Raw genomic sequence first — 273,680 nt, 5'->3', positions numbered from 1 at the left:
TCTGTGGTGGGATGTGACTCATTCTTTAGATCTTACCCTAATATGATCTCTCCAAATGGATGTACGCGTGGATACAAAACATAAATCATGGTGGGGCCCACAGAACTTAGTGACGTCACTTCAGTAGCATTCTCGCGGAGACGGATTGGCTACTGCCCCTGACACCAGCCCCGTGGCTGATGGTCGGTGCTCTGTGGGCCCCACCATGATGTATGTGTTTCATCCATTCCGTTCATTCATTTTTACAGAGAATTTTATGCTTGTTTTAAAAAATGATAGGGATAAAAATCTTAGGTGGACCATACCATAGGAAAAAAATAATGATTGGATATCCACCATTAAAATCCTCCTAAGACCCACTGTACTGTTTATTTGACATCTAATCTGTTGATTAGGTCGTAAATACCCAGATGAAGGGAAACAATAAATATCGGCTTGATCCAAAACTTTTATGGCCCCCAAAATGTTTTTAATGGTCAAAAGTCATTCAACACTGTTTCCTGTAACGTGGTCCACTTGAGATTGCGATATAACTCATTTTTTCTTTCATACGATAAAATGATCTATAAAAATATATGGACGGAATGGATGAAACATAAAAATCATGGTGGGGCCCACAGAGCACCGACCGCCAGCAAATGGCTGGTGGCTGGAGGAGTAGCCAATCCGTTTCCCAGTCTTGCTACTCAACCTGGCGAGATGACAGCGAAAATGAAATGGTCCCACTAATTATTATTATTATTATTATTATTAAATGGTAGGAGTAAGAGCACATCATCATGCAAGTAAGTTGAGAAATCATTCCAGGTTTGAGTACTACGTGCTTTTCGTGCCATTTCTTCATTGCTTGGGAGTCCTGGAACTCAGAAGTGCAGTGAAGGTGGTCTACATGTTTAATCCGGGCCGATCAAATTGCTGGCTAAGTCTAATAAACACAGTGATTGGACGGTCTGCAAGTTCTTTACATTTCATCTCCGCAGTTGAATTTGGACAGATGGCGGTCTTATTTTCAGCCGTCCATTTCTTGGATATCGTTTGGATGGTTACGATCCATAGGAAAGTGAGGCTACGATCTGGACAGTCTGGATTGACAGACATCCATGCCATCCATGTGATGGGCGAGTCCCCACCATTTAAGGAAATGGTGGAACGCACATGGCACATTTAGACTTTTCTTTAAAAAAGACTGCAGAAACCGTGGCAGGGAAAAAAAGATATAAGGAACAAAAACCATCGTCTGGCATAGTGGGATGGCCTAAAAGCCACGAAAGCACAAATCAATCAAGACCATCCAAGTTATGTCTCCCATGATAGATAACTAAGCACGACCCAAATTTTGTGAGGTGTGGATGATCTTAGCCGTCTTATCACAGTCCATCAAATGGATAGAGGAAAAGAAAAACAACCAGAATTCCAAGTTCAATAGGAAAATCTAACTCGCATAACCATCCTTTTAGTTCTACTATTGGGCCAGATCTATTCCATGATGGTGATCATAATTTTGATGGTCTGGATGGACGCAAGCATGCGGTCCACCTTACTGCCAAAATTCCATTCGCATATTATTCAACCATTACTTTAATCAGAATTCATATATTCATATTCTCGATACAAACTAGTCCATCATCAGCTGATAAATCAATGCCATATAAAATATTACGAGAAAACCAGCTTTGAAGTTGTCTTGCATTAAAAAAAGAAAGAGATGCATTGCACGAGAAAGTCAATGAAATCCCTTAGGAAGGATTCAACGTAGGGCGGATCACCCACGAAGCTTTGTAGATTAAGCTTAAACTATAGCACGATGTGGGTTGTCCACTGAGATGTGTGCATGACATTCGATCCGTCCACCATAATGGCCCCCTCGTGTTTTCCTTGGTGCCAAAAAATCATGCTGATCCTAAAGTCAGGTGGGCCACACCCTTTGGAATAGTTGAGATAGAGATCCACCTATCATTAAAACCTTTCAGATTATGTGGGGCTCACTGTATTTTGTACGTGTCATCCAATCCGCTCAGAAGACGGAGCAGAATGAATGGATACCCACAATCAAGCCATTTCAGAACTCAAGTTGGGCCACATATCACATGATTTTGAGCTTGAATTTGAATCATCTGCTTACCACGAATAGAAAATTCATGTTTTCCTGTATCATGATTAGTCCACGTCATCACTGATATTAATTCTCAACACCACTGTATTGAATGCAACTATGATGTTGTGGCCCAATCTAATTGTAATAAATAGAAATTCTGTTTAAGCAGAAGAAGTTCTGAATCCTTAGTTTTGGATCAGCTTGAGTTCGATATGCTGGCCGGGCCCAAATGAAAGATGTATTAAATGTTATGCACATGTGGGGCCTCGCATGTCACGTTGTAGGTTAAGCTTAACCTACAAAGCTTAGTATATTCATTGTCAAACATTGGCTTTATTTCATTAAATAATCATCTTTGAAACAATAATTTTCATAAAATAAAATAAAATTTAGTTGAAGCCAAACTAACTTTAAAGCCTTGATAGTTAATTAATTAAAAGCATACTAGACTTCCTCTTTTCCATATTTAAATAGGTGAAGAATCGGTAAAAATCAATATTCAAATATATTACTTTATGGAATTCAAATAACCCAGGGTCAACGCCGTAGTTTTACTTTCACACATTAGATGCTCTCGAAATTCAATATACTTGGAGCCATGCCCATACTTGGCATTGGTGAAAGCCATGCCCTCAGAGACCGTGGTCTTGGTAGCCTGGTCCCAGGATCCATGGCTCGATCAATGCCGGAAAACATGGGATTGTCAAGAAGCTTGATTTTTTCTAAGCATGTGCCTCTAATTTTTAAATTGATCGAGAACTTTGAACCTTCCTAAGTGGTGGCCAGATCAAGTTGATCACGTTATCTATTTTCATCATTAAACTATTTCACAACCTATAGTTCATCATCCACCTAAGGGCCTTTGGGCAGGTATATTAGGCTGTATTAAGGTGGATAGAATTGTAAAAGATGTAATAAATACATGTGTAAGGTATTGTCAATTAATTGAGACTATCACATTTCCTAACGTCGTGTTTGGAATTGAAATGAGTATATCTACTCCCATCAAATTGAACTCAAACTATGGGATTGCAAATGTATAAATCATTTCTATATATTTTTTGTGTCGCCATCGAGGTGGGCCCCATTTGGACAATCCAACTCGTTCACCACATAGGTCAACTCGAGTGGGTCTTATGGGCCCTCATTTGGACTGGTTTGGATGTTAGGGACCCTACAGAGGGCCTTTGAAGGTTTCAACAGCAGCAGTTCATTTCCCTCCGTGCGACCACTTGAAACTCGGATCTGCCTCATTTTTAGGCCCATGACCTAAAATGATCTAGAGAAATCGGTGTACGACATGGATATATCATATACATCAAGGCAAGGTCACGAGTGGGACACCCTACCCCACCCCGGCAAGCAGTGACATGAGTGGGTCTTCCCAACCCACCATCACCTGTAGTGTGGTCCACCTGATGGTTGGATCAACTTGATTTTTGGGTTTTAAGGCTAAAATGGAATGAAAAATCGGATGGACGGCTTGGATGAAACATATGCATCAAGTTGGGGCCCACGAGTGGAGGCCCCACCCTTCCCCTACAACACGTGGAGTGGGATTTGGAGAATCAACGAGGGATGGCGAAATCCCGCCCACAACCATAGTATTTGGGCACCAAACCCAAAATGATTGTCATCCTCCATTCCAAACATGCCAACAAGATGTATTAGATGGGATTATGAATATCATCTCATCTAATACCACCTAATGCACCTGGCCAAACTGGCCCTAAGTGTTTTTCCAGTAGGTTGGTTGTCTTAAAATTGTGACACAAAAATTACTATGGGTTTATTCACTCTTATGAGCCCATAAGACCTCATGTTTCACATGCTAACAATGCTCAAGTGTTAGTGGACTCCTGCATGGGTATTCTTGACATTTTTCTCTTGAAAGTATATTTTTTAGGATTGATTATATTGGGGTTAAGAGAGAAAGTTACGATTTTGGATTGTTTTTTAGTGTTTCAAGAGCCTTCAAGTAAGAGAAATGGGATTTTTTGTTGTAAGTTTTCTTCATCTCCTGTAATCTTCTATGAATAGTAGATTGATCGTCACTTTGTGTCGTGATTTTTTTCTACATGGGTTTTCCATGTAAAAAACTATGTTCTTTGTGTGGTTACTTGCATTTTTTTTTTTCATTTTCTTATTATTTCTTTCAATCCAGATTAAGGTGCTTTTGCAAGGTCAGTTCTCTAACAAGTGGGATCAGAGCGAGGTTAGTTTGTTAATTTGGATTTGAGATATGATGTCAAGGGGATTGAATATGAAGTTCGAGACAGAGAAATTTACAAGTAAAAACAACTTTGAACTATGGAGATTGAAGATGAAAGCTCTCTTAGTTCAACAAAGGTTGTAGTATACACTCTGTGGAAAAATGCATCATTCAAAATCACTGAAAGAAAAAGATTAAGATAAACTAAATTAAATGGCAATTAGTACAATTCAATTGTACTTGGCCGATGAAGTCGTTTACAATGTCATGGATGAAACGACTACTACAAATTTATTGGTAAAGTTTGAGAGTATTTAACGAAATCTCTCACCGATCATCTATTTCTGAAGATACAATTTTATACTCTAAAAATGATGGAATGGTCGAATTTATCTGAATATATTAACACGTTCAACAAATTGGTTTACAAGTTAACGAGTGTTGAGGTGAGGATCAATGAATAAGACAAAGCCTTGATTTTATCGGCATCTCTCCTCAAGTTGTTCGACTATCTGGTTGATACTCTTTGCTATGGTACGGATGCTTTGGATATCGAAACTATTATTACAACCCTTCAATTGAAGCAGTTGTGATAGCAGAGCGGCGATGAAGGTACCTTTACGAATGCATTGTTTGCTTGCGAAAGACTGTCTGAGCGAAAGAAGGGAAAATCGTGATCTATATCAAAGTCAAAAGGCAAAGGAAAGTTGAAGTGATGGAATTGTCAGAGGATTGGATACTTAAAAATTGTCTATCAGTTTCCCAAAGAATGAATAGATGAGATGTCAGATGATTCGTCAAAGGAAACTAATTCAGTTAAATCTGATAAAGGCTCAAATGGTTATGATGTATCGTCAGTGACCAAGGTCAGGAGTTTCTATCATGAGTGGATCTTGGATATAGGAGCATCATACCATATGTGTCCTCATCGGAGTTGATTTACCATATATAGCAAGTATAATGGTGAGCTAGTTCTTATAAGCAATGATCATGCCTACGAGATTATTAGAATCGGTTCAGTTTACATCAGGATATTTGATGGGGTGGAGTGTACTCTGACAAATATGAGGCACATTCCAGACTTAAAGAAGAATCTAATCTCTCTAGGAGTTCTAGTTGTAATTGGTTGTAAGTTTGTCGGTTATGGTGGCATCCTGAAAGTTTTAAAGGGAGCTCTTACGGTAACGAAGGCACAGTTAATTGGTAATGTTTATCGATTGATTGGAAATATTATATTTAGCGGAGCTACAACATCTGTAGCGGAATCCACATCGGTACTTTTGTGGCATGCGCGCCTAAGCCACATGAGCGCGAAAGTTATGAATGTATTTTTCGATCATAAGTTAATTTTTAATTTTAAAAGCTTTGATTTAGATGTATGTGAGCATTGCATATATGGAAAACATGCAAGGTTGTGTTTTAAAATCAAAAAATATGTCAGTAAAGGATAACTTGTTTACATGCATTCTCATGTGGGGGGGTCATCACCCATTGTTTTTAAAGGAGGATCATCTTACTTTGTCACATTTATAGATGACTTCTGTAGGAAAGTTTGGATTTATATTTTAAAATATAAATTCAATATGTTTGCCACTTTCAAGATATGGAAAAATAATTATTGAAAAATAGATAAGGCGAAAAGTAAAAGTTATGAGGACATATAATGACAGGGCATTTACTTTAAGAGAAGTTAATTGGTATTACAAAAATGTGGGAATATTTAGGCATGACTATCACACCCTAAATTTCACGAGTCGAGCACACCTTTGATCTCCGATATTTTGGGTGTGAACTTTTGCTTTACAGAAGCATGATTATTCTATACAGTTATATCGGCATCCAAACAATCGTAAGAGCTAAACTAAACATTGTATAAAAGTCCAAAAATAAGTATAGCCGAGTCAATAATTCAAAATATCAATACATCAACTCAATTAATGGAGTCCACGTAGCTAGGGATTCCAATATACATATCTAAAAATATACGGAAAAAAAAAAAATCTAATGTCTCAATACAAAAAAACTCTAAATGGGGTACATTCGGCGGAGGAAACCGGTAGTTGTAACATCCTTGATTTTCACTGTTTTAGATTTTCAAAAATCCATCAATTTTTATTTTTTATTTTATTTAATTAACTTATAACATCACTTAATGACCATTAGCACTCAATGATAGTTTAAACACGGGTGGAACTAGTAAAGAACCGCACCAGTCCGATTAATCAGCCGTAGAAAGCTAATGAAACTGCCCAATCACTTGAATATCAGGTGTAGTAGAACGTCCCACCCAACCAGAACAGTGTCCTGGGGCGTCCACGTAGGATTTGCCACAGGACTGTTCATTTAAGCAACTCATAACGAGGTATCACAAATAAATTAGACCAAGATTAACTCAATTGAATAGACCAGACGAGCCTTGATAGAACCTAGTGCGGGCCTCCAAGCCAGATGGCCGTTTACACTTAGCGACAGCCCGTGCGGGCTATACCGCGACATGGGAAGGTCAAAAAATTATAAAAATTCAAGGGAGCATAGATCTCACTAGGCTTGGGGACCATCGTGGACCACGGACCCAGTGGACACCCAGAAGTGGAATCTAGCACTTGCTAGATGCGCCCCACTAATGTCAAAATTGAAATCTGGCACATGTAAATAAAACTGAAATGTAAGACATTTTAGCCGTCAGATTTCTTTATAATTTACGATGAGGGTCTAATGTATTTTTTTACACCCGCCCACAAAAATCTGGGACCCGATCGTGAAACGGTGACCGTTGATCGCAAATCAGACCGTTGCGGTAAAATCCTGCATCCGTTTGCTCCCAAACTTTGCATGGCCCTTCATCGGGCCATGGAGCACCTATCATATTAGTTTCATGGCCAGAGGGCCACCAGAACTGCCTTGATTCTCCAAACAAGCTCTACACCGCTCGTTGGTGGGCCACTAGTTCCAAAACTATAGAATAATGTCCGTCTCACTGGGCTTGACGTCCATCGCGAGAGTCGGACCTGAGTACTGCCCAGAACCGGTCAACTTGAGCCAAAGGATGAGTGCATGAGAAGTGCAAATACCCTAAAGGAAGGAGTTGGAACTTAAGTGAATTGAGTCGTCCACTCTTATGCAAAGTTGAGAATTTCGGACCGTCGGTTTGTGACCAAACTTTACCCGTGGAGTAAGGATATTTCCCTGCTCATATCCGTATAGCCGCGGCCTCGATCGACCATTGGCGACCGTTGAACGGATTTCTAATCATATCTTTCGATCGGCGCATCCAAATGGCGGGCCGATCATATCTATACGTAGATCATCATTAAGGCTAACTATTTTACGGTGTATATCGACTTGTACACCCTATAGTGGGCCCTAGAGCTTAGAAAGACCCTCTCATAGGTCTATATAGTAAAAACCTAGCACTTGGGGCCATTTACACCAAATCTAGCATTATAAAAGGGCCTCATTTGGGGCACCCCTCTCCCCATACGAATTTGTCCTAGAGAAGGAAGGGGAGAAGAGAGAAAAGGGAGAAGAGAAAGAGGAGAAAGGAGGAGAAAGAGAGAGGAAGAAGAAAGGAAAGAAGTATGTGGTAGGAGGTGGGGCCAAAGGAAGCTCAACCTTGCAACTTTTTACCCATTCTCCAAGAAAACCTCCACCAAACCCACCCATGCCAAGAAGTAGAGGTAAGAATGGTATATTTCCCTTCAATAGAGCAACTTAGTGTAGATTTCTAGGCATTAATGTTGTCTTCCTTGATTTTGATTTAGGAAATGGTGGTTTTACCTAAATCCCCAAACCCTAAGATCTCAAGGAATGTAAATCTCTTCTCAAGGTGCGGACTATTATCCTTAGGTGGCTTAGCACCAATTATAGTTGGAGTTTAATGATTTTGTTTGCTTGGTATGTTGTGTGGAAGAATCTAGAGGAACCTAGGAATGGTATGTTGTTGGATTGTATGGAATGACATGTTTAGTTCTCCTTGATGTTAAATCTTGTCTCTCATGATCTAGTGTATGGATGATTACATGCTCACGTTTGTTTGATTTCCTTTTCTCTCATATGTGTTGCTTCTTAGTGTGTTGATTTATTGTTCTTGTGTAATTGATCCCTTGAGGTGTAGGAAGTGCTTAACTTCCTCACCAACCCACACCACACACATACACTTTATTCATGATATTAATAGTTTACTTGCTAGAAAAATTTGAATTGTATGTTGAGTAACATAAGAACATGGTGTTGAATATGTTTGATGTTACATTGGTAGTTGGCATGCTATGAGTCACTATTCCTACCCTTGGGTTGGTCAGGAACATGAGGAGAGCGATGGTGGTTCCGTTGGTAGGACCACCTTGAGGCTAAACACATGGGTTTGGACGAGTACGTGTGGGCGGCAGTAGTTAGGCTACATGGGTCGCTTGTACCCGATGTCGTTCCGCCACATACTTGCCTGGGCTCGTGCGGTTTAGTCCACTGGCTGACCCACCTGGTTTGTTAACCTTGTTTGCTCACATATGTATGGAAACTGAAACACTTTACCACCGTTGTAGCCCATCGATACTGGATGGAATATTGATCCACAGTCTCGTGAGCCGGGCATGGTGGAATAGGACACTGTGTCCGAGCTGTCGGCCAACGCTGGGGTGACGCGCCTCCCCGTAGTGACCCCGAGTGACCCCACATTCAGCACCTCTCATGTGCTCGAAGTCAAGGATGGGGAAAACCCGACGGGGTCAAGGATCGCGGGGTCTTGGCCTCACACATTGGGGGGTCTTGGCCTCGCAACTAGTTCAGGACATTTGATACGTGAGGTGTATCAGATTCTCAAATCTGCTAGATGAATGGACTTAACTAAGAACCCGGTTAACATCATCATTGCATGGCATTAGCTAGGTTAGCGACTCGGCAGTCGAGGTCGCACTGAGGGAGTGTTGGCATTGGCGATCGTTAGATGGTGTCGCACGAGGGAGTATTGTGGCGAGGGCATACATCATATCATCATGCATGCATGCGCATTAACAAGACTAGATAAATGTTTATGATTGATTGCTTTTCATTAAATTCTTATTATAATTGATGCTTGTTACAACTTAAGACTAATAGCACCCACTGAGTTGATCACTCACTCCCACTCTGAGACGGTGTTTTAAAACACCAACCAGACCCGTTCATAGATGCAGGTGATTCAGATTTCGTGGAGCTTGGTGATGCGAGCCTCGAGGAGGAGGATGAGTTCTCTTACTTTCAGCTGATGGATGGTTCCCCGTCGGCCTAGTAGACAGGATTTGGATCGCTGAGTTGTAGACTTAGCTCTATTCTTTGGGACATTATTCTTTTGTGGTTTTGTTGGGTGACACCATGTGCGACCCTTTATTATTTTTTCTTGGTCATGTATATGTGTGTGTATATATATATATGCTAGTTCTCTTTCATTTCAGTCGACAGGTGCATTTGTGCTTCATGTTCCAGGAACTCCAGGCTGCGCATTTAAACCCGATTAAATGCATATTAAGGAAAATCGATTATAAGTGACCCCGGGAACTCGGGAGTCGAGCATATGCACGACCCCTGATTTCCAGGGTGTTACAGTAGTAGCTTAGGGTTTTGTCAGAGGAAACTTGATAAGAGTAAGCACCAAGCACTCCTCTCTCTCATTCTCTTTCTCTTTCTCTCTCTTTTCCTCTTTTTTTTTCTTCTTGCAAGGGCAAATTCGTATGAGAGGAGGTGCCCAAAAGAGTGCCCTTTATAGGCTCAGATGGTGTTTATATAGCCCTAGAGTTAGGGTTATGTGATAGTTAACCCTATGGGGAGAGTTAATTCTAGATTGTGGGGACCACTATGAAGTGTACAGGTCAATATACACCGTAAGATGGTTGCTTTAAGTGGTAATCTACATAAGGCTTCGATCACCTCACAATTTGGACAAACCAATCGATGGTTATGATTAAGAGTCAGTTCAATGGTTATCAATCATTGATCAGGGTCGCGGCTATACAAATGTTTGTAGGATATTAATTTAGATTAATGCCCTTAATTTGATTGTGAACCAACGATCTGAAAGCTACAACCTTGGGTAAGTTCGAAGGTACAGGAATAACTTAACTTTCTATTTATTACTGGGGAAACTTATACATTTCATGCGCTCACCTTGCAAGCCTAAGCTGACAATTCGGTGTATAATCTCATCGGTTTGTTCCAGGAGGGACGATAAGCCCACCAAGATGAACATATTTCTATAATTTTGAGTTTAGTGGCCCACTAATGAGCGGTCTAGAGCTTATTTGGTTAATTTGGGTCTTTTTGGAATAAATTAGGTAGCGAAATTTATTAGGCATGATAGATAGGGTTGGAATTAGTTAAGTCCATAGTATGACCTATTCGTGGTTAGTAGAAATAGTGATTCAGCTTAAGTTACCCTACACTATTAATTTTAAGCTAAATAGGGAAAGTAATTGAATTTGTAAATTTTTTTTACAATGACACTTGCGTACATGTTAGGGTCAAGTATGAAAATTTTACGGGGTGTTACAACAATATAGTGAGACATACATTAGAGCATAATAGTGTGGCAAAACGTATGAAATAGACTCTTTTAGAAAGGGTTCGGAGTGTGTTGAGCAATTCTGGGTTGAGAAAAGAGTTCTGGGTTAAAGCTATTTCTACGACTTGTTATCTAGTGAATAGTAGAGCTGGGCATCGAACCGAGTCGAATTGGATTGGGTCCAACTCTATCCGATTCGAAATCTACATGAGCTGATCCGAACTCGATCCGATCCGGGATTGAGTCCAGGACACCTGCCTCAAACCGATCCGATACACAGTTGGCCTAACCTGAACTGAGTCCGACTCGGTCAGGGAAACCAAGTCGGATCGGTTTGGGTATGATTCGGATCCGGTTAGATCTGTGGGTCAAACTATGAGGTATGTGTTATATCCAAACCGTCCATCCATTTGTAGAATTCGTCTTAAGGCTTGAGCCGAAAAATAAGACAGATCTAAAGATCATTTGGCCCACATTGCAACAAACAGTGGGGATTGAACGTTTACCATTGAAATCCTTTTGGAGATCATAGAAGTTTCAAATTAATATGAAATTTATTTTTCCTCTTTATCCATGTATTTTTAACCTTAATAACAGATTAGATGGAAAATAAACGTTATGATGGGCCCTACCAATTTTTTAACGGTGAAAATCATTATTCTCGTTGCTCTTTGTGGTGTGGTCCAGTTGATCTTTGGATGTGATTCTTTATATATATATAATGCTACGAAATGATCTCGAAATATGGGTAAATGTTGTGGATATAATAAATACATAACTGTGGAGCCCATGTAACTTTGATCTCATCTGAGCCATTAGTACAACTCGGAGCTTGAAGCCTGTCTGTGCTCGTCTTTGCACGACACATATCTAAACCGGCCTCTTGACGTGTTGGGCACGAAATGGTGACAGGCTACGAGCTTGTAGACGCAGATTAGATACTAAAAGGTTGAGTTGGCGTCACCAAGTTCTGTGGGCCCCACTATGATGTATGTGTTATATCCACACCGTTCATCCATTTTTAGATATCATTTTAGGGTATGAACCAAAGAATGAGGTAAATAAAAATCTGTAGTGGACCACACTAAAGAAAACAGTGGGAAGAGTGATTTCCACCGTTGAAACTATCCTAAGGTCCATCATAATGTTTATTTGAAATCCAACCTGTTAAAAAAAAAATTAGAAAAAAACATGAAATAAGGGAAAACACAAATATCAGCTTGATCTAAAACTTTTGTGGCCTTTAGAAATTTTCAATGGTGGGCTTCACTGTCCCACTGTTTTCTGTACTAGGGTCCACTGGAGCTTTGGATTTAACTGTTTCTTTGGATATTGCCCTAAAATGATCTCTCTAAATGGATGGAAGGTGTGGATACAAAACATACATCATGGTGGGGCCCACGGAACTTGTTGACGTAACTTCAGTAGCTAGTCTCGCCACTCAACCTGTCACTGACGTGCTGTGTACGCAAGTGGTTGACATGCATAGCATGTCTCTTAGTAAACTCTGGTGGGGCCACCGTGAATGCTATGTAGTTTATCCACGCCGTCCATTCATTTTTCCAGATCATTTTAGTGGTTGAACCCAAAATTGATGCATATCCAAAGCTCAAATGGACCATACCATAGGAAAAAGTAGAAGTATTGATTTCCACTATTGAATCACTCCGGATCGGATCGAATCGGATCCATTCGGTTCGGATTTCGATTCGGATCGGTCCGAATTGACCATAATCCAAACTTGATCCAAAGAACGGTCAGATCTGATTGATCCAACTCGAACCGCACCGATCTAAGCCTTCGGTTCGGTTTGGATCGGGTCGGATCGGGTAGGATCGGGTTGGATCCACCGGATCGGATAAAAAATGCCCAGTTCTAGTGAATAGGTCTCCCTCTACAATTATTGATTGTAAAATTCATGAGGAAGTATGGAGTGGTCAGGCACTTGATTATTTGGGTTTCATGATTTTTTGTTGTGATACTTATTTTCATATACTATCTATTGAGACAAATAAGTTAGACCAAGGAGCAAAAAAGTGTAACTTTGTTGACTATGGTGATGGGGTGAAAGGTTACACATTGTTAGATCATACTTCACGGAAGATCATTATTATTCAGGACATCAAATTTAATTAGGGTTCTTTATTTAGGAAAGATGAGCAAAAGGAAATATAAAACTTAGTTGTTGATCTGGAATTAGACAAGCGTGAGACACTTGAGGAACTTGAGCAACAGCTTGAAGTACAAGAAAAGGTGGAGTCGCAACCTGTTAGGAGAAATCCACCGAAGGATCGCAGGTTATCTTTGAGATACAAGGATGACTTTAATGTTGCATTTGCTCTCATTATAAATGAGGGGGATCCATCTACTTTCCAAAAAGCTTTAGAAGATAAAGATATATAAAAGTGAATGTCAGCTATGCATGAAGAGATGAATTCTCTGTATAAAAATCAAATATAGGAGCTAGTTGAACTGCCCGTTGGGAGAAAGGTAATCAGGTGCAAGTGGATATTTCAGAAGAAACTAACTAGGTACAAAACTAGATTCGTAATGAAGAGATATGCTAAGAAGGAAAGTGTTAAGTTCAGTAAGATTTCCATGCTAGTAGTAAAGTATGTATTTATTATATTTATATTGGCTCTGATTGCCCTATATAATCTAGAATTAAAACAATTGGATGTTAAAACTGCATTTCTCCATGGGAAATTTAAAAAGTAAATTTACATGAAGCAATCAGAAGGGTTCAAGGTGCAAGAAAATAAGGATTTTGCTTGCAAGTTAAAGATGTCGATGTACAGCCTGAAATAGTCATCTAGGCAGTATTATAAGAAGTTTAATTCTTTCATGTTGAGTCATAGTTTTACTAGAAGTGAATTTGATCATTATATTTATTTTAGAGCACTGAATGGTATGAAATTCATCATTCTATGTTATATATTGATAATATGCTTATTATCAGCCATAATATGTCCAAAATCAACATGTTGAAGACTCGCTTATCTAAGACATTTGAAATGAAATATTTGGGAGTTGCAAATAGGATTCTTAGTATTGATATACACAGAGAAAGAGAGATGAGCATACTATGATTGTCTCAGGATGATTCTCTTGATAAGGTTCGAGTCAAGTTCGGACTAGAAAAGACGAAACCGATTAGCACCCCCCACACTACTCGCTTTTGACTTTCTTCAAAACTATGTCCTACGTTAAATAAAAAATGATATATGTCTCATGTACCCTATTCAAGCTCAATTGGTAGTCTTATGTATGTCATGGTTTGTACAAGACCTGATATTTCACATGCAGTTTGTGTTATGGGCAAATACATGTTAAGTCCCATAAAGAAATATTGAGAAGCCATAAAATGATTACTTCGATATATACGAGGTATCATGGACCACGTCTTGTGTTTTAGAGATTTTGCAAAGAGACTCGTTGGCTATGTTGATTCAGATTATGCAAGTAATGTGAACGATAGAATATTTACTTCTGGTTACTCGTTTCTGCTAGAGGGTGGAGCTATCAATTGGATGTCTAAGCTTCAGTCCATTGTTGCACTTTCCACTACCAAAGCTAAATACATAACAATGATGGAGGCACTCAAGGAAGTTGTTTGGTTGAAAGGGATGATTGATGAGTCGGGGCTTTAATAAGAAATGGTACTTGTGCATTATGACAATGAGAACATGATTAATTTGATGAAGAACTCGGTATATCACTCTCAGATTAGACACATTGATGTTTGTCATCACTTCATCCGACAGATGCTAAAAGAAGGAGATGTTACTCTTGAGAAGATTTACACCAGTGAGAATATGACAGATATGCTTACGGAAGTTGTTCACATAGAGAAGTTCGAGTTTTGCTCGACTTCTCTATACTTGACAAGAAATGAATATAAACGGAGTGTACACAAAGTGATGATGGTGATGCTTGAAGATTGACATGACAAAGAAATGATTTTGGTATCAAGGTGGAGATTGTTAAAATTGTTACACCAAAATCATTATGGGTTTATTCACTTTTATGAGACAATATGATCTAAGTTTCACATGCTAAAAAGCCCAAGTGTTAATGGACTCTTGGAGGGGTATTTTTAACATTTTCCTCTTGAAAATGGTAGCTTTTAGGGTTTGTTATGTTATGGTTAAAAGAGTCTGCAAGAGAGAGTTAAAGTTTTTTGCTATAAGTTCTCTTCATCTCTTTTCTAAATAATAGATTGTTCATCACATTGTGCCGTAGTTTTTTCATGCAAGAGTTTTTCACGTAAAAAATCATATGGTCTCTGAGTGGTTGCTAGAAATATATTTTATTTTTTTTTCATTTTCAGTTATTTGTTTTAATACATATCAAGATGCTTCCACAGGCCAATTCTCCAACTAGTTGGGCAATGTGGACTGATGATCCTCTTAACCATTACACAGGAACATTACACCATAAAACAGGTCATGGACAAGTTGCTCAGAACGACCCTTGCTATTTGATGCATGGACAGACGACCAGGCCACGTTCATGCCTTTTTTAGAAGGATTATTTTCTATTAAAAAATCACAACCATCCTATAGTGATCCTAACACTGATCAACATGGGTCAAACCGGAGAGTAATTTTAACTTCAATGGTTCGTGGCTAGAGATGGGTGAGGGTCTAATGCAATCCATGCTCTTTGGCATATTCCCTCTTTTAAGTTCTAAAACATGGATTTATTTTCATTTCTTTTTCTTTTTTTCCCTTTTAGGAATTATCTTATTACCCATGTCTAGATGAAGAAGTTTACTAATTGTACCATGCAAGTGTAAAGTTGTACGCATTCACATGCATGTACACAAGCAAATATTAAAAAATTTGTGAGATTTGAGCTTTTCATAAGGTCAGAAATAATGCTTAAATCAACTACCCTAAAAATTATTTAATTTCACTCTTAAGGTGAACCACAATATATAAAATAAATAGACAAGTAAAATTTTGTACCAATTCATTTATTTTAATATGATGTAGCTCATCCAAGGGGTGAAATGGATTTTATTTTTATAGAAAAGGTTACCAGGATAAAGGCAAGAAACCCCTCGTAAACATCAATGACAGAACTAGAAAGTTTGAACAACGGTTAACACAGATTGTAACTTATGATAGTTGTAACTTTGTGATCAGCCATCCCTTTTCTATATATAATATATTGTTAGGAAGCTATTGACAAACTTTCTATATTAGTTAATGTAGAATGATTTTTCAAATTAAGATTATTTTAAAATTAAAGTTAAGTTTTATTATTTGTAATATATTTTAGTGTTTAAATGAGCCCATTATCTTTAGAGTTTTTATTTGTGGTGGAGTTTGAGTTACTTTGAAGTCGTTAACCATGGTAAGACATTTTATCATTTTCAAAAAGTTTATATAAATCATATTAAAAGTTTTATAAACATGTTTTTTATCAACAAAAATATTAAATTTTCTATTATCTTTAAATTTTCCCTCTCGCAAACGGATATAAGGGCTATTTTTTAGGAAAAGACGGTGATTTTCTATTTCATACATTCACCTGCTACATCAGATCATCTAAACAATGTAGACGGAAAGCTCAAATATAACACGTGTGCCCCATTGTCACACATGTACGTACCTGTATGTAGATGTGTACGACTTTACACGTGTGTGAAATTAGGAAATAGTAGTTAAGATACACTCCCAATCAAACACTCTAAAAATTGTAGTCGCTGTGGGGCACACGTGCTACGGCTGATCTCGTAAATCCCCTCAGTCGGTGGGCCAACACGTTTGTGCCATGGCCTAAAAATCTGGCTTGTTATTAGAAAATACAATGTGCAAGCTCTAATTTCTAATACTTGTACGGTCTTAAGATGGGCCACACGTGTAAAAAAAAAAAAGGTTAAAAATAGAGAGATGAAATGATTAAAAATCAAGTGCACCTTTAAATGGAAGCAATCCTTCTCCTTCTGAAATAGATTAAAAATTCTCGTGGCTAAAGACGGAAGCACAATCTGGAACGCATCCTACAAATTGGAGCCGTTCAATCTACAAACACAATATCTCACTCATCTACAAGATCACCACCGTTTTCTGATGGGCCGTGGTTCAATAATCACATAAATCAGATGGTCGTAAGAGTCGTAATCCACACCATTTGTCTGTTGTGTGCCGCTATGGCTGGATTATGTCTCGAAATTCTCCGTGATCGGACGATCAAAACCGTCAGTTGTCTCCTGCGGATAGATGGTAAAAAGGCCGTCTGTCCGCTGCAGGACTTAACAGATCAATGGTCCTGATTACCGAATCATGGACCGCACGGAAGCGGATTGGCTGGTGTACCACACACCAGCAACCTAGCTGGTGCAGGTACGTGTCGTGCGAATACAAGCGCGGACGTTCCTCGAGCTCCGAGTTGTAATAACCGCAAGAAAATGAAAGTTACATGGGCGCCATAATGATGTATTTATCATATCTACACTGTTAATCCATTTTTTAAGATCATTTTAGTTCTTCATACCATAAATGATTAATTTCAAAGAATCAAATGGACCACACCACAAATAGCAGCGGGACAATGATTTTCACCGTTAAAAAATTCGTAGGGCTCACCGTAACGTTTCCTTTCAATCCAATATTTTCACGACATGGATGAAGAGAAAAAACAAATATCATGTTGATCCAAAATTTTTGTGACCCCCAAAGGGGTTTCAATAGCAGGCGTTCAATCCTCCGCTACTTTTTACAGTGTGGTCCACTTGAATTTTTGATCTGTCTTATTTTTCGGCTCAAGACTTACGACGAGCTCACCAAGTGGACGGACGGTTTGGATATAACTCATACTTCATTATGGGACCCACAGAACTTGGTGACGTCAACACACAGCCACATCGGTGGTTTGTGGTACACCAGCCGAAAATAGATGATACTGTGCAAATACGTAGGCCACGTATCATATCTACCCTCTAAAACATTCGAAGGAAGAATACATGAAGGGGGATTTGAACACGTGGCAATCAAATGGTTGGTCTTCTAGAGCGGGCCGATGTTGCAAACGTGTGGTGCATCAACGTCTGACATGGTTGCGTGTCATGTTGCCAACCTCGAAGTAAAAGAAGCTAGACATCGACTGTATCGAAGGCTGAAAAACCAAGACAAATTGTCCAGTGCTCTTGGACACTTATACAGCCCAATTGATTGATCTGAACGGTCCATTAAGTCCAGGACAAATTTCTTAATCTTCCATGCAAACATCGAACTGATGAGATGATCTAATCCATCCTTGATTTGGCCATATGGTTCTAAGGACATCCTTTTTCCAAGCACGGATGGCATGGTTAATTTTTTCTAAGAAAACAGAATCTTTATAATTATAATAAATCCATGATGAGACATGACGGATCAAATCAAATTGTTGATTGAATTTTAGGATAACAGATCATAACCGTTCATATTTAATACCATTAATTGAACGGTTAATAGTTATCAAATCAGTATAATCTCTCCATGGTAACCCATGATACGTGTGCTGGACCTAATGAACAGTCTAGATCAGCGGATTGGATCGTCTAGGTGTCCTTAATGTAAGCAGTATCAATATAACTCATGATGCTCCGACAGCACTGGAGCATTTCTCAATAACAAAAACGAGTCGTTGATGAGTTCCAAGTCGAGGAAAAGCTCTGACCTTGACTTTTGGACCTTTGTTCTGTATTCGTGTATCAGACGCGGTTGACAAGAACTTAAAGGGCTTCCTCGTTCGAGGCGGTGGAACCCATGTGGAGCCCATGCCTGCTGCCACGTTGCAATACTGCCGGCTCTCTTTTAGGTTGCTTCCGTTACACTTATTACATGTCCCATCACAGAAGAAGCGGGGTTCCTACAGAGGGTTCATGGAGAGCACAGTTATGCTGAAGCGGTGATTTATAAGACACTCAGGCATCACATGACACCTGATACACAGGCGCTCAGAAATGAGGACGCGGCTTATATTAGCTATAATATGAATCGACTGCCGTTAAGATACATACACGAATTTGCTTTGGATGAACAATTATAACTTCTAATTCGATACACTTGTTTACTGAAAGTGGACCATTGGATTTATTTATTTTTTTCATTTTTAACCATTGGATTAGCGTCTATTAATGAATAGTCAGCTTAATTTTCTTTTCGAGATGCACCAAAACATTAGCATAATTGGACGAAGTTTCGTACATGTAACATATGCAATTTCTACGTCCCTTTTAAGTGCCTACTTATCATCCATCGGTCCGCCAGAGTAGTAAAGTATTTCTCCTGCGGTATGAACTGGCAAACATCATATGTCAGAAGTAATGGTCATTTTTGTGTTTTTTAGTCGGGAGTGGAAAGTGAGATCGTATTGAAGTGGACCCTCCCTTCAGTGGAGACCGTTCGGCTGTAAATGGCATAGCTGTACGGCAATCAAGACGATCGGAACGGATGGCCCATCTATGAATGGAGCATATTCTAAAAATTGCTCTTAGAATGTAATATTAACTATGTTATTTTTCCGTTGGAATTTGGACGACTCACTGGTTTGATACTAAGCATCCATTTAATGGTTATTAATTAAATGGTTAAGATTTATTGATACACGTGATTTTAGAGGTAATGCTCCATCCACAATGTGACAACAATTTAGGTCTGGATAGCTGTACTTACAGCGCCTCATTTGAAGATTATTAATTGCTACCAATTTAAATTAGGAGTCCATCCTAATAAATAATACCAAGATATGGTGTATATTCTCACATATATTATGTATAAATACACATTGGGTCCATCTAGTGCATAAATACCAGCATCAGGCCCTATAGTGAAGATTATCTGGTAAAAAAAATCAATTTAATACTCTATCAGTTAGGCCACACCAGCTGCTCTCCAATATTTGAATGGTGTGACCCACGCCATGAGCAGAGAAGACTTATTTTTTACATCAGGTGTTGCGTGTACAAATAGCAGAAATGATCTAATAGGCTTTGTACAAAAACCTTTCCATCCATGTATAGTTGCATTTGGACGCGCCGGCATCACTATCACCTATCTGACCCTCCGTTAGTCCACCTCTCTTCGGCTAGTTTGCAGTTGGCCTAGAAATAATAGGAGGGGATAAATTAGAGATGGCAGTTGAGAGTTTGAATAGAAATGTATTTTTGACAAAAGTGACTTCTTGTGAAATAAATATACATTTTCTTTTAAAATTATAAACTCAATAATTTTGTTGTTCAAAATAATAACTAATAAAAATATATTTATAAACATATTTAATTTATTGGTGAAGGGGCCGGTATCATCAAACTGAATGGTTAGACCATCATGAAACATTTGTTTCCATTGAAAACTTGTCATTGTTTATTGCATATTGTTTGTGGGTGTGTTGTTTGCTTTTAGATGGTATATAAACTAAATGTCAATAAAGCTTTCCTACATTGGGACCTATATAAAGAAGTTTATATGATTGTTTCATTAGATTTTGCCAAAACAAATCACTCTATTTTCTGGAACAAGCACTTAATAATAATAATAATAATAATAATAATAAAACCCTATTTGATAAGTTTTTCTCTACCGTCAAAGAAGTTAGTAATTACCAATTCTCAGTAAATTGTTCACTTTTCACTTGTTCAAATAATCATATCTTCACTGCAATATTATTTATTTATGTGAATGATATGATTATCACCGAAAACAACCAATCTACCATCAATGCCTTGAGAAGAATTTCTACGTACCAAGTTTTATATTAAAGATCTTGGTCCTTTAAAAAGATTTTAAGCCTTGTCCCCACCTCTTTTTTGAAGTGAGACTAATCCCTGTGGATACATGAAAAATTTTAAGCATTGAGGTGGCCCACTCCTTAATAGAGATTTTGTTAAGTCAACTAACATTAAATTCTTGACATTCTTAAAGATAGTGATCAGTTCAGAGTTCAACCTACTACTTTTTCTATAGAACAAAATTTACTTTTAATCGATGACCAAGGTGATTTAGGAACCTTCTATGTATCAACTTGTTGGGTATTTCATCTACTCAATACTTACAAGACCATATATTCTTTATTCGGTCAACATTCATAGATAATTTGCGCGTGCATTAGCCTTATAAACCTCATTATGATAGTATTGTTCACGTGTTAAGATATCTCAAGTCTTCTCTTAATAAAGATATTTTTTATCATCGATCCGATAACTTTCTCCAACTATTTGCTTATTATGACTCTGACTGGGTCAATTATCCCTAGATATGGTATTCTTCGTGGTTTACCTAACGATACTTAGACATATTAAGTTTCATTTCTTAGGGGAAAAAAACAGTTCATTGTTTCATAGTTATTTACAGAGCTTGAGTACTATGCTACCTATAAACTCACTTGGTTCAAAAAAAAAAAAAAAAAAACGAAGATAATCAAGCCGCTTTTATATAGGTTGGCATCTATATAGCCAACCTATGTGTTTTTATTATGATAATCAACCAGCTTTTTACATTGTCATATTATAAACAATTCTATTTTTCATGAAAGGAACAAATATATTGAGATTGATTGTCATTTAATTCATTAAAAAAATATTTTAATTGTTTTTTGTATTTCATTTGCGCCTCCCAATCAATAACTTGTGAACATCTTCACAAAACCTCTTAATTATGAATGATTTGATTTTTTTTACTCAACAAATTGAACATTATAGGCTTTCACATACCAACTTGAGAGAAAGTACCAAAAAAGACTTCATTTACCATATGTATATTAAGAAATATTTTACTTTTATATATTTTTCTTCTTTTATCTATTCATTAGGGTATGATCAAATTTTTCTATTTATTGTATTATTCTATATTGGAATCATTTCTCGTATATAAGTTCAGGACCTCATCATTATTGAAATACAAGTAATCATTCAACATTTCAATATATATATATATATATATATATATATTCTATTTTTAATTTTATTCGCATGCTGATTTATCTTCTACAAATGATTCATCTCCATTTTTATGCTACTGAGTAGATGGTTTGATCATTAGATCAATATGATATTTTCAAATTAAGCAGCCAAAAAAAGGTTCTACTGGCCTAGCAGACAGGCTAGATAATTCAAATACAAATGGATAAAAGTTTTGAATGAGGTAAAAAGATCTCATACTGTCTCATTTTTGTGTGAGCAGGCAATTTGATAAATGGATATCTCTTACTTCCACATTTTTTTTGGGAACCAGCTCTGAAACATAAATACAAGGCATGCATCAGCAAAATCCTAACCACCCATCAGGTGGGTCACACAGTAGATTCCTTGCAAGCTGGTCCCCTCATGGTACCATTGACAAAAATGCAAAAATAAACATACGAACTCATCCTACATAGAAACGGCAATAAAGAAAAGTGGGGTTCATGGTCCCAAATTCTCTCATTCACCTACACGTTGGTTCCTAAAATATAGAGGAATATAGATGGTTTTCCCAAACGTGCTCCAGTGTCATCAAAATGTCCCACTTGAAAAAGACATGCACGCCGCGCATATAATCTCCAATGACCACCACCGCCACTTGCTTCGATGCGAGTCATAACTGAAAAAGCAAGGAACTATTCGACGCATGGTCCCTATCTGTACACTCGTTTTCAATTCTGGAAAGTAGAACCTATTTTATGTTAATCCAGACCATTGATATCTTATTTTCCATCCTGGATGGCTATAAATTAAATAATTTCTGGAAATAAAAAACTTATAGACTTCTGGCCTACCTCAATAATTTTATACATTCAAATCAAAATTATAATTTTTATCTTTCAATTTATGAAATATTTGTATCATACTCCATCAAGGATGGTATCCAAAGGAACAATGGTTTGGATCATCCAAACATACGCCTGACTTGTCAGAATGAAAGCCCATGTATACTGTAAAAAGATGAGGCCTGCCAATTCCACGAGAAGACCAGGCCTACTTGAATGCAAATTCCACGAGATGACTTCGCCTGTAGCGTGACAACTAGAGTTAATTCATCACTGTTTCTAAAATGGTGGTGACAGGATCATGATTCATTTGGCATGTGGGTAGAGAAATCTGAACCATCCAAATTGGGCCTCATTGTGGATGCTGAACATATAGAAAGTATCATCAGTTGGAAATTTTTTAAATGTCACAATTTCATTATTGAGTTTGGACCTTTGACCACAGTATTTCTAGCACTCCATTTTTTGACAGCCACCAATTGGATGGTCAAGATCATCCAATCTTGGGCTGCGCTATATTCTGAATGGACCGCACAACTTTTACAGATTGCATAAGCACATGCATGCCACGTGTATGGTGAGGCTCACCTTGATCTTTAGAATGATGATAAACTAGCACCTTAGTCTTCTAATCTTTTAAACGAAAGGAAGAAAATAAAAGCTGAATGTGGGACCAGCTAGCTTGGGCGCCAACTAAGGAAAAGAATAAAATGACCAAATACAGAAGCCGGAAGTTTCGAGTACCAAATACAGAACGAGGTACACGTGCATGCATGTGTCATCCACCTCCACGTGGCATACATGTATGTATCCAGAGCCATCCAAAATCATGGGTCCTGTTAGAGGTGGAATGTAGGCCAGAAAATATGCTGATAGGACCATCTTAACCGTACAAATTTTCCAGATGAATTTATACCTCTGACTGATTTACTGGTAGCCATCCATTTGATGGCCACCCACTAGGGACAGCTAGGAATCTACAGTGAGCGGAGTTTTCAGGGAACCCTCCATCCATGATGGCCCCATGATTTAGAACCTTTCACGGCTGGGATTTACCAACATGTAAGCGGGGCACATGGGTTTCACTCACCACCATTTAGAAAGTTGTGGTGGACACCAACCGTAGTGCAGTTATCTAAATGATTAGAAGTTGAGGTCTGCTTGATTTTGCCAAATGGGTCAACACAAATCCATTTTCCTTAGAACCTGACTAAATCTAAAAATCAAAATAATAAATGATCTCGTCCATTTTCCAATTTGAAAATAACGGTTCACTACTTGCGGGTCTTGTGCCCCTAGGGCTGTGCATCGAGCCTAGTCGAGTCAAGGTGGGCCAAGCTTGGCTTGGCTTGTCCGTGCTCTTCTCGAGCTCGAGCTTGAGCTCGGCATCGAGCTTACTATTGAAGCTTGACTTGTTTGCCAAAACTTTCGAGTCAAGCTCGAGACGAGCTAATGGATCGAGTCGAGGCGAGCTTACCTCGAGTCAAGTCGAGCTTGCTCCCAACCTGACCCAACCCGCAACCCACACCTGACTTAACCCAGCAACCCGATCCAACCAACCCAACCCCCAAATCAAATATTTAATTAATAATACACACACATATAATATTAGATAAAACCATAGATGGTACTTTGTTGTCGATACTGAGAGAGAGAGAGAGAGGAGAGCTTAAGTGAGTGTAGGCCGTACGATTGAGACAAGCCGGGTAGACGTTGAGTCAAGCTCATACGAGTGACCGAGTGGAGAGAGAGAGAGAGAGAGAGAGAGAGAGAGAGAGAGAGAGAGAGAGAGAGGAGCTAAGCGTGGCGGGTTAGGTAAGGAAAGGAAATAGTATAAGAGATACGGACAGGTACGATAGGGTTTATGTTTTATTTTTTTAATTTTTAAATATAATATAATATACATTAATATAATAATAATAATAATAATAATATATTCAAGTTGAGCCGAGCTCGAGCTCGAGCTCGAGCTTCGAGCTAAGTCGAGTTCGAGTCAAACCCTACTATGTTTGAACTTGGCTTGTTTTCAAAACGAACTGGGTCATATAAAGCTTGGCTCGCCTTGATTCATCGTTCGAGTCGAGTCAAGTCAAGCTAAATTGAGCCAAGCCGAGAGACCTTTTCGAGCTAGCTTGGCTTGTGTACAGCCCTATGTGCACCCAATGTTTGAAAATTCAGGGGGAAAGGCGGAGAGAAGGGATCTTGCGATTGTCTGGTGAGCGTGGGTAATTGATTTTCGACCGTTGATATAGGGTCCACTACACGGGGGCCGCAGATGGTTGTGTGGGAGTTTCAGTGCAGACGGCTTAATAAGTTCTCTTTTATTTATTTATTTATTATTTGTTAATTTGGTTGGCATATTAAGGTGGGACACTTTTCACGTATTTCTAATTATCGTAGCACATCGACATATATCGCAACGTAATTATATATATGGGTGTAAACGGATTGGAAGGTAATCTAAGGTATTCTAAGTTTTCTAAAAGAGTTCTAGGGTTTATAAAAAGGGGCTCTAGAAATTTAAGGGATGAGAAATGTGAGGTTTGAGGATTGCTCAAGCCGAGTAAGTACTCTATCTTTGTAATATCTTCTTTTATAATGAAATTTTGTCGCTTTGTGCTGTGGTTTTTTCTCAAAAGAGTTTTCCACGTTAAATCTTTGTGTTCTCTTGTGTTTGCTTGATACTCTTGGATTGCCTATCCTAAATCCATATTTGTGTAATTTCGCAGCACAAATCCTAACAAGTGGTATTAGAGCAATCATTGGGGCACAGATATGGATCTGTAGGATTAACATCAATGAGAAACACCAAGTTTGACATTAATAAGTACTTAAACAAAAATAATTTTGAGTTATGGAAGATTAAGATGATTAGTCTATTAACCAAGTAAGGCGAAACTAAGGCTCTTGAGGAGTGGAAATCGTCTATGAAAGATGAATAATGGAATACTTTTAATAGTAATGTTTTAGCCTCCATTCGTTTATGTCTCACAGATAAGGTTCTATATAATGTTTTGAGATAGAAAACTGCGGTTAAATTATGAGCAAAGTTAGAGGATATCTATGCGAAAAATCCTCTGAAAATCGTCTACACTTGAAGCTACAGTGATATAACTTTAAGATGGCAGAGGGTGGAGATCTAAAGGCCCACATCAACAACTTAAACAAGTTGATTTGCAAACTGTTGGATATGGAGGAAGTGATCAAATATGAGAAACAAGATTGTATGTTGTTGAATTTTCTTCCGACATCTTATGAGTCATTCAAGGACACAATGTGCACCGCAAATAAAACCCTAAGTGTCGACACTGTTATCTCAGCCCTTCAAGGGAAGGCCATGAGAAAGCTAAACGGTGGCATGGGGATATCTTTCGATGTACTGATTACGAGAGACAGGAATACTGATTGAGGTATAAGATCCTCAAGACTTAGATCCAAATCCAAGGGTAAGGGTAAAGGCAAAGAAAAACTAAAGTGTTGAAACTATTGGATGACTGGACACATGAAAAAGGATTGTACCAATCCTAAAGTGAAGAAGAAAAACTAAGAGGCTTCTTCTAAGGAGGCCAATGTTGTCACATCTGATAAACAGACAAGTGGTTGTGATGTTCTGTCTGTGTCTATGATTAGTCACTTGCACGACAATCACAAAGACATGACTCCTCATCGGAGTTGGTTCGTCAGTTACAAGAAATGCGATGATGGACAGGTCTTTATGGGCAATGACAATGCCTGTAATGTTGTGGCTATTGGTACGATAAGCATCAAGATATTTGATGGGATAGAGTGTACCCTAACTGATGTCAGGCACGTTCCTGATATGAAGAAAATTTTGATTTCTCTCGGTGCACTCGAGGCTATGGGGTGCAAGTTCACTAGTATCGATGATGTCCTTAAAGTTTCAAAGGGGCACTCGTGGTTATGAGAACACAAAGGTACGGAAACCTTTACAGGTTGATCGGGAGCACTTTAGCATGTGGAGCGGCAACAACTATTACAAATTCCACTTTTCTACGTATGTGGCATGCTCGTCTGGGCTACATGAGTGAGCGGGGTATAAAGGTACAATCTGATCGTTGTTTGATTCCGGCTTTAAAAAATTCCGATTTAAATATATGTGAGCATTGTATATATGGTAAACAATCTAGATTATCTTTTAAAACTAAAAAACATGTATGTAAGAGAGTGTTTGATTATGTGCACTCTGACGTATGGGGGTCATCACCAGAGGTTTCCATTGGAGGGTTGTCATGGTTTGTTTCATTCATTGACAACCACTCCAGGAAAGTTTGGGTTTACTTCATAAAACATAAATTCGAAGTTTTCACCATATTCAAATAATGGAATACAATTATGGAAAAATAGTCAGAGCGAAAAATAAAGGTTTTAAGGACTAACAATGGGGGAGAATTCACTTCCACTGAGTTTACTGAATATTGCAAGGATGAAGGGATCATTAGGTACAATATAGTGCACCACATGCTCGAAAAAAATGATCTGGCTGAGCGAATGAATCAGACTCTCTTAGAGAGGGCCTGATGCATGTTGAGTAATGCTGCGTTGGGCAAGGACTTATGGACTGAGGCCGTTAACACGGCATGCTATTTGGTGAACTGGTCTCCTTCTACGACAATTGAATGTAAAATCGCAAAGGAAGTATGGAGTAATCATAAGCTGGACTACTCAGATTTGCGCATATTTAGTTGTGAGGCTTACTCTCATATATCGTCAGTTGAGAGACATAAGTTATACCATAAAGTCAAAAAGTATACTTTTGTTGGCTATAGTGTTAGTGTGAAAGGTTACAGGTTATTTGACAAGGTCATCACTAGCCGGGACGTCAAATTCGATGAAAGCTCCCTATTCCACAAGAATGATCAAGATGAGCAAGAGGAATCAGAAATGTTGATCGTAGACGTCCAGATTAACACAGATGATACTCAGGCAAAGACAGATGCGCAGACAGAGGTATAGGATCAGGTGGAGCAGCCACCTGTGAGAAGAAACTCACCGCATGATCGCAGGTTACCAGCAAGATATAGAGACAACTCTAATATTGCATATGCCCTCGTTACAGATGAGGGAGACCCGTCTACTATTCAAGAGGCTCTCAGTGAGCCTGATACAGAAAAGTAGAATGTGGCTATGGACGATGAGATGAGCTCATTGCACAAAAATCACACATGGGAGCTGGTTGAGCTTTTAGTGGGCCGAAAAGTGATCGGATGTAAGTGATTATTCAAAAGGAAACATGATAGATATAAAGTAAGGTTGGTAGCGAAGGGTTATACTCAAAGAGAATGATCGACTTCACAGAGATATTCGCACCGATAGTAATTAAGCAGGTATCTATCAGATTCGTGTTGGCACTGGTTGCCCAATATGATCTCGAGCTTGAATAAATGGATGTCAAAACTGCATTCCTGCACGGGGAGTTGAAAGAGCAGATCTATATGAAGCAACTAGAGAGCTACGAAATTAAAGGGTAGAGAAAAAAGTTTTCAGGTTAATGAGGTCGTTGTATGGCCTGAAACAGTCGCCTATATAGTGGTATAAAAAATTTAATTTTTTCATATTGAGTCAGAAATTTACTCAGAGTGAATACGATCACTGTATCTATTACAAGACACTGAGTGATGACAAGTTCATCATCCCAGTATTGTATGTTGATGATATGTTGATCGTCTGTTATGATATGTTAGAAATCGACGTACTAAAGACTCAGTTATCAGGGACATTTCGAGATGAAAGATCTGAATGTTGCAAAAAAGGTTCTCGACATAAATATTTATAGAGACAGGAAGAGGAGCAGGCTTTGGTTATCATAGATAAAATACCTTGAAAATGTATTGATCAAGTATGGAATGGACTAGGCAAAGCCGGTGAGCGTTCCCTGCGCAACTCACTTCAAACTTTCCTTAAAACAATGTCCTAAATCAAATGAGGAAAAACAGGTTATATCTCATATGCCTTATTCCAATGCAGTTGACAGTTTAATGTATGTCATGGTCTGTACGAGATCAGATATTTCTCAGGCAGTTGGTGTTGTGCGCAGATACATGTCAAACCCCAGCAAGTAATATTGGGAAACAGTGAAATGACTACTTCAATACATTCGAGGTACAAAAGAATACGTCTTAACTTTTGAGAAGACATGGGCAAAGTTGGTAGGGTATGTTGATTTAGACTATGCAGGTAATGTGGATTCTAGAAAGTCAACTTCAAGATACTCGTTTGTACTAGCGGGTGGAGCAATTAGTTGGATGTCAAAACTTTAGTTTGTGGTGGCTCTTTCCATGACAGAAGCAAAGTATATGGCAGTGGCAGAAGCGTTTAAAGAAGGTGTCTGGTTAAAAGTCATGATAAATTAGTTGAGACTTCACCGGGAGGCCATGCCGGTTAACTGTGATAGCGAGAGCGCTATCGATTTGGCTAAAAATTCTGTTTATCACTCTCGTATTAAAGACATTGATGTTCATCACCATTTTATCTGATAGGTGCTTGAGGAAGGAGGTGTAACACTAGAGAAGATTCACACCAGCGTAAATCTAGCAGACATGCTCACCAAGGTTGTTCCTACAGAGAAATTCAAGTTCTGTGCAATTTCTCTAGGTTTGGCGATTGCTTAAAAGGAAGACGAAGTGTGCACGAGAAACATTGATAAAGCTATGATACGAGACAAAGATTGAAAAAAGAGGATAAGGAGCTACACGTTTGAAGATTGAAGACATGGTGGAGATTATTGTAGTTGATGTCTTAAATCTAATCAAATTCTGCGGAGATTTTTCACGCAACTGCGAAAGTGCAGGATTTGTTTCCGATTTTGTTTATGATTCTTTTCGATTTTGTTTGAGATTCTTCCTAAAACTATATATATAGGTGTAAACGGGATTGAGAGGTATTTTAAGTTTTTTAAAAGGGTTCTATGGTTTCTCAAAGGTGGCTCTAGGGTTTCAAGGGGTGAGAAAGGTGATGTTTGCGGATTGCTCAAGCCGGGTAAGTTCTCTATCTTTGTAATCTCTTCCTTCATAGTGGAATTTTGTCGCTTTGTGCCGTGGTTTTTTTCCGAAAGGGTTTTCCACGTTAAATCTTTGTGTTCTCTTATGTTTGCATGGTGCTCTTGGATTGCCTATCCTAGATCCATATCTATGTGATTCCGCAGCACAAATCCCAATAATCTTCTATCTTTTGGCATGGGTACCTGTGTTGTTCGGTTTGAATTGAGCCGCAAATTCAATTTGCATGCTCGCATTAATCACTTGACCCGAATTGTAAATCGAGCAACAATAATCTGAACCGTTCAAATTCTGGATTCTTACTCTACAGGTCATCCCAAAGAAAAATTCATTCAAATGATGATTGTGTATGATGATGAATTTGTAATACTGAAAATAAAATTTTAATGGCCCACATACGAATTTAAGAGTCAAATGTCGGGCTGAGTAGTGTGGCATGATTAATAGATATAACGTCTATAGGGCAGTAAAGATAACAATAACGGATCAGATAATCATCAAAGATGCAATTGGGTGCATCACGAATGGTGATGGGGTGGTGGCCCCACAGAGTTTACTTGGCAGGCTAGTTTACTAAACTACTTGGTACACAATCCGCGTCCGTTACCTATGACTCCGTTTCGGCGGTGACCGCTAGGGGTGTACATGAACCGTGCTAGCTCAGTTGGCTCACTCGACTCGACTCGAAAAAGCTCGACTCGACTCGGTCAAACCGAGTTGAGCTGATTTTTGGAGCTCGAAAATGAGTTCAAGCTTACCCCAACTCGACTTGACTCGACTCGGATCGAATCCAGCTTGAACTCGGCTTGACTCGGTGCAGGGGTATATATACCTTTAAAAAAAAAAAAACCCCCACTTACCTTTACTCCTTTTCCTTCACTCGGCCGCACGAACCCTAACCCCTTTGGTCCTTTCCCTTACTAGGCACCCCTAAACCCTAACCCGAGCTCGAGCTCCCCTCTTTTGGTCTTCCTTTCTCTCTCTCTCTCTCTCTCTGTAGTCTCTCCCTCCTCTCTTAGGCACTCACCTCAGTCTTCCTCCCTTTGATATTGATGTTGCTCACCAAGTGTTTGATGAAATGACCCAACGATGTGTGGCAGGTGGCAAGGAAGGTATGTATATGAAACTAATACACTTTTTTTCTTGATTTTTATATTGCTTAAAAAGTGTTTGATAAAGTACCTGTAAAACCATTGCTGCTGTCTCAAATACAGTCATATTTTGAAGGTATAGTTTAGGTGTTTGTGAAAATGCTGCATAGGTGAACTCGGCTCGATCATGGCTCGAACTCGGCTCAAATTGGCTCTAGCTGCTGATCAAACCAAGCTGAGCTGGCCAGTCAAGCTCGAGGATTGAGCTGAGCTAAGTTCGAGCCGAGGTCAGCTAGTGGCCGAGCCGAGAGCTCGACTCGGTTCGACTGTACGCCCCTACTGACTGCTCCATACCTAGCTTGTTGCTGGGAAAGCTCTGTGATACCATCACAATATATACATGTTTTATCCATGCCGTCCATCAACATTTCCAGATAATTTTACTGCATGATCCCGAAAATGAGACAGATCAAAATCTCTTGTAGACCACACCAGAGTAAAGAGTAGTGATTTAGCCTCACCATTAAAAACTCCCCGATGATGCCCGCTTAAATGTTTATTTACCATCCATCATATTGATCAGGTCACACAAACATGGATGAATGGAAAACTCAAATACCAGCTTAATCCAAAGCTTTTGTGCCACCAAGAAGTTTTTAATATCAGGCGTTCAATCACTACTATCTATTGTTGTGTGGTCCAATGAGATTTGGATCTGCCTTATTTTTCTGTATCGTAATATGAAATGAGCTGAACAAATGGATGGACGGCGTGGATGAAATAAATACGTCATGATGGGACCACAAATCAACGACTAGTACCGAGCTCGGTACTGGAAGGGTCACTACCGAAATCGAGTCCGTCCCGTATACGCTTCGAAAGCAAGCAAGATTTCAGACTTCGGAGAAAGAGATAAAAAAAGAAAAAAATAGAGAGACCAAGAGATCGTTTGACTATTAATAATAGCGATGTCGCACGTCACGAGGAAATGCCCAAAATCCAAACGAGCTTTGTTCTTTCCATTCACAAAATTTCCTATTTTCCCTCTTTTCTCTTTTCCATCTTCCAAAGGATTTGAAGAAGCAGTACAAGTAGGGAGAGAAAGCAGGAAAAGTAAAAGCTCCGCTTTTCGCTTTTCTACACTCTCCTTTCCGGAGAAAATGGTAGAAGAATGTCTTTTCTTCAACAAGGTTTCCATTCTTTCATCCCTCTTTCCTTTCCTTTGGATTTCTACTTGTTTTGAAAAAAAAAGGATTTTTTTGAAGAAATCTTTCTGGATATACATATTTTTCGTTTTCAGAACATTTTTGTACTTCTTTTTAAAATTTTTTTGGTTTGAAATGAAGAAACTCATACTGCATTTTCTTTTTCTGTTTCTTTTGGATTTTTGCTTTCTTCGTTTAGGTTGTTTGAATGTGAGATTTCGTTATTTTACTCATTTTTTAGAAAATATTTTTATTTTTAATGTTTTCATGTTCTGTTTTAATCACCTTTCGATTTCTGCATTGGCTTGATTGATTTTTGGAATCTTTTTTTTTTCTCTGCAAATCCGTTTGGTTGATTTGTGGAATCCTCGGAATTTTGATTGGAAGGTTCATGTCGCAGGATGCTTTAATTGTAAAACCGTTGAAGAAGTCTCCGACCGTGTTGAGAATGATTCTGCTAGTCTTCGCAATGTTCTGCAGCATTTACATTTGCTCGATCTGTCTAAAACAGATCGGAAACCATGTGAATTCTAAGTTCTCCATTGAATTTCCCGAACGCCCTTGTCATGGCAAAGGCATTCAACCGTGGGAGGATCCATATGCCCATTATCCAAAACCCAGAACTTATAGCAGGTAATTCAATTTCCTTGACTGGCGGTTTGAATTCATTTTGCTTGTACCGAACCTTGTTTTGGGTGTCTTGGCAGAGGAGATTGCGAATGCAATCCTGTCCGGTTCTTTGCAATTCTTTCAATGCAGAGGTCTGGGACCGGATGGTTCGAGACGTTGCTTAACAGCCACATCAATGTCAGCTCAAATGGGGAGATCTTCTCCCTTAAAGAAAGGAGGAGCAATTTCTCGGTGATTGAGAGGACGTTAGATGAAGTGTACAATCTGGATTGGTTGAGTAGCGCCTCGAAGAATGAGTGTTCAGCTGCTGTCGGATTCAAGTGGATGCTTAATCAGGTAAAATATAACTATTCCTTTGTTCCAAGAAAAAAAAGGTCTTTTAGATGACATGGGTCATGGCATCTATATTGAGTAACCTTTGTACTCTGTAAAGCTGTGGCTTGTTTCTTACTCTATTTAGCTGGTAATTCTTCTATTGATGCTTTTATATTGGTACAACCAAATGAAATTCAACCCCATTATTTTCCGCTGCACAATCAGTAATTTCTCTGTAAAGCTGTGGCTTGTTTCTTACTCTATTTAGCTGGTAATTCTTCTATTGATGCTTTTATATTGGTACAACCAAATGAAATTCAACCTCATTATTTTGCCGCTGCACAATCAGTAATTTCTCTGGCCAAACTAATAATATCATTGTCTTATCCTTTGGTATGTGAAAACCAGAATGCCTGAAGTTGGCCGAGATTCATTTTACCCACGTTGATGATCGGATGATGCCAATGGGCATGCCATATAAGGCCTAAAATTTAAGTGGGTCTGGATTTCTCTTCAAAAGCAATCATGATAAGAGATTGTAAGGGGGCAAGTTCCATCAGGTGACTAATGGTCAGGGTTACAGTTTATATAGTCATGTTAAAAATCGAAAGATTCTAAACCAATAAAAACCAGTGGAGGCTGATGCATTTTTTCCATTTCATGGTCACAAGAGGGAGCGGTCCACTATCCACAGTCGAAGACAGGGAAGCTCATCCGATGCTTAGTCAGGAGAGAGTAGTTTTTGCGCCTCCATTAGTATTCTTGATAATGTGCAATCCTAGGCAACTCTCTTCCTTCAGCTTATAAGCATTCTATTATTCTTTTCTTATGCCCCTATTCAACTTAGAAATTTCTTTGTCCATTCTTGCTCAATGCTCTTTGTCGTAGAAGTAAAATACTGTAGATGGACATGAAATAGATAGTAGATCGACCAAGGTTTTATCAACTAATCATTCTTGGAGGGTGAGCAAGTAGTTGCCTTATATCAGCTAATCATTTTCTAAAAGTCAAGTAGATGCATTTTCTTACACTTGCATCGGTTTCATTCTATATGACACTTGCCATGTTTTTGTGAGTGATTTTTGTGATTAAGAGATTAGACAAACTTGCTCTGAATAATGACAAGATTGTACACGATAATCATTTTAGTTGGACGGATTTGCCTATGATAGGTGAGCATTTTGATAAGGCTAGAATTCTTCAAAGAGCTACGTGAAGATTACTCACACATCTCCACCTGACTTTGTTTCAGATAGGATGAGATCATTCGTATCCAGATTGTGTTTAAAATCCATCTCATAGATCTATCAGAAGGAAAAACCTCTTTAAATCTATCATCGTTGTTTTCCTTAAGGAAAAGCACTAGTCTTAGCAAATTGAGCTGAAAACACTGGATGTTGGACTGCCCACTTGTGCTTTTTTGCCTGCCATGGCCCCTCTAATCCTATGTCTTCAAAGTTCTGCAAACTGCTGTGGAATTTGGATACCCACTCAGCGCCGAGCATCTCATGTCTGTCACAAAGGTTTTCATTCCCTTCTACTCTTGACAATTTCATACTTTGTCTAAGATTGCACTGCATGGTTCCATTCTTGTTTTTGATGTATCTGACCTTGGAGCATAAAACCCATTTCGGACATTTACTCTTGGTGGGTGCTTGATCAATTGGAATTGTAGGAACTAGTAGTCGCTGTGCAATTTTATGGAGTAGGTATCCTTTGTCACGCTCTCCCTTGTAGGAGAAATCTGTCGGATGCTGAAATATTAACAATTTATGTAGCTCTTGGGGTGGGTGCTTGATCAATTGGAATTGTAGGAACTAGTAGTTGCCGTACGATTTTATGGAGTAGGTATCCTTTGTCACACTCTCCCTTGTAGGAGAAATCTGTCGGATGCCGAAGTAGAACAATTTATGTAGCTCTTGGGGTAGGTGCTTGATCAATTGGAATTGTAGGAACTAGTAGTCGCTGTGTGATTTTATGGAGTAGGTATCCTTTGTCACGCTCTCCCTTGTAGGAGAAATCTGTCGGATGCTGAAGTAGAACAATTTATGTATCTCTTGGGGTAGGTGCTTGATCAATTGGAATTGTAGGAACTAGTAGTTGCCGTGCGATGGAGTAGGTATCCTTTGTCACGCTCTCCCTTGTAGGAGAAATCTGTCGGATGCCGAAGTAGAACAATTTATGTTGCTCTTGGGGCTACTTAAGGGTTTCTCACATTTTCTAGGGAAGAAAGACTCGATGGTTTGGACATTGGATAAGATTGGGTGATTCTCTATCCTCTCCTTTTATAGCTTGCTTGGAAGGTTTGTGTTGGTTGTTTGCGGTGACTTCTTGCCGTTCATGTGGTTTTATGGGGCCCCTCCCAAGATTGTGGCAGTCCCTTGGTTGGCAGGGAGGAATAGGGTCTTAACAATTGATAATATCCAGAAGAGATCTTTGGTGCTTCGTAACTGTTGCATGATGCGCATGTGGGACACAGAGACCTTGGATCATTTGTTTATTCACTGCTCCTTGCCAAAGGTGTGGGATAAAGTATGCCGGGGTCCATTGAAAGTTTCCTCCGTACTTTTTCTTTTTTTTGTAGGGGGGGATTCACTTTATTAGTTGTGATTAGTTGGGTTTCTTGTCAAAGGGACAACAGCCAAGAAGTTTTGCCTCTTCTCTCCCAGCTTTAGTTGTTTGTAATTCTTTGAGCCTTGGCTCCCATTTGAATAAAAGTTCTTCACCTTTCAGAAAAAAAGGAAAAGAAAAAAAGATATACATGTGAGCATGCTTTAAAAAATTGTCTCATATGACTTGATATCATCCCAGTTGTATCACCATATGGAAACAGGACTGAAACCAACCGAAATGGAATGATATGGGGCTAGTTGCAGTGGTTTTGGTCCCCTTGCACTCCAAAACCCCTACTTAATTCTGATGATCTTGAGTGCATCATCGAGAGGCTGATCTCCATTACAATTATTTGAAAAAAAAATGCATATTTGTATTAGGATCTTAAAAGGATATATGCATGGATCTTCCTCCATGAAAATCTTCTCTCATACAATGAAAATTTTGTTCCGTTTAAGGTTCAAATCAAGTTAAATTATTTTGGTTCACTAACAAAGGCTATTTCATAGAAGCCTGCTCGATATCTTGCGATTTCACATTCTACTCTATGATAATGAGATGCTTTGAAACAGATAATTTATCTGCTTTAAAGCCCTTTTTAATTCAATTTTGAGGTTAAATACTCCTTCTATATCCAATACTGTATATAGAATAGATTCTAGTCATGCATTGTAGCAATGAGAGTAACTATGCAGCGCTCGTTTTAGTTTTACAAGAGAGGATGAAGCCTGTTAAATTTGATTTTTCACTTAGAGGTCAAATAGAGATGTGAATTGTCACGATTGCATAAACTCGTATTGGTAAACAAATACGCTTTACATTGGTAGATTCAATCAACCACATTGAAATATGGGGTTAAGTAATGTTTGATATTGATCAGGTAATTTTGTGGGTAACTGCCATGATTGCCTTAAAATCTTTGGGCACTCTCATCCTTATTATTGCGTTGATTTTTCATTATCATTCCTTTCTAATATTTTTCTCGAATATGTACTCAAGTTGTAGGAATAATTTAGTTGTTTTATTCCCCATTTCATTAACGTTCCACATTATTATCCCAACACATAAAACATGAAATAAACAAAGATACCTAAGTAATGGCTCTATTGACAATGAGAAGGATCCACAAATAGAAAAGCGGTTGCAACTATGAATTTTGAAAAGCTATTGCTTTACATCTCAACAGTCGAGCTGTTTGGTGCTACTTAACATGATAATTTTGGTTCTACATCTCAATTCATGGTAGTTTCTGTATCTTGCAGCTCCAGTTGAAGTTGTGTCCCAATCATGGGGAAAACAGTAATAAGCATGAGAATTAATATGTTTAGGGATCTTTTAAAGGCATATGAAAGCTCCTAATACCCAATATGGATGGTTTGGAAACCTTCAAAGTGATTTTTGAAAACACTCAAACACAAGTCCAATGTGTAGAAGATCCCCTAAAGTGATTTTTGAACTGAATGTATCTTTACTAGGAAGGGGAATAAAGAAAAGCCAGGTATTCCTGTATACACTACTCCATTATTTAAAGCTATGTTTGGGTTCATATTGAATTGAATTGCAATGCCCAGATCAGCAGAAAGGAAATGACCAAAATGTGACAACGTGATGAGGTCGATCACTGTCTTCCTCAAGGATAACTACTCCGAATCCACGGAGCTTCTCTGGACTCCTCACAGAGACTTCTCGAATCCACAAGGAAAGAAAGCAAGAAAATAGAAATAAATTCTAATAAATTCGAAATTTAATTGATGAATGAAATAAACGAGTTCACAACCCTTTAAATAGGGATACCAAGCAATGAGAGAGAAATCAGAAACAAACTATAACTAAAACTCCCTAAAATTTGTAACTTACTATAAATAGTAAACTTACTTTTATAGTAAGTGTCCTATGTGGCTTAACCATGCTATTCTCCTAATTATTCTAAGCACTTTTCATGTTGGACACAACTCCTAAAGCCCAACGGATGAAGAGTCATAATCAAACTAAAACTTACTATTTATATTAAAAATGAAACTAAACATTGAATTCAGCTGTCGATATGATGGAATCTCACAAATTCGGTGTGGACAACCCGGCATAGCCGGGTTGGTTGGCTAAAGTATCTCGTCCTACCCTAAAATCATATATGGTATGTCGAGTAACTCATTTCGGTTTGCGAGATATGCCTATTTTAAGGTTCTGACGGTCTTGATGACTTCGGCCTCTAATCGGGCCTTCTCTGGTCCATCTTGGACATGAAAGTGTCCGTGACTTGCTCTACATCAGTCCACTCCACTTCAAAAGAACTCGTCCTTGAGTTCTTGTGCTGCTTCGGTTCATGATACTCCATCTGGTGCGTCGTAACGATACCCAGATCAAAAGTTATGATCAATTTACGGTCCACCTTCTTTTGGTCCAACCATGCTAGGAATGTATTTGTAACACTTTCTACATCTGATCCCTCCTCTTGGAAAAACTCGTCCTCGAGTTACTCAAGGGACTTGGTTCATGATTCTGAGATAACTTTTGATGCCGATATTTATTAGCCATTTTCTTGTAGTTGGCATTAGGCTCTTGAGTTGACATAACACATGTACTCATGTTCTCTTTGACTTGGCTAGTATGAGTCAGTTCCTTCACTTCTACCTTCAAGATCTCACATTCCTTCTGCTGATAATGTGGGCAATTAGGCAGACTTATCCACGTGACAAGATCAATGTGGTTTTGTATATCTCGTATGGGAGGCAATTTATTAGGGAGTTCATCGAGTACAATTGCCTTGAAATCCTGCAACACTGGTTTTAAATCCCCTGGGATGTTCACAGGCTCTATATATTCTTTCTTTTCAACTAATGTACAATTGCCTTGAACTCCTGCAACACTGGTTTTAAATCCCCTGGGATGTTCACAGGTTCTATATATTCTTTCTTTTCAACTAATGCACACACGCACACACACACATATATATAATCTTGTTTCCTCGGATTGTTTAATAAAAGTCTGTTCAGTTGTGAGAAACTGTTCCTCAACTTTAGAAGTCTTGGGTTGGTTCTCCGTTCCCATATAGACGAGGCCAATCTTTCTACCATCTTTAGTAAATATAAACGCGTTATCCCGACTTCTATGCGTAGTAATAGCATCAATATTATTTTGCCATGGTCGACCAAGTAACATATGCCAAACTTCCATGTCGACTACGTCACAAAGTTCTTGATCCTTATAATTTTTACCAATTGAAATTGAAGCAGTGTATTGTTCGGTTACTTTTGTTTTGTTGACCTCCTTGATCCATCCAATCGTGTATGGATATGGATGCTTTTATATTTTCAGTGCAGCTTTTCTATCATTATTTTCAACACGAGATTCTCACTAATCTTGACATCGATGATCACATTACAGACTTTTTGGCTTACAGTGCACCTCGTTCGAAAGATGTTGTCTTGCTGTAATTCTATTTTTACCTTTGACATGTATAATGGCTTCCTCACGATCAAAGTGGTGGCCTGTGATGGTCATCATTTGATGGTGCTTTGTAGAAATCAGGATTGTGTTGTACAGCGACCACGGGCGGTTGAGCATTACTTTGAGCTCAGGGTGGAATTAGCACATCCGCAATATGGTTGAGGGTTGCCTGCAACCCTTGCATGGTCAACTGCCTCTCCCGGTGGAAAGTTTCCATTCTTTCCGAAAGATAACGAATCCCTGGATCACCATTCACAAGATTTTTGTTCATACCTTCGTTGTTTGCTATCGGCCCGAGGGGAATCCTCACATTGATACCAATTGACGTAGGGATGAATGTGATGAGGTCGATCACCGTCTTCCTCAAGGATAACTACTCCGAATCCACGGAGCTTCTCTGGACTCCTCACAGAGACTTCTCGAATCTACGAGGAAAGCAAGAAAATAGAAATAAATTCTAATAAATTCGAAATTTAATTGATGAATGAAATAAACGAGTTCACAACCCTTTAAATAGGGATACCAAGCAATGAGAGAGAAATCAGAAGCAAACTATAACTAAAACTCTCTAAAATTCGTAACTTACTATAAATTTCGTAACTTACTATAAATAATAAATTTACTTTTATAGTAAGTGTCCTATGTGGTTTAACCACGTTATTCTCCTAATTATTCTAAGCACTTTTCATCTTGGACACAACTCCTAAAGCCCAATGGATGAAGAGTTATAATCAAACTAAAACTTACTATTTATATTAAAAACGGAACTAAATATGGAATTCGGCCGTCGATATGATGGAATCTCGCAAATTCGGCGTGGGCAACCCGGCATAGCCGGGTTGGTTGGCTAAAGTAGCTCGTCCTACCCCAAAATCATATATGGTATGTCGAGTAACTCATTCCGGTTTGCGAGATATGCCTGTTTTAAGGTTCTGACGGTCTTGATGACTTCTGCCTCTAATCGGGCCTTCTCTGGTTCGTCTTGGACATGAAAGTGTCCACGACCCGCTCTACATCAAAATGTAGTTCATTAGTATGCGCATTGAGGAAGTAGCAATCAATTTGCAGTTTCAAGTCCAACTTCTGAGAGTAACATAGCTGCCATTTGGAGCATATCCCCTCAAATATGAATAGTAGGGAAGGTTGATTGCAATTTGGTCATTTCCCCTTTATTGAACTGGTCATTGCAATTCAATTCAATTGCGCATCCAAACACAGTATGCCTTGATGTCTTCAATTGAAATTTGCAAAGTTCTGCTTGTAAATATACCTGTAAAAATAAAATTAATAAGACCTATAGAATGGTTCTGCAGCAGAAAATGTACAACTGCAATAGGTGTAAGTACATTTTTGTTGAGGCTGCAGAGCACAAAATGGTGCAGTGTCATTGCTTATAGGAAGTGCCCAACATTAGATCAAAGGGACAGAAGAGTTTCCCATATATATGGGCCCTTCTTCAAAGCTGTCTCAACTTGGGGAGTAATTTAGAGTAATTGGATTAACCATTTGAAAGGCAGGTGAAAATATATGCATGACACATTAAATATGACACTGACCAAAATACCCTCCTGATTTTCAGAAGGGTAAAATAGTAAAAAAAAGACAGTAGGAACTGCTCTATCAAACAAACATCTTTTAAAAGGGTTTGATATTGCAATGAGCTTGAAAATTTTCTTTTGGTATGAGTTTTCATGTGGGTATACATCTCCATGTAGGTAAATGCCCAAAATCAGTGCACTAAGTAAAATAAATAGATGCTTATTGTCTGTTGATTCACATTTGTATTTGGTTTGCTACATCTCATTTCACGTTTGTGGTAATCTATGATACATAATAGAGAATAGATGACTGCTAATTTGGAATCCATGCAAGTCTACTCCATATGTCACTTGCATTTCATGGGCAAAAGGTGCATTTAAAATTCATTTTTCATTGCTAATGCAGGGTCTCATGGTGTATCATGAAGAAATAGTCGAATATTTCAACCGAAGGGGTGTTTCTGTAATATTCCTATTCCGTAGGAATCTCTTGCGCAGGTTGATTTCAGACCTCGCAAATTCATATGATCGATACGCTAAGCTACTAAATGGGACCCACAAATCTCATGTGCATTCACCGGATGAGGTCCGATCTCATGCCTGCTTTTTCAGTCATATACACCCATGTGCAACATTAAAACGAAAACATGTGCTTGCAATCCCTTGATTATTTTGTACATGGTTATCAATTGCAGGCAAAGGTACTTGCTGAATACAGGCCCAATATCAACACAACGTTATTAATAAGTGGTCTGAAAATCATAGAGGAATCAACTGCCAAAGCGTTGGAGTACTTCAGGAGCACTCGCCACATTATTCTGTACTATGAGGATCTCATCAACAACCGCACTGTGAGCTCTCAAAGCCAGCATGCTTTTTTTTTTTTTGGGAGATGGCAGTGGACTGTCGAGCTCTGGGTCTGCGACTGGGCCATATTTCACCCAGTTTTTACCACTCTTATTGAGGCCAGACTAGAGCCAAAGTCCTGGCTGGTTTATATTATGGTTGCAACTTGGGTGGGTTGAGTTGAGGGTCAACCCCCGCTCAACCCGACCTCAAGAGGATCCAACCTGACCTGGGTTCCAAGCCAAGGTTGCCCAATCCGACACCAAACTGAATTCCTCTATGCTCGATCCAATCCAACCTGACCCGACCGAAATACATGTGACCGACTGAAATACATGTATTTACTCCCAACTTGACCTAACCTAACCCGAATTCCCTCAACTTGAACCCAACCTGATCTCAAGCGAGGTTAGCGTTTTCAAACCCAAACCTGACCGAGGATCTTGACAACCTGACCGAACTGGGGTGGGTCAATTGGGTATGGGGTGACCTGAACCATGTTGCAGCCCTAAGTTTAAATCTGTCAATGGCAGGGACTGGGTCCAAAATTCAGCTCGATAAATAAATGGGCCGAGTTCAGGCCTAAATTTCAGGTTGAGGTGTCATTCATTACTTGGCCTCACAGTGTCTACATTGAACTTGGGTTTTCAGTTTGTGCAAGTAGAGCCCTTTCTGTCATCTGAACCATTGATGTCATTGGCTCCAATCTTAATAACACATGCACCAAAACTCTCCTAAATGGGAACTCCTAACCATTCAATTAGAAAGTTAAGAAACATCCAACCTTAAAAATGCCAAAGCGTTGATGGCTAGGATCTTCCATTCTGGGGAATTTTGGGTGCATGGACCAACCATGGTGCGGCCATCATATCAATGGCTTGTATCACTGAAACATGGTCCGCCCTCACACATCCTGAAAACATGATCATAATATGCCCACCATGTCAATGCCTTCGATCACTGGATCATGGGCTCCATTGTACAAACTGACTGGAGTATACTTTAGTATCTGTCAGGGCATTGAATTCCACCTCTTTCAGGCTAAATGGCCAGCCTAAGCCTGACCATGCTCATTTCACCCCTAATCTTTTCTGGGCTCGTGTTTATTAATGTTTCTTCATCTTCTGCAGAAGTTGTTGGACGTTCAGGATTTCCTAAGGGTCCCACATAGGGATCTGGTGAGCCGTCAGGTAAAGATCCACACAAGACCCCTATCCAATCAGGTCATTAACTGGGATGACGTCTCCAATACACTCACGGGTACACAGTATGAAAACTTCCTCTATCCTGACTATCAAACCTAGAGAACTGATACTGTAAATAAGTCATTCCATTCATTTTTGTCATATAAGCTGGCAACAAGTCGTTGCTGGTCGTTCGAGTTTCTTCCTATTGTTTTGACCTTTTTTTTTGGCTGTTAGTACAGACGAGAAGAGGCTTCCATGGTGTTAATTTTCTGACCTGGACCTTCTCTCTTGTATATTTATTAAGTCAATCAATCAGAGCTGAAATCAGTTTTCAAGGTGAAATTTTCTTTTTTGGTAGCTTATGAATTTGTTCTACAGAAGCTGCAACTCAGGATTATTCAGTACGACTTACCCTGTGGGGCCCACATGAACGGATGGTTGGATGATTGGAACCCTTCTGTCTCATGGGTGCTGTTATCGTTCACAGGCCGTGATCCAATAAATCTCACTGAAAGGGTGATCCCGAACATTGATCGTTGCAGGTAAAAATCTTTCTTTCACCAGTTCATGATCACTCAAACACGAGTTTTGGCGCATGGCCATTATTGCCAATGGGATGGATATCTCTAATCATCTGACCAGCTCTTCACGTGGACTCAACAAAGTAATCCAGGTTGAATGTTGCCTGAATTGCAACTTGAACAGTGTTTTAGTGAAAACCAATGTTTCAAACAACCTTAATCGATTTGTGAGCCCATCAGGCTAACCTGTCAAACACCCACTGACCCATTTGGTCTCCGGAATCTCCTTAATCAGAAGATTAAGAACTGATTAACAAGTAACCTGTTGTTCACACTCTGTTTCAGCTTTGACAAGTGCATTTCCAATTTTTTAATTAATTACGAAATGAGTATTCTACTTAATTAAGCCATTTCTGCAATGACCTGCCTTTTCCGGTCCAAACCACTCCGATTTTTCGGTTCAGACTGGGTTTTGAAACATTGGTCAAAATACAGGTGTGCGGCCAATGAGTACCCACCAAATCAATGGTGGGCATGCATCAGAGATCAGACCAATGGTTGGATTGCTGAACCATCCACCCTCCACTTGTACAAACTAAAAACCTGAGGATTCTCAGGTCTATGGTTTCCTCTGTGAGTCATGCTCAAAGCTGACACCTGATTGAGCCGAGACTGTTAGGCTTTGAGCGACATGGGCTGCGCCGAAGCAATCTTCAGGTCTCTTGGGTTGGGCCTAAATTAGGGTTTTGTTGGACTAGGTTCAATTTGCACTATTCCATCATGGTCTGTTCCCAAGCTGTCCAGTCATGATACTAAAGTGCAAGTGGCTGTAAGTTTTGTGAATTGACAATCTCACTTATGGGCCATTCTATGATGGTCCATGGTACAAAGACTACTAGGATTGGGATACTAAACATTTGACTGAGACTTCTTTTGAATAGGAGCCTTTGAAACTCTCTTTTATTATTATTATTATTATTATTTTATTTTAAAATTTATTACTGGTGTCCACTAAAAGGCCACTAGTTGACAGAGATTGCAAATCGTTCTAGGGCTTGCCAATTGGACTGTGAGGATCACGGACCATGCAACCACTGTCCTTCAGAATCAGCGAAGGACCATCACTGATCCATTGGGCCTACCAGAGGCTGCAGTTAGCCTGTTATTGGTCCAGCCAACCAAAGGTATGTTGGCTGTGCTGAGACAAGCACCTCCAACACCATTGATTATGTGGGCCAATCAACGAATTTGGGCTGGCCCAAGTAAATGAATAATGCTTGGTCCAACCCTTCAGCTCTCCCACGTGACAATGTTGATCCAGCATGGAGCTTAAATTGTTCTTCACCATTGATTTGTCAACTCATGATCATGACCCTTGGAAGTCCTACATTTCAACCCATGTTGCATATATCCTGGAGGGCTGTGATTGTGAATGCTGGAAGAGTGTCCACCATTGTGGGTCCCACATAAAGAGTACTCTACTTGAGTGACTCCTTAACTCATCAATATTCTCCCCCTCTCCCCAATTAAAAGAAATGGAGGGCTACGATAATATTTAGGCTCCCCCCCATCTTTTTTTTTTTGATCCATCCTTTTGAAACTAGAAAATTTCTCATTTTATTTTCCAACACGTATTCGACGAATCCTTGTTGAGCCGCTTGCTAGCTGCTTGGTATTTTGGGTGTGCTTAGATTTTTGTTGAGCTTCTCTTGTATTTGTTGTTCGTATTTGAAGTTGGTTGTAACTTCTAGCTGAGCTGCTTGCTGACCGTTGGTATTTGGGATGTGTCTAGATCCTCACTTAGCCGCTTATTCTACCTACGACCAACCACTGTCTGCCTCGATTGAGTCGCTTATTGGGGCATCCAACTTTTATGGTTGTGGGGCGACCCTGATGGACAGGTTGGATGCCGTTAACACACGTGGGCCCCACAATAAGCTTACTCTACCAGAACTTGCAAAGGAACCGGTCTTATCAGTCATCACCAACTGATGGCAAATGTTTTCCCACTCTGCAAAACAAACAAGATCCTATTATTTTATTTTATTTTATTTTATTTATTATTATTATTATTTTTTTTTTTTAAACCCTTCCTTCTTGTCAATGTACCGAGTTTGGGCCGGGTCAGGTCAGGTCGAGCCCAACCAGATCATTAACAAGGCAAAAAAGTCAAGGCCCCATACATGCCCGTTGAGTGTTTGGGCCTGTGATGTCAAAGGGCCAAGGCAGCCCATTAACAACACATGTCTAGGCTGGCGATGGGCTGATCTCGGCCAGGTGTATTTATACTTGGGCCATTTTGGGTTGGGCTGGGGTTCTGCGACAAGGTCAAGGACCATACTTGGGCCTGAAGATTTAGCCCATCTTTTAATACGATATGGCTTGGCTATGAGGCTGCAGGCATGGCCATGCCTGGAGCCCCTTTCTCTTAATACATGTTATATCTCTACTATTTTAGAGACAATTTTTTCTGTTTTATTTTTTTTAAAATTTTTTTTAAAATTTTTTTAAATTTTTTATTTTTTTAAAAACATGTTACAGGGAAAAGGTACCATAAGATCGACCCAAATGGATCATCCCATAAGGTCCAATCTTTGTAGACCCCACCATGATATGTTGGACATCTGAACCATGCCTCTAGTGGGTCCCCTCTGTTATGGGATGTCCCAAAAATCAGTCATATCTGGAACTTAGGTGGGCCTCACCATAATGCATTGATCACATCCACTCTGACCATCTTGCATGGCGGGCTGAAAAATCAGGCCAAACCATGACTGACATGAGCCACACGATTAGGAAGATTTGAGATGGTATGCCTACTCTTGATTTTCGTAGAGAGCATTCTCATAGAGGGTCCATCATGTTGTGTATATGTCATCCAATCCCCTGATATGAAACATCTGTACCGTATGATAGCACGTATCAGGCCATTGTGAAGCTTGGTGAGGCCCAGCACAAAACAAAGGTGGGGGTCCACCAGGTTTAGGTTTGAACCCTTGAACATCGAACGAGCTGGGTCATTCCATACCCACGGACCTCATCCAACTTATATCCAGTCGAAGAGCCAGGTTGGACCCTGATCCAAATCTCGGGTTCGGATTTGTAATTGGGTCAGATCTTGTCTTTCTCCCATCCTAAATCCAATCCATTTACAACTCTAATCTGGGTCAGTTTGAATAAGTGGAGCCTATGAATCGGCGATCCAGACCGTTCGTTTGATGCAACCAACTGTAGATGGGATCATAATCCAAAAGTCGTTGTTGGGCCTTTTTCAAATGAATGTCGACTGTTGCCGTATCTCATCTTAACCATCCAATAAACTTTTCTTGTATTGAGATTCCCACAGCATAGTCCATTTATGTGGGGTCCCAACACACCAGTGGCCTACCCTAGATCAGGAGGTTGCCCCGCTAGTACAAACTGAAATCCCAGTATATACTGAGCATATCCTCGGTCGAGTAAAATACAAATCCTCCGATTTTCTGTGGGGCCCACTTATGATTTTGTCATGAATACCGCATTACCATCATCATGACATCTGAAAATACAATACTCCCTTCCATAACCTATGGAGCTTTAATAACCTCAATCTTTCACCTGACTGAGAGGAATCTATGCTTTTAGAGGTTAGTCCTTTGTAACTTATATTCAAATGGTAGCAACTGCAGAAAAGATACAGATTCCTCGATCTCATGGTTTTAGTTGGAAAAGGTAGGAATGTCGACCAAAAACAATATTAAGATTGAATACGGACCGTCCAAAAAAAGAGTGTATATATCAATGCACTTAAGTGGGAAGGACAAAGGAATCCCAATCTCTTTTGGTGCATGTGAATAGTGGAATGTGTGCCATGGGCCACCTTCCCAAGACCAACCTGTCCTTGTAGCCTCTTAGTTTGGAGTTAAAAATATATATATTTGAGACAATCCCAGCCTTACAATATATAAATCATAGAGTCTATACCAACCTTTGAGGTCATACAAAGGTCAGAGTAGACTGGTGGGCATGGTTATGGAAATGTACACATATAGGGATTGTGTATTTACTACCCATATGGGGCCCAGTGGTCTCATTGGTCAGATAATCCAACCCTTTTATCTGGTGGGCCTTGTTTTTCTGATGGGAGACTGAAGAGAGCCCAATGACGGGACAGTCCTGGAGGAATGCTAGCCCTTGAGAATTTTCTTTATTGACCATCCCTTTAAAGGACAATTAATAAGATAAAAACGATTCGCCAATCAATGTTAGGATTATATATTGGCCACATACTGCAGGGCCTATAAGATGAACGGTTCAGATCTTGTGTGTAAAAAACCATGAAGGCCCTACCATAGAGTGGAGGAGGAAATGATCTTCCATTGCAACCAAGAACAGTTAATTAGAATCTTCATATGGTAAGGCAGTAGAGTAAAATACACCCACTCGTGTGAAAGCACATTGGCATTGAATAGATTAATTGATAATTAACTGTAAGCTTAGGGAGAAATATAAATAAATGAAAGTATATATGATTTCTCTATTGTGAGGATGGTTCCTCTCTTCACGTGGGTGGACGACTTTATGACCATCCTTTAACAACTAGGATATGTCTTAAGCAACATCTATGAGATTTGTACAGATACCAAAAGTCCAAATAGAGGGAGGAGAAGAAAAGAGCAGTCCCATAGTGCATGCAAAATGAACAATATCTCAGTCAACCAAAGCTTGCCATCCATTTTCTTCTAGAGAGGGTCATCACACCGTCCAATTTCATATTTTTTATGCCATCTCCATAGTGGTGGGACCTTCATGCTAATCTCTCAACACCTTAAATACAAGAGGAATGAGAGGGATTGAATACAAGTGGTCTCTCTCTCTCTCATACATCTATAGCTTGGGTCTACTAATTAAGTTGCACTCAAGATCTAACTCCTAGCCTCTTACTCTCTCTTTCTCTCTCTCTCTCTCTCTCTCATATCCTAATGGCCAACACCAAGTCTACCCATGCATGTGTTTTTCTCCTTGTACTTCTTTTCAATGCAATTATCTCCTCTGAGGGAAGACATTTGAAGGTGGAGAAAAGAAAGGAGTGTAAGAAGTGTAAGGTGGATAGCAGCAACAATATTGCAGGAGAAACAAGGAAAGGTGGTGTAGAATCCCCAAGCGTACACCATTACGGCACTAATACAACCGATCATTACCAATCGAAGTCGGTTAGTAACATGGAAGATTTTCGACCTACGGCACCAGGCCACAGCCCTGGGGTGGGCCATTCCGTTAAGGACAAAGGCATTGATGTTAACGTATAGATATTCATATTAGATTAATTGTATGGCATCTAAGTTTTGTACATACGTATTTCCATCTGTTAATCTGCAGACTCGCTGCGTATATAAGTTTTCATTTAATAAAGTTGTAAGTTTTTGGAGCCGTGGAGTTCAAGATTAATGTATCCTCCACTCCAGCCTCCTTTGGTTGTATGCTTAAATGTGTGTAAATAAGGCATTGCCATCTTGAAAATTCTCTCTCTCTCTCTCTCTCTCTCTCTCCCTCCTTCCTAGGAGGGGCCTACATGCTGAAATGACCTGATGATTTGAACCGTCTATTCAATAAGCTAAGATACTATAATCAAACATCCATGATCCTGACGGTTGAGCTTCGAAGTTGAGTGTGAGCCATTGAAAATAATTTATATAATATTCTAAATTAATCATCTGCACATAGTGATGGTCAGAACCATCCATTCAGCATTAGTTTTTAACTTTTTATAGTAGCCCTAATATCATCGCAAAAATCACATGTTGACCATTGGACCATCTCAGCATGTGGGCCCCACTGGGGCAACACAAGCTGGATCCAGAGTTGCAATAGTGGCAAGACGAACACCACACATGGCGCACGCAAATACTCTGCCTGCTACATGGAGTCCTCATAGCTCCTTGGTTTATTAATCAAGAACTCTTCATTTAGTTTGCTCAATCCTCAGTGGGCCATGGTCTGAAAATCAAGTCAATATATGAACTACCTGTTCGAATGGTGTTGCATAGTATGTAGTGCATCAGGCATGGATTGATGAAAATAAATAAATAAATGCGCATCTGCATCGAAAGCTCCGAATCTCTCTTGATCGCACCTATTAATTTGTATTTTAACTGAAATGCAAAGACACCCATAGGTATGAAAATGGCTAAAATTCAATGGCCAAAAGACAATAGATTCAATCCACACCATTGATCCGTGTAGACCCAACAAATATGGAAAGAAATCCAACAATTAAAAGGTCCTTGAAAATGATATTCATATTTCTCTCAAGAAAAGAGAATATCAGAAGTTAAGATGATAATGGTTAGTCTGTGACTAGACCAGTTGGGAAAGAACGTAGACAGGGCAGACTAGATAGCAGTATGATGGTTAGTACTCCGAAGGTCACAGAGGACATCAATTCATCCACGATCCATATAAGTGTTTGGAGCTGTTTGGTAGTCACTTTTGGAAAAGAATTTTCTGAAGATATAAGTTTTATAAAAAATAAAATATGAAAACTTGGTTTCAGAAATCTACTTTGCTATATAAATAATGCTGTCTATTTGATCTATTTTTCTTATAATATTGTTTGGATGTTATGGTTGAGAGATTATTCTAGGAAATAATTTGACATAATACGTTATTAACTTGCTATTCTCTGGCATCAACTCATCTTCTCTGGCTTTCCTGACACTTCATCTCAAAAATGACAATTAAAGTTAAGCCCATCTTTGAGTATTGATCAAATAACTAAAATTATCTAATCAAAAGAGATGTGCAATCAAAGGTGGGACCAACCTTCCGATGTGGGTCATCCATCATGTGGGCCCATCTTTGATGTACACCATCCATCGTCCCACTTTTAATGTGGACCATCCATCATGTAGGCTTAGCTTTGTTGCCCACCAACCATCATGTGGGCTCATCATTGATTTGGGCCCACCTTCGATATGGCTCAGCCATCATGCGGGGCCTACCATAGATTTGGGCCTCATCATGTGGGACCTTGGATGTGGATTATCCATCAAGTTGGGCACCTTTGATGTGGACTATCCATGATACATGCGGAAACTTCGATGTGGGTCATGCATCATGTGGGGCCCAGCCCTATTGTGGACCATCCACTATGTGGGTTCCACATTGATTTAGATCGTCATCATTGGGACCCACCTTGTGGGGTCCACCTTTGATATCAACCTCCATCATGTAGGGGCCACCTTCAATATCCACTACCTTCTCACCTTTGATGTGGACCGTCCATTGCATCGGTCCCACCTTCAATATCCACCATCTTTCCACCTTTAATGTGGACCGTCCATTATATGGATCCCACCATCGAAGTGAGCAGGACAATCCTGTGAGGCCCACCATTGATGTGGGCCGTCCATCATGTTGAGCCCATCTTTGATGCAGACCATCTATCGTGTGTGAACCTTCCATTGTGTGGGCCCACCTTTAATTTGGACAGTCCATCATGCGGGGCCCACCTTCAATGTGGACGGTCTATCATGCTGGCCCCACAATGGGACCGGCTCAATGTGGCTGTCCATATGGAGGATGCGACTTTGATGTGGGCCAGCCATCATGCGTGGCCTACCTATGATGTCCATCGTCCATCATGTGGGGCCACCTCGCTGTTAACTATATACATCATCATGCGGTACTCACCTTGATTAATGTCGGCCTTCCATTATGCGGGGCCGCCTTTAATGTCCATCGTCATGATGTGGGGCCCACCATTGATACGTGCTGTCCATCATGTGGTGTCCACCTTTGTCGTGGGTTGTCCATCTGCAAGGCGCACCTTGATATGGATTGTCTATCATGTGGAGCCCATCTTGAATGTGGTCCGTCCATCATATGGGCTCATCTCAATTATCCACCGTTCATCATGTGAGGCCCACCTTCTATGTTCACCATCCATCATGTGGGGCCTATCATCGATGTGGATCGTTCATCGTGCAAGGCCCACATTCGATGTGAGCCGTTCATCACGCGGGTGCACTTTAATATGGACCGTCCATCATGCGGAGCCCACCTTGATGTTAGCCGTCCATCATGTGAGGACAACCTTAGATGTCCAATTGTCCATCATGTACCACCTTAGATGTGGACCATCCATCGTGCGGGTCCCACCTTTGATGTGGGTTATCGACTATATGGACCAACCTTTGATGTCCATCACCATCGTGTGGTGCCGCCTTTGACGCGGGTTGTCCATCATGTGGGACCCACCTTTGATGTGCACCGTCTATCAAGCGGTGCCCACTTTTAGTATGGGTGTTTCATTTAATGTGAGCTATCCATCGGGCACGACCCGCCTCTCACGTACACAACCTATATCACGTGGCGTTCGAGAAGTCTTCTCAACAGTAGTTCGTCTCTGAGGTCTTTTTTTATTATTAAAAAAAACTATTTTTAAACTTTAGAAAATACATATAATATAAAAAGTACCTATCAAATATAAGGGCGCGGATTAGACACTGACAAGGTCAGTAGCCAAATCGCTACTGAAGTGACGTCACCAAGCTCTGTGGACCCCACCATGATGCGTGTGTTGTATCCATACCGTCCGACCATTTGTAGAGATCGTTTTATGGCATGAGAAAAAGAATGAGATAGATCTAATATTCAAGTGGACCCATCACAGAAAACCGTGGGATCAGTCACACCCACCGTTGAAACATTTATAGGGCCCATCATGTTGTGTTTTTTAGATCCAACCTATTCATAAGTTAACATAGAGATAGATGATGAAAAAAAATATATATATAAGCTTGATCGGAACTTCTGTGGCTCCTAAGAAGTTTTGAACGGTGGATGTCACTATCCCCACTGTTTTCTATCGTGGGGTCCACTTGAACTTTAGATCCATCTCATTATTTTTCTCATGCCATAAAACGATCTCTCCAAATGGATGGACGGTATGGATACAACACACGCATCATGGTGGGGTCCACAGAGCTTGGTGACGTCACTTCAGTAGCGATTTGGCTACTGACCTTGTCAGTATCTAATCCGCGCCCCAAATATAACTAATTCAACTAAATCGTGAGTGAGAAAAACAATTTTTTATAAAGCTTAGTTTTTTGGGTGTCTGCCCAACCGAAGCGGATTGCGTCCTGCACTTGCCTGGACGGAAATCGGTCCAGGCACTGGATCTGTGGGGTCCACCGTGATGTACGGGTTTTATCCATTCCGTTCATCCATTTTTTCAGATCATTTTAGTGTACCAGACCAAAAATGAGGCAGATCCAATTTTAAAATGGACCACACCACATGAAGTAGCGGTGACAATGATGCCAACCATTGAAACGTTCATAGGGCCCACCGTGTTGTTTATTTGTCATCCACCCTGTTCATAAGGACAAATAGACCTGTATGAAGGAAAGGCACAAATACCAGCTTTGAATTTATTATAAAAGAATGTTTTCTCTATTGTGCGGATGGTTCCTGTCTTCTTCACGTGGGTGGACGACTTTGTGACCATCCTTTAACGTCTAGGATACGTCTCAAGCAACCTCCATGGGATTTTGTACAGATAACAAAAGTCCAAATAGAGGGAGGAGAAGAAAAGATAGAAAGAGTGGTTCCATAGTGCATGCAAAATGAAAAATATCTCTGGCAACCAAAGCTTGCCATCCATTTTCTTCTAGAGAGGGCCATCACACCATCCAATTTCATACTTTTTATGCCATCTCCATAGTGGTGGGACCTTCATGCTACTCTCTCAACACCTTAAATACAAGAGAAATGAGAGGGATTGAGTACCCAAGTGGCCTCTCTCTCTCTCTCTGTCTGTCTCTCCCTCCCTCTCCTCTCTCATATCCTAATGGCCAACACCAAGTTCACCCATGCATGTGTTTTTCTCCTTGTACTCATTCTTTTTAATGCAATTATCTCCTCTGAGGGAAGGCACTTGAAGGTGGAGAAAAGAAAGGAGTGTAAGAAATGTCAGGTGGATAGCAACAACAATATTGCAGGAGAAACAAGGAAAGGTGGTGTAGAATATCCAAGCGTCCACCATTACGGAACTAACACTACGGATCATTACAAAGAGAAGTCTCTTAGTAACATGGACGATTTTCGACCCACGGAGCCAGGCCACAGCCCCGGGGTTGGCCATTCTGTTAAGGACAGGCTTTGATGTTAACGTGTAGTTATTCATATGAGATTGTATGGCATGTATGTATTGTACATACGTATTTCTATCTGTTAATCTGCAGACTTGTTGCGTATATATGTTTTCATTTGATATAATTGTAAGCTTGTGGAATTGTGGAGTTCAAAATTGATGTATTCTCCACTCCTTACTCCTTTGGTCGTATACTTATGTGTGAATAAAGCATTGCTGTCTTGAAAACTCTCTCTGTCTCTCTCTCTCTCTCTCTCTCTCTCTCTCTCTCTCTCTCTCCCTCCCTCTGTCTCTCTCTCTCAAAGAGATAATTATAATTTGGTGAATTAATCCCACCAGGAGTACGTTAACATCTCTCTCACGGATAAGCACACGCAACAGAGTTCATCTTGCCTCTGTTGTGATTGAGATTGCCAGCATGTGTCGCCTAGGAGGGGCCTATGTGCTGATATGATACGATAATTTGAACCGTTTATTCAATAAGCATGATGATCCTAACCATTGAGCTTCGAAATTAGATGTGTGCAGGCCATTGAAAATCTTTTCTATAATCTTCTAAATTCATCTGCACATAATGACTATCCATTCAGCATAAGTTTTTATAGTGGCCCTAATAGCATATCATACAAAACATCTCAGCATGTTGGCCCCACTGGTGGAGATCCCTAGTCACAATAGCGGCATACTCTACCTTTATATAGGTTTGCCTTATTTAGCATTGATTGCTACATGGGGCCCTCAGAGTTCCATGGCTTGTTAATCAAGAACTCTGTTTTATCAATCCTGGTTGGGCCTTGGTCTGAAAATCAAGTCAATATATATATGAACTACCTGCGCTCCATCAAGCTGCAGAGGTCTCAAATTTTATTTACCATATCTATATGTGCTATGCAGTAGATCACGTAAAGTTACAAAAAATTGATAAAGTTATAGGGACAGGTCTAGAAATTAAGGATAAAGTCAGTCTTGTTTTCAAATGAAGCTAAAGATATATGCGAACATAAGCCCAGATCAAGGTATTCAAGGCATTGATGAAGGGTTCAAAAAACAGGAGAGATTCTGGTGGTGGTGAAGGTACTAAGAATGTGAAAGAAAAATAACAAAAGAAATGTGTTGCTTTCATTGCGGAAAAGAAATTTGTTTCTGCCCATTTGGGTAAAGCGTTCAAAGCAAGCAGGAGCAACTTACCACCAGTGGGATGCTCAAAGTAGGGTTTACAATTATCAAACACGCTCGCGATCTTCGTGACTTTACAAGGAATTGCAAGAGCTAGGTTCCAATTTTCATCCGATAGGTGTTGCAACTGTTAATTCGTATTTTAACCGAAATGCAATGACACCCACATACTATTGCCCATGGCTAAAATTCAATGGCCAAAAGGGGATAGATTCAATTCTCACCATTTGGTCCTTGTAGACCCAACATATAGGTAAAGAAATCCAACAATTCAAAGGTCCTTGGAGATGATATTCATATTTCTCTCATGAGAGAATATCAAAAGTCAAGATAATAATAGTTGTTCGGACATGGTCTGGTGCTACCAGTTTGGACAATGCTGATATAGTCATGTGATAGGTATAAAATCTTAGCTATGTACATTAAATATATGGATGACAACTCATTAATGATCAAGTTTTCCAGGAGCGCTTGGGTAACTTTTGCATAATAATATATACTATTAGGGCTACATCAGCATTGAAGCACGTTTTATAATCGACTATCGTGATAAGGATACATTTTATAAATGTAAGGCACGATCGAATAAAGTCAACAATTACATTACTGTTGACAATATACGACGTTGCCACGTAAGCAACGGTTACTCTCATGACGTCATTAAAAAGTTTATAAATAACAAAGGAGAATGCAAAGCAAAAGATTTTGAACAAAAATCATAGAATCAATCCAAAACAATTTAACTCTAATGCAATGTTGCTTATCCAATCATCGGAGACATTTATAATTCCTCCCACTCAGCAGCGTGGAACCCTTAGCTTTTAGAAGTAGTTCAACCCATCCCTACTCTACATCGAATTAACTTAGTAATAACCTATTGCTGTAGTTCTCTTCTATGTACGCTTGCGTATCAGATATGAAGGAAGATTGTGGTTTTAGGAATCGTCCACCTACGCTTATTCGTTGGGTCGACAATGGCTTATAGTCTTGACATTGTCCATTTTTTGCTCATCGGAGCGCTGCTCGATTACATACCTCGCTGCTAAGTCATGACAGTAATCCATCCCGTGTTAGTGATAAGTTTCTCTTTTTCGCCTCCATCGCTCATTTTGGTTTCACCAAACACTTGTTGTACCTTCTAAAGTTCTTAATTTCAAGACAAAAAAAAAATAAAAAAATTTCATTAAAGGAAAAGCTCAAACCTCTGCACTTGACAGTTAGCAGAATAGATGATTAATTGGTCTTCTAACCATTAGTGATTAGTGGGTCACCCATTATGTGAGCCCACCTTTAATGTCCACCATCCATCGATTCACTTTTAATGTGGACTGCCCATCATGTATCCCCACCTTTGAGTGGGTCATCCATCATGTGGGGTCACATTTGATGTGCACCCTCCATCATATGGGGCCCAAATAATCCATTGAGTGGGGTTCACCTTCAATTTGGGTCATCCATCATGCAGGCCCACCTTGGATATTGGCCGTCAGTCATGTGGGACCTTAGATGTGGATTGTCTATCAAGTGGGGCACCTCTGATGTGGACCTTTATGATTGTGGGGCCAAACTTCGATGTGGGTCATTGCATCATGTGAGGCCCACCTTCAATGTCGGTTGTTCATCTTATGGGGCCCCACTTACTTCAACGTCGGTTGTTCATCTTATGGGGCCCATTTTGATGTCGACCTCCATCATGTAGGACCCACCTTTACTGTCCACCTCCTTCCAACTTTGATGTCCACTGCCATCATGTAGAGCCCACCTTTACTGTCCACCACCTTCCCATTATTGACATGGACCGTCCATCATATGGGTCCCACCTTCTATGTCAACCTCTATTGTTTACGACCCACCTTCACTGTACACCACCTTCCACCTTCAATGTCCACCTCCATCATGTAGAGCCCACCGTCACTGTCCACCACTTTCCCACCATTGATGTGGACCGTCCATTGTATAGGTCCCACCTTCAAACTGGGCCAGCCATCCTGTGGGGCCCAATATTGATGTGGCTTGTCTATCATGTTGGGCCATCTTTGATGCGGACCATCTATTGTGCACGACCCACCTTTGATGTGGACCTTCTATTGTTTGGGTCCACCTTTGATTTGGACGGTCCATCATGTGGGGCCCATCTTTGATGTGGACAGTCCATCATGCGGGCCCTACATGGGGGCGGCTTTCATGTGGCTGTCCATCATGCAGGATGCAACTTTGATGTGGGTCATCCATCATTCATGGCATGTTAACTATCCATCACGCGGCTCCCACCATTGATGTGGCCCATCCGTTATAGGATTTACGACCCGCCTTCATGTGGACCGTCCATCATGCTGGGCCGACCTGACTATGGAACATCCATCATGCGGAACCCACCTTGATGTTAGCCGTCCATCATGTGAGCCCGATCTTAGATGTCCATCGTCCATCATGTGCTACCTTGGACGCACTCACATCCCCGACACCACACACACCCACGCACTCATGCAGTTGGATTTTGTACTAGAACTCGTGACCTCGTAATGAAACTCTTGTGAGTCCGTCACTCAGTCATAGGCATCAAACCTTTGATGTCCACCATCATCACGAAGTGCGCACCTTTGACGTAGGATGTCCCTCACGTGGACCCACCTTTTATGTGCACCATCCATCAAGCAGGGCCCACTTTTAGTATGGATGGCCCATCGTTTGATGCCCCCCATTTAATGTGATCTATCCATGGCGTAAGTACCCACGGATTGGCTGGTGTGATGTACACCAGTCAGTCCGCTTCCTGTCATGTACACCACTTAATGTATGGATCAACGATGTCAAAGTTCATTCGCTTGAGTATCTTTTAACCTTTGCGGGCGCGACTTGCCCCGGAGCCGGAACTGTCGGTGGAACCCTGACTCGAGGCTCATCTTGATATATCCATTACATATCTAGGCCGTTCATATGTTTTTATAACTCATTTTATGGCATGAGCCCAAAAACGAAGTAGATAAAAATAATAGGTGTGCCACACCACAGGAAATAATGGTGAATGACTATTAACAACTTTTTGTGGGCCACAAAAGTTTTGAATCAAGCTGATATATTTTTTTCCCTGGATGCATCCAGGTGTATCTAATCTTATCTAGAGGTTGGATGGAAAATAAACATTACAATGGGTCTTAGGAAGTTATTACTGGTGATCGTTCATTGACCACTGTTTCCTGTGGTGTGGTGCACCTGATATTTGAATCTGCTTCGTTGTTGGGGTCATGCCATAAAATGAGTTAGAAAAACGGACGGCCAGCGTTGATATAGAACACAAACATCCAAGCGGTCCATACGGTCAGAGTACCACCCACACCGCTGGTTCCATGGTCCCAGCCAAGTCGCGCCACACCTTTGCTAGCATATAAGTTCCGGTACCATGATGTCCCATGTGTATCGCAGTGGGTATGTCCTGGGAACACGAATACAGGGGCCTTATTCAAGTTGTGTGCAAGTGAATATGGGCCCGATCTCAACGGTTAGTTTGATTGGGCGATTCTTACCTCTTATTAATGAACATGATTTTGTTGAATTTGGACCACTTACTACTTTTCATCTTAGCTGTCCACTAATCAATCAGTTTCGATCAAACATAATTTGAACGCTTTGGATTGAGACAAATGAATCCCAAATATACATTAGCAAATCGCATGCGTACAATCATCACTCTCCCCGAAAGTAGGAAGTTTTCTCACTGGCCACGATGGCATTGGCAGCTCAGAGCTGAAGTGCTCATAGAAGGCCACTTAGTGGAGCCGTGGTAGGATGTACGCGTCGAACGTGTATGGTAATTCAGGCTCTTGATCTCGTGGCCCACCATCTAGCCCTACAATCATGGTGATTGGACAGGGCTAACCATTCAACTGCTGCCTAATTTCTAATCCAACGTCCACTTGCAGAACACTGATTGGATGTACGCGTGCAGCCGTTATAAGGTGTACGCGTCGAACGTCCACTTGCAGAACACTGTTTGGATGAGTAGATGATGGCATGCCAAATCAAAGATCCTGATCACTCTGCCTGTATTGCCACGTGTACGGTGGAATGTTTTAGTTAGATCGAAAATCGTACCTAATGGCAGGTCAAGCGCGTGGAAAGATCCTTTTCTCTTTCCGCCCTTCCGCCGTGCTGTGGGCAGTCCAACCTAGCTAGCACCAATTACAATGCTTATCTTACATTCCCTCTATCTAAATAAATGGAAAATGATATAAAGAGACGCCTTCCACCGTCCACGTGGAAAGGTGGGTAGTGGATCGGGATCATCCATCTAGGGGCATCGGGCGCGGATTGGGTACTACCCCCACCTGGACCTCGCTAGAGACGTACGGTCCTGTCAGGAGCTTTGTGGGACCCACTGTGATGTATATGTTTTATCCAAACCGTCCATCCATTTTGAAAGATCATTTCATGGCATGTCTAAGAAATTAAGGCATATTGACTACTCAAGTGGACCACACTACAGGAAGTAGTGGGATTCGAAAGCTTACCATTGAGAACTTCCCGAGGGGCACAAAAGTTTTGGATCAAGCTTATATTTATGTTTTCCCTTCGTAAAGGAATAAGTAACCTTACGAACAGGTTAGATGGCAAATAAACATCACGGTAGGCCTTAGGAAGTTTTCAATGGTAGGAATTCAATAACCACTATTTCCTATTGTGTGGTCCACTCGAGACTTCAATCTTACTGATTTTTGGTCTCATGCCCTAAAATGATCTATCAAAATGTATGGATGGCATAGATAAAACATATACAACAAGATTGGCCCCACAGATCACCTAACAGGACCGTCCGTCTCTAGCTAGGTCCTGGTGGGGAGGTGGCCATGGTTAAAAAACTGCACTAATAGGACAATCCCAACCACCCCTTTTAGCACCTTTTCTCCCCTCAATTTCCACCGTTGAACTCTGCTTTGCTTCTTACTGTCCATTTGTAGGCGTCCGATTGCATGCTTAGGACCATTCAATTTACGTAAGTTTTAATCCAGGGGCCATCTGTGGCGGGGTCCACTAGATGTACGGTCCATATGCACATTTCGCAGTCTACCATATGGACGATGAAAGGATGATTCTATCATATATCATTTCCTACAAATTTATATACTCCTCAACAAGAGGATCCACCAAAGCATCCTAAAATATGCTTATGGAATCTCTCTCCAACTAATAATGGAGAAATCCATGGCCACTTTCAGCTCATCATTGATTCATTTGTTTTGGTTCTTTCTTTCCTTTAAATAATATCCACTTTTAGATGACTGATAGGAGTGGGTGGGCCACTCGTGAGTGGCTCTTCACATGACACGTGGCACCCTGGGACTCGATTGGGAAAACATGAGAATCCTACAGTGGATGGTCCTCAATTTTTATTTAGGATGGGACTTTCCTTTTTCTAAACTACCAAGTGCAATACATTATAAGAAAACTCGATGAGTTGACCCGGGAATAACAACCGAGTCGGCCCAACCGTCCACACTATCTGATTAAACTCATTATCTTACAGAATTGGTTTCCTTTTTTCAAAGGAGGTTTTGATAGAATAATGGACCACATGACAGCTACCAAGAGGGGTCTGGTTCCCACGTGGGAAAGCCCAGTGGGAGAAGTACTGGGCCATTCACAAGACAGTTTGCACCAGTGAACATGCCATGTAGAAAAAGTATGATGGTACACTTATTGAGTAAACCACAAATGGGCATGGCATTTAGACTATTGGACACTTTTTCTAACCGTCCCTTTTTATTTTTATTTTTCAAATTTGACTTTACTACTTAGAAGACAAGCTTTATTATTATTATTTTTTTATTTAGGGCATGTTCACAATATAATCTATCATATGAACTATATGAACTGCTTGCATATCTGACATCAGCCATGACAAGAGAGATCAGGTGCGTTAATCCAGGCCCACTAAATCAATTGTGAATGGGATAGAATAAAATCATATTGACTGGATGATCCTAAGTTACTAACATGATCAAGAGAACCTGAAACTCGTCCAGGATCAGTTCAGTGCACTAGAAAGGGATAGTTCCTGGTTGGCAGGAATTCATCAGACTCTGGTGCTAGTTCCATGAGGTTCATATTTGTGGGATATTGATACACCGTTCTCTAATGGCTTGAGCTTTTAAAGCAAGTAGTTGTTTGGCATGGCATTAAAACAGATGATCAAGTATTCAAGTAAATATGTATTAGTTAATATATTCTTTCACCAATCCAGCCTATTTATGGTGTGAGTTGAGTGTTATACTCCACTCTTATCCAATATGTTCTCATGTTGAGTTCCATCCCGTGTGTATTGGGAAGTGTTGGAGTATTATATACATGATATGCATGTGTTAAACATACACCATCCTTGATAGTGGGAATCCCATTTCTGCTGGAGAGTAAAACTCCATTGCTTGGGGAATGCAGATGTGAACTTGTTTTGGGAGGCTTGTTGTGGTGGTTAGTTACCAGTTAGTTGTATCAATGCAAATAGGGTAATTATTAGGTCCTAATAGGGGATGCGGCTGAAACTTGATCTGACTCCTCATCCAAGTGGAACACACACAATGGATGGGCTGGATTTGTGAACCACATCTCGGTGGGATCAATAAATGATTATGAATGTTTTAATGGGAAGATAACTATTCTCAATTTTTGTATGTAGTGTGGCCCACCCAAGTCATGGATTGACTCAATTTTTAAGCCTGTGGCACACCATGGAATAATGCATCTGTCTGATGGGGTAGATGATCGACACACATCATGGTGGCGCCCACACAGTCCCATGAGGTCGACCTTGTAATACTATTTCCATGCGCGCGCGCGCACACACACACACATATATATATATATATATATATATATATATATATATATATATATATATATCGTTTCTTCTTCGGATAGAGTGATAAAAACAAGTGAAAGAAATAGAGAAAAAGAAGTTATATGATGCTCAGGCTGCATATAATACTTAGTACACAGGCACTCCAAGAATCCACTATTGCTAAACGACAGTCCCAACATCAGATGGGTTGATAAATCATGACCTCTGATCCATGGATACTTCGTCGGTGGAAATAAAACCACTGAAAGTTGACTTTTTTAACCATCACCAACCCCCCTCAACAAAAGTCATTGTCCATTAGGAGGTGAACCCTAATTTCTAACTTAAATTTGCATAGATAGTGAAATATCTGACAAGCATGTTTTCACAAGCAGCCAATCCACCATTGGACTTTATGGATGAACAGTTTGGATCATCACGTGGTACGCCCCATGTGGGAGAGCGAGCAACTTGGGTGTACCTATGGAGACGCGCATCCTTAGGTGTTCATCATGATTCAGAGGGTACCCCTGCCATGCATAGATCTTGCTTTACAGGTGTTATGTTATGAAGCCGCTGCAAGTCATTGTACAAAAGCTGTATTTATAGGTGCTGTACGTGGGACCCACTGGGATATTCTTATGACATCCAATCTGTCTATCATGGCCTTCCACCATGCAACTTGGACACCAGAAAATTAGGCCTATTAAACCATTACGTGGGCCACCATGTGATTTTTAAAGTTTTTTATGGTTATCTATCGTTTTTCATATTATCTGCCCATTTAATGATTTTATCAACCTGATTTTTTGGGCATCCAATTATTATAATGTGCCACACCTAATGTACGGGTTGGATGACATATAAAAAACACAGTGGCCCATACCAATGGACAACCATACAAAAACCTTTAACTACATGTGGTGACTAACAAAATAGTTGGATGGTCCTAATTGTTGAAGCGTCCAATTCTAATGGTGGAACCATCTTTCTGAACAGGTTAGATGCCATACTAACATTCCCATGTTCTCAGGCACAGCCTATGTAGAATAAGGTCATTTTACAAGTGCTTGCACATGAACCAGACACTGTTTTACATCTATATACTATGTGAGATACCTAAAAAAAGATGCACCTAACAGTTAATGGAATATGAAGCTGTGGTGTACGAAAAGACATTAAACTCAAGATTCTATCCACGTGCACTGAAAGTGGTGGTTCTGTAGAACTAAAGCGCCAATCAGGAGCCAAGATTCCTCTTGAAACTTTCCTAGTTTGTACATTAATATAATATAAACGCACACACAAGTGGACGGTCAAAGGCTGCCCAAAGGTTACTTTATACAGAGGCTCTTGTGGGAATGACTTTATCTGTGTAAGGACTAGAATCTTTGTCCCCTTGCTTTCGCTTAACTTATTAGGCCTTCGCTTTTTGTACACATGGAACGTGTATGACATGAGAACCGATGATCATGGTCCGCCCAGTTTCGATGGTCCATATCAGATTCTACAAGTGTTGTTACCATTTTGTTTTTAGATAGATACTGACGGTGCTCCGTGGGCCCAGCATGATTTATATATCCTATCCACGCCATCCATTCATTTCTTCGGACTATTTTATAGCATGAGCCCAAACTTGAGTCAGATCCAAATCTCATATGGACCACACCACAGGAAAAAGTGGTGATTGAACACTCACCATTAAAACCTTCTTAGTGGCCACAAGTTTTTTTATTAAGTCATCATTCAGGTGTGGGTGACCTAATCAACAGGTTGAATGACAAATAAACGTTACAGCGAGCCCTGGGAAGTTTTTAATGGTGGGCATTTAATCTCCACCATTTTCTTGGTGGGGTCCACTCGAGATTTGGATCACCCTCATTTTTGGGTTCATACTCTATAACTATCTGAAAAAACGGATGGATGGCGGGGATAAGATACATACACCATGGTGGGGACCACAGAGCACTGTCAGTAGCCGCCTCCATATTGACGCTCTCAGTACGCAATCCGCGTCCATGATACGCCTAGGTGACAGTCCCATGACAACATCCCAAATCCTCGCGTGACTTTCCCTGACGGGGACGGAATGAGTTCATGTGGATTAGATCCACCCCGTCCATCAGGTGTGCCACCCTGTATTTGGATCGGGCCCACAAAATCAGGACCATTTTAACACACAAGCCAGCTACACCTTAGGAAACAGTTGAGATGGGAAGTCCAATTCATGAGACAGTTGAGATGGGAAGTCCAATTCATGAGATGCACCACATGAATTTGGATTTTTCAAGCATGATTTAACACCGTTTCCTATGCCATGGCCACGAAGGTCTTAGATTGGACTGATTTTGAGGATCCATGGTGAAAATGAGGCGGTGCACCTGATGGATGGGGTAGATCCCTTCCACGTTTGTCCCACATAACGATTAGTTAGCACAAGTCAGACTATTTGCGCGTGCGTACTTGAGTCAGGGCAGCGCAGTCCTTCCGAGTTCACGGGGACTGCTCTCCCATCGAGTGTGATTCTCTTGGGAGTTTGTGGGATGCCTTTTTCTGCCAAGAACTGACTTCTGCTCTCCATACGAGAAATTCTAGATGATTCCCCCCCAGGAAAGAATCAAGATTTGATTCTCGCATGTGGATGAGTTCAGGTTCATTCATCAAGTTGGCGAGAGTAAGCGGCGGATTCCCTACTGACACTACCAGTATCAAGTGGTCGGTGCTCTGTGGACCTCACCATCATGTATGTGTACAGGCTGTCAATCTAAATTTTCAGATTATTTAATGACATGAGCACAAAAATAAGGCAGATCTAAATCTTAGTGGACCACACCACAGGAAACAGTGGTGCTTCAATACCCACCGTTAAAAACTTTGTAGGGTTTTTGAATCAGGCTGATAATATCTGTGTTTTACTTTCATCTGTCTGTGTGATCTAATCAACAGGTTGGATAGTAAATAAATATTACACTGATTCTTAAAATTTTTTTGATAGTGGGCGTTTAATCGTCATTGTTTTTGGTGGTCTGGAGTTGTCTCATTTTTTGGGTTTGTTTCCTAACATGATATGGAAAAATGGATGAAAGGCATAGAGACTGATCAAGTCTTACTGTAGGCCACATTTATAAATCAATGGGATGATTTTTTATTTTTATTTTTAATTATTATTTTTAATTTTCTAATAGTCCATTGTTCTTGCACCTGCATGGTATGCTTGATGAATTGGACCATCATAGTTATTTGTCCATGGCATGCTCTTGGTAACCCCACCTGATGAATAGCCTGGATATTGATGTGTGACATAGTGGTATATTGTGTGCTATGAATGCCGTCTTCAGTCCTGTAAGGAAAACCAAGTTCCGTGGGCCCTATTATGATGTATGTGTTATGTCCATGCTATTCATTCATTTTATGAGATCATTTTAGGCTATGACCCAAAAATAAAGTAGATCCAAAGGTCAAGTGAACCACACCATAGAAAGCAATGGGGATTGAATGTATACCATTTAAAACTTTGTGGGAGCCACAAAAGTTCAGGATCAATATGATATTTGTTTTTTCTCTTCATCTAGGTTTGCGTGACCATATGAATGTTGAAATTGGTGCCTTCAATTTGGTTCAATACAAGGGATTTCGATCGATCGAGGGCATCTTCAATTGAATCAAGAAATTTTTGAATTTCTTAAATTGCTCACTGTATAGATTTTGATGGTTTCGATCCAATCAACAATCTAGTTAATTCAATCGATGGCCCTTGATTGGAGTCAACTTGATCGAAGGTTCAATCAACAATTTGCACAACTTCTACATAAGTGCGCGACTTTGTTTCTAATTCTATACAGAGCCAGATATATGATTGTAATACGGGATTAGGGAATAAAAAATGAATGTGGGAGAGAGCTAAACACATTTTTAAGGTTTTGGAGAAGGGAAATTCGTGTTGAAGACAAGGGTTTCGAATATGTTAGTTGTCCATCTCTTGTAATTCTCTTTTCTGAGTGGATTGTTTGTCGCTTGGTGCCGTGAGCTTTTTTCTCGTAAGTACTTTTCCATGTAAAATCGTCATGTTATCTTTGTTTGATCGAATTTTTCGTTTCTCTTTCGCACGTTTGATTTGTTCTAAGGTTACTTCCGTGCTTAACACGTAGTGGCTGCGCACAAGTGATATCAAAGTTTAGGCTTTACATTGGGAGTTTAGATTGAATATAAGACATGGGTTCAAAGGGATCAAACGTGAAGTTTAAGATGGAAAAGTTTACATAAAAAATAACTTCGAATTATAAAGGTTAAAGATGAAAGCTTTCTTAATTCAACAAAGGATGTCACATGCTTTCCTTGGTGAAGCGAGACATCCTGAAACTATGAAGGAAGAGAATTGTGATGACCTATATTATATGGCAATTACCGCAAGTCAATTGCTCTTAGCCAATGGTGTCTTTTATAATGTTATTTCTTAGATGACTGCCTTAGGCTTATGGGCGAGGTTGGAGAGCCTATACATGATGAACTCGCTCTCCAATCACTTATATTTGAAGAGAAAGCTATACGCTTTGAAGATGCAGGAAGGGTCAGATCTCTCTGAAGAAATGAATGCCTTCAACAAACAAGTTTGCAAACTAACAAGTGTGGAGGAGAAGATCAATGAAGAAGTCAAATCCCTAATGTTGTTGACGTCCCTTCCAAATTCTTTTGAGAATATGGTGGATACTATATGCCATAGTGATGCAAGGAAGGACGTGTTGAGGTCGAGCATTGTCTTCCTCAGGGGGATAATTACTCTGAATCTACGGAGCTTCGTTGGACTCCTCATAAAGAGATACCTTGAATTCATGAGGGAAAATAAGAAAATAAAAATAAATTCTAGAAATTTCAAATTTTCATTAGTAGATAATAAAAATGAATTTACAATCCTTTAAATAATGATGCTAAACATTGGAAGAAGTTTCAGAATCAAATTCCCTAAAAATTTGTAACTTACTATAAATAGTAAATTTACTATATCAATAGCAAATTTACTATTTATAGTGTCTTATATGGATTAACCACTTTATTCTTCTAATTTTTCTAATTGCACTTTTCATGTTGGACACAACTCCTAAAGCTCAATGGATGAAGAGTTATAATCAAACTAATACTTACTATAAATAGTAAAAACAGAAATAAAATTGATTTTCGACCGTCGATATGATGGAATCTCACAAATTTAGCATGGGCAGGTTGGTTGGCTAAAGTAGCTTCTCCTACCCTAAAATCATATATAGTACGTCGAGTAACTCATTTCGGTATTCGAGATATGCCTGTTGCAAGGTTCTGATGGTCTAAATCACCTCCGTCTCCGATTAGGCCTTCTTTGGTCTATCTTGGACATGAAAGTGTCGGTGACCTGCTCTACATCATATAGTAGGGATACCTTAGACCTTGTTACTATTATCTCAATCTTTTAGTCGAAGCAAAAGAGAATGAATAACAGTTGGGAAGGTACTTCTATAGGAGCACTGTTTGAAAGGAGAAGACCATTTGAATAAGAAAATGATACATCGTGATTGAGGTTTAAGTCGAAGGGTAAAAGAAAGTTGAAGTATTCGAATTGTGGTAGGATAAGAAATGAAGAAGGATTGTAGAAATACCAAAACTTAGAAACATAAAAATTCAGATAATTCACCGAAGGAGGCCAATTATGCAGAATCCAGCGAGGAGATGAGTGGTTACGATGTATTATGTGTCTAAGGTTAGACACTCGTATAATAAGTAAATTTTGGATACGGGGGCATCATATCACATGTGTTCTCATCGGAGTTAGTTTGCCACTTACTATGAGTATGATGGTAACTTGATTCTTATGGGTAACGATCATACTTGTAAGATGATTAGAATTAGATCGGTTCATTTAAGAACATTCGATGGGGTGGAGCTTACTCTACTGGATGTGAGTCATGGTCCGGACTTGAGGAAGAATTTGATCTCTTAGAACTCTTGATATACTCAGATGCAAATTTGTCTGGTATGAAAGCGTCCTAAAAGTTTCTAAAAGAGCACTTACTGTTACGAAAGAACAAAGGAGAGGAAACCTTTATAGGTTGATCAGGAACACTGTAACGGGTGGAACTGCAGCGTTTGTAGTGAAATTCACGTCAATACGTGTGTGGCATATGCATCTGGGCCACATAAGTGAGCGTGGTATGAAGGTACTACTTGACCGTGATTTAATTTCTGTTTTTAAAATTTTTTATTTAAATGTATGTGAGCATTGCATATACGATAAACAATCAAAATTATCATTTAAAAACGAAAAGTATATTAGTAAAGGACAACGTAGCTATGTGCATTCTAATATGTGCGGGTCGTCACCTGTTGTTTCTGGAGGAGTGTCGTCATTCTTTATAATATTCATCAATGACTTCTCTATAAAGTGTGAGTTTATTTTCTAAAACACAAATCTGATGTGTTTGCCACTTTCAACTCATAGAAGGTTATGATTAAAAGATAATTATGGTGGAAATTGAAAGTTTTAAGGACCGATAATGGTGGAGAGTTTACTTCAAAGGAATTTAATCAGTATTGTAAGAATGAGGGGATTATGAGACATAACATTGTTAAGCATACACCAGAGTAGAATTGTGTGACAGAGTATATGAATCGAACTATTTTGAAATGAGCTTGAAGTATGTCGAGTAATGTTGGGTTTGGCTTAGGTAACGTTGTATGGGCTAATTAAGCCATTAATATGACTTGATATTTAGTGAATTGTTCCTTATTTATGTCGATTGATTATAAAATTACAGAAGAAGTATAGAGCGGTTAGGAAGTTAACTACATGTGGTTACAGATAGTTGGCTATGATACTTACTCTCATGTATCATCAATTGAGAGAGATAAACTAAACCAAATGGCTAAAAGTGTACCTTTGTCGGTTATGGTGATAGAGTGAAAGGATACATCTTGTATGAATAGATTTTATGAAAAATCATATTTAGTCATGACGTCAAATTCGATGAAGGTTCCTTATATCGGAAGCATCAGAATAAGGAAACTGAAAATTTAATTGTTAACATTGAAATAGAAAAGGCGAAACACCTGCAGAAGCTGAGCCACAGGAAGAGGTGGTGGCACCACCTATTAGGATGAATCCATTGAAAATTACAGATTACTGATGAGATATAGAGATGATTCAAATGTTGCATTTTCCCTTATTAAGGATGGGGCGATCCATATACCTTATAAGAAGTATTAGATGATTTAGATGCTGAGAAGTGGATGACAACAATGCATGATAAGATAGATTCCCTGTACAAGAATGAAACGTGAGAACTGGTGAAGCTAATCGCTGGAAGGAAAGTAATTTTTTTTTGTTAGCTTGTTAGTACACCCCACTGTTAGTTCACACTTCACTATTAGCCACCCCCACTAGGGAATCAATACCAAGACCTCAGTGTTGAAACAAGGTATTTTTCACTCAGTCTGCCACTTGAGCTAATCGTTGGAAGAAAAGCGATTGGGTGCAAGTGGTCTTTCGTATGAAACTGGATAAGTATAAGGCGATGTAAGTGGATCTTCCGTAAGAAAATGGAGAAGTACTAGGCGAGACTTGTTACGAACGACTATGCTTAGAAAGAAGTCATTGACTTCGGTGAGATATTCACACCAGTCGTGAAACATATATTTATCATATTCGTATTGGCATTGGTTGTCTAATACAATATAGAATTAGAACAGTTGAATATGAAGATAACTTTTCTACACAGAAAACTATAATAATAAATTTATATGAAGCAACCTGAAGGATGTGATGTACAGGGAGTAAGGAATAATGTTTATAGGTTGAAGAGACCATTGTATGGCTTTAAACAGTCACCTAAACATTGGTATAAGTAGTTTGATTATTTCATATTGACTCAACGGTTTATCATAAATGAGTTCGATCATTATGTCTACTTCATATCACTAAGTGATGACGAATTCACTATTTTAATATTATATATTAATGATATACTTTTCGTCATCCATAACATGTTTAAAATAAATACACTTAAGACTCAATTATCTTAGATATTCGATATGAAAGATTTAGGGGCTTAAAAAAGAATTTTTGGCATCGACTTACACAAAGACAGGAAAATGAGCATGCTATGGTTGTCTCAAGAAGAGCATCTTAAAAAGGTCTTGGTCAAGTTCGGACTTGATAAGGCTAAATCAGTTAGCACTCGCCATGGTGCTCACTTTTGATTTTTTTCGGAGTAATGTCCTGCATCTGATGAAGAAAAGCAGTATATGTTTTGTATGCCCTACTCGAGCATGATTGACAACAGTTTTATGTACGTCGTGGTTTATACGAGACTGGATATTTCACATGTAGTAGGTGTTGTGACCAGATATATGTCAAACCCCGGCAAGCAACATTGAGAGATAGTGAAATTACTACTTCATTATACACGAGGTATGATTGACTATGTCTTGACATTCAAAAAGTCTAAGGAAAAATTGCTAGGATATGTGGATTCAGATTATGCTGGTAACGTGGATCATAGAAGGTCAACTTCCGGTTACTCGTTTGTGCTAGCGGGTGGAGCAATTAGTTAGATGTTAAAGTTTCGATTTGGGTTACACTTTTCACAACCAAAGTTGAGAATATGGCGGTGACAAAAGCATTTAAGGAAGCAGTTTGATTGAGAGGAATGATGAATGAGTTGGAACTTCAGTAGGAAATCATGCCTGTGCATTGTGACAACGAAAATGTGATCAATTTGACAAAGAACTTGATGTATCATTCCTGGACTAAACATATTAATGTGCATCACCACTTTATCTTCAAAATGTTAGAGGAAGGGGGTCTTATTTTTGAAAAGGTTCACACCAGTGAAAATTCGATGAATATGCTTGTGAAAGTGGTTCTTGCAAAGTGGTTTAAGTTTTCCTCGATTTCTCTGGACTTGGCAAAGGATGAATGAAGACAGAGTGTGCACATAAAGTGATGATAAAGATTAGAGATGATCTTAGTAGTTTGGAACAATAGAAATATAAGATTAAAGCCATAATGGAGACTGTTGAAATTGGTGCTTTCAATCTAGTTTAATATAAGGAATCTTGATCAATCAAGAGCATCTTCGATCGAATTGAGAAAATCCCAAATATCACATATTGTTCACTGGATAGATTTTGATAGTTTCGATCCGATCAACCGTTTGGTTGATTTAATCGATGGCCCTCGATTGGAATTAATTCGATCAAGGTTCAATTGACAGTTTACACAACTTATGCGTAAGTGCGCCGTTTTGTTTCTAATTTTGTAAGGGCCTATATACATGGTTGTAATATGAAATTAGAGCATAAAAACGAATGTGGGAGTGATCCAAACATGTTCATTCATCTTTAGAGATGAGCGTTTTAAATCTATAAGGTGTCCATCTCTTATAATTCTCCTTTGTGGTGGATTGTTTGTTGCTTAGTGCTGTGTTTTTTTTCTATAAGTGTTTTTCTATATAAAATGGTTGTGTTATCTGTGTTTGCTTGAATTTTTCGTTTCTCTTTTGCTTGTTTGATTCATTTTAATGTTGCTTTTGCGCCTAATGTGTGTTGGCTATGCATAATAATGAACATGTTGGATGACAAATAAACATCATGTGGGTGATAACAAGATTTCAATTATAAGGATCATTATCCCTACTACTTTTTATGGTGTGGTCCACTTGAGCGTTGGATCTGCCTCATTTTGGGGCTTATGACCTAAAATGATCTTGTCAAATGGATGGACGATGTGGTTATAATACATACATCATGGTGGGGCCCATAGAACTTGGAGACATCAACATAGCACCAGGTCCGAGGGGTGTAGCAGACCACCAAATCCGCTTCCTATCTCTGAATGGCCTTAGCATTTCTTTGTACCTTGTGTATGATTGGTTTAATTAGCTGAGGAAAGATTAGTATCGACTCGTCCAAGATGCTTTGGGGCTTATTGACGTGCGATTGCAGGGAGGATGTTTACAAGTACAACATACACAAATCGAGTTAGCTCTCAACTTGACTCGGAATAGATCGATTGGACTCGAAATTGGGTTTGAGCCAAGTCAAGCTAATTTTTTGAGCTCGAAAAAATTTCAAGTTGAGTCTAAGCTACACTGAGCTCAACTCGTATCGGGTTCACTTAATATAAATATTTTGGAAATAATTATATATTTCAATAAATTATACACACACACACACACACACACACACACACACATACATACATACATAAACACACCCCCACACACTCACGCCGTAGTGGGATTTCACCACCTATGGATACTTGAACCCTTGACTGGGTGTTTTAACCTATACTTGAACTTAGCTAATAGGCTCAAACTCGAACTCGGCTGGAAAGATCGAGCTCAAGCTCAGCTCGAACTCGGCCCGAGCTGGTCAGTTAGGCTCGAGGACTGAGCCGAGCTGAGTTCGAGCTGGGGTAGTCTCTTGGCTCTTGGCCGAGCTGAGCCAAGCTTGACTCAATTCAGCTCATGTACAACTCTATGCGCAAGATTTAATCCATTCACTCGGGAGGAGACTCACTATCATCATTTCCCATCTCAAAATTAAGATTGGTACACTGGTCATGCAAATCACACTTGCATGAGCAAAAACAGTAAAAAAATGATCGGAAATTCCAATTAAAGGGATAAGTTTGGCTTACCTAATAATTCGAATGAGCCAATTATTGGGCCAGGGCATGGTAATAATGTGCCGTACTCAATGAATGGTTTAGATTATGCACATGTGAATGGCAGCCGATTGTCCATTTCAGTCATACAAGCTAACTTCGCATTTCTACACAGTGTGTGTGTGCGCGCGCGCGTGCCCTGTTTGATGTGAATAATTTTAGACATTTTCGCCTTAACCGTTAGTCTTTAAAAAAAAAGTTATTAGAGAATAAAACTGTTAGAAAAATATAATTACTTGGCATGGGTGACTGAAATGGACAATCGGCTTTATACATCGGTTGTGTTGGCTATTGTCGTAACAATTAAATGGACCCATAACTCAAGAGGGAAACAGTGAGGATGGCATGCCCACTTTTTTTCTCTGTGTACTTCTTACCTTTACTTCCGTATTTTTCTTCCTTTTCTCTCTCTATCCCTCCTCACATTGCAATGCATCCCATGTGCCACACTTCTATTTTATTTATAATCAAATGCCTAAAGAGTACAAGAGAGAGGTGGTTCCATAAACTCATATTGGTTCACCGAAACTAACCATCCAAAGCATCATTCATAGTTTGTGAATCCTGGATGTCCACCTAGCAGGCCCAACCGTTGATGGCTTGTGGTGATAAAACTGAAATGACTACGCAATCCCAGCCGTTCAATAAGTAGATTCCCCTTGGACTCTGGTACATAACCCTTGTCGATTCACAATCTAATTACCTGATGAGTGTGGTCTTCCTACTGAAAGCTATCTACAGTAGAAGCCAGCAGATGGATGACTAGGATTCACCGATTGAAAATTCAAACATACAACACTAAATGGAGATGAACCAAACTTGGTCCAGAAGCCAAGAGCCCTCAAGAAAAAGGCAAAGGCATGAAGGCAGAGTCGGAGGCGGATTGCGGACTGACACTCAGTAGCAACCTTGCTACTGGAGGGTTTTCTGTGGGCCTCACAATGATGTATGTGTTTTTATCCACGCCGTCCATCCATTTTGGATCATTATTCTAGGATACGAACCCAAAACTGAGGCAGATTCAGATCTCACGTGGATCACGCCACAGGAAAACAGTGGCAACTGAACGCTCACCATTGAAAACTTCCTAGGGCTTACTGTAAATTTTATTTGCCATCCAACCTGTTGATCAGGTCACAAGGACCTGGATGAAGGGAAAATAAAAATATCAGCTTGATCTAAAGCTTTTGTGGCCTCCGAAAAGTTTTTAATTGTGGGTGTTCAATGACCATCTTGTGGTGGGTCCGCCTGAGATTTTGATCAACTTTATTTTTGGGATCATTCCCTAAAATGATATGGAAAAATAGATGGACGGTGTGGATAAAACACGTAAATCATGGTGGGGCCTACATAGCACCGTCCAGTAGCTAGTCGCTATTGACAGTGAGCAGACCGCGTCCAGCAGAGTTGCATGGCTCATGCAAAAAGGTTTGAGTAACCCTATAAAGCTACGCTGGATTAATATTCATTTTTCTTGAGATGGGCCCCAAAAGTCTCAACATGTTTCCGTCCAAAATTAATATTTTATCGATGGTGGGGCCTCTCATTCCACCCCCCTCCACCTTAAATACCGAAGACATGAGAGGGATTGAGTACCAACTCCTCTCTCTCTCTCTCTCTCTCTCTTTCTCATAATGGCCGGGGTCAAGTTCACCTGTGCTTTCATCTTCATCCTTGTTCTGTTCTTCTCTCATGAACTTATCTCAGCTGAGGGAAGGATTTTCAAGTCTGAGAAGCAAAAAGAATGTGCAAAATGCATGAAAGATGGCCAAAGTACTGGCCCAGAAACGAAAAATGGTGTCGGGGTGCACCATTACCGTGTAAATGTAGCAGTCGATGTTGATGATTTTCGCCCCACTGCACCGGGCCACAGTCCCGGCATTGGCCACTCCCCCTAAAGACCACGACCCTGTTAGGCTGTTAGTAGACACCTCAAAACGAGTTCATCTTATTTTAGTTAACAATAATTCTGTATGAGAGATGCTGATTTTTAATACATAATGTTGCCACTAACTCATTATGTATTAGAGATTGCAGAATTATGTTTAACTAAAATGAGATGAACTCAGTTTTATGTGTCTACCAAACACAGCTTTACAGCATTGATATGAACGTTCATGTACTTATATGGGATTGTGTTGTCGTTAGTAAGTTGTTTACATTTGTATTTTTCATTTTATTTTATCTGCAAATTGCTTGGTATGTATTTTTATTTATTTGCTTGTAAGGTGTGGATTGCTTTGAATAAATTAATGTCTATTTTTCATGTCTCATAAATTAGAAACTAAAATGAGTTTATGAGTGTATTTCAGGTCAATGGGAATATAACATAGAATTGGAGACACTCGTAACACATGCATCATATTTATTTGATGACCGGGAGGTTGTTGGATGTCTTAAAATCAATTCAGCTACAGGGTCTGTCGATGCCATCAGCACTGCCATCGAAGCATAACTAATTGTATATATTTACTGGGTCTACCACAATCCAGACCATCCAAATCGTTGGTCCTACTGCTGAAGAGGAATATCCAAGATCATATCAATTGGACGGTACTTACCTCTGATGTATGGGTCTTTGGTTGAATTATGACCTTTGATTTTTTCCACTTGAAGAGCCCATTTGATGGCCACTATTGGATGGTGACGATCATTAGTTCTGTCTTTTAGGGTACGGCCTTTAAAGTGCGTCCCATTGGATTGTTTGAATTGAGGTACGTGTATGTCTTGAGTACACTAGCTGCGCTCATATATATAGCTGATCACACTCGATCATAGTTTGAGGGTTTTTTTTTTTTCAACTTCAACAAATATATATATATATATATATATATATATATATATATATATATATATATATATATATATATATATATATATATATATATATATATATATATGTAAAATTGATATATCTGTACAAATGCATTAATATATGTCAGAAGGTTAATAAATTATTAGAAATTTCAAGGTGGGGTCCACATGCAGCAAAAATTGGATGATCGGAATAGCCCATCAGTTGGTTATATAGGACTACATGGACCACCGTGCAACAGTCATTTAGACCATTTTATCCTCACTCGATTGGTATTTACAGGCGGCTGAAGACGAAAGTAGCGAAGGTCTACACCCATAAAGTCCACCTACCGACCGATGATCAGGATCATCAGATCAGCATGATTCTGGATTGGAGCCTGTCCAAAGTAGCACCCAGTAGCTGGACGGTTGTGATCACATGACCCTGTTTGGGGCATGGGCCACTGCCAGCGGTCAGTGCTTGTGGACCCTGCAATGCAGTGCAGGAGTAACGGATTCTTTTATTCCATTTTTATATGGATGGATGAGATCTAATGTTCAGCCTCCACCATGTATAGCATATGGGTACGATAATTCCAATTTCCAACCGTTAATTCATTCCAGACGACCATGATCGAGTCATGTACCAAAAATCACAGCGGTTTGGTGTATAAAAATTACTAAAAATCAAGTCAGTCGTTTCTCTGCACCTTACTTAATTTACATGGTCTCATTTATCCTATCACTATCATTTTTTGGTCCATGGTCCATCTATGAAGCGGTATGATAAATGTTCAGTTCAGATCATCACAATAAACAAATTCGACATGTAAGGCATAGAAAGTGGAGCACAGAAATTCTGGTACTCTTTGGACTACGCTAGGTCTCCTCCTTGCATGCTATCCAATTTGTTTTACCTCGGTGCGAGTCAGGATCCAGCTTGTGTTGCCATCCACTGGCCGACCTGCTTCCGTATTCCCACGATCTGAACAGTCCAATGTTTTCGTTACTACTATAAATAATCAATTTAGCCGTGATGCCTTCTACTAAAGAGCGACCCATATAAAATAAATGTTTATTGAAGCTAAGTAAATCTTAGTTTTGCACATGTCAGAGTTGAATGTAATAAGATTAGGTGTTCGACATACTAGAGTTGTGTTCAACTCGAATTAATTTGAACGCTTGTGATCTTAGGCACCGAATTAGCTAGCTGGTTTAAAGCTATATCGGTGAAATTTGACTTCACTATTCAAACATCAATTATTATAAATTTTAAGAGATTTAAGAAGGGGAGGATTAATAATTTTGAATGAGATATTTTTGCCCTAAAGATAATGATTTTTCTTTTAACAGTGATAGCTTAGACATTTTTCTCAACAAAACAATAACATTAGACAAATTAAAAATAAAGGTTGGATTGCCGATTTTATTGATTGGAGTATAAAGGAAGTACACTCAACGAAAGAAAAAGAGAAATAGGCAAAATATATTACGTACAACGGTTTACCTACAACGATATGTGCTAGTAAAAATAACCGTGGAAAATACGAAACGGTTGTGTGATGGTCACGATGTGAGGTCAGTAAGATATGACCGGATATATATCAAGTAAGAACTCATTAATTTAGGAATTGGACGTCTGGTTTATGAATATTTAAACTAATATACAAGCATATTACAATGGTGCATTAAGCAGTTGCAGAACTAGGGAAAAATAATAATAGCTTCGAACTTTCTATAATATGGCTGAATAGAAGTGAAGCAAATGAAGTTAAGAAACTAAATTAATATGTGTGTGTGAAGGATGGAAAGTGGATATATAAATAGCGTAGAGTTTAAGAGAGTATTGATTGATTTGTGCTGATGAGGGCTCCGAAATCATCTTCAAGTGTTGTTTTTTATTGACTTTGGAGAGGGGGTGGCCGTGTATAACATTAGGCAATGTGAGGGATCCCGTGCAACTCTCCTTGATCCTCCACGTAAATGTAATTTATTGTGTTTGGCTAAGTGTACAACAAACACCACATAAGTCTCTTGTTGTTCCAAGCAAGTAATGTGTATAATAAGCTTTCATGTCATTAGGTTCTTGCATTTGCATGGAGTTAAAATTCTAACATTTAATACTCACTAGAGAGTCACTTTGATGTAATTCTAATATTTAATACTTCTTACATATAAACAACTCTAGCTCATTTCCTTTATAATTTATATACAATACGTGTGGGGGCGGGGAAGTCGATTGCGCAGTAATTCATGGGGATTTTAGCTACTGAGTAAACTTTGTGATGTCCACTATGATTTATGTATTTTATCATCTCCGTCCATCCATTTTCTCATATAATTTTAGGGCTGGATTCCAAAAATGAAGCATATAAAATGTTCAAATGGACCACACTGTAAACAGTTGACTTAAACTTCTACCATTGAAAATTTCTTGGGGGCCATAAAAGTTTTGGATCAAGCTTATATTTGTGGTTTCCATTCATCCATGTGTGTATGATCTTATAAACATGTTGGATGACAAATAAACATCACTGTGGGGCCTAGCAAGGTTTCAACGGTGGAAATCATTATCCCCACTGTTTCCTGTGGTATGATCCACTTGATCTTTGTATATGCTTCAATTTTGGGCTCAACCCGTTAAAGTAGATGGAAAAATGGATGGACGGCGTGGATAGACGACATGCATTCCAGATGGGCCCAACCGAGTTTACTCAGTAAGATAAGAGAGTACAGAGTAACTCGGTAGGCAATCCGATTTCGTGGCCTAGTTGTCACATGGCATCTTTCGAGCCACTTGATTGGACCGCGATTGACAGGGTGTATACATCTTTGGTTTTCAGAGTGAAACAAGAGCTATTGAAAATCTTCTTTTCACCGTTCCAAATTCATTCATTGGCCTGTTCATTGTAATTTTCTCAATCTAGCCCGTATGGAATGAATTTCCCAACATAGATTGTTATGATCCTCTGACCACTTAGCACGTGGGCTACCGTGGGCGGCGACACATGCTGGATGATTGATCCTGAGCCGTAACAGAGGCAAAAGTACTCGCGGTTGGGATTGAAGGGTAGACGCATGGAAAGGGAAAGACGTCTTTCCACCTAACTCATGCAATGCACTACAGTCTAGCATACAGAGAAAGTTCCCTCACATGAGGAGATTGAGTGGGAAACAGAGCGTGCCAAAAAATTTGTATTCATCTGAAAAAAATAATAAATAAAAAATAAAAAAGGCAATGAAAGGTGGTGGCCCACTTTCAAGCTCTCTCAACATTGCCGCCTTAAATTTTGTTCTTCCTTGAAATTAAACAAATACCAACTTTTACTGACAAATGAGAGTTGATGGTCCTACTCTTCCTAGCTTTTAGGTGCGGTGATAACTACCACTAGAAGTGGCCGGGAGGGTTGGGATTAGCTCGAGGACAAACGTCAATATCGTGTCTTGATGTATGCTTTATATGATCAGCGGGGTCTATTGATTGGTCATTCAGACTGTTAATATAATGGGCCCCAGTTTAAATGGTGGAGAAAGAGGGATGGGAATCCTCTGAAATAGGAGGCTACAACACAATCTCTATTGATATAAGTTGGGTTGTAGACGATTTAATGGAGCGACAGGATCTTACCAAGTTGGATTGGAAGGGCTTGATTTGGCAAAGTTGGTATAAACACATGTTATAACTTTTCGGGCTCATAACTAAGAGACTAGTTATTGGATACACGGCTCTAATATATATATTGTTGGAGGGCTATTTACAAGCACTACAGCATGCCAACTGGAAGGATCGATGGATTAACCCTTAGAGAATTTTTTTTATTTTTTTATTTTTAAAATTTTAAAAGAAGACCTGTAAGTCAAAATCATGTTTTCAGTCAAAACGTGCTGCTTTTACCAAGTTCTATTTTTGTCATTTTCGGGAGTGGATTGTCTCCAGCGCCCGCCACTGCAGGGATATTGATGTGGCACAACGTGGCCCAAGTTCTATGGGGCCCACCATGATGTATATGTTTATCTACACCATCCATCTGTTTGCCAGCGAGACAGATCCAAAGCTCAAGCAAACGACACCGTAGAAAATAGTGAAGATTGAACACACAACGTTGAAAATTCTCAGGAACCATTTTAATGTTTTATTTGCCACCCAACCTGGTAATAAAGTTACAAAGGGCCGGATGAAGGGAAAACACAAATATAAGCCTGATCCAAAACTTCTATTACCCTTGAGAAGTTTTCAACTGTGGGTACTGATTAATCTCCACTGTTTTCTATGGTAGTCTTGGATGTGTATCGTTTTTTTAATTCATATCCTAAAATGAGTTGGAAAAACAGATGGGAGACGTAGATAAAAGCATATATCATGGCGGGCCTAGCAAAGCTTGGGCCATTTTTGTGCTGCAGAGATATTCTTGTGAGGGGTGCTGCATGCAATCTGCCTTCATTAATTTTATGATCTTAAGAGTCCAGTTATTATCTGAAGTCCTTATTTTAATTATCTAAAATTTGCTTATATGTTTGACTAGGCTTTGGGGTATGTTTATTTTTTATTATTTTAATAAAAACTTATTTTCAGCCATTGATCATTGAAATTTGATCTTTTTACCAATTTTCCTTAATTCAGATTGCTTAGTAAATTTAATTTATTAAGTGCTTAAATTAATTTTTACTGAAATTATGAGTCTATTTTTCAACTGAAGGCTTAATGCTGAAAATGGTGGTGCATTAAATTTTCTTTTTATTTTTAAATAAAATATTTCTAAAATTATTTCAAAATTATGGCTCAATACTTTAAGTTTCAGCATTTAAATTAGTTTTCAGAGTTTATTTTTCAGTTTATCAAATGGCACCTTAGCTAAATAAAAAAAATTAACAATTCATTTAGTTATATAAAACCACTTCTAGTGTTGAAAATATGGCTTTTTGTTAAAAATATCAATTTTATTCTACTTCTAAATATTCTGACAACTCAAGTGATTTTCTTGAAGTGATGTTGGTGATCTATTTTCTTCTACTTGAGCCGACTACGCCATTTATGGAGCCTACTGTGCAATGTTAGGCAGATTCTAACATCGCGAAGAGCTCACCTGATGGACGGAGTGGCTGTCACGCACACGATATATGGCCCACAGCTCTTGGAGCTGTAGCCGCTGGATGCTATTCACGTCTTGGTGCGTCGGGCCTCGATCTTTGTCAGCCGTCAAAGTACACTAAAAGTAAGACCGAAATACAAGAAAATGCTTCAATGGATTCGTCTCCATCTAACCTCCTGTACACACGTCAGAGGGGAACCATCTGCTCTACTTTGAGTGGGCCACAGTTCAAAAACAACCAATCACACGGTCATACTCAATTGATGTGCGATCCTTAAATGGTTGACAAAAATAGAACAATTAGTGGTCAATATTTAAAGGAGAAAAGTTGCAAAATGAATTACCAATGCATGTGGCACGTGAGTGTAGCACGTGACAAGCAGCACGCATTGCCGGATTGGCCCACAATCAGCAATATTCAGATGACCATGACTGACCGTATGCTGGAAACCAATTAGATGGATGGTGTGGTCCCAAATAGTGCAGATGAGATTGGGTGGTGACCCAACACCACCCTGGTGACCAGAACTGGATGGGGCTCACCGTGATGTATGTGTTTTGGAGGTAACTTAGCTCGGACACCACTGTTCTTGTTCAATCTGGATCCATGGCTACACATGTTTACACAACATGAATTCAGTGGTCAAACATCTGTGACTATAAGAATAGTCTAGGATGTGGTAGAGTGGTAATTGACTTGAATTTGTTGAATGCTTGTGACCCCAGGTGCTGAGCAAGCTGAATTGGGATCGGACTTGTGAAGGTTGATCCACCCACTGTTACAATGATAAGGTGATTTTAGAAGGAGAGGGTTATTCCATTAGAATAGGATCATTTTGTCTTGAATATAAGGATTTTTTTTTTTTTTTTCCGACAGTGATAGCGTATTAAGTTTCTTAGATAATCAATAGCAGATGAGCTAAATTAAAAATAAGGCTAGATCGTCGATTTTATTAATTTAATTATGAAAACAATTCAATCAACGAGAAGATAAATAAACTAAATAGAGAAGAAAATAAATACATATTGTTGCTTGTGATGGTAAAATGATTATAAAAAATACCAAACAGTTGTGAGATAGTCATAGTGTGAAGTTAACAGGTTGTGACTGGTGATCTACCAAGTAAAGACTTGATGAACAGAGTCCAATAACAATGGTCGTGAATATTTAACCTACTTTCAAGACATACTGCAACGATGACACTAGACAATAATGGATTTAAATTAAGGATTTCAAACTTGCTGTAAAATAATTGGATAAAAGTGGAATATCTAAGCTAGGAAGCTAAACTAATGATAAGCAGGTTTTGTGTCTTCATTCTTCAGCTTTTAAGCTCAATTGACTCATTGACACACAGACGCACGTGATTGATAAATAGATGCACAAATAAATGCACTAACAAACCCAATTAAATCGATTAAGATAAATCTTGATAGGGTGTTTGGAGAACCGTAATTCCCTACCCCACAAGTAGGATTAAGAAAAACTAGTTAATTTCAATTCAAATGAGTTAAGAGATTACAAAATTATGGGTTCCTCACCTAGTGATGTGATTCACTTTACTTGTCCTCGATCCGGACCCGAACGATTCAATTTGACGAAACTCGGACCTATAGGACCATATGCTATGATTAATTGACCAAATCAACCCCAATCAAGTTTAAGTCGGTTATAGCTTAGAAAAACTCACTGAGTTAACTCAGTTTGATTCTGTTCCGATGCGATCATTCCATTAGTTTGCTAATTAAGGTGTTAAACCTATTAAAGTGTTCTTGCGGAGATGATTTTTATTTTAATTTTCAAGTTGTATAGTTATCATCAACGAAATATCTTTTTTGACATCAATTTGCCTTCATATAGGCTTTATAATTTATCTTGCAAACCTTTTGTAGTTGTTTGATCAGATATGTTGAACAAAACTAAATCATCTAGAGTAAGAAGATCTACCTTGGCTAATTGATTTTTCTTCTCGAATGCCTCGCATTCTATCTCTATATGCTTCTTTTCTTTTCCTTGAATTCGTAATTGTGCATTCTTCACCAAAATCGTGTTCATCTTAAGTTTTCATAACACATAATTGAATATGTCAAACTTCAACACCTTGAATCTAGTAGAATTCGATCTATTTATTTAAAACACAATTGTAAAATAAATGCTAACACCGATCTCATGTTAAAAGGTTTCTTAGTCTTTGACTTTGATACTAATTGTTGCGAAAAAAAATGCATCTGCATGATCAATGTGTACAAGGTCAAAACATGAAAGAAAATGACCAAACAAAAGCCAAAAGGTTCAAACCAGAACAAGAAACGAGATATAAGGATTTACGTGATTTGAGAATATGCCTACTCGATGGACAATAACACAATTTTCTTCACTATAAATAAAGAGAAATAGAAATATAAAACATATATTTCTCTCATCCATGCAATGAATTCCATACTATGAAAAACCCTGAAAATAAATTAATGAAGTTATTATGCTCTAATTATGGCCCCTCATTTATAAAAGACACCATGTGAGAGAGCCTATGTCAAAATCTACAAAACTAGGCCTTCATAGGTCCGTACACTCGTATAAGAGGAGAGAGAGAGAGATCATTTTTCACTAAGAGACGTCTCATGTCTCCATCACCTTGGTAACTATAGCATTTAATATCCCCACATGTACAGGTCTCTATTTCCTCTCTTTAAATTAGTTTTTCTACACACGCATGGCAAGTCTACCACATGACATCTTTTAGACCATTTGATATGGTTGTGATTGGCTAGGTATAAACACCTGAAACCAGTGATGCAGTCAGACCTTGATTGTGGGCCACCTCAATGTATGAATTGTGGATCCATGTTGTTTATCCATTTTACTGCTTATTTCATAGCGTGGTACTAAAAATGAAACAAATACAAATCTCAGGTGTACCACGACACAAGAAATAATTGTCATTGAAAGCTCACCAACTAAAACTTTGTACACAATCCACTGACAACACCATCATTACCTTTAAATCCCATCCAATCCACCCTAATCCGTTCAAATTGGCCTGGGACGTGTTTGGTTCAAGGGATTGGAAGGGATGGAAAGGTTTAATCCCGGGATTGGCTGGGGGTTGCCTAACAAACTCGATATAGCAATCCGATGGATCTTAAGACAATCCACTGACAACACCATCATTACCTAGAAATCCATGCCATCCACCCTAATACCATTCAATCCCTTCCAATCCACCTGACCAAACGGGCCCTTAATGTGCCATCCAACCTGTTGATGATAATGCACTTTGGTAGGAAATAGTGAGGATTGAACGCCAACCGTTGAAGTTCTGGGAATTCACGGAAGTTTTGTATCAAGTTGATATTTGTATTTTCCCTTTATCAAGGCCTGCGTGACCTTATCAATGGGTTGGATGGCAAATAAACATCACGGTGGGCTCTAGGAACGTTTCAAAGGTGAACGTCAATATCCCAACTGTTTATTGTAGTATGTGGTCCACCTGAGCTTTGGATATGCTTCGATTTTGGGCTCAAACGCTAAAATGAGCTGGAAAAATTGGTGGACGGTGTTGATACAACATTTACATCACAGTGGGCCCCACAGAGTCCGAACAGCAGGGATATCGGTGGTGTTGGGGTCGCCACCTAATCCGCTTCCTTTCCCAAACATAGTAAACCATCAGTCAGGCGTTGGTTTTCAACCGTTCATTTGAATGCCATGAGTCAATCATCGGCATCATCAGTTTAGCAGTTTTATTGACCCAAGTCCATCAATAATAGTGCCCATTAGGTTAACGGTCCCTATCATGCACCTCCTCTGCAGGTAGGTCCAACCAGTCATACACTCCATCAGACCTCCCTTTTCTTGAGTTGTAGCATACCACATGTTGACTACGTAACCAAGATGCCAGCCATGGTAATGGAGTGTGGAGCTGTGTCGTACGGAAAGAATGCGAGCCTATGATGGTGCAAGGTGTAGAATCATAGCCTTTCAGACAACACGTGCAGAGAGCATGGTGGCTATATTAAACAAAGGCCGTCGGATCCAATTGTAGAAATTCAACGGTACTCGAATCTTCTCCATTTCTATTGTTTTGGAAAGGAAACGCTTGGGTGCCTCGCGCTTGGTGCTATCGAGGTTTCTTTCTCTGGATTGGGATTAAATACTCATCGTGAATTAAATCTACACCGTCCATAAGGTACATCACCACTTTTTTGGCCATGATCCAAAAAAATTCGCTGATTAAGCCCTTGGGGCTGAGCCACTCTTAAATTAAAAGGTCTAAATTGACACCGTATGGCCCAAATGAGTCTTTTAATTCTATGATCCTTGGGTAATTCCTTTATCCGGAGGAGGCACATCAACGAATGGATTGGATGGCATAAAAACACTACGGTGGTCCTACAGAGAACTAATGGTAGCGTTCCATGCCAACTCTTTCTATGCTGTGACTTAGATAGGTTTGGATTTTGCATTTTTTTTTTAGGTTCAACGGTTAAAATGATACAGCGTACGTGGTGGACGGCGTGGATCTCATAAAAGTTTCACTCACGTGGCTTTTGGGCTGCAAAAGAAACCCGAGGATACCTAGCAAGACGTACGCCAGCGCAGCTCTCTAGAAGCCGTAAGAAGGGAACAAACACTAGTGGGTGCAACCTCAAAAGTCAGAAAGGTGGGCCACCGTCAACTTGACCTCCTCTCTCTCTCTCAGTCTCAGGTCTCTCTGACTTTTGCAACTGCCAAGTGCCAACATTCAATGGCCAGAAGCTGTCTCCGAACTCACGTAGATACTTCAACTCGAACTCCTCTCTTCTAACTTTCGGTGCTGCCAAGTGTCCAAACTTCAACCACCAGACGCTTTCAACGGACTCAGGTCCAGCCTCTTTTACGAGAGTGGATTAGGTGTTACCCGGGTAACACCTTTGTGGGTGTTACCCTTACGGTGTGTGGCCGACATTTATGAATTTTTTGCCTATCCACGCCGTCCATGGGGACCACCTTGATGTATGTGTTGTATATGCAACCGTCCATCGGGTTTGTTTCTGCCGATTAGGTGTTATCTGAGTAACACGGTTGTGGGTGTTACCCTGACCATGGATCTACTTTGATGTGTGCTGTATATATCCTGGCCGTCCATCAGTTTTTTCAGCTCATTTTAGGGAATTTTCCAAAAAATGAAAAAAAAAAATCTAAATTTCAAGTGTACCGCACCATAGGACACAGAGGTCATTGAACGCCTACCATTAAAAACTTCCTAGGTCCACTGTAAATTTTATTTTCCATCCAACTGTTGATAAGGTCAAAAAGATTTGGATGGAAGGAAAACACGAGTATCAGCTTGATGCAAAACTTTGGTGGTCCACAACAAGTTTTTGATCGTCATTTACCACTGTTTCCTGTGGTGTGGTCCACTTGAGAATTGGATTCTAGTTCTTTTTTGAGGCCATCCACTAAAATGATCTTGGAAAACTGATGGACGGTGTGGATATAGAGAAGATATATCAAGGTGGGCCCCACAGTCAGGGAAACATACACTTCACTGTGACTTTTCGGAACCGACCATCGTTTTCGTATGCGTGGCAGCAGCTGATGAATTGACTGGCCTGATATGTCGTGAGTCCTGTTTGATTCATGGTTTGGATGACCAGCACACGGTTAAACGTATGAAATATATATCAGGGTTTAACGTCTAGCCTGTCAGGTAAAAGAGAGATGTAAATCAAGGGAGGAAACTGTTTCCTTTTACGTGGCTCACTAGAGTCAAAGTTACGGGTGTACATCGAGTCCAACCGACTCAAGTTGGCCTCAGCTCCACTCGGCTCGGCCACTGTCTAACCTCAGCTCGAACTCATCTCAGTCCTCGAGCTTGACTGGCCAGCTCGGCTCAGTTCAGTCAACAGCTCGGGCCAAGTTCGAGCCAAGATCGAGCCGAGTTCACCATTGAGGCATTTCCACAAACACCTGAACTGCAACTTCGAGATCGAGTTGAGTTCACTGTTTCTGCAACTGCAAAGGAGTCGCATGCGGTCACCGGCATCCTGAAAGGGTTACCGATACCGGGCAATAGCTTCCATGGTGAAATCCCACCTGAAATCAGCAAGCTCTTCTGAAATTTTCATTTGGTGAACAACAACCTGTTTGACTGCTATTGGATGGTGTACCATTCAGCTGCGAGAAAGAATCCCCAACAACTTGTCCAACTGCTCAAAAATCAGAACAACATCAATGGCTAAGTAACCGAGTCACTGAACTAGTTCGATCCGAGTTCGATTCAAGTTGGATTCGATCCGAGTCGAGTCGAGCTGAGGTCTGCTCGAACTCAGCTTCAAACCGAGTCGAATCGAGCTTTTTCGAGTTGAGTTGAGCGAGCTAACCGAGCTGGCTCAGTTCGTGTACACCCCTATCGAGCCCTAGGGTTTCTTGGGGTGCTTCGTCACATGGAGAGTTCAAAATTTAAGCCCACATCACACATGATGAGTTCTCAAAAAAATTCACACAAATTCCACACGAATTGGTGGTTTACACACACACACACACACACACACGAAAAAGGTTCTATGCAGTCGAGCTCATGGGAACTTCCCATGAGGCTGACTTGTGTGGGTCCACTGTGATGCATGTTGAACATCTACCCCATCAGTCAGATGCACCATTCCATGATGGGCCTCAAGCTTAAAAATCAAGTCAATCTATGACTTGTGTGATCCACACTATATACAAAAGTTGAGAGGGGTTTCCCTCCATTAAAACATTTATAATCATTTATTGGGCCCACCGAGATGTGGTTCACAAATCCAGCCCATCCATTATGTGTGTTCCACTTGGATGAGGGGTCAGACCAATTTTTAGACGCATCAAAAATTAAGGTGGGCCCAAACAAGTGCCTTTATATCTTTTAGGCATGTCTTCACATGATTTTAGATGGTATGGCCTACCTAAGTTCCCTATACGGCTGATTTTTGGGATATTCAATAATTTAAAGGGGACCCATCAAATGCACGGTATAGATGTTCGACATACATCATAGTGGGGCCCACACAGCTCGACCTCATGGGAGTGCGTGGGCTCCACCGTAATTTGCGCCAAACATCTACTGCATAAGTCATATATACCATTCCATGGCGGGCCACGACCTCAAAAATCAAGTAAATCCCTGACTTGGGTGAGCCACACCACATACAACCCTTGAGAGGGGTTGCCCTCCTATTAAAACACTCATAATTATTTATTGGGTCCACTGAGATGTGGTTCACAAATCCAGCGTGTGTGTAGGGCGTGTACTTCCGACCCACTTTGTTTCAACCATCCGTTTGCTGGCTGTGGTAGGGGCAATTGAATGATCCAATGGGAAATTGTTGCAAGATAGGGAATCCATAATGGGTCCGCAAGATTAACACTTGTAAAGGTGAGGCCCTCGAAGGATGGAGGCCGGCTAAAATTTCAGTAATCCCATGAGTTGACCTGACTTTTTCAGCAAAGTGGTATGGAGTGCATGAATATATATATATATATATATATATATATATATATATATATATATATATATATATATATATATATATATATATATATATATATATATATAAGTTTCTAATGGCTTACATCGCATTGATATATTTTTTTTCTCCATTAGAGATTTTATTTTCTTCGACGAATAATGGTGGGACCGGAATCCTTTACAATACCTGTTGCTGTACGCAGCTGGTAAAGCAACCAAGATCATGGGGCCCACCATGTTGTGCTTGTGACATCCAATCCGTCCATCAAGTGCCTCTTCTTATTCCACTTTCTAGACCAAAAATCAGCTTGATCAAAAACTCATCTGGGCCACTCCACCAGGAAAAATGTAAAAATCATGGCTAAAATCACTACCTCTGCGGCCTGCCTGAGTTATGGATCAGACAGATTTTGGATCGTCTGTGCATCCTGGTGATGCTCACCTGATGAACGGTTTGGATGGAAAGTGAAACCATGGTGGGCTCCACAAACAAACCTACAATTGGCGTCCCTCTCTCTCTCTCTCTCTCTCTCTCTGCAATAAGAGTTGCACGGCCATGAATATCTAAAGAATAAAACATCATACCGTCCAAATTCTTTCTTTTCATTTTTTATTTTTTGGTCTTCAGCATTTTAGTTCATTGAATCTGACTAATGGTGGGGACTCCATTCTACTCTCCCAACACTATAAATACCCATGCACATGAGATGGATTGAGTATCTAACTTGCCTCTCTCTCTCTCTCTCTCTCTCTCTCTCTCTCTCTCTCTCTCTCTCTCTCTCCATGGCCCATATCAAATTCGTAGGTGTTTGTGTTTTCATCCTCGCTCTGATCCTTTCTCAGGAAATTCTCTCTTCCGAGGGAAGGCATTTGATGCCACAAGAGAGAAAGGAATGTAAGAAATGCCTCGTGCATGGCAATATCAATGCAAGAGAAACTAGAATGGGCCATATGCACTCTCCTGCAGTGAACCATTACCACACTACAAGCAAGGTGAATGTAGAAGATTTCCGGCCCACCGTGCCTGGTCACAGCCCCGGTGTCGGCCACAAGGCAATCGACCCTAAAGTATAAATATTTATAGATATATGTATAATGTATGTATATGGTATGTCTCTATGTATGTATTTGCGTTTGTTTATCAGAAAACTGGTCAGGTGATCAAGTCGGCATGCATGTCAGACAATCCAGACCCTCTAAATAATGGGCTCATTATCAATGGGGCATAGCCTGAGACTCAAGCTGATTGATTGATCTTAAATAGTCATGGTTAATTAGGATTGTTCGAGCTGTGAGGTTTTCAGGCTTTGCTCTATCCACAATGAGTTCACTGTTTTGATGGTCCAGATCTCAATGCATGTATGGTACGTGGGCTATCGATGAGAACCACCACTTCAAAAATGGCGGTGAACTATTATAAAAGTCTCCTACGTCCCATTGTAAACTGTTAGTATTTCAATTCAAGAGTGTTGTATACGAATAATCCCGAAACTGAATCGGGTGTAATGTTGAATACATGAATTAATAAAGTGAGTACATGATTATGGCATCTTACGCTCGTTATTTCAATGAAAATACCAGCATTGTTTGCACTCTCTCTCTCTTACCAATGTTGTTTGCTCTCTCTCTCTCTCTCTCTCTCTCTCTCTCTCTCTCTCTCTCTCTCTCAAAGAAAGGTGGTGTACGCTCACGTTGCAATCTTAGCATAGATAGTTTTCCTAATTACGCCAGTCTTCTTATACCAGACTGTTCATCACACAGGTCCAATGGTGAATGCATTATAAACAGAACATATGACTTTTTTTTTTGGGAGATAGGAGCACACCACCTGTAATTTTATTGAGATGAAAAAGATGTCTTTACATCCATTCATGCCACTCGACACAAAACAACCAACCACACCTTACATCCATGTGTCGTGTATAAATTGACATTAAAAGAAAAAGGATTCTTTTCACATGCATCCAAATGCACGTTAAACTTCGTTCAAGCTGTGGGCCCATCTATAATGGTTTGGTGGAATCCAAACCGTGCATATGGTGTGCCACCTCATGTACAGCGTACAACTCAAGAATCATCCTGATCCAATATTCAGGTGCTACTTGGGAGCGATGTACAACCACGGGTAAAACCAATATATTCATGCGTGTGTACCGCACCTGCGTCCTTCAGTGGCCTGCACTTTGGTGTGTCTCTTCGATCTAATGGTTGGCCCCTGATGAATAGTTTGGATGGTATATGAAGAGCATCCATATGGAAGTTTCTAATGGGACTGTCACCTTCCACTGTAGCCTTCGGTGTGGCCAACTTGAGTTATGGACCATTGAAAAAAGTTCTATATTAGAAGGCCAGGATCGTCCAATAAGTACAATTTTTGTTTAGTGGCTAATCCATAGATGAACCCACTTGTGCAGGGACAATTATTTCTCACGCACTGAATCAGCTTCCATCCAGACATACGGTAGCGAATCACCTGTGAAGCTATGTGGGGCCACGGAGATTCCGCTGATAAATCCACTCCATCCATCAATTTCTCAAGATCAAAGTAAGACAGGAATCCAAAAATCATGCAGATCCAAAGCTCAGGTCGGACATACCACACGAAATAGTGAGGATTGAACGCTCATCATTGGAAACTTTGTGGGGTCTGCATAAGTTTTGTATCAGTATGATATTTGTACCTACAGTTTATCTGAGCGGTGATAACCCTATGAGCGGTTTGGATGGCATATAACATCATGGCTGGCTCCAGGAACGTTTCAGTGGTGGGTGTTTTGTTCTCATTGTTTCGTATCCTGTGGCCTACCTGAGTTTTGATCCGCCTGATTTTTGTACTTTGGTCTTAATGTGATCTTGTGAAACTAATGGACAGAGTGGATTTGTCACAGGAATCCCTGTGATCCCCACATAGCTTCCTACCAAGCATGGCGAAAGATCACTAAGATTGGACGATCCTAGCCATCAATGTTAATACATTTTTAAGTTGGACGTGAACAATTGTTGTATGTTTTTCTTAACAGCCTATCTAAAGCCAGCAAATGCAAATGCAAAAGTCAAGCTGTCCACTCAAGGAGATTTCTGAGGCATATTCCATCCATTGTCAACTCGTGGGCCCTTGCTTGTCATAATTCAAAACCCCTCTGCACTGCCCAAAGATATGGCCCACTGCCATATAAATTCTAATAACCCATCATCATGGTTACATGATAAATAATTGTAGTTAAGGGATTCATGCTAAAATAAAATGAAAATATTAGATACGGCACCCATCAATTCTACCATGTCATTGGTGGGACTTGATTTTTTGTGGTGCCCACCAAAATGCCTGTACAGCCATTTTCTGAAATCAATAGAGTTATAAGTGGTGTGTTCCTACCTTTTTGGAAAAAAAAAATGAAATGAGACTTGGAATTTCCACTAAGGTCCAGACCATTCTTCTTCAGCCACCATCATAACAATATGAAACTGAACCAATGTTGGCATTCTTTTAATGAGTGTGCATGATCTGATTCCAAGTTGTAGATTGGATGGATCATAATCTTCTGACCAAAGTATGATCCTTTATAATTTTAAACAATCCATCATGGTGCCCATGAAACGAATGGTTCAAATTGAATAAAAAATCTCAACCGTCCAATCTTTTCACTACTGATCAGGTGGCTCTACGCAGTATGGTTTTGCCTGGTGGCCCATGAAGCATGGACCAGACCTAATGGAAAACTCATATTGGCTGATTGGACTGTCAATGTATACCTATGCAACTATGAACCCTATTAACTAGACTGGAATCCTTTGCAAGTTTGTAGGCATACCATGTTGTTTGTATGACACACTCCGACCATCAGGTATGCTCCTCAATGCTAGTCCAATGTGGGTGGGATGCCAACTGCAAGTTTGTATGTGGGATCACCATGGTGTGTATCTTTCATCACACCCGTTCATCAAGTATGGTTCACCAGGACAAAGGAAAGATTAAAAAAAAAAATCAGTTTGATTCAAATCTTGCGCAGGCTTACAGTTTCAGTTGATGGAGTGGATTTACCGTATACAACATGCTGGCCCCACAAAACTTAAGCATTTAAAGCTATCCATGATATCATAGACCTTTCGGTCCCTATTAACTTATAGTGCTCTAGAGCCCTAGGCCCTTTCAGATGATAAAAAAGAAGGGTCATGATTTATGGAGCCGTCCCTCATGGTGGGGCTAGATTACATAACGGACAAATGATTGATTTACACATTGAAAACTATATACAAATACCCTCAAAGTATTATGAACTGATGCTTCACTAGGTAGAACGGCCTGCACTGGATTATATAAACGGTAAACCCAAGTAAAACCGCATTTCGGCCAACAGGAAAGAGACCTGCTGTACCCGGTGTCAATGAACGACGAATCCTGCTTGTCTATCAGAGATCTGGGCCATTCATCATGAGGGAGAGATTGAGAATTCGTCCTATGCAAAAAATCAGGTTATTTCACTTATCAAATGAGCCACATGTATATGTTGATTTTTACTGTTAGACCTTTTGTCTAACCAACCCTGTTTCTTAGAGCGCAGCCTCAACATGTAGATGTTTCTGCCAAATGAAAAAGGTGGGTCCATTCAGCTGGTGAACCATGATATTAGAAAACTTTGGCTGAATTTTTACAATCATACATTTATTCAATTAATTATCGTCCACCTAACTAAGTGAACTGTCCTGATTTTTGCGATGGGGTATTAAAATAATAATACTCTTATATTGGACGGCTTGGATATTTGCACATGTTAACAATGCTGACATATGTGATGGCGTGTGCATTGGCTGACTTGTACACGCGTGTGGCTTAGCAAAGCTCCTGGATGCCCATGGTGGGAGCGGGTTAGGTGAGACCCCGGATCCACCAGGGTGGGTGGGATCCTTCGCTGTGGGGCTCACAGTGATGTATTTTAATTAAATCCACACCGTCCAACCATTTTGAAAGATTAGTTTAGGGCATTATCCAAAAAATGAAGATGACTCAAATCCCACTTCATGGATACCACCGGAATGTCTATTTGCCATCCAACCTGTTGATAAGGTCACAAACACATAGATAAAGAGACCACAAAAATATCATCTTGATCGAAAGCTTTCGTGGCCCACAATAATCTTTTAATGGTCAATCACCACTGTTTTCTGTACTATGGTCCATCTGTGATTTGGAACTGCTTCATTTTTCGGATCATGGCCTAAAATGAGTTTTCAATACAGATGGACGGCGTGGATGTAGCCACATACATCAAAGTGGGCCCCACAGTCAGGGGTCCCACACACCTCGTTGGATCCGGCGTCTCACCGAATCCGCTCCCGCCCATGGTAAGAACGTGAGTTGCATCAACACTAACGTTGCCATAAGTCAACCTGTAGAAATGTCCTACCCCTCGGGTGGCTTGCAGTTAATTATCATACACGTGGCATACATACCTATCGTCCGTCAAAATGGTGGGCGGCCGCTGTGATGCAAGGGCCCTACGATAAAGTACTTTTTCTTTAAGACCATCAACGAATCTACATTTGACCATCCAAATGAATGTGACTGGTACGATAATAGGGACCGATCACTCGCCAAATAACAACGTGGTGCCTTTAATGGAGCCCATCGTTTGGACGGTTGGAATTGTTGAGATGGTCATCCACGGAAACATGAAATGATGATTTTTATTTTTTTTAAGAAAGTCCAATGTATGAGATTATTCCATCTCTTGGTACTTAGCTGACTAATAGAGATACATCCCCTAATGAGAAAAGATCCGGGGTTTGGAGCCAGCTTCCCTTGCTCACCATGCCATGAGTATTTCAATCCACATCCACACCTTCCAAATACCATTCTCACCTAATCCAACCATCAAATAGGCTACCATTTGAATTTCAATGTTTTTGGGTAGCTTTCCATTGTTATGTATCTTGTGGGCCACGTGATGATTGATTCAGAATAATTTCGGGCCATCCTATTTCCATGATGGGACAACATTATCTAATGGATTGGATGGATGCATGCACCACGTGGCTAGCCGAACTTAAAAAATAAAAAAATATTTTTTAATCTGCAACCACTTTCATGCGGGACGTTCCCTGTAGATGAATATTTATTTGTTGAATTTAGGCAGTTGACTACTGTTCATTTTACCCATCTATTTATTGGCCACCCATTGGACAGTTTTTAATCATCCATCAATATAATTATTGGGTCATTACCCATATATAAAATGAGCCACTAGTTGAATAGTTTGGATCCACTTATGAAGTTGCCAGCATGCAGACTTTGAAGCTTCCACATAGTATATGCTGAGTTTTTCTCTTTGTTTAATGCAAGAAGAGAAAGTTCCCCAAGCCGACCAAGCGTGCTATAGTATTTTGGAATAATCACTCCTACCAAATAGAGATCTTGGGCCACTTTCATGCTTTATCATTGCTGCTTTTGATTTGGGTTTTTTAAATAGGCGGTTTCAAATTAAAGCACAAGTTACCGTCCACCACCGGGGCATAATTTCCAATCTATCATTTGTGTGTGAGATCCATGCCTTCTAATAGGTTGATCCTTCCACAAGAATCAACTTGCGTAAAAATAATCCCCATCCACTAATCTACTTGGCCGCACCATAGAAAACAAAGCTTAGACACTGATAAATAAAAAAATTCAAATGCAGTCAACCTAATGGGTGGATGTGGCTGATTTTGGGATAAAGTAATCCTCGTGATGGGGACGATGTATTGGATGGGTTGGATGTTACACACAGATATAATAGGTATTAAGCTATTCAAAGGATGGATGGTACCTATGGTCCAACTAGTTGGACTTGAGACCTCTCCTTATATAATACCAATTTATATGTGACAAATAGGAGTGGATGGGTCCCCCGAATTTTGTTCGTTCATTCGATTGAACTCTGGAAATATTTTGAAATATTTACTAAGTAGCTGGACATGAATGTTCGTTATCTTTGACTGATGGCCCACTGGATGGCCTTTTGAAGCCATTTAAACAGTCCTCATACGTGAAAACAATAATCATGATTATGGACGTAAAAATATCGTCACTTAAGACTCACATTGCCTAATCGAGTTGAAAATAATGCTGTTTGGATGATATGAACGGTTAAGATGAAAATGGTCAGATGTCCAAGTTCAGCACTCTATATCCAATGGTTAAGATCATCCAATCTCTTAAGAAATGGTGAGATTGCATACTAGTCTAGAATCCCAGTGTAATATCAGCTATGGTGGGTAATGGAATATGTATCTTTGATGCGCATAAGGAAATCAAAAGGTATGATAATGGAAGACCGTGGAATCACAGGAATTGTGGGACCCACATTCATTGACGGTGGTGGCTATTTTTAATGAATGCCTCAAATGTTTAAAGAAAAATTCAACCTTACGAGATCTTCAGGCAACCAACAGAACTACCCAAAGTGGTTTTTGGTCAAAGATCCTTTTTTTTTTTTTTTTTTTCTTTTTCCCCTTTTTTCAGGTAGTTTTAAGAGAAAGGTCCAGTCTATACTCTCACTGGCAAACCTACTCGCAGACGTATCAGCTGACGTGGCTCTATGGGGGCCACCGTGATGTAAGTGATTTATCCACGCCGTTCACCGATTTTTTCAGATCATTTTACGTTTTGAACCTAAAAATGAGGCAGGTCCACAGCTCCAATGGACCACACCAAAGGAAGCTGCACTGATAATGACACCCACCGTTGAAACCTTTCTAAGGGCCAAAGTGATGTTTTTTTTTTTTGACCATCCAACCTATTCATAATGTCATGTAGACGTGGATGAAGTGAAAACACAAATATCAGCTTGATCCAAAACTTCTCCAGCTCCTAAGAAGTTTTTAATGGTGTACGTTCAATCCCAACTTTGTGGTCCACTTAAGCCTTGGACCTGAATCATTTTTTGTTTCATATGTTATAATGATCTGAGAAAAGTGTTGAACGGCGTGGATATAATACTTACATCACGGTGGGCCCCAGGGGTAGGACGCAATCCGCGTCCTATGTGTGATTGCCTTGTCTGGGAATAGGCCAGTCTGCGATCATGAGGTGGGCCAAACATGTGTACACTGAATAGTTGCATTCATTCACTTGGACAGTTCAATCAACCAATCTGAACGGTCTATTCACTCCCGATCAAATTTTCTGGACTACCATGCAAAAATCCACTGGTGAGATGATTCAATCCATCCTTGATTTTCTCTGGCAATCCTTTTCTAAGCCATGGATGGGATTGTTATGATTTCCTAACAGAAGTGATTCATTGAAATAGTCAGTATTTAATGACGGTCCTAACAAATATAAATGGATCAAATTGTCTATTAGACATTTTTGTATAAACAATCTTGGCCGTCCATATTAAAGTCAATCCATCAAATGGCTAATATTTATCGTATTGGAGTGATGTTTACATGTAGACAGTAAAAAATGCATTGGATATAATGGACGGTCTAGATCAATGTATCGGATTGCCTAAGTAATGCTCTGAGAGAATTGGAACATTTCTCATATTTTTAATCCTTTAATAGTAGTTTTTCTTTTTAACCTCTCTCTTACATGGACTAAGTATAATGGGCCTAAGCCCGACCCTAAAAAATAGTTGGACTGGTGCCTAACCAAGCCCAGCTCAACTGATCCACACATAAAAACAAATAAATTTAATGAGTTACATTCAACATACAATGGTGAACTGTGCCAACTCAGCTAAAATGACTTAAGCCGATGCCGGTCACAAAAAATTGATTGGGCCATGCTAGTTAGGCTTCAAACCCGGTACACAATCTAAGTTAATAGGTCCAAGCCTAGTCCAAAGCTAAATTACACTCACCGACAAACGCACATGAGAAATAAATAACACAAAATTAAAGCATCCAAATGGTGGGCCCCACTTTAAATGACCCATAAACCATAACTCAAATTAAATTGTCCAAGGCCTCACTTTAGATGCATGATAAACTAACATAAAATAGTGAAATGATATTTTAGTTGTTAGATTCATGAATACCTAATAAAGAGTATTTTTTTAATTATTATTGTTAATTTCAATTTCAGAATAACACTTTATTTTTAAAATAGAGTTCAAAAATTATTCTATATTAACATGTGTTTCATCTAAATGCGTAAAGTTTTTGTCTAGAACTAAATTTAACTATTACTTTTTTACTTAGCCTCATGGTTTTTATTTTTAATTTTTTACCATAAAGAAAATCTTGTTGTATCCAAACAATCTTTAGATATCACTTCCTCTTCTGTGATTGTTATTTTACCTTATATAATATGTCCAGATTTATTTATTTTTAATTTTTGGGTTAGCTTGTTAGTACACACTCCACTGTTAGCCACCCCCACTAGGGAATCGATACCAAGACTTCGGCGTTGAAACGAGGTATCTTCACTCAGTCTACCATAGTTTAATTGGTGCTCTAGCTTAGCATGATAACAGGCTCTACTGGTTTATTTCTCATGTAGCAGTAGCCTTAGCAGTTTCTCCCAATGTCTTCGTTCTGAAGCCTGACCAAGTCAACTCGACTCGATGAGATTTCGAGCGGAGTTCTTGGTAAAACTCAATTTGAATTCAACAAGACTCACCAAGTTAGCTCAAAAACTTGGTTGATTCAATATGACTTGTTTAGGCTCAAACTGAGTCACTCACCTGGTCAACTGAGTTTTTGCCATAAATAAAAATGCCACATCTGATTCTAACTTGAGACATATAGGTAGAAGCACAGGCCAGTTATCAGGATAGACACAAAAAGTCGAGTTGAGTAAAGACCTTTACGAGTTCTCAAGTCTTCACAACTCAGCTCGAAATCGAGTCGAGTTTCTAAGCTTTTGAACTATGACACGCCATGGTGGACTAGCTGCAACCGTTGTAGAATAAGCTTATTCTATGTGGACTGGGAAAGGAACCAGCCTCAGATATGACTAAATACCCATGGTATGCAGTGGGTCCACTGTGTATGGACCAACAACCCGAAAGTACGGTAATAACACAATGTTGACCGTTGGATATCCTGATGTAGATTTTGGACTGTTTGGCCATTTTCTTTTTGGAAACTGGAAAGTAACCCACGCATATAGGGCATTTCCAAACATGCAAATATGGATCTATGCTCTTGAGAGGCTGTCGAAGAGGCTTGTCTAAGCTTGGGTTGAGCTAAATACATTGGCCCAGCAAGAATCTAGGCCTAGGTTTGGCCCATGTTGCCGGTACATTGACCAAACGTGATAGGCTGTAGTCGCCTGGCCCTCTACAAAGTATACTCTTAGAGTTATCCACCCTGCAAGTGATGTTGTTTTGGCTGGTCCATCGTCCTATGTGTGGAAAAAAATAGGGGAGGAAATATTTCAAATAGGTCTTATCATTTTCACCTATAGAATGTTAAGTATATAGGTATTTTGAGAAAATGTAGAAGTAATTGTATATAATATTACAACTATTATACAAGGTGAGAAAGAAAACGCTTTAGAAAAAGAGTAAAACGTAGATAAAATAGAGTCCTAAATATTTGAGGACATTATAACATGTTGGGGGACCATTGAAGCATACATAGATGAATTAAAGAAAGTATTCCAAGAGCACAATTAAGCCTAATCACATAGACTCCAAATTTAACGTAGAAAAATTCTTGCAGCAAAAACCACGGCACAAAGTGACAAATATGCACTATAAAAGCATAAAATTACAAAGATAAAGGTTATTTGATTCTAACAAGTCTCGAATTACTCAAGCTACACCCTTGAAACCCTATGAACGAATTAGAAAGATTTGAGATACCCTACATTTGCAATTACACTCATATATCTATAGGCTCTAGGAGAATCACCGTCGAAATAGGAAACAAATCCCGCACTCACGCAATTCCGCATAATTCTGTGTAATTGTTCAATGGCACTTCGATGGTATTGGCAGACTGTTGATAGCATCAAACATCTTTGATGTTATCAAACAAAATACTAAAACGTTCTAGTGATAAAACATGGATTTTTTGAATTTTCTTGATAACACTTTGATGGGATTTCGATATTATTGATGGTTTGTTGATGCCATCGTATATCTTTCGATGGCATTAAGTAAGACACGTAAAGTGTCCAACAATAAATCATGAGATTTCTAGATTTTTCCGATGGCATCGAATGGTTGTTGATAGCATCGAACAACTCTCGATGTCATTAAATGGTCTATCAATGACATCCACGTACCTTGTCGTTGATGAAATTTGAGACATCAACCACATAATAATTACTAGCAATTAGTTTTTATAGGATAGAAACTTCTTTAATATTCAAAAGACATGAAAAGACATTTATAATAAACACGACTGATAGGAACTACATTGTCTGACAAATGGTTTAGATTTCATATGCAAAATGCTCAGAATGAATAAGATTTTTTCTGTATAACCTACCCTGGTGGTACCATTTAGGGTGTGCAGCCTACGATGATGACGGTATGAAATCTAATTTGTATATCTAATGTGTTAAGACATCAACCCAGAAATAAGGCGATTCTTAAACTTGTGGGCCATGACACCTGGTAATCAATATTCCGTCACTGAATATGTACCGGATTGGGCAATGCAGGTTTGATCAGTAGGAGCTGTGAACATAAGCTCCTTATCAATGGTGATAAAATTAAAATGAAACCCAGGTCAGCCCATGCACCTGATGGTGAGGCCTGAGGCCAGCCATGGCTGCCACTGAAAGGCCCAGGTCGAGGCGCCAGATGGAACTCAATGAAATGTTGTTAAATCTACACATAGGTCCAATCTGTTACTTTGTAAAGCCGGAATATCTGGCTCGATCCTGTTCTGTGGGCCTAAAACAAGGCCAGACCCAGCCATTGCGGGGGAAGAAGTAGAGTGAATGGGCCACTCGAGCCCATCTCAAGATCCACCTAATCCTGACCCATTAATTAATCAGATGAAATTCAGCCCAAGTTCGGCCCAACACATCTGGCTAGCCTAGAAAAAACAATCACAGCCTAGCACTGGTGGCTGCGCCTGTGAGGTAGCCCAGCTCATTTCCACTTTGCTAGTTAAGGCAACCCGAATTTACTTTTGTGGCCCATGTAGCCCAGATGAGTAAGGGTCACAATAGATGGTTCGGATTGGACCAGGTCATGCCTGACCCAGCCTGACACTTAAGGCTGAAACTCCAACGAGCCTTGGCTCAAGATCAGATTGGCCTAGCATGGTAGGCCTAAAACTGAGTTTGGAAAAGATTGTTGGGCCCTAATCAAGCTGGGCTTCTGACTTGAATGTTCAAAATCTATTTGATGATCATGTGGTCCACACATACATACAAAAATAGGCATCTAGATGAATAGAGGAATGAAGCCAACGTTCTACATTTAGTAATGGAGGGACATATCTGTAGGATATAACAAATGTGCATATGAATATGGGTTGGGCTTTCTGAGGCAGGCTAAAATGATTTGAGCCTTGGCGTTAAAATTGAGTGGGCTTTGCATGCCACGCCCATCTATCAAGCTAATAGGTCCAAGCCCAATCTAAAACTGGGCCGGGCTCTTTTTGGGCATGGATTAGGTGAGCCCGGGGTAAGAACTTAGTAAGTAAGTCCTTGACTGTGGGGCCCACTTTAATGTATGTGTTGTATATCCACTCCGTGCATCAGTTTTTCCAGCTCAGCTTAGAGTACATTCAAAAGAATGAAGCAGATCCAAATTTCAAGGGGACCACACCATAGGAAAGAGTGGTTCAATGACCACCCACCGTTAAAAAATTCCTAAGGCCCACCGTAGTGTTTATTTGCCATCCGACCTTTTGATAAGGTTATACAGAACTGGATGAAGGGAAAACACAAACATGAGATTGATCCAAAACTTTTGTGGTCCCCAAGGAGTTTTTAATGTTGGTCATTTAATCCACCGTGTTGTCCACTTGAAATTTAAATCTATTTCGTTGTTGGGACTACCCTAAAATAAGGTTTTTTTTTTTTTTAAATGAAAAAAAAGAAAAAAAAGAAAAAAAACTGATGGACGGACTGGATAGATAACATATAAATCAAGGTGAGCCCTAAAGTCAGAGACTCACTGGCTATGCCGCTAACAAGGACTCACTTTAGTCCGCGCCGCTCACTTTTAGGGTGAGGGCAGGACGGCCAGCTCGTTGCATGCGAGGGAAGCGGATTAGGTGCGCCCCGCCCGCCCCCCTCCCAAGACAGTGGGCGGATTGCGTCCTACCCCTGTGGTGGTTCCGTGGGTGCGCCCACCGTGATATATCTCCTTATCCGCGCCGTCCATCCCTTCTCTCAGATCATTTAAAGGTACATGCACAAAGATAAGAAAGATTTAATACTTAAGTGAGCCACACCAAAAACAAGCTTAGATTGCATTAAATGCAAGAGTCATATGTAGTGTGGTCCAATTAAGTGTTAGATCTACCTCATTTTTGTCAACATACCTTAAAATGATCTGAGAGAGGGGATGGATGGCATAGGTCAACAATACATCACCCGTCCATAGAACTGCCCGTTCATGGTGGGCAGGGGTAGGACCCAGTCCATGTCCAAGACAGCGGGGCACTTACCGTGGCCCACCTTGATGCATGTATTGTATATCCACACAGTCTATCCGATTTTCCAAATATTTGTTGTTTTCATTCATCCAAGCTTGTATAATCTTACCAACAAGTTGGATGGCAAATAAATGCTACTCTAAAAATATGATAGGCTGTAGGAAAATTTTAATCGTGTGATGTTCAATCAACACTGTTTCTTCTAGTATGGTATGCTCGAGATTTGAATCAGCTTCAATTTTGGGCTAATGATCTTGGAAAGCAGATGAATTGCATACATATATAATACATGCATCAAGATAGGCCTTGTTATGGGAAGATCTGAGCCCCTTCAATTCCAAGGTCCGATACCACATTAACCGGATTGGATACATAAGAGTAAAATTGGCCTGATTTGAAGGATGATGCTCGATTCGGCTTCAGTTGAGCTTTAGCACTGGGGTTGACGGTTCAGACCGAGGCGGTCGATGTGATGATTATACCAGAACCTACTTGCAAGATCTCGGACCGCCCCACTACTGCCCGACCAGAAACGAATCATCTGACCACTCACATCCGTGTCACCCGTTGCGGAGAAACTCGACTCAACGAGTTGAGTTCGCCGCCCACCTCGGAGCTCGGAGGGGAGATCTCCAGAATAATTGACCGACAAGTAAGGCCGGTTCCACCATAAACCCAGGCCGGAGCTCGGCTCGGACTCGGGACGCGGTCTTTGCTTAACGACTCAATGGCAAAAGCTCATGTGTGCTGGTGTAGGTCCGAGGCTCAGAGTCAGGACCTCTTTGGCTTAGGATCCCGAGCCGAGGCCAAGGCGAGATGTGAACGCACCACGCGCTAAACTAAGAAATTACTTTAAACAGACATGACCGATTGTCTCGCCCGCAAATGCGCATGATACGCTACACGATCCCCGGATTACGGATAATATCTCCACGATCATAGTATCTCATTGATTGAGCGTATCGTGCCAAGATTAACGGACCCAGACCGTCTGATAGGCAGATATAAATACAATGAGACTCCATTACTACAGGTACGCATCTTGCACTCTCCTACTACACTCGAACTTAAACCCAGATTTCCTTGACCTGACTTAGGCATCGGAGGGTCCCCTGCCTAGACCAGGGTCTCCTTTGCTCATTGCAAGTATGCAGGTTCGAGAAGCTAAAGTGGTTCGGAGTTTGCGAGTCGGGGTGGAGAGTCGTCCAGATTAGTCATCAACATTTTTGGCGCCGTCTGTGGGAAACTGATACAAAAGGTCAGGTTCCTATCTTTAAGCATTATGGCGAGGGGGAAGGAGAAGGTGGCCGTTGTGGAATCGGAGCAAAATGATCAGACCCGATCCTCTTCATTACTTCATGCCGAATCCGTCCCGGGGCCTTCCTAACGTTCTCGCAATCGGGCGAGCAAGTATCGAGCTATGCAAAGCGAGATACAAAGTCCTGCGCGATGAAATTAACCAGATGAAGCGGCGAAAGGAGCCGCAGCCACATCTTGCTCAAGAAAATCATGTTCCTGAACCGGTTAGCCTAGTTGTGGAAGCCCATTCCGCGCCAAGGAGTATGAGACCCGAGGGGCCTCAACGTCAACCCGCTCGGGCGCCAGCTTCGGTTTAGAACCCTCCCCCGACCCAAATCCGAGTTTCGGCTCGGAACACAGCGATTCGAGCCCCGACGAATGCCTCGGTCACCTCGGCCCTGATACCAACAGATCTCCACCACGAGTTGGACAGGAGGAGGGGAAGGAGAACTCCCAAAATAGAAAATACCTAAGAGATAGTAGCTGAAAATAAAAATCCTTGGGAGACACGATTCGCGGAGCTCAACAACAAAATTCTGACATTAGAAAAGAAGCAGCAACCGTTGTCAGTTCCCACCGCCATTCAGGCAATGATGGAAGAGAACGAGCCTTCCTTCACCTCAGCAATCATGAGCGAGGTGATGCCACAGAGGTTCCGGATACCTCCCGCCATCCAATACTTTGGGTTTGGTCACCCATCCGAGCACGTGGAGGCTTATCGTTCATGGATGTAAATCTAGATAGCGACGGACGCGATGATGTGCAGAGGGTTTTCAATCACACTCACAAGATCCGCTTGGAGTTGGTACCGCCAGCTCAAACCCAACTCCATTGGATTCTTTGCGGAGCTTAGCCGATCATTCCTTACCCAATTCATAAGCGGTAAGAAGAGTCAGAAACTAAACACCCATCTGTTCACCATCAAACAAGAGCCAAAGGAATCATTGAAAGGCTACATCACTCGTTTCAATGAAGAAGCATTACAGGTAGATGACTATGACGACAAGATGACGCTCTCTGCGGTGTTCAGTGGCTTAAAAGATGGGAAGTTCGCATTCTCCATCGGGAAAAATCCTCCGAAGACATTAGCCGACCTCATCACCGGAGCTCAAAAGTACATTAACGCTAAAGAATTCTCCAACGCCCGCAAGAATGTTCAAGTAACAAAGTCGACTGGCGAAGGGAAGAGGCCAAGGAACGAAAAACCTTAGACGCCCAGCAAAGGGCCGGATGACCGTGCTCCCCGCGATCGTCATCCAAGCAGGAAAATAGAGGATAAATTTCGTTCCTACCCCCCCTCAACACATCCATTGAACAGATTTTACTAGACATCCGAGGGTAGAAGCTTTTGAATTGGCCTATTTGTATGAAGGCCGACCCGGATCATCGAGACAAACGCAAGTATTGCCGTTTCCACCGAGATCACGGCCACAACACAGCCGACTGCGTGGACCTCAAGGATGAGATTGAGACCCCCATTTGTCACACCCCAAACTCGAAACTGGGCTCATAAAATTTCCGATCGCCGAATCCAGCACCGACAGCCTCCGCAGAACCCCATTCTCGGCTCCCGGCACCCATTCACCAGGTTCCGATCCTGGGATACTACAAGGAGGATTTATAATCATCAGTCTGATTCATAATGAGCATAACCAAAAGCATAACCCACGAACAATAAACACAAGAACACCATCACAAAATCCACTATAATAAAAAACTTTAAGTACAATGCGTCTGAAGGAAAATACAAGATAACAAAACTTCAAAGGGCTCGACCGCACACTCCTGCTGCTGCTATGTTATGGCTGCAACTTGGCGTCACCTGCACGCATCAATCGTGCATAAGCTTATAGAAAGCTTAGGGGGTGGTGTAAGTGTGTGCGCAATATAAGCGTGCTCAAAATGCAAGGTCAGAGTAATGCGAGATCATGCGGATGAACACATGTATGCAATCAGCCATAATAAGGCCATGCGGTGCAAATCATGAATACGATCGGCCACATCAAGGCCATGCGGTGCAAATCATGAATACGATCGGCCACATCAAGGCCATGCGTTGCAAAATGCAAGTCAAGCATGTCAATCATCATCCACATATCAATGCAGCTCCTCACTAGAACATCAAATCAGTGCGATTCTCAGTATGGATAATCACCGGGGTCAAGTACACTCTACGCCAGCTTGCCGCCCCTATCCGGACGCACAACTGGGAGGGTGGAAGAGACCTCACTATCCGCCTGCCAATATCGGGCCCGGCTCGTCGATAGGGGACCGATTCCTTAAGCTGGTCAAACTCAACCTAGAATTGCCCCCTCACTCAGGCGGGTAAGGTCACGCCCCTTTCCAACCGACCACGACACAGTGGGAGATGCGGCCTACTGGTATACGGCCCTCGCGCGCTCGTGTATCCACTCGGTCTCGACGTTGGAGTCATCCTCTGGTACCATCGGGTTTAGAGATTTTCACCTAGGGATATCTATGGTGCCCGTATGCTAGAACCAAATATTTTCGGTATCCAATTCTGCCATCCACGATGTGTCTGTGGAGGCTATGGCCCTGATGTCGCTAGGGCATACAGTAACTATAATCACACAAATGCATGTGCATGAGTCACACTATCAGTCATGCAACAGTCCTGCGTGTGTCACGCACTTATATGGGGTAACTCCGCCTATCAGGGAGCCTATAAACAGTCCGCCCAAAGGCATATGCTATGATCGATCACTCCTCACATCAGGCATACATATGATGCGAATGATCATGAATCATAGATCCATACTAAACATGTATAAAGAAATGGGCTCTGTGTATAATGGAGATGGGCCTAGACGGCCTACTTACTACATGTCACGCCCCAAACTCGGAAACCGGGCTCACAAAATTCCCGATCGCCGAATCCGGCGCCGACAGCCTCCGTAGAACCCCGTTCTCGGCTCCCAGCGCCCATTCGCCAGGTTCCGATCCTGGGATGCTACAAGGAGGATTTTTTTTTTTTTTTTTTTTTTAACATCAGTTTGATTCGTAACAAGCATAACCAAAGGCATAACCCACAAACAACAACCAAAAACTTCATCACATTTTCACTATAATCAAAAACTTTACAAGTACAATGAGCATAAGGGAAATACAATGATGATAGACCAAAAGCTCCAAAAAGATCAGCCACGCGCCCAAGCCTCAGCGCTGCTGCGATCCAACGTCACCTGCACGCAACGGTCGTGCATAAGCTTATAGAAAGCTTAGAGGGTGGTGAAAGTGCTGATGAATGCTAAGAATCCCATTAGCCGTACCAAGGCCATGCGGTGCAAAGGATGATGTCGGCCATACCAAGGCCATGCAATGCAAAATGCAAGTCAAGCATACAAATCCTCATCTAAGTCCACATGTCAATACGGCTCAAATCTGGAATATCACCGGGGTCTAGTACACTCCAAGCCAGATTGCCGCCCCATCGCGCGCAATAAGGTGAGTGGAAAAGACCTCACTATCCGCCTGCCAATATCGGGCTCGGCTCGTCGATAGCGGACCCATTCCTCGAGTTAGACTCAGCCTAGCATTGCCCCCTACTCTCGGGCGGGTAAGGCCGCACCCCCTTCCAACCGACCACGACACAGTGGAAAACGCAACCGTCTGGTAATCGGCAATCAGCGCTCATGCATCCACTCGGTCTAGACGTTGGAGCAACCTCCTGGTACCATAAGGGTTTAGGGACTTTCACCCAGGGATATCTATCGCACCCCATGTAGAATAGTATTTCCGGTATCCAATCCTGCCAACCACGATACGTCTGTGGAGGCTACGACCCTGATGCCGCTAGGGCGTATAGTAACCATATCACTCAATGCGAATGCATGAATCACACTATCCAGTCATGCAGCAATCCTGCGCGTATCGTGCGCTCATGTAGGGCAACACCCCTGTACAGGGCCCCTAGACAATTTGCCCGAAGGCATATGCTATGATCAGTCGTTTCTCATATCAAGCATACGTATGATGCATATGATCATGAATCGTGGAACTAAGCATGTTATATAGGATGGATGATAATCATAACAAAGATGGGCCTAGACGGCCTACACATCAGACGTATGAACCTAACAATGGGCCCTAAGAAAGTCATAATGCGGACATTTAACCGCACTATACTTGCAATGTGGACGTCAAACCACCATTGCTCCCAAGGCACAGCCCGATGTAAACATCATTACATAACCCATGTTGGGATCGTACATTGCAATGGACCTTAGGTACACCCCATTGGGCCTTAAATACGTCAAATGGGCCTTATCATATGGGCCTTATATTCATCAAGTGGGCCACATCATTGGGCCACACCAATGGGCCTTATGTGCGTTGCAATGGACCATGACCCGTGGGCTTTAGAACGTATCAGTGAGCCTAACCTTATGGGCCTTACATGTGTCAAATGGGCTTCGACAGTTGGGCCCCATATATGCATCAAATGGGCCTACTCACATGGGCCTTATATGTATCAAATGGGCCTCGCCAATTGGGCCCCATATGTGCATCAAATGGACCTAAACCCATTGGCCCCAAACACTTATTAATGGGCCATAACCCATGGGCCCCTAATACATCTATGGGCCTCGACCCATGGGCCTTACATCTACATCAGGGTGGGCCTCAATCACAGGCCACAACAACTAAGGTGGGCCTCTAAACATGATATAATATATATGATATTATATATAATATGATATTATATATATATCTAAATATATATATATATAATATTATATATAATATGATATTATATATATCTATATATATATATATATATATATATATATATATATATATATATAAATATACACACACACACATACACCACACACGCACGCACCCACCCATACACGCACGCACACACACACAGTGGGCTCCACCGTCCAGGCGGACGGTGGAGATAAAACACTTGCATCACTGTGGGCTCCATGTGGGGCCACCATAGTGTTTATATCCCATCCGGACCGTTGATAAGGTCCAGCAGACCTAGATGAAGGGTGATAAAAAGTTTCACCTTGATCCAAGATTTCTGTGGGCTCAAAAAGGGTTTCAAAGGTAAATGTTCAATCCCACGGTTTCATACGGTGTGGGCCACCTGCGTCTTGGATCAAGCTGATTTTTGGGGTGGGCCCACGTCAGGTAGGGGCCCACCATATGAACGGGTCCAAAGACTCCCCATGCCTCGCGACAGTCAAAACAAGCCCAATATTGGGCCTGTTTCAGCGTATAGAAGGGTTAGGAAAGGTTTCAATGGTGCAAACCCCCTTTTGCCACGGTATGGCCCACCCAGAGGTCTGAGTGGTCCCATATTTCGGCTCAACGTCTAAAATATGGTTGGGAAGGGAGTGGATGGTATGGATTGAAAACATGCATCAAGGTGGGGCCTACATGAGTGGTTACCCCAAAACTCATGAAGAAGTTGATATTTGTATTTTCCCTTTATCCAGCGTCCAGAGTCAGTGGACGATTTTGGGCTAGCACAAACGGTGAGGTGGGCCCTGCTCAAGTGGGCCACCACATGTTTAAGTTGTGTGGGTACCATTCATAAAAGGTGAGCTTCACTTGAACATGGTTGGGATGGAACCCATACCTTGTGGTGGGGTCCATTCAAGTGGGCCACACAACCTCACTATCATCACAACAACAAAGAAAAAAATAATAATAATAAAAATAAATAAAAAAAAAAAAAAAAAAAAGGGGAGAGAGATAGAGAGTGAGACCGCGTGATGGAGGGACCCCGGCACTATGGGCCCTCCCTTGCACTAAATCATACATCAAGTGGGTCCCGTTACATGTGGATCCATGAAATCGAAATCCAACGGCGAAGATCCCTTCTCCACTAAAATAAATGGTCTAGATGACCCTAAGCATGTAAAGAAATAAACATCATGATGGGGTCCATGGAGAATGGCCCCATCATGGAATGATCATGATGATCCAAATGGGCCATCGGCCACATCTTAGAGTCCAAAGTGAGATCCAAACCATTAATCGGTTGGCCTCACTTGGTCCATCTTAAAAATATGAAGATCTACCCTATTAAGACACCCACCACTTGATCTTCTTGCTCCCTAGGCTTCCTTGGTTCCTTGAGCTCCTCTTTGATGGAGGAAGATGGGAAATTGATGGTTGAGATGAGAGATGAAGGGGTAGGAAAGGTGGACCTCACAAATGAAGTTTTCTCACCATGGGGGACTCATGGTGCTCTCTCTTGGATTTTGGATTTTTTTTTGAAAAAAAAGAATAAGAGAGATAGTTGTAAAGGGAGGGAGAGAGAGAGAAAGAGATGGGTGATGGAGTGATGGGGGATGGTTTGGGTTGAAAATTGTGAAAAGAGGTGTGGTGAGGTGGAAAGAATGGTGGACTTTTGTAAAAGGTGGTGATGGGTTGTTGTACTTGAGGTATGGGATGCTTTAATGGTTGATTGATGGGACTAATTGTAGAGATTCCCTCGAAATCCGCAACGCGCGGTGTTTCTTCGGAATAAACGCTGATCGGCATCTTCTTGCCTGGATATCGGCGACGACGCGGTCGCTATGATATAACTTTCGGACCAAGCCGACGTCGGTGCGCGGGACCTGGCTTAGGATCGTGCGCAAATACCGAATACGGTGCGAAGGTTGCCGGAATTTGACCGGAAGGACCGCGGAAGCTAACGGAACAGTACGGATTAGGACACGGGTCTTACACTACAAGTATGGGCCTATCAGTGGGCCTTAGGAAGAGTTATAATGCGGACATTTAACCAATATTATCCATTCAATGTGGACGTCAAACTATCATTGCTCCCAAGGTATAACCCACTATAAAATCAATACATATACCATGGTGGAATCACACTACAATGGGCCTTATGTACGTCCTATTGGGCCTTGACCCATGGGCCTCCAGTACATCAAATGGGCCTCATACATGGGTCTCGTATGTACATATCAAGGTGGGCCTCAACAAGGACCACCAATACATCAAGATGTACGTTAAATTATCTCCAAAATGGTTGGACAGTTGGATGAAATACATGCATCATGATGAAGCCCACTCTAATGGAGGGTATGGTTTACAATACATACATAAGTGGGTCCCATGTGGGGCCTACCATAATGTTTATTTCCCATCCAACCCTTTGATAAGGTCATTTAGACCGGGGCCTACAGTAATGTTTATTTTCCAAGCAACCTAGGGCCCAACATAATGTTTATTTTCCAACCAACTATTCATAAGGTCACATGGTCCAGGATAGGGCCCACTGTAATATTTATTTATCATCCAATCTATTCATAAGGTCACATGGACCAGAGGAGGGCCCACTGGACTGGGGCCCACATTGATATTCATTTGCCATCCCAACTGTTCACGTGGACCATGGGCCACGGTAATGTTTATTGCCATCCAATCTATTCATGAGATCACGTGGACTAGGGCCCACCATGATGTGGTCCATAGATCCAGCCCACCCATTATGTGAGTCCCACTTGGCTGATCGTTCAAACCAAGTTTCAGCTGCATCCAAATTTCAGGTAGGCCCCACCAACTGATTTTATATGTTTAAGTATGTCTTCACATGATTTTAAATGGTGTGGCCCACCGGAGTTCCGTATACAGCTGATCTTTGGGGTGGTCACCTGGTCCGAGGGGACCCATCAAATGCATGGTGTTGATGGCCGAAACGCATCAAGGTGGGGCCCACGGCTGGGGCCGTGAGGCCTGCCTCGTCCGCCCGTCCGCCAGCGCCGCAGGCAGTGCCTGCGTGTGCTTCTGACAGAGCAGCTGCTGCTGTCTATGTTTTTTTTATATATATATATATTTTTCTGTGGTTTTTAGTAGATGGGGCCCACATCAGTAAGATCCACTCCAGCCATTGGTCCCTGTGGCTCGATACAAACTCATAGAGTCTAATATTGAGCTGTTTTTGATATACAGGAGCATCAGGGAGTAAATCGAAGGTAGGAACACTGTTTCCTATACCATGGCCTGCCAAAAAAATAGATCAACCTCATTTTTTGGTTCAACGCCTAAAATGATCTGAAGAAGGGGATAGACGGCTTGGATCAGTCCCATATATCAAGGTGGGGCCTGCATGCGTGGCCCATCCCAAAAGCCCCTTTTTCCTCTCCTTTTTTTGTTAGCTTGAAAGTACACACCATGTCGGTACATACACTCCATGTTAGCCAGCCACGCTGCCTCACGTCCAGCGTCCAGGGACGCTGGACGGCATGCATATACACAACATCATAGTGAGCCCCACATGCACGTGGCGCACATTTAGTCAAGGTGGATCCCACATAAACGTGGCCCACCTGATTTGGATCAATCTGATACTCGTGTCTTTCCTTCATCTTGGCCCGTTAATGGGTTGGATGGCGTAGATCCAACACATTCATCCAATGGGTCCCACATGAACTATGTGATTCATGGTGGGCCACACTTACCCCTTCATCATCATTACTATTCAGAGAGAGAGAGAGAGATACGGTGAGACAGAGGGACCCCGCCACTATGGGCCCCTCTTGATGAAATCACATACAACAAAATGGGTCCCACCAACAAGTGGGCCCTAAGATAAAAAGATAACGGTGGATCACCCACCTCGTTGGCCTCCTTCTTGATCCCTTGAACTCCTTTGCTCCCATGCTTGACTTTTAACGGTGGATGATGGACTTTTGATGGTGTGGATGAAAGATGAGAAGGTGGACCACACTTGTGGTTTGGGAGAGAGTTGGAGAGTCTTGGATGTGTGAGGCTTGAGTTGCTTGGGAGATTTGAGAAATGAGAGAGAGAAATGATGGGAGTGATATGGATGGGTGAGGTGTGATGGGTGTAATTAATGAAGTATGGGTTGGTTTGAAAAATGTGTAAAAGAGGGATGGTGAGGGAGAGAGAGGTTTGACTTATGGGAAAAGGAGGAGTGGGGTGGTTGTACTTGGATAAGGGATGCATTTATGGTTGATTGATGTAACTAATTGTAGAGATTCCCTCGAGATTTGCAACGTGCGGCGTTTCTTCGGAATAAACGCAGATCGACATCTTCTAGCCTGGGTATCGGGTCGATGCGCGAGTCGCGACGTTGGAACCGCGGCGACGGCGCGGTCGCCAAGATATAAGTTTTGGTTCGAGCCGACTTTGGCAAGCAGGACTTGGCTTAGGATCGCGTGTAATCGTCAGATACGGTGCAAAGGTTGCCGAAATTTGACCGGTAGGATTGCGGAAGAATACGGAACGATACGGATTAGGATACGGGTCTCACAGTTCATATCCAAAGCTACGGATAAATGCCTCCCCTTCTTTCAACAGTTGAAGCGTCATAAGAAGGTAGAATGGACGACGGAATGCGAACAGGCCCTTCAGCAGCTAAAATAGTACTTAGGTTCGCCACCCCTACTATCTAAGCCTGAAGAAGGCGAGCCCTTGTTCTTATATCTCGCTGTCTTAGCCTCAGCTGTCAGCTCGGCATTTATTAGAGAGGTAGGAGGCAAGCGGCATCCCGTTATTATGTGAGTAAGGCCATGGTGTCCGCTGATACGAGATATCCAGCTCTAGAGAAGTTAGCACTCTGTCTTGTCATCTCAGCTCGGACGTTGCGTCCGTACTTCCATACCCATTCCATCATCGTGTTGACCGATTCTCTCCTTAAACAAGTCCTCCAGAGGCCCAAAGTGTCAGGTCCGCTAACTAAGTGGGCCATCGAACTTGGAGAGTTTGACATCCAGTTCCGACCAAGGACAACAATTAAGGGTCAAGCCATGACCGACTTCATCACGGAATTCACCAACCCGAACGGAGGGATCAGCGCCGAAGTCGAGATGACTCCTTCGCCTGTTCCTCCAAATGATCAGAAAGCGGTATCAGAACTAGGATGGGTTCTCTATGTAGACGGGTCGTCTAATACAAAGTGTGCCGGAGTAGGAATTGTCCTGGTCTCGCCTGATTCTACATCCATCTAGTACACGATCAGACTCGGTTTCAAGGCATCTAACAATGAGGCGGAGTACAAGGCTCTACTGGCTGGACTCAGGCTGGTGGCTAGATTGGGGATCCAGTCTCTCCAAGTACGATGTGATTCTAAGCTAGTTGTGAATCATATCTCCACCAAATACGAGGCCAAGGAGGCTAGGATGATTGCTTACCTAGACGAGGCGAGAAAATTGATAGAAAGATTTTGGAGCTGCACTATCCGTCAGATTCTTAGAGCAGAAAATTCCTAGGCTGACGCCCTGACAAAGCTAGCATCAGCCATAGAAGGGAAGATCCCATGAATCATTCCCGTGGAATTCATAGAAAATCCGAGCATCGACCAGGCGGAGAAGAAAATGGTAAATCCAGTAGATAGTACTCTGAGCTAGATGGACCCGATTTACAACTACCTCACATTTGGTAATGTCCCTTCGGATAAATTGGAGGCAAGGTGCCTGAGAGTTAGAGCGGCACGCTACGTAATCCTAGACGAGATCTTGTATAAAAAAGACACTTACAACCCTATCTCAGGTGTCTCCGATCCGATAAGGCAGATTATATGATTCGAGAGATTTACGAAGGAATCTGTTGGAATCACTCTGGCGGTCGAGCCCTGGCTTTGAAAATACTCCAACAAGGATATTTTTGGCCAACCATAAGGGAAAACTCGAAAAACTACGTTCAAAGGTGCGACAAATGTCAACGATACGCGGCTGTGCCAAGACGACCCGCAGAAGAAATGACTCCCATGAGCGGTCCATGGCTGTTCGCTCAGTGAGGGATTGACATCATTGGGCCCCTGCCTATAAGGAAAGGGCAAGTCAAGTTCGCCATTGTCGCGGTCGACTATTTCAGTAAGTGGGCTGAGGCTGAGCCCGTTGCAAAGATCAGAGAGCAGAAGGTGATCAATTTTGTGTGGAAAAATATCATCTGCTGGTTTAGGATTCCACGGACCATTATGTCTGATAATGGCAGACAGTTTGATAACGACAAGTTCAGATGCATGTGTCAGGGGCTCAGCATCACAAACGCGTACTCTTCACCTCGGCACCCACAATCCAACGGATAGGTAGAAGCAGTTAACAAGGTCATCAAGCATCATCTCAAAATAAAATTAGAAAAAAAAAAGGTAATTGGGCGGAGGAGCTCCCATTCGTCCTCTAGGCTTACAGGACTACAGCTCAGTCCTCCACCGGGGAGACCCCATTCTCGCTTTCCTACGGTTCGGAAGCAATAGTGCCGGTTGAAATCGGTCTTCCTACAGCTCGGGTCAGAAACTACCAAGAGAACCAAAACGTCGAGCAAATCGCAGCTAACTTGGATCTACTTGAAGGGGCCAGAGACATCTTTAGGCTCACGGTCGCTGCTCGACATCAACAAGTGGCATGGTTCTATAATTCTAAAGTCAAGACCAGACGGTTCCATCTAGGGAACTTGGTCCTTCGTCGAGTCTTCCAAAACACCGCAGAACTGGGGGTTAGGGCACTCGGGCCTATTGGGAAGAGTCATATCATGTGGTCCGATCGACCAAACCTGACTCTTACCACTTAGAAGATCTCGAGGGCCGTCAGCTCCCTCACCCCTGGAACGCCGAGCACCTGAAAGTCTACTACCCTTGAGGTAATGGCTGTTGTTGGCCCCCAATAAATGTATGCCTCCGAACGACTAGCCTATAAGGCTTTCTATAAGATTCACATCTCTTTCTATCTACATGAACGAATTATCTACTAAGAAAAAGTTACCTCTCATGAGCAGGGACGGACTTAACGAACTAATTCCTTAAAGAAGGGGTTAGAGCGTTATCCCACGAAAATTCTACAAGGCATCCCCTCATAATTAGGGAAAAAAGTAATAGATGACCCGGCTCCCTGACAAAGGAGTCGGTTCATCGCTCGACTGACCGGTGTATTAAAAGTTACTTGCCAATCGTAGGAGAAGCCGATCCCCTAAGGGTCCAGACTTAATAATCGCAATACTACAAAACGCAAAGTTCTACGAAACGACATTGAAATGAGTTGACTCGTCAAGGAGTTGGCTCGACAATGCCCCGAAATGAATCAACTTGTCAACAAATCAGATCGGCAATTAACAATCATCATTTACACGCCCTCTCCAGAGGGTCAAAAAATATCATCCATCATCCACCAAAAGACAAGTTTAAAAAGTTATAAAAAAAAGAAGGGAGAGATGCTAAAAGATATTTTGTCGGAGCTGAAGAAGGAGGAGTTTGGGAACTAGGGGCCTGATCCGGGCTAGCATCTCCAGAGGGCTTCTCTCCTACATCTTCGGGCAACAGAGGCTCGAGGTTGAGGTTCGGATACAAATCTTTGACAGCATCGATGCAAGCGTCAAAGCCACAGTTGTAGAACTTGGTAGCTTCGGCTGCCCTCTCCTCTAAAGCCTTGAAGGCGGAAGCAGCAGCCACCGCGGAGGCCAGGGAGGCCTCATCCTCGACTTGAGCCTCCTTCGCCTGGGAGATGGCTCGACTCAGTTCTTCTGCCGCCTCAGCTCTGGTCTGCTCTAACACTTCCTCCAATCGGGCATTCTCCTGGGCAAGCGAGTCCGCATGAGCCCTAGCTTGGGACAGCTCAGCCACAACAGCACCGCATCGGGCTTTGAGATCACTCACGACTCCCTTTTACTGGAGCTCCCGAGCCCTCTCGTCCTCAAGCTGCTTACGTAGTTCCGTTTGCTCCATACGAAGAAAGGCAACCTCATCCCGTAGGATCCCAGCCTCGCCCCTGAGGGCTTCCACCTCGACATCTTTCTTTGCCAGTTCTCGCAGTCTCTCGCGAGTCAGAAGGAGCCTCGGGACGGACTGCACGAAAACAGCAGAATGAGCACATAGATGCAATAAAAGAAACTGGAGACAAGGTGTAAGTGCTATGGTTCCTTGCTCATTTGATTGTCAAATTTTGTAGTGCCAAAACCACAATCTGTGTCTTGTGTAGCACATTAATATATATGTTCAAGGCAATGCATCACATGTACAAGGACAATGCTTCAAGTCAAGAACAAAGATCTACTTCAAGAAATGTAAGATCAAGTACATTTTTTACTCCATTAAGCTTCAAAGGTCAATGTTTTAAAGCGACATCAAAAGACAAGTCAACTGTTTATACTCAAGACTCAAAGTGAAGTACAACTCAAGTACTACAAATTTAAGCTTCAAAACATCTCAAGCACAAGCTTCATCATGTGTCGAGATCTCAAGTTTCATGAACTTCAAAGATCATCTATCATATGAAAAAAAGAAGGTTCAATGTTCATATGTCATGGTTAAGGTATGAAAGACCTTAGATTAACCTTAGGGTAGGTCATTTTGAATACTGTTGAGACTCAAATATTGCATAATTTTCCCATTTATATCTTGGTTTTATGAACAAAAATCATCTTAATATTCTATTTTACTCATGTATGTGTTGCAAAGTGAATTTAAGAGCTTGTATTGAAAAAGGGTGCTAAAAAGTAAGAATTTGATGCTAAAAAATCACCAAGGCAAGGGATAGATCTTAGGAGATCAAGATTGAAGAATTCACATTCCAAAGATCCAAGAAAACTAAGCGAGGAATGAAAAGAATCGAAGATTTGAAGTGAAGAATCCTGAAATCGTCCTGAAAAAGTGTATTACAAAGCTGTGAAGTTTATTTTGAAAAACTGCGCAGCAGAAAGTCTGTTTTAAACGAACTATACAGCGAGAAGTCTATTTTGAGAAAATACGTATATTTGAGGTGTTTTCTAGGGTTTTCAACTTTGTACGAAAATTGGAGTTCCCTACTTATAAATAGGGTCTCCTAGGGCATTCTTAAACATCATTAGAAGCATTTAAGAGCAATATTTAGGGTTTTTAAAGAGTTTTTAGTTTTATTAAAGCTTTATAAGTTATTATTTTTTTTTTAGATCTTTTCTATTTGCATTTTTTTCTTCTTTTTTTCTTGTTGCTTTTTATTTCTGCAATTTAATTATGTTTTTCTAAGTTCCCTCTAGCCCAAGCTAGAAGGGAAGCACATGGGTTTAATATTTCTTTAAGATTATGATGATTGATTGTTTTAATGATGAGAAGAATGGTGTATGCATATTATCTATTATTTAGGTTTTGTTTTTTATCATCTTGTAAGATTCATACGTTTCCATCATATGAGATCCACATTAATAGATAGGCTTACCCTAAATCAATCAGATTTCCTAGATAGGAGATGTTCTCAACCTGTTATATTTCTTCGATATTCATTATCCTATAGATATTGAATACTTAAAATCACTGGCGCTTGAGAATATATGTCAATGGTGCAAATCCATTATTTTTTAATCTTTTATATCATTTATTAAAACATTTAAAATGTTTTATTTTTCGATTAGGCTGACCATAGTGTTCAGATCCTAGTTGTGTTATCCAAGTCATCATGATTTTGGAACATTAACCTATGTGTGGAACTTTGAAGCTTGGGTGTTATTTTATTCAGTTGAATTACATCCATTTAAAAATCTCAAAATCAAATCATCAGATTAATTTTTATTACTTAGTTTGTTTTGCATTTGATTTTTTTTTCTTCTCACAATTCATCTCCCTGTGGGATCGACCCTGTATTCATGGGATACTACTTACGAACCTCTGCACTTGGAGGCAAGCAATCAAGTTTTTAGCGCCGTTGCCGGGGAGAGACTGAGATAGATCAGATCTGTGCAAGATAGCTAAGGTAAGTTTTCTTCTAAACCCTCCAGATTTTCTATAGATTTATTTTATTTTATTTTTTCTTCTTTTCTTTTTCTTTGAAAATAAATTCAGTTGAGTCTTTCAAGCATTAACTATGACATAAGGTTGCCCTACTTGGGATTTTATTACCCAAGTGCTATGGTTGTCCTATAGTTGTTGTTTGATCATAAAGATCATCCGTTGAATCTATTTTTCAGATTAACATAGTTTAATTTATGCATTAGTTTTACTTTATTTATTTATTTATTTTTATTTTTTGTGGACTGAACCCTCACAGTTGGCCCTGCCACCTAGGTTGTTGATTTATTTTGCTTTGTGGACTGAACCCTCATGGTTGGCTCTGCCACCTGGGTTGTTGATTTATTTTACCTTATGGACTGAACCCTCATGGTCGGCTCTGCCACCTGGGTTGTTGATTTATTTTGCTTTGTGGACTGAACCCTCATGGTTAGCCCTGCCACCTGGGTTGTTAATTTATTTTTCTTTGTGGACTGAACCCTCATGGTTGACCCTGCCACCTGGGTTGTTGATTTAAGTTTTTATTTTTATTTTAAGTATCATACTTGCTATTTGAATTAGTGGTATTTGTTGTGTGGTGTGGATGGTTTATGTCCCGTTGGAGTAGGGATCAAAACAATCGACTCTCCTCTTAAGGGGGACTAGTTCCAGGCCTTGATCATTCACTTAGAAGAGGCACTCAACATCACTTGGATTCCATGGCAGACCCAGTTGATAATCCAAATCCAAATCTGCCAGATCCAACTATAAATCAAAATAATCCTCCTCTTGAGGATGAAAATGAAGTTCATAGGAATGTGTTAAACCAACCACGGACTTTACGTGAATATTTACACCCTGAAAGATCAACTTTACTATCTTACACAGGGAATATTGATTTTAAACTAGGTGTGATTCAATTAATTCCTAAATTTCATGGCTAAGATTCTGAAAGCCCCTACTTGCACATCAAGGACTTTAAGGAAGTAATTGCAACGTTACAAGTAAACAATGGCAATAGGGATGTACTTAAGCTTATGTTATTCTCATTTTCTCTAAAGGATCGGGCCAAAGCATGGCTCAACTCTCTAAGACCTAATACCATCACTTCATGGCAAGCCTTAAGTAGAGAATTTTTGAAAAAGTTCTTTCCCGAGCACAAAACAAATGCACTAAAACAAGAAATCATGTCATTCTCCCAAAAGGGGAATGAACTATTTTTTCAAGTTTGGGAGCGCTTCAAAGACATTCTAATTACTTGTCCACATCATGGTTATGAACCATGGCACGTGATTGATGCTTTCCGAAAGGAGGTCACCATAGATACCCGTCAGTTCATAGAGATGATGTGTGGTGGAACCTTTCTTGACAAAGATCATAATGAGGCTTGGGATTTTCTAGATATGTTAGCAGAGAATACTCATACATGGGATGTCTCTGCTAAATCAGACCAAACTAGACTCATTCCTAAAGAGAAAGCGGGAATGTATGTCCTAAGAGAGGAAGACGACCTTAATGCAAAATTCGCTGCATTGGCTAGAAAGGTCGAAGCCTTGGAAATTAGGAAGGTTGATATGGTTAAAGCAAACACTTCCTTACGTAATTTTTGTAACATTTGTGGTGGTACAGACCATGACACAAAGGATTGTCCAATAATCTCAGTTGTACAAAATATCACGCATGAGCATGATCAAGCAAATGCTATAAATAATTACCAAAGGTCAGTTATGCACCCATTGAGAAATACGTACAATCCAAATTGGCGTAACCATCCTAATCTTAATTGGAGGAATGGACCACAAATTAATATGCCCAATGCACCTCAAATGCCTCCACAAAATAACTTCTTTGGGGCACCTAACAATGCACCATATGTGCCCCCGCCAAAGCGATCATCTGTGCAGGATGCATTGACCACATTCATGAACTCTCAAGCTCAAATGAATCAGTCTATAATCCAATCAAATCAGGAATTAAAGACAGTTGTGGCTATGATTGAGACTCAACTAAATGCTAGGGAAAAAGGCACCCTTCTCAACCTGTGCCAAACCCTCGAAACACACATTTCATTGGAGACTCAAATCCAAGTGAGCTACATCATGAACAAGCTAAGGCCATCATTATCTTAAGAAGTGAAAAAGAGGTCGATAACAAGATAATACAACAGGTAGAAATACCGAAGGATGAGCCAAAATCTCAAGAAAATGATGAACTGGCTATGGTTCAAGAGTCGCAACAGCAAAAGGATAAAAAGACTAAGTCATATGAGCCTCCAGTTCCGTTCCCATCTAGACTTCGGAATCCAACTGTCCCCATGAAATATCAAGAGGTGTCGGATGTGCTCCAAAAGGTTACTGTCAATATTCCTCTACTTGATGCCATTAGACAAATTCCATCATATGCTAAATATCTCAAGGACTTGTGCACTGTAAAGAGGAAATTAAATGTGCACAAAAAGGCCTTCCTTATAGAGAAAGTGAGCGCTATCATTCAACAAAGGGTTGTACCCAAATATAAAGACCCGGGAAGTCCCACTATTCCTTGTATTATTGGAAATTTTCAAATTGAGCATGCTTTGCTAGATTTGGGTGCAAGTGTCAACTTAGTACCTTATTCAGTTTACAAACAAATGGGGTTAGGCGAGCTTAAACTAACCATGATTATACTCTAACTCACTGACTGTTTTATTAAGGTACCAAGGAAAATTTTAGAGGACGTGCTAGTCCAAGTGTAGAAATTCTACTTCCCCATGGATTTTATTGTACTAGACACTGAACCATGTGTAAATGCTAGCACTCAAGTTCCCATCATTTTAGGCCGCCCATTCCTAGTAACTTCAAATGCAATCATAAATTGCAGGAATAGAATGATGAACTTGTCTTTTGGTAGCATGACTCTAGAGCTAAATATTTTCAATCTATGTAAGCAGCCTATTGATAATAATGAGACCCATGAGTTGAATCTCATGGACTGCTTGATAGAAGAAGAGGAAGTAGAACCTAGTCTGACTGAGGAATTGATTCAAGTCATTGGAGACTTGAAAAATTCTGATTTAGAAAAAGTGCTTGCTGAAATTTCTGATGATAATGAGAGCACTACCACCCAGGACATTGGTATGTACCAATGGAGACCGCGCACTCAAATCCTATCTATCGAAGACTTGCGACCTCTGCCATCACCAACCAATGATCCAAAGCTTGATTTAAAACCATTACCAAATGAGCTTAAGTATGTATACTTAGGGAAAAATAAAACTTATCCTGTGGTGATCTCTTCATTTTTAGAGAAGGATCAAGAGATTAAATTGTTGAAAGTTCTAAGGGACCACAAAGGAGCCTTGAGCTGGACCATTTTTGACATTAAAGGTATAAGCCCTTCCATATGCACCCATCGGATCCACCTCGATGATGACGCCAAACCAATTAGACAACCTCAAAGGCGTCTCAATCCAAACATGATGGAAGTTATAAAAAATGAGGTGATCAAATTATTGGATGTGGGAATCATCTACCTAATATCCGATAGTGTTTCGGTGAGTCCAACTCAAGTAGTCCCAAAGAAATTTGGAATAACTATTGTGCAGAATTCTAATAATGAACTTATGCCAACACGTGTCACCACTGGTTGGCGTGTTTGTATTGACTATAGAAAATTGAACCAAGTCACAAAGAAGGACCATTTCCCTCTACCATTCATTGATCAAGTTTTAGAGAGGGTAGCAGGTCACTCATTTTATAGTTTTCTTGATGGATTTCTGGATATAACCAAATAGAGATAGCCTTGGAAGACCAAGAGAAAACCATGTTCACTTGTCCATTTGGCACGTTTGCTTTCAAATGGATGCCATTTGGATTGTGTAACGCCCCAGCAACTTTCCAACGGTGTATGTTAAGTATTTTTTCAAATATAGTTGAAAAGTTTCTTGAGGTTTTTATAGACGACTTCTCTGTATTTGGGAGTAGTTTTGAGGAATGCCTCAACAATTTATCTCTTGTCTTGTCTAGATGTGAAGAGAAACACCTTGTCTTAAATTGGGAGAAATGTCATTTTATGGTTCAAAAGGAAATTGTTTTGGGCCATGTTATCTCCAAAAATGGAATCGAGATAGATCGCTCAAAACTCGACATTATAGCAAATCTACCTATCCCCCAAACTGTTAGAGATATTAGATCACTTATAGGGCATGCTGGTTTTTATAGAAGATTCATCAAGGACTTTAGTGCCATTACTAGACCCTTGACTAATCTTCTTCAAAAGGATGTTCCATTTAAGTGGACAGATGAGTGTGCAAGTGCCTTTAATAAAATTAAATCATCCCTTACCACTGCACCTATCATGCGTCCACCAGATTGGACACTTCCTTTTAAACTAATGTGCAATGCAAGTGATTATGTCATAGGGGCTGTTTTGGGTCAAAGGAAAGATAAACGGCCCTATGTTATTTACTATGCGAGTAAAACTCTAAACTCGGCCCAAGTGAACTACTCAACAACTGAAAAAGAGTTACTTGCAGTAGTTTTTGCTTTAGATAAGTTTAGGTCCTACTTACTGGGATCCAAAGTGGTCATTTTCACGGACCACTCAGCTTTGAAATATTTGTTATCTAAGAAGGATGCAAAGCTGAGACTTTTGAGATGGATCCTCCTACTCCAAGAATTTGACTTAGAGATAAAAGATAAGAAATGAGTAGAAAACGTAGTGGCCGATCACCTTTCTAGATTGATGTTAGATGATTCCACTGAGGAGATACATATCCAGGACACTTTCCCTGATGAACAATTATTTGCGATCTCCAAATTGCCTTGGTATGCGGATATAGTGAACTATCTTGTAACGGAAAAAATGCCATATCATTGGAAGTCACATGATAGGAAACGTTTTGAAACCGAAGTTAGGAACTTCTTCTGGGATGACCTGTATTTATATAAATATGGGACTGATCAAATTTTTAGGCGTTGTGTCCAAGAGGATGAAGTTCAAAGTGTTATTTCTTTTTGTCACATGAAAGCATGTGGTGGCCATTTTTTTGCTAAGAAAACCACTACAAAAATCCTGCAGTATGGTTTTTACTGGCCCACCATATTTAAAGACACCCATGCTTTCTGTGTTGCTTGTGATAGATGTTAAATGTTGAGAAGAGTGTCCCGACGCAACATAATGCCTTTATCCCCAATTTTACCATTGGAGATTTTTTATTGTTGGGGTATTGATTTTATGGGTCCATTTCCATTTTCTTTTGGATTTCTTTATATATTGGTTGATGTGGACTATGTTTCAAAGTGGATTGAGGCAGTTCCAAGTAGGACCAGTGACAATAAAGTGGTCATGCGATTCCTTAAGAAAAATATTTTTGCTAGATTTGGAACTCCAAAGGCCATCATTAGTGATGGCGGGTCTCACTTTTGCAATAGAACATTTGAGGCTTTGATGAAGAAATATGACAACAAGCACAAAGTGAGCACCCCATACCACCCACAAACGAGTGGGCAAGCTGAGATTTCTAATCAGGAAATCAAATACATTTTAGAGAAAACTATAAGGCCAGATAGGAATGATTTGTCCCTCAGACTATCTGACGCTTTATGGGCTTACAGGACTGCTTATAAGACCCCGATTGGAATGTCTCCATACAGATTGGTGTATGGGAAGACTTGCCACTTACCTGTGGAATTGGAACACAGAGCCTATTGGGCAATAAAAAAATTAAACTTTGATATGGATCAAGCAAGTGGACAAAGGAAATTAGAGTTAAATGAATTAGAGGAGTTGAGAAGAGACTCTTATGAAAATTCTAAAATCTACAAAGAGAGGACCAAAGCTTTTCATGATAAAAATATCCCGAGGAAGAATTTTGAACCTCAGCAAAAGGTCCCATTGTACATTTCCCGTCTCCAGTTCTTTCTGAAAAAGTTAAGATGAAGATGGATAAGCCCCTTCATTGTGAAGAATGTTTATACTTATGGGGCTATTGAAATTGGGAATCCACGTAATGGCAATGTGTACAAGGTTAATGGTTAGAGATTGAAGCCTTATGTGAAAAACTTTCATGTGGGAGAGGAGTCCTTCCTTCTTCATGAGCCAGAATATTCAGATTGATGCTCCTGGTCTGACGGAGCATTTATATATGATTTATATCATATTCAATTTTTTTAGTGTCACATAGCAGGTGGGTTTTTCATGGCAGGTACTATCCACCCTTTCTTTTATTTTTATTATTTTCTACATTACATTATCATTACATTGGGGACAATGTAGATTTTAGGTTGGGGGGTGTGGATAGTCATCCATGTGAAAGTTTTTTTTTTTTTTTTTGGGGTTTCAAATTTTTTTTTAATTTTTAGGTTTCAGTTAGGTTTAAGTTTATTTTTTTTAGGTTTATGGGAAAAAAAATTTAACATTTTCAAAATAATATTTTTATATACAAGAATGTGAATATGATATTTTACGAATTCCAAAGGTAAAGTTAATACTTAGTCTAGGTTGATAGTAGTCAGAAATCTGACAACTGAAAATTATAAACTTGAGTTCAATTATCTAATCACTAGTTTAAAGTGAGTTGTAATTTGATGTACTGAATTCACAATACACCCTAGCTAACTAAGTGAGGAATATGATATGTGAACTAGAATAACAACTTTTGATTCAAACAAGGTTGAATGAATTAGTACCATTGATATATGTTTAAAAGAGAGAATATTGAAGGAAAAAAAAGAGTGATGGAAAAAAGAAATTTTTATTATAGAGCATGAATGCAATGACCATAACCATCGTGTCAGTAATCCGAAGTAAGGATACCTAAGTATCCTTTACTGTTACCATTACAAGTACGATATCTTAGGTTATGAAGCAAACTCGGTGAGAATCTTCATTTAATGATGGTCTATAATAATGAGGATGTGATGATAAAAGAAGAAATGTCATAAAAAAATGAGATAATTAGAGATTTCATATTCTTGGGATGATTGAAAGGAGTTAGGATAGAGAACATGTATATTTCTCAAAGTTAGACTAGTGTCACGAAGCACCTAAGGATATTGGGTTATAACTATTCTAAATTTTGATTAGGTCTTTGAACTCATGGATGTAATGGATTAGAAAATTGAGATTCTAACTAACTTTAGACTTAGGTTAAGTATTGTTTTGTTTTGGAATTCATATGATGAATGGAGGCATAATTGTATAAATTTTTTAGCGTTGAAATATTTTTCTTATTTTCAATGTTTGTGGGTAACATTTCTGGAAACCCTTACGAGACTATAACTCGTCCACTAGGGGAAACCTAGGGGTTTAAAGGCTTGTTGCATATGCTAAATGCAATCGAGATTACCTGCGAAAGTGATGTAGTTAGAATTTTTTTCATTTTAATTTTATTTTTAAAATTAATTTTTATTCTTATTTTTATTTTTCTTCGCTTATTTTGCTCGGAACTATCAAAATGCTGGTTGGGGGGTGTGTTGAGACTCAAATATTGCATAATTTTTCCATTTATATCTTGATTTTATGAACATAAATCATCTTAATATTCTATTTTACTCATGTATGTGTTGCAAGGTGAATTTAAGAGCTTGGATTGAAAAATAGTACTAAAAAGTAAGAATTTGATACTCAAAAATCACCAAGGCAAGAGATGGATCTTAGGAGATCAAGATTGAAGAATTCACATGCCAAAGATCCAAGAAAACCAAGCGAGGAATGAAGAAAATCGAAGATTTGAAGTGAAGAATCCTGAAATCGTCTTGAAAAAGTGTATTACGAAGTTGTGAAGTTTATTTTGAAAAACTGCGTAGCAGGAAGTCTGTTTTAAACGAACTATGCAGCGAGAAGTCTATTTTGGAAAAATACGTATATTTGAGGCATTTTCTAGGGTTTTCAACTTTGTACGAAAATTGGAGTTCCCTACTTATAAATAGGGCCTCCTAGGGCATTCTTAAACATCATTAGAAGCATTCAGGAGCAATATTTAGGGTTTTTAAAGAGTTTTTAGTTTTATTAAAGCTTTATAAGTTGTTGTTTTTTATTTTAGATCTTTTCTATTTGTATTTTTTTTTCTTTTTTTCTTGTTGCTTTTTATTTCTGCAATTTAATTATATTTTTCTAAGTTCCCTCTAGCCCAAGCTAGAAGGGAAGCACATGGGTTTAATATTTTTTTAAGATTATGATGATTAATTGTTTTAATGATGAGAAAAATGGTGTATGCATATTATCTATTATTTAGGTTTTATTTTTTATCATCTTGTAAGATTCATACGTTTTCATCATATGAGATCCACATTAATGGATAGGCTTACCCTAGATCAATCAGATTTCCTAGATAGGAGATGTTCTCAACCTGTTATATTTCTTCGATATTCATTATCCTATAAATATTGAATACTTAAAATCACTGGCGCTTGAGAATATATGTCAATGGTGAAAATTCATTATTTTCTAATCTTTTATATCATTTATTAAAATATTTAAAGTGTTTTATTTTTCGATTAGGCTGACCATAGTGTTTAGATCCTAGTTGTGTTATCTAAGTCATCATGATTTTGGAACATTAACCTATGTGTGGAACTTTGAAGCTTGGGTGTTATTTTATTCAATTGAATTACATCCATTCAAAAATTCCAAAATCAAATCATCAGATTAATTTTTATTATTTAGTTTGTTTTGCATTTGATTTTTTTTTCTTCTCACAATTCATCTCCCTGTGGGATCGACCCTGTATTCACGGGATACTACTTACGAACCTCTGAACTTGGAGGCAAGCAATCAAATACATAATTCAAATTGAATCATTTTATAAGTGTTTGGACTGTTCTTCGACTAGTCTTAGACTCTGTTCAACTAGTCCTAGCACTGGCTCGATTAGTCCAAGAAATTTCAAGACAGTCCTAAGTTTGTTGCAAAATTTTGAAATTTTTTGTTAAGCCACGACCAGTCCTGAAGACTGTTTGACCGGTCATGTGAACAGTGCATGACTCGTTCACGACCAGTCCTGCAGCCACGACTCAAACTCTAGTAACTGTTTCTGGCTCCACACGACCAGTCGTAAAGGTCCCACGACCAGTCGTGAAGGGCCTACGACCAGTCGTGGAGCAACTTTATCCGATCGCACTCAAAATTTCAAAAATCTGTTGGTCCTACGACCAGTCGTAGTGTCCACAGGACCAGTCATGAACGTGATTTCTTTACCTATAAATAGAGCACGATTTTCAGAGTATTTCATTCAATTCAAGTATAATCAAGACATTACTCTGAGAGATAAGTTTGTAAACTTCTTAAGTTATATTGTGCATATTTAATATTCTCTTTTATTAGCTTTTTATATTTGATTTTGTATTCTGCATTCCAATTTGATTTGAAAGAGGGATTAAAGTATTCCCACTTCTTGGAATCAAAATCAAATAGAGTTAGCCCAACTTGATTTAATTTAAAATTAATTTAGAACCTAGAACCATTTCATAAGTGAGTGTGGACATTGAACTTTTATATTCGAACTTCTACTCCGATTTTGTTCTTCCAGGTTCCAACAAAAGGAGAAATCCAGGTATTTTACATTATTGTAATTTCCCTTGTTTTGGTTTCTTTTGAGATTGAGTTAGAAAAATCTCATTCTTTTGGCTATGTGAGGAGATCCAGAAAACTCAGAGTGTGGAGTTTTTTGAATTGTGTAAGCCCACTTGAAAGACACAATTGTGAGGGTTTTAGGTGAACCTGGAAAAACCTATTTTCATAGTGAACACTAATATCCACTGTGTGAGGATATTAGGAGTGGAGTAGTGTGGCTGTTTTTTATCAGTTGGTGTATACACAAACGAACCACTATAATTCTTTGTGTTTTGTAGATGTGTGGTTTATTTTCTATATCTTTTATCATTCAAGTTTGTGGGATGTATTTGTGGATGTGAATGTTGTAATCTTTACATTTCAGCATTGTGGGGAATGTTGTAATAGCTTAAATTTCCTTTTTAGCTATTTCCTTCTTTCATTCCTCTTCAGTTTGAGTTCTTGATACACAAACCGTTCTAGTAAGGTTGTCCTGCCATAAACCCTTGGTTTTTATAGTATAAGGTTGTCCTTAGAATAACATTTGTATCAATCTCTCAATATTAAAATTTTGAGGTTGCTTTACATTTCCGTATTGTGGATTGTTTAAAGTGCTATCTTTCTTTTAATTATTTAAATTCCATTATTATCATTTTAATTTGGCATAGTCCTATTCACCCCCCCTCTAGGACATATAGCTCGGCCTTTTCACAAGGAAGGTTAGCAGAAATACCCGGTAGAAGACTGAAGCCATGTCATTAATGAAAGATTCGTTCGATTTGGTGAAAAGGCCGGCTATCTCCTCCTCCGGGGCATGTTTGACAGCCCACTGAACCAGGTAAGACATATGATAGCCCGGCTGGAACCTCTCTCTGCTCGTCCCCACCTGAACCGATCCTCTTGCTTCCTCAGCCCTAGTCCTACTGCCTGCTGAGGCCTAAGCCTCGATCCTGAGGTTATTCCTGACTTCAGAAGGGGAGAGCATGGCGACAGCCATCGAACAGCTTCCTCCTGCTTGGATGAAGAGGGGACAGCTATGCAGGCCTTAGGGGCCGGGGGAGGTGCTTCAGTAGGGGCGACGACAGGAGGAAGGGTTGGAGTTGGAGCATCGACAACAGTGGCCTCGGCCGCAACAGGTGCTGGAGCCGGAGCTGCAGCAACAGAAATTGAAGCTGCAGCTAGAGCTGCAACGATAGTAATTGGGGTCGAGGGACCCTCACTGCTGGAGCCACCTGCCTCCTCCGAACAGTCGTCCTTGTTTGGGGCTCGGCTCTCAGCATCTCATCGACAGTCGGTACAGCCTTCCTTCTCCTGGACTCAGCTGCTTCGGCCATGCCTGCGGGAGAAAGTAATGAATCAGCAACCAAGTCAAGAGGCTCAGTCCTTTCAAGGTAAGAAGCACAAGATAAACTCATTGAAGGAAGTGGGGAGAGGCTTGGACGTGCAAAATTCGGACCAATGAAGATTAGCGGCTTTGATCAAATCTGAGTAAGAGCAGAGGTCTCCTGAGCACGCCCTGGCCTTAGCAACCTGATTCTTCAGGTCCGAGGTAAGGAGAGGCGAACCCTTCGGAAAGTCTACAGAAATAAAAGAAGAGCTTTAGTCAAATCACAACAGAAGGAAAAGGGATACAAAAAATTTAAAAAAAGGTGTAAGGTCCGACCTGGGGTGTCAAATCGAGTGGGGACCTAAGTCATCAAGTTTCCAAGCTCCGCCGTCGGTGCCTCCCATTTACCTGAAGCCCAAAACCATTTGTTCTTCCAGTCCTTGTTAGATGACGAAAGATTCATGACCAGCCCCGACCCCTTGCTGCCTCAAGTTGCGAAGTAGTACCACGACTCTTGGCTGTCATGCTTGACCAAGTACAAGCTTACAAACTTCTCTAGTGTCAACTCTGGGTTCCCAACTTGACACCAAATGATGAAGGAAGAGATCCAAACCCTCCCAGCGTTGGGGGTGAGTTGGCAGGGAGCTAGTCCCAAGTAAGCAGTCAGGGCTCGGACAAAGGGGTGCATGGGGAGTCGGAGCCCACATTGCAACGCACAAAGAAAAATGACAACTTCCCCTTCAGCAGGTGCATCGAAGGTGTCGAGGGGCTCTGACGCCCTTATCTGCACGAAGTTTGGGATCTCAAACTCTGAGCGGATCCACCCCATTTGGGACTCCGTTAATATGGAGCTTCCCGGGATAACCTCCGAGGCCCGCCCGCTCGCAAGCATCTCGGCGATGCCTATAGTCAAGTCTCGAGGGGCTCGGGTGGCCCTCTTATTGCCCACTCGATGAGTCCTAGCCCCCGCCTCCTTGTTTCTTCGGGGCAGAGGGAACAGAGGCACTGCTTCTAAAGGGCCTTCGAATGCCCCTCTCCTGTCATCCGAGCTTGCCGGCTCGGAATTATCATAGTCTTCTCGGATCATATCCATATCAGACGACATTCCGTAGAAGCAAAGGAAAAAGAAGCGACGCTAAAGGAAGGGAGGAAAGGCTCAGTGGATGTCCACCGAGAATCACCTTCGTCAGAAACCCCTGATCGGTCGGAATCGCCTCGCCGAAAAATTCAAATCGGTCGGAATCGCCTTCACCAAAAATCACCTCCTTAGGAAACCAACAGCCACACAAATTTGGAATGCATAAGTGAGAAGCGTTTCCGAAATGCTAGGAATTATATAGCCTGGGAAGGATCTCTACATTAATGGCGAGGCATGATGGCCGCAACTGAATCGTCACAAGTCGACTCCAGGACATACGTGGCTGCAGATCACTGGTTCAAGCTCTGCCAGGCCACGTATTTCTGACATTGGATTACGAGCTCAGAGTAGCGGAAGCGGCGCTCGGGCAGGGGAAACGTCGCTCGAACGTCTCCCATGGCATACGTGGCAGTTAGCCATAGGTTCAACAATGATTCGAGATCTTAACCGTCACCACATGTCTGCTGGAGGTTGGCCGCGGATAAGAAGCCCCGAGGACGTATCTCTTTAAATATAGAAATTATAATTGCACTCGCACGTGTGGAAGATATGATAGGGAAAACGATTGATCTTTCGTATATGTTTACTCTTTGAGTCCGTGTCCGAACTTAGAAAGTAGGGGGCTTCTGTTATGGGAAGATCTGAGCCTCTTCAATTCCAAGGTCCGACGCCACATTAACCGGATCGAATACATAAGAGTAAAACTGGCCTGATCTGAAGGATGATGCTCGGTTCGGCCTCAGTTGAGCTTTAGCACTGGGGTTGACGGTTTAGACCGAGGCGATTGATGTGAAGATCATACCAGAACCTACTTGCAAGATCTCGGACCGCCCCACTACTGCCCGACCAGAGAGGAATCATCTGACCACTCACATCTGTGTCACCTGTTGCGGAGAAACTCGACTCAACGGGTTGAGTTCGCTGCTCACCTCGGAGCTCGGAGGGGAGATCTCCAGAATACTCGACTGACAAGTAAGGCCGGTTCCATCATAAAACCAGGCTGGAGCTCAGCTCGGACTCGGGACGCGGTCCTCGCTTAACAACTCAATGGCAAAAGCTCATGTGTGCTGGTCTAGGTCCAAGGCTCGGGGTCAAGGCCTCTTTGGCTTAGGATCCCGAGCTGAGGCCGAGACGAGATGTGGACGCACCATGCGCTAACCTAAGAAACTACCTTAAACGAACACGACCGATTGTCTCGCCCGCAGATATGCATGATACGCTACATGATCCCTGGATTACGGATAATATCTCTACGATCATAGTATCCCATTGATTAAGCATATCGTGTCGAGATTAACAGACCCAGACCGCTTGATAGGCAGGTATAAATACAATGAGACTCCATTGCTACAGGTATGCAACATCTTGCCCTCTATTACTACACTCGAATTTAGACCCAGATTCCCTTTACCTGACTTATGCATCGGAGGGTCCCCTGCCTAGACCAGGGTCTCCTTTGCTCATTGCAAGTGTGCAGGTTCGAGAAGCTAAAGCGGTTTGGAGTTCGCGAGTTGGAGTGGAGAGTCATCCAGATTTAGTCATCAACAGGCCCCATAGTAAGGGCTGCACCATCTTATGTGAGGTTGCGCACGTATTCTACTATAAGCGTGACCCTAATGTATGGGTTTATCCACATCATTCATACATTTTCTACCTTGTTGTAAGGTATAAGCTCAAAAATAAGATAAATCCAAAGCTTAAGTGCGCTGCAGAGTGAAGATTAAACTCTCACCATTAAAACTTTTTGAGAGCCATATAAGTTTTGGATCAAGCTTATTATAGTGTTTTGCCTTCATCTAAGTCCACATGATCTTATTAAGCGATTGAATGACAGATAAACATCATGGTGGGTCCTAAGAAGGTTTCAACAGTCACACTCATTAGCACCCACTGCTTCCTGTAGTGTGGTCTACTTTTAACTTTAGATTTGCCTCATTTTTCAACTTATACTCTAAAATGAGACGAAAGAATTGATGGATGGTGTGAATAAAAACCCATACAGCACAGTTAGCTCCTTGGAGCCCCTGTCTGTTACCAGCTTGGGTGGGGGCGTCGTGGTTCTACAATCCATGTGCTAGCCCAAAGATCGAGCCTGACCCGTCATGAAGTAGACTATTCGTGAGTGATTAAAATGGGTATTTTAAAAAGAAATTTGTTAATGGCTAACAAAACAACTTATTTATGTGGCCCTCTTAACGGCGAGATGATGTGATGAGTACGCACGTACGGACGCAGATAGGTTAGTTCCCAGCAAACACAGGCCTACTTCCGAATCATATAACCTGCTTAATAAAATCACGCACGTGATGCTAGAGGGAGGTCACGTTGATTGCCTACAAAGCCTTCGGTAGAATCTTCCCAGCAAGTAAAGCTAAGTGGGGCCACTTAATGTTTGTCAGAATTATATTCACCCATTTTAATTTTTCTTTTCAGATCATGCAAGGATATCAATACAACAGATGAGAGACGATCCAAAGCTCCTGTGGACTATAGTGAGTATTAAGGTCTGCTGTCAAACGAACCTTGGCCATATCAGTTTCTAGTCCTGCTAATATTTTTGTTTTTATTTTATTCCAGATATGAATATAATATAAACATCATGTGGGCCCAGTAAAGTTTTAAGATTAGACATTTCTAAATTAGACATTTCTCTACCTACTTTTTTTTTCTGTCTCAGCACTTGGCTTTTTAGGTCAGTTATGATTTTTGAACCCACTACCACTTTTTTTTTGTCTCACGGCCTACTTGGGTTTTGGATCTGTCCTATTTTTAGAACCACTGTTTGCATGATTTGGGATTGCGCTGTGCTCTTAACGTACTGAGTAAACTCAGCTAGGCCCAATGTGAATGTATTTTGTTTATCCATAACATCTATCCATTTTTCCAGGTCATTTTTTAGTAGTTGAGTTTGAAATTGAAAAATATCCAAAGCTCGAGTGGACCATACCATAGGAAACAGTGGAATGATGATTTCCACCATTGAAACCTTCCTATGGCCCACAATGATGTTTATTTGTTATACAACTTGTTCATAAGATCACAAGTACATGGATGAAGGGAAAACAGAAATATCAACTTGATCAAAAAATTCCATGGCCTTTAAGAATTTTTCAATGGCAGACGTCAAATTTATAATTCATACTTTTTCCTATGGTGTGGTCCACTTGAGCTTTTATATATGCTTCATTTTTTATATCATGCAACAAAATTATCTTTTAAAATGGGTTTATTCATCACATACTTTTAACCTTGGAGCCCCTATCCGTTACCAGCTTGGGTGGGGGCGTAGTGGGTCTACAATCCATGTGCTAGCCCAAAGATCAGGCGTGTCCCGTCATGAAGTAGGCTATTTGTGACTGATTAAAATGGGTAATTTAAAAAGAAATTTGTTTTGTGACTGATTAAAATGCGTAATTTAAAAAGAAATTTGTTAATGGCTAACAAAACTAACATATTTATTTGGCCCTCTTAATGACGAGATGATGTGATGAATGTTCGCATGTACGGACGTGGATAGGTTGGTTCCCAGCAAACACAGGCCTACTTCCAAATCTTATAACCTGCCTAGTAAAATCACTAACGTTATTTGTCTGCAAAGCCTTTAGTAGAATCTTCCCAGCAAGGAAAGCTAAGTGGGGCCACCTTAATGTTTGTCAGAATTATACTCACCCATATTATTATTATTATTATTATTATTATTGTTATTTCGGATCATATGAGGACATAAATACAAGAAATGAGACTGATCCAAAGCTCAAGTGGACTGTAGTGAGGATTAAGGTCTGATCCAAAGCTCAAGTAAACTGTTGTGAGGATTAAGGTCTGCTGTCAAACGTGCCTGGGCCACATAAGTTTCGAGTACTGATATTTTTGTTTTTATTTCATTCCAAATATGAATATAATATATATATCATGTAGGCCCAGTGATGTTTTAAAGTTAGACATTTCTTTACCTGCCTTCTTTTTTGTCTCACCGCTTCCTTGAGTTTTTAGGTCTATCATATTATTTGAACCCACTCTGTTTTTTCTGTCTCACGGCTTGAGATTTGGATCTGTCCTATTTTTATAACCACTGTTTGCATGATTTGGGATTGCATTGTGCTCTTAATGTACCGAGTAAACTCAGTTGGGCCCACTGTGAATATATTTTGTTTACCCACCCTGTCTATCCATAACATTTCGGTGGCCGAGTTTGAAATTGAAGAATATCCAAAGCTCACGTGGACCATATACCACAGGAAATTGTGAGAATAATAATTTCCACGTTGAAGCCTTCCTTTGGCCCACAGTAATGTTTATTTGTCATCACTATTTATTTATAATTCAACTTGTTGTGCATGAGATCACAAATATACGGATGAAGGGAAAACAGAAATATCAGCTTGATTCAAAACTTACGCGGCCTCTGTGAATTTTTAAATGGTAGACATCAAATTCATAATTCATACTTTTTCCTAGGGTGTGGTACACTTGAGCTTTTTATATACTTCATTTTCTATATCTATCATGCAATAAAATTAACCGTTTACATGGATGAACGGAGTAGATAAAATACATAAGCCACGGTGAGCCCCCGCATGTTTTTTTTTTTCTTTTTAGCCGACTGAGTTACTAAGGACGCAATCGCTTCCGATTTGGCAAAACTAATCAACAGGTGTATTCCTCACAAACACAACGGAAGGTCCCACCTAGCTTCCTTCATCTGGGCCTGTATGACCTAATCAACAGATTGGATGTCAAAGAAACAGTATAGTGGGCCTTAGGAGGATTTTAATGGTGGATATCCAATCACTATTGTTTTCATGTGGTGTGGTCCACCTGAGATTTATATACCTCTCATTTTTGGAATTAAGCATAAAATGATCTGTAAAAATGGATTAACGGAATGGATGAAACACATACATCATGGTGGGCCCCACAGGGCACCGACCACCAGCCACGGAGCTGTGTCAGGGGGAGTAGCCAATCCGTTTCCTCCTGCTAGAGGCTTTCCTGGCGATCCGCGTCCAGAGGGAAATCCGTGCTGCGAGGGGCAGTACCTAATCGGCCTTTCGCAAGGAAACGGATCTAAGCTAATGAACCGCGCATGTGTAACATTAGCACGTGAGAAGATATTAGCATAGTCGCCCCCCGTTAGCGATCTGCCACTGTACGGCTCTTTCCTAGTTCATGCTGAAACATGCGGACTGCAAAATCTAACAAGCGTTTGGTTAGAAGCACAAAACGAATTGGGCTGATGCATACTTGGCTATAAGATCAGTGAATAAATCCACACCGTCCGTCTGGTGCACCTTACTCAGGATTGTATATGTAATAGTTACAGTGACGAAAACACCTATACATAAAGATAAAAATCCATGGACTTTGGATATTCCCCCTATGAATCTGGACGGTTGGCCCTTTCTCATATTCATCTGTCCGCTTCATAAACTACGAATACTAGGACCCACAAGATGGACGACCCTAGATCAACCGATCTAACAACATACTGCACTGTACAAAAGCAACGAACCAAAACTAGTTCGTTGCGGGACGGACTAGAATCCGCCATCACTAAGTTAACATAATTGAAGTAGGAGTTTGCCACACGGTCTGGCGGTCAAACCGCGGATCGCCGACTCTCTCATCAACGGCTGAGAACGATATAGCCCATTTAAATCCAACGGCCCACAATAAATCTCCAATCATTCCAGGGCAGCTTCGACCCTTTCCGCTATTAATCCCTTCCAAAGCAATTTCAGCGACTCTCTTTCCGGCCTCGGTTCTGCTCTTCTCAGACCAGGCCCTCTCTCTCTCTCTCTCTCTCTCTCTCTCTAAAAAATCCTTCCCATAAATGCCCCTCTTTGTCTTCTAAATTACCATCACATCTACCGTTTCCAAAGACTCTCTTTGAAGCCGCATATGATGCAATCTGCCAACGGCTCAGATCCGCAGCAGCAGCAGCAGCAGTGGATGGCGATGCAGTACCCGTCTGCGGCGATGATGATGCAGCACCAGATGATGCCGCAGCACTATCAGCCGCAGCATTTCATGGCCTACCACCATCCCCACCATCCGCAGCAGCAGCCGCAATCGTCGTCGGCGGACGATAACAAGACGATCTGGGTCGGAGATCTTTATTACTGGATGGATGAGAATTACCTCCACAGCTGTTTCGGTCAGACGGGCGAGGTAAGCCTCCTTCCTTTTCTCTTTTGCTCCAGTCTGGTGGGATCTGTTGATCTTGACCATTGGTTTTTGTTCCGTCGTTGGTTAGGGTTTCATGAAGGATCTCTCTGCTTCTTGTAAGAAAAAAAAGAAGAAGAAGTAATTCTTCCTTTTTTTCTTGCCTTCCTTATCACATGTTATGGATTTCTATTGAAGTTTATTATTCTTTCCTTATGAATTAGATGACTTTGGTTTGGTCTTTTATTTTTAGATTGAGTAGACTTGTTTGGATGCACAAGTGACATAACTTGTGAAAGTTCAGTTCAATCAGGAGGTAGTGGAAAGAATTACGAATGTTTCAAGTGCTCCTAGTAAGGAATTAGATCTTGAATTGCAGTTATTTTCCTCTCAAGTCCAACTTGAAAGTGGTGTGACTGTCATTTGGAGCTCACACCACTGACGCCATGGGTAAGAAAGGACATTAGGATTAGGCCTTTCCACATCATTAGACAAATACTTGCAATTCAATTCATTACTGCAGCCAAAGAGCCACCCATAGAGTATTTGTTTTGGATAATTGTAAAATGTTGGCTGGTAGCGGCTAGGGGTGCAACTCAGGTGGGTTGGGTTGGGTTGGGTTGGTTTGTTGAGGATCAACCAAAGCCAGCCCAACCTCAAGAGTCAGCTCAAGGCCTGGACTACTTGATCCCTACCCGGGGCATTGAGCATTCAACCCTAATGCAACTTGGGTTGGGTCAGGTTAACACTTGCAACTAGTAATGTAACACATCAAATCCATTTCAAATTTCTAGATCCAATGCCATACAATCAATGCTGTCAAAGGGCATAAGTGATCTAGTGTGACGCAAGGGGGTTCTGCGCCTATTCCATGGCATAATCACAGATGTGATCGCACAGCTCTGTAAACATTTTCTTTTTAAAAAAAGGGAAATTCACAGAGAAATACAAAGAAATATGAAAAATTATGTAAAAATACTACAAGTGTAGGGAATTGTTTTTTGTAATTTTATAGACTATTAGACAATAATAAATCAACTAACAGTTACTCAAGTGAATGCATATACTGAAAAATGTAAACAAAAAAAAAAAAAAAAAACAAAGAAATTTGTTGATGTCAGTCAGAGAGAGAGAGAGATGCGAATTTTTTTTTTTTTTTTTTGGGGGGGGGGGGGGGGTGGTGGTGTTGTTGGTTCTATCGCATATGACAACATTGCATATGATCCTTTACACATACACTTTTCCCATATATATTTATGCATATAGTATATTATCGGTTTGGGTTTCATTGGTTTGCCTGAGGCCTCAAGCCAAGCTCAATTTGACCTGTGGTCGGGTTGAGGAATCCCAAGCCCAACCAACCCGTGATTGGGCAAGTCATTTTCAGGTTTAGAGTTTAGACTGACCCAATTGCACCCCTAGTAATGGCAGCTGCATAAATGTTGTGAAATGGGAGAAAGTTGCACTTATGAAGGGCCATACTTTGTCCTAGTGTTTATGCCTTTGTGCATGAGTTGTATTTGTATAAAAGCTATAAACATATGTATCATGATTACCATTGGTTGTGTGACAACTTGAGAATTTAGTGGATAATGGCCACATATTGGTTAAAGCAAACTCCCAAGGGTGAAATTGGGTGCATTGTTGAATTGAATTGTGATTACCAGTATAATGTAGCAGAAACAACCAAACCGTCATTTCCTTTACGTTTGTATTGAAGGTCTGAGCTCCAAATTGCATTTTCCTTGGTATTCAAATTGAAGTTCTGAGCTCCATATTGCAATTTACTTCTTTCCATTGTTATTGAAGGTCTGTGCTCTAAATTGCAAGTTTCTTAGCATGTGGTATTGAAGGTCTGAGCTCCGTTGGACTTAAAAGATGTGTAGCTGCAATTCGAAAACTACCTCCTCATTATTAGTAGCAGGAAATGGATTGGTTTTTGTGATTTCCTTTCATATAGTGCGTGCAACGGCTTTTCAGCCGTTGTGCGCTAGATTAATTTGAATGTTCAAATTTCTGCACCAGTTAGGAGTAGTGAGTTTTTAACTTGAAGGCTCTAAACAGGCATAGGGAAGGCCCAAAAGGACATGGGAGGAGGTAGTAAGAAAAGGCTTGAGGACCCTTGGTTTAACTGAGATATGGTCTGTTATAGAATGGAGTTGCATAACAAGATTTGTGTAGCTCTGATTCGCTGGTATTAGGCTTTGATGATGATGGTGAATTTGAATGTTCAAATTTAATTTACTTGAGCATCAAAATGCATAGGTTACCAATTCGCTAAGCAAGTACCAACCATTTCTTCAGTTATTAAAATAGATCTTAGCTCATGAGATGGAGGGATTGATTTTTGTGATTTCCTCTCATTCATTTGAAATTTCAAATTTAATTTGTTTGAGCATCAACATGCATAGATTACCAAGTAACTAAGCAATGTCTAATTATTTCCTCAATTATCAAAGTTGCTCTGCAAGGCCCATCTGTTTCTTTCAATTATTCAAATAGATCTTAGCACATGGGAGGTAGGGAAATCTAATATTTTGGATGAAATGTGAATGAATTGAAGACAAGCTGCCTATTCATATTCCACTAAATATTTCTTGGTTGTGACATTTTAGCACCATAATTTTATTCAGGTTGTCAGCATAAAAGTAATTCACAATGCTAGGCTATTCATATTCCAGTAAATATTTCTTGGTTGTGACATTTTAGCACCACAATTTGTGCAGGTTAACTCCATAAAAGTAATTCGCAATAAGCAGACTGGTCAGTCAGAAGGCTATGGATTTGTAGAATTTCTTTCACATGCAGCAGCGGAAAAAGTTCTGCAAAGCTACAGTGGCGCTACAATGCCTAACACAGACCAGCCCTTCCGGCTGAATTGGGCAACATTTAGCATGGGGGATAGGCGTTCCGATGCCAGCTCCGACCATTCCATATTTGTAGGTGATTTGGCTCCTGATGTTACGGATACCTTATTGCAGGAAACTTTTGCTAGTAAGTACCCATCCGTAAAAGGTGCAAAAGTTGTCATCGATACAAATACTGGTCGTTCCAAAGGTTATGGCTTTGTAAGATTTGGTGATGATAATGAGAGATCACGTGCTATGACCGAAATGAATGGTGCGTATTGTTCTAGTAGGCCCATGCGCATTGGTGCTGCAACTCCTAGGAAGTCATCGGGATTTCAGCAATCTTATTCTTCTCAAGGTATTCGATAATGACATTCCTTCCCACATGCATCTAGAACTTCAGAAACTTAAATTGTTTGATCTCTCGTTCTTCCTAATTGGTAATTTCTACTAGTTGTTACCTGTTAGCATTGTTTTGTTGATTGGACCTCAATAACATTTGGAACACCATGAGCTGGCCTGCAACCTATTCACTGGAAATTCAATCTCAAACTGGGAAAAAAAAAAAGAGAGATCAAAGTTTCAAATTGTTATACATTTGCTGAAGAAGTATCAACACATAATTTCTCATTTTGAAGAGCTCCCTTTCCACATTGACAAATTTCTTGTCATTTTTTGTTCCCTCTTGAAGCCTTGCATTCTTAATTAGTTGTGTTATTATTATTATTATTATTATTTTCTTGCTTTTGCTTAATATTGTTACTCACTGAATCTTTTTGATGCCTTATGAATGTGAGAATGCTAATAACAGAGGATCATAAGTTTGCATTAGCGGAAATACTCTATTTGCTATATCATCCTGATTTAGAAATTTGCTTTTTCGATGAAACCTTCTTTTGCTCTTGCAACAAGCTAACATGATTTTTTTATTTTTTTATTTTTCTTGGTTGAGCTGATAACAAAGATTTCATTAAATAAAGATCTGGATATCAATCACACAATACCGTATGCCAAGATAAGAAACAAGAGCCTGGAACATGCCCTGGTAATGCAGGGGCATTTTCACACCGGGCTCGAGTGGGGTAGCTTGTGGGATGCGGGGACACACTCGCCCGTGTGAAGCAGAACCCATGGAAGTGGGGCCCATAAGGAGGTTCGGCTGAGGTCCTAACCCATGCGATGTGGGGCCTGGGCTATGAGATAAATGGATTGATTCACCACTCTCTATCGGTTCGAGCTTTTAGAGCACGTGGTTAATTGTCCTGCATCACTTGGTCACATCTGTTGAATGAAATGTTAAACAATGGGGACCAACAAAGTACAACCTGACTATATTACACCAACATTCTCAATATTCGAGACTGGTTGCTCCTTGAATTTCTAAGACACTACTGCCCATTCGTTATCAACCCTCCAATTCTCTCTTTTAGAAAATCCAGTGATATCTATGCATCTTTAAAGATTCTATTATTTCTCTCTTTCAAAACTTCTCAACAAATAGCAAAAGGTACTAGGTTCCAAATATATATATATATATATATATATATATATATATATATATGGGGGGACTCCAATAACAGATGCATATTCCTTCACAACAATATGTTTTACTAGCACCATTCTATATAATATGGGAAAACGGCAAGAGGGCAGTTGTCAATCCATTCATCTTTCAAGGTGGATTCCCCACTGTTTACTATGAATCTATAATTCCTTGTTTAGAATCTTAAATGGTTTAGAGCTATCTACCTAACTAGACAACATTCTTCCAGATCTTGGATGCCTTGGTCCTTCGTCAAATGCCGGGGTCCCAGCTCCTATTTGCTGTGCCATATTTTTCAAATATAATTCTATGGAATAAAGTGTCCTTTCCTTTTCGAAATGCCACCACTATTTACATGGCAAGCTTGTACTCTTCTCCCGAATTTTCCTATTCTTAGGGCCCCTGTTTCCTTAGCCTTATGAACTTCTAGTTAACCGAGTTTAAACTCCTTTTGTCTGAAGCATATTTTTAACCTTTTTCGATCGGTTCCACCACCTCATGGGAAATTGTCTCTGAATATTCTCAAGTTGCTTTTAAGGACAATTCCATGGCATGCTATCCTTAGTAAAAGATGCTTATTTCTTCACAGTAACATATATTACCGACACTAGTCTATATATTCTAGGAAACCTAATAGCGAGAGAGTGGTTGTTGATCCACTCGTCTTTTGAAAACGATGTTGATTCTCCACTGTTTGCTAGAAATTTAAAGCCCTCGTTTATAATCTGACCCCATGGTTTACAGCAATCGCCCACTCTTACGACATTCTTCCAAATCTTGGATGCCTTCGTCCTCTATTGAATGCTAGGGTGCCAGCCCCTATTTGCGCTGCCATATGTTTCAAATATAGCTCTATGACATAAAGCGTCATTTTCCTTTCCAAAATGCTACCACCATTTACATAGCAAGCTTCTATTCTTCTCCCGAATGTTGCCTATTCTTAGGCCCCCTATTTCCTTAGCCTTATGAACTTCCACTTAACCAAGTTGAAACTCCTTTTGTCTCAAGCACCTCCTTACAGGAATTGTCTTTGAATCTTCTCAATTTTTGTTACTACAGATGAGGAGATTTTGAATAATGATAGGAAGTAAATTGGCATATTGGCAAGAGGTGATGATTTTATGAGTGTGTTTTCTCCATCCCTATTGATGTGGACACTAGGCCATTCAAAGTATATTAACGCAGGAGGTGTGTGTTACCTGTGTCAATGTGGTTAGATGACGGGTATGGGTCGGGTCTCTAGAAGGTGAAAACCTTACACATGTGTTCATGACAGGCATAAGTTTCTTAAAGGAGATATTTAGACCATTGGATCGCGAAGATGGTGTGATCGGATGTTGGATCGTCACGACCCACTTTCATTACGCTACCTTCATGACGCTATCATCGGGGCCCATTGGGTATCTTAAATTTGCATTTAGTTTATGAACATTTGATTTATTATAGTTTTGAGATGGTTTGCGCACAATTTTTGTGCGAATTTATTTTTTTTTAAAAACTTTTTTAGTAGGGGTATTTTGGTAATTTCATGTAATTACGAATTTATAACGGTTGCCTTAAACCTAAAGCATTTGATGTTATGTTTATAAAAGAAGAGAGCTTTTTGCTTCTGACGATTTCGTCTTCGACTTCCAGTGATTGGAAGAGGGTATGAGGCCCAGGGAAATGACTTCTCATCCTCTACTTCTTTCTCCTTTTTTCTTTTCTCAAGGTACTCTTTTCTTTAACCCTATTCTCTTCCTTTTCTCCTAAAATATTTAGATCTAGAAGCCGATCTTGTTTCTTTTTATCTAAATCATTAGATCTCAATAGATTTTCATCTCCACATAAAACCCATCACCCAAAGCCTAAATTTGAATAACCATCAATTCTTTTTCTGAATTTTCTAGATTTCCCAATCTAGAAAATTCATATTTTCTGGATTAGAAAATCCACTTGGATCGTTAGATGGACCTATTGTAAGATGAAAGGTCTATTTTTCACCGGATCCAACTAAATTCAGATTTTAAGATTCAATACTTCATGATTGTGATGGATGGCCATAATCAATGCTATATCAACCTTATTTATTTCTTGTGTTTATGATGTATAAGGCTGATATTTTATTTGTTTTTAAAGATTGCATAAATTTGTTCATTTCAAATACTATGCTCATTTAAGGTTGGATTAGGCCGTCCTACATCACCCACCTCCCAATGATAGCTATCTGTGTTTCTAGGAAGCTAATCTTTTCTCTATTCTTTTAATAACTGGGTCTCAGATAGAGGGGGAAAACCGCTCACCTGCAATGGTAGACCCAGGTATAAAACTGGAAATTCTTGTGTTTTGCAAATCCCCATCTCCATGGAGCCCTTGAGTATACTTTCCCTGATTTTGATCCCAGCTAGCATGCTTTGGCTTAGCTTAACTTTGAGCCCTGATACTGCCTCAAAGCATCTAAGAATGAGCTTAACATTTTGTACTCTAACCTCCTCATTTCAGAAAACCATCATATCAACTATGAACTGCAGGCGAGATAACGATTTTCCCCTACCTCGAAACCTTGAATCATGCCAAGCCACCATGACTTGACTCCACGAAGTCCTTTAACTCCATCAATGTCTACCACACGTTTTTCTCATTTTTAATGTCATACTGTTTTTTAGGCAATTAATTTCATTAAAAGAGAGAGCAAAGGACTATGATGATGACGGAGATGACGATGGTGATGAAACCAGGGAAGCTGGCTTGGAAACTCCTTTGCTGGGGGTTGGTTATGTTGATGATGTGAACATTTGAAACTGTGGTAACTGGCTTAATAATTCCTTTGTGGGGGTCATCTGACCATGTTAAACATGGCTAGACATGCAAGAAACTCAATCTTTTGAACTTGATCGCTCGAACTAAACTAGAAGCCAGTCCACGAGCACACCACAGCTTGGGAATACAACATTTTAGTGGCAATCAACCATGATGCAAATGCCAAAGACACATGAATAGAAGTGAAGAAACCATTATAGATCCATCCAGTTGCAGTAATGCTCGCGAGCCGACCTAATATGTGTAGATTAATCATCCACAGGGAACATGCCGAAGGGGGGCAATAGCCATGGGATTGTGACACAGTCATGGTGCTGGGAGAATCTGCGCAGAATTAGTCAACCAGGAATTCATGTTCTAGGCACGTGAGAAATAACCATTTCCCACGTAAAACAAAGACTAACAAGGTAAAGATGTGTCAAGCATAGCTTGCTTAAAAAAGGAGAAAAGGAAAGAAAAGAAAAAGATGTGTCAAGCATAGGGAGTGTTATGTTGGCAAAACATTTTCCACCGTTGGGTTCTTAATCTACCAAATGGTCAGCAGTTGGCTAAGCAGCTTCCAGTTGTTGAATACTGAAAGGCAAGGCATGCCAAATGGGCTAGGCACGTGAGAAATAACCATTTCCCACGTAAAACAAAGACTAACAAGGTAAAGATGTGTCAAGCTTATCTTGCTTAAAAAAGGAGAAGGAAAGAAAAGAAAAAGATGTGTCAAGCATAGGGAGTGCTATGTTTGACAAAACATTTTCCACAGATGGGTTCTTAATCTACCAAATGGTCAGCAGTTGGCTAAGCAGCTTCCAGTTGTTGAATACTGAAAGGCAAGGCATGCCAAATGGGCTAGGCACGTGAGAAATAACCATTTCCCACGTAAAACAAAGACTAACAAGGTAAAGATGTGTCAAGCATATCTTGCTTAAAAAAGGAGAAAAGGAAAGAAAAGAAAAGGACGTGTCAAGCATAGGGAGTGCTTTGTTGGCAAAACATTTTCCACCGATGGGTTCTTAATCTACCAAATGGTCAGCAGTTGGCTAAGCAGCTTCCAGTTGTTGAATACTGAAAGGCAAGGCATGCCAAGTGGTTACGTAACCGTTATGCATTACGGGGCTAAAATGGCCGTAATGGGCGTTACAGAAAAAAATGGCCCATAACGGCCAAAACATATTATTTCAAAAAGAAAAAAAGAAAAAAAGAGAGACCGCAACGGCTGTTATGGCCACCGTTACTATTATGGAATACCTTGTTGAAAGCATATTGACATCATTAAAAAGGAAGGGTCTTGTCTTTTGGCCATCATCTTTAGAGGGTCTCTATTACAACAGAAATCTGTAGGTGGGGATTCGATTAGGAGATAAAAGCTCCACGAATCCCTTGTAGAAACAAACTTCTAAAATCATGCAGGAGACAGTAGGTTATATTGGTGTGATTCGGATGTTGAACAGGAACAGAATTCAGTGGATATTCAACAAATGTTTTAGCAATTTTTCTCTTCTGATAGAGGCTTGATGATAATGTCTCTAATCTTGTTGTGCCTTTGGAAAGAATGACAGTCTTGTGAAAAAAATACTAATGTTCTGATGTCCTTAAGCAATTGAATTCTAACTTGTTTGTAGTTACCTCCAATCAAGGGAAAATTCATTTAAAGCAGACCTTATCTTGGAGGGAGGGATGGAGGGAGTTCATGCCTCTTGACAACTGTTAAGTTATTACCCTTCTTAGGAAAGTTTGGAATACCATCTTACCTTTTGAGCAATCATCCTCACTTTGAGATCCTTGTGGGCAGCACTGCCTCTGAAAAACACTATCACCATCCGGCAAACAAATTTTGAAATCAACATGAAGGGAAAACATATTTAAGATATTGAATATTGGGCCCACTTCTTATCTCATTGGCTGTATGCAAACAAATTCGAGTTTCCTGTTTTACCGTTCTCATTTAATACTGACATGGATATTGTTCACAATTTTATTGTTTGTGCTGGCTAATTAGATTGATATACAACAATGTTCTTTACTTTCTAATCATTATAGCTTTTAATTATATTATGAATTTCCTTCAAGTTTGTAGCTTGTGCTGAATTAGAATTCTGGTGGGTGGAAAAAGAAGAAGAGATTCTTCTATTCACTATTCTTTTCCTTGTGTTTGCATATTACTTTTGAAACGGGACTGCATACCACATCCTGATGTTGATGCTGGACTGGAAAGCCAGTTGAATCAGTACCTGTAATCTCGATGCTTAAAGAATAAAGAATTTCTTTTTATTTTCTTTAACCAGCTGTGGTATTAGTAGGTGGTTATGCATCAAATGGTGCTTCTGCCCAAGGTTTCCAATCTGATGGTGATTCGACTAATACGACAGTGAGTCCAGATCTTTCCTGCGGTATTGATGGTCAACCACTATTACTCTATTACCTTTGTTATTAACCCATTTCTTATGGTAGATATTTGTTGGAGGGCTTGGCCCGAATACCAGTGATGAGGATCTCAGACAAGCCTTTTCTCAATATGGTGAGATTATTTCTGTAAAGATTCCAATTGGGAAAGGATGCGGGTTCGTTCAGTTTGCTCAGCGGTATAGTTTCTGACCATGGTTCAATAGGAAACGTGATGGAATCCCCTTCACAGTATCTCTACAATTCTTGATGTTATTTTGAATTTTGCACTTTATTATTCTTGGCAGAAACCATGCTGAGGAGGCATTGCAGAGGTTGAACGGGACAGTCATTGGGAACCAGACGGTTCGTCTTTCATGGGGTCGCAATCCAGCAAACAAGCAGGTAAAATGGATCTTTAGAAGTTCATCTTATGAGCCATTTGTATTTTCACTTATTTTTGTCAGAGGCTGAATTCCCTATTCATTCGAAAGAGGGAACTTCCATGTTTGGAGCTTAGTTTGTAGATGTGGGGCTCATGGTTTGTCTATCCAAGCCATTGATCTGACAGCCCATCATGGATGGCCTTTCCCCCAAAATCTCCCAATTGGAAGATCCTAGCCATTGAAGCTTTGGTCTTTCCTCAATTGAATGTGGTTTTTTCATGTGTTTGTAACCAGGTATTCTCAATTTCGCATGCAAACTGCGGGAAGGTTAAGAGTTGACAAATTGAGAGGATATCCTGTGAAGAAACGCTATACTGTTGTGACGGCATCTCCTCCAAGTCCTGATAGTCTATGGTCCATTCATGATTGGGGTTGTCAGTTCAATGGCTTGGATTGACCAACCATTGGGCCTACATCTACAAACTAAGTTACCTGTTCAGAATGAATGGGGACCTCAGCCTCTTTCTGTGGAGGAATAATATGATCCACCCTTCTTTATAAGTGGATTCCACAGTTCTGTGATCTATACTGTTGATCTGATGGGCCTCAGCATGCATATCTGTTGCCTCAAAAGTCCCCCAGATTGAAAGATCCTAGGTGTCCAATCTCTGTCTCTTTCTTCAGTTGAATCTGAGCTGTTGCAACCTTTTTTTTTTCCCATTTACAATCTATTGCAATTCACGCATCATTATGGAGATCTTTGGTTGACATCAGATCAACAGTCTGAAATCTGGATTACCGAGTCATGGGTCCCACTTATAAGGACTCTAGAATCAAATGATATCCATATCTTGGGTTGAAGAATCATATGGTCCCTCTTTTTATGATGAGAAAGTATGTACAGCTTTTTTTTTTTTTTTTTGAAGCGATAATCAATTTTATTAGGAAAAGGCTGAAGCCAAAGAATGAAAAAAGAAAAAAGAAAACTGAAAAATACAACTAAAAATCCATTATAACTCTGATCAGCTATTCAGAAACTGATAAAAAAACTAAAATATTTACTGCTTGTGCCCATTCCTTAACACTCCTTTTCTCCTGGTTGAAAACTTCCGAGAGACAGCTCCTTTGATTTCTAAAACACCGATTGTTTCTTTCCAACTAAATGCACCATAACCCTTCTAGTAAGCACAAATACTATACCTGCTCCCAGCTTTTCCTTTGCCCCCTCCATTCCAAGCTAAGAAGAATTGATTAATTGAACTTGGAACAGCTCTTGAAACTCCAAACAAATTGAAAAAATTAAACCAAATCTTTAAGGCAAAAGGACAGTGAATAAAGAGATGGTCAACCGATTCCTCATCTTGAAAACACAATAAACGCACATTTGGAATAATCATATGACGCTTGCTCAAATTATCTACTGTGAGAACCTTGTTTCTTCCCTCTAACCAAGCAAAAGACGCAACCTTTGAAGGAGCACCATAATGCCACTCATGGGCTATATGATACTCGAGAATGTATGTGCTGCTAAACACTGATATTTATGATTTGGACTGCTCATTTGTTGGGCCTGCTGTGGATGAGGTGGAGTGGGTTATTTCTTGCCATAGGGATGGATTTTGTGTTTCATGGATTACCCCTTTCTCTGTTAGAAAAGAAAGATTAACAAAAGGTCAACATTCCATTGCAAAAGGCCAAGAATGGGTGCCATAAACATCTGACTGGTATATTTTTGGAGGCATTTTAGGATTAAAATAATAGGCAGTAGACCTAATCGTAAGGAACTGGAGTCTGAAGTAGGGTTCAACAGGTGAACAGTCTGGATTCATACATGTGAGTAAAGTGTGCCGTTGTGTTGATTGCTCGATAGTTAAATTAGATATTTGTGTTTCACAGTGGATCCATTCTCATGTTCAACAAAGTTTCTATTATGGAGTTCAAGATTGGGCAATCATTAATTTTAAATGAATTTAGATGTTTGCTTGAATACATCCCAATGTATTGCAATCATAGTTCAAGAACTCGACTTGACTTGATGTCTAGCCAAGTCAGGTCAACTTGAAGACTTGACTGAGTCTTTAATCGAGTGGACTCAATATTTTGATAATTAATCTTTATTATTTAATGCATTTAGAACTGTTGGAAACCAATAAAGTAGAAGAAATGCCAAAAGGATTCACAACTGTACATTGTAGTGCAGTGGTAGCACCTCATCTTTCACTCAGTCTGCCACTTGAGCTACGGATCAGGGTGTGGTAGCACCTCATCTCTTCCATAGATGAGGTTGCCTCTTTGAGTCTTGCACCAAGCAACTTTTAGTTTTTAAAACTAAACCTAGATGACTGGGCCAGTGACTCAGTCGAGTCATGCTGAGTTGTATCTAGTCAGCCGAGTTTTTGAGGTCATGCTGGTTTGTGTCTAGTTGGCCGTGTTCTGAAGCTGATTCCATGAGTTCTGTTGAGAGCTGACCGTGTCATGGCCACTCAGCGACTTTCCCTGGGGCTCGGATCAAAACCCCAGTGAGTAGACTTGGCCGATTTTCGAGTCGACTCGCCAAGTTTTGGAACGATGATTGTATTACAGTATGTCAGGACTTTAGCCTTTGAATCTGGGTTATCTTCCAATGGTTGGAGCCGTTTTTGTGACCAGTCTCACTTGTATGGTTGAAAAGTCAAATAAAAGCTGTGAAGTGGATTATTGCAACCCTTTTATAATTTGGCTCTTATGCTTTGAACATAAACAGTTACCATAACCTTTGTTTAATCAAACGGTTCGAATATTCAATCTGAGTTTTTTTGGGCATCCCTATCCAAGGGGATCCCTATCAAATGGTTTGAGTCATTTAAAAAAAATCCAAATCCAATGGCGCTAGTGTCCCAATGTGAATCTCATGAATTTAAAGTTGCAGTTCTCATTTGTGCTGATCTCTTTTTCTTTTTCCCTTGTCAATTTATTTACTCATTTATTTTTTGGGTTTTGGCAGCCGAGGGTAGATCCAGGTAATCAATGGAATGGAGCATACTATGCGGGACAGGTTTACGATGGATACGGGTATGGTGCGGCACCCCAGGATCCAAACATGTATGCTGCTGCTGCTGCTGCCGCATATGGGGCTTATCCTATGTATGGAAACCACCAACAGCAAGTAAGCTGAGGTTTTTGATTTGCGGAATCAACATAGGGTAGTCAGACATTATGAACACTAGATGGCCATAGTTGCAGTATGCGTAGTTTAGTCGTCGGGAATGTATCCTCTTGGTGAACTAGAACTGAAGCACCCCATTTCTCCAGAGATTCGATAACCTTTTAAATTTTGAGAGGTCGGAAAAAGAAAAGATAATTTATCTATGGTTCTAAATTTGTGTCCCACCATGATGGTGGGAGTTTTTTTGAACTTAGGTACAGCATTTCTATGATCTGGGCTGCCCAGATTCACTGATACCCCAATAGAGTATCAGTCAGCATGGTCATAACTGTCGCCATGTGCTTTTGGTTATACATGAAGCTGGATGCAGTGTCAATATTCAGTGTCTTGTTGTTTGTGATCATGAATTTCCTGATTAAGGGAGTTTTGGAAGTGTCCCCTATATTCAAGCTTGTAAGGGACAATATGAAATTGCGTGGACAATGGAATATGAGATTTTCATGGGGTCCTGATCATGGGTGGTTATTACTGATTTGAAACCCTTGGTAAGAGAGCATTGGGCATATATGCCTGACTTTGTAGTGCTAGTTTGATGCATGTGTTTATCGATGCCTATTACTTCCATCTTCTCACGTGCATGCCCAATCCAGCCCATTTGATAGATACTGTACTACATGTATGTATCATTTTCATGCGTCTATACCTCTGTTAGTTTATTTTGGGTTTTGGGAAGATGGAAGCACCCCTTGAAGGATGAGATGCGGGCGAGTGCCCTTTGGGGCAAAGTCAATCTGCCAAAATGAGATTCCTTGAAACATTCTTGGACGCTGATTGTGGACATGCTTGTTGAAATAGTACCATTGGATTTCCTAATTTAACTGTGTCTAGTAAATGTCCACAAATCATATATTCGGATAATTAAATAACTCTGATGTTTAGGCAATGATACATCTCAATTGTGACCCATAATTTGCACGAGTTTAATTTGAATTGCTTATATCCAAAGCATGCAGTTTCTAAGCGCTGGCATGTGTATCATTCATCACACTCTGCCAGAGTATCAAAGTTCTCTCACAATGGGAATCCGAAAGAGGGGGTTTAAACTATGCTCAAGAACAAAACCACACTCTAGAATCTTCCCTTATAGGAAGCATAGGGAAATTATTATTAGAACAAAACCATTCCCTGATAGGAAGCATAGGGAAATTATTATTAGAACAAAACCACACTGGAGAATCTTCCCTGACAGGAAGCATAGGGAAATTATTATTACAACACAATCAGGTGAAAGAACACGAGCGTTCCCTTATCAACAAGACATTCATGAAGAAGGGGGAAGGATCCCTTGAAGGAAAGAAGAGATCACGATCAATGCTCTTTGAGGCTGGTAGCTTGGGACCAAGTGCCCAGCTCCCCTTATTGTCACCAGTGCCAGTCCTTTGTACCCCACCACATATCCTCCCACCTGCCATCCATTCATCCATCAATCTTGGTCATTCCTTATTCTTATTTGGGCGTGTCCTTAGACAGGGCTAGCAAGCCTAGGAGTGCGAGTGGGCCATGGGAGGTGGATCTGGACCATCCATCTTGTGGGTCATTTCCATAAATGTCTCTTGGCTGAAAATTAAGCTGAACAGATGATCCTAACCATCAGTTTGTACTGTTGAATTCAGTTTCATCTGGCCACCCATCTAAAGGCCACAGACTGCATGTATAGGATCGTACATTCCATGTGATTCTGGATCATGTGCAATCTATGGACAGGATCCACAGTAAGGATGATCTGGATTCATCAACTCGCATGCCAAGTGATAGGAATTGTTGACTAAATTACCAATATGTGCGTGTAAGCACATACAACATAATTACCTCATTGTGGGAGTACCAAGGGCGCCAGGGAGTGTCCACAGTCACTCCAAGCTTGTTTATGAAGTATCTGGTCCCTGTAACAGGACACACACTGTCTGTGTCCCCACTGCAAAATAATTAATAAATAATAAATAATAAATAAAAGTCTTTATTTATCAGATGAAATAAACTTTCAGTGGGGCGTGTGCACGCATGCACGCACGTGTACGTAAGTGAGGGTGTGGAAACTTGCCTGTACAACCAGATTCTTATGCCACTTGCAATGAGTTGCTTCATGATGGGTAAAATGGTGCTCGGGGCATCTTTCCATGGCAAGTCCCTTCATCGCATATAAACATAATGTTGCAACGAAATGGAAGAGATTAAAAAAAAAAAAACAGAAGAAAAAAGTGAAGAGGAGTGGTCGAAATCCACTATATATATATATATATATATATATATATATATATATATATATATATATATATATATATATAGAGTCATGCTCCCCTGCGCACCTACGCACGTGCGCACCTTTGCACACGTGCCATGGGTGTCTAATCTGAACGGTCCATGTGATGTGGAATCCCATGAAACGCCATGTGACAAATTTTCACCTCGATCTAAAATTCTGGTGGGCCATAGCAAAGATAAATGCAAATCAAGGGAGGAAACTGTTTTCATTTTTCATGGCCCATCAAAGTTTTAGATCAAAGTAAAACATGGGCCCAGGAGGTTTCATGAGGTGCTGCTTCACATGAACGGTTCAGATTTTGGATCCACACCACGTATGATGGGTTCTCAAAAAAGTTCGTAGGTAGTACGTACGAACTGGTTCGCAGGTGAGCGTTTCCGTGTGTGTGTATATATATATATATATATATATATATATATATATATATATATATATATATAAGCTGAAAACTTTAAGCCCCAATTGGCATGTGTACGTCGTCCAAGGCATCCAAACAAATGCACACCACTGTGATGATGGGATGAATAGAAAATATGGTGGAACAAATCATTAGGTGGACCATACTATAAAAATTATTTACACCACCCAAAAACATCCAAATCTAATTGTAACCCGTCCAATGATTTGATAGGCCCATCTATCAAGGGACATTATGTAATTCTTTCTAAAAAGCAATTGCCCTGTTGAGAAATTTGATTCACTGTGGCATTATTGAATTTCCCGCGACACTATTTAACCCTAAATTCTATAGGGCCAATTGTGATGTGTATATGATGAACTCTGTCCAATTTTGCAGCTCATTCTAGGACATGAAATTCGGGTTTTAGGAAATTCATGTCCGAATTTCATGTCCGGCCTTACAAAGCTCAGGGATAATGCAGGTTTTAGGAAAGTCATGTCCCCACAAATGTTGAAGCTGAGCAACACAGGGCCATGTGGTGTTTATGACACCCAATCAGTTCAATCAGTGCACCTACCATGATAATTCGACAAAAAAAAAAGAAGAAGGCCAATCCAATAATCAAGTGAGCCGCATCATAGAAGAATCTTTACCACCCAAAATCCTCCTAAATCACATGTGGCCCACCTCATGATCAGATTTGCCTGATTTTTAGTTTATCTAAACACTGCAGTGAGTACACCTTTTGGATGGATTGGATATCATAAATACATTGTGTCGCCTCACCGTGCTCAACTTCACCACTTTCTACCAAAAAGAAGAAGAAAAAGACTAAGATTTCAGTCATTGCACACATGGTGTTAATAGACGGACTCTTCCGAGTTGACTCGGACTTAGTCAATCTGATCTGGTATGATACCTCGAGTCACCCCAGACTCAGTTGGTCCAACTCACCCTCATGGTGAATCACAATTCAACTTGAAACCGAACCCAGTTGGTCCAAGTTGCCGAGTCATTTAACCATGATTTCACCTCCATATCTAGGAGCACTTTTCTTGGCTTTTGAATTAATGGAGCCATTGTTTGGTAAAATAGAGATTCTTAAGGAATTTCAAGTTAAAAATATGTTCTTTCTTTGCATTACCTTCGTAGAGAAAGAAAGTGGAATTTACCCAAAGGGTTCTTTTTTTTTTTTTGGATTTGATGTGCCCAAAAGTTCTCTAATAAATATTAGTGACTATTTACACCACAAGAAATATATAAATGCATTAGGTGGGACCCAACCATGTAGATGCATTAGCCTCTTAGGCCACTCGATCATCATGTGGGGCCCACAAGTAAATTGAGTCTGGGACAGTTGTAGAGTTGGTTTAACTGGCCACTAGTTGGGTGTATGTATGGCCCACCTGATGATTATATTAATCTGACGTTTTTAATCCTCTTCTTATTTATGGGTGTGTTTGGTTGCACAAAATATCATGAAATATTTGGTGCAAACAAACGCACTCTACAGTAGCTATTTCATTCTAAGCAAGAAAAAGAGAGGATGATAAGTACTCGTTGCAGTCACTCCATTCGTACTGCAGCCCAGGAATGTTTGCATGAATAGCTTTCTGCACCTCAGCTGTATTCAAATAAGACAGCATGTAGAGTTCGGAGCAGGGATCGAAATTCATAATCTGGTTGGATCAGATCAAGAACATGTGAATCAAACCGCATCACCCCAATATTCATATTAGAAATAGAGCTATTTTACCTCTGCCAACGACTCAGGATCCAGGCACGTGTCACTCCGCTGGGGCCCTCATACTGAGATTATCAGATGATTGGGTGGATAATATTCTCTCCTGGCTAGCCCAAGAAACTCGGGCTAGATGAATTCAAAACATTAAAAATAAACTTATCAAAGATTATGATATGATTTTCACTGAAACATGGATGCATGGTTCAAATAGTCCCACCATCTCATCATGGGGCCCGCAATAGGGCGACGCATGTTTGCGATCCTGAATCGCGATGTAGGCAAAATGTACTCTCTTAGAACGACCTAACAAATACAATCTTACCGAACCAGTTGTTTGATTGTTGTTGTCTTCGCAGAGCGGAGCGTATACATTGTAGTTATTGATATCTTGGACAACTTCGCGGGCATCATTTTGGTAGATGGAACATAGTGTGGTTTTGTTGTCGTAGCAATTCGCCTGGATCATTGCATGGGTTTCGTCTGATACTAAGGCATGATTCCAGAGAAAATCAAACCTCCCCTTTGTATTCAATTCGTCATCAATATACGGATTACCGACCTGAAAAACATCCATTGTTCATCGATAAAGTTACTCAAAATTCATTTCATTTCTTCTCTCTCTCTCTCTCTCTCTCTCTCTCAGTTATGGAGATAAATGTTTGAGATTTATTTCAAAATGGTTAATCATGCATTAATCGCATCCACTTCCCTCTCTGTGATAATGTATCACATGGGTGCGAGAATATGGACCACCCATCATGTGGGCACCACTGTGTATCTGCCATGGCCTAGTTTAAGATGTATGGAAGGCGATCGAAAGCGAAAAAGACCAATGATTCAATTTTGATGCACACATGTGAACCACCTAATTTTGGGCCATGGAACATACACACCTGATGAACGGAGCGAGTAGCTACATCAGACTAATTACCGCGATGCCCTTGAGGTTGATGACTGTCTGGTTGGTGTTTTTGTTGTTGAGGAGGATTGTGTAGGCCAGCTGAGGCACGTAATGGCCGGAGTAGCTCTCACCAGTTAAAAAGAAATTGCGGTTCTTGTACTGAGGGAATCTCTCTAACCAGTTAACAAGAAATGTATAGGCATCTTCTGCTGTTCGTTTATCTCCCGATAAGTCATAATCGGATGTCGTGTTTGAATATGAAAAACCGACACCAGCTGGCGACTCCAAGAAGATCACGTTCGCCTCTGCAATGGTGGGAGCAACAACAACCAATAATAAGGTTGGAATAAGGAGGTTTATGTCGATGATTTGAGTAGAAATATCACTCACCATTATTCCATGCGTAGTCATTTTTGTAGAGCGTTTTCCCGTCGGGGTTGACTCTGAAGGGGCCCAATTCTATCATGGCTCCAATTAGGGAGGAGCATCCAGGACCTGCACATCCCACCATCACCATCTCCACCCAACAATTCTAACTTCACATATGCTTATGATTATGGCATGGTGATGTGCCAATGGTGGCGATAGTAACTATAGATGGTGAAAATAACATAGGAGATCATGACAACTATGAAGTTGTCAATTACATGTAGGCCGATATATGTTGTGTGTTCGTCGTATCAATCAATACTTGCCGCATGAATCAAAGAAAAATTACCAGAAAAAAGTTTAAAAAAAACATATTTTGTTATTTCCTTAATCCTTTAAGCTCATTTATCAGTATGTATAGGGATTTTTAATTGAATATATATCTATCTACACACACAAGAAAATGGTATTACATTATGTTTTGAGCACTAAAATTTCACATCAATGTGCCCTATAAATCAGTCATATAGGCCAATGCAATAAGTATCTTTCATGTGTCGGTGGTTACCGATGTGCATAGGTCCATGATAATTTGAACCTTGATCTTATGGCGTGAACTTGCTGATAGTTGATAACAATGAAGAAAACATTCATGCGTATGATGATTTTGACGACCACGGTGGCTGTGGTAGTAGTGATGGTCTTTTTATTACCTCCATTGAGCCACAAGACTAGAGGTTTGGTTGAAGGATCTTGTGGAGACTCTGCAAAATAATAGAAGAGTGCCCTTCCATTCTTAGGGTCCACCGTTACATATCCGGCGTATTGATCGAAATTTACTCCTGCAGGTTGTCCGGGCAAGGTGTCGATCTTGTCTGCCTGCATTAACCCGTCCTGTGCACCAATGTACACAGGCGAATAGGCCTTGCTTGCATCTAAGCCGGTCCATGATTCGACGTGTGGTTGTTGGGACAACTCGATTGATTTGATTAACCTATTTAGCTTAGTAATCTGATCGGCGTGATTGGTGGTGAGCCAAGCAAAGAAGCAGGTGATGAACATAAGCCATGTGAAGGGTGCAATCTTCATGTTGATCTTGATGAGGAGAACGTGATGGGGTTGAAGTCTATTAAATAGGCTATAGCGAGAGAACGTGAAGACGAACATTTCAAGTAGGGGCGTTGTCTCGAGCGTTTGGAGTTTTGGAATACTGATTCCTCCTTCAAAACAAACACATTGTCTTAAGGCGTTTGTTGTTTGGGAACCATAATTCCGATTCAAACCAACGTACAAACATTTGGCGTTGTAGAACCCTCCACTGGACGTAATTTCTATGCCATGCATAAAACATCTAGTTCTTTGTGGCCCACCATGTTGTATACGTGACATCCACTCTGTCTATCAGGTGATAAACCTTATGTTCACGGTACATATAAATGAGATCAGAAAAAAAAAAAAAAAAAAACATTCATATGGACGACACTAATTTAGTAAATTAAAAATCTAGTCTAAAACCTCTTAAATTCACGTGTTGTGGCCCGCCGGAGGTCTGGAGAAAGATGATGATGATGATGATTATTATTATTATTATTATTATTATAAATCTTTTCTTCATCATCATGGTGAGTCACATCTGATGAACATGTTTGATGAAAGATACACACCATGGTGGTGCCAGACCACAAGCCTATGGTTGGGGTCCCACTCCTACTGTTTCCTATGATGTGGTTCACATGAGTTGTGGATCTGGCTGACTTACGGGCCCAGGGCCTAGCACCGAGGAGGAGTGCAGCTGATGGGCGGGGTGGATGTCATGAATAAAATATCATTGACACCAAAAACCTGACTATTTATGTCTATTTCTATCCCCGTCGTGGATGACGGGCGATCCAAAATGCTGAGCTATTATCCGATTGAATTTTGACCAGGGAATATATATATATATATATATATATATATAGACCAATATATTCAATCCTCTGTTGGAAGGACGGGGATTGTCTGGAGACCAAGTTCTGTGGCGTCCATTGTATGTATTTGCCGGCTCATTTCAGGGCATAAGGACGGGGATTGTCTGGAGACCAAAGTTCTGTGGGGTCCATTGTATGTATTTGCCGGCTCATTTCAGGGCATGAGCCCAAAAATGAGGCTGATCCAAATCACAAATGAGAATTGAAAACCTACATTACAAATTCTCTTGGGAGCCACAAAAGTTTTGGATCAAACTGATATTTATGTTATCTGCTCGTTAAGGAATGCGTGACTTTATAAACAGTTTGGATGTCAAATAAAGGCCTTAGGAAATTTTCAACTGCATGCAGTCCACTTCAGCATTGGATCGGCCTCATTTTTAGGTTTATATCCTGGAATAAGCTGACATATTAGATAGATGGCCTAAATAAAAAAATATACATCAGTAGTATAGGCCCCACAGAGCTTGGTCTCCAAGGAATGTGGGTCCTCATGACAAATGCTCATAGTTCTTTTCATTGAGGCTGGATGGTTAGGTCCAATGTCCTGCTGGATGCAATCTGCATTCGCCAGACAACCACAGCGACGTTTGTGCATCTACCGCACAGCACATTATATGACACGAGCTCATGTTTCCATAACTAAAGTAGGTCAAATATATGAAAGAGTGTGGAAGGAAATTCAATTGTCAAATTCTTTGTGGGCCTACTGTGATGTTCACATAGCACCCAACACAATCATTTATATTAAATGATTGGCTAAAAAATATCATCCTAATTCAAAGCTTCTGCAGCTCTAGGAAGGTTTCAATAATGGCTGATCAATTTCCATTTTCTCTTAGGGCCCGTTTGCATTCGGGTATTAGGGTGTATTGTATTGTATTCGGGTACTGTTCATGTATACATTGAATGGTTTTCAGAATACATCCAAATCAACATGCCGTTAATCAATGTTTGGATAAGAGATATTGTTCGGGCAAGTATACAATATCTTGTACGAATCAATGTTTGGATATGACGTATTAAGCCTGTGTATTGTACAATCATTTTCCAGACATACAATAGCTTTTGTATGGATTATATATATATATATATATATATATATATATATATATATATATATATATATATATATATATATATATATATATATATATATATATATATATTCTCGTCCACTTCATGGGAGGTGGTGCCCACCGTCAATTGATATGATTCATCTGATCCATCCAACATGATTGTCATTGAAAAATCCTATCCATCCATCTATAGAATTCATGTTAACAATGGTATGGATCGCATCTAACATGGCCGATGTAGTAGGCGAAAACGAGGGTGAATTGGCTAAGCTCATGCTCTTCATGGAAGGTGGAGAAGGAGAATGAGTCAATGTTGGGATCGAGCTGGTCGAAGGTATATACTTTCTTGATGAGCTTAGATTGGAGAGCGCAGGTTATGTCTCCACTCTGGATCTCCTAAAGGACATGCAGCCATGAATCCCGGGTGGAAAGGAAGAAGCCAAGCTGGGAGAGGTCCAAATTCGGATTGGAGAAGGAGATGCAAGAGATGTTGAGCTCTAGGCGGCCCGTATTAGTGAATCCGAACTCATCGAAGGGGATGATGGATCGACCATTAGATCGGATCTCGGAGAAGCAGATCTCTGCTTTGGAGAGGGAGATGGAGAGGAGGAAGACGAGGAGGACAACGAAGAAATGGATTCGAGGCGAAGAGATCGCCATGGCGATTGCAGATCTTTTTCTCTCGATCTTGAGATCTGCACAGCTAGACTTTGGAGACTGAGAGGAAGGGGTTTTGGAGAGAAATGGATTTCTAAATTCTCTCGCAGTTGAATACAGTGCATTGATGAGAGAGTACTGATGGCAACAAAATTGCCTGACAACCGTTTACAGTCGCTTCAAAAATTTGGCTAGAGTATGTATTCGCGCGCATGATTTTCCACGCATATACACTCTAAACCAAACGCCACAAACGTTAAATTAAACCCTCTAATACCAAACAATATTGTCAAATCAAAAATATGGTGTAGTTCGCTTGAGTTTTGGATCCGCCGCATGTTTGACTCATGTCTTAAAATAAGTTAGTCAAACGAGTGGACAAATTGAATACACAAATATTATGGTGGGCACCCGTAGAGCTTGGGGAGTAGGGTTTTAGATATGATTAGGTGGGATAGAATTGTATTTGGTCTCATGCAAATTCCATTCAGCATTTGGGGAGGATTAGAAAGGTTAAGATTAGGTGGGATGAAATTGCATTTGGTTCCATGGAATTGGATGTGGTCCAATTTGGGATTTCCATCGATTTTGAAATCTACTACACATGTGGGCCCCACATTGATGCATGCGCTTTATTCATGACTTCCATCCATATACACTTTTTACACGTGACATTCTAGTTATACATGTGTATAAGTGAATGACATCCGTTGTGAATTTGGTCAATTAACAATTTCATAGTCCACCAAATAAGATTTTGTTTAATCCAGTATTTTACTGCGGTAATAATTTTATTCCAAATATAAGATTGAATGGCTAAAATACTATGTATTTCGAGACATGCAATCATTATGCAATAACATGTTAATATCATCTAATACAACTCAATACCATTTTATTCCACATACAGAACACGCCCTTCAAGTTGTGACAAGTAGCAATACATCTGGTCTAGCGACATGTGGTATCAATGAAATGAGGATCAAATCTAAAATATGATGCCTTCTGATTCTGACTGTGGTACTCACGGTGAAAAGGTTAAAATCAACGTGGGAATCTTTGCTTTTTCCACCGTAGGTCTCATGGTTGAGACGCCAACGTGGAACTTTTTCCACCGGACGGCCAGCTGTACGCAATCCGCATCGGTCAACTCCCGTCGGTTTTCACTGGCTGAGAACCAGAGGTATTGGAGATACACCGCGGTGGGTGGATCCCTGACTGTGGGGCCTATACCTTGATGTATTTTATTTACATCCACGCTGTCCATCAGTTTTGATGGCTCATTTTAGTGCATGATACCAAACTAAAGCAGATAAAAATCTCAGGTGGACCACAACACAGGAAATAGTGGTGATTAGCCATTAAAAATTTCTTATAGGCCACAAAAGTTTTGTATCAAGATAGATATTTGTATGGTCCCTCCATCCGGGTCTTTGTGACCTCATCAACAGGTTGGATGGCAAATAACCATTCCGATATCCCCAAAGATATTTTTAATGGTGGATATTCAATTACCACTGTTTCCTGTGGTGTGGTCCATCTGAGATTTGGATCTGCTTCATTTTTGCATTAATGCCCTAAACTGAGATTTTAAAATGGATGAACGGCGTGGATTTAAGTCACATACATCAAGGTGGGCCTCACAGTCAAGGATCCAGACTTTAATAAGGCCCATGGTGTTTTTATGTACAGCTAGGCATCGAGTGGAGTCAATCGAGTTAGGGCTAACCCAACTCTATCCGGTTTTAAAATTGACCTTACCCGAACTCGACCCGATTCCATACCAAGTCTGGCATGCTCGACCTGATCTTTGTCCGGGTTTGTCCTTAGACTAATCTGAACTGAGTTCGATGTGGTCACAAGTACTGAGTCAGGTCAAGTCCCCACCGAGTCAGGTCGGGTGCCATGGGTATTCATTGGCTGAAATCACAACTCAAAACCTAGGTAAACATGCCAGAACTGTAGCCTCTCCATCAGCTGCACAACATCTCATATATGAAACCTCAAATACAAGGTTTATATACATACACGCGAGTCAGGTTTTGGATCCAGTCAAGTGAGTACCAAGTTGGATTTTGAGTCGAGTTGAGTCAAGTTACTGGGTGAATTCGGATTAGACGAAGTCTACTCAGTTTAGATCAAGGCAGGTCTGAATAAGTCAGACGAGACAAGTTCATCCCTTGTCCCGCTCTATTTTTATGTATGCATCCACTCCGGCTGGGCAGGTGAGGATCATCAAATTTCCTGTACATCTTTATAAAAGACTCAAATGGGCTACCCCAAAGTGAATAATGTAAAGTTCAGTCTGGTTGAGTCTTTTGCAGTATTTTTAGTCCTAGTCAGTCACACTTGATGAATAGACGTACACACCATTGTGCGCTCCACCTACAATCTATCATTGGCCTCCCCTCTCTATTTTTCCCTTCTCATTTGTGGCTCGAGCTGGATATTTTGCCAGAAGCCTAAAATCGTATGTCCCGAGTGTATGTCACACATGACACGGTGGGCATCTAGTCCTCTACAATCGTCATATGGAGCTGAAGCATGTAAAACACCCAACCTCTGTGGGCCTCACCGTGTTTTCTGTGTGACATCCACTCAGTCTATTCTATGTGGCCCCTCAATTTCACAGTGTGGAAAAACAAACAGTTGGATCCAAAACTTAAAACAACCTAAAATCACTAGTACAAACTCAACTTGAAGCAGTGTGGTCGGCCTGAGTATTGAGCTAGACTGCTTTTTAGAGAGTCCTTTCATCATGAAGAGAAGCACCTGATGAACAGCATGGATGGGAATGAACAGCTATAAATAGAAGAGGAGCTTAATTTCCACTTTGCAAGATGCTCTACAGTTATATTGAGCCAGAGGCTAGGAAATCCTAACCATCTCAGTGAGACGCACCCTTATGAATTTTGGATTTGGGCATTTTTTAACCGCACAAATTAATTATTTGATGGAGCTCCATTGAATTGGGGATGACCTGGAAAATTCCGAGATGGAATAACTCAATCCACTTAAGGTGATCATTCATGCTCAAAACAAAAGGACCAAATCATCAAAGGGTTTAAATAATTTTAATAGGAGATTTTATTTGCTTTACTTCCACCGTGTGTGTGTGTGTAGGAGGTCTTGTCATATAAATCGATTAAATCATTGGAAGATGACCCAGATTCAAAAGCTATATTCTACGCGTATCTTATAGCAATTCGTTGAGATTGAACAAACCTCAACTCTCTATGCCTCTAGTCTCTCCCTCTTTCAACATAGAGGAGTTATTTGATACTCCGGCTAGTATGATAGCTGTTTCACACAAACACATTGAAAATGCACACAAGGCATATTCTAATTCGAATTGATTGTCATTAAGTCACGTTCCTGATATTAGATGTGTAACAATTTGGAATTTTTTTTTATGTGAGTATATCCGTACCTAAGGATGTATGATTACATTTGTTCAACTGTATACTAATAAATCCATTAATTTTAACAATTTATCTGTATTTTAGCTTAAATTTAAATATTATTGAGTACTTTTCATCTATAGATTAAGTTTGTTGGCCATTGATTTATAGGACGAATTATCAAATACTTTAGTATGCTCATATGTTCACCAAACCAACCATTAAATCGTCCATTTACTACTATAGATGAAGATATATAATCAACCACTTTGAATTTGGACCACCCAATCATATTAAATTAACTGCTTAATCTTCATATACGCTCGTACAAATATCAAATTAAAATTTTGATTCATTCACTTTATTTGTCACTTATGATTATACTTAACCTACCGCCAAAATTACCATATATATATAATGAACAAGTCTCTAGAATCAAACAGTGTACATTTCCAATATATACCACATCCAAAAATTACTTTATACATATCCATTTACAAAACCGATCGTATGATAACCCGTAAACAAGATTAATATCCTTACCATCCAATTACTTAAAATTTAGTCAATAATTTGTCCGTCTATTATTTTTGTATATGCCAAACGGACCATTTAAATATCAAAATAAATTATTCATTTGAAATATCATAAGTTATACTTCAAAAATACCGATTAGTTTTCACTTAAGATGTTGATACATGTTGTTTTGAATTATAGATATGCGTTAGCCATTAAAATGACGTCTTGGTTGTCTTTGGGAGATTGATGCCCAAACTTAATCTGTTTATGAGGTACGCAAAATAGTGGGCCATGATGAATTTCTGTCCTAAACGGATGGTGCAAGTGGGCCAAACATGCATATATATATATATATATATATATATATATATATATATATATATACACACACACACATATAAACATATATATTGGGGCCAATGAAAAGAAAGGTCGCTTGTTCAAGACTTCGTTGATTCTACTCGACTGTGATGCGTGTCAAACATTAACACCATGAATTTGATGGGTTCCCTTTAAATGATGGGTTATATGCCAAAAATCAGCCATACAAGGAACTCAGGTGGGCCATACCATCTAAAATAATGTGAAGATATGTCTAAAACATATAAAAGCACTTGGTGGGGCCCACCTAAAATTTGGATTCGTCTGAAACTTGGTCTGACCCCTCGTCCAAGTGGGACACACATAATAGATGGGCTGGATTTGTGAACCACACCTTGATGGGCCCAACAAATGATTATGAATGTTTTAATGGGAGGATAACCCTTCTCAACTTTTGTATGTAGTGTGCCCCACGGAAGTCATGGATTGACTTGATTTTTAAGCACGAGGCCCAACATGGAATGTTGTATCTGACTGATGGGGTAGATGTTCGACACACATCATGGTGGAGCCCACACAGCTCGACCTCATGGGAAGTTCCCATGAGCTCGACTGCATAGAACCATTTCGCTAAGATAAGATTGTTATATATATATATATATATATATATATATATATAAAGAAAGGGTATAAGATCCATTGCCCCAACTTATAACAGTGATCCATGTTGAGACTCAAATAATGCATAATTTTCTCCAATTATATCTTGGTTTTATGAACATGAATTAACTTAATGTTCTATTTTACTTGTGTATGTGTTGCAAGGTGAATTTAAAAGCTTATATTGAAAAAGGGTGCTAAAAGCATATATTTGATGCTCAAGAATCACTAAGGCAAGGGATGGATCTTAGGAGACCAAGATTGAAGAATTCACATGCCAAATATCCAAGAAAACCAAGTAAGAAATAAAAAGAGTCAAAGATTTGAAGTGAAGAATCCTGAAATCGTCTTGAAAAAGTGTATTCTGAAACTCTGAAGTCTTTTTTGAAAAACTGCGCAGAGTGAAATCTGTTTTAACAAACTGTGCAGCAAGAAGTCTATTTTGAGAAACTGCGTAAATTTGAGGCGGTTTCTAGAGTTTTCTAACTTTGTACAAAAATTAGAATTCCCCACTTATAAATAGGGCTTCCAAGGGCATTCCTAAGCATCATTCAAAACATTCAAGAGCAAGATTTAGGGTTTTTAGAGGGTTTTAAATTTTATTTAAGTTTTATAAATTATATTTTTTTTCTTTTAGCTCTTTTCTATTTGCATTTATTTCTTTCTTGTTACTTTCTTTTTCTATTCTAATTATATTTTTCTAAGTTCCTTCTAGCCCAAGTTAGAAGGGAAGCACATTGGTTTAATATTTTTATAATTATGATGATTAATTATTTTAATGATGAGAAGAATGGTGTCTGCATATTATCTATTGTTTAGGTTTAATTTTTTATCATAATATGAGATCCATATATTTCTATCATATTAGATCCACATTGATGAATAGGCTTATCTTAGATCAATTAGATTTCCTAGATAGGAAAGGTTCTCAACCTGCTATATTTATCTTATTGATATTGAATTTTTAAAATCACTGGCGCTTGAGAATATATATTAATGATGCAAATTCATGACTTTCTAATCTTTTATATTATTTATTAAAATATTTAAACTATTTAATTTTTCGATTAGGCTAACTATAGTACTCAGATCATAGTTGTGTTATCTAAGTCATGATTTTGAAACTTTAACCTATGTGTGGAACTTTGAAGCTTGGGTGTTATTTTAATTCAGTTGAATTACACTCATTCAAAAATCCCAAAATCAAATCATTAGTTTAGTTTTTATTATTTAGTTTGTTCTGTATTTGATTTTCTCCTTCTCGCAATTCATCTCCCTGTGGGATCGACCCTGTATTCACGGGATACTACTTACGAACCTCTGCACTTGGAGGCAAGCAATCAATCCACACCATTTAGTGTAAGACCCATTAAACTAAATTCTAAGATCTGGACTATTTATTTAACCATCCATCAAACCACAACTTTACGTCCAACACCCACTTGCTTTAAGCCTATCTAACACATGTATAATTCACTTAAGAGATTGAGTTTTTTTAACCATACAACTGATCAAGAACGTTAAATTCTCATTTCTACTTGACCATTTCAACTGGACCATCTTTTAAACTTCACATAACACACATGTACAAAACACATCGTACATCTGCCACATATGCTAAAAATAAAATTAAGGTGAGAAGTAAAGTAGTATAGACCATTGATACTTATAGACGTACACTATCTGAAACTCAACCACGTAAACCAACTCCACCTTATCTGGATTTCTTCCTTTTTAAATTCAAATTTCACTAAAGCTTCAACGGAAGGTGAGGGAGTTTCTATCATGATTGTATGCCTCAAAACAAAACTGTCCATTAGATAGCTTGTTATTCTCTCATCATGCATCCATTTAGCATCTAAACCCTAATGCTTTACGAGAAAAGAGAGAGAAAGAGAAGATTTTATGAGCTCAGATTTGGTACATAACATTTCTTTTTGTTTAATTTCTTTGTGCATTTAATATAATTTTGTCCGATCTGTGCAATGAACGGTGTGAATCGGCCACACGTTCATCACATTGATCTATAAGTAGATATGATGTAAAGATGATGGAAAGCTAAGATTCCATATGAAGTTTCTTGTCGTCGAGATTTATTTGTATGCATCTACTTGTGCTAAATTAAATCTGTATGGATCATATGATCCCTAAGGCCAAAATATATAAGGGCCCTAACTTCTAGATGGATTTGACCATTAGATGGGCCACATTAGTCAGATCTAATTGTAAATATTCATTTGTATATTTGATTCTAAGATGGATGATCAGACATATCAGATTTGATCTCGACCATTCATATATATCTTGGATCAAATATATCTTGACATCCAGATCTGTGGATGGATTTAATAGTTTGGTGGTCCACAACAATTGTAAGAATTGTTATTATTAACATGATCTTATGGAAAATGTGGATCTTAGATGGTATAAATCTCGATAGTTCATTAGATTTTCTTTAAATCGATCAAGTGGAAGCCAATAGATGGTCTGGATCTAATCCAAAGACGTAAATAACCCTTTAATATAAGAATAAAGGAGAAACTGATTGAATATTAAAATAATATTCAATCCGGAACTTATTAAGAATGTACAAATTGTTTAGGGTTTGTTGAATATTAGTTAGTCACCTAAGGTGATTAATCAAAGGTGTGCCCCATTGTGTGATGAAATTAGATCAAACAATAATGTAGTGTATATGATTGTTAGGATTTCTGAATTTCAATCAATCTGATAATCTTGTGGATTCTTCATTGCTAGACTCAGGTGAGCAATCCCATCGTATTTCGTATTCATTGGAATTAAAATAAATTCTTTGTAATGCTTTGATGGATTGATATACTGATTGGAGTGTTTTGTGTTGTTGATATAACTACTGTGAATGTATGTTACGATAAATCACATACTAATCTATGCCAAATTGCATGAATTATGATAATTGTATGTTAAATTCACATATGAATATTTTGATCAAGACAAGTATATATGATAGTTATGAAAAAGATACACTCATACATCATCCATCATACAAACACATTACATTGTCAATCATGGGAGATTTTCTCTATAAGAAACGTCAATCTTGGTAAATTATTACCAGATGCGGGTTATGCCCAAGCATTCCATAAGGTGGAAGCCTACCCAACAAATGGATGCGGGTTGATGATCTCCAACCCAAATAAATGGATGATCATCCTATTTGATGCATTCATACATTATTTGCATGCATATATATCATTGTGCATGTTTTGTTTCTATTATATATTAATTTCAAGAAGTATGAATTATGCTGGGTTTTCTCACTAAGCCTGATCAGCTTACATTTTTATTTATGAAAAAATCGTACAGATGAATAATTAGTTAATGAGTTAGTATAGGAACAAGAAGTTGTAGTTGAATTGGTGCACGACACATGTGAGATGTGGCCGTATTTATCATAAGAGGAACTGACTGTATTTGAACTGTTCCTAATTATTTAATTAGAATTTTACTTAGTATGGTCTGCTTTATATCTAATGAATAATAATATTGGTTGTAGGATTTTAAGTATTTGATTAGTTTTATTTAATGGAAATGTTCTAAGTCTGTATCAAGTATTCATTGGTAAACTATATTAACTAATGAATGATATTTAATTTATATTGATTGAATGTTTATGGATGATGGGAATGGATGAATTTTGGTGCTTAAATAATTTTGTATGAATGATTGTGATTGGACCTAATTCAAATGTAAAAATAATATTACGTTTGCCTCTGAATAATCATATAATGGAATAAGTTAAGCATACAGTATACGAGTTACGATTTGAAACTCGGATCTAAGGGTGTATATTCTGGACTCGAATTTTGGAGCATAATATATAAGATGGATGCAAATTAGCTACTGACAACTCTAGTAGTTATCTCGTTACGGAAGCAACGTTACCAAGTTATGTGCGTCTCACCATGATGTATTTGTTTTATCCACACCGCCCATCTATTTGGCAAGATCATTTTAGGGCATGAGCCTAAAATTGAAGCAAATCTAAAGCTTAGGTGGACCCATTAAGAAAATAATGGGGATAGTGACACCCATCATTGAAACGTTCCTAGGGCCCACCATAATGTTTATTTGAGATCCAACCGGTTCATAAGTTCACTCGGACATGGACAAAGGAAAAATACAAATATAAGCTTGAGCAAAAACTTTTATTGCCTCTAGAAGTTTTTAATGGTTGGTGTTCAATCCCCACTATTTTCTATGGTGGGGTCCACTTGAGCTGTAGATCTGCCTCATTCTTTGGCTAGTGCCTTAAAATGATCTCTCCAAATAGATGAACAATGTGGATACAACATATACATCATGGTGAGCCCTGTAGAACTTGATGACATCACTTCAACGGCGAGATAGCTACTCAAGCTCAGGCTATGGTTGGGTTTCCAATACGACTGTTGAAACTTAGGCACTAATAAATGGCCTAGAGATTTATGGAAATATGGGGCTATCCAGTATCATAGTGGAGATCGACTATCATGCATGTTTATTGCAGATTGCATCTCAAACCCATTAACTTCAAGCCCTTGGAACATTTGGTACAATTGTAAACATTCAGAGAAAGTGATGTTCCCTCAATTTCTAGTTTTCTGATGCCCCTTGTACCAGAGTCAAGCAAACCTAGCCTTATTACGGTCTCTATAGCCTTAGACAATGCAGGGGTAGGGATGGTAATTAGAAGGCTCTTTTGTTTTTTGGGCTATTTTGAGTTGGATTATTTTGTATATGGGCTCATATGATAGGTGGGGCCTTGGCATTTTTCTGGGGCCTGCCCGATTGTTTGATGATAGTTTTTCATTAATATAAATTTTATTTTAAAAAAGAAGAGAAAGCTACTGAAGTTGTCTGTAGCTAATCTGTGGCCATATTAGACTGGTTTAATGATCATAAATATTGATTCGTGGACACTTGCCTCTTGACGTAAGACCGTCAGATTTTTTACATTCTTAACCGTCCAATAAATTTCCAACCTCATAGTCAGGTAATCAAACAAGCATAATTTTTAGTTCTCATATGTTCGAGTGCTCATGTGACATGGTGTGTGAGTGTGTATAAAAAAAAAAAAACCAAGTGGCTAAACGTTGCCAAGGTTGGCCAATCATGGATTCGGACAACCGGGATACTATTACCAAAATGTGCCAATCATGGGTTCTTAGGGTTGATTCGGTTTGTTAAATTATATTAGACGCACACTGGTTTGTAGATTGGGCCATAGCCACGAGCTGGAAGTTGCTTTGGGGACGTCATCTTATCCAAAACTGATTTTTCAACCATTCAAATTGTGACACTTACTCTGACATTCATATTGAGTCGACAATCTACAGTCTTAGCCATCTGATTTCGCCCATTAAATTTCAATTACAAAATTTTCTGTTTAACAGTTCATTCTTGTCACTTATTACAAGTCTACGATTATCCAGTCTGCGCAATTCAAGGGCCATCCACAATGAGCATTTGGATGATCTGGATGAGTATGCATGTATGCGAGGTGTACAATTGATGATTTGCTGGACCTGACTGAGGGTGCGGTTGCCTGATTTAGCCTCAGGCCTTTGGTTTTCTTTTTTTTTTTTTCAAGGTGGTAGCATGCCACCAGAAGTATATTAAGAAAACAGGGGATTTATAGCCATTCAGGTGGGCCCCAACAAAAAGATCTGGGCCTCATCTATCATATGCTAAACTCCTATTACAGGCGTTTGTTTACTATCCAATAAAAATACCAAAATGAGGGGTTTAAAGCATACTGTAGCAGAGAATCAGGCAATGCTGGATGGCTTGGAGAGTTGTGATAGTTTGGGGCTGTCCGATATTGTAGTAGAGGCCAACTCGCATGTTATCGTGGAGGCAGTATCTAATCCCCTAGCTTTATGTCCGTGGAATATTTGGTATCGGGTGGGGAACATTCTGCAGAAGCAGAGGCCTCTTAATTTCAAGTTTACCCCTACTCTCCATGAAGGAAATTCGGTAGTGGGCGGATTAGCGAAGCTAGCTAGCGATGGGAGCCTGAATAGAATTTATAATTGTAGTTGAGCGGAGTGTTGGAGTCCCTCATGTTGAGTGGGACCCACAGTGTGGGCTTAAGTAGCTTTTAGTGCCACGTGTGTGAATGGTATTTTGGCCAAGCAACTATAATGAGAGAAAAAACTAGCTCTTTTATTGTTAAACTTTAAATTTTTTTTTTTTTTTTTTAAGAGGAGACTGCATATATAGAAAAGAAGATTGATATGCTTCTACTATTGAAATCTTCACATTCGGGGTCGTGATGATTTACCCATAACGATGGTTTCTTTGATTGTCTTCTCCAAGGATTGTGTTGGGAATTTTCTACCATCCCTAGTCGGTGATAGATTCATTTCTTTTATATTGCTTGTAATCGTGATGTAGTTGGGATATTCAAGAGAAGTCTCTTGATGATAGTACTCTTATTATTTTGATTATAGTGGGTTTGTGCTGGATTAGGTCCCATGTTTTTTTTTTTTTTTTTTGGATCATTGCTCTTGCACGGGTGGTAGACTCTCGGGAGTTCCAACAACCGGTCAAGGGTTCGAGTATCCATAGGTGGTGTAAGCCCACTACGGCGTGAGTGTGTGGGGGTGTGTGTGCGTGTGTAAAAAAAAAAAAAAAAGTCCCATGTTTTTTTTTTTCCTTCGCATTGGAAGATTTTAAATGTAAAAATTCTTGGTACTTCTTGCATTCTACATGTTTCATGATTTGCTTGTTTGTGTTAGAAGTGATTTTCATCCACTAAATCTTTTATATTATTAATCCTATTAATTTGTACATAGAGGGAAAAATTGTATGGTTTCCTAACACAGTGCTCCCAAGGATGATCAGGGCCTTAAATTTGTAAAGTGAAGGGCTAGAGAAGGTGAGAAGAAAAACGAATGGTGGAAAGGGAGACTGATGCTGGTTGGTCTTCATTCTTTTTATGTTCCATATATCATATTGGGTTGGGTTCTTTTATACATGGTCTAATATGATAGGTGGTTCCCTATCTTTTTTGTGTGGGCTCCACTCAAAGATATGAATATAATCTTCTTCAATAAAATTTTATATTGAAAAGGGAGAAAAAAAAAAAAAAAAAAAGCATACTCAAGAAGAATGCTATGGGATAAGAATGAGAATATTTAATGATGGTTTTTGTTTTTTGTTTTAAACGAAAGGTGAGAGCACACCACCTGAAAATTTATTGACTTAAAATGAGAATCTTTCATGACAAAAGCATGAGAACATTATTAAGAGAAGAAGAAAATCAGGCGATACATGAGCATTCAGACACTTATGCAGGAGGAAGAACCCCTTGAAGGAAGGATGAGATCATTGTCAGTGATCTTTGAGGCTGGTAGCTTGGAACCAAGTGCCCAGCTCCCCTTACTGTCACCAATGTCAATCCTTCATACCCCTCCACATATCCTCCTACCTGCCATTCATTCATCCATCAATCATCAACATTCCTGATTCCTATGTGGGCATATAATAATAATAATAATAATAAACAGAAGAACAAGAAAAAAAATAAAATTAAAGGAAACCTAACAGTGAAACTGGGCCTATGGGAGGTGGAACTGGATCATCCATATAGTGGGTCATCTCCATAAATGGGCCTTGTTCGAAAATCATACTGAACAGATGATTCTAACCAGCATGTGACCATCCATCTGAAGGAGGCAGTCTGCATGGATGGGATTGTTCACTCCGTGTGATTTTAAATTATGTGCAATTAATGAACAAGATCCACAGTGTAGACGATTGGAATTTACCACCCCACCTGCCAAGGGTTAGGTATTGGGAGTGTTCACAGGATCCACAGGATCCCAAATATGTGTGTGCCCAGGCCCAACGAATTACCTCATTGTTGGAGTACCAAGGGCGCCAAGGAGTGTCCACATTTACTCCAAGCTTGTTTATGAAGTATCTGGTCGCTGTAACAGGACACGCAGCGTCCATGTCCCCACTGCCAAATTCAAAAAAGAAAAGAATAAGGGAAAAAAAAAAGAAGGGAAAAGAAAAGAGGCCTTTAAAGCTACAATCATGAAATGAAATATCAGAGGTGAGAGCGTAAATGTGTCAGGTTTGAAACTTGCCTGTACATCCAGACTCTTATGCCACTGGCCATGAGTTGTTGCATGGTGGGTAAAATGGTCAATGGGCTATCATTCCAATCCAAGCCGCTTCATCATATAAACGCATGGTTAGAACGAAATGAAAAAAAAAGAAAAAAGGGAAGTAGTCAGTAACACGGTAGAAATGTTAAATCCTCCTTTTTTCCTCGTCTCTCCAAACTTTTGTTTCTTCTTTCATTGTATTGCTTTCTTTGGAAAAAAAAAGAAAAAAAAGAAAAACTCTTGAATTTATGTGCCGAAAAATTGGTTAAAGATAATAATGCATACATAGAAACAAACATATATATATATATATATATATATATATATATATATATATATATATATATATATATGAACCATTGATGGTAAAGAAAGTTTAGTTTTTGTAGAATAGGAGCAGTTAGTGTTTAAACAACTTGCCACAGTTTGTCAGGCCTTTTAATTTTCCTACACGAATCCCAAAAAGGTAGATTAACTTGTCCTTGTATTAGGGCGCGGATTTGGTGAGTCCAGGGGTCCCTGACCATGGGGCCCACCTCAATGTATGTGTACATGCCGTCCATCCGTTTTGCCAGCTAGCTTGTTTTAAGGCATGATAAAAAATCTCAGGTTGATCGACATATTCTGCATGTTGTGTAGACAATTCTTTAACTACATATTCTATATGTTTCAATGTACCACAAATGCTTCCATATAACTTCAAGCGCCGCAGATATGTAATCTAACTTTCAAGTTCCCTGTATTAGATTGCCGCACGTGATCAGGTTTTTGTCCTCCAGCTCTTGATAAGAGGGGAGCTCCTCCTCGACCAAGCAGGCCTGGGAATGATCAGGGAAGATTAGAGTCATTTTGCACAGTTATTTCATAGTTTATGATCAGAGGGGAGCTCCTCCTCGACCAATGCAAGACAGCTAAGCCACTGCAACGACTTGTTCTTGGTAAGCATGACCTAGATGGCTCGTCTGTGACAAAACTTTGGTTACAGCCAAACAGCCCAAAATAAAAGTTGGTGATCAGGGCAAAAACTTATCGACCGCAGAGATGATTGTACCTGCCTGACTTGTCTAACTGGAGACATTTCACTCAAAGAAAGCAAAACGATGATAATTAGTACCTGCAACTACTCCATTCATAGTCCAACCCAGTAACGTTTGCATGAATAGCCTTTTGCACCTCGGCCACATTCATATAAGAGATGACATAGTCTTCAGAGCAGGGATCAAAGTTCGTAATCTGGTTTGATAAGATCCAGCATGCATGATCAGACCACAACGCCCCATGTGAACATTAAAAATGACCCAAAAGTATTCCGAGCAGGGATCTTACCGAACCAGTTGAGACAGTTGTTTGGTTGTTGTCATCGTTGCAGAGCGGAGCGTATATGTTGTAGGCATCGATATATCCAATTTGGCGGTAGGCATCATTTAGGGCATTCAAGCATTCGTCGGTGTAGTTGGCCGAGAAGTCACATTTCGCATGGATCAGTGCATTGGTTTCATCTGAGTTCATGGCATGAGTCCAAAAATAATCATAAGTCCCCATTTCATTGGTGATGTAGTCGACCCATCCATTGCCAACCTACAAGATATCCATCGTCCATCAATACAGTACTCATGAAGAAATTTTTTCTTGATCTTTTATTTTTGCTTGTTGTGAGAAAAACATCTGAGATTTGGGGTGCGTTTGGTTGCACAAAATATAATGACATTTCTTCATATTTTGCACCATATTAGACTGCTTAATTATGAAATATTATGACATTAAATATCCTGACATCATATTTGGTGCAATCGAATGCACTATTAGTATTGAAAATGATAATAATGTATTCTATAGAAGAAATACCATCAATGATCACTTCCTCACTGAGTAATTTTCCACATTTGACCTACACAAGCAACCCACCTGACTCTGGGCCACAAGAGATACATGGTGGAGCCTATACGATGAATGGGAGCAAGCAGAAATAGAAGACTTACAGCGATGCCTTTGAGGTTGATGATAGTCTGGTTGGTGTTATTGTTGTTGACGAGGATGGTGTAGGCCAACTGAGGCACATAATGGCCCGCATAGCTTTCTCCAGTGATGAAGAAATCGCGTGTTTTGTACTGAGGAAATCTCTCTAACCAGTTTACAAGAAATGTATAGGCATCATCGGCTGTTCTCTTGTCTCCGCTTACCTTGTAATCTGAGGTCGTATTTGAATATGAGAATCCTACGCCGGCCGGCGATTCCAAGAAAATCACGTTCGCCACTGCCATTGTTGAAGCAAGAATGATCAATTATTGAGGTGTCAATTAAAGGCTCTTTGTCAATGATTCGAGTAATTAATTATTGGTTATTTTTTGAAGTTTTATGAAGTATAGATTCACTCACCATTATTCCATGCATAGTCATTTTTAAAGAGAGTCTTTCCATCGGAGTTAACTCTGAAGGGGCCTTGTTCCATCATGGCTCCAATTAAGGAGGAGCATCCAGGACCTGCATATCCCAAATTCATCATGGTCACCCAAGGATAGTAAGAGATAACATTATATATATGAGAATGATCATCAAATGCTGCTATGTCAACCATATCGATGATGATGTTCATGGCCTTGATGACATTGATGGTGAAAAACTCCATGGTTAGATTGCTAGTGGTGCCATTAAGGCTCAACCTAAAAGCCCACCTGTTGGCTAATGACATGAGGTTGCTGAAGAAACTAACAGATATCGTGCCACAACTCACTTATTTGACCTGACGATCTCAGTTGATGGTTAGCAGGCTAGGTTGGGCATGGGCCTGGACCGTTAGCTACGGAATGGAGCTGGGAACTGATCTAAACCATATACTGGGCTTCGACAAATGATGCTTGACCCAGTTCAACATGAGTCATTGCCATTTCCTCCATATCAGTGTGTCTCTTTTTAAAAATGCAGTAAAAAACATAGTGACTGTAAGTTATGTAAATCTTGGTTTTCTCATAAAAAGTTGATTTTACCCTCAGGGAAGGGGCATATGGAGAATTTAATCTCAGTGGGGTCCATTGACATTGTTGATGAGATATTGACCGTCCATTTCTTTTCCCTGATCATTTTAGGACGTGAGAAACATAATAAATTAGAATTGAAGCTCAAGTGGACCACACCACAGCAGCATTGGGAACTGAGTGCCTAACGTTGAATACTTCCCCGAGGCCATTGAAGTTTTGGATCAAGCTGATATTTTTGTTTTCTCTTTATCTAGATTTTTGTGACCTAATCAACAGGTTTGATGTCAAATAAACATCATGATGGCCCCAAAGAAGTCTTTAATGGTGGTCATTTGATAAGCATTGTTCCCTATCACCTGGTCCACCTGAGATCTAGATCAGCCTTATTTTTGGGCTCATGCTTTAACATGAGTTGGAAAAATGGACGGACGGAGTGGATTTCTCACAAACATCTGGATGGGTTCATTCAAATGTCCGTCATGCCTGTGTTGTGGCCTTTTTATGAACCATTTTCATTGCATGTAAACACCGGTTGGCGGCCCGTTTTCATTGTTTCCAGTAATGTATCCCACTTGAGTTTGGTATGTATATGCCTATTTATTTATTTATTTATTTATTTTCTCACACCTTAACATGAGTTTCCAAAATGGACGGATGGACATGGTAAATTTCTCCTAAACATCACGGTGGGACCCACCTGTAGTAGAGGTTACGTTTTTGTGGAGTAATTCACACCTTGGTGTGCGTGCAACGATTAGGCAGAGGGGGTGGTGTCCAAAGGGGGTTGGAAGCAAGGCGGGGCTACCCATGTATTTGTGATAAATCTACTATCAATATGGTTTGCAAGCATATTTTATATGGCATGTGGTTGAGAAAGTTGTGGTCTAAATGGGTGTGGCACCCAAACCTCCTGCCAAAAGCCTCCCTTCTCTTATGAAAAATTATTTTCAATGCCGTGCCAGTTGATTCCAATATCCAAGCTAAGGGTATCGCTATGCCATCTAAATGTGAATGTTGCCTTCCTCCCCTTTGGCCCGGTATCGAGATGACAGATCATATTTTTTGCCTCAAACACTTTAGCTAGAAAGGTGTGGGACTACTTTGAGGTCCCCCTTAAAGCCCCCCTCACGCTTCAGCAAGCAGGGCCTCGCCATGGTGGGTAGCAGCCTCTTCGTCTGATCATGTCAGATCCCTTTGGGGCCTCGCACCATACCTAATTTTTTGGGAGCTGTGGAAAACTAGAAATGCAGCTAGCTGAGAAGGTGCTGCTCCTTATGCTATGAAGGTCATATCCAACGTCAAGCGATGGTTCAGACTCCTAGCCCCACACCTTCCTCCTTCGAAACCCTTTCATCGAGCCATGACCAGCATCCTCAATGCTTTGGGGCTGGCTGGTGGGACGTCGCCTGTCAGAATGTTCCAGACAGTTAGGTGGTTGCGACATGCTGCCGACTGGTTGAAGGTTAATGTCGATGGCTCTGCCCTTGACAACCCAGGCCCATCGGAGGGTGGTGGGATTGGTAGGACCCACTCCGGGGACCTATTCTTTGCCTTTTCATCAGGTTATGGCTTTGGTTCTACCGGCAGAGCTGAAATCAGGGCCATCTAGGAAGGCTTAACCTGCTGCGTGGGCCTTGATTACACCAAGATTGAGCTTGTTAGTGACTTCAAATCTGTGGTTGACTCCTTCAACAACAAGGCTGCCCCAACTTGGTCTATGTGGTACTGTTATATGAGGATAAGGTCCTTTCTGAATGGCACGGATGTGATCATCTCCCACTCCCCTAAGGAGTCAAATGCGGTGGCTGACAGTCTTACTCGTAGAGGTAGCAGTGGCCATGTCCATTGCTTTTACTGGTCCATGTCTGATCTCCCTCCCGTTATCAGAGGCTTGATTTTCCTGGATCGCGTGGGATTAGGTTACTTGAGAGATTCCTAAGGCTCTCAAGCTACTTTTCTTTTTTGGTTTTGTTTTCGGTGGGCCTGTTTCCCTTTTTTGCTAACAGGCCCTCCCGGCTCTTCTACAGTCCTTCATAAATATAATACTTCTTTAGAAAAAAAAAAAATGAAAAAAAAAAGACAGAAAAGGAAAAAAAAAAGAGCACATTTTATGGCATAAGCTCAAAATTGAGGCAGATCTAGATCTCAGTTGGACAGACCGCAAGAAAAGACTGTTAACTGAACGCCCACTGTTACAAAATTTCTAAGCCCATTTATTTGCCATCCACTAGTTGATTAGGTCACTTAGACATGGATGAAGAGAAAACACAAATATCAGCTTGATCCAAAATTTCTATGGCCCCATAAAGTTTTCAAAGGTAGGCTTTCAATCCCCATTTTTCAATGGTGTAGTCCACTTGATTCTTCTACTTACTTTATTTTTGTGCTCATGCTGTAAAACTAGTCGGTAAAAATGGATGGACGGTGTAGATAAAATATACATTATGGTGAAGCCCACAAAGCATCATCCGTTGGTCAGGGAGGCGGATTGCGTCCTACCCCGCCCAGACATTAATCCGTCCGGGCAGGGCTCTGTGAGGCCCACCGTGATGTAAATGCTTTATCCACGCCGTTCATCGCTTTTCTAAGATCATTTTAAGATATGATCCTAAAAATGAAGCAGGTACACAGTTCCATGGACCACACCAAGGGAAGATACAGTGATAATGACACCAACCGTTGAAACCTTTATAAGGGCCACCGTGATGTTGTTTTACCATCCAACATATTCATAAGGTCATGTAGACGTGGATGAAGTGAAAAAAAACAAATATCAGCTTGATATGAAACTTCTCCAGCTCCCAAGAATTTTTTAATGGTGGACGTTCAATCCTAAATTTGTGGTCTACTTAAGGCCTGTACCAGCCTCATTTTTTGTCTTATGTATTAAAATGATATGAGAAAAGCAATTAAAGGCGTGGATAAAACACTTACATCACGGTGGGCCCCACAGAGCCCTGCCCGGACGGATTACCGTACGGGCAGGGGTAGGGTTGGTCAGAGGGAGGGCAAAGACTTGGAATGCAGTGGGTGTTGTGGCATAGTGACAAATCTTGCCATTTAAAAAATAAAAATAAAAATCCTTCCTTGTAACTATCGAAAAGAGAGAATCGTCGATATGAATAGTCCAAAAGTAGGGAACCGGATGACAATAACCCTTTCAATGTTGGTGATGACTGTGATATTCATGTCAATGACCAAGTCGATAGTGAAGACGTTAAATATCACAATATGGCAAGGGTAGCATTACATACAAAACATTCGTAAGCATGTTGATATAGATGATTATGATGGAAGTGTCAGTGATGGTTTTCCATTACCTCCGTTGAGCCACAGGACTAGAGGTTTGGTTGAAGGATCTTCCGGACTCTCAGTGAAGTAATAGAAGAGCGCCCTTCCATTCTTAGGATCCACCGTTACATATCCCGCGTACTGACTGAAATTCGCTCCATTTTCTCCGTTGGGTTGTCCAGGCAACGCCTCAATCTTGTCCTCCTCCATCAATCCATCCTGTGGACTGATGTAAATGGGCGAATAGTCGTTGCTCGCATCTATTGGGGCCCATGATTCGACATGTGGTGGCTGGGATGACTTGAGTGATTTGATCAACCTATTTAAACTGGTGATCTGATTGGCGTGATTGGTGGTGGGCCAAACAAAGAAGCAGCTGAAGAGCAGCAACCATGTGAAGGGTGCAATCTTCATCTTCTTGTTAATGATGAAAATGGCATGCCGTTGAGGCTCTTAAATAGGCAAGTGAGGAGGCATAGGACGAAGATTCCAAGATAGTGTTTGTTTTAAGTTGTTTGGAGTTTTGAAATTCTAATTCCTTTCCGAATCAACACCCCAACATTTCTTATTTTTCGTTGGCGTTGAAAGTAAAGTTGGCCTGCTTCATTGTTTTCCTAGCCTGTCCTAACTCTCTTTAGACACCAGGGTGCGTTTGCCATAGTTCATTCAGTTCAAATAACGGATCAACCATGAGTTTTTTACACATGCGTGTCAACCAGTGGCTCAAATTCTTGTACCATTACGTGGGGCAAGATGATTTAAATTGTCTGATTTAGGGATTTTGACCGTACTGGAGGTAGTTATCTTGTAGGTCTTAAAATGTTTTTTCAAATCAAATTGCCGTTATCCTTGTATCATTAGTTGTATTGTTTTTTTAGTGAATTACTAAGAAGTTAAGTCCTATTCAATCCCGATAAAGTGACGCAAGGGAAGCCCTTTTTAGGCGTGCGGAAGGCCTAACTCATGGGGCCCACATTGATGTGTGTGTATAATCTATGCTGCCCATTGTTGAGGGTCAAATATTGCATATCAGACCCTGTATTGCCTGGTTTTTCAAACATGATACTGTTTAATAGCCCGATTTAAATCGTGTTTGTGTTGCAGGGCGTATTTACAAGCCTGGACTGAAAAGGGTACTAAAAGCATGGATTTAATGCTCAGAATCCACCAGGTAAGGGAAGGACTCCATGGGACCAAGATCAATGGGATTACACGCCAGGGATTCACGAAAATCGAGAAACTGAAGCTCAAGCGGCCTGAAAGTCAGCCAGAATGCAAGATCACGAGGTTCCCACCATCCGTTCAGCTCAAAACTTCATACATGGCCAAGGGCCCACAAGTTAACCATACATGTCGAAGTTCAACCCTCAGATCCCTCCGGAAGTGGCCCAACGGATAGATCAGCCCCTAAAATCTTGATTTGGGACCCGCCTGATATCTGGATATACTTAAATTTCATTATTGACGCCTTAAAGTGGATGAGAGAAAGGATGGACGGAACGGATTTCTCACAAAAATCCCAGTGGACCCCACTTAAGAGAGTGCATGTGCACAATGTGCACGTACTCGCCGTGCACCGCGATTGTCCCAATCGGTCAGCGTTACGCTGACCGATATCTTCTCAAAACTTCAAAAACAGCTCCAGCGTCTTCACACTGCAGCTGCGGTTTTGGCCAGTGGGCCTCATCAGACGCCTGGAGTGATGATCAGAGCCGTCCATTTGTTCCACGAGTTAGCCAAAACCCCCGCCTAGGTTTCCTTTCTCCTTCATGCAAGCATACGGGTGAAGATCTTAACCGCACGCAAGATGAACGGTAGCATAGAAGATCGTATGGGCCACACCGATTCCAGTTCAAAAATAGTCCTCTTCGAATGGTTTTTCGAAGGCATTCCAATGAATGGATTGGATTGTCCTAAAAACCTTGATCATAGGCCCACCGATCATCAAAACAGAGTTCCGGAAGCTCTGTTTCGCAACGGAGCTTGCGAAAAATCATGATGGGCCACCCTCTGAATTGATCAGGACGATCCAAGCCGTCCATTCGTTCCATAAGGTCGAACCGACCGTACAAAAGGAGTTCCTCCAAACCCATGCACGCACACTCAGAAAAGTCATGGTCAAACGCAGTTCGGACGGTAGAACAATATTCCTGATGGGCCACACTAAATGCGACCCGAACAACATCAATTCCGACCGTTTTTGCGAGACCAATCCAATGGTCGGAATGGATTCATTGCCTGATGATCGGTCCTAGGCCACACAAAGCATTAGCGCAAGCAATTGGCAACGACTGCGTAAACATAGTCCGAGACCCGGTTGATCCGGGCCATTCAGGGACCATCGACAGGATCGGTCCGACTACTTTTACTGTCCAAATCCAACCCAGGGGACCACCGATCAAGTTTAAGAAGCCTGGATGGCTTGGATCTAGCGTATGAGGCGTCCATGGGCCAAACGCAACGCTCTTACGGTTGCTGCGTAAAAGAAGCGGGCATGCACATGCGAGCTTGCACACCGACTCCAGCAGGCCTCTCTGACTGCTAGCTGACTATATAAGCAAGGAAAGAAGGAGAAGAAAAGGGCATTCTTGGAGGCTGGAACGGGGACGTGAGGAGCAGGGCTTGGACGATTGCAAGGGGAAACAACGGAGATTGGCAGCGTGTGGAGGTGGCGGTCTTGGCTTTGAAGAAAGAGGAGATCAGCGTGTGGAGGTTGGCTGCTGCTGCACGTCAGGGAGAGTGAAAGAGAGACGGAGGGGAGCTGAGGAGGCAGTGAGGACTTGAGCCTGGTTTTCTTCTTTCTCCTTTATATCTCTTTTATTTCTTAAGGTTAACCGCATCATGACGGGCTAAACCTCTTAGCTAGGGCTAAGAGGTGAAGCCTGTAGCGAGATGGGAGATTCTACTTTGTACCTTTAAAATTCATAAACTGAATTTGATTTAGTTGATTATTAAAAGAATATTTTTCTTAGTCTTTAATGGTCTGTTGTGACTGAAATTACAATGGGTTTGCTATGGCTTTGAATATTTCTTTCCCCTTTTTACGTTTATGAAGTTAGGAAGCCCTGTTGTTCATCATTGTTCCATGGGCATGGTAGGATGACAGTACCCTCCCTGATTTTCATACATTGTTGGTTAGTTGGTAATTAGTTTAATTCTGTTGGTTACTTTGTCTCCTGGGCATGGTTTGGTGATGGAATCTATTCTAATTCATATACCTTTCATCTCTTGAAAACCAGATCAAGTAAGTTCAGTTTGAATTTCATAATCCTTGATGCAGGCATAAGATCTCCCTGATCTCTACAAGTGGATCCTCTGAAACCCTAGTTTCCCTTCCTCTGAATTTTTAAGTTTTAGATAATTATTCTATAATTATTCCTTAAATTCTATTTGATTTAGATTGCATCTTAGGCTAGTTCTATTTCTACCTAGTTTCAGGAAACGTATAAGTTTCAGTCCCTGTGGATTCGACCTCGGTCTTACCGAGTTTATTACTACATCACAACCCTATACTTGGGGAGTGAACAAGTTTTTGGCGCCGTTGCCGGGGACTAACGGCTACGTTTTTCTGAAATTAATTAGTTTTAGAATTACTTTAGGATGAAAGTTTTTATTTTATTTTATTCTATTGTTTTTAGAACTTAACTTGTTTTCCTGTTTTGTAGGATCCTGACATAAGTTCTTAAATTGGTAATTCCTTCCTAATTTCTCTACTTTTTCTGTTTTTAGAATTAAGGTTTAAATCTTAGAAATTTTCTAACCCTAGTATTTCTCTGTTTGTAGGAAATAGTTTATTTTTAGAAACTTTCCTCTTTTGTTTTTTTTGAAACTAGGTTAGTTATTTCCCTTTTTAGAGATTAACCTTCTATTCTTGTTCTCTAGTAACTTTCTAATTCTAACTCTCTTAGAATCTAATTTGGTTTCTAATATATTTTTAGAATTTTTGTTTAGAAACTAACCTTCCTATTTTGTAGGCCTTTAAGATAGAAATTTCTAATTCGGTAAGCTCCTTTCCTACTTTCTATTTTTCAGTTCTCTTTTAGTAATTTACTTTCTAGTTTAGGACTTTCCTAATTTATTTTAGAAGTTTCCACTTTCTTTTAGAAATCAGTTTACTGCTACCTTTCTTTTAAAATGATTGTTCCTCTTCTTTTTTAAAATCTAACTTATTTTGTTTTATGTTGCAGATCCTTAACTTAGGAACTTCAATTTGGTAATTCCTTTCCAACTCTCCCTCTCTTTCTTTTTAGATTTTCTTTTCCTTTCTTAGGATTAGGCTTTAAATTTGATTGAGGGCTGCGAGTGTTTCATGCCCAAGTGGGCCCGTGACAACACTCGACGTTTCTTGACTGAAGGAGGATTGGTTGAGGGGTTAACTATCCATCGCAGGATTACACACCACTCGAAATCCCCTAAGTTAAGTAAAGTTATGGCTGAAGACCAACCTCCTCTACTTCCACCCAGGGTGGAGGATACCCAAGATGAAAATGAGGTGCAACAGGCACCCCCGCCTCGTACTTTACGAGATTATCTACAACCGGCGGGAGTGAGTACGCCCTCATGCATGATTTTTCCTGAAAACACAGGACAAATGGACATCAAGCCAGGAGTTATCCAACTCCTTCCCAAATTCCATGGACTTGAATCAGAAAGCCCATATTTACATTTGAAAGAGTTCGATGAGATTATAGCTACATTATGTTTTCCTAATGTATCTGAGGATACAATTAGGCTGAAACTCTTTCCTTTTTTTCTTAAAAGAGAAAGCTAAGACGTGGTTGCATTCACTGCGTCCTAGATCCATTGGCACATGGAACGACATGCAAAGGGAATTCATAAAAAAATTCTTCCCACATCATAAAACGATTACCCTTAGAAAAGCGATCATGAACTTTGCCCAAAAGGAAGATGAAACATTCTTCCAATGTTGGGAAAGGTTTAAAGATTTGGTCAGTTCATGCCCACAACACGGATTTGAAACGTGGCGCATTACAAATTTTTTCTACGATGGACTGACATCTTCCATGCGCCAAATGGTCGAGACAATGTGTAATGGAGAGTTCATTAATAAAGATGTCGACAAGGTATGGGACTACCTCAACAGTCTGGCTGAAAAAACACAATCTTGGGACTATTACCCAAAGTCGAACACCACGTCTAGGCCGACTCAATTAAAGGAGAAATGTGGATTATATCTCTTGAAAGAAGAGGATGATCTCAAGTGTAAAGTGACTACGCTCATAAGGAAAGTTGAGGCCATGGAAGGAAAGAAGGATAAGGTCAATGAAATTGTTTGCGGCATCTGTGATTGCAACATTCACACAACTGAAAACTGTCCTACAATACCCGCCTTTCGAGGAGTGTTGAATGAACAAGCCAATGCCGTAAACAACTATCAAAGACCTTTTACTGGACCTAACTCCAATACATACAATCCTGGCTGGAAAAATCATCCAAACTTTAGTTGGAGGAATGGACAAACGGCGACTCCTCCAGGTTTCTTCAATCAAAATCCAAATCAAGTGAAACCTCAAGAGGAACCGGTTCAAAATCCCATACAAGAGCTGGCTCAGGCAATGCGGGGAATTACAGATTTTATGCAAAAGATAGATTCTCGTATGACGGTTATAGAAAAGGGGATGCTTCCTGCACAACCTCTCCCCAATCCTAAACCGCAGTACGAGATTAATGATCCCAGCTCTTTAAATCAGATGGGGCATGCTAAATCCATCACCACTCTTAGGAGTGGGAAGATCATTGATAAAACTCTTTCGGTTAGGCCCGAAAAACCTCAAGAACCAGAAGAGGACAAAAATGATGGATTTAGTGATGCCCCACAAAAATTAGAACCGGAACTTCTAGAGAAGCCAGTTACTCCGTTCCCCCAACGGTTGGTGTCACCAAAACCTCTCTCTAACTCTCAGGATATCTTAGAGGTGTTGAAACAAGTGAAAGTCAACATTCCTCTACTTGATGTCGTGAAACAGATTCCTTCATATGCCAAATTTCTGAAAGACTTATGCACGACCAAAAGATGGAAAATTATTCAAAAGAAAATCTTCTTGACTGAGAAAGTGAGTGCCATCCTGAAGCAAGATGTGCCGCAGAAATTCAAGGATCCCGGTAGCCCAACCATATCATGTGTAATCGGGAACCATCGAATTGATCACGCACTTCTTAACTTAGGAGCGAGCGTAAATCTGATTCCCTACTCGGTATACAAACAGTTAGGTTTGGGTGAATTAAAACCCACCCTAACCACACTACAACTTGCTGATCGCTCTGTTCGTGTACCAAGAGGGATAATCGAGGATGTGTTGGTCTAAGTTGATAGATTTTACTACCCTGTAGATTTTATCATCCTGGACACCGAACCCATCAATAACATAAGCACTCAGATTCCCGTCATTCTTGGCTGCCCATTCCTTGCCACTTCAAATGCAATTATCAATTGCAAGAATGGTGTCATGACTATGTCTTTTGAAAATTTGACATTGGAGTCAAACATTTTTTTCAATAACGGCAGCAACTCAGAGGATGATGACGATTTCCACGACATTAACATGATTGACTCTTTCGTGGAAGATACGACACCTCTGACCTTATCCTCCGACCATCTAGAGACATGCCTGGCCCACTCCCATGATTTTGATGATGACATGCTTAGGGAGACGTGTGCCTTGCTTGATACTGCACCGGTACTTGAAGTTAACCGGTGGAGGCCACAATTTGAAGAATTACCACAAACCGATATAGTGCCTCTACCGTCTAACCTCAAGCCACCGAAGCTTGACCTAAAACCTTTGCCCTCTGATTTGAAATATGCCTATTTAGGTTAAGATGAGACATACCCGGTGGTGATCTCTGCCCACCTGGAGAAAGAACAGGAGAGTATACTCATATCTACTCTCATTGAGCATAAAGGAGCCCTGGGATGGACGATAGCGGACCTCAAGGGAATCGATCCCTCGATTTGTACTCACCGCATATATCTTGAGGATAATGCAAAAATCGCTCGGCAACCACAACGTAGACTAAATCCAAACATGAAGGAAGTGGTTAAGGCCGAGGTTCTTAAACTATTGGACGTGGGTATTATATACCCTATATCTGATAGTCAATGGGTGAGTCTAACTCAAGTGGTCCCTAAGAAGTCCGGAATCACCATCGTAGCTAATGCTAATAATGAACTCGTGCCAACTAGAGTCTCTACTGGTTGGAGAATGTGCATTGACTACAGGAAGTTGAATACCGTCACGAGGAAAGACCACTTTCCTTTACCATTCATTGATCAGATCCTGGAAAGGTTAGCTGGTCATTCCTATTACAGATTTCTTGACGGGTATTTGGGCTACAACCAGATAGAGATAGCCCCTGAAGATCAGGAAAAGATCACATTTACATGTCCCTATGGCACCTTTGCCTACCGAAGGATGCCATTCGGACTATGTAACGCCCTTGCCACCTTTCAGCGATGTATGCTTAGTATCTTTTCTGATATGGTGGGACAATATCTAGAGGTCTTCATGGACGATTTCTCTGTTTACGGTCCATCTTTCAGCAAGTGCTTGGAAAGTCTTAAATGTGTGCTGAAAAGATGTGAAGAAAAGAACTTGGTACTTAATTGGGAGGAGTGCCATTTCATGGTTCAGAAGGGAATCGTCCTTGGGCATATCATCTCGTCCAAAGGAATCGAGGTAGATAAGGTAAAAATCGATCTTATCTCTAACCTACCTCCACCCAAGAACATCAGAGACGTGCGATCCTTCTTAGGACACGCAGGATTTTACAGGCGATTCATAAAGGACTTTAGTCTCCTTTCTCGTCCTTTATGTACTCTTCTTCAAAAGGATGCTCCGTACGAGTGGACTGAGCAATGCCAGGAAGCTTTCACCAAGCTTAAGGGCACGTTAACTACTGCACCTATCATGCAGCCACCCGACTGGAGCCTTCCTTTTGAGCTTATGTGCGACGCTTCTGATTATGCTCTTGGGGCGGTCCTAGGCCAGAGAAAAGATAAGAGGCCTTACGTCATTCATTACGCAAGTAGAACTTTAAATTCTGCCCAGGTGAACTACTCAACTACGGAAAAGAAACTCTTAGCTGTAGTGTTCGCCTTGGACAAATTTAGGTCCTACTTGATCGGATCCAAAATCATTATCTACACAGATCATGCGGCACTTAAGTATCTTCTTTCTAAGAATGATTCTAAGCCCCGTTTGATACGATGGATCTTTCTACTCCAAGAATTTGATTTGGAAATTAAAGATAAAAAGGGAGTAGAGAACGTAGTGGCCGATCACCTTTCTCGCCTTAATACCTCTGAGTCTCTTGAGACGACTCATATCAATGACATGTTCCCTGATGAACAACTGTTCAAAGTCTCCCATTTACCTTGGTTTGCTGATATTGCTAATTATCTTGCTACAGGAGCCATACCGACACAGTGGACTACGCAAGATAAGAAGAAATTTTTCACCGAGGTGCGCAACTTTTTCTGGGATGATCCTTATTTATTTAAATATTGCCCAGACCAAATCCTAAGGAGATGTGTACGACGAAATATTACCCACCCCCTTGTCACTCACAGGCCTGTGGTGGTCACTTTTCTGCTAAAAAGACCATGGCCAAGATTCTGCAGTGTGGCTTTTACTAGCCCACTATGTTTAGGGACACTCATGAGTTTTGCAAAGCTTGTGACCGTTGTCAGAAATTGGGAGCATTGTCCCGTCGAAATATGATGCCTTTGAATCCCATCATTATCATTGAAGCATTTGATTGCTGGGGCATCGATTTCATAGGACCATTCCCCTAATCGTTTGGAAATCTGTACATTTTGCTCGCCGTGGATTATGTCACTAAATGGGTTGAAGCGATTCCGTGTCGAACTAACGACCATCGCACGGTCATTAAATTCCTAAAAGAAAACATCCTTTCTCGATTCGGAACGCCTCGAGCCATCATTAGTGACGGGGGCTCACACTTTTGTAATAGACCATTCGAGAGCTTAATGAAGAAATACGGTATCTCGTATAAAGTAAGCACCCCGTACCACCCACAGACAAGTGGGCAAGCTGAGATTTCTAATAGGGAAATTAAACACATCTTGGAGAAGACGGTCAACCCTGATCGTAAGGATTGGTCAAATCGATTAACCGATGCCTTATGGGCATACCGTACTGCATTTAAAACTCCTATTGGGATGTCTCCCTTTAGACTTGTCTATGGGAAAGCTTGTCACTTGCCCGTGGAGCTGGAACATAAAGCGTACTGGGCGATCAAAAATCTTAATTTTAATCTGGACAACGCTGGCTCACTACGCAAACTTCAATTGAATGAACTGGAGGAAATCTGGAATGATGCGTACGATAATTCGAGAATTTACAAGGACAAGATGAAAGCATTTCATGACCAACACATTTTGCGAAAATCATTCACGCCTGGTCAGAAGGTCCTTTTATACAGTTCTCGATTACATCTCTTTCCGGGTAAGCTTCAATCTCGTTGGACCGGCCCTTACATTGTTGTCACTGTTTTTCCGCATGGGGCCGTTGAGATAAGAGATCTCGACAATGGCAAGGAATTTAAAGTCAATGGACATTGATTGAAACCATTTGTCGAGAAATTTGATTCAGAGGACATGTCCATGCCTCTGACTGATCCTGTTTACCAGGTTGATCTCCTAGTCTGATGGAGGTATCGGTAGGTTTATCGCTTTCATAGGACTAGAGCTGTTGCTTTATTTGTCTGGCTGAAGACGGTAAACTTAGCGCTTCTGGGAGGCAACCCAGCTCATCACTTCATTTTGTTAGTTAGTTCAATGTTTGTGGGTAACATTACTGCAAACCCTCACGAGACTACAACTCGTCCACTAGGGGTAACCTAGGGGTTTAAAGGCTTGTTGCATATGCTAAATGCAATCGAGAGCACCTGCGAAAGTGGTACGGGTAGGGTTTTATTTTTGTCATTTTTGTGTTATTTTCTCTCTCGTGCTGACTGACGCCCATGCTGCGATCTCTTGGAAAGTATCTCTCGATTCATCAGCCAGGTACTATCTTCCCATCACTTCATATTCACTTTTCGTTGTCTTAAGTGCATTGCACGCTCATATCTTTTACATTGAGGACAATGTAGATTTTTGGTTTGGGGGTGGGAGATTAGGTTTCCTAATCAGTGTTTTTCTTAGTCTTGAGCAGAAATTATGAAAATTTTTAATTTTTCAGGCTTTCTGATGAATTCGAAGTGATTTTGACGGCCATCTAGGGCACTTAGAATTTCAAGATGCGTAATTTTGGTACTTTATGACTCTTGGATTCAGTTATCTATTAAATTTCACAGCCAAGTTTGAATTGTTAATCCATTACTAGAATTTGTAAACATTGATTGAGACATGAATTCGCAGGACACATCTTACGTGTATATTAAGGTTTCAGTTCGATATTGAAGGATTAACTTGGTAATCACTAAACATGAAAGGAACCAACTTGGAAAATTGAATGGATTGGGCGAACAATCTTCACCATAGGTTTACTCCCTATAGGTGAGGATTCGATTCCTCATGGATGATATTTGAAAAAGAGTTGGGTGTACAGTCTTTACTTTAGGTTTGCTCCCTATAGGTAAGGATTTGATCCCTGAGGATTTGATCCCTCTTCTTGGCGTTACTTCTAATGTAAAAGTCAAAAATTAAAAGAATAAAAAGATAATGTGTGAGGCAAGTTCTGGTTATCGTGAATTCTCTTATTGGTTACCAAGGATATCCTTAAATAGAGAAGTGAATTTTAATGTTGATAATTCGAGAGTAGACTATGCATCCATGGAATTCAATGTTTAGAATTGTTCAAATTGATGGACTAATATTTTGAACTTAATTATGAAGTTACCGTGAGTTTGATTCTAGGAGAAAGTAATGCCAACATTCATGAATCTTAGAATTCGAATATCTGAATTGTTTTTCATAAATCTCTCGAGTTTATAGAAATTGTCCTGTAATTCTCAATTTATTTTTCGCATACCTTGCTCGGGACTAACAAGATGCTGGTTGGGGGTTGTGTTGAGGGTCAAATATTGCATATCAGACCCTGTATTGCCTGGTTTTTCAAACATGATACTGTTTAACGGCCCGATTTAAATCGTGTTTGTGTTGCAGGGCGTATTTACAAGCCTGGACTGAAAAGGGTACTAAAAGCATGGATTTAATGCTCAGAATCCACCAAGGCAAGGGACAGACTCCATGGGACCAAGATCAATGGGATTACACGCCAGGGATCCACGAAAATCGAGAAACTGAAGCTCAAGTGGCCTGAAAGTCAGCCAGAATGCAAGATCACGAGGTTCCCACCATTCGTTCAACTCAAAACTTCATACATGGCTAAGGGCCCACAAGTTAACCGTACATGTCGAACTTCAACCCTTAGATCCCTCCGGAAGTGGCCCAACGGATAGATCAGCCCCTAAAATCTTGATTTGGGACCCGCCTGATATCTGGATATACTTAAATTTCATTATCGACGCCTTAAAGTGGATGAGGGAAAGGATGGACGGAACGGATTTCTCACAAAAATCCCAGTGGACCCCACTCAAGAGAGTGCATGTGCACAATGTGCACGTACTCGCCGTGCACCGCGATTGTCCCAATCGGTCAGTGTTACACTGACCGATATCTTCTCAAAACTTCAAAAACAGCTCCGGCGTCTTCACACTGCAGCTGCGGTTTTGGCCAGTGGGCCTCATCAGACGCCTGGAGTGATGATCAGAGCCGTCCATTCGTTCCACGGGTTATCTAAAACCCCCGCCTAGGTTTCCTTTCTCCTTCATGCAAGCATACGGGTGAAGATCTTAACCGCACGTAAGATGAACGGTAGCATAGAAGATCGTATGGGCCACACCGATTCCAGTTCAAAAATAGTCCTCTTAGAATGGTTTTTCGAGGGCATTCCAATGAATGGATTGGATTGTCCTGAAAACCTTGATCATAGGCCCACCGATCATCAAAACAGAGTTCCGGAAGCTCTGTTTCGCAACGGAGCTTGCGAAAAATCATGATGGGCCACCCTCTGAATTGATCAGGATGATCCAAGCCGTCCATTCGTTCCATAAGGTCGAACCGACCGTACAAAAGGAGTTCCTCCAAACCCATGCACGCACACTCAGAAAAGTCATGGTCAAACGCAGTTCAGACGGTAGAACAATATTCCTGATGGGCCACACTAAATGTGACCCGAACAACATCAATTCCGACCGTTTTTGCGAGACCAATCCAATGGTCGGAATGGATTCATTGCCTAATAATCGGTCCTAGGCCACACAAAGCATCAGCGCAAGCAATTGGCAACGACTGCGTAAACATAGTCCGAGACCCGGTTGATCCGGGCCATTCAGGGACCATCGACAGGATCGGTCCGACTACTTTTACTGTCCAAATCCAACCCAGGGGACCACTGATCAAGTTCAAGAAGCCTTGATGGCTTGGATCTAGTGTATGAGGCGTCCATGGGCCAAACGCAACGCTCTTACGGTTGCTGCATAAAAGAAGCGGGCATGCACATGCGAGCTTGCACACCGACTCCAGCAGGCCTCTCCGACTGTTAGCTGACTATATAGGCAAAGAAAGAAGGAGAAGAAAAGGGCATTCTTGGAGGCTGGAACGGGGACGTGAGGAGCAGGGCTTGGACGATTGCAAGGGGAAACAACGGAGATTGGCAGCGTGTGGAGGTGGCGGTCTTGGCTTTGAAGAAAGAGGAGATCAGCGTGTGGAGGTTGGCTGCTGCTGCACGTCAGGGAGAGTGAAAGAGAGACGGAGGGGAGCTGAGGAGGCAGTGTTCACACCCCAAGTGCAGGGTTGTGATGTAGTAATAAACTCGGTAAGACCGAGGTCGAATCCATAGGGACTGATACCTGTACGTTATCTGAAACCAAGTAGAACTAGAACTAGACTAAGATGTGATCTAAACCAAATAGAGTTTAAGGAATAATTGTGTAATAATTATCTAAAACTTTAAGGAATTTAGAGGAAGAAACTAGGGATTCAGAGGATCCACTTGTAGAGATCAGGGAGAAATTATGCCTGCTTCAGAAATCATGGAATTTAACTAGACTTCCTTTGATATAGTTTTCAAGAGATGAAAGGTATATGAATTACAATGGATACCATCACCAAACCATGCCCAGGAGACAAAGTCAACAACAGAATTAAACTAATTACCAACCAATCAGATGATTATGAAGGTTAGGAAGGGTACCGACATCCGACCATGCCCAGGAGACGATGGCGAACAACAGGGCTTCCTGACGTCATAATCAAAATAAGGAAAACGAAATACTCAAAGCCATTGCAAACCCATTGTAATTTCAGTCACAACAGGCCATTAAAAACTAAAAATATTCCCATAATAAAATTAAATAAAAAACCCCTTCAATCTAAACAAAAGGCACAAGCAACAAGTTCTCCCATCACGCTACAAGCTTCACCTCTTAGCCCTAGCTAAGAGGTTTAGCCCAACATGGTTGAGCTTGATCTCTCAACTAATAAATAAATAAAAATAATAATAAAAATTAAAACTTAAAAAAAATAAAAAAACAAACTCTCTATGCAGACGTCCAGCCCCAAGCCTTCGATCCCTGCCAAAATTGCCTCTCTCTCCCTCACCCTCTCTTCTTTTTATAGCCTACGTGAGGCGGTCGGCTGGGAGAGTGCATAACAAGCTAGAACAGGCGTGCGGAGCTGAGAGTCGGTGGAGTTACGCACTCCTTTCGCAATGAAAAAGCACAATAAGCTACCCTCGGCGGAATCGGGAGAACCCAGTATCATATTTTTTTCTGACTTGACTCCATAGTGGGTTTCGGTCTTGACCTGGCACCCATCTGGTTGGTGTGGATCGGTCATCCGATCATCCGTAGTGGGCCGCAATTCTCCAGAGTGTCCGGTTCTTCCAGACTGCGCGTAAACAGAGACAGAAGTCTCTATTTCTGCGTTGCTTGGTGGGCCACAGTTGAGATTTTCAGATGAATCCAATCCGTCCATTGGATGTGGCAAGGAAAACCACTTAGACATGAAAGGTTTTGGATTGGGTTTGGCGTGGTCCACAACATTTTTCTTACTGCTGTCCATCCTTTGTTTTACAACAATCCATGTGCAAGGTTTGCATGTGGCCAAACAGACATCTTTTCTAGGGTCTTTTGGGCCTCCTTCTTTGAATGAATGGTCCTGATCATCCTTTTGATCAAATTTAGTGGGCCACAACGCATCACAACATCCCAACGTGCGAAGCTTTACGCAAGGGCTACACTGATGCTTGGTGGGGCCCACTTTCTTCGGTGTTTTGAGAAATCCACGCCATCCATAATATTCTTCACGAAATTTCGGTTGGGAAGGGACGGTTTTGGATCAGATTCAGCGTGACCCACGGAAGAAATCAGTTGCAATAGTTGTAGGGTAGTCCATTTGTGACCATTGAAACCAACACGTGTGCATGCATGAGTGCATAAAGTCAACATGGGTTTGGCTAAATCGAGCCCCTCTGCATGATGGACGGCTCAGATTGAGTATTTGGACCATGATGATGGCCCACTGAGATTATCCGCGGTCTCTGTTTCATACCAGAAGCAGAGTTCTGTTTTTGAGAGAGACGTCCCTGTGTTGCCATGCACTCTTAGTGCAAAAAGTGTACTATGTACACTGTATGATGATTATGAGAAATCCACACCATCCATCTTGTTCCCCATTTCATTTGAGCCGTGGGGGCCGAAGTTAAAGCGTATCTGGACAGCGGGTGGGCCCCAAATCAGGATTTTATGGACTGATCTGTTAGTTCAGCCACTTTCACGAGGATCCAATGGCTGAAATTTGACGTGTACGGTTAGTTTTTGGTCCTCGAGCCATGTATAAAGTTTCGAGCCAAACAGATGGTGGAAACCCAGTGATCTTGCATTCTGGCTGACTTTCAGGCCGCTTGAGCTTCAGTTTCTCAATTTTCGCGGATCCCTGGCATGTAATTCTGTCGATCTTGGTCCCCTGGAGTCCGTCCCTTGCCTTGGTGCATTCTGAACGTTAAATCCGTGCTTTTAGCATCCCGATCCAGTCTCAGCTCGCAATTCCACCTTGCAAAACAAACATGATTAAAATGGGCTATTCAACGGTACCATGTTCAAAAATCCAGGCAATAACTGGGTCTGATATGCAATATTTGACCCTCAACAGGCAGCGAGGACTTGAGCCTGGTTTTCTTCTTTCTCCTTTATATCTCTTTTATTTCTTAAGGTTAACCGCATCATGACGGGCTAAACCTCTTAGCTAGGGCTAAGAGGTGAAGCCTGTAGCGAGATTGGAGATTCTACTTTGTACCTTTAAAATTCATAAACTGAATTTGATTTAGTTGATTATTAAAAGAATATTTTTCTTAGTCTTTAATGGTCTGTTGGGACTGAAATTACAATGGGTTTGCTATGGCTTTGAATATTTCTTTCCCCTTTTTACGTTTATGAAGTTAGGAAGCCCTGTTGTTCATCATTGTTCCATGGGCATGGTAGGATGACAGTACCCTTCCTGATCTTCATACATTGTTGGTTGGTTGGTAATTAGTTTAATTCTGTTGGTTACTTTGTCTCTTGGGCATGGTTTGGTGATGGAATCTATTCTAATTCATATACCTTTCATCTCTTGAAAACCAGATCAAGTAAGTTCAGTTTGAATTTCATAATCCTTGATGCAGGCATAAGATCTCCCTGATCTCTACAAGTGGATCCTCTGAAACCCTAGTTTCCCTTCCTCTGAATTCCTTAAGTTTTAGATAATTATTCCATAATTATTTCTTAAATTCTATTTGATTTAGATTACATCTTAGGCTAGTTCTATTTCTACCCAGTTTCAGGAAACGTATAAGTTTCAGTCCTTGTGGATTCGACCTTGGTCTTACCGAGTTTATTACTACATCACAACCCTATACTTGGGGAGTGAACACCCATCCTTTTTCCTGTGTCATTTTAGGGCTAGGGCGCAAATATCAGCTTGATTTAAGGCTATGGGCCATATAATAGAAAACAATGGTGATAGTGTCACCCACTATTGAAACTTTTCAGGGTTAGTGTTATGTTTGTTGGAAGTGGACAATGCCCAAGTTAATACTTCTTGGAATCACGACGAGTTGACCGATAAGGTGGACGGAACAAATCACCCCATAGTGGGCCTTAGGATTTGGTACAAATGGCTAGCCTTTCATTTGGTAGTAAATGAAGTAAACATATCATGACAACCATGAACCTTAACACATCACAACCTAGACCTTTAACACATCACAACCCTGACCTTCCTAACACCGACCCTTAACACATGATAATCCTGACCCTTAATATATGATAACCTTGATCTTCCCAACCCTACCCTTAACACATGATAACCTCGACCCTCACAACCTCGAACCTTAACACATGACAACCTACCGGTATTTAAACAGAAATTGATTGCGGTGATGTGAATGGTGATTGTGTGGTGATGTATTATGTCTACATCATCCATCCATTTTACAAAATCATTTTAGGGGCATTGTCCCAAAATTGAGGCAGATCCAATGCTCAAGTAGACCAAACCACAAAAAGCTATGTAACACCCTAATTCTCATAACCCGAGGATGATCGCTCGAGTACGAGAACTCGAGGGTTATGTCATAAAATAAAATAAAACTATCATTCATCTAATTACCAACACGTTTCATAACATCGAAATATAACCGCTATATAAACTAATAAAAGAAGTTCAATATCCATGAATAGAAGTAAAAAAGTCAAGCAAGATCCCACAACAGGGGATTTTTAATTACAATTTTCAAACTAAGCAAAATGAAGATAATATCTGAAAACATGAAAATAAATAGGTCATATATCCATATTTGAGCTCCAAAGGCTCAACTGTATCAGCATACTATCCTTCCCCTCCATACTCCTCATCAGCTGCGCCAAGGGTCCCGTCATAGGCGCCACCTTCCTCCATCATACTTGTATCTATTTGGTGCAACAACACTATTGGGTGTGTAAAAACTCAGTGAAAATTTTCTGCAAGGATTCATGCATATCTTATCATCAGCTGGGAAGAAATCGAGTTAAACGACGATGCCATCTATTGAGCTGGGGTTCAACCAAATTGAGATTTAGTCCGACTCCAAATTGGTGGTGTCAGTGGTGAACGGCTTGTCTCGGCCGAGCTGGCAATGGAAGTACTGGGTGCTGAGGATCTAGAGGCTTCGATTGATGACTGACGTGTCCATCGGCCATATTTTCAGGGAAGGGAACAGGCCGGCGGACAGGATGGCCCGCAGAGGCTCGGAAGCCTAAGGGTACTTTTTCTCTTCCTCGTCGAGCGACCTCCCCCACGAGGTCAGGGGTCTTTTATTCCTAGATAGGGTTAGATTAGGTAATGTTCGGGAGGCCGATTCCCGTGGTCGTTGTAGATAGGGGGTCTTTATTGTAAGTAATATGATAGGCTTGTTGTTCGGGTCCTTTTTTTCCCGAGCAGGCCTAAAGAGTGGGTGTGTTGTAATGCTCATTCCCGAGATGAATATATTTTGACCTTCATAAAAAAAAAGTGATTACTCTTACACTCCAAAAAAAAAAGAAAAAAGAAGCTCCTGTTCGCATTTTGGATCATAAGGAGCAGATCCTGCCCACCAAAACCATTCCGTCAGTGAAGTTCCTTTGGTCGCGACATGGAGTCGAGGAAGCAACGTGGGAGCGCCAAGCTAAGATGCGAGAAAAATACCCACACCTCTTTGACGTCATCACTCAGGTATAATTTCAAGGATTTTTTTTTTTTTTTTAATTTAGGGGGGGAGATTGTAACAACTCCCGTTTTGGTCTTAAGATTTTGAGATTAAATAGCTAAACTCACTAAACATTTTGCGATCAGATTAGTCCACCTAAAACCCAAATTATTGTCATAAGCTTCAATTCAAATGGGATAAACCACCCCACTTAAAACCAACAGACCAATTAAAATAATCGACACTAAATCTCCTAGTGCAAGCCTTTACAAGAGTGGAAATGGGCTAATCTTCAGTCTAGGACGATTTGTAAACCCCGTTAGAGAACCTGACGGCTTGGATCTCATCCACAAGGAAATTGAGAGTTTCCAAAACAGTAACTATGGGTGCATAGTGATTCCCCAAGGCCATTGGTCGGTGCTGATCACCCTAGATCCGGTCGTGGAGCCCACTTTTGATGGATGCGTGAGCACAGATTGTGCACTCACGCCGTGGACGAGACTCACCATCGGGTCAAACGATTGTTGACCCGATGAAAGCCAGGAATTTTTAAAGTTCAAATGAGAAAAACTCCCGCCCGTCGCTAACTTAAAACTCGCCAACCGTTTGACGGTGCAAATGACCACTTTCCGAATACATTAGCCAAATCCACACCGTCCATCTGATTTGTGGAATCCTACCGACCATAATTATGAGGAGATTTCAAATTGAAAACCGTCCCTGCCGCCTCTGTTCGCAACCCAGCGAGCAACGTAAGAGGATGACGCTGACAGGGACGATATATCCTGGTCCGCCACACCTCTGACCAATCCGACCGTTGGAATCCATCGGACAGAGGCCAAGTACGCGGAGAACTCCTAGTCAGACCTACTTTTTTTCAAAAACGCACCCCTACTCGTCGGAAAGCGGAAAGAATCTTTCCCTATTGGGGAAGACAAATCCCAGTCGATCGTTGACTTCTGGAGGTTTCTTTCGATCTGATCTGGGTTTCCCGCGTTAGGGCAGTTTAAAATCTCGTAGTAACGCGGAGATTTTGACAAGATGCCGCGTAGACACGAAACATCGCCTCTCTCGGATCAATGTTGTAATCACTGGCTATTACACACCGTTGGGTGGGCTACGTAGACCTCCTGGACACCATCCAACCCTTATAGACGCATCAGATCAATGGATAACTCGACCATGACAAAAATGCCATGATCAGTGAGTCACCTTCCTCGATCCGACCGTGAACCCACACCCAACACAGGTGGCCCGTTCACGCATCCAATCCGTTCATTGGGTGGCCCATCCCACCCATTTTTCATTAGGGACAAACGCCTGAACCCATGCGTAAGGATTGATGCCTTAAGAAATCTGTTCGATTAGCTATGCTTGATTAACTAAAATCTCTCCACAACTAATCCTTGTGAATAGTCATCGAACCCTCCAGAATCGGAAAGGCTATAAGTAGCCTGATTTTAGGGCGAATCCCAAGGAGAATTAAAGAAAGAAATAGAAAGAGAAAGAGAGGGGGAGAGTTTGAACGCCGTTTGAGCGAGTTGCTGGTTTGGTAACAACTCGGCTCGGCCCGAGTCGTTCTGGTATCGTAAAGAGAACAGAGAGAGGAAAGTGATGGTGAGAGGTGAGATTTAGAGGGAAGGAGAAGGAATAGAGAGAAGATAGAAAGAGAGAAATCAGGCGAGTTTGAGAGAGGAAGCAGCAACTGGAACGAGTTTCTAGTCGCTGTCCAACACAGAAGCTTTTAACGACAACCAGAATCAGGTCTGGTGGCGAGTTTTCTGATTCCGACAGGCTCGGAGAGATGCACGCCTCATCTAGACCCCTTTTCTGCATCCAACATCGACCCTGGTCAGGTAATCTCGTCTGTTTCCTCTGCATTTGATGGCTTCCACCCACCTGACCAACCGTTTCCACAGACGGCTCAACTCGGTCACGGGTGGGGTGACTCTGATCAACGTCCGGAGTGCAAAAACCCAATGTACATTAGCAGATATGATCGGTCTGCCTTGCACAATGATCAGCACAGCAAACCGATCATTGATACGTTCATCTGGTTGCATGTTACTAATCAAAGGATGACTCGGCTGAGTCGAATCGGCCGTGAGTCAGTGACTCAGGGCCGTTTCATGATTAGAGGGCTTGATTCAGTTGGGTCTAGTAAGAAACTCGCCTAGTTGAACCTGGAGCCAGCTAAGGGCGTTCCAGATCTGCCCAGTTTGGGGCTGACCCGACCGTTTTACCCCACTGAGTCAACTTAATACTCATAGTCGACCTGACTTGGTCGGTTTTCTGGTTGAGTAAAGCTGACTCCAACCTGTTGTGCATGATTCTGTGAAGCATTGGGTTCAATAGACCTTCAATTTAACCCTGAGGCTAACAAAACCCTTGAATCGGATTCAACTAGTTATTAGTTGAGAACCCCATCCGAGTCAACTCGGTACTGACTCATTGGAAATCTATAATATCTTATTCAGGGGCTGTTTACAACTGATACACTTGAAAGACACCTTCCTTCAATCAATCCCAAATCTGGTAAGTGAGGGCTATCTCAACTTACCTATAGTCCATACACAAATTGGAATAGAAATTGATTCACATTACTTTGATTTAGGAGCTCATAGACTCACCTCATAGGAAGATTCAAATTAAGAGAAACTCTCAATCAAGGTGAGGAATATCCCAATGGTTTCCTCATTTTATTGATTTCTAAATTAGCTTAAGCTTAAAAGTATGAAGAAGGTATAATTATGTGAATCTTAATGTTGCTTCCTTAAATCCTAGATTGATATTGATAATCATGTAAGATTGTCTTGAATCTAGTTGTTTTAATCCATCTTATGAGAATTGTATCACACTCTTTATGCCATATTTTGAATTACCTTGTTATATGTACACTTTCACCAACTATATTAAGTAAAAAAAAAAAAAAAAATCTTGTCTCCATTTGAATGATAAGTTTACTCCATATCTCATTTTATATGCTAATGTCATTTTAATCTGAATCTATGGTGTATAAAGTCTTAGAACAGTACACTATGTCTTTCAATTCTAATTAGTTATGTTGAATTGAGTAATATGCTAATGCTTAATTACCCAAGTCCTATATAATAATTAGGTGATTAGGACGTAGTGGTGCATGCTTTAAGTTATTTTAGTAATTGTAAATGTTGAGGCATAGTTCTACTAGTAACTACAAGTATGATGATACTTTAATTTATTCTCAAGTCATATAACGAACCGTAGGTGAGGAATGTCACCCATTGTGAGATGTAGAATAAACTTCTCTCAAATTTAAATTCTTGATATGCCACATTTATGGGCTCCCTTTTTGACTTAGCGGAAGTAAAATAATTATACTGAGCTCTTGTTGAATGTTTGATTTCCTATTAAAAAACCACAAGCCTTGACCATAATTATGAGAATAATCTTATGCATGAGTATCATGGTGCATGACATCCACATATGACATGTGAGCTTTTCCGAGTGCTCACTGTAAGCCACACGCTGTTTGAATTTCTGAAGGTATTATCCTTTCAGTTTTACTCACAGGTCGTGTGCATTAGGGTCACTTTGGGCGCTCTTTCTTTTCATGAGGCTTTTTCAGGATTAGACACTCTTCGGGCGTACCCCGCGTATTTTTTCAGGAGATATCCTTGGGCGCACTTACCTGCATAGTCTTTTCTGTGTGGCTAGTTCTCCTTGGGCGTACCTTTGAGTATTTTTCCGGGTGACTAGTTCTCCTTGGGTGATCCCTTTATTTTGACAGCTGGATGTGCATCCCCGACCTGTATCTTGAGCATACATTCATACATTCATACATTTACATTAAGTTCATATTATCCGCAATATGATTGATTACTTTTGGCTTAAACTGTTTTGGAATTATATGAATGTATGAATCCTTGCGGGAAATTCCCACTAAGTTTTCACTCACCCAATAGTGTGGTTGCACTAAATAAATACAAGTATGATGGAGGAAGGTGGCGCCTATGATGGGACCCTTGGCGCAGCTGATGAGGAGTATGAAGGGAAATGACAGTATGCTGATACGGTTGAGCCATTGGAGCTCAACTGAGGATATCGGACCTATTTACTTTCATGTTTTCAGGCATTATCTTCATTTTGCTTAGTTTGAGAATTGTAATTAAAAATCCCTTGCTGTGGGATCTTGCTTGTCTTCTTTACTTTTATTCACGCATGTTGAACTCCTCTTATTAGTTTATATATTGGTTATATTTCGATGTTATGAAATGTGTTGGTAATTAGATGAATGATAGTTTTATTTTATTTTATAACATAACCCTCGGGTTCTCGTACTCGAGCGATCGTCCTCGGGTTATGAGAATCAGGGTGTTACAAGCTATCATGATTGAATGTCTATCATTGAAAGCTTCTTAAGGCTGTAGAAGTTTTGGATTGGATCAATTTCATACTTTTTTTTTTTGTTTTTTTTGTTTTTTCCTTCATCCAAGTCTGTGTTACTTCATAAACAGGTTGGATGACAAGTAAACATCATAGTGGGCCTTAAGAAGGTTTCAACAGTAAGAACCATTGTCCTCACTACATTTTGTGGTGTGGTCTACTTGAGCTTTGGATCTGCCTCATTTTTGGGCTCATGACTTAAAATGATATTTTCAAATGTCTGGTCGGTGTGGATATAACACATGCATCATGCTAGGTCGTACGGAACTTGATGACATCAACAAACCATCGAAGTCGTGGTGTGGACGCGGATTTCCTGCATATGGCTTTCGCAGGATCGGGAAGCTAGTGGGGCCCATCGTGTTGTTTGTGAATCCACTTCTTCCATCTATTCTTTCATATTATATTAGCACATGGTCTCAAAACTAACATAAATCCAAAACTCAAATGAGCCACACAGCAGAGGATTGAACATGCACCATTGAAAGGTGCATGGACCACATAAATTTTGAATCAGGCCAATTTTTATGATTTCAGTTCATCCTAGTAAGAATGACCTTATGAACAGTATGGATGGTATATAAACATCACAGTGGACCCCAGGGAAGTTTCAACTGTAAAAATTTACCTACACACGTTTTAGGTACGACATAATTAAATTTTGGGTTTAGTCTTTTAGATAATTTTTTAGCCCATCCCTAAAATAATCCTGCAAACCTGATGATCATGATAGATTTTCCATAAATATCATAGTGGGCCCCACCTAGCGGGAATCCCCGTATGTGGCACACCCCACAATCCGGGAGTGGATTGCGTCCAGAGAGGATGTGGATTGTGTCCAACTCCCTCCCGTCTCTAGCTAGGAACGAGCAAGAGCTTTGAGTGGCCAATGTGATGTATGAGTTTTATCCACACTGTCCATCCATTTTTCCTTATCATTTCAGGGCATTATCCCAAAACTGAGGCAAATCCAAAGCTCAAGTGGACCAAACTACAGGAAGCAGCGGTGATAATGATTCTCACCGTCGAAACTCTTTTATCACCCACCGTGATGTTTATTTTCCATCCAATCCATTCATAAAGTTAAATGGACCTGGATTAAGACAAATCATAAATATCAGCTTGATCTAAAACTTCTGTGGCACCCAAGAAGTTATCAATGGTAAGAGTTTAATACCCATTGTGAAGTCTATGTGTGTCTTGTATTTTCCTAATTTTTTGGATTATATCTCGAAATGATACGAAAAAATGTATGGACAGTGTGGATATAACCCATGCATCACAGTTACCACTCAAAGCTCCTGCCTGTTCCTAGCTAGAGACGGGTAAGACATAATCCGTGTTCGTCCGGAGAAACCAGGAGCGGACTGTGTACAGATAGCGCATGTAGAGACATGGCTAGTAGGATGCTATCTGAGGTCCATCATGATGTTTGTGAGAAATTCACCCGGTCCATCTATTTTTGCAAGATCATTTTAAAACATACGACCAAAAATGGGGTGGATTCAAAACTCAAGTGGGCCATACAAGATGTAAAAATGGGAAATGACTATCCTACCATTGAAACTCTTGGGCTCCATGTTAATGTTTATATGCCATCCAAACCATTTATAAGGTCATTAATAATGAGATGAAGTAAAATCGCAAAAAATTTAGCTTGATAACAAGATTTTGTGGTTGAATAAATGTTTCAATGGTAGTCACTGAATCCCCGTTGTTTCCTCTCATGTAGCGCACTTGAGTTTTGGATCCACTCCATTTTTGGTTTAATGTACTAAAATGATATCACAAATAAGATGGACGAGGTGGATATAATACATCACCACGCAATCACCATTCACATCACCGCAATCAATTTCCTTTTTAGAGTGGAGTCAAGGAGGGAAAGCGAGAGAGATACCAGTAAATTCGGCAATTTAATTGGAGAAGAGCGGAGTTTTACTTAGTGTTTTGAGGTATGCCTGTGAAATGTTTTTTTAATCTCAATTGTCTGTCAGATCTAACGACTGATGTCGAGGTGCAAATGAAACTAACAACAAACCGGTGCGCAGGTGATCATTCCTCTCTTTATATATATATATAGTCATGCTCCCCTGCGCACCTACGCACGTGCTCATCTTTGTCCATGTGTCATGGTTGTCTAATCTGAACAGTCCATGTGATGTGGAATCCCATGAAACCCCCTGTGACAAATTTTCACCCTGATCTAAAATTCTGGTGGGCCATAGAAAAGAGAAATGCAAATCAAGTGAGGAAACTGTTTTCATTTTTCATGGCCCATCAAAGTTTTAGATCAAAGTAAAACTTGGTCCCGAGGGGTTTCACGAGGTGCTGCTTCACATGAACGGTTCAGAATTTGTATCCACATCACGTATGATGGGTTCTGTGATATTCGGGGGTTCGTGTGCATGCGTGTGTGGGTGTGTTCGTGTGTGTATATATATATATATATATATATATATATATATATATATATATATATATATATATGGGAATAGTACTATGAGGTCGACCTCATGGAACTTCCCATGAGGTGGAGCTATGTGGGCCCTTCCATGATTTGCGTCGAAAATCTACCCCATTTGTCAGATGCACCATTCCATGGTGGGCCACAAACTTGAAAATCAAGTCAATCCATGACTTGGGTGGGCCACACCACATACAATAGTTGAGAGGGGTTACCCTCCCATTAAAACATTTATAATCATTTATTATGCCCACTAAGATGTGGTTAACAAATCCAGCCCATCCATTGTGTGCGTCCCACTTGGATAAGGGGTTATACCAAGTTTCAACCGCATCCAATACTCAGGTGGGCCCCACCAAGTGCTTTTATATGTGTTAGGCACGTCTTCACATGGTTTTAGATGGTATGACCCACTTGAGTTCCATATATGATTGATTTTTGAGATATCCTATAACCTACAGGGGAACTATCAAATTAACAATATTGATTTTCGACACACATCATGGTGGGGCCCACACAGGTTGACCAACCTCATAGTACCATATATATATATATATATATATATATATATATATATATATATATGTATATATATGGAAAATCATCTTTACCGCATCAAAGTAAGTGATCCCGATGTGTTTCACCTCAATTAAGTTAAAATAGTTGGATTGTCTGATAAGTTGTATATTTACCTTGATGTACTTGCCATGTATTCTTTCTTGATTTGGATGAACATGTAATTTTTATATTAAATAATGATATAATTTGATTAATGCGTTAATATAATAAATGATTTGATTTACTATATTGATGCAACCTATATGTTGAATTACTAATTGGACATGAATTGAATGATATACTGATATTACTGGATAGTATGGGACTGTGTTGATTCGAATTTGAAAATCAGAATGATCTATACAATACATGATTCACAACTACTTGATATACTTCTGCATCTATCATTTGCATGCACAACATGTGCTGAATTTTTGAGAAACCTCATCAGATGGTATAACTGGTAGAATCGTTACCAGAAGCCCATTATGCTAATGAAAGTCTACTCAAGGAGTAGATGTGGGCAGTGCCTATGACTACTAAATGGTATAAGCCTGCCAATGGACAGATGCGGGTTGATGGGTTTAGAACTTAAGTAAGTGGACAGATTCCTCATTTAATGCCTTTACGCATTGTATAACATTTGCATTTTCTTTCTGAACTTATATTGTGTATGATTGTTGTTATTCTATTCTAATTTGATGTGAAGAACTATGTTAGGACTTCTCACTAGGCCTGACCAGCTTACCCTGTATTGATGTAAAACTGTACAGATGTGATTAAGGGTGAGCCAATGGAACATAAGAATGTGGTCGAGCTAGAAAATGACCTAGGAGACACGCGACACTACTTAACGGAGAAAGAAGTTGTTATCCTATACCAACCATGATTATCATTTTAATTTTATTTAATGTTCTTGGATTATTAATTATTTCTTTCAAGTTATATTGGATAAAATTTTATCTATCGACCGAGCAGGATTTAAGGAGGAAATTTGGGGGTCCAGGTTCTCTAGTTAGGGTGAATGCTAGTCCTAGGGTGATTAAATGGGAGAAACCCCCTTTGGGATGGGTTAAAATAAATCTAGATGGCTTTGCTAGAGGTAACCCAGGTTTGGCTGGCGGAGGTGGTATTTATAAAGGCCCGAATGGAGAATTCTTCTTTGCTTTTGCGTCTAAGTATGGGGTGGGGTCGAATACCCAAGCAGAGGTTCATGCCGTCCATGACGGAATCCAATTTGGGTTGCAATGGGGTTTTCCCCACATTATCATTGAGTCCGATTTGAGGACGGTTGTAGATATGCTCAACGGGTTGGCTTGGCCTGGTTGGAAATGGAAAATGTGGGTGTATAGGATGCATGAGTTGATGCAAAGAAGTCGGATTGTTTTTAGACACGTCATGAAGGAAGGCAACTCGGCAGCAAATTTTATGGTTTGTCTGGGTAGCGGCTCTTAAAGTTCCAGTTGGTGGGAGAGGAGAGTCGAGCTCCCTCAAGAGGTAAGGGGCTTGATTTTCCTATACAAGGTGGGTTTGGGTTTGATTAAGGTTGGGAGGGATGGATGATTTTGTGCAGTTTTTTCTCTCTTCTTCTTTTCCATGATAAGCCCCAATTATTTTGGTTAGTGGGCCTGAATGTAAATTTTGATCAGAAATGAAGAATCGTTCCTTAACATATATATATATATATATATATTGGATAAATTTATTTTATTGCATAAGACCCCGAATCGAAGGATCCTTTTCTATATTAATAACTAATGATTGAGATTGATAGTTGGTTTCTTATTCATGAGATGTGGTTGAGTATGAATGAAATTTAGATCTATAGTAGTACTATTAGTTAGGTGAATTTGTGTTAGTATATCAAATAGTTTAAGAACACAGTGTACAAATCATGATGTGGATCTCGGGTCTGAAGTATACGCCAAGTAGTGAAAATCTAGATCGTGACAATTTTAGTTTAATTATGTTATCTTATATTATGCTATATATGAATCATGTTGAGTTCACTTACTAGCTTGACTAGCAAATGTTGTGGATTGACAACCATATAGACATAAATGAGACAAAAAATCTAAGTCAAGTGCCGACAAATGAGGCTGGGTCGGTAGATAATACCCAAGATCAATGATTGTATTTGGCAAAGGACAAGATCACTGCACTAGATGGCTGATGCATTTTTGTTACTGATTTATTAAGATGTTTACTTTCCATTCTTTATATACATTACTATATGGATTAAATTGAGAATTGTTCATTGTATGATATAGTTGAGTTATGCTTGATTACTTTAGTTCAATAAAGTCCCAAATAGGTGGATTTAGACCTCTTTTGATTATTTATTTTATAAATGTGAATGTTATGGACAAAGTATTAACAAAAGAAGTGAATACAATTGGATGTATGAATGATAATGCGGTGATGATATAGAATGCATTTAAATTATGTCCTTTTTTTTTTTTTCTTTTTTCTTTTTTTTGTGCGAGCCACAATCTAGCTTCCCTTGCATAAATTTTGGGTTAGTCTAACCCTGATAATCTAACAAGCCATACATATAGATTAAATATTTGTCCATCCATTTCGTTAGCATACATTCGGCTCACTTGGTTTTGCAATCAACTTGATTCTTGAACCTAGGCATAAGTTTTGGGTGAGGTTCGCTAGGCCCACACATGGGTGGAGCCTTGCACAACCACATGTAGACACATGTGCCAATATGGCATAACACGTAAGAATAACGCTTTCTATTAAGTGGGCCACACTGTTTGAAACTTTTGGCCTAAAAGTGAAGTTTTTTTTAAAGGATCAGTTGCATTCATTAAACTAAGAGGCAACTGTACAGACGACATACATTTCGGGCTAGACATCCAGGATAAAAGATGAGGAGGCAACCTAACGTATTCTAGAATGAAACTGAGCAGAACGTTACTATGATTTCCTAATCATTCCTGGGCCCGCTCGGTCCAGAAGGAGCTCCCCTTGGGTCAGGAGTAGAAGTCCAAAAGCTGATTGAAGTCCTTATTCGTTTGGCCATCGCTACCCAGATGAGCCAGGCCATCTGCCACTCTGTTTGCTTCCCTCGGAATGTGTTGAATAGATATGGTGGCTTTCCCCTGAAGAGTTTCAATCATCTTCTTCCAGTAGTAGATGCTCCATGGAATATGACTTATATTAGAGAATAAGCTCACAGCTGCTTCTGAGTCACTTTTCACTTCAATCAAATTAAAACCTTTCTCCAAGCAGAGATTCAGCCAATCCAACATTGCTTTTACTTCAGCCTGGAAGTTCGTTCTAATACCACACCTCAAGTAGACATGTTTTCAAAACAAATGGATGTCTTCTAAAATTTGTATTACCTAATTGTGCCGCATTAGGAGTGAAACAACCTTTTTTTGCGCAAGAAGCTTTAATCACTATTGTCCACCCATTGGAAAACTCGGTTAAAACAGTTTCTATGGAAATCCATTTGTTTCGTACATAGGTTCACCTTTTCGTTCACCTGAGGTATGAAATAACTAGACTACTTGTAGGCCAAAAGTTCTAAACAACGTTGCCCACTTGATATTAGGGTTCCCGAGCTCTGTTGTCTTTCTCCTTCTGGACCAACTCTCTTGAAGGTAGGGCTTGGAACTGCAACGGGAGAAGATGGGCCACACCAACGTCTGGAACTCTCATCCAAAGAACTATTGCCCTGGATCTCATGCTTGCTGGGTCTACGGAAACCGCATGGGTTGATTAGGAACTATGGGCTTATGTGCTGCAGGCAGTGCTTCCACAGCAATGCCAAGGAAATTGACTTCATCAAGTATCGCTATAAGTGAATCACTCGGGATGCAGCATGCAATGGAGGAAGAGGAGTCGCATTTGCTTTTATATTTTCCTTCTTTGTTTGATTACAGAGTGTCTCTGAGATAGGTAGGGATAGGAACATTGGGTGTTTGCTTTTACTGTTGTGCTACCAATCTTAAACCAAATTTCTGGTTGTTTTTTAAAGACATGATTAGCATGATTCCTCCACTTCCCTGAATGCTTATTGTCATACATTCAGTCACCTTGTTCATCTAAAAAAAAGAAAAACACAACGTTGCCCACTTGATGGAAAGCTCATCTCTCACCCTTATGCTATATTGGTAGAATGGTACATGTAGGCTAAAATTATGCCTCTTAATAACTATATAATGGGTGAATTTATGTACACTTAGTGTACGAGTTATAGACCATAACTCGAGTATGAGCGTGCACACTCTGTATCTGAAGTGCAGGGCATGACGTCCAAGAGACCTACCACACCGTAGTCCTCTAACGGATTCATCAAGCATAAAGAAGTGACAAAAATATAAAACCTGCAAACACCACGCTCCCAGCAATTTCAGCACATGAACTGCAACCCTCCTGGATGGGCCTGCAACCAGACAGAGCTGCCCCTAGCACCGATCGAATTATATGAACCCGACCAGCAACTCCGCACCAGACCACATCCAGCAGCTTGACTCATCCAGCAACTCCCCAGCAAACATAGCCATAAAAAAACAGCCATGGCCAGGCAGAGCCACCTTCGAGACATTAGCATCCAGCAAGGAGCAGAGGAAGATTTTCTCCGGAGATAAACGTTATTAAGAGAAGTAAATCAGGTGATACATAAGCACATCCATTCCGAAACGTGGGGTGTTTAAACCATACTCAAGAAAAATATTATGGGATAAGAAACTTTAATGATTTTTTTAACGAAAGGTGAGAGCACACCACCTGAAATTTTATTGACTTAAGATGAGAATCTTTCATGACAGGAAGCATGAGAAAATTATTAAGAGAAGAAGAAATTCAGGTGATATATTAGCTTTCAGGCACTTATGCAGAAGGAGGAAGAACCCCTTGAAGGAAGGATGAGATCATGGTCAATGAACTTTGAGACTGGTAGCTTGGAACCATGTGCCCAGCTCCCCTTACTGTCACTAGTACCAGTCCCTCGTACCCCTCCACATATCCTCCCACCTGCCATATATACATGCATCCATCAATAATCATTATCATTCATTATTCCTATTTGGGTATAGAATTTTATTTTATTTTTTTTAAAGGAAGCCTAAGAGTGAAAGTGGGCCTCAAATTTGCCTTCTCAAAAGGGTATGACACGGGAAGAGTTTTCAGGTGGAGATGAAGGCAGTTATAGATGGCCTCAAAATTTGCAAGAATATGGGCCTCTCCTACGTCAAGGTGGAAAGCAACCGCCTGGCTGTGGTTGGCCTTTTCTCTACAACAGGGAACCCTCCTTGGAATGCTTATTATTGGAAAAATCAGCTTCAAGCTCTTAGAGCGTTGCTGACAATTTCAATCAAGCATATCCCCAGAAAAGTTAACTCCGTTGCGGACTGCCTAGCCCGATGGGGTAGCTCTACTCAACAGACTAGGTTCTTCAATTCGGCGTTTGACGGAGCTGGTCCTAGATAGGACAAGTTTAGGGGCGGTCCTAATCTCCTAACTTTTTCCTGTTATTTTTTCATTATATGATAGGAGGGCCTTTGGGATGGGCCTCCTGAATGTGAATTCCTGTACAGGAGGGGGTCTTAGGCCCTTCTATGGCCTGAGCCCCCGCTCAGTTCTCTATATCAATGAAATTTGAGAATCTTTTTGAAAAAAAAAAAAAGAGTGAAACTGGGCCTGTGGGAGGTGGAACTGGATCATCCATAAAGTGGATCATCTCCATAAATGGGCCTTGGTCGAAAATCATGCTGAACATATGATTCTAACCAGCATGTGACCATCCATCTGACGGAGGCGTATTTCTGCATGGATGGGATTGTTCACTCCGTGTGATTTTAAATCATGTGCAATTAATGGACAAGATCCACAGTATAGACGATTGGAATTTACCGCCCGGCCTGCCAAGTGTTAGGTAATGGGAGTGTTCACAGGATCCACAGGATCCCAAATATGTGTATGCCCAGGCCCAACGAATTACCTCATTAATGTTGGAGTACCAAGGGCGCCAAGGAGTGTCCACATTTACTCCAAGCTTGTTTATGAATAATCTGGTCGCTGTAACAGGACACACAGAGTCCATGTCCCCACTGCAAAATCAAAAGTAGAAAATAAGAAAAAAAAAAAAAAAAAAAAGAAAAAAGGGAAAAAGAAAAGAGAGGTCTTTTAAGCTACAATCATGAAATGAAATGTCAGAGGCGAGAGCGTATATGTGTTGGGTGAGAAACTTGCCTGTACATCCAGACGCTTATGCCACTGGCAATGAGTTGCTGCATGGTGGGTAAAATGGTCCTTGGGCTATCATTCCAGTCCAAGCCACTTCAACATATAAACAGATGGTTAGAACGAAATGAAAAAGACGAAGTAGTCAGTTATATGGGAGAAATGTTAAATCCTCATCCTCCTTTTTTCCCTCTCTCCAAATTCTTGTTTTTTTTTTTTTTTTTTTTTTTTTTAAAGGATTGATCTTTATATATATCTGCCAAAATTTACACCCATCCCTGGGGACAAAAAAACATGGACTGAAACTGAGAACCAACAAAAGAACATAGACAAACTCTCTCCAAACTCTTGTTTCTTCTTTCATTGTATATCTTTCTTCGAAAAGAAAAGAGAAAATTAAGAAAAAAAAAACATTTGAATTTATGTGCCCAAAAGTTCGTTAAAGATAATAATGCATGCATAGAAACCGGAAAATAATAATAATAAATAAATAAATCATGTCTTCATCTTCTTCCTAGGAGCCATTGATTGTAAAGAAAGTTTAGTTTTTTAGAATAGGAGCAGCTAGTGTTTAAACAACTTGCCACAGCTTGTCAAGCCTTTTAATTTTTAATTTTTTTCATGAATCCCAAAAAGGGAGATTAACAGGTCTTTGGGCGCGGATTTGGTGAGTCTAGGTTGGCAAGCTTTAAGGATGGCCTACGATGAACGGATTATAATGACCATCACTAAGTGCAAACGGATTCAGAACATTAAAATACGACTTTCCACGGCTCACATTCAACACTAAAGCAATATTATTAAGGAAAATAGCTTATTTATGAGAGTATGGACGGTTCAAATTATTCGATCATTCGATCCTCAGTCAGGAACACATGCAAAACGAATCAAAGTACCTTAATTTCTCCCAAGGTGGCTAATTCTACCTGCCATTCTTTACTCACCCACTAACACACATGTGCTCCACCCAAACCATGCAACATGTGTGCTCTAGCCTTCTAGATGCTTTAGATAAAAAATCCGGCAAGGACAACCTTCGACTGGACCACAAGTAAACTGAATTTCGGCAGTTGGAGAATTTTCTTTAACTGTACATTATTTGGCTGTATGTATGGCCTACCTAATGAATGTACCAGCCCAACTTGACTAACCGGATCGAGACATTTCACTCAAAGCAAGCAAAAAGGTGATAGTTAGTACCTGCAGCTACTCCATACATAGTTCAACCCAGTAACGTTTGCATGAATAGCCTTTTGCACCTCGGCCGCATTCATATAAGAGTGGACATAGTCTCCCGAGCAGGGATCAAAGTTCGTAATCTGGTTTGATAAGATCCAGCATGCATGATCAGACCGCAATGCCCCATGTGAACGTTAAAAATGACCCAAAAGTATTCCGAGCAGGGATCTTACCGAACCAGTTGAGCCAAACGAACCAGTTGAGCCAGTAGTTTGGTTGTAATCGATATCTTTGCAGAGCGGAGCGTATATGTTGTATGGATCAATAATTCCTTTTTGAACGTCGGCTTCTTGCAGGGCCTTCTCGCATTCTATGGTGTAGTTATTGAAGTCACAATTCGCATGGATCTGTGCAATGGCTTCATCTGAGTTCAAGGCATGAGTCCAATAATATTCATAGGTCCCCATTTCATTGGTGTCGTGGTCGATCCATGCATTGCCAACCTACAAGACATCCATCGTCCATCAATACAGTTATTAAGATTTTTTTTTTTCTTGATCTTTTACTTTTGCTTGTTGTGAGAAAAACATCTGAGATTCCGGGTGCGTTTGGCTGCACAAAATATAATGACATTTCTTCATACTTTGCACCATATTAGACTGATTAATTATGAAATATTACGATATTTAAGTATCATAACATGATATTTGGTGCAACCAAACGACCTATTAGTATTGAAAACGATAATAATGTATTCTATAGAAGAAATGCCATCAGTGATCACTTCCTCACCGACTAATTGTCCACATTTGAGCTACACAAGCGACCCACCTGACTCTGGGCCACAGGAGATACATGGTGGAGCCTATCCCATGAATGGGAGCAAGCAGAAATAGAAGACTTTTTTTTTTTGGAAAAAGGTGTTTTTCATTAAACAGCAAATTTACAGCCATTCGTGCGGGTCCCTACAAAAAGCTAGAGGACCACATCTATCCATAGAAATAGAAGACTTACAGCGATGCCTTTGAGGTTGATGATAGTCTGGTTGGTGTTTTTGTTGTTGACGAGGATGGTGTGGGCCAACTGTGGCACGTAATGGCCCGCGTAGCTTTCTCCAGTGATGAAGAAATCGCGTGTTTTGTATTGAGGAAATCTCTCTAACCAGTTTACAAGAAATGTATAGGCATCGTCGGCTGTTCTCTTGTCTCCGACTATATCGTAATCTGAGGTTGTATTTGAATATGAGAAACCTACGCCAGCCGGCGATTCCAAGAAGATCACGTTTGCCACTGCCATCAATTATTGAGGTGTCAATTAAAAGATCTTCGTCAATGATTCAGTGTAATTAATTAATTATTGGTTAGTTTTTAAAGTTTTATGAAGTATAGATTCACTCACCATTATTCCATGCATAGTCATTTTTAAAGAGAGTCTTCCCATCGGAGTTAACTCTGAAGGGGCCTTGTTCCATCATGGCTCCAATTAGGGAGGAGCATCCAGGACCTGCATATCCCAACTTCATCATGGTCACCCAAGGATCATAAGAGATAACTTATATATAAATATGACAATGATAATCAGATGCTGCCATGTATCCATCGATGATGATGTTCATGGCCTTGCTGACATTGATGGCGAAAAACTCCATGGTTAGAGTGCGAGTGGTGCCATTAAGGCTCAACCTAGAAGCCCACCTGTTGGCTAATGACATGAGGTTGCTGAAGAAACCGATAGATACCTGGCCCAACTCACTTATTTGACCCGGCGGCCTCAGTTCATGGTTAGCAGGCTAGGTTGGGCATGGGCCTGGATGGTTAGCTACTCGGTGGAGCAGGGACCTGATCTAAGCCATGCATTGGGCCTCGACAAGTAATGCCTTTACCTCGCCCAATTCAACGTGAGTCATTGCCATCCGCCCGCGAAACTTTTGCGTCATTAATAAATATGTGCATGCTTTTAGGCTTCTTTTTTTTTTTTTTTTTTCATATCAGTGTCTTTCTTTTAAAAAATGCAGTAAAAAATAAATAAATTGCCTAGTTGACTTTTTTAAGTGTAAAGGGGCATATTGTGGATTTAATTTCAGTGGGGTCTATTGACACCGTTGATGAGATCTTGACCATCCATCCATTTTTCCTGCTCATTTTAAGACGTGAGAAACAAAATAAATTACAATTGAAGCTCAAGTTGACCACACCACAGAAGCAGTGAGAACCGAGTGCCTACTGTTGAACACTTCGTCAGGGCCATTGAAGTTTTGGATCAAGCTGATATTTGTGTTTTCTTTTCGTCTTGGTTTATGTGACATAATCAATAGGTTTGGTGGCAAATAAACATCACGATGGCCCGAAGAAATGTTGAATGGTGGCCATTTGATAAGCATTGTTCCCTGTGGTGTGGTAAACCAGAGATCTAGATCAGCCTCATTTTCAGGATCATCCCCAAACATGAGCTGGTAAAATGGGTGGACGGGGTGGATTTCTTACAAACATCTCCGTGGCGTCATTCAAATGTCGCATCAGGCCTGTGATTGCCAAGAGGTGTTGTTAGGGCTTATTGGGGTCCCAAGCTTGGTGGGGCCACCATAGTGTTTATGAAAATCCACACCATCCATCCGTTTTGACAAATTATTCTAGACCATCACCCCAAAAATTAGGCATATCCAATACTCACGTGGATCACGTGACAAAAAACAGTTGAGATTATAGGCCCACCCACTGTTGAAACATTCATGGCCCATAAAAGCTTTGAATCTAGCTAATTTTTTTTGTTCTTTTAGTTCGTCCCACTGGAAATCACCTTAAAAAAGTTGGGCTGCTTTATAAATGGTTTGGATTGCCTATAAGCATAGTGATTTAAGTTAGAAGGGTTTAACGGTAGGCAGCTCCTTTCCACTCTTTCCAGCCGTGTGGGACACTTTCTGATGAGTCTGAATTTTTGTCTCATGCCCTAACAAGAGCTTTCAAGACAGATTAACTGGGTGGATTTTTACAAACATCACAGTAGGCCCCACCTACAATGGGGTCCGCACTATTGGGGCCATTCAAGCGTCAGGTCAGGCATGAGATTGTGGGAGAGTTGTCAGTGTGTCCTGATCCTGGACCTAGGTCTGGCCCACCATGGTGTTTGTAGAAAATTCACGCCGTCTCTTCATTTTGTCAAATTACACAAAAAATGTGGCATACTTAATGCTCGCTTAGGCCACAACAGGGGTGGGATCAGGTTTATGTTTTGTAGGCGTACTGTTGAAAATTCATGTGATGCCGCAGAAGCTTTGGATCAGGTTTATGTTTTTGTTTCTACCATTGAAACATACATGGGACTACACAATTTTTAAATCAGGCTAATTTTTATTTTTTTCAGTTCATCCTAGTATGAATGATCTTGTGACCGGTATGGATAGTATATAAACATTAGGGTAGACCTAGAGAGGTTTCAACGGTAGGAATTTACCTGCACACTTTTTTTTTTTTTTCTAACACACGGACTACTTTAGTTTTGGATTGAGATCATTTTTTAGCACATTGTCTAAAATGATCTCGTAAAACTGATGCACGTAGTGGATTTTCCATAAATATCACGGCGAAAACCTTTGGTAGGAACTTTATGCTGTGGGATGCTAGGTGAGGTCCACTGTATAGTTTATGATAAATCCACTCTTTCCATCCGTTTTTTCCAGATAATTTTAAAACTTGGACTAAAAGATGATGCAAATCCAAAACTCAAGTGGGCCACAAAATAGGAGATTGAACTTCTACTGTTAAAACGTGCTTGGGACCACAAAATTTTTGAATCATGCTAATTTTTAGTTTTTTAGTTCATCCTAGTAGGAATGATCTTATGAATGGTATGGATGGTATATAAACATCGAGTTGACCTAGGGAGGTTTCAACAGTAGAAATTTACCTACACACTTTTTTTTTTCAAACATACAGACTCCTTTAATTTTGGATTGAGATCAGTTTTTGGCCCATTGCCTAAAATGATCTTGCTAAACTGATGGACGTGGTGGATTTCCCATAAATATCACGGTGGCTTTCGGGTAAATATTATGGTGGGAAGCTAGGTCGGGTCCACCATATTGTTTTTGAGAAATCCACCCCTTCCATCCGTTTTTCCAGCTAATTTTACAAAATGGTTCAAAAAATGATGCAAATCCAAAACTCATGTGGACCACAAAACAGGAGATTGAATTTCTACCTTTGAAATATAAGTGTGACCACAAAATTTTTGAATCAAGCTAATTTTTACTTTTTCAGATCCAGATCTCAGTGGGACAGACCACAAGAAAGAGTGTTAACTGAACGCCCACTATCACAAACTTTCTAAGGCCATTTATTTGCCATCCTACCTGTTGATTAGGTCACTTGGACCTGGATGAAGGGAAAACGCAAATATCAGCTTGATTCAAAACATTTATGGCCCCATGAAACTTTTCAACGGTAGGCATTCAATCCCCATTTTCCAATAGTGTGGTCCACTTGATCTTCGTATGTACGATATTTTTGTGCTCATGCCCTCAAACCAGTTGGCAAAATGGATGGACGGTGTAGATAAAATATACATCATGGTGGGGTTCACAAAGCATCATCCGTTGGTACTCAGAGTGGGCAAAGTTAGAATGCAGTGATGTCGTTAAATAGGGTCATTCTTGCCATTTAAAAATAAAAATATGCTGCCTTATACATATCGAAAAGAGAGCCAAATGACTACGTAAAATTAGAGGCAATGACATGAAAATGAGTCCGGATCCTCTGCCTCCGGGAGGCAGAGAGTCTCTGCCTCCCGCAATCTCATTGGTCCACCTCACCGCTCCTGCCACGTAGGACTAGCCCATCTGTTTCCGTTTCATATTTTATTTTATTTTAAAAAAAAAAGAAAAAACGAAAATCTCTCTGCCGTCTTCCCTAGCGGCAATGGCACCACTAACGGCACTTTCCATTTCCGGTTCCGAAGATTTTTCAGAGATTTCTTCTTCTCTCATTTCTAATTTCAAATTCTTTCCTTTTACAGATGGATCTCATCAAAGTGGAAGAAAAAGAGGGGTTTTTCCTTTTGACGATCGGAGGCCCTCTTTCCCCAATCTCTCACAATCTCTTCGATCGGAGTTGCGCCCAACGAAATAGTCGATTTCTACTATTTCGTCTATTCATCCATCGAAGATCCACCCCACTTCACAGGTATTTTAATTTTTAATTTTTTTTTTTTACAGATTTTTTTTTATTTATATTTGATTGTTTTAATCCCTTTTTTTAGGACCATTTGGTTTAAAAATTTATCCCTTATCCATCTTTGTGGCTGGAGCATCTAATGAATTGACAGCCTGATTTTTCCCAACCAGGTCATCTTTGTGGCTGGAGCATCAGGTGCACTTCCCTGATGTCTCCCATGGTGCAAAACAGCAGAATGTCTTAGTAGCCCATCTAATGAATTGACAGCCTGATTTTTCCCAACCAGGTCATCTTTGTGGCTGGAGCATCAGGTGCACTTCCCAGATGTCTCCCATGGTGCAAAACAGCAGAATGTCTTAGTAGATTCTGAAAACTGACTGTTCCCGGTCATGGCCTACTTCCAGCTTCGAAGGCATGAGCTTAATAATCTTCCCAGACACTTCCATGGAGAATCGTATGGAACATAACTGCCACATGTCTTGAGCTTTGTTTTCCTCTAAACAAAGGTGACATCTCTTTATTTATGTTATGCTTCGGTGCAATGGGATTTGCTTATTAGAAGTAGTTCTGGAACTATCAAATTAAGCATTTTTTTATTTTTATTTTTCTCCTGTTTTCTTTTGAATGCCTAAGCTTGTACTCCTTGCTTTCATATAGGTCTTAGCAAATGAAGTAAACATCGGGTATGAGGATATGGGCAATCAGCAGGCAAGTGATCTCTCTTGCTCCCTACTGAATTTTGATGTCTCCATCCAGGGCAGTATATGATATATCATTACTTACAATCTACAGGTTCTGAAGTTTAATGGGACTCGGATCAGAAATATATGGCACCTAGCACATCTTGTTGACTGTAAGCACTCTGCTGACCGTTATTTGTCCTGGAACTATATGGTCCTGGGCCTCAGCGATTGTACTGTTTGCTCTGGCTCACAATTGTGAATGTGGGGCCCATGGTTTGGTGATCAGATTCCAGACCATTGATCTGATGGGCCAAAGCATGGATGAGGGATCCAAAAGGTTTTCCAGATTTGAAGATCCTGCTCTTAGATCTTTGGCCCCATTGAATGTGGACCATTGCCATAATTCTTTTCCCAACCATCTCTGTGGGCCCACTGCTTGAAAGTTTAGGACCAAATGGAGCCTAAGTCCCTTTTCAAACATATTAGATTCATTTGGTCGTCACAAGCCAAATGGAGCCTAAACCCCTTTTTAACTCTGCCAATGCAATTCCTTGCATTGCCGGTTCCAAGCCCGGGTAAAGGAGGAGGGAGAATGGGCATCAAGATGAGTTGTGTACCATTCATTCATTTGTATGATTGAAGCAGGTATTTTGAAGAAATTGTTTTGATTGATTCAGTTCTGTTTTTCATTGCAGTTTGTGGTGTGTTTGCCATACATTCCATTCATAAGTTCACCCATATCCAGAAAATCAGACCATTCCAAAACACAGGCAGTTCACACGACACCCAATGATTGGGATGGGAAGCTCGCCATGCTAGAAATGCAATTGGACGAGATGCAGCTTCAATTCAAAGAAACTGAAAAGATGATAGTGAAGGAACAAGAGGCTATGAAGGAAGCAACAAACCTAATTCCTGTCATACATGAGGTCTCAGTCATTGAAAGTGTGCTGTTGGATAAACTCATGACCTTTGAAAATGACATACTGAAGGCGGGATTGCCATCTCAAGGAGTTTTGTGATGATTAACATAACATTTCAAATTAGTTTGCCTAAATTCCATGGGTGAACATGCATTTGCATTTCTAGCTACTTGCGATATTTATGTTACTCACCATTAATTTATCGTAGGCCATGCTGAGCTCACTGGAAAAGAAGTTAGATGAAAGTGAAAGAAAGTGTGAAGAAACACAGAGGCTTAGTGAAGAAAGGCTTTGTATGGGGTACTATTAATTATTTGTATGGGGCCCCAATGAAAAGGATCCTGTTGTTATTTGATAGATGTTGGCATGTCCACAGTTGGTTTCCATTGCACTATATACTCATTTGGTATCAATGTGTAGTATCTGAATATTTTACGAAATGTTGTCCAACTACAGATCATGTGCAAGATTCCCTTACAATGGGATTGTGGGTGTGTGAAATGTCTATAGAAATTGGATATCCTTGAACTCAAAATCAATCTGTAATCATGACCTTAAGTCCTCTAATGTCATAAGGATTAATCAGGTTTAGTGCAACCTCAAGGAGTAATCAGCTACGGATCTAATCTGTAGCTAAATATATATTGCTACGGATTTTATCCGTAGCTTTTTCCTCTTTCTGGTACTGTATATTTTGAATTTTCTTCACATATTTATTTTATCAAATTTCAACTAAAGAAGCCTCATCTCCAAGATTACTCCGGTTAACACCTGAATGATTAGATTTTCTTTTCAATTTAATTGGCAACCCCTTCACTTTATCTAATAAACCCCGTCACTTTATCCAGTAATCCAGTCACTATCTAGCATTGTTGTGTTTATTTCACCCATATCCAAATAATAACTAGCTAGCATGCAAATACATGTCCGGCAACCCATCACTTTTTTCAACAATCTTATGATAAGGACTTAGATAGCATGTTTGGCTTTATTGAGGCATATGTGGTCTGTCCAAAGACTATCAATAAGCCCTTTCTACCCTATCGAGACAAGAATCATACTCTCATCTTTCCAACCGAGGAATTTGTTGGAGTGTACTTTGTCTATTGAACCCCGTCACTTTGTCCGACAACCCATCACTTTTTTCAACAATCTAATGGTTGGGTTGGATTGCAACATCGTCACTGTTTCTAGTGAACCCCGTCACTTTGCACTGCAACTTCGTCACTTTATCTATTGAACCCCGTCACTTTGCACTGCAACTTCGTCATTTGGTCTATTGAACCCCGTCACTTTGCACTGCAACTTCGTCACTTTGTCTATTGAACTCCGTCACTTTGCACTGCAACTTCGTTACTTTGTCTATTGAACTAATGGTTGGGTTGGATTGCAACATCGTCACTGTTTCTAGTGAACCCCGTCACTTTGCACTACAACCCCGTTACTTTGTCTATTGAACCCCGTTACTTTGCACTACAATTTTGTCACTTTGTCTATTGAACCCCATCACTTTGTTCGGCAACCCGTCACTTTTTTCAACAATCTAATGGTTGGGTTGGATTGCAACATCGTCACTATTTCTAGTGAACCCCGTCACTTTGTATATGTGAACCCCGTCATTTTGCACTACAACCCCGTCACTTTGTCTATTGAACCCCGTCAACTTCGTCACTTTGTCTATTGAACCCCGTCACTTTGCACTGCAATTTCGTCACTTTGTCTATTGAACCCCATCACTTTGTTCGGCAACCTGTCACCTTTTTCAACAATCTAATGGTTGGGTTGGATTGCAACATCGTCACTATTTCTAGTGAACCCCGTCACTTTGTATAAGTGAACCCCGTCACTTTGCACTACAACCCCGTCACTTTGTCTATTGAACCCCGTCATTTTCCACTGCAACTTCGTCACTTTGTCTATTGAACCCCGTCATTTTCCACTGCAACTTCGTCACTTTGTCTATTGAACCCCGTCACTTTGCACTGAAACTTCGTCACTTTGTTTATTGAACCCCATCACTTTGTTCGGCAACCCGTCACTTTTTTCAACAATCTAATGGTTGGGTTGGATTGCAACATCGTCACTTTTTCTAGTGAACCCCGTCACTTTGTATAAGTGAACCCCGTCACTTTGCACTGCAACTTCGTTACTTTGTCTATTGAACTCCGTCACTTTGCACTGCAACTTCGTTACTTTGTCTATTGAACTCCGTCACTTTGCACTGCAATTTTGTCACTTCGTCTATTAAACCCCATCACTTTGTTCAGCAATCCATCACTTTTTTCAACAATCTAATGGTTGGGTTGGATTGCAACATCGTCACTATTTCTAGTGAACCCCGTCACTTTGCACTACAACCCCGTTACTTTGTCTATTGAACCCCGTTACTTTGCACTACAATTTTGTCACTTTGTCTATTGAACCCCATCACTTTGTTCGGCAACCCGTCACTTTTTTCAACAATCTAATAGTTGGGTTGGATTGCAACATCGTCACTATTTCTAGTGAACCCCGTCACTTTGTATATGTGAACCCCGTCATTTTGCACTACAACCCCGTCACTTTGTCTATTGAACCCCGTCAACTTCGTCACTTTGTCTATTGAACCCCGTCACTTTGCACTGCAATTTCGTCACTTTGTCTATTGAACCCCATCACTTTGTTCAGCAACCCGTCACTTTTTTCAACAATCTAATGGTTGGGTTGGATTGCAACATCGTCACTATTTCTAGTGAACCCCGTCACTTTGTATAAGTGAACCCCGTCACTTTGCACTACAACCCCGTCACTTTGTCTATTGAACCCCGTCATTTTCCACTGCAACTTCGTCACTTTGTCTATTGAACCCCGTCACTTTGCACTGAAACTTCGTCACTTTGTTTATTGAACCCCATCACTTTGTTCGGCAACCCGTCACTTTTTTCAACAAATTAATGGTTGGGTTGGATTGCAACATCGTCACTGTTTCTAGTGAACCCCGTCACTTTGTATAAGTGAACCCCGTCACTTTGCACTGCAACTTCGTTACTTTGTCTATTGAACTCCGTCACTTTGCACTGCAACTTCGTTACTTTGTCTATTGAACTCCGTCACTTTGCACTGCAATTTTGTCACTTCGTCTATTAAACCCCATCACTTTGTTCGGCAATCCATCACTTTTTTCAACAATCTAATGGTTGGGTTGGATTGCAACATCGTCACTATTTCTAGTGAACCCCGTCACTTTGCACTACAACCCCGTTACTTTGTCTATTGAACCCCGTTACTTTGCACTACAATTTTGTCACTTTGTCTATTGAACCCCATCACTTTGTTCGGCAACCCGTCACTTTTTTCAACAATCTAATAGTTGGGTTGGATTGCAACATCGTCACTATTTCTAGTGAACCCCGTCACTTTGTATATGTGAACCCCGTCATTTTGCACTACAACCCCGTCACTTTGTCTATTGAACCCCGTCAACTTCGTCACTTTGTCTATTGAACCCCGTCACTTTGCACTGCAATTTCGTCACTTTGTCTATTGAACCCCATCACTTTGTTCGGCAACCCGTCACTTTTTTCAACAATCTAATGGTTGGGTTGGATTGCAACATCGTCACTATTTCTAGTGAACCCCGTCACTTTGTATAAGTGAACCCCGTCACTTTGCACTACAACCCCGTCACTTTGTCTATTGAACCCCGTCATTTTCCACTGCAACTTCGTCACTTTGTCTATGAACCCCGTCACTTTGCACTGAAACTTCGTCACTTTGTTTATTGAACCCCATCACTTTGTTCGGCAACCCGTCACTTTTTTCAACAAATTAATGGTTGGGTTGGATTGCAACATCGTCACTGTTTCTAGTGAACCCCGTCACTTTGTATAAGTGAACCCCGTCACTTTGCACTGCAACTTCGTTACTTTGTCTATTGAACTCCGTCACTTTGCACTGCAACTTCGTTACTTTGTCTATTGAACTCCGTCACTTTGCACTGCAATTTTGTCACTTCGTCTATTAAACCCCATCACTTTGTTCGGCAATCCATCACTTTTTTCAACAATCTAATGGTTGGGTTGGATTGCAACATCGTCACTATTTCTAGTGAACCCCGTCACTTTGCACTACAACCCCATCACTTTGTCTATTGAACCCCGTCACTTTATACTGCAACTTCGTCACTTTGTCTATTGAACCCCGTCACTTTGTCTGGCAACCCGTCACTTTTTTCAACAATCTAATGGTTGAGTTGGATTGTAACATCGTCACTATTTCTAGTGAACCCCGTCACTTTGTATAAGTGAACCATGTCACTTTGCACTACAACCCCGTCACTTTGTCTATTGAACCCCGTCACTTTGCACTGCAACTTTGTCACTTTGTCTATTGAACCCCGTCACTTTGCAATGCAATTTCGTCACTTTATCTATTGAACCCCGTCACTTTGTCCGACAACCCGTCACTTTTTTCAACAATCTAATGGTTGAGTTGGATTGCAACATCGTCACTATTTCTAGTGAACCCCGTCACTTTGTATAAGTGAACCCCGTCACTTTGCACTACAACCCCGTCACTTTGTCTATTGAACCCCGTCACTTTGCACTGCAACTTCGTCACTTTGTCTATTGAACCCCGTCACTTTGAACTGCAATTTTGTCACTTTGTCTATTGAACCCCATCACTTTGTTCGGCAATCCGTCACTTTTTTCAACAATCTAATGGTTGGGTTGGATTGCAACATCGTCACTGTTTCTAGTGAACCCCGTCACTTTGCACTGCAACTTCGTCATTTGGTTTATTGAACCTTGTCACTTTGCACTGCAACTTTGTCACTTTGTCTATTGAACCCCGTTACTTTGTTCGGCAACCTGTCACTTTTTTCAACAAATTAATGGTTGGGTTGGATTGCAACATCGTCACTGTTTCTAGTGAACCCCGTCACTTTGTATAATTGAATCCCGTCACTTTGCACTACAACCCCGTTACTTTGTCTATTGAACCCCATCACTTTGCACTGCAATTTCGTCACTTTGTTTGGCAACCCGTCACTTTTTTTAACAATCTAATGGTTGGGTTGGATTGCAACATCGTCACTATTTCTAGTGAACCCCGTCACTTTGCACTGCAACCCCGTCACTTTGTCTATTGAACCCCGTCACTTTGCACTGCAACCCCGTCACTTTACACTGCAACCTCGTCCTTTGCACTGCAACCTCGTCACTTTGTCTAGTGAACCCCGTCAATATAACCTCGTCAATTCATTAAGTAGAACCAGGTCACTTTGTCCGGCAACCTGTGACTTTTTTCAACAATCTATTGGGTAAAAATGAAGCAGGTCCGAAGATCCAGTGGACCACACCGAAGGAAGCTGTAGTGATAATGACACCCACCGTTGAAACCTTTCTAAGGGCTATCGTGATTTTTTTTTTTTTACCATCCAACCTATTCATAAGGTCATGTAGACATGGATGAAGTGGAAAAAAAATATGTGATATTTGATCCGAAACTTATCCAGCTCCCAAGAAGTTTGTAATGGTGGACGTTAAATCCCCACTTTGTGGTCCACTTAAGCCCTTTACCCGTCTCATTTTTTTGGTTCATACTTTAAAATGATCTAAGATAAGCGATGGACGGCGTGGATAAAACACTTACATCACCCTGCCGTCGAGTCCCCGTACCCTTCTTATGCCCTGAAGATTTCTATAAATAACGAAATGGCCTTGACATTCATATTTTATACTTTGGCAGAGTTGGAAGCTTGATACACAGGCACTCAGGAAATTTACTCAGGTCTTATGTTCAAAGTCTAAACATTTTAATGGTGAAAGTCATGTTTCTCAGTCACGATCTCAAAGATCAGATTTGTTGAGAAATCCTAACCGCGGATTGATGGAAGCTTAATTTTTGTTTCCTGATGCATCTAAACCGGGTCCCGACAGTTTAATTTGAATTAATTTTAAGCCATGTGTGCATTTTTTAATAATTTCTAAGCGCATGCATATCACCCATCACACACGGTCAGAGTATCTATTCTCTTCTATTTACAACTTTATATGTTTGCTACAATACATGCGGATGCACTGAAATTTTTGCCTAGCATCAGTTGCGTAACCAGGATAATCACTGCTATCGCTGATGTATGAATCCTGTGCACAGTTCTGCAGTTATAATATGGGCCTGAAGTATCCAAAGTTGACATTTCAAGCCTGCCTGGTAGATAACTAATTAATATTAATGTGGGTCTGACCCTACAAACCAAATTTGTTGATTTTAATACCACAGGGCTTCCTACTTTAAAGCAAGAATGAAACTTGATAGTTCAATTCATACAATTCAAATCAAAACTTGTAGACTCCAATTGAACAATTTGAATTGTCCATTAAATCCAAAACACATTTAACAGGCCACCACACAAAAAAGAAAAAAGAAAAAAACAGAAGCCTTTATCAATCCTTGATTTGGCCCTATTGCACCTGTTGCCTGATTTGGTTTTATTGTATTGATAGGATGATCCAATCCATAACTTGGATACTCTAATTGAACAATCTAAACTGTTAACAGGCTACCATGCAACAATTGCATTCATTGGACCTAAAAAAAAAAAAAAAAAAAAACTCCTGAGAAGATCATCCCCAACCACATTTGAGCAGAAAGAGCTCCATATAGCTGTTATACTCCTTGCGAATTGTTATCAACCGACAAGCCTGTCAAAAAAAAAAAAAATGAAAGAAATGAAAGAACTTAGAAACCTGCTTATGAAATGATTTATTTTGCACATGATTTTCTTCCTGCTTATGAAATGATTTATATTGCACATGATTTTCTTCCTGCTTAAAAATGATCATCAACCATAATTCAAGATACAAAATTGATGATTAAGATGATCTAATCCTAATGCACACAATCAATGAAAGCAATAGTTTTCAAACATCCACCTAGCAGGACCTACCATGGTAAAAACTAATTAATCTTAAAAATGTTCTATGCACTACAATCTAGCCTTCGTGAATGATTCACTAACAACCTTCAATATCAGCTTGGAGCCATGAACATAGATTCTCCCTCTTACAGTACCTGTAAGATAGCAATCATATGACAGGCAGCCCCAATGCTTTCACTGATAAAGGAGAATTTTGGCCTGAATTCCATCCACAACAAGACCCATCATGAATACAAGCAAAGCATATTTGCATCCCGCAACAACTATGATAATAATAAAAAATAAAATCAAAGCACATACCTTCCATTAAAAAGAGCAACATGATTGTAAGTATGTTTCATACCTTTACATGTCACATTACTGTGGTGTAATCATTTTGCCCAGCATCAGTTGTGCAACCAACTTTTTTCATTCAAAATTCATTGGCCCCTGATGATGAAAGTGGATCGTAAGTATGTTTCATAAATTTTGTATAAGAAAAAGGAAAAAAAAAAAGAAAATTTACCGAGTTGAAATCAAATATATCTCCACGGGAAAGACATTTCATAAATTTCATTAAGTAGACACCACAATCAACCCTGCTAATACCATACAAAGATAGATAAATATCATTAAATAAGAGTAAATTCATATTTTAAATGGAAAATGACTTACGAATTTGGTTGCTGGGGGCATTCTTGGTCTATAGAGACAGTAAATCCATCACATTCTATTTCACAATTTTTTAATAAATGGATCTTCAAACGTGAAACCTACATTTATAATGAAGAAGTATTAAGTACTTTCACAATCACAATTTTTTAAGTTGAATGTTCTTCCATTGAACAAAGTAATATACATACCATCGTATTGAACATCCAATTCAACAGTCCGTTCTTAAGGATATGGTTCTAACCATTGTTATGAACATCCAATTCAACAGTCCGTTCTTAAGGAAGCAGGCTAGCATGCTTTTATCCAGTAGGAATAAGATTTTCTAGTCTGTTTATGCTTGCTTTTTCATTTCCTTGATAAATCGGCATAACTCAATTCTTTCCAGATCATGTTACCATGTTTAAAACATTTCCATGCAATTTTGTTGTCTGCATTTAATATGGATAATGAGCTAACTAGTTTAGAGAATTAAGGGCAAGCATGTTACTCACACCTGCCAATTTCTTCTCCTTGAAGACTATTTATGAGCTAACAGTTACTACTATTAGATCATGTTCATACGAAGAAAAAAAACAACATTATCTCATAAAATCTATTTATGGAAGATCAAAAAATTGTATGTAGACATGCAGGGATTTGTAGATTTTATCCATTTCTCTTAGTCTGAATGAGTAATTAGTTTCTGAAATGGTTAACAGCAAGTTTTCTGTTATGAAGGAGGAGGAAATTTACACTAGAATCTTTCTGTTAGTATGCAATCTTCACATATACTACAAAGAAATATGTACGAAATTCACTCTTTTTTTTTTTCTTACTTTGGATTGTTATCCTCTCATTGCAGCTTATGACCATTCTAAAGGAAATGCAGAAGCAAATGACAGATCGAGCATCTGGAGGTTCAAGATTTAGCAAAACCAAGATTGTGATAGAACAATAAGAATTATAAGATAGAAATTTGAAGGAAGGATTTAGCATCTGGAGGTTTAAGATCGAGCAAAACTAAGACATTGTGATGATATCTTATGATGGAAAATGGATTCACTTGAAAGGGGTTGGAAGCGTACCAGTTAAAAGAGCTCAATCCACCTTTGATTGCTTTAAATTGCTAAGAACTTTATTTAAATGGATAATCTTTTGTATTTTCCAAAGTTCCATGTAAGTAACTATATATATATAGCCTTGTTTACGATCCTCCTTAAATTACATTGGAACCAAGGCATAATTCCTATTGGCCAATATATGGTCCTTACTAATTCAACTCAAATAACTGTATTAAGGTTTTCATATCAGAAAAAAGAGAATGGAAACCAAATAAGATTCAATCACACTCAATCACTAAAATTCAGGATCTTCTACACATCTGAATGCCAAAAATGCGAAACTGTGTATTGTGTACCATCCTATAAGTTGCTGGCTGGACTTGTATGTGTTGTAGATTCAGAAAATGAAGAGCCATCCATGTTTCTTGTCTGTGCTGTAGATTCAACTTCAAAGACTCCTATGCCAACTCACATTACCACTAGCACCATTGATCTTGTGGTCTTTTGGTGGGTAAGATTCTGTACCTGTCATTTCATTTACCCCTTCTTCCGGAAAACTTAATCCTCTGGTTATCAATCTTGTGAGATCCAGGGCTCAGTGTCCCCTCTGTATTGGGAATTACCTTCCTCTCCTTTAGCTTAATGAATTATCATCATCCTTCCAAAAAATTAAAAAAAAGAAGAATAAAAAAAGATTCTGTACCTGTCATTAATCTCTAACGAAAGAACTTTTTCTTTTTCTTTCTGAGAATTAGTGAAGGGTTTTTCATGGTAAGACAACTAGTACAAAATAGGGAAAGAGTTGCCATTACAGAGCAGATCATCAACATGTGCTGTGGCTGAGGTATTGGCCATGACATTACCTTTTCCTTTTCATTTGGGTAAACTAAATGTTCAGCCTATAAATGGTAAATCTTCTCAAACATAACAGATGGCGGCAAAAGGCTCCAATTGGTTGTGGGAAGACGTTTCATTTCTAGAATCACTCCTTTTCAATGGGCATTTACCCCCATCTCCAAGAAATCCCCCATTCTCATTGGCCCGGATAACATCAAAAAATTGAGCATTTATCATCATTCACCTCCAAGGACTCCATGTGCAAACAATCAAAATTCACTCCAACCATGATGAGCTTCCATATTTAAGATTTTCCTTCATTTTCTTCGGAATAAATCATGATCCTTGTTAGCAATACTCAAGTTTAAAATCCTTATTTTAATTTAATTTTATTTTTTTAAGCGTAAATTGACTAAATGTTTAAAACTCTGTATTTTTAGCAAGATAGGCATTAATAAATAAATATTTGGACAAACCAAATTAAAACTCCATATTTTAAAGAAGATGGGCAGATAGTGAAGATTTCAGAAGAAACGGATCAATTTATATGGGGAATACTTCCAAAGGAAGGATTTAACAGAGGCAAAAGATAATATTAACCCACTATTCGATTACCTTTATAATAATTGCTTATACATTAAGAAATTTTAACCGTTTTAATTGAAATATTCACCCTTAACCTAATTTTAAATATAACAAACCCATATGCATATATAGCTGGCTTTTTGTTTTTTTTTTTTTTAATTTTTTTTTTTGTTTTTTTTCCATTTTATTGAATTGGAACCATGTTAAACCCAAACTTTTCATTCTCCGTATTTCTGGGTTTTTACTTTCTTTCTTCTACCAAACTTTGACTAAAATTTTAATGATAGAGACCTATTTAAACCTGAACATTTCCCCCTACTATTCTTTTGACGTCTTGTGTTTGCTAAATATGGTCTTGAGTAACTAAGCATAGCCCATGTTAGATGGAGCCACCTCACAGAATTCGTGTATAATGAGGTCTTGTTTTATCATATAAATATTGTTAGCGCCTCTCAAAATTCCTGTCGGGGAGAAAAATCAATGTTCTAATGTTATCTGCCTATCCTACTCATTCTTCAGATTGATTTGCAAGCGATTCTATCAGTTCTTCCTCTTCCTCTGAGTCAAGGAGTCCTGCTATCCCTTCTCCAACAACTAGCATGCGATATTGGAAACAATACCTCCCAGAAGCTAGATTGGATGGTAGACGTTGTTGTTGCTATAGATCCAGTGGACCCAACAATTGCGGCGCACGGGCGGCCAATATTTGAACAGGTTCATCAAACATTAGACCACCAGCGGGTGCTCCCGACCACCACCACAGCTGAAAGAAGCAGCATCCGCCTCATAATGTGTGCAATCAATTCAGTATTGAAGACCTGCAAATGACATTTCTCTTTCTCATTTGTACACAAACTGTTCAGGCCTTTTGGCTGTTGCAGAAGGACGTACAGAAAACAAGGAAGAGGGTGTGTGTGTGTGTAAAGAATAGGAGAGTTTGAGAAAAGTTGGGGCTCGTTTGGCACCTTTTTAATTGGAATGCATTGGGATCCAATTCATGATTACAATGGAATCCATGTGAATCAGAATCCTTGGTTGAATTTGGCAGCTTGTAATTGAAATGCGCTTTAATCCCAAAAAAAAATTGTATTTAGATGTCCGTCATGAATGTGTTGGAACTCTTTAGTATATTCATAGGAACCTTAATTTGATTAGTTAAATCTGCTTTAATATCGCAAATTAGTGTATATATATGATGTTTGACAGAATGATCGTAGTAAGCCTATTGAAATATATATTTTCACCTAAAATGAGGAAATTCCGAGCCTCTAGTAGGCCGAAAACCTAGGGATCACAAACGAGTGACTTGTCAATGTTTTTTAACTGTGCATTTAAATTACCTATGTCTGGACAGTTTCGATCATTCAATTGGTGTGATTTAAGTGATGCAATTGCTGAATGAATTGTTTCGGGGTATCATTAGCATGCCAAGTGTATGGTATATTAGTAGCCTAATAACACCTTTGTTACTCGTGCAACTCTCTTACTTTTAAAAGAGGGGCAAGATAGCCATTTCACACCAATTAGCTTGAATTCACGACAAAATAAAATGATCTCAAAACACTCCAAAATATGTGTTTTCATTTACCTTTAAATCCAAGGCAGTAAAAACACCATTTTGGTGCATTTACCTCCAATTGCCTCTAATAACACCCAATTCTAGGGTGCTTAACAGGCTATGAGTATTATTCCTCTCTTTTTACTCTGAAAAACTCTCTATTTTTTTATTTTTTTTTGCAGCAGTGTGATTTTTTAATGGTCGCTTATACCAGTAAGTAAAAAGGAGCAGTAATGCAAAGGAAGAGAACTCCCAATACACAATGAAGGGCAATGCATGCCCCCTTTAGCTGATCATCAGCCAAATCATTCACCTCTTGACCAATACGGGCAAACGATATGTATAGCAGGTAGGCCAAAAGGCAGATTTCATCAAACACATTAGATACTTTCTGATGATTTGAGGAAGCTCCTTGGGCCCACATGATAACTTTCTTTAGTCACCTTCTCCAATGTGTGTAAGTAATACTTCTCCCTCAGATCCATGCATTGCCTGAATCCTGAATTCAGGTTTTGATGACCCACCATTTAGAACTTTTCACATGCACTAGTTGAAAATAAGATTTCCACAATGAGGGTAAACAAACAAGACATACTTAGAACGTACATGTGCCATAGAAATCAATCTATCATCATCAATATAAAACCATATAAAATAAAAACCAAAGAAATCTATCACCAACCACGTTACCTATCTTTATATCACATTAAACAATGCATGAGTGGAAACAAATTAAAACATAAAAAATTCGCATTCGCCATAGGAAGAATCCCGAAAATCTCCTATTAGTCTACATGCACATAGGCATTTCAAAAACACCATCCAATGTTCCCCATTTAATAGTCTGCATTAGAAAGAAAAAAAAAAGAAGAAGATATACCACAGCCATTGGAGGCAGATCATAAATAATCTGTAAAAAATTAAAAAAAATTAAAATACCTGTGAGGTGGGGTGGATCTTCGATGGATGAATAGACGAAATAGTAGAAATCGACTATCGGCTGCTCGGTGGAAAATGGGCGAAAGGAATTCTGAGAGATTGGGGAAAGAGGGCCTCCGATCGTCAAAAGGAAAAACCCCTCTTTTTCTTCCGCTTTGATGAGATCCATCTGTAAAAGGAAAGAAATTGAAATTAGAAACGAGAGAAGAAGAAATCTCTGAAAAATCTCCTGAACCGAAAATGGAAAGTGCCATTAGTGGTGCCATTGCCGTTAGGGAAGACGGCAAAGAGATTTTCGTTTTTTCTTTTTTCTTTTTTCTTTTTTTAAATATGAAACGGAAACTGATGGGCTAGTCCTACGTGGCAGGAGCGGTGAGGTGGACCAATGAGATTGCGGGAGGCAGAGACTCTCTGCCTCCCGGAGGCAGAGGATCCGGACTCCATGAAAATATTCCAAAAGTAGATATTAATTTGTACATAGTTCGAAAGTGGGTTGTCGGATGACAATAACCACTTCAACATTGGCGATGACTGTGATATTAGTTTCAATGGCCAAGTCGATAGTGAAGATGTTGAATATCACAGAGATGGCAATGATAGCATTACATACAAAACATTCGTAAGCATGTTGATATAGATAATTATGATGGAATTGGCAGTGATGGTTTTCCATTACCTCCATTGAGCCATAAGACTAGAGGTTTGGTCGAAGGATCTTCGGGAGACTCGGTGAAATAATAGAAGAGAGCCCTTCCATTCTTAGGATCCACCGTTACATATCCCGCGTACTGATCGAAATTCGCTCCATTTTCTCCTTTTGGTTGTCCAGGCAAGGCCTCAATCTTGTCACCCTCCATCAATCCATTCTGTGGACCGATGTAAATGGGCGAATAAGCAGTGCTCGCATCTATTGGGGGCCATGATTCGACATGTGGTGGCTGGGATGACCTGAGTCATTTGATCAACCTATTCAAATTGGTGATCTGATTGGCGTGATTAGTGGTGGCCCAAGCAAAGAAGCAGCTGAAGAGCAGCAAACATGTGAAGGGTGCAATCTTCATCTTGTTGTTGATGATGAAAATGGCATGACGTTGAGGTTCTTAAATAGGTAAATGAGGGAATGGTTGGACGAGGATTTCAAGATAGGGTGTTTGTTTGGATTTTTAAAATTCTAATTCCTTTCGAATCAACGCACCAACATTTCTTATTTTTCGTTGGCTTTGAAAGTAAAGTTGGCCCGCTTCATTGTTTTCCTAGCCTTTCCTAACTCTCTCTCTCTCTCTTTAGACTCCAGGGTGCGTTTGCCACAGTTCATTCAGTTCAGATAACTGATCATCCGTGAGTTTTTACACATGCGTGTAAACCTGTGGCCCAAATTCTTGTACCGTTGTCTGGGGCAAGATGATCTAAATTGTCCGATTTATCCCAGTGAATCTTGACCACTGAACTTTTAATTTCTTTCTAAAGATATGTTTTGTCATCATTAATGGGGAAGTAAAACGATGATGAAAATATTGAATTGTAATAGTGGGCATGTTTGTTAATGCTGAATTTTTGCACTTAACGCGAAAGTGGGAAAATGTTCCGTGTTTAGTGGTGTTTGTTAATGCGTGGTTAACGTGGAAGGAGGAAAGCACTAAGTGGTTTTTCACTGAATTCTTTCCGTGATATGAGTCCGGGTTAATGGTGAATGCGGAATGCCCTCAATGAATTTTTCATTAAATAAAAATTTTTACTTCCAAAATTACTCCTTTTCAAGTTACTACGGTAATTTTTCTCCTTAAATTGTTTGCGCATTACAAGATCAACTTTTAACATGTGAAACTTCTTTATGCCCCACCATGATGTATGTGTTTCATCCATTTCATTCATCCATTTTTAAAGATCGTTTTAGAGTTTGATACCAAAAATTAGAGGAATATAAATCTCAGGTGGACTATACCATAGGAAAACAATAGTGATTAGATATCCACCATTAAAATTCTCCTAAGGCCCAATGTACTGTTTATTTGACATCCAATCTATTGATTAGGTCATATAAATCTAGATGAATGGAAAAAACAAAGATTAGCTTGATCCAAAACTTTTATGGCCGCCCCCAAAAAGTTTTTAATGGTCGACGTTCATTTAACACTGTTTTCCTGCAATGTCATCCACTTGAGATTGGGATATACCTCATTTTTGGTCTCATACCATAAAATGATCTAGAAACATAGATGGACGGCATCGATGAAACACATACATCATGTTGGGGCCCACATAACACCGACCATCAGCCATTAGCTGGTGGCAGGGGAGTAGCCAGTCTGTTTCCGCAGATGCGGATTGGATACTGACAAGTTGAGTAGCGAGACTTACTATTGAAGTTACGTCACCAAGTTATGTGGGGCCCATCATGATGTATGTTTTGTATCCACGCTATCCATCTATTTGGTAATATAATTTTAGATAAAGATCTAGAGAATGAGTCAAATCCAAATCTCCAATGGACCTCACCATAGAAAACAGTGGGGAGAGTGACACCTACCATTAAAAACTTAAATAGGCCACAAAAGTTTTTGATCAAGCTGATATTTATTTTTACCCTTCTTTCATGTCTGTGTTAACTTGTGAGCCGGTTGGATTTCAAATAAAAATCACAGTGAACCTTAGGAAGGTTCAACAGTAGGCATCAATCTTGCGTCTGTTTTTTGTGGTGGGGTCAACTACATATTTGGATTTGCCTCATTCTTTAACGCATGCTCTAAAATTAAATCTCCAAATAGATGGACGGTGTAGATAAAACACATACATCAGAGTGGACCCACAAACATCATAGTGGCTCTTGGAACTTGATGACATCACTTCAGTAGCGAATCTCGCTATTCAACCTGTCAGTAGCCAATCCGTGTCCAAGTAGGATGCGGATTGGTTGGTGTACCTCACACCAGCAGTTGTATTGCCGTCAGCGGGTTCTGTGGGTCCCATCACGAGGTATGTGTTATATCCAAACCATCCATCTGTTTGGTGAGCTCATATTAAAGCTTGAGACGAAAAATAAGCTGCAGAAAACAATAGGGGATTGAACGTCTACCATTGAAATCCTTTTTGGGGTCACAAAAGTTTTCGATCAATATGATTTTTATTTTTATTTTCCTCTTCATACAGGTATTTGTGACCTTATGAATACGTTGGATGAAAAATAAACTTAAATAGGCCACAGAAGTTTTGGATCAATATGTTTTCACTTCATCCAATTGGGAATGACCTTATAAACGGTTTGGATAGCATATAAATATAAGGTGGGCCTTATTTGAAGGTTTTATTGCTACTTGTGTTCAATCCTATATAACATAGTGAAAATCTCCCAGTTAAGAGAAATTGAGGGCCTTATGATGATATTTTAGTTTTTTATTAAGTATTTTAGTTTATTTGAGTTAAATATAATAGTTTTATTTTCATTTAATAAAAAATAATTTCTTTACAATGTAAAACATTTTCAAACGAGAGATAGGGGCAAATGTGTCAAATTAACATATTTCAGACATTTAAGATATGTTTGTTAACAAATAATTTATTTCAAATCTAGTACCTAACTTTTAGACTTCAGTTATAATTATCAAACAAGTTTTTTTACTTCAGATTTCAGATTTAGGCTTCAGATTTCGAATTCGATCTTTAGACTACAGATTTAACAAACAGGGCCTTAGTCATCATCTATGGGTTTTACTTATGCGACATATGTGTACAGTAGATGAGTTACCTCAAATTAATGAGATGAGATGTTGCAAATGATCATTTTCGATTACGGAATAAATCTTTTTAGAATACGGATCTTAAGGCTAATAATATTTGTTGTTGGAAAGTGAAAGTAGACAATACAAGTACTGTTTTTTCGAGATGAGCCGTTGATTGCTATGGCTGTCCTCGTAATTATCGGATTTCTAATAACAATCTTTCACACGTGCCATGAAGAAGCACGTGGTTCTTCATTTGTGAGTCCCACCTGTAGTTTCTGTGCCCAAGAAAATCAGGACCTACGGTTTACCCGGGTACGCAGGCTGCATACCGATCGTTACTCGTTCCTTCTAACTGTCATTTTAGTTTGCATGTCTAGCCCAATTGATGTGATCAAAGGGTGGGGTGCGCTATATGAACGTCGGTGATGAGCCAGATCGGAACGTACGTGTTGGGAGAATAAGACTAGCCACCCCATGCCCACTTCAGTTATAACAATAAAGTCAAATTTAATTGTCGACTTGACAAGTCTGACCATGTCCCAGAACACAACGTCATCCGGACTGGAATCCCCAGTACCGCCATCCGGCCAGCGAGTTGATGTTGAGGGAGCTGGGGATGCCGGACCCGAGTCCGTTAAGAGTAGAAAACCAGATAGTATGGTGGACAAAGCCGACATTTGGGTGGGCTAAACTGAACATAGATGGGTTGGCCCGAGGGAACCAGGTCTGTCAGGAAGAGGTGGAATTTGCAGAAGTGACGTAGGGAACTTCTTATTTGCTTTCTCGGTAGGGTATGGGATGAGAACAAACAACAGAGTAGAGCTGACAGAGGTTTGGGACAGGCTCATTTTTTGCTGGAACCAAGGGCTGACTAAGATAGCGGTGGAGTCAGACTCAAAGATGATGGTGGACCTGCTCATCGGAAATTCTCGTCCGGCCTAGATCTGGAGGCACTGTTCCAACAGGATTAGTAAGCTGAAATAAAGAGGGCAGTTTTCTTTAGCCACGTCTTGCGAGAAGGGAACGCTCGGGCAGATGGTTTGGCCCGCCTGGGAAGTGAGCGGCAGATACTCCTTTTTCCGTCAGGACTCAGTCCTCCTGCCCCAGATCCGGGGTTTGATTTTGCTAGATAAGGTGGGCTTGAGGTCCATTAGGAAATCCAGGAAGGGTTCCTGAAGTTTGTGTCATAGGTAGGTGGCCGTTTTAAGGCATTATGATAGGCTCCCCCCTGATCTTGGTCTGGGGAGGCCCGAAATGTCCAGGTTTTTGTAAAGCAATATATGTTAAATGAATTTATTTATTTATTTTTATTTTATTATTATTTTAAAAAAAAAAAAAAATGTTGTATGTACCGGTACAACACCTGACCACCATGGGGTCGAATGTGTTATTTATGCAGAAATCCACTCCGTCCACGAAGTGCGTGGAATCATATAAGAAGTTAGTGAGCTCTAAAACTCAGGTCGACAAAAACACAGGTGAACAATTTAAAATCACACCTATAATCTCAAGTTCACGTGATGCGGCCGGCGTGAGTTCTCTATCAGGATGTCTATTATAGACAGTGCCCTTTTATCCTAGTGAGTCGCATCTGATTAACGGATTGGATAGAATATACACACCCAGGTGGGCTCCTCACACAAACATGTTGTTTGCATCCTCTTCGCTATTTCCTGTGGTTCGGCCCACCTGAGCTGCACAAAGGGATGTTTTTTTCTTTTTTCTTTTTTTATAAAAAGCCTAAGATGGAGGGGCACACCTGATAGACGGAGTGGATTTCATGCAAGCAGCAGGATTAGCGCGCAGGTGTTGTCAAGGCTGGTTTAATAGCTTGTATTTGGAATATATTGTAATACAAAACACAATTACACTGCAATCAATGTGGTTCTCTATCTTCATTGTGTTGGATTATTACTTTTACTACAGGTTGTCACGCGAAGGGAGCGTTTATTCATTGGCACCAGACCATTTGAGACACGGGAGTGGATTGGGTTCTGAACACTTCAGTAGCCAATACGCTGCTGAAGTGACGTGGTGAAATACAATTGGTTGAATGCTAATAGCATGGTCCCTTACAATTAATGATCTTTTCCTTGGAGTTCGGTTAGACGTATCTCTCCGTTTGCCGGTGCACGCACTCGACCATAAACTTTATTTTCAAGTCATTGTATTTTCTTTACTCCCCTGTTGAAGTGACCTCACCACTTTTCTTGGGCGCCACCATAATGTATGTATTGTATCCACACCGTTCATCCATTTCGCGAGGCATAATTCAAAGAGTGAGAAAGATCCAAATTTCAAGTGCACCCCACTGTAGAAAACAATGGAGATTGAACGCCCACCATTAAAACCTCTCTGGGCTATAAAAGCTTTTGATCAAGTTAATATTTATGCTTTATCTTATTCCATGTCTTTTTTAACTTATAAAAAGGTTGGATCTCAAATAAACATCATAGTTAGCTCCAGGAAGGTTTCGACGGTGGCCGTCACCTCCCACTGTTTTCTGTGGTGGGGTCCACTTAAACTTTGGATCTGCCTAATTCTTTTGCTTGCTCCCTAAAATGATCTCTTCAAATGGATGGATGGTGTGGATACAACACAAACATCATGGTAGGCCCAAAGAACTTGGTGACGTAACATCCGTCTGGTTCAGAAGCCAACCCGCTTTCGTTTCCAGTTCGTTTCCAATTGCGGCCAAAGCCGTCCGCATGAACTTCCTTCGACGGCGAGCTAGGTGGGGCACACAATGATATTTGTGAGAAATCCACTCGGTCCATCATTTTTTTCATATCATCTGATAACCCTAAAAAAAATGAGCCAGATCTAAAACTCATGTGGGCCGTACGGTTTGGAAACAATAAGTGGGGAAATTCCTGTGGTTGGAAATTTCCTGGGTCCACCATGATTTATATATGTCATCCATATGGCTCATGAGGTCATTCTTACTGGGATGAACTGAAATTATAAAAACATTAACATAATCCAAAACTTTTGTGGCCACTTGAATATTTCAATGGCTGAAGTTTAATACTCACCTTTTCCTATCGTGTGGCCCACTACAAGTTTGGATCAATATCATTGCTAGGTTTATGTTGTAACATAATCTAGAAAAACTGATGGCCGGGATAGATTTATCAAAAACATTACGGTGGGTGCCACTTACACATGTTACTACTTTTAATACTCATGTGACCGCATTTTCGTAATTTGCAGGGAATGGGACTTTTAATTCTTTAAATTAAATAGAGTTGGGACGCCGGTTGGCTACTGAACCAGACGGTAACTAGTCTTGCCACCGATGATCTCTCCAAAAGGATGGATGGTGTGGATATAACACATACATCATGGTGGCCCACCATGATGTATGTGTTATATCCACACCATCCATCCATTTGGAGAGATCATTTTAGGGAGTGAGCAAAATAATTAGGCGGATCCAAAGTTCAAGTGGACCCCACCACAGAAAATAGTAGAAGCTAACGGCTACCGTTGAAACCTTTCTAGGGCCGACCATGATGTTTATTTGAGATCCAACCTTTTTATAAGTTAAAAAAGACATGGAATAAGGTAAATTAACCATAAATATTAGCCTGATTGAAAGCTTCTATGGCCCAAAGAGGTTTTAATGGTAGACATTCAATTTCTATTGTTTTCTATGGTGGGGTGCACTTGAAATTTGGATCCTTCTCAGTCTTTGCATTATGCCCTAAAATGATATCACGGAATGGATGGACGGTGTGGATACAATTCATACATCATGGTGGCGCCCATGAAAAGTGGTGATTTCACTTCACTGGGGGGAGCGAAGAAAAGAAATGAGTTGAAAATAACGTTTACCCCTTATTTGCTCGAGACGTCTAACAGAACTCCAAAGAAAGATCATTAATTGTGAGGGAACACGCTCATGGCATTCAACCAATTGAATTTCACCACGTCACTTCAGTAGCGTTTTGGCTACTGAAGCGTTCAGTATCCAATCCGCTCCCGTGAGACACAATCCACATCTGCAACTCCCAGCAGTATTCACATGGTAAGGCTGGAAACACAGCCGGTGTAACACTGGATTTCTGTAGCGCCCATCATGTTCTTATGTATAAATCTACTCCATCTGGACAGGTGTTCAGAATTATCAAATTTACCATACATCTTGAGCCAGGTACACACACGCTTGAGAGTTCTATGTTTACTCCGTGCACGTGAGTAGTTTGACTCAGGATTTTGCAGCATATTTCACTCTAGCTAGTCGGGCACGCTTGATGAATGGATTTGATGAAACACACATCTCGTGTATAAAACACCCAACATTTGTGGGCTTTTGTTTTGTGTGTGACATCGACTCCGTTGGTACGTGTGCCCTCATGTTCACCTTGTAGATAAACAAACAGGAATCCAAAACTTAGGGAGGCCATACACCATGGGTATTTAACAACTTAAAATCACTCATGAAAAAAAAAAGGTAGTGTGGTCGGCTTCTGTCTTGGGCTAGGCTGCCTTTTAGAGAGTTCTTTTATCTCGATGAGAAGCATCTGATAAACGGCTAGGATGGAAATGAACAGCTATATACAGAAGAATGGAAAAGCTTTCCACTTTGGAAGCCGCTTTAAAATGATATGAACCAGAGCCTAGAAAATCCTAAACGTCTCAGTGAGACACACCCCTATGATAGGAGATGCCCAGTACAACTCTCGTATCAAATATAAAAAAGGTAACGATTGGTCATTCATGACTAAAGTAAAAGCGTCAACTTTTCAAAAGATCGAAATGGTTTAAATAAGAGGGGTTTCCATTGCGTTCAAGTGTAACTGCTGCTCTTCTAACCTCCATGCCCCGAATCGAATTCATAGACCACATTTTCCTCTCGTCGCGGGGGGGGGGGGGGGAACGGGCCTGCCCCTACTTCAACTGTTGGACCAATGCCTCCTCTACGTGCCAGAGATTGCCCCTTAAGGGCCTCATCCCATCTTTCATCTTTTGGGAACTTTGGAGGGCCAGAAACGCTGTCCGGTTTGAAGGTTCCGATAATCTGGTTGTCAGGATTATCTCCAACATCCAACGCTGGCTCAACCAAATTGGCCTGCTCCGGCCTCTGCCTAAATCTATTAATGTTTCCATATCAGCTACTCTCAAAGCCATTGGCACGCCACTCACATTGCTAAAGCGGGCAGATGACATCCATCACTAATGCAGTGACTGATCACAGCGAGACATACTTGATCCTGTTCTCCGACAATCACAATAATGAGATCTGTGAGGCAGTGCTCGTAAGCAGCCGTCAGAAAGACTGCGCGAACGTCATACCTGACCGGGAGCGCGCCCATGTGTTCCTCAGCCGCAACAATGGCATCGTGTCTGACTTCGGTGAGCCAACAACTTGGGCTTCCAAAAGAACACTGACGTAGGGGAGGACGTGAGGTCGAGCATCGTCTTCCTCAAGAAGATAACTATTCTGAATCCACGGAACTTCTCTGGACTCCTCACAGAGACTTCTCGGGGGGGGGGGGGAGGGGAGAAGGCAAGGGAACGGGCCTGCCCCTACTTCAACTGTTGGACCAATGCCTCCTCTACGTGCCAGAGATTGCCCCTTAAGGGCCTCATCCCATCTTTCATCTTTTGGGAACTTTGGAGGGCCAGAAACGCTGTCCGATTTGAAGGTTCCGATATTCTGGTTGTCAGGATTATCTCCAACATCCAACGCTGGCTCAACCAAATTGGCCCGCTCCGGCCTCTGCCTAAATCTATTAATGTTTCCATATCAGCTACTCTCAAAGCCATTGGCACGCCACTCACATCGCTTGTGCTAAAGCAGGCAGATGACATCCATCACTAATGCAGTGACTGATCACAGCGAGACATACTTGATCCTGTTCTCCGACAATCACAATAATGAGATCTGTGAGGCAGTGCTCGTAAGCAGCCGTCAGAAAGACTGCGCGAACGTCATGCCTGACCGGGAGCGCGCCCATGTGTTCCTCAGCCGCAACAATGGCATCGTGTCTGACTTCGGTGAGCCAACAACTTGGGCTTCCAAAAGAACACTGACGCAAGGGAGGACGTGAGGTCGAGCACCGTCTTCCTCAAGAAGATAACTATTCTGAATCCACGGAACTTCTCTGGACTCCTCACAGAGACTTCTCGAATCCACGAGGAAAGAAAGTAGAAAATAGAAATAAATTCTAATAAAATCGAAATTGATTGATGATTCCTTAAAAACGAGTTCACAACCCTTTAAATAAGGATACCAAGCAATGGGAAAGAAATTAGAATCAAACTACGACTCAAATTCCTAGAATCCGCGACTTACTATAAATAGTAAACTTACTATTTATAGACAGTCGTGATGTCTACTAGTGCGCAAGGTTTTCGGCCAAAAATAGTAAGTGTCCTATTTGGCTTCACCAAACCATTCTCCTAATTATTCTAAGCTCTTTTCACGTTGGGCGCAACTCCTAAAGCACGACGGATGAAGAGTTATAATCAAACTAAAACTTACTATTTATAGTAAAAACGAAATTAAAACAGGGAAACGACCATCGATCAAGGGGTTTTTCACAATTCCGGGCTGCGTAACCCAGCATAGCTGGGTTGGTTGGCTAAAGTAGCTCGTTCTACCCCAAAATCATATATTTTACGTCAGATAATTCATCCCGGATTGCAAGATATGCCCGATCTAAGGTCCGATGGTCCGGATCACTTCTGTCGTCGACCGGGCCTTTTCTGATCCATCTTGGCCATGAAACTGTCCGCAACCCGCTCTACATCAGTCCCCTCCACTTCAAAAGAACTCGAGGATGCGCTGGTTCATGATACTCGAACAAGTCCGCGACATTGAAAGTCCGTGAGATCGCCATGTCATCTGGAAGATCAACAACATAAGTGTTGTAATTGATCTTTCGGATGATTGGTACTGGCTCAATCTTTTTATTCTTCAACTTGTTGTATGTTCCGGTCGGAAATCATTCTTTGCGCAGATGGACCATTACTTGGTCGCCCACCTCGAACACTTTTTGTCGCCGATGCTTGTCCGCTTGCTCTTTGTATTTTTCGTTCGAGACATGTAGCTTGGTTTATACCTCCGCATGAATGCCCATGATCTTGTCAGCCATATGTTCCGCTGCAATGCTCATGCCTGGGAGCTTGGGCAGAGGGACCAAGTCTAGTGTGTGGCGACGTACTAGTCCATAGATAACCTGGAACGAGGATTTTCCTATCGAGCGGTTCACCATGTTGTTAAATGCAAACTCCGCTTGAGACAAGGCTAAATCCCATTGCTTCAATTTTTCTCCTGAAATACATCGAAGGAGGTTTCCCAACGTGCGATTTACAACCTCAGTTTGACCGTCAGTCTGTGGATGGTAGGCGCTGCTGAACTGAAGTCGTATATCAAATCGAGTCCACAAAGTCCGCCAAAAGTGGCTTATGAATTTCGTGTCACGGTCAGAAGTAATAGTCTTGGGAACCCCATGTAGCCGCACAATTTATCTGAAGAATAGATTCCCCACGTGTGTTGCATCGAGAGTCTTCTTGCATGGAATAAAGTGTGCCATCTTGGAGAAACGATCTACTACCACGAACACCGAATCCATGCCGCGTTGTGTTCGTGGGAGACTAAGCACGAAGTCCATAGATAAATCCTCCGAAGGGCCGTCAGGCACGGGTAACGGAGTGTAAAGGCCCGTATTATGAGATTGCCCCTAAGAGGTCTGACAAACATAACTACATTGGACTGCTTTTCCCACATCATGTACCAATTGCGGCCAGTAATATCGTTCTTCCACAAGAGCCCGTGTCTTGTCTCGCCCAAGGTGTCCACTGAAGCCACCTCCATGTAGCTCTTGGATTATCTGTTCCCTTAGCAAACTGTTTGGGATGCACAGTCGATTTTCCTTGAAAAGGAACCCGTCTTGCATATGTAAGTCGCCAGGGTGACCTCCTTGGCATCTGACCCATGCGTCCTTGAAGTTGTCGTCATTGGCATATATGTCTTTGAGGCGCTCGAACCCGACAACCTCATTACTCATTGTGACCAACAAAGTTACACGGTGACTCAATGCATCAGCTACTTTGTTCTGTTGCCCTGACTTATGTTTTAGTACGAACGTGAATTCCTGCAAAAACGAGATCCATCTAGCATGCACACGGTTAATGTTAGCTTGACTATTAATGAATTTGAGAGCTTGATGGTCCGTGTAAAGTATGAATTCCCTTTGAATCAAATAATGTCGCCAGTGCCACAGTGCCTGGACCACCGCGTATAACTCGATCTCATATGTAGACCACTTCTTACGTGCATCGCTAAGTTTCTCGCTGTAAAAGGCTACTGGCCTACCTTCTTGAGACAAAACTCTCCCAATTTCGACATATGAGGCATCACATTCGACTTTAAAAAGTTTGTCGAATTTGGGAAGTACAAGAACCGGGTTCGTGGATAATCTGCACTTGATTTCGGTAAAGATCTTGTCGGCTTCGTCAGTCCACTGAAACTGCCCTTTCTTCATGCAATCTGTGATTGGTGACACAATGGTACTAAAATTTTTCACGAATCGACGATAGAATGTCGTCAGTTCATGAAAACTTCGCACTTCGTGAATATTTGTAGGAACCGGTCATTCTCTGATTGCCTTCACCTTTTCCTCATCCACCCGAATGCCCGTGGGTGTGACTACAAAATCCAGGAACAATAGGCTATCAATCATGAAGCTACACTTTTTTAAATTGAGGTACAACTTATTTTTAATGAGCACTTGAAGGACCTTCTTGAGGTGTTCCATATGGGTGGTTTCGTTTCGTCTTGACTGTAGATCAAAATATCATCGAAGTAAACCACAACGAACTGCCCAATGAAAGGTTTCAGAACTTGGTTCATCAATCTCATAAATGTGCTAGGCGCATTCGAAAGATCGAAGGGCATGACCATCCATTCGTATAATCCTTCCTTGGTCTTAAAGGCCGTTTTTCACTCATCACCCGACCGTATTCGAATCTGATGGTAGCCGCTCCTTAGGTCTAATTTAGAGAATATTTTTGCACCCTCTAGCATGTCCAACATATCGTTCAACCGTGGTATAGGAAACCTGTATTTTATGGTGATTTTGTTGATGGCTCGACTGTCGACACACATGCGCCAACTCCCATCTTTCTTTGGAGTTAATAGAGCTGGTACAGCACATGGACTCATGCTCTCTCGAATAAGACCCTTGCGGATCAACTCCTCTACTTGTCCCTGCAGAATCTCGCACTCATTCGGACTCATTCGATAATGGGGACGATTAGGTAAACTGGACCCAGGGACAAAGTCGATATGGTGTTGGATATCCCACATGGGGGGTAACTCATCGGGAAGGTCATCGGGCCAGATTTCTTTGAATTCATGTAGCAGGGGCCTTAGTCTTTTAGGGATGTTGGTAGGCTCGAGTTCTTCCCATTTTACAATTAATGCATAAGTCTGTCCTGTTTCCTTTTATTCTTCCACGAAGTCCCGTATGGTTAAGAGAAAATGACCCTCCACTTTAGAAGTTTCAGGTGGTCCCTCTGGATCTATAGGGGCCAATATGTTCTTCCGGCCATCCTTGACGAAGATATATATATTATCTCGCCCTTTATGAGTGGCGTCACGGTCAAATTGCCAGGGCCGACCGAGTAGTATGTGACATGCTTCCATGTCAACCACATCACATACTACTTCATCCTTATAATGTTTGCCAATTGAAAAGGATATCGTGCACCGTTCAGTTACCTTTGTTTCGCTGACCTTCTTGATCCAACCGATTGTATAGGGAGAAGGATGACGCTCCGTCTTCAATTGCAATTTTTCCACCATAACCTTGGAGACGATGTTCTCGCTGCTCCCACTGTCAATAATCACATTACAAACCTTTCGATTCACCGTACACCTAATGCGGAAGATGTTATGCCGGTGTGGATGTACTTCTTTTCTTGGCGTATATAATAGTCGCCTCACGACGAGCGACTCGCCGTGATCTTGCTGAATCTAACCTAAATCATCTGCCTCGTCCTCGGTGGTATGCTCCTGTTCTTCAATATCTGGATCTTCATAAGCGTTATCAGCACTACCATCATTGATGGCGAGGTTTGTTAATTTTCGATGAGGACAAGTATTTGATAGGTGGCCCGGTTGGCCACAACGATAGTAGTTATCGGGCCTTGGCCGAGCATAGGGGTTTGGAATTCTACTTGGACCAGAAGCAGTCGATACGCCCCTTTTGGGGTCTAGCTTGCCCACTTCCCTGATCTCGGTTCTCAAACGTAGGAGGTTGAGTGCGTGCTCCTACGGGCTCCTTCCCCTTAGGCTGTGCAGTTCCCTAAGGCAGACCTGCCACAGAGATCCTTGCATTAGGATAGGTCCGTGTGTTAGGACGTTCAAGTTGCGCTTCTGCCCGAGTAGCCAACTTGATCGCATCATTCATCGTCCAGACAGACTGCATCTGGACCCGATCCTGGATAGCCATACGCAATCCACCATTGAATCGGGCGACTTGCTGCAATTCAGTCTCGACCAAATCGTTACGGGCCGCTAGGCGGTAAAATTCTTCTGCGTATTCTCTCACCGACCGACTACCCTGTCTACAATTTTGGTATTGTTGGAATAATACCTGATCGTAATCGCTAGGGAGGAATCGGGTATATAGTAGCTGCTTCATCCGTTGCCAAGTGCGGATTGGTACTTTCGTCTGCCTGGTTCGCCCGAGTTGCAGTTGTTCCCACCAAGCTGAAGCTCCTCCTTTCAACTTGTAGGCCACAAGCTTAACCTTCTTTGCTTTAGGGATGTCCATATAGTCAAAAAATCGTTCAACTTCAGAAAGCCAATCGAGGAAATCCTCAATGTGTAATTGGCCATTGAAGCTAGGAGTATCAACCCTCATCTTAAATTCTCGATCCGTTCGATCTACTCGATCGCCGCCATGTCTGGGGTGTTAGAAGATTATGTCGTCGATTTCCTCCTCACTGGAACCCCCTTCCTCAGGAATGACCCTTGGATGTACTGCCGGTACTATCCTGCGATCAGGGCGATTAATTTGGGGTGGAGAATTGCCACCAGGAACACGGAGTTGCCTTAGATTTTTCACCAAGAGATCTGTTATGCGGTTGATGGAAGCCTACAGCCCTTGTATGGCTTGCTGATTCTCTCGTTGCGCTACTTCGAAAGCTGCCGCCGTTAAAGGTAAATTCCCTGGAGGACCGCCCATGGGATTGTTGCCCGACCCGTCGTTAGAAGCCATCAATCCGAGGAGAAACCTCGCTCTGATACCAAATTGACGCCGGGGAGGACGTGAGGTCAAGCACCGTCTTCCTCAAGAGGATAACTATTCCGAATCCACGGAACTTCTCTGGACTCCTCACAGAGACTTCTCGAATCCACGAGGAAAGAAAGCAGAAAATAGAAATAAATTCTAATAAATTCGAAATTGATTGATGATTCCTTAAAAACGAGTTCACAACCCTTTAAATAAGGGTACCAAGCAATGGGAAAGAAATTAGAATCAAACTACAACTCAAATTCCCAGAATCCGCGACTTACTATAAATAGTAAACTTACTATTTATAGACGCTCGTGATGTCTACTAGTGCGCAAGGTTTTCGGCCAAAAATAGTAAGTGTCCTATTTGGCTTCACCAAACCATTCTCCTAATTATTCTAAGCCCTTTTCACGTTGGGCGCAACTCCTAAAGCACGACGGATGAAGAGTTATAATCAAACTAAAACTTACTATTTATAGTAAAAACGAAATTAAAACAGAGAAACGACTATCGATCAAGGGGTTTTTCGCAATTCTAGGCTGCACAACCCGGCATAGCAGGGTTGGTTGGCTAAAGTAGCTCGTTCTACCCCAAAATCATATATTTTACGTCAGATAACTCATCCCGGATTGCAAGATATGCCCAATCTAAGGTCCGATGGTCCAGATCACTTCTGTCGTCGACCGGGCCTTTTCTGATCCATCTTGGCCATGAAACTGTCCGCGACCCGCTCTACATCAAACACGCTGCTGGCCGGATGCACCCAGCTGCTCAAGCAATTCCAGGAGTATGATGACCGAGAAAGTTAAGTTCTGTCGTTTGATTTAATGACGGTTCTTCGGTTCTTCTCATTTTTCTGCTGATTTTGTACAGATAGAGATTTTTATTTTTCCATATAACCGCGTACCTGTTCGGTTATAGAGCAAAAACCTCCTGATTTTAAACTATTTCTCGAAACCCACCTATAGTTTACACCATTAGAAATTAAACTGCTAGCTATTAGTTATTTATATGAATAGGGTATATTATATGGATTCACACACGCGCCACCCTAACCCCCAACTGTAAGTGGGGCCTACTTTGTTGTTTATGAGAAATCCACGCCGTGCATGTGTTTTTACAGCTCACTTTTGGTTTGGACTAAAAAAAGAAGCAGATTCAAATTACAAAGTGAGCCCTCGATGGCCCCAAGAATTTTCAACGGTGGTTCTCATTCCCCAATGTTTCCTATCAATTTGCTCACTAGAGCCTGGTTTTGGCCTCATTTTTGGGCCCAGTTCATAAAATGATCTGGAAAAATAGATGGAAAGGGTGGATTTCTCACAAACATCTTATGACCCTACGAATATTTCAATAGTGGGCATTTAATTGGGAATGTTTCATGTTCGTTTGGCCCGTTTGAGCTCTCGATTATCCGCATTTTTTTGTCCCACGCCCTTAAATGACGTGGAAAAACAGATGGACAGAGTGAATTTATCAAAAACATTATTATGGCCCACCAATGATCGAGAGAAACTCTTACCCCATTTACCTGATGTCCGCCAAACCTATCATTGACGGGCGTTAACTGTTATGCAAACCTAACTCTGACCGTATGTGGGCCCACTTTTATCTTGTTAGAAATCCACCCCATCCATGTGTTTTCTCAACTCATTTTAGTACATAGTTCTACAACTAAGGCAGATCAAAAGCTAAAAGTGCGCCAGGATGGGCAGAAGATGTTTCAACGGTGGCCTTTCCATCTCACTCTTTCCTATCATATAGCCTACGGGAGCTTGGCATTGATTTGAATGTTTCAAGGGAGCATTTAATTCCCACTTTTTCATGTTCGTTTAGCCCACTTTTTTATTTAGATCAGTAGAATTTTTGGGCCTATGTCGTAAAAGGAGGTGGTAAATTAACAACCTTAAATTTGTGCATTAAAAAAATTAAAATAAATATTTAAGTATTTTATTTTTAAATAAAAAATAAAAATAAGTCAATAGTTGAGTTGTTAGAGACATTTTTAATTGAGAAAGAAGTTTAAGGATCAATTCTTAAAGTAATAATAATAATAAAAATTTTAAAATCAAATGTCATTAAAAAATTCAAATTCAAGATAAGGGACGATGTGCTAAAAATGGATACAGAAAGGTAGAGCTGGGCATGTCTGACCCGATTCGACCTGAACCGAACTGACGGCCTAGATCGGTGCAGATCGAGTTGGGCCATTCAGATTTGAATGTTTTTCAGATCGAATTCGGATTGAGGTCAATTCGGACCGATCCGGTTCGAATGGATCTGATCCGATCCGACCCGACCCGATCCAGAGTGGATAAACAATGTGCATTCACGGTGGCCCAATAGAGTTTACTCAGTACCACACACTAGCTATATAGTTGTTATACGAATGATTCGAGTACACACCGTGACTCCGCTGTCAAAAGATAAAATACATTATTAAAAGGTGAATCTATATATCTAAAATCGAATGCATTCCGACGTATTACAATAAGATACGTCACAAATCTAGCCATAGAATGTAGACCTTTTGTGATCATCCAAACCGTTTATTTGATAGGGATCCGCGTGGATGGGCCATTATCAAAAGATTTCTGGGGATGGGTTATTCCATCTTTGATGATGAAAAGGTTATGGTGATTGTTCTTGTTATCAAGGGCTTGAAATAATCTAATTGCAGCCTTTAATTTTTTACTTTCCACCATATAAAGTGAGACTCATCGTATAAACAGTTCGGATCAATGGAAGTTAACCTAGATTCAAAGGCAAAAATCCCGATGTGTCACATTTTTATACATCAGATGTATTTGAGCGAACCTCTTTGAAGAATACTTATACGGCTGGGTTAGCTGCTGTATAGCTGCTGTATGTGTCGTGCGAAGACGAGTAGTGACGCTCCTCGAGCTCCGAGTTGTACGAACGGTTCAAAGGATATCAAAGTTATATGGGCCCCACAGTGATGTATTCATTATATCTACACCGTTCATATATTTTTAGAGATTATTATAAAGCATTATCTAAAAAATGAATAATATCCAAAGATCATCTAGACCACACCACAAATAGTTGCAGAGATAATGATTTTCACCGTTAAACAATTCATGTGGTCCACTTGATAGTTAGATCTATCTTATTTTTCTTGTCAAGCACTAAGACGAGCTCGTCAAATGGATGGACGGTTTGGATATAGCACATACCCCATGATCAGACCTACAGAACTTGCTAACATCAATATAGCAATGCAAAGCCAAAGCGCACTTAAATGTTACATAGCTGCACTTTCGTGTCGTGCACGTTAACACCTGTGCCTCGAGCTCTGAGTTGTACAAACGGCTCAAATGAAATCAAAATTACATGGGCCCCACAATGATGTATTTATTATATCCATACCGTTTATCCATTTTTGGTGATCATTTTAGAGTATTTGAAAAAAAAATGAATCATATCTAAGGCTCAAATGGACCACACCAAAAATAGCAACGAGGATAATGATTTTCACAATTAAAAGCATTCGATCTGAATCGCACCCAACCCGATTCGACTCGGTTTCCCTAACCGAGTCGGACTCGGTTCAGATTAGGCCAACCATACATCGGATCAGTTCGAGTCAAATGTCTTGGACTCGATCCCGGATCGGACCGAGTTCAGGTCAGCCTATACAGATTTCGAACCGAACCGAGTTGGACCCAATATGATCCGGCTCGATCTGATGCCCAGCTCTATGGAGAGGTTTCTGTTTAATAGAAAAAAAATAAAATAGGAAGCCCTACCAAAAAAGGGAGAGGAGATTTTAAGAAGGCTTGATCAGGTAAGTGTTAATGTTTAAATCTTTTTAATTTTTTACTATGTTGTTAATTTCTTCCTGATCTATATAATGGATGATGCGGATCATCCACATGATTATTGTATATAGGTGTGTAGAGAAAATTTTAATAAAGTGATGCTTTTATGATTTCAGATCTGATTAGTAATATTTTAGGAATAAATTGAATGGATGGAATTTGATTGTGTTAAGATAGATTTGAACTGGTCATATGTATGATCCTAAGCACCAAAAGATAACAGGGCCTTGAATTTCAGATCGATCTGACCGTCAGATGGGTCACACTAGTTAAATCTATAAATGTTTAATAAGGAAAGCTTAGATTTCTATACAACTGATTGATATCACTTAGCGTAGAAAGTCGTGATGGGCCATTAGTGTTTATTTGGTTAGATCCACACAATTCATCCAATGTGTAGAGGCAAGATATGCCAAGACCTCGAGAATTTGAATGATCCAATCATCCGGTGGGCCATCTCGATTAATTATTTGACATTCAATTTCAGAATTTTTAAAAGAAAATTTAAATCTTGATAATTAAATTTAATATATATGTAATTTTAATTATTTGATCATTTAGGGTTTGGCTGCTTATAGGATGTATAGTAAGGTGGGCCTCACCATGTAAAATAACTAGATGAATAATAATGTTATTGATATAATTGATATGATCTCTGAATTCAAACTAACCTATTTACCTTGTGGATTCTATATTATTAGACTCAGGTGAATAACTCAACTTGTCTCATAATTCATTAAAATTAAAATAAATAGTTTATGATTGTTTGATTGATTGATATATTCATTTGGGTATTTTATTATGATAATTGTACGCTAAATTCATATGTGAATATTCTGATCAAGACAATTATGCCAAATATGAAAATTATGCATTTACATATCATCCATCATTCATTGCATTTGCATAATACATGGTCGATCCTTGGGGCCCTCCCTGGGAGAAATGTCGATCATGGTAGAGCGTTACCAAATGCGAGCTATGCTTAAGCCTACCGAAAGGTGGAAGCCTACCCAACGGGTGGATGTGGGTTGATGACCTCCAACCTAAGCAGATGGATGATCATCCTATCTGATGCATTCATACACTATTTACATCCATATCATTATACATACATTTTTATGTTATTTTAATTGCTATGATTATGAACCATACTGGGTTATTTCACTAAGCCTGGCCAGCTTACCTTTTTATTGATAGAAAAACTTTACAAATGAGCAATTAACAGATGATGCGGCGCAAGAACCAGAAGGATTTACTACACCTAAACATGATCCATGTGAAACGTGGTTATACTTATTTGAAGATAAAGTGGTAGCATTAGTGTGTGATTTATTTATTAGAATAGTTTAATTAATGTATAATGCATATTGGTATTGATCTTAAGATTTTAAGAAATTGTTTAAATTTATCTAATTGAAATAATGTTAATCTGGAATAAACATATTTGTAGTATGAAGACATAATAAATGAATGATTTTTAATATTTATATTATTTTACGAATCGTCAAGATTTATATATGCCTGGTTGATTGGTGCTAAGTGTTATGTATGTGTGATTAGAATTAGGATAGAACTTAGACTGAATGTAATTATCACCTTTGATTAAACTGATTAAGGAATTAACTTAGTACACTTTGTGTACAAGTTACGAACTAAAACTCGAGTCCTGAGGGTGCACACTCTTTACTCGAATTTCGGAGCGTGACAGTAAAACAGGTAGACGTAGTGGATTTGTCACAAACATTATGGTGGGTTCCACTTAAGTTAAGCAACCTTACCCTCTAGACTTAAATGTCCACCAAGTCTCTGAGTCTCACATTTGATCCACGTTGTTTGATTATTATTATTATTATTATTATTATTTTGAGAAAACTATGGATCTTTCATCGATAATGCTGAAAATTATAATTCGGGCTTCCGCGTGAGAACAAAGGACATGAGAGCGCCTATCTCAAACCTCTCCCCAAAATTGAGAAGAAAAACGTTCTTAAGAGAAGAAAATCAGGTGAAACATAAGCAAATCCATTCCGAAACGTGGGGTGTTTAAACCATACTTAAGAAGAAAGTTACGGGATAAGAATGAGAATCTTTAATGATTTTTTTTAATGAAAGGTGAGAGCACACCACCTGAAATTTTATTGACTTAAAATGGGAATCTTTCCTGACAGGAAACATAAGAATATTGTTAAGAGGAGAAGAAATTCAGGTGATACATTAGCTTTCATACACTTATGCAGGAGGAAGAACCCCTTGAAGGAAGGATGAGATCATGGTCAGTGATCTTTGAGGCTGGTAGCTTGGAACCAAGTGCCCAGCTCCCCTTACTGTCACCAATGTCAATCCTTCGTACCCCTCCACATATCCTCCCACCTGCCATTCATTCATCCATCAATCATCAACATTCCTTATTCCTATGTGGGCATATGATAATAATAATAATAATAATAATAATAATAATAAATAAATAAATAAATAAAACAGAAGAACAAGAAAAAAAAAAAAAGAAAAGAAAAGAAAAAAAAAAAAAAAAAAAAAGGAAGCCTAAGAGTGAAACTGGGCCTATGGGAGGTGGAAATAGATCAGCCATATAGTGGATCATTTCCATAAATGGCCCTCAGTCGAAAATCATACTGAACTGATGATTCTAACCAGCATCTGACCATCCATCTGAAGGAAGCAGTCTGCATGGATGGGATTTTTCACTCCGTGTGATTTTAAATCATGTGCAATTAATGGACAAGATCCATAGCATGGACAAAAAAAATAAAAAAAAAATAAAAATAAATCATGTGCAATTAATGGACAAGATCCATAGTATAGACGATTGGAATTTACCGCCCCACCTGCCAAGTGTTAGGTATTGGGAGTGTTCACAGGATCCACAGGATCCCAAATATGTGTGTGCCCAGGCCCAAAGAATTACCTCATTGTTGGAGTACCAAGGGCGCCAAGGAGTGTCCACATTTACTCCAAGCTTGTTTATGAAGTATCTGGTAGCTGTAACAGGACACACAGCGTCCATGTCCCCACTGCCAAATTCAAAAAAGAAAAGAAGAAGAAAAAAGAAGAAAAGAGAGGCCTTTTAAGTTACAATCATGAAATGAAATGTCAGAGGTGAGGGCGTATATGTGTTGGATGAGAAACTTACCTGTACATCCAGATGCTCATGCCACTGGCAATGAGTTGTTGCATGGTAGGTAAAATGGTCAATGGGCTATCCTTCCAATCCAAGCCAGTACTTCATCATATAAACACATGGTTAGAACGAAATGAAAAAGAGGAAATAGTCAGTAACATGGGAGAAATGTTAAATCCTCCTCCTTTTTTCCTTTCTCTCTCCAAACTCTTGTTTCTCCTTTCATTGTATAGCTTTCTTTGGGGAAAAAAAAAAAAAAAAAAGGAGGAGAAAATTCAGAAAAACATTTGACTTTTTGTGGCCGAAAGTTCGCTAAAGATAATAATGCGCAAATTTGACTTTAATCGTGCATTCTTTGGCTATATTTATGACGATTGTACCAGCACGACTTGCCTAACCGGATGAAGACATTTTACTCAAAGCAAGCAAAAACGGTGATAGTTAGTACCTGCAAACACTCCATTTATAGTCCAACCCAGTGACGTTTGCATGAATAGCCTTTTGCACCTCGGCCACATTCAAATAAGAGTTGACGTAGATTCCCGAGCAGGGATCAAAGTTCGTAATCTGGTTTGATCAGATTCAGCACGCACGATCAGACCGCAACACCCCACGTGCACGTTAGAAATAACCCAAGAGTATTCCGAGCAGGGATCTTACCGAACCAGTTGAGCCAGTTGTTTGGTTGTTGGTATAGTTGCAGAGCGGAGCGTATATGTTGTAGGTACTGATATATCCAATTTCGTCAAAGGCATCATCGAGGGCATTCAAGCATTCTTCGGTGAAGTTGGAGAAGTCACATTTCGCATGGATCAGTGCATTGGTTTCATCTGAGTTCAAAGCATGAGTCCAATAATAATCATAAGTCCCCATTTCATTGGTGATGTAGTCGATCCATGCATTGCCAACCTACAAGACATAAATCCATCGTCCATCAATACAGTTATGAAGATATTTTTTTCATGATCTTTTATTTTTGCTTCTTGTGATTTGGGGTGCGTTTGGTTGCACAAAATATAATGACATTTCTTCATACTTTGCACCATATTAGACTGATTAATTATGAAATATCATGATATTAAGTATCATGACATGATATTTGGTGCAACCAAACGCCCTATTAGTATTGAAAACGATAATAATGTATTCTATAGAAGAAACGCCATCAGTGATCACTTCCTCACTGAGTAATTTTCCACATTTATCGACCTACATGAGTAACCCACCTGACGCTGGGCCACAGGAGATACAAAGTGGAACCTATCTGATGAATGGGAGAAAGCAGAAATAGAAGACTTACAGCGATGCCTTTGAGGTTGATGATAGTCTGGTTGGTGTTTTTGTTATTGAGGAGGACGGTGTAGGCCAACTGAGGCACATAATGGCCTGCGTAGCTTTCTCCAGTGATGAAGAAATCGCGTGTTTTGTACTGAGGAAATCTCTCTAACCAGTTTACAAGAAATGCATAGGCATCATCGGCTGTTCTCTTATCCCCAGTTGCACTGTAATCTGAGGTCGTATTTGAATATGAGAAACCTACGCCAGCCGGCGATTCCAAGAAGATCACGTTCGCCACTGTAATCAATTATTGAGGTGTCAATTAAAAGCTCTTCGTCAATGATTCAAGTAATTAATTAATTATTGGTTATTTTTTGAAGTTTTATGGAATCTAGATTCACTCACCATTATTCCAGGCATAGTCATTTTTAAAGAGAGTCTTCCCATCCGGGTTAACTCTGAAGGGGCCTTGTTCCGCCATCGCTTCAAATAGGGAGGAGCATCCAGGACCTGCATATCCCAACTTCATCATGGTCACCCAAGGATCATAAGAGAACATATATATATATATATATAACAATGATAATCAGATGCTGCCATGTATACATTGAAGATGATGTTCATGGCCTTGATGACATTGATGGCGAAAAACTCCATGGTTAGATTGCGGGTGGTGTCATCAAGGCTCAACCTAAAGGCCCACCTGTTGGCCAATGACATGAAACTGACAGATATCTGGCCCAACCCACTTATTTGACCCGGCGGTCTCAGTGCATGGTTAGCAGGCTACTGGGACCTGATCTGAATCATGTATCTGGCTTCGAAAAGTGATGCCGTCACCTGGCCCAGTTTCAACATGAGTCAATGCCATCCGGCCGCGTAACTTTTGGGCCATTATTAAATAAATGACTACCTTTTGGCTCTTATTATTATTATAATTATTATTTTAAAGTTTTCGTCTGTTTCTCTTTTTAAAAATGCAGTACAAAGATAGCCTAGTTGGCTGTAAGTAATGTAAATCTCGGTTTTCTTATAAAAAGTCGATTTTACCCTCTGGGAAAGGGCATATGGAGAATTTAATCTCAGTGGGTCCATTGACACTGATGATGAGATTTTGACCGTCCATCCATTTTCCCTGCTCATTTTAGGACGCGAGAAACAAAATGAATTACAATTGAAGCTCAAGTAGACCACACGACAGTAGCAGTGGGAACTGAACGCCTACCGTAGAACACTTCGTCGGGGCCATTAAAGTTTTGGATAAGCTCTGATATTTGTGTTGTCTATTCATCTAGGTTTGCGTGACATATCTAATAGATTTGATGGCAAATAAATATCACCATTTGATAAACATTGTGCTGGATGGACAATGTGGATTTCTTACAAACATGGCGTGGGGTCATTCAAATGTTACGTCAGGCCTGTCACTGCAGCAGAGAGAGGGGTTGCTAGGGTATCTCGAGGTCCGAAGCTAGGTGGGGGCCACCACGGTGTCTGTGAAAAATTCACAACATTCATCCGTTTTGCCAAATCATTTTGGAACACGAGGCATGTCCAATACTCACGTGGACCACTTGACCAAATACCGTTGAGATTGTACGCCCGCCCACCGTTGAAACATTCATGGCCATAAAAGCTTTGGATCTGGCTAAATTTTTTGTTCTTTTGGTTAATCCCACTGGGACTGACCTTATAAAAATTGGGCTGCTTTATGAATGGTTTGGATTGCCTATGAACGACATGGTTTATGTTAAAAAGGTTTGAATCGGTAGGCAGCTCCTTTCCACTCTTTCCAGTCGCGTGGAATACTTTGTGATGAGCCTGAATTTTTATCTCATGCCTTGACATGAGCTTTCAATACTATGATTTTCACAAACATCATAGTAGGCCCCACTTACAATGTGGTCCGCACCCTTGGGGCCATTCAAACGTCAGGTCAGGCGTGTGATTGTCGGAGAGGGGTTGTCAGTGTGTCCGAGTTAGGTCTGGCCCACCATGGTGTTTGTGAAAAATCCGGGCCTGCTTTTCATTTTGCCAAATCATCTTAGAGTATAACCCTAAAAATTGTGACATATTCAATACTCATGTGGGCCATGATAGAAAAAGAGTAGAGATTGTATGCGTACTGTTGAAGTATTCATGTGTTGCCACAGAAGCTTTGGATCAGGTTAATCTTTTTGTTTTCCCGGCTCATCCCAGAATGACCTTATGAATTTTAGGATCTCTTTCCTGTGGTTTAGCCTAAAAATGTTTGAACAGTATCCAACCCCTTTGTACTCTTTCCTGTCACGTGGTCCACATGAGTTTGAGTTTTGAGTCAGCCTGATTTTTTGTTGGTTTCATGTATTAACATAGCTTCCAAAATGAATGGACCAATGAATTTTGGTAAACATCAAAGTAGAGCCCATATGCAGTGGGGTCGACGTGGGTTCACTCAAACGTCACGTCAGGCCTGTAATTGCGGCATGCGGAGGGGCTGTCAATGTGTCCTGGGCTGAAGCTAGGTGGGGCCCACCAATGTATTTTTGAAAAATCCACACTATCCATCCATTTTTCCAATCATTTTAGATCATGACCCAAAAAACGAGGCATATCAATGATCGCATGGGCTACACTACAGAAAAAAGTGGAGATTGTATGCCTGCCATTGAAACATTTACGTGACAACAGAAGCTTTAGATCAGGCTAATGTTTTTGTTGAAGGCATGGACGGACAGGGTAGATTTCTTGTAAACATCACAGTGGGCTCCACCTGTAGTAGTGGTCAGCATTGTTGTGAAGTAATTCAAACCTTGGTATGCGTGCAACGATTATGCAGAGGGGGTGGTGTCCAAGGGGATTGGTGGTAAGGTGGGGCTCACCATTGTATTTGTGATCAGAATTAGCATCATTTGCACGCCACAAGCTGGAAAAACCTGCTTGTTGCAATCTAATTGAACCATATCATCATATATTGCATTTAATGTAGAAATGCTGACAACATGCCCCTGAACCAACCAGGAACGGGAAGGTAGAAATGTTCTACTTGTAGCAAGTAGACATTCCTAATTTTTGTGATAAATTTATTATCCAAGTGTTTTCACAACTCATTTTATGTCATCAACTCAAAAATAAGGCACATACATATCCCAGTTGGACATATCACAACAAAAGAGTGAACACCTACCATCACAAACTTTCTAAAGCCATTTATTTGCCATCCGACCTGTTGATTAGGCTACTTAGACCTAGATAAAGAGAAAACACAAATTTTAGCTTGATCCAAAAAGTTTCCAACGGTAAGCATTCAATCTCCAGTTTCCTCAGGTGGTCCACTTGATCTTTCTATATACTTTATTTTTATGCTCATGCCCTAAAACTAATTGGCAAAACGGATGGACAATGTAGATAAAATATATATCATGATGACATCCACAAAGCATCATCCGTTGGTCGAAAGGAGGGCAAAGTTTGAACTTAAAATGCAATGGGTGCCGTTAAATAGGGTGATTCTTGCCATCTAAAAATGGAAGCCGATTGGCTGGTCTACCTCAAACCAGCTATATACATGTTGTATTGACGTCAGCAAGTTCTGTGGGTCTAATCGAGAGGTATGTGTTATATCCAAATAGTCCATCCATTTTGTGAGATCATTTTAATACTTGAGATGAAAAATATGACAGACCTAACAATCAAGTGGACCACACTGAAAAAAGCAGTGCGGGATTGAACGTCTACCATTGAAACCCTTTTTTGGGGTCACAAAAGTTTTGGATCAATATGAAATTTATTTTTACTCTTCATTCACTCGTTGTGACCTAATGAACATATTGGATGGAAAATGAACGTTATGGTAGGCCCTATGAATTGTTTAATGGTGAAAATCATTATCTCTGCTGCTATTTGTGGTGTGGTCCAAATGTCCTTTGGACATGATTCATTTTTTTGGATAATGATCTAAAATGACCTCTAAAAATAGATGAACCGCGTAGATATAATAAATACGTACTGTGAAGCCCATGTAACTTTGATCTCCTTTAAACCGTTCGTACAACTCAGAGCTAGAGGGGCGCCAGTGCCCGTCTTCGCATGACACGTGCCTACAGCAGCTATATAGCTGGTGTGTGGTACACCAGCCAATCCACTTCCTTTAAAGATATGTTTCTTTGTAACTATCGAAAAGAGAGTCGGCGATATGAATAGTCCAAAAGTAGTTAACCGAATGACAATAACCCTTTCAACATTGGTGACGTGACAGTCGGCGATATAAATAGTTCAAAAGAAGTAGATAACCGAATGAAAATAACCCTTTCAACATTGGTGATGACTGTGATATTCATGTTAAAAACCAAGTCGATAGTGAAGACGTTGAAGATCACAGAGATGGCAAGGATAGCATTATATACAAAACATTCGTAAGCATGTTGATATAGATGATTATGATGGAAGTGGCAGTGATGGTTTTCCATTACCTCCGTTGAGCCATAAGACTAGAGGTTTGGTTGAAGGATCTTCTGGACTCTCGGTGAAATAATAGAAGAGCGCCCTTCCATTCTTAGGATCCACTGTTACATATCCCGCGTACTGATTGAAATTCGCTCCATTTTCTCCATTGGGTTGTCCAGGCAACGCCTCAATCTTGTCCTCCTCCATCAATCCATCCTGTGGACTGATGTAAAGGGGCGAATAGTCGTTGCTCGCATCTATTGGGGCCCATGATTCGACATGTGGTGGCTGGGATGACCTGAGTGATTTGATCAACCTATTTAAACTGGTGATCTGATTGGCGTGATTGGTGGTGGGCCAAACAAAGAAGCAGCTGAAGAGCAGCAACCATGTGAAGGGTGCAATCTTCATCTTCTTGTTAATGATGAAAATGGCATGCCGTTGAGGTTCTTAAATAGGCAAGTGAGGAAATGGTAGGACGAAGATTTCAAGATAGTGTTTGTTTTAAGTTGTTTCGAGTTTTGAAATTCTAATTCCTTTCCGAATCAACACACCAACATTTCTTATTTTTCGTTGGCGTTGAAAGTAAAGTTGGCCTGCTTCATTGTTTTCCTAGCCTGCCCTTACTCTCTCTCTCTCTCTCTTTAGACTCCAGGGTGCGTTTGCCATCATTCATTCAGTTCATATAACTGATCATCCGTGAGTTTTTTACACATGCGTCTTTACCTGTGGCCCAAATTCTCATACCATTGTGTTGGGCAACATGATCTAAATCGTCTGACTTATCCCAGTAAATCTTGAACGCTGACCTTTTATTCTTTCCAAAGATATGTTTGGTGATCACTAATGGGCAAGTCAGGATTACCAAAATATTGAATTCTAACAGATAGGTCATCATCTATGGGTTTTACTTATGGGACGTACGTGTACAGTGGATGGGGAGTGCGGATCCTCTGTTTCGTGGAAACAGTGATCAGCTGATTCCACTTTTATTATCGGTCCACGTTGGGTGTATTGTCACGTCACCAATTTTTTAAATATATTAAAAAAATTACATTTCAAATAGAGGAAATGCTAGACGGTTTCCATCGGGATTTGCGCCAAATCGGATTGCGTACTCAGTTACTCTTGTACTTAGTAAACTCATTTGGGCGCACCTTGAATGTATGTAGTCTATCCACGCCATCCATCCATTTTTTCCATCTAATTTTAGGCGTTGAGCCAAATATTGAAGCATATCCAAAGATCAAGTGGGTCATACCACAGGAAATGGTAGGGAAAATGATTTCCACTGTTGAAACATTTCTAGGGCCCACAATGATGTTTATTTGTTATCCGACTTGTTCATAAGATCATAGACATGGATGAAGGGAAAAACAAATATAAGGTTGATCCAAAACTTATGTGGCCCGCAAAAATTTTCCAACAGTAAACGTTCAATTCAACTTTTTACATCGTTGTTGTTCATTTGATCATTACATATGCTTCATTTTTGGGCTCAAGGCCTAAAATTATCTGGTAAAATGGGTGGTAAAATGGATGGACCGAGTGGATAAAATACAAAAATCATGGTGGACCTCACAGAGTTTACTCAATACTGAGTTACAAGCTACCGAAGGACTCGCTACTCAAGTGACGTCACCTAGTTATGTGAGTCCTACAATTATGATTGTTTTGTATCCACACCGTCCATCCATTTGGAGATATCATTTTAGCACATGATCCAAAGAATGAATTAAATCCAAAACTTGAGTGGACCCCACCACAGAAAACAGTGGACAGACATTAAAATCTTCTAAGGGCCACAAAAGTTTTCGATCAAGATGATATTTGTGTTTTCCCTTCTTTAATGTCTGTGTTAACTTATGAACAGGTTGGATCTCAAATAAAAATCACAGTGGACCTTAGGAAGGCTTCAACGGTGGACGTCACTCTCTCACTGTTTTCTGTGGTGGGGTCCACTCCAGCTTTGGATATGCCTCATTCTTTTGATCATGCCCTAAAATGATCTCTCTGAATGGATGGACAGTGTGGATACAACGCATACATCATGGTAGGCCCCATAGAACTTGGTGACGTCACTTCTGTAGGGAGTCTGGCTACTCAACTTGGCTAGGACCCAGGATGAGTGATGTCGTAGGATCCTCACCATGGGCCTACCTTAATCTATGCATTGTATATCTACCCCATCCAGCCGTTTTCTCATATTATTTTAGAGAATTGTACAAAAACTGAAGTAGATACAACTCTCAGGTGGACCACACTACAGGAAACGGTGGTCATTGATTGTCGACTATTGAAAACCTCATTGTCCACTGTAATGTTTATTTGCCATCCAATCTATTGTTGATAAGGTCACATAGCTCGGATGAAGGAAGAACACAAATATCAACTTGATCCAAAACCATTTGTGGCCCACAAAAAGGTTTCTAATAATCAATGACTATGGTTTCTTGTAGTGTGGTCAACTTGAGATTTGGATAGGCTTCACTTTTTGTTCTACTCTGTAAAATGAGCTCGCAAAATGGATAGATGGCATAGATATTCAATGTATACAATTAGATGGGTCCCACTCACATTGGGGAATCCGAAGTTGTCGGGTTCTTTCTTTTACAATCAGATCACATGAGATAGCACACAACACCAATGTTGGTATTGTGTGCTACTAATTTTTTTTATTTTTTTATTTTTTTAAAAATCTTTGTAGGCTTCACCTTGATTGGGGCTGGGCAAGCGGCGACTCAGTAAACTTGACTCGTCTGACTTGATACGAACGAAGTGGGTGAGTTGATCCTAATGGAGCTGACTTTGTCCAATCCGAACTCAAAACGAGTTGAGTTCGAGTCACCTAGTAACTTAACTCGACTAGACCCAAAATCCAACTCTGTACTCACTCGACTTGATCTGAAACTCGACTTGTATATATTTTTTTTGAAAAAAAAAAAACTTAGATATGATGTTTCAGATCTGAGATGCCATATAGCTATATATGGAGAGACTGCAATTCTAAAAAGTGAATCTCGATTTTGAGTTCTGATTTCAGATCGTGGATACCCATTGAACTCGACCCAACTCAGTTCGACTCGACCCGAATCGGTACTTGTGATGATTCAGTCTAGATTAGTCCAGGCCACACCCAGACTCGGATCGGCTTAAGCATGCTGGACTCAGTACCGAGTTAGGTCGAGTTCGGGTCAGGCCTATTTCAAAATTGAATCGAGTCGGGTCAGACCTAACTCGGTCTGAATTGACTCGATGCCCACCTCTAACCATGATGGTCATTTTTTTTATCTACATTGTTTATCCATTTCGCCTGCTTACATCAGGGCATGAGTCTAAAAATAGATAGATCGATATTTCAAGTGGACCACACCATAAGAAAAGTGGTGATTGAACACATATCATTATAAACTTCGTAGAGCCCAATGTAATGTTTATTTTCCATCCAACCAACTAATAACATCACAAAGACATGGATGAAGAGAAAATACTAATATCAGCTTGATCCAAAACTTTTGTAGCCCCTAATAAGTTTTTAATCTTCTAATAACCCATGTTTCTTGTGGTGTGGTCCACCTGAGATTTGGATCTTCCTCAATTTTGTGCTCACAAACCACAATGATCTGTAAAAATGGATGGACAATGTTGATAAAATACATACATCATGGTGGAACCAACAGAGCTTTTTCAATAACACACAATACTACAGTTTGGTGGTATATGCTACCAATGTCCTCATCAAAGCCACTTGTATGAGCAAATAATCAATGGCTCTTAGGTGGGCCATACTATGATGTTTTCTGAAAAATCAACCTGGACCACAAGGTGCGTCACCCCATTTTAGGCCACAGGCACAAAAAATAAAATAAAATAAAATAAAATCAGTTTTGTCTATAATTCAGGTTGATCATGTGGTTGTAAACGGTGTATAAACAATCATCGCCTTCCAAATTATTTCCATTATTCTTTCCCAAGTGATTCATGTATCGGTATGATTTTTGGCAAAATGTTATTTATTTAGTTTATTTTTTACATCTAGTTGTTGAAGTGGATTTTGATGTAAGTATAATGTTTGACCCTTTAAAATAAAGGATAGACATGTCTCTCCCAACTATTTTCTTTAGTGCGTATCTCTAGACTAAGTATGAGACTTAATAGGTTATAGTGGATATTACATAAACATTGTAGTGGGCCTCAGAAAAATCAAGAGTCACGCCCCATACACAATAAGCTTTGATTTGACATGACACTAATATCCAAAAAAAATTTAAAATTTTGCAGGGCCCACCATGATTATATATATATATATATGTCTAATCCAAGCCGTCCATTCAATGTAACGGCTCATTTTAGGGCATACATTGAAAATTAAGGTAAATCCAAAGTGCAAGTGTACCACAACACAAGAAACACAGGGATTAAACATACACCATTGAAAATTTCTTGTGGGCCATAGGAGTTTTGTATCCAGCTGATATTTGTATTTTTCCTTCATCCGTGTATGTGTGATCATATGAATAGGTTAGATCACGGATACAAATCAGTGCAGGACCCAAGGATGACTTCACATTTCAACGATGGATGTCAATATCCCCTTGTTTGTTGCGGTGTGGTCCAATTGAGCTTATAATCTAACTATTTTTTTTTTTTAATACAAGAGCTAAAATGATTTGATAAAATCGATAGACGGCGTGGATCGATCACATACATCATGGTTAGATTCAAAATTTCTACTCGGTCATTCTCATCTTTTTTTTTTAAAAAAAAATGAATTTTGAAAATGGAGGTGTAATTACCCTTCATATTTCATCTCTTCCAAACAGTAGAAATAGGTTATAATTACCTATTTACCACAATTTACACTAGTAGATAGGAAAACAATTAGGCCCAATTGCTTGTATTTAAATTATACTATAATCCAAAAATAGCAATACAATGAAATCCTTTATATATATATTAAATTAAATTAAATTACTAAATCAATTTTAATATACTGAATTTATGTCTATATGTGATATCTCCAAGAAAGATTGTAATATGCCCATTAAAATATATTTTCAATATACTTGACAAAAAATGACGAAACTTACATGGCCAATGTTTAGATAGTTAAGGTCATTTTATTGATGTGATTTTACTGATGCAGCCCATGATTAGATTTATTCCAAGATATTATCAGTGTGCCATTTGTACAATGGATTAACCCTATGAACACATTCACTACATATGTAACACTCCTTCCTTTAAAAGCAAGCCAAAAAGACATTTCACTCCCTATTACGCTTTCAAAACAAGGTATGTATTTCATTAACCACGGATTCCATTTTATCCTAAATCCCGCTGTGGACTTTTGAAATTTGAATGCATTTAAATACATCGAAAGTGCCATTGCCATACAACCCCTAAGGATTTTGGTACACGTGCTCCCGTGGCACGTGGCCTTAGCGCCTTGATGCTAAAACAGGTACTGTGCTTGAAGTAGGGTAGATTTGGTATTGGGTTGCTAGAGTCGAGGCTCTCAAGAGTAGAATGGTGGTCCGCCTTGTTCACATTCCGAGAAAGGCGAACTTGGTGGCAGATGGGCTCGCTAGGCTGGGCAGTGCTAGAGAAGGTAATAGGCAATATTTGTTGCCATTTGTGGCCTTATGTTCCTTGATAGAGTGGGCCTTGGCTCGCTGCAAGAATGCTAAGGCCCCCATTTTTCTTTTTCTTTTTCTGTTTCCTTTATATTCACCATAGGCGGCCTGCTTCCTTATCTTGGTAGGCCCTCCCGAAAAAATGTTGTCTATACTCACACTGCTTGCTTCCTTATCTTGGTTGGCCCTCCTGAAAAAATGTTGTTTATACTCACACAGCTGTACTTACAAATCCTATGAATAAATATGCTAATTTTTTATTTTTTATTTTAAAAAAGACAACATCCATCTATCAAATATATATATATATATATATATATATATATATATATATAAGTCCCCTAGGGTAGATCAGGATCATCTGCAACACCTGTTTTATGCATCAAAAGTCAGGCATAGGTTTTTGTGTGGGGCCACCGTGGTATCTTAAATTGAAGCCTGCTCATCAGGTGTAGCTCAACAGATTGAAGGGAAAGTACAAAAATCAAACTAATAATAGTAATAATAATAATGCAAAGTTATCCAGGCCACAACCGATATGGATAATCTATTAAATTTTTAGAGAATCAAATTTGTCTGAGAATTGTAGACATCACCATCCATGACTAGACAAACAGATGGCTATAAAAAAGGAGCCCAAATTATTGATGGATCAGATCTTCAGATCTACATGAATTTCATGTTAAAGCCGGCGAACTATAACATATGGATTGAGAATCTAGATCGTTGGTATTTTGCTTTCCACTATGGATGGACCACGTTCCAAGACCCTCTTGGATTGGAGTACCGATCAATATTATTTATCAATTGACCTCCAACAGCCGTTGGTTGTATGTTATTAGGAGAAAACATGGCATGTTATCGTGCAAGCAAAATAAATAAATAAATAAATAAATAAAATGAGTTAAACCAAAAATCCAAAAGCCAAAGAGGAAAATATACAATAGGAGGCATAATGATATACCTGGGTAGTAATTATAGAGTTTGATTTTAACACCATATAAAGAATGTATCATCAAGAAATACGCTAATAGGATCTGTCTCTGTTTACATATGTTCTTCTTTTATTGAGGACAAACCCTATAAAGAAATACATGTTTCATGCACGTATACACCACTTGTCTCAAACGTATTTCTCATCATAACATATTTTGCATTTTAACTTTCCATCGGTGTGACATAATTTGAAAGATTAAGATGAGATTTTTGGGCTATGGCCCTTCTAAGGTGGAGCCCTAGTACTGATCAGTAGTTATAAGTAGGCCCTTGGTTCTAGGTTTTGGTGACCCTATTTGTTGAAATGATGGGCCTCGCCATGATAGCACATGCATTAAAAATCTTCCGGAAGATCCTAGCCATTGATTAGTTGGTCTACATTTTCTTTTTTAACCATCTATAAACAGCACACAAATTGATGGGTTTGGACATTTCCAAATGTGAGATTTGGTACCTGGGCTCCACATCATTGAATTCCACCACTAAGAACTGAATTCCCAAATGGTAAATGCATAAACTTTGCCCCTAGCATCAGATGGGGCAGATAGGATGTTGGATCTAGACAGTCCATAGTGGTCCTCTAGGTAGATGCTGAAAGACTGCATACAAGAGTGAGCCCTCAGAATCCAACATATTAATATGGGGTATCCACAAAGTTGAGGATGAATGGTGCAGGTCCAGCGGTCCACCTGACCACTAATAGAATAGATGGGTCTAATCACCCATCTAATTATACGATATAGATGGCTCCATATTTTAATTTACGGCTTGATTGGTTAAGGAACAGGCCGATTGAACACAAACTCATTATCTCTTCTCTGTTTCTTGTATTTATAATTGCTTAGGAATTAAGAGAAGGGTTGAAATTGGATAGAATAAAGTTTATCCCTATCCAATTTAATTTTTTCCATCTCTCATCCAAATTTAAAATTCTGAAATAGATCAGAGGAAACCAAAAAGGGACCCATCCACTCGTGGTTGCCCACAAGTGGGCCCCAAAGGCTCATGTCTAATAGACGCCTATCAGTTGAAAATCATACTGAATGGACCATCCTAGGCCGTTAATATCCCTGGCCAAAAATTTCAGAACTAATGTCAAGGGGACCAGATAAGTGTTAATCTTGTATTCCTCAAGGATCAAACCATAAAAAGACTGGTTTGGAGTCGGAACATAGACAGCAAGAAAATAATTGAAATTTCTATTATAGAATCAATCCATCATTTTTGCCATCTTGGAGAGTATTGCATTCCTTTTCCACCCAAACAAATCCTTCATCACGTTTCCTGCATCTTCTGGCAAGAACAAGGTATTTGCCAAACACAATCTTTCAACACATTTCTTTATTATTTCAACATTCTAATTCCCAAAACATGAAGATTGTATTCTAATAAGAAGAAGGTGGAAGCTTCCCGTCCACAAATGATGTGAAGAGGGTGAATGCTCGAGCTGGCTGATAGCTTGGAACTAAATGTCCGGCACCCCTTACAGTAACAAACGTCAACCCGTGGTATCCAACGGCATACCCGCCAACCTTCACACAGACAAATCATTGTCAGTAACACATCATTAGAAGTTCTAATCCATGCATTAAGATGAATTAAGATTTTGTTCTTACCTCTTTCTCAGTGTACCAAGGGAACCAAGCAGTTTCCACCGATGTATTGAGTGTGTTTATGGCGTACCTCGTCGACGTTACAGGTACTACACCATCAGTGTCCCCACTACAGATCGAATAGAAATGGATTAAGATGGAGAGATGTGTAATTAGAAGAGTTTCTATCAGTTTGCATTTGGTTGCACCTAAAATCATGACATTTCATGATTGGTTGCAGCTAAACACGTGATTTGGCGCACTCAGAGTGCTTGTAGATGCATGGATAGTTGCATCATCAATGTGGACCGTCCGTTAGGTTTGAATTACTTTCTGTGGGCCACCACGAAAACTTAACACCAATTGGAGGAAATTTTCCGTTTGATAGAGTCCAGACCAAAGAAGGTCCACCGATCAATCTCTAAGGAAACGTTTGAACACATGGTCATGACTAATCCATCTGCGGCTAGACAACCAAGCGGTTATAATAAGAGCAGACTGAATTCAGAAGAATAGCATCCTCCAATCACCATGAGATTTCCGTGGTGGTCCATGAATAGTTAGGGCTATCCAACGGACGGTTGAGATCTCCCGGACACCCTGTAATTCTTCAAATGAAAAAAAAAAAAAAACCTTGCCTGTATATCCACACGCTTATATTACTCTCCATCAGTTCTTGAATGAGTGGCAGTACCGTAGTTGGACTATCCTTCCATGCAAAACCTAATCTAGGGCTGTTTATCCAAGCAATATGGAAAGAAGAAACCATAGATGAGTCGCTGGTTGAAAAATTACCCAAAAATTTCAAGATAATAATAGAAATGCCACTTAGGGCCAGAAGGTAATAACATACTTGCATGCTTCCCACTGATATGGAACACCCGCGACGTGTAGGGCTTTCTGCACTTCAGGAAGGTTAAGATAGGACTTTATGTAGTTTCCTGAGCAGGGATCAAAGCTGCCATCCTGTTTTAATCCATGAAATAAGAAATTATTTTTTCACAGGATTTCAATTGGCCCAGGCTGTGAGTCTACGGGCTCACGCACCAATGCCAGGGTGCGGCCCACTTATCGCCTTTCTTGGGTTGGTGTATGAGGCCCTTGCTTGGGCCTGGGCCTAAAATAAGACCCATTTCTTAAACAGACGCCTCAGCCCATATTATGATTTTCAAATGTACATACGTTATAATCATCTTGGTTTGAAAACTAATAAGTTTCATCGAAAGAAAATGAGAACACACATAGATATTGAAAAATCCCATATCTTTATCAAAATGGGTGAACCTGCTGGCATTGGTTGGACTCTGGCACGCCATAATCTGGGCCGGGCTTAGACTTATATGTTTGGCCCACAACACGCCTTGGGCTTGGACAGACCTTGGCCGACCCATTGATAGCACTAGTCAAACGGGTCTAGGATCCTTAGGTAGTGGGCCACATTCCGGAATCGTTCATTACAAGGGCCATGCTGAGAAAAGCCTCATCTGAGCCCAGTTTGGTTCCCTGAATTTGTAGTTGCTTACACTGAAGAAAAAAGCATACTTACAGTTGGGGGGGCTGCAGAGCCATTGCATTTGGAAGCGTAGATATCGTAGAGGTAGATCTTGCCGATGGAATTGGCCCCTTGCAGCAAATATGCGTAGCATACGTCGGATGGAGTAGCCTCCGTAGAAAAATTGCAGTTTAAGGTAATGCCCTCATGAACTTCATCCGAAATTAATGCATGCGTCCAGAAGAAGTCGTACATCCCCATCACAACAGTTTCATCATCTATCCATGGATTGCCGATCTGGATACATGATGGCCCCACTCTGTTAGTGTTTGTGTCCATATACAGATATACATGCATACACGTATAATACATATCCAAGAACTTATATATTTTCTATGATAGGGCCCAACATGTTGTATATGTAAAATCCACTCCATCTATCAGGTTCTATACTTGATTCTAGTTCCTAAGAAAACGAATCAGCCAGATCTATAACTCAAGTGGGTCACACCCCAGGGAACAATGGTGATTGGCTGCTAACCAAAGTTTTTGTGTGTGGCTACGATGATGGGTATCTTTCATCAAACCCGTTAATCAGGTATAACTCATCAGGATGGGAAAAATATTTAAAAAGTTGACCATTATCCGAAACTGAGGCAGGCCACACGCGGCAACTTAGAGGTTTTAGGAGCAATTTTATATTGCTACCATTGTGTAGCACATCCGAGTTTTATATGGGGCGATATTTTGTATGTACTATTTGAATGATGTTCCTCATCTGATGGAAGGAGCGGATTTACGTATACAACATGGTGGGCCCCAGAGAACTTGGGTGTTATGCATGCCTTGTAAAACAGGTGTTGTAGACGAATTATGTCTTATTTACATGCGTGCAAACACATGTTGATCGAGGATTAGAATTACATAAATACACGTTCATGTGTGTGTATTTAAGAACCCCTCCGTTAAAAGCTGTGACCTTATGGAAGTCCATTTTTCATATTAATATAGGGAGTGGCACCAGGCAAGATTTAGTAATGGGCCCAGGCCCATCTGGAACTTCTGGAACAGGCCTGCCCATTGTTGTTTGTAAATGGGCCCGTATCAGGACCCTGGCTGGACCTAAAAGATAATGTGCTGAATCTTCATTTGGGTGGAGTCCATAGCTTTCAATTTAGGCCAAGGTCTGGCCTTTTGTCAGTTGGGCTGGAAAGTCGCCACCCCATCCCATCCCTGATGAAACAAGTTTTCTTGTATTTTTCTATAGACTTACAGCAATTCCACGAAGGTTGATGACTGTTTGATTGGTGATCTTGTTGTTTTGAAGGATTGTTTGAGCAAGCTGAGGTACGTAATGGCCGGCATAGCTCTCCCCTGCAATGAAGAAATCTCTAGTCTTGTACTGAGGAAACCTCTCAAGCCAGTTAATAAGAAAAGTATAAGAATCTTCGGCTGTTCTCTTATCTCCAGTTTGAATGAAGTCGGATGACGTGTTTGTGTATGAAAATCCCACACCCGCCGGTGATTCGAGGAAGAGGACATTTGCCACTGTGTCAAAAATTTCGGCCTAAGTATGTCTTGTTTTTACAGATGAAAGCGGCATCAGGGCATCTTAAAAAGCAGTAACTAGAATTTAGCTACTGATCTATGTGATCAAACATCTGATATAAGCCATTGTTGGAAAATGGTCCATTTATGCTGGGCCATTCTGTTGGTAGAGAATGCTCATAGGGTTATGGTCTTGAGACATCGATTGAGGATTAAAACTGGAACCCAAAAGCCTGGACCTGGTCTTTTCTTCTTCTTTATTTTTCTTTCCATTCAGACCTGGGCCCGAATATCAAGATTATATGGGCCAGAAAAGTTCCCCAAAAGGCCCAAAATGTTGGCCTGGCCTGTCACAATTTTCTTCAACATGGTCCCCAGTTCCCAACTAGCAGGCCTAAGTCCTTGTCTGGCCCAGTTGCCACCATACCATAATTAAATTCTGATAAATGAAGGTCAAATGGGTAATTTCCGGAAAAAGGGAAGGATATTAGAGGAGTATGCCAACAGGTCAGGGCAGCTCATGGTGCCCTTTGTGCCTGGCATGTCACAGGCAGACTTCGGGCCTCGACTGCCAGACGCCTTAGGTTGGCTTGAGTCAAGGTAATTGGTCTATTCAGATTGAGTTGAGCTGGGATTAAAAGCCTAGCCCGATGAGTAATTGCCTTGGGCTTGACAGATTTGGCCATTCTTGGCCAGTTTCGGTCTCATTTTGGGTTCAGGCTGACGCCTTCCATCTTCCTGCTTGGGATAACTGAATTCGACATCCCTATCCGTGGTGCAACAATAGCAAGTGCCTGTTTGGATAGTAGGAAAAGAAGGGAAATTTCTCATTTTCCTCACCAAAAACCTGTCTTATCTTGTCCAGAGAAATTGACTTGGTAGAATCCAGCTTTGCTATCCCAACACAAGGAAATTTACCAAACGAGTAAAAGTGATTCCTTCTGTTTTCTATTCCCACTGTTGGATAAAGATAGATTCTAAAGTGGCTTTTCTATCCATAGAGAATGAAAAATGGGTGGTAGAACTAGCTCAAGACAATGACTTGGATAATGTGAAGATTTACCATTGTTCCAAGCGTAGTCATTTCGGTATAAAGTGTTGCCGTCTTTTTCTACTCTGAACGGTCCTAGTTCCATCATGGCTCCATTTCCAAACGAAGAACAGCCAGGTCCTGTCCAAATGAAAACCTTTATCAATAATTGAAACTCTTGTGACCATGTGTTTCATGACTTCCATTATCATTATCATGTTCTTCCTGAAATCACCATGACATGGAAAGCTAGTAAACGGTTACGTGGAAATCATGACTATGATGATGGTGATGATGATGACTATTATTATTATGCTGATGAGGATGATAATGATGACGGTGGTTGTGGCGGGGCGATGGGATGTGACTTGCCTTGCCTGTAACCCATGAGGCCTATTATGATGTTTGTATTATATATATTTACTCGCTCTGTCCCTTCCACTAGTGAATCATCTTAGTACATGAGCCCAGACACAACAAATATCTAAAACACATACATAAGTCGAACCACAAGCAACAGTTAGAAATGAAAGATACTGTAGAACTCTTTATCAGGGCTACAAAAGAATTATTGTTGATGTCTTAAATATGTAAATCAACAGCTATCGATGGACTACTCGATGCCATTAAAGGATACTCGATGTCATCGGAAAAATTTGAAAAATCTATGTTTTGTTGTTAGAATGTTTTAGTGTTTTCTAGATGCCATCGACAGTCTATCGATATCTTCTAAATCCCATCGAAGGTGCCATTGAGCACGTGCATAAAATTACATTAAATGCAAGAATTGTTTCTGATTTTGATTGTGATTCTTATATATATATATATATATATATATATATATATATATATATATATATATATATATATACATATATATATGGTGTAATTAAGATTTAGGGTATTTCAGAGCTTTGTAAATTGTTTTAGGGTTTCGAGGGCATAGTCTGGAGGTGATTCGAGACTTGTTCTAATTGGATAATCTCTATCTCTCATAATTTTCTGCTTTCATAAAGTATTAATGTTGCTTTGTGCCATAATTTTTTCTGGCAAGGTTTTTTTTACATTAAAATTGGAGTTTGTGATTAAACTTGATTGTGCGATTGGAATACTTTACTTGATTCATCTCTGTGTGCTTCCATGGTCACCAACAAGAATCACTTCTCGAAGACGTTGGATGGCATATAAACATCAGAAGATGTGTGAGTCAAAAGGTTTCAACCACAAGTGTTTCCATTCCCACTATTTCTTGTATTGTGGCCCAGTTGCAATTTTTTTTTTCTCATGTTTGTGCTCAAATCTTAAAATGACCTAGCAAAACCAATAACTGGACTGGATTCAATGCAAATATCAAGATGTCGTGTCTAAGTTAAATCTATAATTTGACTATAACAACAGTAGTAATTTCATCTTTATCATCATAGGATTTGATGTGATGACGACGACAAAATACCACAGTGACAATGATCATTACCAATGAGGTGACTAGGAGTGGATGTCGTCATCATCAGAGTTTACAGATCACAATGAAAATGAGAACCATCCCTTATAATGATAAACCAAATGATGTAATAATGATGATAGTGAGTTAGTGGAATTAACCATAACCACGACCTTGATCGCGGACATGGTCTTAACCACATGGCCATCAAAGGGAACATGCACACGATGAAAACAACCATGATGATGATATTATTTTCATTACCTCCATTTAGCCAGAGCACTAAAGGTTTGGTGGACGAATTCACAGGAGACTCAGCAAAATAATAGAAGAGTGCCCTTCCAGTCTTTGCATCTACAGTCACATAGCCGGAATAATGATCGAAATCCACTTCAGCCGGTTGGCCTGGCAATTCAACAATCTTATCTTCTTCCATCAGCCCATCTTGAGGACCCACATACACAGGAGAATACGCCTGACCCTCTGATGCAATACTCCTCCATGCCGACGCATCTCTTGCACCCCCCGCCCGCCTTTCCATTATGAGTCTATCCAAAGGATCAAACCCGCCCATTCCCAACGCACCGGCCAAGACCGTGAGGCATGCAAGAAAGACCGACAACATGAAGGCGGCCTTTTTCATCGTCGCACCAGTTGTAATGGAGTGCATTGATAGTAGCTTAGTGTATCAATTTATAGGGTGAGGGTGATTTTTACAATGAAAGAAGCTTTTCGTCCATACGGTAATGTTAATATATCCATATGAATGCATTTTTGGGAGATATAATAAGATGTGTTGTTAATATCGTTTAGCTTTCTTCTTCTTTGGATTGTGGTCCGTCAACCGACCTCGAGTCTATGGGACGGACCGTCGGATGAATGTCCGACTCCAACCAATGAGCTAAGGATCCCAAGTCTTGGGCCAGCCGTGGCCAGATTGGGGCATGGACCTAACACTCAAGTCAGGCCCATATGGCCCTTCTCACGGGCCTTTGGGAAGATGTAGCTTGCAAGCCCAACTTAATCTCCTATTAATTAGTTAAAACTCAGGCACGCAATTTTTATTTTTATTTTTATTTTTAAACCGTCTTTTCATATATATTTGCAAAGAAGAGCTGTACACCGTATGGGGGGACCTGCCGCGAAAAGAAAGGAGGCGACAAAGCCCCTTTAAAATTCACCCAAATAACCTAAATCTGCTTTATCCAGGGAAGTAAGGCATCCAACCCATGGGCCTCTGGTTCATCCCAAACTTGGCCCAAATTCGGGGTCAGCCCAGCCGTTTTCGTACCATATACGTACAATTGTAAGATGCCAAGGGATGCGAATTCCCTGCAGCAGTTATTGCAGAGGAGACCATGCAACAAAAACTTGTAGAGTGCGGATCCTCTGCCTCCCGGAGGCAGGAACTCCCTGCCTGCAGCGTTTTCATTGGTCAACGTCATTGTAAGTGTCAAGTCATTAATTTTTTAAATATATTAAAAAATACATTTAATAAGAGCCGCAACGGAGACGTTAAACCGAAGCGGTTTGCGGACTGAGTAGCCCAGTACAGTAAACGTAATGAGTAAAGTCTGTGGAGCCCACCGTTGTTGTCATTCCTGCATTGTATCAACTCCGTCCATCTCTTTTATCATCTAATTTTAGGGTTTTACAACAAAAATTAATCATATCCAAAGATCAAGTGGACCACACCACCTGAAACCGTGTGAATTGAATTCTACGGTTGAAAAGTTGTTGGGGATTGAATTCTACCGTTGAAAAGTTTTTGGGGCCCACGGAAGTTTTATATCAAGATGATATTTGTTTTTTCCATTCATCCATGTCTTTGTGATCTTATGAACAGTTTGGATGAAAAATAAAAATAATTGGGGGCTTAGAAACACTTCAATGGTGAAAATCAATACTTCCACTGTTTCTTTTGGTATGATTTACTCAAGCTTTTGATATACTTTAGTTTTGGGCTCAACTCCTAAAATGATCTGAAAATATGGATGTACGGCGTGGATAAACCACATGAATTCATAATGGGCCCAATAGAGTTTACTCAGTACGATAAGACTCAGTACGCAATCCGATTTCACGTTTTAGACACAGATTTCCGGCCAAAGCCTTTTGCAGTAAGATCCTACGTAAGGATTCTATATGGGCCTACTGCGACGTTTGTGATAAATCTAACCCGTTCATCCATTTTTAGATATCATTTTAGGACATCATACCAAAACTAATGAATATACAAAACTCAAATGGGCCACACGAGAGGAAACAGTGGGGATTTAGTATCCACCGTTGAAATATTTATATGGCCACAAAAGTTTTGCATCGGTCTAATATTTTGGTGTTTTTACTTCATCCTAGTAAAAATGACCTTTTAAACAGTTTGGATGGCATATAAACATCAAGAGGCCCAGGAAGGTTTCAACGGTAGGAATTTCTTTCTCCACTGTTTCATCTTTTATGGCCCAGTTGAGTTTTTGATCATCCTAATTTTTGTTTACATGTCTTAAAATGAGCTCTAAAAATGAATGAATGGATTGAAATTCTTATAAACATCACGGTGGACCCCACCATACATCCAGCGTTGGAACTTCATGTAAAAGGCTTTCCCCAGTGAATCCGCGTACACGGTTTCCATTGGAAACGTATTGGCTACTCCCCTGCCACTTGGTGCTCGTGGGCCCACCATGATGTATGTGTTTCATCCATGTCGTCCATCTATATTTCTAAATCATTTTATGGTCTGAGACCAAAAATGAGGTATAACCCAATCTCAAGTGGACGACATTACATGAAACAGTGTTGAATAAATGTTGACCATTAAAAACTTTTTAGGGAACATAAAAGTTTTGGATCAAGCTGATCTTTGATTTTTCCCTTCACCTGGGTCTTTATGACCAAACCAATAGATTGGATGTCAAATAAACAATACGGTGGGCCTTAGGAGGGCTTTAATGATAGATATCCAATCACCATTGTTTTCCTGTGGTGTGGTCCATATGAGATTTATATCCCTCTCATTTTTGGGATCAACCCCTAAAATTACATGTAAAAATAGATTAACGAAATGGCTGAAACACATACATCATGGTAGGGAAGTGATGTCACCCATTTATATGGGTCCCACTATGATGTATGTTTTATATCCACACTGTCCATCCATTTGGAGAGATCATTTTAGGGCATGAGCCAAAGAATAAATCAAATCCAAAACTTGAGTGGACCCCACCACAGAAAACAGTGGAGAGAGTCACGCCCACCATTTATTACGACTGAATCTAATCCAAACCTCGTCACTTTGTTACTGAACTCCGTCACTTTGAACTGCAACCCCGTCACGTTGTCTACTGAACACGTCCCTTTGTACTGCAACCTCGTCACTTTGTACTGCAACCCTGTCACTTTGTCTACTGAACTCCGTCACTTTGTATTGTAACATCGTCACTTTGTCTATTGTACCCCGTCACTTTATGCTACAACCTCGTCACTTTGTCTACTGTACCCCGTCACTTTGTGCTGCAATCTCGTCACTATGTTTAGTGAACCCTGTCACTTTGTACTGCAACCTCGTTACTTTGTCTTCTGAACCCCATTACTTTATACTGCAACCTCGTCACTTTGTCTACTATACCCCGTCACTTTGTACTGCAACCCCG

The 273,680-nt window shown here is 40.2% G+C and overlaps 4 protein-coding genes, 1 long non-coding RNA gene, 2 other non-coding genes and 3 pseudogenes across 11 annotated transcripts; 4 read left to right on the top strand and 6 right to left on the bottom strand.

The window, feature by feature from the left end:
- The first annotated feature begins 31,571 nt into the window (after window positions 1–31,571).
- Window positions 31,572–42,808, top strand: LOC131235809 (uncharacterized). Of its 2 annotated transcripts, none has more exons than XM_058233071.1 (6): window positions 31,572–31,875; window positions 32,291–32,523; window positions 32,598–32,856; window positions 40,840–41,019; window positions 41,129–41,284; window positions 42,410–42,808. In XM_058233071.1, the coding sequence occupies exons 1-6, from the start codon at window positions 31,654–31,656 to the stop codon at window positions 42,581–42,583; spliced, it is 1,224 nt and encodes a 407-aa protein (XP_058089054.1). In that variant the 5' UTR covers window positions 31,572–31,653; the 3' UTR covers window positions 42,584–42,808. The 2 variants fall into 2 exon arrangements, with proteins under 2 accessions (XP_058089054.1, XP_058089055.1); XM_058233072.1 differs by having other exon boundaries at window positions 31,751–31,875; window positions 32,278–32,523.
- A 4,185-nt stretch (window positions 42,809–46,993) lies between these two features.
- On the top strand, window positions 46,994–53,343 carry LOC131226673 (precursor of CEP6-like). Its single transcript, XM_058222297.1, has 2 exons — window positions 46,994–48,263; window positions 53,054–53,343. Exons 1-2 carry the CDS (start codon window positions 47,949–47,951, stop codon window positions 53,135–53,137), a joined length of 399 nt encoding a protein of 132 aa, XP_058078280.1. The 5' UTR covers window positions 46,994–47,948; the 3' UTR covers window positions 53,138–53,343.
- A 64,567-nt stretch (window positions 53,344–117,910) lies between these two features.
- On the bottom strand, window positions 117,911–118,017 carry LOC131238384 (small nucleolar RNA R71). The gene has a single exon (XR_009167788.1). It is a non-coding gene; the product is annotated as a small nucleolar RNA R71 (small nucleolar RNA).
- Window positions 118,018–134,408: 16,391 nt separating this feature from the next.
- Window positions 134,409–148,200, top strand: LOC131235763 (polyadenylate-binding protein RBP47-like). Of its 4 annotated transcripts, none has more exons than XM_058233070.1 (6): window positions 134,409–134,908; window positions 137,629–138,109; window positions 144,370–144,452; window positions 144,536–144,666; window positions 144,775–144,871; window positions 145,147–145,719. In XM_058233070.1, the coding sequence occupies exons 1-6, from the start codon at window positions 134,639–134,641 to the stop codon at window positions 145,189–145,191; spliced, it is 1,107 nt and encodes a 368-aa protein (XP_058089053.1). In that variant the 5' UTR covers window positions 134,409–134,638; the 3' UTR covers window positions 145,192–145,719. The 4 variants fall into 4 exon arrangements, with proteins under 4 accessions (XP_058089053.1, XP_058089050.1, XP_058089051.1 ...); XM_058233067.1 differs by lacking the exon at window positions 145,147–145,719 and adding an exon at window positions 147,836–148,200 and having other exon boundaries at window positions 134,431–134,908; XM_058233068.1 differs by lacking the exon at window positions 145,147–145,719 and adding an exon at window positions 147,836–148,200 and having other exon boundaries at window positions 134,432–134,908; window positions 144,382–144,452.
- Window positions 148,201–149,303: 1,103 nt separating this feature from the next.
- LOC131223958 (uncharacterized) lies at window positions 149,304–176,970 on the bottom strand (annotated as a pseudogene).
- Window positions 176,971–181,613: 4,643 nt separating this feature from the next.
- Window positions 181,614–181,720, bottom strand: LOC131238206 (small nucleolar RNA R71). Its single transcript, XR_009167616.1, has one exon. It is a non-coding gene; the product is annotated as a small nucleolar RNA R71 (small nucleolar RNA).
- Window positions 181,721–205,590: 23,870 nt separating this feature from the next.
- Window positions 205,591–205,766, top strand: LOC131223950 (small ribosomal subunit protein uS14z/uS14y/uS14x-like; annotated as a pseudogene).
- Window positions 205,767–206,788: 1,022 nt separating this feature from the next.
- On the bottom strand, window positions 206,789–256,514 carry LOC131223940 (uncharacterized; annotated as a pseudogene).
- LOC131235752 (uncharacterized) lies at window positions 222,440–229,079 on the bottom strand. Its single transcript, XR_009166278.1, has 3 exons — window positions 228,995–229,079; window positions 228,635–228,803; window positions 222,440–222,785 (listed from the first exon to the last, which is right to left on the bottom strand). It is a non-coding gene; the product is annotated as an uncharacterized LOC131235752 (long non-coding RNA).
- A 7,636-nt stretch (window positions 256,515–264,150) lies between the features above and the next one.
- LOC131226666 (serine carboxypeptidase 1-like) lies at window positions 264,151–270,786 on the bottom strand. The gene is made up of 8 exons (XM_058222286.1): window positions 270,292–270,786; window positions 268,620–268,727; window positions 267,282–267,556; window positions 266,063–266,305; window positions 265,370–265,482; window positions 265,155–265,250; window positions 264,541–264,646; window positions 264,151–264,456 (listed from the first exon to the last, which is right to left on the bottom strand). The coding sequence occupies exons 1-8, from the start codon at window positions 270,695–270,697 to the stop codon at window positions 264,310–264,312; spliced, it is 1,494 nt and encodes a 497-aa protein (XP_058078269.1). The 5' UTR covers window positions 270,698–270,786; the 3' UTR covers window positions 264,151–264,309.
- Window positions 270,787–273,680: the final 2,894 nt, after the last annotated feature.

This window comes from Magnolia sinica, chromosome 2, assembly GCF_029962835.1.
Source record: "Magnolia sinica isolate HGM2019 chromosome 2, MsV1, whole genome shotgun sequence".
Classification (NCBI taxonomy): Eukaryota; Viridiplantae; Streptophyta; class Magnoliopsida; order Magnoliales; family Magnoliaceae; genus Magnolia; species Magnolia sinica.
Note: the sequence above shows the minus strand (reverse complement) of the source record. Positions and strands in the feature narration are given on the sequence as shown.

Excerpts from the sequence above, each read along its gene's own strand:
- LOC131235809 (XM_058233071.1), top strand. The coding sequence starts at position 31,654 with ATGTCGCACGTCACGAGGAAATGCCCAAAATCCAAACGAGCTTTGTTC. Across the intron at positions 32,857-40,839 it reads TCAAGTGGATGCTTAATCAG|GGTCTCATGGTGTATCATGA; the intron begins GTAAAATATAAC and ends TTGCTAATGCAG. Across the intron at positions 41,285-42,409 it reads ATCTCATCAACAACCGCACT|AAGTTGTTGGACGTTCAGGA; the intron begins GTGAGCTCTCAA and ends CATCTTCTGCAG.
- LOC131226673 (XM_058222297.1), top strand. The coding sequence starts at position 47,949 with ATGGCCAACACCAAGTCTACCCATGCATGTGTTTTTCTCCTTGTACTT. Across the intron at positions 48,264-53,053 it reads TTAAGGACAAAGGCATTGAT|TCTCTTAGTAACATGGACGA; the intron begins GTTAACGTATAG and ends TACAAAGAGAAG.
- LOC131235763 (XM_058233067.1), top strand. The coding sequence starts at position 134,639 with ATGATGCAATCTGCCAACGGCTCAGATCCGCAGCAGCAGCAGCAGCAG. Across the intron at positions 134,909-137,628 it reads GTTTCGGTCAGACGGGCGAG|GTTAACTCCATAAAAGTAAT; the intron begins GTAAGCCTCCTT and ends CAATTTGTGCAG. Across the intron at positions 138,110-144,369 it reads GCAATCTTATTCTTCTCAAG|CTGTGGTATTAGTAGGTGGT; the intron begins GTATTCGATAAT and ends TTCTTTAACCAG.
- LOC131226666 (XM_058222286.1), bottom strand. The coding sequence starts at position 270,697 with ATGCACTCCATTACAACTGGTGCGACGATGAAAAAGGCCGCCTTCATG. Across the intron at positions 266,306-267,281 it reads TCAACCTTCGTGGAATTGCT|ATCGGCAATCCATGGATAGA; the intron begins GTAAGTCTATAG and ends TCATGTATCCAG. Across the intron at positions 265,251-265,369 it reads TATCAGTGGGAAGCATGCAA|CCCTAGATTAGGTTTTGCAT; the intron begins GTATGTTATTAC and ends TTGGATAAACAG.